The sequence below is a fragment of the Marmota flaviventris genome, chromosome X (genome assembly GCF_047511675.1).
Source record: "Marmota flaviventris isolate mMarFla1 chromosome X, mMarFla1.hap1, whole genome shotgun sequence".
Lineage (NCBI taxonomy): Eukaryota > Metazoa > Chordata > Mammalia > Rodentia > Sciuridae > Marmota > Marmota flaviventris.
The window spans coordinates 31446493-31734850 of record NC_092518.1 but is presented as its reverse complement, the minus strand read 5'-3'; the positions used below and the strand labels follow the sequence as shown (position 1 = coordinate 31734850).

General features: G+C 38.3%; 2 protein-coding genes across 3 annotated transcripts; both read right to left on the bottom strand.

Annotated features, from left to right (window-relative positions):
* Positions 1–31694: 31694 nt before the first annotated feature.
* On the bottom strand, positions 31695–36163 carry Mid1ip1 (MID1 interacting protein 1). Of its 2 annotated transcripts, none has more exons than XM_071606182.1 (2): positions 36120–36163; positions 31695–33445 (listed from the first exon to the last, which is right to left on the bottom strand). In XM_071606182.1, the coding sequence occupies exon 2, from the start codon at positions 33186–33188 to the stop codon at positions 32634–32636; it is 555 nt and encodes a 184-aa protein (XP_071462283.1). In that variant the 5' UTR covers positions 33189–33445; positions 36120–36163; the 3' UTR covers positions 31695–32633. The 2 variants fall into 2 exon arrangements, with proteins under 2 accessions (XP_071462283.1, XP_027783188.1); XM_027927387.2 differs by lacking the exon at positions 36120–36163 and adding an exon at positions 33721–33968.
* A 94616-nt stretch (positions 36164–130779) lies between these two features.
* On the bottom strand, positions 130780–254423 carry Tspan7 (tetraspanin 7). Its single transcript, XM_027927447.2, has 8 exons — positions 254309–254423; positions 152233–152421; positions 148745–148819; positions 146213–146308; positions 144218–144373; positions 137857–137940; positions 132078–132150; positions 130780–131806 (listed from the first exon to the last, which is right to left on the bottom strand). The coding sequence occupies exons 1-7, from the start codon at positions 254387–254389 to the stop codon at positions 132082–132084; spliced, it is 750 nt and encodes a 249-aa protein (XP_027783248.1). The 5' UTR covers positions 254390–254423; the 3' UTR covers positions 130780–131806; positions 132078–132081.
* Positions 254424–288358: the final 33935 nt, after the last annotated feature.

Below are 288358 nucleotides of genomic sequence, written 5' to 3'. Positions count from 1 at the left end.
CTTGGGACCAATTAAATCCCCCAGGTCATTTTCATAAGAATTTCTGAGATCTCCTCCATCTCATACTCATGTAATTAAATTATGAACCCTCAAGGAGAAATTTGCATTTACCTCTGTTAGTTTCAGTCTTGTGGCTTTTGTTTCCTAATTCCAACCTAGGACATTATCTTGGAATCTGCATTTTGTCATCTAACATATTACCCAACACTCCAGCTGAAACATCTCTCCCAGCTTTAGTTTGATTCATGTATCTTTGGGTTCTTCTTTCAAATAGCTGATAAAAGTGAAAAAAGGAGAAGATAAAGGTTCAAGGTCTTGAAACCACTACAAAACACTTCATTCTAAATTGACACAGATCTAATATATGCAGGTAGCCATGAAACTTCCCAACAGAATTATTTGTGGACTTTACTTTTCTATTTCCCACAAAGACATATTGACTACCAGTCTGTGGTTTAAATCATACTATTCCAGTGGTCATTCTGTTGTTCTGTCAATCTTGGGACTGTATTTTTAAAAAGAATATGAAAATAATTCATTTTTTAATTATATAAATACAATACAAGAGAGATAGGTAAATAAAAATACTCACAGCAGTTATTGTTTCCAAAAATCTACCTTTTCATGTGTCTATGTGGTTGATTATATTCCTAATCTGTTTGCATCAAGCCTGGAACAAAGAAATTTTATAACCGGTAGCAATATTTTCTCATATACACTTGCCACTCAGTAGTTTTTTTAAAAGGCAAAGCAATTAGCAATTTTATCATTTTGTTCATGTATTTGCATTTTGTATATATTTGCATTTCATATTTAATTTGGTGCCCCGTAACTGTTAAAATTAACTAGACTCAACAGATACTTTCACTTACTAACATTCTGAGTGATGTGCCCTTAAATTAATAATTAGATCTAGGATCTAATTATTGAACAGATAAATAAACAGAAGTACAATCAACTGGAAAATTGTTCTTCCATGCAGTCAACATGAAGTGCAATTGTTTTTAGCACAACATATTCATGGAGGTAAATGAAAGAGATATCTATATGTCAACATATATAATATCCTACTGTTAAAGATTTTCAATGCTTGTTAAATCACTTTAGAGGTTAATGACTTTTAATGAAATCTATGATATTTCTACACATACCTTTAGGCAAATTTTTAAAACAAGAAGTTTTGGCTACACTGTGTAGACAACTGAGCCCTGATGCCTGAGTCTCTGATTTGCGATTTCAGGGGTTAATTTTAAGTTATTTCATGAGAACAACATTAAAGTATATTTCATAGAAAAATTTAGAACTAGCTAACCTGTCAAGAATCCATGCAGTTTCCAAACATAATAGCTCTGCTGTTTTAATGTCACCCCCATCTCTTCATGCTTGTCCCTCTAGTCTCTGCTAAAGTATTTATTTTTGAGAAAATCTGGGCTTCATTTTTTCCCCACATTTTTTAATTTGGGCATTATAGTTGTGCATAATAATGGTATTTATTGTTACGTATTCACACAATACAACAACATAATTTGTCCTATATCACCCCCTAGCACTTCCCTCTTCCTTCCCACCACCCACCTCTTGGTCCTTTTCCTCTACTGAGCTTCCTTTGATTTGGGGGAAATCTATAGGGCTTCTTCTCCAAGTTTCTATTTCCCTTACTCAATGATAAAGCAACCCTTCCTCTGAACACCTGAGCTTACATTCTAGGTTTATAAAAATACATTCTGTGTCCCATTTAAGCCACTAAGACTTGAATTCCAACTAACAAAGAGTACCACGTTTCTCTTAATAGTCCCTTTGCCTTGGGGTTATTTTACCTTCATGGGATATACCCACTCACAGAAGCAGCATGTATGAGGTAGGGGTCAGATACAGGGTGTGGCTAGAGAAGATAGAGGAGCCCAGTAGGTGAAAGAGATCTAAAGACAGTGCAGATGTACAATGCAGAAATGAGAGGGAGAAAAAGACCCATCATTCTCTCAGATTTTTCCTGCTCTCTGTCCCTTCCTCCCTGTTTCTTTCTTTCTTTTCTTATTTACTTATTTGTGCATTTATTGATTTATGTTTTTTGGTAGCAGGGATTGGATCCAGGGGCCCTTACACTGAGCCACATCCTCAGCCCTTTTTAAATTTTTTTTATTTATATATAACAGCAGAATGTATTACAATTCTTACTACATATGTAGAGCACAATTTTTCATCTCTGGTTGTTTACATACTATATTCACATCAGTTGGTATACTGCTTGCTTCGCCCTAGGTTCATTCCCCAGCACCAAAAAAAAAAAAAAAATTTCTTGTAATAAGAGTCCCCAGCCCTTTTATGTTTTATGTTGAGACAGAGTCTTGCCAAATTGCTTAGGGTCTCGCTAAGTTGCTGAGGCTGGCCTCAAACTTGTGATGTGCCTGCCTCAGCCTCTAGAATCACTGGGATTACAGGTGTACCCCACCATGCCTGACATCCATGGCTCTTTCTTACTTCTATTTAAAGACACTCTTATGAAAAAACTTAGAGAAAAGTAGTGAGGGCTGGGGATATAGCTCACTTGGTAGAGTGCTTTCCTTGTGTGCACAAGGCCCTGGGTTCAATCCTCAGCATCACACACACACAAAAAAAAAAAAAAAAAAAAATGCAGTGAAATATTTCCATCAACTGCATATGATCAATACAGCAGCCAGGGCCATGTGAATGATTAGCTTTGTCACATCAAACTTGTAATACAGACACAAATCCCTTTTCTTCTCCACAAGTTATCTTTGAAACATAGAGGGGGCCCTTAGTCACATTCGAAAAACCCATTCTCAACAAAGCATTTTATCATGAGTCCAAGTAAGACTATGTGGCTTATACCTTAAAACCAATTGGAAACTTCCTCTTGTTCTAGCAACATATAAATGCCCAGAAGGACTTGAGACAAAGGGCAAGATGAACATAAAAGAAAAAGTCTTAGTGGACAAGACAGAAAACAGCTCAGGGCTAGTTCTCACTCCAAAACTAATTATATGTTCGACCTTGGAAAGCAACTTCATCTTCCTGAGCCTCAATTTCCTCACCTGTAAAATGAGAATATGACCATATCTCCTCTGTGAACCAAAACTGTCATCTACCTCAGGCTCAGCCTGGCCACTAAGAATTCAAACCACACCTTATCAGCTACACCAGCATGTCTTCACAATTCCACTGTCTTCATTTCTGTAACCTGATGTTTCTGGGCCTGTCACACCCAAGCTAATGGTTTGCTAGTTTATTTGAGGATTTTGCTGAAAGGCCTATCAACTCTTCAATGGAAAACATCAATAGATAGTTTGCACCCTAAAATTCCTCATCTAAAATCTTCTTGTGTTTTTTCCACCAGTCCTGGACGGTGGTATGGTGATTCTTACCCAATCCTAATCAAGTCTCCCTGCATCTCAAGACCCACCTTAATCTAAACTTTCAATTCTCAATAAATTGTTGACTTTCCCTTTCTGAGACACTGTCAAAGCAAGAAGCTTAGATTTTTCTCATCAAACCATTGTGTTGGTGTGTGTGGGGTGCCAGCTTTCAATACCCACCAGAATCACTGTGCTAATATGGATGAAAATCTGATGAATGCTGTGGATTTTAATAAAAGCATGAAATGATCATGAACTAGCCTCTCCTCTTCTCTGTGTGACATCTTTGAGGAGGGAAGTAAATCATAATCTGCTCAAGTAAGAAGAAACTGTATACCAGCCATTGGACTGTTCTAATTCACCTACACAAATGATATAGCTAGCACTGTGCAGTTGCCAAATTAAAGTTGACCTTTAAATCTGGAATGTAACTGGACAATGGGTATGCAGATGGGTGGGTGGCTACCACAAGTTGCCTACAATTAAGTAGCCGAATATAGGACAGGCTTTTCAATCAGAATTTTAAGAACACCACCTTAGTTTGGATGAAGCATACCAGTTTTATACATGTTAAAATTGTAGGGGCTGGGATTGTGGCTCAGCGGTAGAGCGATCATCTGGCATGTGTGAGGCCCTGGATTTGATCCTCAGCACCACATAAAAATAAATAAACAAAATAAAGGTATTGTGCCCAACTACTTCTAAAAAATAAATATTTTTTAAAATTGTATAGTATGGCTGTACATTCTTCAGCTATTTCTGGTTACTCAAATATTATTAATTTAGCACTATTTGTAGCCTTTGTTATTAATTTGTCACTTTATATCCTTTGTAGTAAGTCCATTCACCTACCTCAGTTTCATGCATATATATTAAATTTAAGTTCATTTTATAACAGTCTATTTATCCAGAATGTATAACATAGCATCCTTGACTCTGAAGAACGTTTGGCCAAATTGAGAAACAAGTTTTAGATTAGCCAAAGAAGACTTATTATTATCAGAAATCACCAAACATTTAACATTACCAACTTAATCATTTAGCTCAGTATTTTACATGAGAAGCACCCTGTAAAAATGGTGTGTTATCACATCTTAGGTCACTTCTACCTTGACCCAAATGTGTTCCTGTCATATATCTAGTAGAGTGGCACAAAAGTGGCACTGATGATATATATCGATTGGTAAGTAGTTAATTTCCAAAAGAAAGCAAATGTATGAAATAATACTTAATGTCAGTAGGAAAGCATCAAAATCGATATTTTAGTGAGATATCATTATTTGCTTAATACATTAACAAAGTTACCAAAGGTAAGACATATTGCTTTCAAGGGTGGAACCAGATGATTGCATTTATGCAACATTACTAGGAGAGTGACAAATATTAAAACCAATCTAAAGCTGGGCTGGTGGTACATGCCTGTAATCCCAGTGACTCAGGAGGCCGAGGCAGGAAGATTGCCAAGTTCAAAGCCAGCCTCAGCAACTTAGTGAAGCCCTAGCAACTCAGTGAGACCCTGTCTCTAAACAAAATATGAAAAAAGTGGGGCGTTGGGGATGTGGCCCAGTGGCTAAGTGCCCCTGGGTTCAATCCCCAGTACCAAAATAAATAAATAAATAAAACCAGTCTAGAAAGGCATTTCAATCAAGACTTAAAGATGTTTATGCCCTCTGTTCGACTGTTAAGAATCCCAAGGAAATAATTTGAAATCTAGGCAAACATGAAACATTATAAACAACAAAACTATTGAAAATAGACTCCATTTTGAACAATTGGGCAATGATTCAGTATTGGCTAACAAATACTTCACATGTATCATCTACAGGAACTACATAAGGGTTTTGCAGACGTTATCTGATTCAATCCCTACACAAACTTTATGAAGTAACTAATAGTATATCCATTTCATAGAAGATGAAACTGAGGTCATTGTCCATTCAAAGAACTGGAACCTTAAGGAATCAGGACCAGAACTGGGTTCTGATTGAATCCAAGGCACTAACTCACAATACACCTCTATATGATAGAATATTATGCATTAAAATTATCTTTCAATGACAATGTAAAAGTTTCCTGCTGAATGAAGACAGAATAGAAAATTGTACATATAATCTCAATTTTGTAATACACACAGACACACACTGGAAAAATGGGTTTTTCACAAAATGCACCAAATATTAGCAGTGGTTATTTCTAAGGGGTTATTCTCTGGGTAACTATTATTTTCTATTTTATAATTTAGGCATTTTCCTCACTTTTACTAAAGCTAACATACTGCTCTTATAAAGAGAAAACCAGAAATCTTGTTGAGTAAAAAGCAAAGTTTTGCAGTTAATATGACATAAATGAAAAAGAAAAAAGGACGAGTGACTATGACCTTTGAGAGCCATCTATGGCCCACAGAGATGAACATCAACTTACACAACAATAAAGATTCTTTGCTTGCCATGGAGTCTGGCCCTGAGAGCACCATCATGTTTACTTTTCTGGGTCCTAAAGAAATGTGTGTTTCTGTGTTTTCATTTCTCCATCTACATCTATGAGCACAGCAAGACTGGATGGATGAAGGTAGATTTTTTTGGTATGTGTAACCCTGCTTTTTTATTGCATGACTTGTAAGAAAAGAACAGATGCCTCCTCTTTGTTCTTTGTAACTAGCAGGTGTCACAAACCTTCTGGTGCTGATGAAGCTGCAACCTTCTGCAGTCATCACCTGTCAGAGATCCACAGGGTGACCTGAACAACAGGGCCAAATTAAGCAGATCATAATCCCTAGTCTGAATCACCACAGGCCTGTCACATGGAAGAGACCTGAAAATACAGGGAACTTTGACATCTGTATCCTGAATCCAGCCTGAGCTAAAGAAATATGGCCACATGATAAAGCCACGTCCATACAAATGCATACAGATCATTTTTATGATTGCTGTTTTCTTGGTTGCTTCAGAAACTTGACCTGAACATGCCAGCAAAGGATAATTGTTAGGTAGAGGTTTGTGGTCCTGTGGTTACCACATTGTTATAGAAGTTTCTCTACTTGAGTCATAAAGATAAGGCATTCATTAAGCCATGGCAGAGAAAACATTCTCAACTAGTTGGAGACTGAGCAACATAAACTCTGGGGATTAAATTGATTTTTTTTACCATCTCTTTTTCTGTGACTTGATCACACATGCTGAGCTCTGTGCTCAAACTACTCGTTCTTATTTACACATGGTTTCTATACAGATGGTAAAGCCATCAATTAAAGGTCTGTGACTGTGGCCTTATCAATTCACTACCTTTCCAGCTGCCAGTTGGCTATAAATTATCTCACTTCTCATCCTGTTCCTAGTCCATGAATTGGAGTTACTTTTAACCTCTATTACTGCTCCTGCTCAGCCTTATTGAATTATTTGATGCAAACATAGTTAACGACTATTTTTCTACATATTCATGAGATATTCAAATTGGGAACAGACCTGCTTTATAAAATTGCAGGAAGAGAAAGAATCTTACATTTCTATAATCACAGCCACACAAGACAACAAAAATAAAGACAGAAGCTATTAAAGCTCTTTGATTCTCATAAAAAAAAATGAGAAGCAATATGTCATATAGAAGAAGCAAACTTTTCATGGAATCTTAGAGGTAGACAAAATATTGTTGAAGTCTTATGATCTGATGTTGTGTCCTATTTATGGACAAGAAATGTAACCATTCAGGTGAGATCCTTGCAAATTTTCCTTTTAAATCTCTTTTGGAATGGGAACATACTTTTTTGTTCAGAAAACCATCCTTGGGTTCTCTGGCCCCATTGGACAAGCAGTCCAAATACTTTTTTTGTTTGATTTTTTTCCACAGTTTTTATTGGTACATTAGAGTTGTACATAATGGTGACATTTGTTGTTACATATTTGTAATGCACATAGTATAACAATACAATTTGCCAAATATCATTCCTCAGTATATCCCTTTTCTATCTCCTCTTTCCTCCTTCTGACCCCTTTCCTGTAGTCTACTGATCTCCCTTCGATTTCCATGAGATCCCCCACCTTTCTTTTTTTTTTTGTCTTTAGCTTCCACATATAAGAGAAAACATGACCCTTGACCTTCTGAGTTTGATTTATCTCACTTAACATAATGTTCTCCAGTTTCATCCATTTACCAGCAAATGACAAATTTCATTCTTCTTTGTGGATGAGTGTGTGTGTGTGTGTGTGTGTGTGTGTGTAGATGAATAGAGATATAAGTGTCACATATGTCACGTATCCTTTATACAATCATTTATGAATGGAAACCTAGGCTGGTTCCATACGTTGGTTATTGTAAATTGTGGTATTATAGACATTGAGGTGGCTGTATCACTATAGTATGTTTATTTTAATTCTTTGGGATATATATCAAGGAGTGGTATAGCTGGGGTCATATGGTAGTTCCATACCTAACTTTTTAAGGAGACTCTACACTGATTTCCATAGTAGTTGTACTAATTTACAATGCCACCAACAGTATAAACATGTTCCTTTTCCTCCACATACTCACTGGAATTTATTATTGTCTGTATTCTTGATTATGAATGGTCCTTATGCTTGATGAAACTATCCCCTGCCTCCACAAAGTCTGTTCCTTGTTGTCTCCCCATAATTATGGAGCAGAACCTTTTTAAGACTCCTGTCTACCACTTCTTGATCACTTTATGTATTACAAAACAGTGCACAGTTTTTCCTTTTTTATTTTAGAGATGCAGATTTATTTATGAAAGCAGATATACACATTCAAGGAAGAATGTGAGCTGTTTCAGGAAATAAACATTTTAGGGAAGTAAAATAAGAAATATACATTCAAGGGAGAATGCATGCCATCTCCAGAGAGAAAGTCTGCCCATGCTCAAATTTGGAAGCACAGCCAGATGGATAGATATAGTGAGGAAGTTCACATTAATGGGTAGACAACTGCTTCTGCTCTGGATAAATTCCAAACACTTGGAGAATCATTCATCTAGAAAAGTAACTTTTCCTAGGAAAGTTTAGGTGAGAAGTTTCAGATATTACTGCCAAAACTCTGGGAAGAAGGGAAAGATATCAAAACTCAAGTCACAATGTTAGGAGTTTCTACAGCTAGTCATTAAGGATGAGACTCTCATTTTCTCACTCCTCCATCATCCCTCTTCTTAATAGGTCTATATATACACATGCATGTCATATCCTGCACACATGACCTAGTTGGAACTCAGTATGGATTTCCCTATACAAAAAAAAAATGTTTTTGTTAATACACACACACACACACACAAAAACACATACAGCTGCTTACAGGTAAGATAGGAATATTAGCAATGTGTTTCAAATAACATGGATTCATTAGGCCAGTTTGGGCTGGCTTAAGAGTGTCACCACCTCTAAGAACTTGGCTTTCATAAGGCATATGGCAAGGTTGGGGGCTATCTACCCTTAAAGGAATTACAGAAGATCAATAAAGCAGAATCTAGTTTTCCAACATACCACAGAGGTAGAAAACAATTTTGTTATTAAAGCTCTGAGTTCCAAACATAGGCTATGTTCCCCAAGCAAATATAGCAACAAAATAGAAAATAAACAAAAACAAATACAGTGTGGATGGAGATTAAGGCAATTCTAGTTATGTATTGCTATATAACATATCACTCTAAAACTTTCAAACTTTAAAATTAATATTTATTGTCTTGTTCACTTTTTGTGGTTTATGAATCTGGAAGCACCTTGGCTGGGTACTTCTGGTTCATAGTTTCTACGAGAGTTTAATTGAGATGTCAAAAGCAAGGGCTTCATTCATCTGAAGACCTGATTAAGACTGCCAAAATGGTTCCCTCACATCACTGGCATGTCAGTGCTGGTTGTTGACAGGAAACCTTGTTCTTCACCACGTGGATGTCTCTAGAAGGCTGCTTGATTGTTTTCACAATATGGCAGTTCTCTTTCCCCAGAGCAAGTTGCTCTGCAATGGAAGCTATAAGCAAGATGGAAGCTACAATGACTTTTATGATTTAACTTCATAAATCACACTCCTCAGAAACCACACTATCCTATCAGATAACTAGATCTGCCATATTCATTTGGGAAAACCCTACACAAGGATATAAATACCAAAATGTGGAATTGTTGGGGTATCATGTGAAGTTGGCTGTCACAGGGAACTTTAAAGGTACCATCATAACATGATCATCTCAAAAGATGCAGAAAAAAATTTTTGACAAAATTCATCATCCCTTCATGATAAAAACCCTGGAGAAACTAAGGATAGAAGAAAGTTACATCCACAAAATAAAGGCTATATATGACAAACCCAAAGCCATCATATTGAATGGAAAAAACTAGAAGCATTTCCTCTACAATCACGAATAAGACAAAGATGCCCACTCTCATCACCCCTATTCAATATAGTACTTGAAACTCTAACCAAAGCAATTAGGCAAGATTTGGAAATAAAAGGGTACAAATAGGAAAGAAAGAAGTCAAATTATATCTCTTTGCAGACGAAATGATTCTACAATTAGAAGATCCAAAAAGCTCCACAAGAAGACTTATAGAGCTAATAAACAAATTCAGCAAAGAAGCAGAATACAAAATCAACATAGAAAAATCAAGTTTTCTATACATCAATAATTAATCCACTGGGGAAAAAATCAGGAGAACAATCATTAATAATAGCTTCACCATCACACACATACACAAAAAGATTGCTATGAATAAACCTAACAAAGGAGACCTCTACAATGAAAATTATAGAACACTGAAGAAAGAAACTGAAGAAGACACTAAAAGATGGAAAGATGTCTCATGTTTATGCATATGCAGAATTAATGTTGTTAAAATGGCCATATTGCCAAAAGCAATCTACAGATTCAATGCAATCCCCATCAGAATACCAATGCCTTTCTTCACAGAACTAGAAAAAAAAGCCTTCCTAAAATGCATTCAGAAGAGTAAAAGACTCAGAATAGTCAAAGCAATTTTAAGCCAAAAAGCAATAATAGAGGCATCACAATACTGACTTTAAATTATACCACAGAGCTATAGTAACCCAAACTGCATAGTACTGGCATAAAAACAGACACATAGACCAATATTAGAAAACAGAAGACACAGAGCCAAACCCACACAGCTACAGTCATCTGGTTGTGGACAAATGTGCCAAAAACATACATTGGAGAAAAGATAGCCTCTCTAACAAATGGTGCTGGGAAAACTTAATATTTACATGTAGAAAAATTGAACTAGATCCCCATCTCTCAACCTGCACCAAAGTCAATATAAAGTATAATATAGACTTTAGAATAAGATCAGAAATATTCCAACTGTTAGAAGAAAATATAGATGAAACACTTCAACATATAGGCAACAGCTTCCTGAGCATGATTACTACAGCTTAGAAAATAGTAGCAAGAATCAATAAATGGAATGGCATCAAATTAAAAAGCTTCCACACAGCAAAGAAAACAAGCATGAAGAGAGAGCCTGAAGAGTGGAAGAAAATCTTCTTCACCAACTACTCTTCTAACAGAGGATTAATATCCAGGGTATGTGAAGAACTCAAAAACCTCAACACCAATACAAAGAACCCCAAATAACCCAATTAATACATAGGCCAAAGAACTGAATGGACTCTTCTCAAAAGATGAAACACAAATGGCCAACAATAAGAAAAAAAATGTTCAACATCATTAGGCCATCAGGCAGGGAAATTCAGATTAAAACTACACTGAGATTCCATCTCATTCCAGTCAAAATTTCAACCATCAAAATACAAATAACAATAAATTCTGGTGAGGACACAGGGAAAAAAGGAACTCTTATACACTGTTTATGGGAATGTAAATTAGTATAGCCACTATGGAAATCAATATTGAAATTCCTTACAAAACTAAAAATAGAACTACCATATGACCCAATTCTATCAGTCCTTGGTGTATTCCCAAAAGAATTAATCAGCATACTTCAAAGATACATGCATACCCATGTTTATGGCAGCACAATTCACAATAGTTAAGTTATAAAATCAGTCTAGGTGTCTGCCAACAGATGAATGGATAAAGAAAATGTGGTATGTGTATATAGTGGACTTTTATTCAGCCGTAAAGAACAAAATTATGTAATATACAGGAAAATGGATGCAACTGGAAAGCATCATGTTAAGCAAAATAAGTCAAACCCCAAAAGATAAATCTTGCATGTTTTCTCTCTTACGTGGAAACTAGTGAGAAACAAAAAAATTTAAAGGATGTCATGAAAGTAGAAGAGAGAGACCACTGGTGTAGAGGAAGGGAACCAGGGAGAGGGATGAGGAGAAGGTGAGGGGGGTTATTGGGGAGTGGAATTGATCAAATAATGATATATGCACCTACCAATATATCACAATGAAATCCACCATTCCGTATAATTAATTAATAGGCACCAATTACAAAAGGGGAGAAATGATTCTTTACTACCTTAATCCAGGCTTGGGCCTTCTCTTGATAACAATCACTGCAATGGGTTTTATGAAAAGATGAAAGTGCTCTCCCATTATAAAAAATATATACCACCTTGATGCTTCTGTAATAAATAATTCTTCTGTTACACCAGATAGTGGCCTAGTGCAAGACTCTGACATCCTAGAAAACAGAGAACTCCATTTCATGTCCCTAACAAGTTCAGTGACTAACATACAGTAAATAATAAATTTTTATTGAATTGAATTAAATTCTATTATGGACGCTTTAAGAATTGACACTGTACTTATGTAGAATTCAGAAGTAAACAGATTTCTGTTGTCTGTTTTGTTGTTTTTCTTTGTTTTTAATACTGCTAACCACAAACATAACAAAGGCATTTATTAAAGAGGCATTTGTTATTGCTATCCCACCTCTAATATTTTGATAGGATAAATGACCTTAAAATCTGCTCTGAGTAAAATTTAATCCAATTCACTAAATAAAGAACAATTTTCGATTTACACCTAAATTGCAGCGATAGTACAGAGTGTTCCCAAATGTACTCCATGCAGCTTCTCCTATTATTAGCATCTTATGTTAGTGTGGTACATTTGTCACAACTTATGAACCAATATTGGTAACTCAAGTCCAGTCTTTATTCAGAATTTTTTTGTTTGTTTGTTTTTACCAAATGTTCTTTTTCTGCTCCAGGATCTCATCCAGGACACCTCATTACATTTAGTCATCAAGTCTCCTTAAGGCTCCACTTGGCTGTGACAGTTTCTCAAACTGCCCTTCTCTTTTATGACCTTGACAGTTTTGAAGAGTGCTAATCATACATCTTATAGAATTCCCCTCTATGGAATTTGTCTGTTTTTCTAATGATTAGACTAGGTCTATATGTTTTGGGGAGGAAGACCAAGAGGTGAAGTGTCATTCTCATTCGCATTACATCACAGGTACCTATGACTGACCATTGTTGATCTTGACCTTGACCATTGACTGAGGTAGAGGTAGTTTGTTGGATTTCTCCAGGGTAAATTTCCCCTTTTCTTTTTTACTGCAAAGTGTTGAGTTGTATTCCTTTAATTGAAATATAATTTACAAACAATAAAAAGAGTGTACCATCTTAAGTGTACACTTTGATAAAGATTGATGAAGCACATCCGTGGTTCTCAACTAGGAGTGATTTTACCACCCAGAGATTCAGCAATGTCTGGAGACATTTTTGCTTGTCATAACTGAGAGAAGGGAGATGGGTACTACTGGCATCTAGCAGGTAACCATCCTATAATATATAGGACAGCCCTCCACACAAAAGAATTATCCAGCCCAAAATGTCAGTAGTTCCATTGTTGAGAGATCCTGATGTGCTGATGTGCCCACTCCTCCCAATCAAGACATAGTAGCACCCCAAAAGTCTCTTGTGCTCCCCACTACCTGTCTCTGAAAACCACTATTCTTAAGTTTTTCTACCATAGGGTAGTTTTGGCTATTCTTGAACTTCATAAAATTAGAATAATATTTTATTCCTTCTTTTTCTTTTGAGTTCTTTTTCTCCACATAATGTTGAGATTCTTCAGTGTTGTTTTACATATCCATAGTTTGTTCCTTTCTTTATTGACTGTTATTCAATTGCATGCTATATTATACTTTATTATTCGACATTTGGGATGATTCCAGTTTGGGAATTTTAGGGGAAAAAATGAAAACTATGTAGAAAGACTTTATGTGGACATGTGTTTTTAATTTTCTTGGATGAATACCTAGAAATGGAATTGTGGGGTCATATGGTAAGTATACATTTAACTCAAAGGGTTTACATTTTTAAAGCAAGAAAGACAAAATAAATGGTGCTTTATCTGATTTTGGATTATATGGATTCTCTCACTACTTCTACTTTCTCAGCTGGGAAATAAGTTTCGAATTAAATAAGAAAGTGATGTCAGAGACATCTCTTCCATTCTTTCCATCCCCAGGCAGAACTCCTTGGAAGAGGTGATCAGACTTCATCAATTCCTCTCTCACTTGCACTTTGCCAAGCAAAAGTTGATGTCTCTTAAGATCAGAACCAGAAACAGCTGTGTCTCTGGTTCTTTGGGTAATGTGTGTTTGATTTTCTTTGAGAAGATGTTTATAGAAAATGGCCTGCGGTATTGGCAGTTGTGAGAACAGATCTAACTTCTGCTAGGAACTGCTATAAATTTTTAAAACAAACCAAACCCTAACATCACAATATGGCTATGTAAGGTACCTCCCAGCCAAATCCATTAGATTGGGAATGAAATATTTATTATGATCTGAATGAGACAACAACAAAGAAAGGATTCTAGATTTTCCTTAAAGTTGCACTATCAAAACTTTGAACGATTATGTTCCTACAAGGAATTTGGGAATTTAATCTTGGATTACCTAGGGGCTCAAAATGGCCATCAAGGAAGTAAAAGTTAACAAAACTCATAAAAGAAAAACAAAATCTTCTCAAGGTAAAAAGGAGAGACCTGTCCTGCTAGTAAGCATTTCTTTTTTTTTTCTTAAAATATTTTAAAGTTGTTGATGGACCTTTATTTTATTTATTTTTACATGGTGCTGAGAATCAAACCCAGTGCCTCACACATGCCAGGCAAGCGCTCTACCACTGAGCCACAACTCAGTCCCACCCCCCCACCCCCGCTAATAAGCATTTCTAACAGATGTTTGACATAGAGAAAAATATTTCTTAGCCTTAGAAATCATTTGTAATATATATGATGAAATGATCCTTTTTCATAGAAGTTAGTAAGTGATATCCCAAAAATTTTACAAATTCATCTCTAGGGATAAAATTATTTTTAAAAGCACTTGTAAAATTATTAATTTTCTGAGCAAATCAAACAATTTAAATAAGGCTAACAAAGAACTCGGTGCAATGAAAGGAATGAAGATCTAGAAGTTGAGAGACCTAAATTGTAGCCTTGCCTCTGTCGCAATTAGTTGATGGAACATATACTAGTTGATCCCTAAGGTTCATTTCCACTCTAAATTTTTATGAATTCCATTGTCTGGCTTTCAATATACACATAAATAATATACATACATTTATATATGCAACTTTTTCATCAGAGTTATTTTAACTCACTTCAAAGTGATCCTGGGGAGGGAGAACATTAAATTAGAAGCATTTGTTAAATTATTTTTATATAGAATTATTGCTCAACTTATTAGAATTATAATACTAAAATGTCTTCATCAGTATTTTAGTTACAGTCTGACAAAGATGTAGCATGACCTGTTACCTCTTTATTTTCAGGTAGATTTATGTCCCACTGTTGTAAGATTAAGCATTCATGTGACACTTTAATGTTTACTAAGTGGTTAAGTAGCATATGCAAGTTAATCCTCATAGGAGATTTTTTAAAGTCAGCCTGGATTATTTAAATGGGAAGATATTGCTTTGGGAAGGAAGTATATATGAACAGAGTTAACTGTGAAGGAAATATATGCCACTTTAATCTGAAATTATCATGAGAAGCTGAAAAGGGGTATAACTATTGTCAGAGCAAGCTTCTAACAGACCACATCGATTCTCATCCTAAAGGCTAAATAAGGTCACCTCTTGGGTCATTCCTTTTCATACAGTCAAGATTTATCGTTTTTTACCATTTCATGTATCACATTACTCCTTTTATATCTGGGTTTTCAATATTTGACACATCTCTTCCCTCACAATATCCCTCAGTGAGATACATCCCTTATTCAGGTGATCATTTTAAGGTCATAAACCCATCTGCTTTTCAACTGGAAGAAAAAAAAAAAAAACTATGGGAGGAAAATTTCTGATGTCAGTCAAATAGTATAAACCTCAGTAACTCTTTAGGTTTGAAGGTTTTAAAAAACCCTAATTCACCCTAGGAGCAGATATAAATAAACAATAAGGTCATGTGCAAATTATATTTGTCATGAAAATGGAACCTTGACTTCTTTGACTTAGGTGATTAAAATAACAGAGTCAAATAGCACAGTGGATTATTTTTCTGCATTTTTAACGTTCATGTTCAAAATCAGAAGACACTGTCCTTTTGAATTGAGCAAAATCTAAATAGAATAGCTGCAAACATGAATGAACCATATTTCAAAAAGCACGGTGTACAGAATGATTAGAGATAATTACGTTGTTAAAATGGACAAAATAAACAAATTGCCTCACCACAGACGTAAAAATTACATAATTACCTGAGTCAAGGAATAAAATCTAACCAAAGGGCTTCTTTCTTATATGACAATCATGCTCATGTTGCCATGACCTATGAAGACATGGTATCCACAAATACGCAGCATCATGGGCTCATCTTGAAAGGGAAATTTTTACTACAAATAAGAACTTACACTTTTAGATAAAATCATTTTCTCAATCGAAAGAAGAAATGTTTTCTTTGAATCAACAAGAGTAGACAGTTATTTTATCTTGGAATGATCATCAGATCTCTGTCTCAATAAGAAAAGAATTGTTGGTGAGAAATTGACCTTTATCAAGAAAAGGTTAGAATTCATACCAGGTGTTACATCATAGAATTAGGCTGTTCCTGCAGAATTACAAACACATCTTTGGGGAAAGATTTAGCTTGCTGAGATAGGAATGTGTTTGATCTTACCAAAAAAAAAAAAAAAAACACAGATATGAAGCTCTTTACTTCTTCCTTTGTGAAAGGCATCTTTCAGATTAATGCTGGTGACAGTGATTCGCTCCCCCCCTCCAGTCTCACAGACCTTGGTTCTCTAACTTTGTGTTGTGACTCTGCCCCTCTCCTCCTCAGCAGGATTGTCCTGCCTAGCTATCCTGGGATCTGAGCAGTCTCTTTACCATCATGAGTGTTGCTGTCTATGGGATCATGCTATCTCATCTTAGTCTCCATTTCTTCATGATTCAGTATCTGAAACCCCATCCTCTACCTTTCCCTTTTGCTAAATACTCAACATACATTTAAATGCTTTACCAAGGGCCCACATCATTGTTGGCTTAAACTTTTAGAACAATCTTCAATTCACTGTGTTTCACACCTAAAAGATCCCTATCCTTCCCCCAGTCTTCCTCAAAATAGGCATTTGCATGGTAAATCTCCATATGAGTTGGATGTGTTACAACAAATCATTTATATCGAGGCACAGTGGAGCATTCCTGTAATTCCAGAAACTCGGGAAACTAAGGTAAGAAGATTTCAAGTTCAAGGCCAAACTCAGCAACTTAGCAAGGCCCTGTCTCAAAATAAAAAGGGCTGGAGAGGTAGCTCAATGGTAAAGCACCCCTGGGTTCAATCCTCAGTACCAAAGAGAGAGAGAGAAGAAAAAGGAAGAAAGGAAGGAGAGAAGGAAGGAAGAAAGGAAGGAAAGAAAGAAAGACAGGCAAACAGAACAAGTCATTTGTGTTGGCTAGGATCTGATTATTGTGCCCTGTTTTCTTAACAAAGCAAACACAGGGGCCTCCTGCTTAGTCATCATCCCTACATCAGAATGGGAAATTATTCAAGCACACCACACCTCCTCCAAAGAACTTTGATTTGTGCCAAGTTAGAACAGAGTTTCTTGGTAACTCAGGAATTGGTGTAAGCAAATGTTCCCCCCCACCTCCAACACACATGCCACCACCACAGTGCCACAGGCTGTACCACTTGTGTCACACAAAAGCATTTACATGTCAGCAGCCTCCTCATTGAGCAATATTTGTCATCCCTTGGCTATATGACCTGCCTTGGATTTGAGGGCAGTGTTTCATGTTCATTTTTAAATGTACACAAAAACACAAACCAATCATTTAAAAAATAATAATAAAAATAAAACGTCTCCTGTTACTCAGGCACAGAGACCTGGTGATTGGAAAATATTAGATATCCCTAAAGATTTTTTTCCTAGGGAACATATTGTAATATGGACATTTTGCCTGCCTTGTTTGTTAAAAATATCTGTGAACATGTCAAATTCTAGGTTTAAATTTTTTAACTCCTGCAGCCCCTGAATTCTACTCGTTTATTAAAATAGATGATTTTGATGATTTTAATACACGTTCATGCCCCTAAGAAGTTAATACCTCAGAAAATATATTATTGCAATTTACTGTAATTGAAAGTTCTTTTTACCTCTTTGTAGCAAAGCCTAATTGACATTTGGGCTCCTTCCTACAAGTTGTACTTGCTTGGAAAGAAGGCATTACTAATTGTCCTGCCCTGCAATGAACATGAACAAAGAATGGAAATATGAGAAACTCAACAAGGTCACATTTCACACCCAGACTCAGTAGAACAACTAGGAATTGTCATGCCAGATCACACAGAGACCACCCTGAGTGTTTATGGTTACAAATGAAAGAGAACAAGGATAAACACCAGCAGGAAGACTCTGAGCTTCAGTTTACTTTTGGATTCACCAAGGACCAGAACCCAGATTCCTGCATATATTTCTCCTCCCCTTTCCTATGTCCAGGATTCCCACACTCTCTTTCCCAGCCTGTCGTTACTTTCTAGTGTCTCATCAGTGTGGCTCAAAACCTGGGCTCCCCACCACCCATCTCCCACATCTTGCTGTGTGGCACCAGGCACTGTGGTCATGCTGGCAGAGGATAAGGGGAACGGTGAGATCATTAACATCAGAAAGAAAAGGTCTGCGGCAAAGAGTGTTAGCTACTGACGCCAATAGCCATTCTATTCTCTCTTTTCTCCTTAGTAACAAAACTTTAATTTTTAGCTGGGCTTGTTGCCACCTGAAAGAAACAACTGCATTTTCCAGCCTTCTTAGCAACTAAATATAGTCTGCTAATGTAAAAGCCAAAGTGTTTCTGAAGCCTTCAAGTTGTAAGTTGTGAGTAAATTGCAACCAAAGATCTATACACAGAATTATATGTGGAAGGACTGGCGTTGTTGCTTATAATGGAAATGACTCAGTTGAAAGCAACCACTTAGTACTCCTCTGCTTCTTTCTGCCTGCCTTCCTGCTGCAAGCTGGAAACCAACAAGATATTCAATATTTGGAGCTCTGGCATCCACCTTGAATCATGAAGTATTCTTAAGGAGGGACAATCAGGCAATGGGGCAGAAACATCTGAGCCTTGTGCTTCATGGACACTGAAGGGACAGGACAGTATTTCTGGATGCCTTACCTTCATGTTTCCTTTTATGCAAGAGTGAGAAATGATTTTGTTTCATTTAAGTCTTTTTTGTTTCTGATTTTTCTGTTACATTGAGATATGGAGAAAGAATGTTCCAGAAGAGAGGGCAGCAAGAGAAAGAACCCCAGAGCTAAGGCATACCTGGAAAGTTTAAGGAGCATCAAAGTGACTGTTACAGAGCGACCAAGGAGAAGAATGCAAGATGAGATCAGAGAAGTACTGGAAGTCATTCTATGCAGGATCTTGAATGGCCTTCAGAAGACTTTTACACCAAGAAATAGGAGGAGTCATTTCAGGTTTAGATCAGATGAGTGACAGGTGACCTTCATTTTGGTGACACCCATCAGACCACTGGAGAGGGAAAGCATAGATGCAGCCACATTTGTTAGGAAGCTACTGCAGTAATCCAAAGGCAACATCATGGGGACCTGAACAAGCATGGATAAATGGGGGTGGAAAAGAGTGTCACATATTTGGTATTTTCTAAAGGCAGAGCCAATGAGATTTCCTGATATATGGATGGTAAGAAAAATAGAGGGATCAAGGGCATCTTCAAAATTTGGGGCCTGGACAACTTGGAAGGTTGCAGTTGTTATCAACTTACTAGCTGAAGCTAACTTGGAGGTATTGTGTAAAACCAAAATCATCTTTCTCTTTAAATTTAGCGTGTTCCTTTGCCTCTGGTGCTACTTCAGACCTAGATCTACTCAGACACACAAGGAAGACTACCAAGGGTCACCCTTCACTCCTTCACTCCTTCACTTTGTAATCTCTATAACATCTCATCAGGTCCTCTGATTCCTACTTTCTAAATATTTCATTTATCTATTCACTTCTCTCCTTCTCTACTGCCACCACTTTATTTAAGGCCACCATCATTTCTCATCTGCATTATTACAAGAGCCTCCAAATTGGCAATGAGTCCTCCCTGGATTGAACTATTCACTGCACCACCAAATGAGGGAGTTATTCAAATAACCACCAAATGGGGCAATTATTCAAATGCATAACAGCCTCTCACGGTCCACCATTGCCTATTGTTCTTAGATAAAGTCCAAAGTGCGCAGGGTGGTTTGTTAAAACTTATTGTTTTGAGCCAGGCACAGTGGCATACGCCTGTAACCCCAGTGAATTGAGAGGCTCAGCAGGAGGATTGCAAATTCAAGGCCAACCTCAGTAACCTAGTGAGACTCTCAGCAACTTAATGAAACTTTTTTGTTGTAAAATAATTTACAGTGGGCTGGGGATGTCGCTCAAGGTGGCGCACTCGCCTGGCATGCGTGTGGCCTGGGTTTGATTGTCAGCACCACATACAAACAAAGATCTTGTGTCCGCCGAAAACTAAAAAATAAATATTAAAAAATTCTCTCTCTCTCTCTCTCTCTCTCTCTCTCTCTCTCTCTCTCTCTCTCTCTCCCTCTCTCTTTAAAAAAAATAATAATAATTTACAGAGAAGTTTCAGGAACTATCAAAAAAAAATCTTTCTATATACTCCTTGCCTAGATACACCATTTTACTTCTCTCTTTCTGAATCACTTGAATATAAATTGCAAACACAATACCCTTTGCCCATAAGTACTTTAGGTTATATCTTCCCAGGAATAAGAATAATAACTTAGAATTATCATAATCATAAAATTAACATTGGTGCAATATAGTTATTTAATATATTGATTTTATTCAGATTTGTCCAATTAAGAAAATTGTGTCTTTTATGGCAAAAGACATACGTATACATATATATGTTAAATTTTCAGCTCCAGTATCACACACTGTATCCAGTATTACACTTGCAGTCTCTAAGTGTCTTTTATCCTAGAATAGTTTCCTCCATTGTTACCTTTCATAACCTGACACTTATTAAAAGGATAGGTCAGGAGGCTGGATTGCAGCTCAGTGGTAGAGTGCTTGCCTCTCATATGTGAGGCCTGGGTTCGATCCTCAGCACCACATTAAAAAAAATAAACAAATAAAAATAAAGATAAAAACAGTATAGGTCAGATATTTTGTAGAATGTCCTTCCATTTGGATCTGCCTGATGTTTCCTTATGATTAAATTTAGGTTGTGCATGTTTGACAGGAAGAACAGAGAAGTGGTGTATCATTCTCTCACTTCATATCAGAAGGCAGAGCCTTAGCATGTTTTTTAAAAAACTTTCTTCATGATGTTGTTTCTTGTTATTTCTCACTTTCTTCCCATGCAGATCCAAGGCTTTCAAATAGCCCCAGAGATCCATACCAGCCCTATCGCCACTTGGTTAATCTGTGGTGTTCTCTAAAATCTCATAAAGGTTATCTTGTCCACAAAATTTTTCCTTAATGCCCAGGCCTGATTTAAGGTCCTCCCTGTGAGCTAGCACAGCACCATGCACCCAGTTACCTAGCACTTCTTAAGCTATATTGTAATTGCCTTTTTAGTTGTTTTTAGCCTCGTATGGATAATAAGCATCAGAGGGCAGTGGCTATGTAATGTTCACTATTATCACCAGCGCATAGCCCAATGCCTGGTACACGGTAGGTACCCCAACATTTTCCTGAGTAAAGCATCACTTCCATGAATCCTCCTTCACTTCTGCAAGCTTTCTCCTGCGCCTTCACAGAGTTTCTTCAGAACTCCATTCTCTCTCATAGTTTTGCTAGATTGTCCACATTTGGTCTTTGTTAGGAGCCTGAAAAATCCTGGAACCACATGGAAGCTCTTTTGTTGATATCACAGCACCTTAACACAGACCTGGAAAGGAAAAAGAGAGGGAAGAGGGGAGGGAGAGGAGGAGTGGGCCTTTGTTTTAGAACTTCATTCCTTCTAAGTTTGTGTTAAGCAGGTGCAGACTGTTTTGGAATGTCTCTCCAGCCACTCCTCCCCCTCAAAGCCCACTTCCTGTTTATTCTGCCTCCCAATTTCACAGTGGGGAGGAGTGGGGGATGGGAACCAGTCTCTTCCTTTAGAGGCCTTTCCACTCCCTACAGGCCCAAATTCAGGAATGAATACTTTGAATTTGAACTTAAGCTCTTTACAAGTCTTTAAGAGAGTTATCAACAAGAATCTAAAACTTCTAGTGTGAATTCTCATTGGTAGATATATTAATAAGCAATGAAGTGAATGAAAGAAGAAAAAAGAGAAGAAAGAGGCCTGGGAAATGCGCAGATTGAATAATAAATCAGAATTTGGTTGCTGAGTTTTTATAAAGCTTGAAAGAATAAGTCAGGTGAAAGAAAAAAAAAAAGCTCTTTTCTCACAGAGTTCCTTTTTCTTCTTCCTTCCTTGGCCCTCATATTTAATTAACAACTAGCAGATACTTATTCTAAGATTTTGCAAGTTAGAATTTAATCTTCATAATGACAATTGGAAATCCAGTTCCTTCTCTTGTTTCTCTGCTATTCTCAACATATTGCTACATACATCTCATTGTCCAGTGGTTGCTGGAGCTCTAGCCATTCCAAGTCATTCCATCCAGTAAGAAAGGGAAAGGAGTAAAAGGGATTCTCTCACCCTTTAAAGATATCTAGAAGTCATAAGTCACACTTTTACCTGAGCTCTTTGATTAAAACCTTGTCACTGCGGGGCATGGTAATCCCAGCGGTTTGGGAGGCTGAGGCAGGATCATCATGAGTTCAAAGCCAGCTTCAGCTATTTATCAAGGCCCTAACCAACTCAGCAAGACCCTTAATATTAAAAAAAAAAAAAAAAAAGGCTGGGGGATGTGGCTCAGTGGTTAAGTGCCCCTGGGCTCAGTCCTTGGTACAAAAAAAAAAAAAAAAAATTGTCCCAAGCTTACTCCTAGCTGCAAGGAATGCTAAGAATTATCTGTTTATCTTGTGTGATCAAGATCAAGGTAAGAAAGACTTGGGGAAGGAAGGGAAGACTAGGTATTGGTAAACAACAATCTTTTTTCTTGTACCAGGGATTTAACCCGGGGCAATTTACCACTGAGCCACACCCCCAGCCCTTTTTATTTTTATTATTGTTTTTAATTTTGAGGCAGAGTCTTGATAAATTGGTCAGGGCCTTGCTAATTTGCCCCAGGCTGGCCTCAAACTCATGATCCTCCTGTCTCAGTCTCCCCAGTCTCTGGGATTACAGGTATGTGCCACTATCCCCAGCATAAACAAAAATCTTTGACATAATTTACTCATCTTTAAAATAAGGATATCAGTACACCGAGTCCTTTGGAGGAAAAAAAAATGAGATTTGCACCAGTCCTAGCAAGAAACCTATCAGGAAGGAAGTATACCCCATAAGTGCACATTAAGGGATAGTTTATTGCTATTTATATTAAATCTTTATGGTAGTATCTCCATTTTGCAAAAGAGAAAACTAAGGATCCAGGAAGCTAATTAACTCCCTGAGGAAACAGAACAAATTGACAGAACTGAGGCTAAAACCAGACTCTTTGATTCCAAGTCATGGTTTTTCTTCCACTACTGTGTGCCACCTTTCCCTCTACTTCACCTTGCCACAACCACCTGTCTTATTATGTATGACCTTTGTGTTCATGGAGTTGACATCTAATACACTTCTCTCCATTGCAAATCTTTTATGCTGCATTCTCACACTAAATCATCACCATTCAATGAGAGATAAGAGTGTTAGGTACCAATGGTGAGGACATTGTCAATCAAAAGGCCCTGGGACAACTGGATCTCTCCTACATTCGTTGGCAAGAGGGTAAATGTTGCAGTCAGTTTGGAAAACACTTCCAGTAGCTTCTGATAAAATTAAATATATACCTATCCTATGAACTAGCAATCTCATTCCTATGCATTTATTATTTATGTCTTTTAAGAGGATTGTACTAGAATGTTCTTTTATTCATAATAGCCAAAATAAATAAATAAAATGAAAACAACCTCAATGCCCATCAAAAAGGCAATGGATAGAAATGCATATAATAGGAATCATAGAAATGTATACAAACAAATACTGTTTAGTATTAATAAGGAATGACTACTCAATCAGGAAAATGGGTGAATCTCAGAAATACAATGTTGAGTGAAAGGAGCCAGACACAAAAGTGTACATACTATGTAATTCTCTTTCAACCAAGTTCGAAAACAGGCAAGTTTTCAACCAAGTTCAAAACAAATTACATGGGGGTAGAAATCAGAATAGTGTTTGCTTTGGAGTGGAGGGGTCAAAGAGGGTCATAGATTAGAAATGAAGATGCAATAACTTTCTAAGGTGATGGTTATGTTCTGCATCTTGATTGAGATGTTGATTATGGCTATATGCACTTGTCAAAATTTAATGAACTGTATACTTAATATCTGTGTATTTTAGTACATGTAATTATATGCAAATACAAAGCAAAAATAATAATGAAACAGGAAACACTACATTAAAAATGCAAAATACTTTGGAAGGGAAAGAAGTGATGATGAAGCAAAAAGGAGAGGAACGGTCAGGTGCATTACATGCCTGTAATCCCAGCTACTCAGAAGGCTGAGGCAGGAGGATCACACCTGGGCAATTTAGCGAGGAGCTTAAAATAAAGTACAAAGGGTCTGGGGATGTAGCCTAGTAGTAGAGTGTCCCTGGGTTCAATACTCAGTACTATCAAAAGAAAAGAAAAGAAAAAACGATGAATGTAAGAATTTAAGCACAAATACAATAACAAATGATGTCACTATATTTGAAGCAAGCTTATTTAATAATATAATAGCAGCTCCATAAATAGTGTCTTATTATGCAGGGCCACAGTCACCAATATTAAAGCCTAAAAGGGAAATCAACTTTCTTTCAAGAAAAAAGACAAAAAGAACCTTTTGATAGTATTTTCAGGTGGTGCTTAGAAATTCTATTTTAACCAGCCCAAAGGCAACAGATAGATCAGGTACCAAGAGTGTGTAACCTTTTCATTTCCTGGCTATACACTAGAAAGTATATATTTTAGTTTCTATTGCTTCTGTACAAAATTCCCACAAAGTCAGGGACTTAAAGCAGCATGGCATTATCACCTTTCAGTTCTGGAGGTCAGAGGTCCAAAATGGGTCTCCCTCGGCTAAAAAGGTGGTGCTGGTGGGCTGCATGCCTTCTGGAGGATTTGAAGAAGATTCTGTTTCCTGACCTTTTCCAGCTGCAAGAGGAGAAGCTGCCTACATTTCTTGGCTCCTGGCTCCTGTTCCCATCTTCATAGCCAACAATGACAAGTTGCTTTCCTCATGCTGCATCTCCAGGACTCTGACTCTCCTGCCTCTACTTCCATCTTTTAAAGAGTCTTGTGATTACATTGGGCCCATCCAGATAATTCAGAATGATTTGCCCCATCTGAAAGCCAGATGACTTTATTTCCATCTGCACCTTTAATTACCCCTTACCATGCAAATTAATATATTCAGAGGTTCCGGTGAGTTGGGCATGGGCATATTTGGGGGAACCATTTGTCTCCTTACTCTGATAAATTTTAACACAACTATTATATGTTATTTACAGCATCTCTTCAGCCATCTACTATTTCTAATCCTTTTGTACTCGGAATCAGTCATCAGATGAATATTTCCAAAGGCTCCATATTTATCATAAGTGACTATTCAGGTAAATGTGATAAAATAGACCCCCTCCTATAAATTCTGTTCTACTTTGAATTGTTTTCATTTAGTCAGACAATCCTCTGAAATTTGGAAAAAGGCCTCTGTTTCAGTTATCTATTACTGTGTAACAAACCACTTAGTGGTTTAAAAGAATGAAAATATTTTGTACACAAATCTGAAATCTGGGCAGGGCTCAACGGGGACAGCTTGTCTCTACTCCACTTGGCATCAGCTGGGGTGGCTCAAAGGCTGGGAGCTGGATTCATTTGATGGCACACTCACATGTTTGGGAGTTGATGGTGGCTGTTAGCTGGGACCTCAGTTGTGCTGTCAGCTGGAATACCTAGATGTAGTCTCTCCATGTAACTTGGGCTTCCTCCCAGTATGGCAACTGGGTTCCAAGGGCCAGCATCTCAAGAGATGGCTGTGTATTTCATATAAGAGGAAGATATATCTCCTTTCATGGCCTGGCCTTGAAAGTACCAGCCAAATTCATGCAGTCCAAGCAGTCACAGTCAAGATGACCCATCTAAATTCAAGGGGTGGGGGGAGATGCAGATTATACCTCTTGATAGAAATTGGCAAAGTTGTGAAAGAGCATGTAGGGCCAGAAATAAGGGCAGCCATGTTTGGAAAATATGATTTGCCACAGTTTCTCTGCCCTTGTTCCATTTTCTCTCTTCATTCTTGTCTCTTCCCATTTCTTCCACTCTATTTGTCTCCTTTATATAATTGTCCCCTCCCTTTGGTCTTTTTTTTTTTTTTTTGTCCCTTACCCTTTCTATCTCCAGATTAGGACAATCCTGAGTTGGTAATCATAAGGTGATGGAAGAGAACTATGGGACCTCCACAAGAGGGGCACCTAAATGCTGACATCAGGTATTATTTAACCACTTGGGACCTACAAAAATGGCAATTTCATATGCTTCAATTTAAAATTTTTGGCTGCCTTTCCACTCAGAGAAAAAGTTACCACAGCCTGATCCCAGGGAAAAATGATTTCTTACTTCCCTTACTCATACCAACCCAGAGATGGTAGGGTGACATGTGGTAAATTTGGAAAGCCTAAATTAGGTAGTCTTGGCTTGGCACCTCTGTTTTCCCACATGGGGCCAACATGGCTGTAGGAAGCAGACATTTTCTTTAGCTCCCAAACCCACTAGGTTTTGGAGATTCCTCCCAGACTTCAACATCAGGGTTCACCATCTATATTTCTGGCACTCTCCCTCCAAACACTTAAGCTATGAAGGAATTGTCAACAAGTACTTAGCACAACAGAAACAAATTATACTCCCAAAGCATCCATGAGTTACAAGCTGCAATGTCAATTAGATACCATAAAATACTATACCTTCTTTTGAATGAGTAATCTACACTAACTACACTCCTTGCATTCTGCACATACTTTGGCTACTCTGGAACGTATAAATGTTCTTTCACTATATATATATATTATTTTTTAAAAGCAGTGCTTAAAATTAATATTGCATGTGAACAACTGGAAAAAGTTGAAAACCTTGGTCAAAACCAACAATGCAGTACTTTCGTTTTTATCTTTCCTTGACTACCAAACAGGAAATTTCCTCAATTAGATGTCTGCCATGAAGAAAAAAAAGGCCATTATCCAAGGACACAGCAAGTTCTGTCAGGTATTTCAACATGGTGGAAGAGTAGTCAGGCTTTAATTGGCCCTATTGAGCTCACCCACAAGCTACAACATTCTTTACCTCAGCAGTATGGTATTCAAAAGGGGGAAAAAAACTACAAAGTTAGTTTCTACCTTTGAAAACATCAAATGAATCATGTCCAGTTTCATCCTGCAAACTGAACGCTGGTTGATAAAAGTGCACATATCAACACTAGTAAGATTGATATTGAAAAGTAAAATAGATTCCAGAAAATGCCCCACCCCCAACATTGTTTATTGTGCTAGTTAAAAATAAAGAACTAGGCTGTTTTGCTAGTTTTTTCTACTATTCTTATCTACTGTGTTAGAAACCACTTTCTCTAGACAATTCAAGATCAGAAACTTACCATCTATAACCCTGTTCATAACTAGCAATAAGGACATTGTACAATCCAAACCCTTACTAGCTTCAGTTGGGCACACTGGCAGATAATATTTTAAAAACTGCTAGGCAGAGGGTTCTGAAAGAATAGAAAGAGGTAGCAGAATATAAGAAAAAGCTTGGGAAGGTACAAAAACAAATGTTCCTCTTAAAAACAGAGAATGCCAAAACAGGAAGGACTGACGAGATGGTTGTGGTTTTACTCGGCCTCATTTAGACAGATGCACAACTATATGTTTTCTGTTTTAAATTGACTAAGAACGTTGACATTAAAAAAGAAAACAGCTAACTAAATTAAAACAGGATGGAGACATTTTTGGCAAGGTGAAATCTTCACTGCTTCGTGGAAGAAGTATCTGTTTGGATCTAGAGTAGCTGCCTTTGCTCTATTTGCCCCCATTGGAGTGCTAAATAATAAGCAGTGGGGAAAGTTCTGTGTACAGATGTGGTTTTCGTTTTCTTTACCGGACATTTCATTAATTAAATACAATGGGACTCCTACTGTCCATTCTGCCTCCTTACCTTCCTACTCCTAAGGCCTTGCCACTTTCCATGGAATAATGGGTCCTCAGAGCTGACAGCTTATGTCCCTACTTCTAGACCATACTCTGGGTATGTGAACTCCCAGAGTTCCCTGTCTAAATGGCCATTGGAAGAAACAAACCCAAGCCAGTCGCCAAGACCTTCATAGGTTTGTTTTTCCAATGGTTGATGAGCTAGTGGGGTGTGCATCCCTCTACCTGAAGCTTGGCTTAGATATGGACACCAGGCTTTCCATAAGTTTGCATGCAAAGGCCCTCTGCAGTGCAAAATGGAGTCTGAGTAGGAAGGACAGAGTGAGGGACTTCTACAGTGGGACCTGTAAGGCAAGAGCCACGGATGTTGAGTCAAAGGATGGTACTGGCTTCCAGATACAGAAACTATTATTGGTAGTAGACTACCACATCTATTGTACCTATCAGAAAGCTCTACACAGCTCTAAATGAACTAGAGGCCAAGTCAAGTGTTTTGAGTAACTAAAGAACAAACTTTAAATTCCCTTGAGTTATTTAAAAAGATGGACATCACCTTAAAAGAAAAAAAAATAATATTTTTCTGCTTAAATTATCTTGCTAATTAAAGCAATTTATCCTTGGTTAGAAGTTTTTTAAACTTTAAAAGGACTAGTATTTAATTTTAAAAGAACAATCCAATATCCAACATGTTTAAAGTCTCCAAAACTTTCCAAACAACCTTTTTTATTAGTTGGGGACAAAAAATAACCTCCAAAATTTTAAAGAAAGCACTCCTTCTGGCATTACTTTATCCAAAACTCTTTAAATAAATAACAAGAGAACAAAATGATTGGTAAAAATGTGCTAGATGCCCCATAAAAATGATAAATGCTTTGTTAGGGTTTTTTGTTGGTTTGGGAGGGATTGAATCCAGGGGTTCTATCACTGAACTACATCCTCAGCCCTTTATCTTTTTTGAGTCAGGGTCTCCCTAAATTGCCCAAGCTGGCCTGTAACTTGCGATCCTCCTGATTCAACCTCCTTATAGCTGGGATTACAGGTGTGTACAGGAATTTGCACCCAGCAAGTGCCTTGCTTTTTTTTTTTTAAGATATATGGTGTAAGGTTTGAACTCTAAGTCTACTGGAACTATGTCCAATGTGCAAACATCTGAGAACCACTGGTAATGTAAAACAAAGGAGAAACAGAGTAAAAAGGAAGAAAGAGAAGGACAGAGAGACAGAAAGAGACAATATTTCCCAAATGATTTTTTTTTCAGCAACTAAAAATAAGGGGAAAATACTGAGGAACACATAAATGACAGTATCATTCATTTTTTCTTTTTTTTAAAATCAGAAATAGTAAGTTAGTTTTCAGACTAGTCCAAAGAATAAGAATCCCATGCCATACTCTCCAACAAATTGGGTTCAGGTTCAGAGAAGCTAAGTTAGCCCAAACCACTAAGTAATGTTGTACTAGCATAAAAGGTGAAAATCCTGAAGCCAGCAAAGCAGAAAGCTGTTTTTCAGACACAAATCCAGGTTTTCTCAAAGGCTGCAGTGTTGAGGTTTTGATGTAGAAAATTCTTCTTAAATGTTAACAATGTTTGGAGGGTAATCAACTCCAATGTGAGCTGTCCCTTTCTGTCCAGTTCATCTATCCATGTCTTCCCTTCAGTCATAAATGCACATGGACAGGGGCACTGTGGGATAGCTTTTCTCTCCCAGGGCTCTATGAGGAGGGTGCTTCATAATGTAAGCAAATATTCAAAGACCTTCTGAAGAGATGAAAGTCACTTATGACTTTACCTCAGAAATTGAGCAAACTTGCAAATAGCTGGAGAAGTTTTACCAGGTGAGTCTTATTGAGGATGTGTCCTGTTTTTATTTCATAAACTGAGCTTCAATAAAATGCTCAGTGGAATAGTACTTAATGGGCCTGGGAAACCTTATTGGTTCATAAAAAATCCAATGCTATTTAGCAGTAAACATCATTAGTCCTCAGTCAGAATCACTATTTATGTATAAAAACACACTTACATGCAGCAGTGTTTTCAAAAATAAAGTTCATAATTGATACACCATTATTTAATTTTGCTAGCTATATCTACTTTTCTGTATTCTGTATACCATCAGAACTTTCTAAAAACAAATTGCTTCTAACAAATAGCACATAAAGTTCTTGCCTTCGCTGTGACTGTTCAGTTTTAATTGGGACTCCCTCTCATGTCTTGGAGAAAATAGTTTAATCATAGTTTCATGCATGTAATTGAAATTTTACTTTTTAAAATACACATCCTGTCCAAAACCTCGTATTTTCAGGGGAGGAAATGGACATATGAACCAATATATGAAGAAATAAACCTGTAAGGTATTTCAGCAATGCCTGAGGAAACTTAAGTATGAAACTATCTCTATACATATACCATTTCATTTAATTCTCACTGCAACTCCAAAAAGTAGGCATTTAAATTATTATGTCTGACTTCAAATGTAGCAACAGGTTATGAAAGTTGAATACACAAAACTAATAAGTAGTAACAGGAGGATTTATACACACAATTTTCTGGCTCCAAAGTCTTTGTTTCTTTCTACCATGTGGCCTTGTAGTTTCTTCTTTGAATTTTTTGCTTGTACTTTCAAGGGAACACAAGAGGCTATACACCTTACTTAGGGTGTTAACCCAGATTATCTTCATATATTAACCATTAACTTTCTCTGGCAACTGGCAGGCACCCCTGTCTTGAGACCTCCCCGTTTTTTTTTTTCACTGCTGCTAAAAGCTGATAATAGACTTGAGCTGTGCCTGCCTTCAATGCAAACAATATGCTTTTTCCTAAACTGTACAATTATATGCATTTTAAATTCAAGCCCTATTTGTTTCAAGAATGCCTCATGACTTCCAAGATTGAAAACTGAAGTTGACCTGACATTTATCCCCTCAACACAAATAATGAAATAAACAAAATGCAGAGTGCTGCTTCACCTGTCCCACCATTCCCATAGGGCATCTTAAAAATATTCCTAAGGGCCCTACAGCAGGCTTGAACAGATATGCTACCTTTGGTTGCAGACTTGGGGTCACTAAAAAACTAGAAGCAGAGCTAGGCACACTGATCAACAAAGCTTAGCACTGTTGGGAACTACTGAAAAGGGGCATTGCTTATGTTTTAATACACATAACTATCTCCTAAGGTCAACATAAAACACTTGTAAAATAAAAACCTGCTAGGGGTGCACACTAGGATCAGTTGGTGTTTCTTTGTAAATTTTCTTTTGTCCATAGTAAAATTTCAGACTTTAGAGTTAAGTTTTTAAACCACTCCAGCTGGTGCTGAGAATCTTAAAAATTCAAAATGGTGATTAAGCACTCCAATAAGCTGGCCAAGTTGGTTGAAAGATACATGTACCTTCCCAAACACTTTGAATATTTGACTTTTTGTTGAGATGTATGATCCTATTTGGGTACTGAATTGGTGATATAGCTTGGAAGTAAATCTTGTCAGTTGCTACTTTCCAAACAGAACTAAATACTTGCAGAGATGAGTATCCACCACTCTGAAATACCAGAGAAAATAAAATTTACTTTTTGCTATAAAAAATATTTTTATTTAACAACTAAGCCACTCACTGGTAGAAGAAAAATCAACACACACTCGTCCAGTTTAGTTAACACATTTGCTTTTTTTTTTTTATTTTTTAGAATATAGACTACATCTGGATTAAAAAAAAAGTTTTAAATAAACTTAAAACATATAACAACTATGGAACCCGTCATCATTCTATGTACAACACGGATAGAATGTCAGTTGGTTCCATTTTGGATACATCCACTTTCTCATGTTATTAATTTCACTGGCTGAGAGGCAAGCTTCATACAAGCTTGTGCACTGCCAGTTTACACACACTGGGGTGGGGGCGGGGTGTCGTGAAAGGGATGGGGTGGGGTGCCACAGGACTACTGTACAGTGTAACAGAAAATCATTAATAAAGTAGTACCGGTTACCAACAGTGCAGTTTGTGCGCTTATCACAATGGAATCGCTGAAGTTTCAGAGCAAGGAGGGGATTTGAAATACTTAAGACAGGGCCACTGTTACAAAAAGAAATAGTGCAAACAGGAAAACTGATGCAATCCTAGCAACGCCAGGGCCTCCACCGGCTCAACGGCAGGGCAGGAGGGAGTTTGCGCGCCCCGCCTTCCCCGGCACCCAGCTCCGGGTTGCATTCCCAAGTGTGGCAACCCAGCACCGCGCCCTGGCATGGCTCCTTCTCAGGCCCTTTTCCACCGGAAAGAACAGAAAAGAAACCCCAGGAAAGGCACAGGCTGAATGTGGGGCGTCAGCCCAGTCCCATTCCCACCAACGTAGAAGGCAGGCCCCCTCCTGGGGGGTCCTTGAGCCCCTCTCCAGCCACCAATTTCCTCTCTGCTCCCCAAGGGGGCCTTCACCTCACACAGCCCCACCAACCCCCTGCACATACACAGCCCAACTTTGCCGTCTGCCCTTCGTGCCCCACAACCAGGAAGAAAACAGCTTTTAAGGAAAGAGAGAGGGTGAGAGATGGGGACCGAGTAGGTGCTGGGCAGCTGCGGGCGCCCCGCCTCAGTGGCCCCAATTGCCGAAGCCGATCTCCTGCTTATATCTGTTGGTGAGGATGTTGGCTTTGCGGGTGAGTTTGGAAAGAACAGTGTGCAGACCGCGCAGGTGGTAGTGGAACTGCTGCTCCAGGTCTTCCTCACCGGCGTCCGCGCTCTCCAAGTGGCTCAGGTCCACCAGGATGTCCTTGGACTTCCAGGCGGTGCTCTCCTCGCTCCCTGACTGTGAGGGCGGCGGCTGGTGCAGGACTCCCCACTCGATGTCGTTGCGGATGGACTTGAGCAGCACATAGTGGCTGTACATGTCCCGGGAGGGCGCGAAAAAGCTGCCGTTGGCGCTGCCCGGGCTGGGGGTCGGGGTCGTGCGCTCCTCCAGGCAGCTGCCACTGCCGCCTACCTCCACGCCGACGTCGTTGTCTAGCCCGGACTCCGCCAGGGGCACGTCGCGCAGCAGGCTGGGCACCATCACCGTCTGGTCCATGTTGTTCACGGCACCGATGAAGCGGTTCATGGCGTTGAAGAGCGAGTGCTTCTGGTTATAGGTGTCGCAGATTTGCATCATGGTGGCCGCGCGGGAGTCGAAATGCAAGGGTACAGGGATGGCCGGCCCGGGCAAGGGGGGCGCCCGCCTTCAAGCACTCTCTGAGGCCCTCGCAGGGAGAACAGCTATAGCTAGCGAGGCGGGATTCCCACCTCCTCCTCCGCCCTCTCCAACTCTCGTCTTTCTCGCAGCCCGGCCCTGCTTGATGCGCGTTTTCTCCTAGCTTTGGCGTCCGGAAGCTCTCGATGGCGGTGGGTGGTCGATGGGTCGAGCCTTGCCTGATTGGGAGACAGGGACGAAAGAACAGGAAGATTATTCACCCTGTTAGCGCGCTCAGAGCCCCTGCCTGCGCGCTCCTCCCTCTCTGGCAACTGCTAGCCCGGGACGGCGCCAGGGTGGCTCCCTGCGACCAGATGGTCCCACCTCTTCACCTGCTAGTTGAGGGTCACGGAGAGAAAGGATCTACCCCTCTCCCCAGCTTCTCCCTCCGAAAAACCTGAGCTCAAGCATCCACGCCGGCCGGGGCAGCGATGGGGTGAGGGCACCCACCCACCTTCTCTTGTGCCTCGAGATCCCCCGCTCCTTAGCAGCTCAGTGTTTTTTCTGCGGGCAGCTGCTGGCCAAGGGCGCTGCTTCGGTCAGTGGCAGATGCGTCAGCCCCCTACCCATCCCAGGTGCCCAATTTATAGTCCAGGAAAGGTGTCGGCGTCGTCCTGTGCCACCCCCGGTGTCTCCTCCTCTTGCCTCCCCCAGCAGCGCCCAGATAAAAGGCCCCAGCCGGGATGACCGCGAGTAACACTCGCCCGGCCCTTTCTACAGTGGGGGCGGGGCGCGCCTGGCCAGCTCCGCCTCTCGCCTGATACCCCAGCTGAGGGAGGGCGCCCGGGCAGGGCAGGGCAAGGCAAGGCAGGGCCAAGGGGGATGGAGCAGCGGCGCCCCGCCAACACCAAGCCCAGGGCAAGCCGGCTGGGGGAGGGCCAGGCTCAGCACCGAAAGCGCCCGTGTCACGACCGTCGGGAGGCCGGGCTGGTGCGCTGGTGCTGGGCGGGCCTGGCGCGCGCTTGCCGGGTGGGATGACCGGAATGCACGTGTCCGGGTTGCAAAGTGAGCCCTCAACCCCAAATCTGGAGTGACGGCAGCCTGGAAACTGATGCCTCAGTTTATTATTAGCCACCGGGGAAGTGGGACCCGCAGCTGCCCCAACTACATCCTGGGACTCTTATGTAAGAAGGGTGGCTGGACATGCCGGGTGCACGTGGACGAGCAGTGCTCCCGCCATGGTCAGCTGCTGGGGGAGGGGAGGTCAGAGGCTTTTGCCTCTCCTGGCAGGATCTTTCCCAATCTTTCCTACAACAACTGCTGCCAGGAATGAAGAGCAGTCTACTTTTTTCGAGAGTAGAACATGGCAATGGAGAGAAATGATGTTGGAAAGACCATCGGGGCCCATGTAACCTTTTGGCTGCCCAAAGCTAGTTAGGCCTGGTGTTGGATGTCTCTGATTTAACCGAAAAGTGGAGATGTGACCAATAATTTTTTGAGAGCGTGTGTGTAACATAGGTCTTTCAAAAGATAGTTCTTAAGCACAGGGTCACTTTTAAGAGCCTTGCACCTTAAGTTTCACTTTGGGGACTTCCAAACCATAACCCATTTTTGTTTTCCCATCCTACACCCTTGCCAAGTCCCTCACCCACCAGTCTTTTACAGTCCTACAGATAATCATGACTGAAGCTTCTAATTTTAAATCCCTTGCCCCTAAAATCTTGGAGGGAGGGGTCCTTAGTACAGTATTTTCCAACAGGACCCAAAGTGTCAAAAACAAGTATGTAATAGAAGGATTTCTTTATCTTCCTCTTTCTTTCACTTTAAAGACCTATACTTAAATGACTTATACATAAGTATTTTCCATGACAAACCATTTTCCTAATTGTATTCTGAATAAAAGATGACTTGGTGCAAACAGAATGAAAGTCTGGAATCCAGTCTGGGAGACCAGCCCCTTCTCAACCTAGATCATTCTAATCTGTAAAACTGAGACGTTACTTGCTTGTCGACCTATTTTGAGATCGATGGAAAGAAGCGTTATATAAAATTTAAAAAATATTAAAATAATCTCACCCTTCCTTTTTGCATACATGGGGACTCAGAAACTTTTCAGCCCGTTTCCTTGTCAATAAAACTGGAGTTTCTCCCCGGACTGTACCAAGGATTTTGGTTAAGTAGAATGGATGTAAAAATCATTATGTAAATTGAAAAGTACTTTACAAAGATTAATTGTATTTAGTATAGGACCTCATAACATAACGCTGTTTATTCCTTACAAAATGTGGAAATGGGCCATGAAGAGCCACAGATCCTCTACCCCTCCCCCTCCCGCCCCCCAGTGCTTAGGCAGCACTAAAGTATAAAATAGCTCAGGATGGTTTTAAAACCTTATGCCCAGAGACAGAAAGATCATGCGTTATAAGAGGAAAACTTGAGAAAAACAAATATCCAATTTCAGTAGTTGATCTCATAAATTAAAACGTCTTTTATTCCTCATCCCAAACCCTCTTGATATTTTAAGTTAGGAATGCGTCCGCTTGAAAACTCAGCACTCAGATTTATTAAATGCTGTGATCCTGCCCTCGTTTTCTCTTCTACCCAGTTCCAATACAGTGTGATTAGTAACTGATGAAAACGGAAAACCAAGTGCTCTAGCAAAAGGATCCCATCCCGAGAAAAAAGTCCAGCTTGAGAGAAACCCCCTAACTCCTTCCTTTTGCCCTCCACCCTTTCCTTGATCCGCTTCCTTCCTTCTGTCTGATCTGGATCTCCCAGTTTCTTGACTCCCAGCCACTGTTCTTGCACATTTCTTAAACCCTATCAGAGAAAGATGGCTCATGCACCTGCCTGAAAAACTTCCCAAACCGGGCCACCCAGCTCCCTCGGGCCCACGCAACAACTCACACCCACCGGGGTAACTCCGGAACGAAAAGGTCCTTGGGCTAGAGCTCCCGGCCCTTGGAATCACCCCACCGCCACCCCTCTGGCTTTGGCCAATCAGAACACGTCAGAGAGTGTTATGCAAATGAACCTTTGCAACCCAGCCAGTCAGAAGCCACGGACCCCTCCCCCGCCAGCGTCCTCTTTCACCCCAGCCCCGCCGCGCGGGCGGCCGCGTCCCTGGTAACCGCCCGGCAGCCACCCACCCCCGCCCCGCCTGCGAGGCTGTAAAAAAATAAAAACGGTTCCCTGGGGTAACCTGGGAGCCGAACGGGATAGACCAGGCCCTTCAGAAAGCGGACATCCTCTCTGGTTGCTCCAGATACATTCCCTATTGCGATCTGGATGTACTGGAGGTGTTGAGCAATCTTCCCAGGACTCTTCTTGCCTCCAGAAAACAGGGGAAAGTCATCCTTTGAACAAATAACTTTTGTGTGCTTTTAGTAAGCCTCAAGGCAAAGGGCCTGGGTCCCTTACTTTTGTTCAAATCTCCACTAAAAGCCTGGTCTTAGAGCTGGGGGTGTAGCTCAGTGGTTGAATATTTGCCTAGCATGCATGAGGTTCTGGGCTCCATACCCAGCAGAAAAAATAAATACATAAACTTGATCTGAGGTTGTACACCAAGAACATTTCTTGGTGCATAGCTCCAATTCAGGACTTCTTAAAACCTGCTTCTTATTCCTACTCTACCTTCTTACTTCAGCAACCAAGAAATCATGTTTGACTGGCTTATCTACCAAAAAGCCCACAAATCAACCTTTCTGCTATGTCTTTTGGATAGTTTGAGAAAAGACGGCATTGCAGAGGTGACCAGAAATCCCTAATAATAATAATAATAATAATAATAATAATAATAAAAACAAGAACAAATTGGTGGGAGAAGGCAGAGTAAAAAAATCAGAGGTCTGGCTTAGAGCTGGAGAGAAGGTGGTATTTTAAGGCTAGAAATCAGCACAACCCAAGATACTGGAGACCTTGGATTACTCTGATACAGAAGGAACCACTTCATGAAAAGTGTCCTGGAAATATGACAATCAGACTATCCTGTTAAAGACCATAGAGTCCAACCATCCACTTGTCTTGAAATTGCTCACAACATCTCCACCAAGTGGCTGCCCTGACCCGCATTCTTTTGTTTTTCATCCTCCAATATTAGTTCTACTGCTTTGGAGTTTTTCAGAAAGCCATGAAGCATTCAATCAGATGTTTGAACGTAGGTATGGCCTTCCTTGAATTCACTATTCTTCAAGTCAGTTACCCTGGGTTCATGTAACAATTCTTCACATTCTCCTTGGAGATGTTCATCTGCCTCAGTGCCTGTCTTTGGAAGTAGCTCCACTTTGCTTGTGAATATAACATTTAGAACTCATTCCAAGTGCCAACTTTTCTGGGACAAAATGGAGTGGCCAAGCCATCTGTTTTATTAGTGAATGGTAACTTTTCTAGGTCGTGTTTATTGAGCACAAGTACTTAGACATGGTAAGTCATTTTAACTTCACAACAACCCTGAGAAGACAGTAAGGGTCAAAATGTTGAAGAATCAAAGAAGTAGAATTGGAGCTTGACCCAATTTTCTGATACCAGATCCAATGTTCTTTCCACTACCCAACAAATAACTATTTCTTACACTGCTGCCTAATATTTGACCAGTTTTAACAGGTACATCGTATGTTGTTATCCACATAGCAAAATTTTGTGCATCCTATTCTTCAGCAGTAGAAATCTTTTTGGACGAATATACAGAACTTTGTATTATCCATTTAAATTTGATCTCATTATATCTGGCCTATTACTGCAGCCTGTTTTCATATTTTGGGTTGTGATTCTGAGCTTTAAGACACTTAGATATTACCTATACATTTGATAAGTATTTTACATATTCATCCAGTTTTGATAATAGGTACCACCAGTGGGCAAAGGGCAAAAGCTGGAGATCAGAGAGTTCCTTCAGCCTGATATCAGTCCATTTATTAGCACCTTCTGGCATATATTGTTTCATCCAGCTAGGAATCATGATAATTGTACACTCATCCAGTCTGGATTTTTCTTCTTGAGCACAGAACATTATAAGCGACCTTACTAAAGTCCCAAGTTAATGGACAGTTTTCTTCTTAAGGAGTCAAGAAGGAGGATGTTTTTGTCATGTGTGAGAAATCATTGTCACATGATACCCCCAAAAAAGAAGAAATAGCAACACAATATTCTGTGTGTGTGTGTGGGGGGATGAAATTCATTGCTATTGTCCTTATAGTTGAGAGAAGATAAATAGGATGATGCTTAAACCCAGGAACATTCAGTAGTGAATCTACCAGCTTCAAAAACTTCCTACCTTCAGATACTGGAATGTCTGAATATGTTGGAGTTGGCATTTTGTCACAATTGTGTGTGTGTGTGTGTGTGTGTGTGTGTGTTTAACCTTCCTTAATGACACATTCAATTTGAGGATGGCAGATAGGAAAGGGCATGCCTCATTTCAGGCTTTCTTACCATCCAAGAACTTTTTAATTTGGTTGTTCCTGGATTTATTAGAATGCCAGGACCTTCTTGTATCATCACCTTCATAGGAATAATGAGAATGTTCCTCCTTTACTCTATCCTGTTTAAATGTGTCAATTTAGTTAGCTTAACTTGTGAAATTAAATTCAGCATTTATAAGATATAACAGAGTTAACATAAGGAGAAAAGATATAATTATTGATCCTTCATAAGTTCAAATCCTACCCTCCCACACATATATGCATTTTGGTGTGGCTTCAATGTCATAAATAAAATATTATCCAATGAACAGTTTCCATATCCAAGTCTTTTATAATTTATTCGTTTCACCCTAATAATAAAAGAAACAAGTCCCAGATACATTTGGAATCCATGAGAATTCACCTATATTATACAAGATTCTACAGAGCATGTAAGCTAATCTCATAATTATGAACAAGAACAGAATAGTATGGCCAACTAAAGCCAAAAAATGATAACACATGAAAGATACATTTGGAAACAAATACAACTCACAAGCCCTTGTAGATTTTGAAGACTGATAAGCAAAGATAATAAACCATTGGGAAGCTTTGAAAAGGGAAATTGCTGAGCAGAGGAAACAAATTTTTTGAACCAAAACATCATTAGAAAGCTGATAAATGAACTAGAAACACCAAGGAGCAAAACAGGCATGCCAGAATTAAATTAAGGCAGAGTGAAGGGTTCAGATTACACAAAGACACAAGAATTAAAGGAAATGTTGAATATAGAAGACAAAGACAATGCAATCTGAGTATAATCCATGTCACTAAAGAAGAGATTTTAACAAGTCAGTTAGAAATATTTAGATGTTATATGGAAAATTTCCCTTGACAAAATGTGTTTATCACTGGGCCCATTCACGCCCAGCTATAATCCAAGTGGCTCAGAAGGCTGAGAGAGGAGGTTTGTGAGTTCAAAGCCAGCCTCAGCAAAAGTCAGGTGCTAAGCAATTCAGTGAGACCCTGTATCTACATAAAATACAAAATGGGGATGTGGCTCAGTGGTCCAGTGCCCCTGAGTTCAATCCCCGGTACCCCCCCACCATACGCGCGCGCACACACACACACACACACAAAACACTGTGTTTATATGCAAGTGTAGTAAATGCACTTATAAGCAGGTAAAATTATTCAGAACAGTTGAAAACCCAGCTAGTTTTATTTTCAACTTTAAGAAAGAAGTCTTTACATACCAAGCAGGAAACAACTTCACCAAAAAGATGGTGCAGGGGAGGGGAGAATCAAGGCAGCTTTACAAGAACATTCCTTGATAGGAGACAGTGGAGCTGTAAGAAAGAATGTTATTCCAGAACATTCTAAAACATGAACTCAAAGCTTTTCTTGAAAAATTTATTCAGTGGTAAAAATCTTACCACAAAAAAAAATTTAAAAATGAGCCAAAAATTTTAAAAAGTGAGGAAAAAAGAAATTCTGATGAAGAGATTCATAGTGGGCTTGAATCCCTTTAAATAGAGAAATAAGATTAAATAGTGTGGATACTATGGTTGCAGATCAGAATGTAAATATTTAAAACCCCGACAATAAAAAATTAATGTAAGCAACAAAATTGGAAGATGGGGGAATAAATAGTGGCAGACCTAATCAGCTTTTATTACAGCAGATGAATCAATGATGTCTAAAACCAAATTATGCAATTTAAAAAATGAAGACACAACACCTTAATACTTTTCAAAATATTTTTTCTTGACTTAGACGGATCTTTGAAGAACTGATGTATTCTGTAGCAAAGAATTTCTTTTCTAAAGTTTTGTATTTCTTTCAGTACACTTCAGTTAATATGCAAAATTAGCCAGGTGTGGTGGCACATGCCTGTAATCCCAGCAGCTCAGGAGGCTGAGGCAGGAGGATTATCTGGTTTGGAATTAAATGGTCTTAGTATTCGGGGCAGATAAAAACATTTGTGAACTCAAGTAGTAGTAAAAAATCAGTAAGTCCTCTAAATTTTGGCTCCTTAGGGCAAAAGCCACGGTTCTTGCTCTCTGTCCCTGTCAAGTACAACTTAAGAAGGTCACTGTTAGAGATTTCCAAGCCTTGCTCATGGAGAGATGATATTCCTGGAGGTAATTCTATAAAAATGGTATTTTTCTATAGTCCCTGATTACTATTGTTTTTAAATGTTCACTGTGAAACAGATTCAAGTTTGGGCCCCTCTAAAATTGAGAACAACTTCCTCATGCTGACAGTAAAGGCTGAAGGGTTCTAACTCCACCCCCTCATGGGTACTAAGGAAACAGAGCAGGAGATCACCACGTGACCAGCCTGTCTAGTACAGGCTATCTAAATCGGCACATTCGTATTTCCTGTCTTTTGTCTCACTTTGCTGCCTCTTCTCTTTTTAAAAGCTTTGCTTGCCCTCAGAGATTCTGAAGATGACATTTTTGAAAAGATAACTTTCTTCTATCTTCTTTCAAAGCTGGCTTTGAATAAAACCTATTTTCATACCAATTTGACTCCCAATATTTCTGGAGCACCAAGTGATGTAGCCTAACTTCTTTCCCTGGACAGTATTAGGTCCCCTTTCCCTACTCCATAACAATTGTCCGGTACATTTATGTATGGATATTCGCCTCTGTTATGCTGATGTATTTTATTTTATTTATTTTGGTACTGGGGATTGAACCCACAGGGTCTTCACCACTGAGACACATCCTCAGCCCTTTTTATTTTTTGAGACAGAATCTAAGTTGCTTAGGGCTTCATTAAATTGCTGAGGCTGGCCTTAAACTTGGAATCCTCCTGCTTCAGCCTCCCAAGCCACTGGGATTACAAGTGTGTGCCACCCTGCCTGGCCTGATCTATTTGAAATATCTGGAAACCTGATGTCTACTACCATTTTTGTGAAATCTGTACTTCCAATCCTATAGATAGAACAGATCATATAAGAGGAGTTCTGAGTCTCTCTGTGCCCTGATCTACAAACTTAACCTGGCCAGGGACATATTATTTATGTATATATTCTTTTAACCAGGCTGCAGTGCAAAGATTACCAATTTGGATTGCAAATATTGACTTCAGATCAACATTAGTCCTGGGCAGACCAAAATCCAACTGGAGCACAAGAACAATTTCCTTGTTTCCTAAATGATATCACAATTAGTAAAAATTTGATAGTAAATTTATGGGTACACCTTTAATAGGCATCTTGATCTTTCATAAAATTACCATTTTGTTCCTGGAAAAGTATTTCCATCTTTAAGACACAGAGTGTCTTGTCTAATTTCATTTTGTGCAAAGTAGGTGATTACCTCGGCTGAAAGTATAAAGTGTTTGCATCATGGAGTTTGTTCAGTAATATTTGTTGTAAATATTTATTTGGAGCTGCATGGTATCCATAGAAATGACCCTTTGCTTTCTACTGGCCGGATTCAAATATCTTTCCAGTCCTGATTTAAAATATTAGCAAATGTAAATGGAAGTGGTGAGGCTATTCACACAGTAATTAGATCTTGGATTTTAGGAAAAAAAAAACTTGATTTACTTTATCAAAAAGTCTGTTAAGTAAAAGAAAAAAAAAGCAGCATAACCAGATATCAAAGCACATCTTTCTCATTTAGTCTCCTTGTCCACCAGAAAGAGTTATCTAAATCACTGGGTTTTGGATGTAGGATCCAGACTATTTCAAATGGAAGATTCTTGGGAGTCTATGAAATATTAAGAAATCTGGAGTACAGGCTTGGCGTTCATTCATTCCATTCTATCTCCTTCTGTTTCATCTAACATCTGACTTTGTTATATCCAAGATGAAGCAAGTTGGAAGCCATGAAATGGCCAGTTCATCTGCTTTCATAAATGTTGTTCTTGACCTCATGAAGGGACCAGGCCTTCCATAGGTTCAGTCAAGTACATCACATTTCTTCTTGCCATTTGGAGACTTATTCCATGGTGGGAAAATAGACTGCTTGTGTTGTTACTAGCTAATGTAATGTTTATTCATATTTTTATTTTTGTCTTTAGTTAACTCTAAGGCATTTACTCGTCTTTCTTCTCACACCCTGTTGTATCCTCCAGACAGAAACAATCTCTCTTTCCTATCTTCTCTTCTCCTCGCCTCTTCTCTCTTCTAGAGAGTCAGAAATTGAAATGGGAAAAATGCCTGGTGGGAATATAATCTATTCCCAAGGCCCCAGTGATTCTGGAGTGCTCTGTCATTTACTCAAAAAAGCAAGGTGTACTAGGAGGGCACATTTTACCTACAAGACACCACATAAGGTGATATAATAAATTAACAAAACAGAAGAAAACTTCACTACAAATTGTAAAGCCAAGGATCAATTCTACAATTATTACTACATTCTTTATAAAGGCCAGAGAAGCAGCTGAGTAAATTCGTTATAATATCAAAATTAGGGTGAAATCAATTTTCCCTAATGGGTATTCTATTTCCTTGAGAGAGTCAGGATGACAAACCACCTAGTGTAACAAAAAAGCAAAAAATCTGGAGTCAGAACTATCCTTGGTCACCCCACCTCCTATAAATATTGTCCCTGCCATTTTTAAGCTTTGTGATCTCAGAGGAACCACCTCTTCTCTGTAAATCTCAGTTTCCTCACCTTGCAGAATTTATGAAAGCATTAAAAATGAAGTGTACACCTTGGAGAATATCAGGCACATGATAGTAAATATGAATGTGTTGTGTGGCTTTTTCACTGTGTATTGTATTTGTATGTGCCTTATTGTGATTGAAAATAAATACTTTTTTGTAGTTCATCTGTATTTCCTAGTGTGAAACATTGCTTGGGATCTTAAACTTTATCCAACTTGAAAATTTTGGAGCTATGTCATATATTGTCATTCTTCTCTTCTTTCTTTTTTAAAATATTTTTAGTTGTAGATGGACACATACTTTTATTTATTTATTTTTATGTGGTGCTGAGGATCAAACCCAGTGCCTCACATGTGCTAGGCAAGCGCTTTGCCACTGAGCCCCAGCCCCAGCCCCTTTTCTTCTTTCTTGCCAAGTCTCTTGCTGTGCTTTTCATGTCAGCACATATTCATAAACAATCCACAAATTCCTAATTATGCATAAGGCAAATATTCGTACCAGTTATCATTTGAATCTATGAAACTATGTAGGCTGAAAAAAATGATATTTGAAGAACAAGTCATTTAGAAAGAACTCATAAATTGGAGAGGAAGTCAACATGAAGATATCTGAGGAAAGAGCAGGCCAAACAGAGAAAGTGGCCTGTGCAAAGGCCCTGAAGCACAAACATGATGAGATTGGGAAAGAGGTTTCATGTGTCTGGAGCAGAAAAAATGAAGAAGGGTGCTTAGGAGATGAGGTCATAGAAGCAATGAAGTCAGATCATGTAGAGACGTGTAAACTATTTTAAAGACAAATTTTACGGAGGAAAGAGATTTCATTGGAGTATTTTGAGCTAAGGCATAACATTTGATTTGCATTATAAAGAAGCCCTGTGTTGTTCTCTGGGCTGAGAACAGACTTTAGAAAAGTAAAGGTAGAAATTGGATGGGCAATAATTCATGAGAGAAGTGAAAGTGGTTTAGGCAAAAGTGGCAGCAGTGACAAGTGGTTGTTGTTGTGTATAGTTTGAAAGTTGAGCAAATCAAAGTTGCTGACATTTTATGTTGAGGTGAGAAAAGGAAGAGAATCAAGAAAGCCAAACAATTGAAAATGGAAAAGATAGGCAATCCTGAGATGCAAAGGACTGATAGCATATAGCATGTTTGAAAAGGATCAAGAATTCACTTTATATTTTTTTTCACATTTTTTTCTTGGTGCATTATATTTGTACATATTGATGGAATTAATGTTACATATTCGTATGTGCACATGATATAACAATATAATTTGACCAATATTACTCCCCAGCACTTCCCACCTCCCTGCTTCCACCTCTTGATCCCTTTCCTCTCCTGATCTCCCTTTTATTTTATTGTATTATTGTATTGTATTGTTTTGGAGTCCATTTTATATAATTATAAAGGCATGGAATAGAACTTATTCTAATTACAACCCCTCTTGTGGATGTACAGCCAACCCCCAAAATTCAATGGTCGAATGTTCTCTCTGATATGCAAATACTAACCCACAATAAGGTGGGGGTAGAGGAAGAATAGCAGTTCATTGCATTAGACAAAGGAGGATGAAGGGAAGGGAGGGAGGATAGCAATAGAAAAGAATGAATGAGACATAATAATTCATTTTTAACACGTTAATTTTGAGATATCTGTTAGACCTCAAGAAGGGATTTTTCAGGAGGCTGAAGCAGAAGAGTTCAAAGCCAGCCTCAGCAACTTAGCAAGGCTCTAAGCAACACAGTGAGACCCTGACTCTAAATAAAATATATAAAAAAAGGGCTGGGGATGGGGCTCAGTGGTTAAGAGCCCCTGGGTTCAATCTCCAACATCTCCCCCCAAAATAGTAAAAAGAAAATAGGTGAGGGTGAAATATTGGAGTCTGCATCAGAGTATTTCTCTTAAAGTGTTGCCCCAAATTTTAGTTCCCAAAAGAATGTAATGGACCTAAAAAGGATTTCAGTATAAAAATACACCAGCAACCAGGAACATGCCTGATCTCTTTACCAGCCCCTCCGTCTCTCTGGTATCAACCTCCCTGCACCCTCAGCACCTCCCATTTATTCCAGTGCCAGGGCTCCTCAGAAATTGCTCTTGCTGATGTTATTAATCACTGTTCCTGTTGCAAATCCACTCTTGAGTTCTCATAATGCTTGACACTTTCAGCATTTGACAAGGTTGATCACCTCTACATTGAAATGGGCTCTTTTCTTCACTTTATGTATCCCCACTCCCTTCCAGTTTTCCTCCTTTCTCCCCTTCAGTCTCCTTTGCTAGACCCTAAGGACTCTCTCTTGCACACTGTTCTCTTCTTACCTTTTACTTTTGCCTCGGGCAATCTCATCCACTGATGGTGTCAAATATTATCTATGTGTGGTTGACTCAAAAATATGTCAGTGACACAGCCACGTCAATATTTATAGCAGCTCAATTCACAATAGCTAAGCTATGGAACCAACGTAGGTGCCCTTCAACAGATGAATGGATAAAGAAAACGTGGTCTATATACACAATGGAATATTACTCAGTCATAAAGAAGAATGAAATGATGACATTTGCCCCATAAATGGATGCAGCCAGAGACAATCATTTTAAATGAAATAAGCCAATCTCTAAAAACCAAAGGCCAATGTTCTCTCTGATATGTAGATGCTGACTCACAATAGGTCGGGGGATGGGTCGAGAGACTAGAAGTTTATTGGATTGGGGGGGAGAGATGAAGCAAGGGAAGGGGGGATGGGAATAGGAAAGATAGTAGAACAAATAAGACATAACTTTCCTATATTTACATATGAATACATGCTAGGGTATCTCCACATCATGTTCAACCACAATAATGGGAAGTTATACTCCAAGTATGTGTAATATGTCAAAATACACTCTACTCTCACGTATATCTAACCAGAACAAATTTAAAAATTTGTGTCACTAGCCAAAACCCCTCACCTTCACCTTAGCCTCTGGTCTATGGATTCTGCTACTTGTCAACTTCTCCATATTGATGCTTCCCAGATAGCACACACTCAACACATCCCAAACTATACTTTCAAGAAACCTGCTCCCTTTCAATATCACTTTCTTGTGATACTTTCACCACCAAGCCCCAAATTTGGAAATCATCCTGGACACATCTCTCTCCTTCATTCTTCACATCTAATTAGTCATGAAGTCCTAAGCCAATTTGAAATTTGGCACCTTCGACTTATTTGCCTTAGCCTGGTGTCCTCTTCTTGTTTTCTGTATGGCTAGCTTGTTCTTGTGTCTAATCATTCTAAGATAAATCCCCATTAGTGTTACTGCAGATCCCATTATCCTGTTGATATCCCTCATAGTATTAATCACAGTCAGTAATTATCTTTATTAATTTGTGTATTTGCTTATTGGCTTTCCCCAAATAGAATATAAGAAGATAGGCTTCTTGTCTGTTTTGCTAATTGCTATATACCCAACACCTAGTGCAGGGTCTGATACATGAAGCCCTTCTTAAATATTGGCTAGATGAATGAGTTAAGTTTTTTCTCAGTTAAGTGTAATTTGATTCTGATAAGCACATATGTCCTATAATATACTGACAGGGTTTGGGTTCTTGTTTTTTTTGTTGTTGTTGTTGGTGGTGGTGGTGGTTTTTTTTTTTTTTTTTGTCTTATATTTTCTTTTTGTTTGTTTGTTTAATTTTTTTTTTCTTGTTTGCAGTACTGGGATTGAACCCAGCAGTGCTCTGCCACTGAGATACATTTTTATTTTTTCATTTTGAGACAGGGTCTCATTAAGTTGCTGAGGCTGGCTTCAAACTTGCAATCCTCCTGCCTCAGCCTCCAAAATTACTGGGATAGGTCACAGGTGTGTGCCATTGCACCCAATTACTAACAGGTTTTTAAATCAAGAATGATTTAGATCAAATGCCTTGATAGTAACTACTGAGGTGATTTCATGGGTTTTCTCCTTTTACCAGTAAGTATGGCAAATTTGATTAATAGACTCCCTAGTATTTGACCATTCTTATATTTCTACACAAAACATTATTCAGTTGTTGGGTTTCATTCTTTCAGTGTGTTGATGGATTCTATTTATAAAACCAATATGAGGGCTGGGGATGTGGCTCAAGCGGTAGCGCGCTCGCCTGGCATGCGTGCGGCCCGGGTTCGATCCTCAGCACCACATACAAACAAAGATGTTGTGTCCGCCAAATACTAAAAAATAAATATTAAAAAAGTTCTCTCTCTCTCTTTAAAAAAAAAAGATGATACAAAAAAGGGCTGGGGATGTGGCTCAGTAGTTAAGTGCCCCTAGGTTCAACCCCCAGTACCAAAAAAAGGAAAAAGTTGGGGCACTGGAAGTCTGCAAGCTCTATTTTCCGGACACCATTGCCAGCCAGCTACCTGTCAAGTCTGGTAATAGGAGGAACTAGAGGGAAATTAGAATGTAAGCTGAGGGAAGATGGACTTTCTTTGCATTTTCTGTTGTTGCTGTCGGATTGCCCTGGCAGCAATGGTTCACTCCAGAAGCAGAAGTGTTTCCAGCCTGCAGCTTCTTCTGGTCCCATCCTCATGCTGTCTTCTAACAGCAAGATGACAGCCTTCCTCAGAAGTCCTTATGCTCAGAGTACCAGCTCTGAGCATAAGGACCTAGCAGCAGGTAGGTAGGGAACCTCTTCAAAAGTCTGAGCATCAATTTCTCAAGGCCTCTCTTCTGAGATCTTAGACTTGAGTAATGCCAGCCTCTTCTTTCTTGTTCCTCCACCCTAAGGGTGGTAGCTTCTTATAGCTATTATGCTCACATGATCTCAATTCTCCCTTTTAGTTCTTTCATCCCTCCAGTGTCTGCATAATTATTTCACCATATTAAAATATCTCTATTACAAGACTGAAGTGGTTTCCATTTTCTTAGAAGGATACTTACTGACATCACCACCTTGGTTATTAGCACATTTGGGTTTCTATTTTATGGTACTGGGATTGAACTCAGGGACACTCGACCACTGAGCCACATCCCTAGCCCTATTTTGAATTTTATTTAGAGACAGGGTCTCACTGAGTTGCTTAGGGCCTCACTAAGTTGCTAAAGCTGGCTTTGAACTCGAAATCTGTTGAGAGCCACAGCCGAAGGGGCCCCAGCAAACTTCCAGCTGCCAGCAATCCAGCTGCCGGCTGATGATTGGCTCACAGCGGCCCCAGCAACATCTAGCTGATTGGCTCCTCGGCCCCAGCAACATCTAGCTGATTGGCTCCTCTGCGGTGATGCTCATTGGACTGTTTCCCTGCCCTTTCAGACCACGGAGCTGCTCATTGGGGGACTTTTTGGCTCTGCCCACGTGACCCAGCCAATCGGCCTCAAGAGCAGGAGGATTGTGGGAGGAGAAGAGAAGCTTGTGGGGGGAGAGACAGGCTTGTGGAAAGCCGGTGGTGGCAGTTGAGGCTCTGAGGGGTTTCTCCTGAGAGGCTGTTTGTTTGGCGTGTTTGGTTCTAAAAATAAAGTTAGTTTCTTTTGACAAGTGGCTCCTGATTGTGCCCAGCCAGACTGCGGCATTTGGTGGCTCGCACGGGGAGCGACTGAGGGTAAGTGAAACTGCTCGCCCCTGAGGGCAGGGCGAGAGGATGGGTAGCCATTTTAAGATTCTTCTTTTGTTATTTTGTTTCACTTTTGTTTTAAGTTGCCTGTCCCTGGAGATGAGTGAGACGGAAGAAAAACCGCTCATATCTGAGGAAAAACTATTTACGTCTGAGGAACAGATAGGGAGAAAGGACGGATGCACATGTCAGGAGGATAGAAAGGCTATAATGACTTTTTGTTGTTCCCTTTTTATTTCATTCTGTCTCGGTTTTGTTTGGTGTCATCTTGTTGGGTTGTATTATAGTAGAAATACGGGATCAGAAATTAGTAAAAAACAAACTGAAAGAGTGTTAAGTAAATTGTTAGAGGAAGGAGGCATCTCAGTAAAATCAAGAACAGTCAGGGCATACGTTGATACAATACAAAAATGTAGCCCATGGCTTTTTAAGGAGGAGTTGTTAAATATATCACAATGGAACCATCATGGTGAAGATTTAAAAAGAATAGAAAAGAAAAGCCCAGGGACTCTGCCAGTTGGCACATTGCCATTGTGGACGTTCGTATCTTGTTTGCTTAGTCCAAAGCCTTCAGTTCAGACAATGGTAGAGGAAGGAGAAGACATAATGATTCAAGTAAAAGAGAAGGTCTCTCAAGTTAGTCAGACAGAGGAAAAGATTCAAGTAAAAAAGAAGGTCTCTCAAGTTAGTCAGACAGAGGAAAAGATTCAAGTAAAAGAGAAGGCCTCTCAAGTTAGTCAGACAGAGAAAGAAAGTGTAAAACAGAAAAAGCCATCAGGGGGAAAGTTACAACAGGAGATTGCTACTAACACCTTTCTATCACCAGAGGGTGTAAGTGTCCAACCAACAGCACCACCTCTACAGGAGACTGCTACTAACACCTTTCTATCACCAGAGGACGTAAGTGTCCAACTAACAAGGCCACCTCCATATGCTGGGAGGTCCCCAACCCCCGCAGTTGATAGTTGGGATCCTGAGACAAGATCTCAAATATTAACATGCCCTGTATTTGAGGCAGGAGGGCAGCAATTTTACCAAGTTTTAAATTTCAAAACAGTGAAGCAGCTAAAAGAGGCTGTAACAACCTATGGTCCTCAAGCACCCTTCACTGTAAGCTTGGTCGAATCCATTAACAACTTGAACATGACGCCAGCAGATTGGGCTAATATGTGTAAAGCTGTGCTAAATGGAGGACAATACCTGTTATGGAAGGTTGCCAATGAGGAATTTTGCAAGGAGACGGCTAGGCGAAATGCAGCAGCTGGTTATCCTCAGAGAAATCTAGATATGTTGTTAGGAAAGGGACCTTATGAGGATCAGCAGCAACAAATTGCATATGATCCTGGCGTATACGCACAAATTGCTGCAGATGCAATTAAGGCATGGAAGACTTTACAAGGACATGGAGGTTTACAAGGTCAATTATCTAAGGTAATACAAGGAGCTAATGAACCTTATGCTGAATTTGTAGATAGGCTTATTCAAACAGCTACCAGAGTTTTTGGGAATACAGAACAAGCAATGCCATTACTAAAACACCTGGCTTATGAGCAAGCGAATCGTTGGTGCAGAGATATCATTAGACCATGGAAACATGAAGATTTAAACACATATATTAAATTATGTAGAGACATTAATGAACAAGAGCAAGTCGTGGCAGCTGCAGTAAAACAGGCTTTAGATGCCAGAGACATTAATGAACAAGGGCAAATTGTGGCAGCTGCAGTAAAACAGGCTTTAGATGCCAGGCCAAGAACATGCTACAATTGTGAACAAACAGGACATTTTAAAAGGAATTGCCCCATTGGAGGAGGGTTTAACAAAACTAGGTATCCAAGGAGTAGAATACCAGGTATTTGCCCACGATGCCGTAGAGGGAGACATTGGGCTAATGAATGCCGTTCTCAAACCACCATAGAGGGTACTCCATTATCAAAAAACGAACAAGGACCAGGTGTTTATCCACGATATCGTGGAGAAAGGCATCAGGCTCCATTGCCAAAAAATGGACAAGGGGGCCCAATGCTCCGGGGCCCAAAACCACAAATATACGGAGCACTGGAGGAACCCAGCAACCCCATCAGGGTAGTGCCCAGGACACATTGTCCATCAGATCCCTCATCAGACAAACCAGAGGGAGCGCAGGGTTGGACATCTGCGCCTCCGCCAGAGCAGTACTAACTCCAGAGATGGGAGTTCAAATCATTCCCACAGGGGTGAAAGGACCTCTTCCCAAAGGAACAGTAGGCTTATTATTGGGACGCAGCTCTTCTACTCTAAAAGGACTTATGATAAGTCCTGGGGTAATTGATCCCGATTATGAAGGTGAAATAAAAATTATAGCCAGTTCTCCAAAGGGTATATCAGTAATTTCACCAGGAGATAGAATAGCACAGTTACTAATAATACCCAGCCTACATGATAAATTTTCCAGTCGTACTGTAGAAAGAGGTTCCAAGGGATTAGGTTCCACAGGTGTAGATTGGGCTATGCTTTCTTTAAATTTAGATTCACGCCCCATGCTAAAACTAAATATTCAAGGACATGAATTTAATGGGCTACTGGATACAGGTGCAGACCTTAGCATCATCTCTCGTCAAGAATGGCCAAAACATTGGCCATTACAACAAGCCACTCAAACGCTTCGAGGCCTAGGAGTGGCGACTAATCCCCATAGAAGTGCAATGGTATTAGATTGGAAGGATCCTGAAGGATGTGAAGGAACTATACAGCCATATGTATTGGATCATCTTCCCGTAAATTTATGGGGACGAGATGTCCTAGATCAATTAGGTTTGACATTAACAAATAACATCAACCAAAATGCACCCACTATTATGACTAGACAAGGTTTTAGGAAAGGAAAAAGATTAGAAAAACAAGAACAAGGTATAGCAGCACCAATACAAATAGATCAAGGAACAGACAGACATGGGTTGGATTTTCAGAAAGGGCCACTGAGACAATAAAAATTACTTGGAAATCAGAAAGACCAGTATGGGTTCCTCAGTGGCCCCTGACTAAAGAAAAGATACAAGCAGCCCATGACCTGGTCAAACAACAATTAGCAGAAGGACATATACAACCTTCTGTATCTCCCCATAATACTCCCATTTTTGTCATCAAAAAGAAATCTGGTAAATGGAGATTATTGCAAGATTTAAGAGCCATTAATAATGAGATGGTTATTATGGGACCTGCTCAATCAGGGATTCCTCAGTTGTCTGCTTTGCCAAAAACCTGGTATGTTTTAGTTATAGATATTAAAGATTGTTTTTTTTCAATTCCAATTCATCCTGAGGATAGTCCACGTTTTGCATTTACTATCCCTGCACTGAATCATGAAGGTCCTGATCAGAGATATGAATGGAAAGTACTCCCTCAAGGGATGGCTAACAGCCCAACTATGTGTCAAATTTATGTTAACAAAGCAATCCAGCCACTTAGAAATCAAAATTCTGAACTACAAATATTTCACTATATGGATGATGTATTATTAGCACACAAAGATAAAAACACATTGCTAGAATGTTATGCCACACTTACAAACTTATTAAAAAATTATAATCTAGAGATAGCAATAGATAAAGTACAATTAAATTTTCCAATTAATTATTTAGGAGTTCTATTATCCTCAACCATGGTCCGTCCACCAAAAATTCAAATACGAGTAGATCAACTCAAATCACTTAATGACTTTCAAAAGTTATTAGGAGACATAAATTGGATAAGGCCTTATTTAGGTATACCAACAGGAGAGTTGGGACCTTTATTTGATATCCTAAAAGGTCCATCAGATCCAAATTCACCCCGAATGTTAACGCCTGAAGCAAGAAAGGCATTAAAAATTATTGAAACATATATGGAAAATATGCATTTGGATAGAATTGATATAAGTTTGCCTTTATTATTTATTGTGCTACCAACAAAAAATATTCCTACAGGAGTATTTTGGCAAGAAGGTCCATTATTATGGATACATTTATCTTATTCTCCTAACACTATTCTTACTAGGTATCCTGAGGCTGTAGGACAATTAATACTCAAAGGAATAAAAGCAGCAAAGGGAGTGTTTGGAATTTCTCCCAATAAAATTATTACTCCATATACTATGAATCAAATTGATGAGTTAGCTAATGAGTTAAATACTTGGGCAATAATCATGTGCAAATCTAATGTTTCATTTGATAACCACTTACCATCTAATCCTTTATTGTCTTTTTGGTCATTGCATCCTGTAATTTTTCCAAAAATGACAAGAAAAACACCTATCATGAATGCTCCAAATATATTCACTGATGGGTCAAATAATGGTACAGCAGCAGTAGTTACCCCTGATCAAACTTTTACATTTTTAGTACCCAAACAATCAGCTCAAAAGGTAGAGCTTAATGCAGTTTTACAAGCTTTTGTGATGTTTAAAGATTCTGTATTTAATTTATTTTCTGATAGTCAGTATGTAGTTAATGCTATAGTATCTCTTGAAGATGCTGGTAGGATTTCCCCTTCTTCTTCTGTTTTCTCTTTGCTTTCCACTATACAAAGTCTAATCTGGGACAGAAAAGATCCATTCTTTATAGGACATATCAGGGCACATACAGGATTGCCTGGAGCCCTTAGTTTGGGCAATGATTTAGCAGATAAAACTACACATGACATACATATTTTCTCTACACTAGAAGAAGCTATAAATTTTCATAAAAAGTTCCATGTCAATGCTAATACTTTACAAAAGCATTTTAAAATAACTAAGGAACAAGCTAGACAAATAATAAAACAATGTCAAAATTGTGTGACCTTTTTACCACAAGTTAATCTTGGAGTCAATCCTAGAGGATTGATACCTAACCATATTTGGCAGATGGACGTCACACACTTGCCAGAATTTGGAAAATTAAAATATTTGCATGTTACAGTTGATACTTCTTCTGGATTTTTGATGGGCTCCCTTCATGCCGGAGAAAAAACTAAAGATGTTATAGCTCATTGCTTACAAAATTTTGCCACTGTGGGTGTTCCAAAACAGTTAAAAACAGATAATGCCCCTGGTTATACTTCTACCTCTTTTAAACAATTTTGCTCAACATTTGGCATTACTCATATAACAGGAATCCCATACAATCCACAGGGACAAGGCATAGTTGAAAGAGCTCATCAAACTATTAAAATGTACTTATTAAAGCAAAAAGAAGGAATTGGGAAGGGGTATATATTCCCCAAAGATAAACTTAAAATAACCCTTTTTACTCTAAACTTTTTAAATTTGGATTCATCAGGACTTAGTGCTGCGGAAAGGCATATGTGTCCAAAAAATGTACATAAGCCCAAGGTACTTTGGAAGGATATTCTAACAGGACAATGGAAAGGTCCTGACCCAGTAATTGTCTGGAGTCGGGGGTCTGTTTGTGTGTTTCCACAGGGAGAACAGCAGCCGATTTGGATTCCAGAGAGATTAACCAAGGTCCTGACCCAGTGATTGTCTGGAGTCGGGGGTCTGTTTATGTGTTTCCACAGGGAGAACAGCAGCCGATTTGGATTCCAGAAAGATTAACTAAAGCGATTTCTACAGACCAAAAAGAAGATGATTTGGCTCAAATCCATAACAACTGATATCCAAAACTCCAGTTTGGCTATTCTTACATCTGCAACAGAACCAGGATGCTTTTTTCAATATCTATTTTATTATTGCCCTTTGCCATATCATGAAGTTCTATTTTGTTTTTTGAGCTCATACAGACCTAGGTTAATGTTTTGCTGATCAGTTCTATTTTTTGACTATAGAGTTTTTAAACATTGCAATGGAGATTTCACCTGTAAAAAGTTATAAGGCCTTTACTATAATGTTATGTGTTGTATGTATTATGTTATGTGTGCACACTTGTGTTTTGTGTTATATGTTTGAATGTACGTATGTCCATATATCATATATGATGAGCGCTCATGATAAAATGGATCCAAATAATTTTTTTTTTCACATGATTTATATGGTTTAATTTATATTGGGTAAACAACTGTTGAGGATTGTTTTAATATGTAAACAAAAAAGAAGGTTAACAGATCTGTTTGTTTACTTTCACCTTTCCTTTTCATTATATTTAATAATTCTCTTAAAGATAATGTAAATTGTTAAGAAAATTGTTTTCTTTTAGTGCCTTCTGTAATGTTACATAATTTTTTCTTTAGCCATTATTGCCAGAATTCCTATCTTCATCCCAGTGCCGGTGAAGACAATGTAAATTGTTAAGAAAATTGTTTTCTTTTAGTGCCTTCTGTAATGTTACATAATTTTTTCTTTAGCCATTATTGCCAGAATTCCTATCTTCATCCCAGTGCTGGTGAAGTCAAAGATAAAACCAATCTACACCTTCTACAATAGCCATCACTGAACTGCTTGCAGAACTTGCCTGGACACATTGTGAGCTCACCTGTATGCATTTTGAACTATCTGTTGGTGCAGCGACTTGTGGTAGTGTTGGGGTATTTTTGCTGATGATGTCACCGGTGGTACAATTTTTCAAAGGAGCCCTCAATTGGCTTAATGTCATGGCATTTTGCATCCTCCTCTACTAGTGATGGTCTAAAATTTGGGGGCCAACAGAGGTGAGGCAAAGAACCTCACCCCCCCACTGGTGCAAAGGCCTATCCACAAGTATAGCTGTATGCTGGACCGGTAGTCAGTGACGGGTATGATCCAATTGCAGTGGTACCAACCTAAGACAGGAGGCTGACGCCTAGAGGTCAGTTCATCCGATGACGGGTAAGGACCATATGTTGAATTGGACTGCCTAACAGGCACGGTCCCTAAGCCACATGCTTGTTGTTTAAACAGAGAGGGGGAGATGTTGAGAGCCACAGCCGAAGGGGCCCCAGCAAACTTCCAGCTGCCAGCAATCCAGCTGCCGGCTGATGATTGGCTCACAGCGGCCCCAGCAACATCTAGCTGATTGGCTCCTTGGCCCCAGCAACATCTAGCTGATTGGCTCCTCTGCGGTGATGCTCATTGGACTGTTTCCCTGCCCTTTCAGACCACGGAGCTGCTCATTGGGGGACTTTTTGGCTCTGCCCACGTGACCCAGCCAATCGGCCTCAAGAGCAGGAGGATTGTGGGAGGAGGAGAGAAGCTTGTGGGGGGAGAGACAGGCTTGTGGAAAGCCGGTGGTGGCAGTTGAGGCTCTGAGGGGTTTTTCCTGAGAGGCTGTTTGTTTGGCGTGTTTGGTTCTAAAAATAAAGTTAGTTTCTTTTGACAAGTGGCTCCTGATTGTGCCCAGCCAGACTGCGGCAGAAATCCTCCTGCTTCAGCCTACTGAGCTGCTGGGATTATGGGTGTGTGCCACAGCACACAGCTTGGGTTCTTAAAATATAAGTCAATTTTCATAGTTTTTATATTTTGGGGGAAATATCCATTTTGTCCAGAATTGTGCCAAATATTTTCTTCTTGTTCACTCAAGTTCATATTCCTGAGATGATAATCCTAATCTTATATGTAGATTCTTGCATTTGTTTTTATATCCTTCATATTTTTCTTGTTTAGGCTATCTTACTTTTTGACTGTTGTTTTTTTTTTTTTTCTGAAGAAACACTGCTCTTGAATTTATTTGTGATTTCTGCCATTTTTCTAACTTACTGTATTTTTATCTATTTTGTGAATTTATCCTCTGCTTTCTCTGCTGTTTTTGGTGTTCTTTTATTTTTTAAATATCTTAGGTTGGTTATTACTTCATTTGTTCTCATCTCTCCTACTTAGTCACAAAAGTGTTTAAGGATATGACCTTTCTTCCAATTACTGCTTTAGTTGTTTTTAATCATTCTTCACTAGATATTCTGTTTGTGGCTGTTGTATCTTCTTTGGCCAAAAGAGTTGTTCCAGAGTTTTAAAAGTTTTATAAATTAGTCCTCCCTTATCCCTGATGGAGTTTTCCAAATTTTCAGCTTACTGCCCTCAGTCAACGGTTATGCAAAAATATTAAATGGAAAATTCCAGAAATAAACAATTCACAAGCTTTAAATTGCAGGCTGGTTATGAGTAGCCTGATGAAATCTTGAACTATCCTGCTCCATCCTACCTAGGATGTGAATCATCCCTTTGTTCAATGTTTCCATATTATCATAACCCACATGTTGATCACTTAGTAGTCATCTTGATTATCAGGTCAGCTGTTGTAGTATTGCAGTGCTTGTATTCAAGTAAGGATTATTTTACTTAATAATGGCCCCAAAATTCAATAGTAACAATGTTGGCAATTTTATTATAATATATTCTTATAGTTTTCCATTTTTATTAGTTATTATTGTTATTTCTTATTGTGCCTAATTTATATATTAAACTTTATTATAGACATGTACATATAATAAAAACTTAGTGTATGTAGAGTTTCGTATTATCTGAGGTTTCAGGCATCCACTGGGGTCTTGGAACATATCCTGCATAGATATTAGGTGTTATTTTATTGTGTATCATAATCCTATTGGATTATTGTGTATTTTGTCGTGTTTTGAAATTAAAGACATAGTATTTTTATTATTTTATGAATACATAAAAACAAGATGTATTTCCTATTTTCAGAGTATAGATTTCTTAGTCAATTGAGGTTGCTATAACAAATTATCACCACCCGGATGACTTACACAACAAACTATTTCTCATGGTTCTGGAGGCTGGAAAGTCTAAGATCAAGATGCCAATACTATTGGGTTCTTTGTAGTTTGCAAATGGCTCTCTTGCTGCACCTCACATGTGCAGAGAGAGAAAGCTTTCTTGTGTATTCTTATAAGGGCACTAATCCCATCATGAGACCTATACATTCATGACTTAATTAAACTCAAGGCCCCATCTCCAAATACAATTACTTTAGAGATTAGAATTTTAACATATGAATTGGCGGAGACAAAGACTCAGTTCATAGCAATAGAGTTCAATATATGTCTATTCATTCAATTATCTTAATTATGTGATTCAAATCCTCTATAATATCCTTAGATTTCAATGATGGTGATAGGTAGGAAGTTGGTGGTATACTTGATCTGCCTTAGAGCAGACGGAACTGTTCATCATTTTGCAGCACCCTATCAATTTCTCACTGTAGCTGTTCATTTTTGGTTGTTAATTAATGTATTTTGATTATGTATTATTTGATGAATAAATGTTAGTTCTATATTTGAGTTGTACCTTTTATCATAAAAAATTCATTCTCTTCACCATTTTGATGTTTTTTTAACTCAACCTTAGCAGATATTTATTTTGATGATTTATTCTATCACTTTGGTTCAACTTGTCTTATATGTTTTTGACCATTTTTCTAATTTAAATCTCCGTATAGCAAATTGTTTTTGCTGTAATTGTATTTGGTCAGCTCCCATATTCCCTGGGTATTTGAATTCCTTTTTTTTGGTTGGCTTTTGTCATCAGGTGACTTTTTTCCCAAAAAGAACTTGTGGATACAATAGTCTCTGAGTTTTTCTGTATGTTTTAAAACATCTTTCTGGTTATAAAATATCTGGACAATAGCAAGACAGACTATAATATTATTAGGTCACTTTTTCCCCTCAGAGGTCTGGATACATTATAATTTTCCCAGTTGAATGATACTGTGGAGAAGCCTGAATTTCACCTGGTTTGTTCTAGCTTTGTTTTATGGATGCCCATAAGATTCAATGTACTCACAAAAGTCCAGGAACGTCAGCAGTATATGTGTATTTACCAGGGTAAATCAACTTTTCTCTGAATCCAATATGTTTTTTCAATCCATAGGTTTGTGTCTTACCTCCTTTCAATAAAGATTCCTTTAATTTTATCACTGAATAGTTTTTGTCCTTTAGATTTCTTTATTCTTTTATTTTGTCTCTCTTCCATAGCTGTCATTTTCCCCCATATACATTCACTTATTTTCCCTTTTTCAATTCATATTGTTAATTTTCAGGCCTGTTTATATATTATTTGTTTTTAATATCTATTGTATGATTTGCCTTTCAAATCTGCCACTTTTTTTAACATGAATTACTGTCTTTTTTTGTGGAGAATGTATAACATTTGATAAAATTATGTTGTAAGCACACAGATTGCCTTATTATTTTCTGTAGTTTTCTATAGACATTATTTTTTTCTTTAAAAATATCACAGACTTAAAATTTTATTAACATATTTTGTGTATATTATTTTTTAAATCTTTTTAATTCTAATTTGTTATATATGACAGCAGAATGCACTACAATTCATATTTCACATATAGAGCACAAATTTTCATATCTCTGGTTGTACACAAAGTAGAGTCACACCATTCATGTCTTCATACATGTACTTAGGGTAATGATGTCCATCTCATTCCACCATCTTTTCTACCCCCTTTCCCCCTCCCTTTCCCACCCACCCCTTTGCCCTATCTAGAGTTATTCTAATCCTCCCATACTCCCCCTCCCTACCCCACTATGAGTCAGCCTCCTTATAACAGAGAAAACATTCAGCATTTGTTTTTTTGGGATTGGCTAACGTCACTTAGCATTATATTCTCCAACTCCATCCATTTACCTGCAAATGCAATGTTTTACTCTCTTTTATTGCTGAGTAATATTTCATTGTGTATATATACCACATTTTCTTTATCCATTCATCTACGGAGGGGCATCTAGGTTGTTTCCACAGTTTAGCTATTGTGAATTGTGCTGCTATAAATATTGATGTGGCTGTGTCCCTGTAGTATGCTGTTTTTAAGTCCTTTGGGTATAGACCAAGGAGTGGGCTAACTGGGCCAAATGGTGGTTCCATTCCCAGTTTTCCAAGGAATCTCCATACTGCTTTCCATATTGGCTGCACCAATTTGCAGTCCCACCAGCAATGTATGAGTGTGCCTCTTTCCCCACATCCTCACCAACATCTTTTGTTTGTATTCTTAATAGCTGCCATTCTGACTGGAGTGAGATGAAATCTTAGAGTAGTTTTGATTTGCATTTCTCTAATTACTAGAGATGTGAATATTTTTTCATATATTTGTTGATTGATTGTATATCATCTTATGAAAGGTATCTGTTCACCTTTTATTGATTGGGTTATTTGGTTTTTTAGTGTTTAGCTTTTTGAGTTCTTTATATACCCTAGAGATTACTGCTCTATCTGATGTGTGAGTGGTAAAAATTTGCTCCCAAGATGTAGGCTTCTATTCACCTCACGGATTGTTTCTTTTGCTGAAAAGAAGTTTTTAGTTTTGAGTCCATCCAATTTATTGATTCTTGATTTTAATTCTTGTGCTATAGGAGTCTTCTTAAGGAAGTTGGGGCTTAATCTGACATGATGGAGACTGGGGCCTACTTTTTCTTCTAATAGGCACAATGTCTCTGGTTTAATTCCTAGGTCCTTGATCCACTTTGAGTTGAGTTTTGTGCATTGTGAGATGTAGGGATTTAATTTTATTTTGTTGCATAGGGATTTCCAGTTTCCCCAGCACCATTTGTTGAAGAGGCTATCTTTTCTCCAGTGCATGTTTTTGGCACCTTTGTCCCCATAAGATAACTGTAATTATGTGGGCTAGTCTCTGTATCCTCTATTCTGTACTATTGGTCTACCAGTATATTGTGGTGCCAATACCATGCTGATTTTGTTACTATTGCTGTATACTACAGTTTAAGATCTATTATAGTGATGCCACCTGCTTCACTCTTCTTGCTAAGGATTACTTTAGCTATTCTGGGTCTCTTATTTTTCCAGATGAATTTCTTGACTGCTTTTTTTATTTCTATGAGGAATGTCATTGGGATTTTGATTGGAATTGTATTGAACCTGTATAGTGCTTTTGGTAGTATGGTCATTTTGACCGTATTAATTCTGCCTATCCAAGAACAAGAGCGATCTTTCCATCTTCTAAGGTCTTCTTTAATTTCTTTCTTTAGCATTCTGTAGTTTTCATTGTAGAGTTCTTTCACCTCTTTAATTAGGTTAATTTCCAAGTATTTTTTTGAGGCTATTGTAAATGGGGTAGTTTTCCTCATTTCCCTTTCAGAGGATTTGTCACTGATATACAGAAATGCCTTTGATTTATGGGTGTTGACTTTGTATCCTGCTACTTTGCTGAACTCATTTACTAGTTCTAGAAGTTTTCTGGTGGAATTTTTTGGGTCTTCTAGGTATAGAATCATATCATCAGCAAATAGTGCTAATTTGAGTTCTTCTTTTCCTATCCATATCCTTTAATTTCTTTTGTCTGTCTAAATGCTCTGGCCAGTATTTCAAGATCTATGTTAAATAAAAGTGATGAAAGAGGGCATTCCTGTCTTGTTTCAGTTTTTAGAGGGAATCCTTTCGATTTTTCTCCATTTAGAATGATGTTGGCCTGGGGCTTACCATAGATAGCTTTTATGATGTTGATATATGTTCTTGTTATACCTAGCTTTTCTAATGTTTTGAACATGTATGGGTGCTGTATTTTGTCAAATGTTTTTTCTACACCCATTGAGATGATCATATGATTCTTATCTTTAAGTCTATTGATGTGATGAATTACATTTATTGATTTTCATATGTTGAACCAGCCTTGCATCCCTGGGATGAACCCCAGGGATCAGCAACCTTCCTCTCCAGGGGTCTTGTGTGTGCACTCTGGTGGCTGCACACCTGTCATGGAGGGCTGTTTTGTATTGGGCACTCTGCTGAGTTAGTGGCTGCTGGGGATTGGAGGGAATTAGAAAACTATGGGTACCTGGCTATCCAGTGTTCCAAACTGGTAGTTGCGCTAACTAAAGATGGTGATGGAGGTGACCCAACATGGAGGCTCCTGCTTTCAGTGATGGGGTGTTGGGTCGGGTGGGGGGAGCCAGATGATGGCATTGTGGGATGCATTCAGAGATGAGCTTTGAGGTGTTCAGTGTTGCAGATGTCAGCTTTATTCAGAGCCTGTGATGTCCCCAGGTGTAGGGAGGCTACTGTGAGTAGTGAACTATGGCAGTGGCAGTAGCTGCTGAGTCCCAAGATGGAGGTGACTGGGGAGCCCCATGTTGGTAGATGGGGGTCCACACAGGAGTGGCAGCCAGAGTTTCTGCACATGGGTAGCAGCTGAGTGTCCTTCTTGGAAGCAGCATCCGGGGATTCTGCACTGGTACTGATGCTGATGGTCCCTCTAAGTCACCTGGGAGACCTGTGTTGGAGAGGAGTCAGGATTCAGGAGTCCTGCTCTAAAGCTGAGGCCCGGGGCCCCACATGGCCTGTGAATCCTACCCAGGAGCAGCTGTGGAGGGGTCCTCTATCACTCTTAGCAAAGTAGCATTCCCACTAGTTGAGACCTGGGTCACAGAGCGACACAGAATGCTGCCTCCCTCTGGCCCACCATCATGGATTCCTAGAGTTTATTTTTTATGCTTGATTTTTTGTCTGTTGTTGTTATGGGGGATTAAACCGAGGGACATTCAACCACTGAGCCACATCCCCAGTCCTTTTATATATTTTATTTAGAGACAAGGTCTCACTAAGTTGGTTAAGGCCTCACTAAGTTGCTGAGGCTGGCTTTGAACTCATGATTCTCATGCCTCAGCCTCCTGAGACACTGGGATCACAGACATGAGCCACTGTGCACAGTTTTACACTTGATTTTTTTCCAAAAGGCCAAGAAGTGATTAGACTTTATATTTAGCATAGTCTTAGGCTCATAGCTCAATTGAATGGAAAGCACAGAGTTCCCATATATCCCTTCCCCCACACATGCACAGTATCACTCCACCAACATCCAGCACCAAAATGGTATATTTGTTAAAATTAATGAACCTACATTTACAATCATCACCCAAAAATCCATAGTTTATATTACAGATGTGCTTTTTATTTCTATAATTGTTTTGTTATTATCCATGTTTCCTGTTCTGCCAGCATAGTCTTACAGCTCTTTCTCAGCATCTTACCATCTCTTACTATCTCTTCCTTGAGCCCTTTTTCTGTTCCTCTTTACAATTTTTCTATGTAATTTATTTATAATTGCACATTTCTTCTTAATTGAGGGCAGCTGCATTTCCCCCTCGTGCATTTTTGGCTTCGCTCTGACTACCATAACTTCACGTCTCACTCATCAAGAAATCACACTGGCTCAAGTTTCAAACTATCTCTAGAATATGATCACATTTTATGTCTCCATGTGCCAAGGAGAGGTCAGGTGTGGCCAATGATATGAAAGAAAAAATTTTTCTTTAGCTCTCTAGAAAAACTTCATGAAATAGAACAGACAACATTGGAATGTGCCTTTTGCCTTTTTCTACTTGCTCTTCGTCTCTTCTTACTGTCAGAGAAGCAGCTGGGTACCTCAGGTGCAACATCCATTTATCATCACAAGGAAGGGTACCACATATACTGAGAATAAGGCATGAATCTATAAGAAAACAGAGTATAAATAATATCTATGAGCAGCCATACCAACTATGAACTGCCTATGTCCATACTTCTTGTTACATGGGAAAAATAAATCCTTATTTATTTAAGCTACTATAGTCAATTTTCTGATATCTACACCTGAAAACCATCTTGACTGATGAACACCGCCTATATAGTATGTATTCGTTCCCTAGGGGTGCTGTAGCAAAATATTGTAAACTCGGTGGTTTAAGGCAACAGAAATTTATTCTGTCAACATTCTTGAGGCCAAAGGTTCAAATCCAAAGTTTCATCAGTATTGGTATTTTCTAGAAACTCTGAGAATCTAGTCCACGTTTATCTCCTGGCTGCTGGCCATCTTCAATTTTCCTTGGCTTGTATATGCGTCACTATAATCTCTGCCTCTGTCTCATATGGCCTTTTCCTCTGTGCTGTGTCCTTTTCTGTTTCTTAAAGGACACTGGTTATTGGATTTAGGGTCCAACCTAATCTAGGAAAATCTCATCTCAAGATCCTAACTTTATTTACATCTTCAAAGATCTTCATTCCAAATGAGATCACATCCAGAGATTCTAGATAGATATCTTTTCAGAGCAGGGATGCTATTCAACACATTATACTATATGTAATTTTAAACATACATAAATGGAATTAGATGCATCATTTTTATTTTAGAGTAGTCTTATTATTTATATCTTTATTAATCTGTGTTTTACTTTTTGCCTGTCTCTTCTCTCTTCTTCTCTTCCCATGTACCCTTCTCTTATTCTCTTCCCATCATCATCCCCATAATCCAGGCTAACATATTATGTACCCTTTCATTTTTATCTGCAGACATCTAATCCGATAGAGACAAAATATACATACACACTTTGAACACACAAATAGAGTATTAGTTATTTTGCCTAATGAACTACCCTAAAACCATGTGACTTAATAGGGAACTTACTTATTATTATAGTTTATAAATCATAAGATTTGAATTGGTCCCTCTTGGCCTGGCTTGACCATGTTGCTCAGAGTTAGTTGGAGTCTCTGCTGTAGGTTGGGTCTGTCTGGGGCAACAGAGGCTCTGCTTCATATGTCTCTCATCCTCTTCCTGGGATCAGGGTGTAAGAATATCCTTTCAACGGAGATAGTGGAAGTGCAAGAAAGCAAGGTCAGCCACAAAAACACCTGTCTGCTTGTGTTACATTAACTCACATCCCACTGTCTAAATTTATAATCAATGGGTGGGGAAATATATTCCACCTTGTGAAGAAAGAAATTATGAAGTTATATTAAAAGGTCATAGATACAGAAAAACTTAGGCCCTTTTAATTAATACAGTCTATCACATAGAAAATAAAAACAAACACATATGACTTCATTTGAGCAAAGTTTGCTTTCCAAAAATACTATCCTAACTAGCTGAGCAGGAAGGTACATGCCTATAATCTCCATACCTCAGGAGGCTGAGACAGGAGAATCTCAAGTTCAAGGCCAGCCTCAGCAAATCAGTGAGGCCCTGACTCAAAATAAAAAGTACTGGGGTTGTGACTATATGGTTAAGGACCCCAGGTTCAATACCCAGTACTACAAAAAATGGTCTTATCATGTAATTTGTTTGAATCTCCCTTTTCTCAACAACACCTAGTAGAAATACCTCTAAGTCATCATATTTATCTCTTAATACAGTTTTTAAGTGGCTGTATGTTATTCCCTATTCTGAATTTAGTATAATTATTCAGTATCTTTCTCCCTTCTCAATGAGCATTTTATTTGTTTCTATTTTGAGCAGTAGAGAAAAAATCACCCTTGAATATACTTATATAAAAGAATTCTTATCTCTTTGAGGTAGATTTTCTGGAATAGATTTCCTGTGTCAAAAAATATGTCTATCATTAATTTTAACATAAATGACCAGGTTACTTTTCAAATAAAGCTGCAATGCTTCACTTATACCAGCAATTTATAATACTCTTTCCTACATTACTTTCAAGAGGCTGTAGCATCGTTCTTTGTTAATATTTGACACATTACTGTGCATAAAATCATAGTTCATTGCTTCTTCACTTTTCATTTCCCTAATTACTCATGAATCTGGGCATCTCCTTATATAATTTTCCACTTGAATGTTCACTTTCATTATTAGTTTGTTTATACCTCTCTCTGTTTTTCATTGAGTTGTTTTTAATTTTCTTGTCAATTTGTAAGAGCTCTTTGTATATGATAGATATTAAATCATTGTTAGTCTTCTGTGTTTCAATACTTTTCCAGATCTTTGTTTATGGTATTCTTTGTCATATAAAAATTTTGTTTGTGACTGTTTTTACTATTTAATATTTATTTAATTAAATGATTCCAGAAACATTGGTATGGAGGCTAAATTGATGTAATCATCAAGAGGTCAAGTGCAGGAAGAAAGGTCATCTCTTGACATTTGCCTGGAGCTTCCTCCAAATTCTTAGATCATGCAAATGAGAAATGAAGTAGAATATTTTAATTAAGCCTTAATAAAACTGAAAAAAGAGAAAGAGAACTGAGAAGTCACAGGTAAAGGACATGTGACTGAGGCCCAAACAATTCTAATCTAACAGAAGAAACCCCACTTGGGTTAACCAAGACTAAAGGAGGAGCTGAGCTACAGTAGTATATTACTTTCCTATGTGTCCCAATGTGACCTACTTATTGGGATGCCAGTCATTCAATTTAGGGCCCACTCTACACATGATCACTTTATCTTAACTACATTTTCAAAGACTCTATTTCCAGATAAGTTCACATCCTATGGTTTCACATGAACATGAAATTTTCAAGAACACTATTTAAGCATGTATAATCTGCCTTCTGCCTATTCCCCTCAAAAAAGTTATAGCCATTCTATATTCAAATTGTACTCCCCCAAATCTTGACCCATTCTAACATTAATCCTAAATCCAAAATATCATCACCTTAAAATTTAAAAATGTCAAAAAGTTTCAAATCTCAAGATCTAAATCAACTAAATGGGGTTTGGATGAGGCTTGATATGGCCCATTCTGGAGCAAAATCCCTCTCTATCTCTGAATCTATGAAACTAGAAAATAAGTCATCAGCTTCCAAAAATGCAATGGTGAGATGGGCATAGAATAGACATTCCCATTCCAAAAGGGAGAAAATGGTTATAAGACCTAGTAGCCCATCAATCCAAAGTCTCCTTCGGGGTCCTGTCCCAGACAGAGTGATGCAGTAAGCCTCTACCATCAACAGCTGTCCTTGACACTTACTTACATTTTTGAGTATTTACAGCCAAATATAGCTTTTGTTTTTATTTATTTTCTTTTCTTTAGTACTGGTGATTAAGCTCAGAGGCATTCTACCACTAAGCTATATTCCTAGTCCTTTTATATTTATTTATTTTAAAAATATTTTTATTTGTAGATGGACACAATACCTTTATTGTATTTATTTATTTTTATGTGATGCTGAGGATAGAATCCAGTGCCTCACATGTGTTAGGCAAGTGCTCTACCACTGAGCTACAACCCCAGCCCTTCCTTTTTTAATTTTGAGACATGGTCTAACTCAGTGGCTAAGCCTGGCCTCAAACTTTGAATTCTCCTGCTTCAGCTTCTGGAGTCCCTGGGATTACAGATGTTAGCCACCACAGCCAGCCATTTTTTTTTTTGTACATTCTGCTGTTAGTCTTGGTTCAAAGTGTTTCCTCTGACTCTATATTATACACATAGTCCCATAATTTCTTCTAAAGATTCTAGTTGCTTAATTTTACATTTGCATTGCTAAATCTTCTGAAATTAGTTTTCTTTTTCATGAAAGATGGAGTCTATTTTTATTTTTTTTCCAGAGGGATATGAAATTTTAATGTATCACTTATCTTAATGAATCCATACTTTTCCTAAAAAGTAGTTTGAACTATGTCTTTTGTAATTTATTAATTTCTCATATATGCTGTAGTATATATAGTTCTTGATCCTCTATTCATTTCCATTGATAATTTCATCTCTTCTTATGTCAATGTCATATCGATTTGATAAAAATAGCTTTTTGGTATTTTCTGATGTTTGCTAAAGCCAGTCTCCCTTCTCTGATTTGATTTTCTGAATTTCTATTTTTTTATCCCCCAGTGAGTCCGTGTATTATCCATTTGGTTACCACTAGCCTAAATTGGATTAATTAAAATTTAATACATTTAAATTAGTTAAAATTAAAATTAATCAAAATGGAATAAAATTAAAAATTTAGTTCCTTGGTTAGTCTACTCACATCTCAAGTGCTCAACAGTCACTTGTGGCTGGTGGTCACTATATTGAAGAGCATAGAGGTTGAATATTTCCACCATTGCCGAAAGTTCTATTGGATGGTACTGGTCTGGGTTATCTGACATTTTGTTGTTTCTAAGGATTATTTTTCTGATGTAAGTTCTTTCTTTAATTTGTGTTATATTTTTATTTTCTATTTTTTTCAGATTGGAGAGTGTTCATGTTGCTATTATCTACGTATAGACCATGCATGGCTCTTCCTTCATTTTGCTCATCTTTAAATGGTGGAAATCCTGGAAAGGGCCACATCTTAATACTATTGTAAGAAAAATTTCTGCTCCCAACCATGACAGAGTAACTGGAAACAGATTTATCTTTTCACCATAAATTGGACAAAATATGAGACAAGTGTTTTCAAGCATAAGGCAGTACAGAAGTGTGATCCTTGAGAGACAAGAGACTCACACAAGGTGAGCCTGGCATTCACATCACCTTTTTGCCTTAGGGTACTTTTTGGAGTATGGTGCAGAAGACAGAGACCAGAAAGAGTAAACCAGTCTCACTTAGTGGAAGAGCTCAAAGTTTGGGGCAGCTGAAACACTTGGAATTTTCTCACAGGGTAACTAGAGAGGAGGGAAGTAAGCAGAAAAAGACCTAGAATACCTAATCCAGTGTAAGATAAAAATAAGAACAGCAACAACAACAACAACAAATTACTCTCCAACTTCAAGGATTACTAGAAAGCTACCAAAACCAAAACAGAAATCAAGGCGTAGAGAAAGACAAGCAAGTTAAACCAACAAAATATAATGAACATAAATGCTAGATAGGTAGATAGATAGATGTGCACACAATAGATTTTTTTGGCAAAGAAGCCAAGACAATGCAATAGGAGAAAGGAAAGTCTTTTCAAAATGTTTTGCTAAAACAACTGGTCATTTATATGTTAAAAAACTTATCTCACAACATAAGTAAAAATTACTTCCAGATGAACCATAGATCTAAGAAACTAATCTTTATTGATTAAATATAAATTGGGCTTTATTAAAAGTAAAGACTGGGACTGGGGATGTGCCTCAGTGGTAAAATGCTTGCCTGGCCCTGGGTTCAAATCCCAAGCACCAAAAAAAAAAACAGTAAAGACCGGGCTGGAGTTGTAACTCAGTGATAGACCACTTGTCTGGGTTTGATCCTCAGCACCACATAAAAACAAATAAATAAAAATAAAGGTATTGTATTCATTTACATCTAATATATATATATATATATATATATATATATATATATATATATTTAAAAAAGAGTAAAGACTTTTTTGCCAATCCAAAGACAATTAAGACAATGAAAAGGCAAGCCAGCCTTGGGAGAAAATATTCACCACATACACTACAAGTCTCACAAGAGAATTCCATCTCGAATTTATAAAGAATGTTTTCAATAATAAAATGACAAACAGTTCAATTTAAAACTGCATAAAATATTGAACAAAAAGGGTGATTAGGACAGGCTAAGTGAATGGGAAGGGCTGGGGATATATTAGTCAAAGGTTGTAAAATTTTAGTTAGATGGAAGGAATAAGTTTAAGATATTTATTGTACAATATGGTGACTATAGTTAATAATATATTGTACTCTTGAAAAATGCTAAAAGAATGCATATAAATTGTTCTCACCACAAAAATGATACCTACTAAAGTTAATGTATGTGGTACTTAGCTAGATTTAGTCATTTACAATATATCTGTATTTTAAAACAATTTTGTTGTATGCAGTGAATGCATACAATTTTATCTGTCAATTCAAAAGAAGCAAAATGAATCAGTAAATGAATAAGAGACTTGAAAAAGACAATAGACAAAGGCCAATAAGTACATGAGAAAATGTTCAACATTACAATTATCAGAGAAACACAAATTAAAACTATAATGTTGTACTACTTCATACCCACTAAAATAGCTTATACATGAAAGTCTGGTTGTGCTATATTATACACATAGTCCCATAATTTCTTCTAAAGATTCTAGTTGCTTAATTTTACATTTGCATTGGTGAGGATGTGGATTAACTGAAACTCAACATGAACGTGGGAGTGTGGAATGGTATGACTACTTTGGAAAACTGTCGGTTTCTCATGAAGCAAAACATCTGTACTAGCCTATTAGTTGCACTCCAATTTTCTCAAGACATATGAAAACTTGTGCCTACAGAAAGGTTTGTACAAGGATGTATAGCACCTTTATTCGTAATAATCCAAAAGTGGAAATCGACTAATGTAGTACACTCATACAAAGGAACACCAGTCAGCAATAGAAAAGAACAACAGGGAAATCTCCTAAAGACATAATGAGCAAAAGAAGCCAAACACAAAGGAGTATATACTCTTATATTACATTGATATCAAGTTCAAAGAGAGGCAAAACAAATTGATGGTGGGGCTGGAGCTAGCGCAGTACTACAGACTTGCTTAGCATGTGTGACACATTGGGTTCAATCCCCAGCACCACATATAAATAAATAAATAAAATAAAGGTGTAAAAAGTACATTAACATTATTTAAAAAACTAATTGTTGGTGATGGAAATCAGAATGATGATTACTTATGGTGGGGAAAGAAGCAGGGTGAGTTAGGGATTGACTACAAGGAGGTTCACATGGACTCTCTTGAGTAATAGAAATGTTGTATTTTGGTTTTGATCAAGATGGTGATCACAGAGATGTATATACTTGCCAGAACTCATTGAATTGTACAATATAGATTTGTGCCATTTATTGTAGGTAAAATTTTGCTTTTAAATAAAAAAGAAACTGTGAGGAAAATAATTGGGAGATGCTGTGGTTAACTTTTGCCTTTAAATCAGGTATGCTGGTTTTGGAAACTGTGGCCAAATGTAGATCTCTTTCCAGGAGGCAACCCCTCTGTTTGAGTTCTTGACACATCCTTAAGGGGAGACTAGCACTCACATGGGAGATCTCCTAGTCCAACTTGTCAGTTTTCTGAGCTTTTTCTTTCACAGACTTAACTAGTTTTTGTCTTTTTTTTTTTTCTTTGCTTTCCAATCTTGCCACCAGCCACTTCCTGGTAAGCTGGTGTCACCCCTGATTCATCTAGAGGAAGTTTATCTGAGCTGAGGAAAGCAAAAATGACATACCCATATTGGCATTTCTTTAGCCTCACTGCTTCTCTTATAGTTTTTTAGTGTGAAAAAAGTCTACACAGTGATAATCCCTCTTCCCCCATGGCTCACTCATTCCATAGTCTCAACTCTCAACATTACATCTAAACACTTACCTATGGACACTTCAAATGCCTCTCATTCATGTGCCTAGATATTTACATCCTTCTTGAGATCTGGAAAGTTATTTGTTAAGTCCCAGCATTGTTCCATAATTCTGTCCAAGTTTCACTGTATTTGGCAACAAATATTCATCATTATTTGGCTTATAGTAGCCATTTCTTAATTTCATTGTGGATGGATTTTTCTTTTCTTTCCCTCACTCAAACCTGTAGGTTTGGAGCAAAAGAGTGCATTTAAATAATATTGAGTCTTCCAATCCATGAACATGAACTGTTTATTTGTATCTGTAACTTAACTGAATTTCTTTATGAGTTGCAATCAGTTTTTTTTTTTGTGGAGTCTTTAAGGTTCTCTCTCTATAACATCATGACACCTGCAAATGTAAAATTATACTTCTTCCTTTCCAGTTTGAATGTTTTTTTCTTGCCTAATTGCGTCAGCTAGGACTTTCATTACTATTTTGAATAAAAGTAGTGACAGTAGGAATCCTTTTCTTGTTCTTGATCTTAGAGGAAAGACTTTCAACTTTTCACCATTGAGTATGATATTAGCTATGACATTGTGATATGTGGCCTTTATCCTGAAAGGATAACTCGATAACAAAAAGGTAATCAACTTGATTAAAAAAATAGACAAAGGATCTGAATAGTTCTTTTTCCAAAGAAGGCATGAAAATGACCAACAAGTATATGAAAAAGTGCTTAACATCACTAGTCATCAAGAAAATGCACATCTAAACCACACTGAGATATCATTCCACACTTGTTAGGATGCCTATTACTGAAAGAGAGAGAGAGAGAGAGAGAGAGAGAGAGAGAGAGAGAGAGAGAGAGAGAGAGAGAAACAGTTTTTTGTAAGAGGTGGAGAAAAGGGATCCCTTACACACTGTTGATGGGAATATAAATAGGTATAGCCATTACAGAACACAGTATAGGTATTACTCAAAAGATGAAAAATAGAAATACCATACAATTCAACAATTTCACTTCTGGTAATATATCCAAAGGAAATAGAATCAGTATCTCAAAGAGATATCTGCATTCTCATGCTTGTTGCATCATTATTTACAACAGCCAGGAAAGGGAAATAACCTAAGTGTTCATCAATAGATAAAAGGATATAGAAAATATGACATATGCAATTGAAGATTATTCAGTCATTAAAAAAGGAAATCTGTTATTGGCAAAATAGATGAACCTGGAGGATATTACGCTAAGTGGAATAAGATAGATATAAAAAGGCAAATACTGTATGATCTTACTTACCTATGGAATCTAAAAGGTCCAAATTTCAGAAGCAAAGACTAGAATGATGGTTACCAGGGGCAAGACAGGGATTGGGGAAAATGGGGAGATGTTGGTCAAGGAGTACAATCTTTAAGTTATAATATGAACAAATTCAGAGGATGTAATTTGCACTATGGATGTTGAAGGATGTGTTAATTTGGTTCTTGTAAACACAACACAATGTATGTTTATCAAATCATGAGTTTTTTCTCATCTTATCATTTCCCCTCAGCATTGTATTTTAAATTATAGTAAACATTAATAAACACTGTGTGCCCAGTAATAGTGGGCTGGGAATTTTGTGTGAATTTTCTCATTTAATCCTCACAACCACCTATGAGGTAAATATTATGATATTCCCATTTCATAGATGAGGAAATTAAGGCACAGATTGATTAAATAATTTACCCAAAGTAACTCAGATGGAGTGTGCTGGAGCTGGGACCCAAACCCAGGTAAAGAAAGCAACAAAACCATCCTGAAATAATAAAACATTGTATGACATTGATAAACTATTCAATTGATACAAAAGAAGACTTATAATCTGTCTGTGAGGTATAAGAAGTCATGATACAATGAAAGAGAAATTATCCCTTGTCCAGTTTAAGTCACAAACACTTGCTTATGACAGATCTGCAAAATGGCCTTCATAGAAGTTGTGACAATTGGAACTAAATAGCATCTGGGCCTTAAGGTTAAAATTACCCAATGGAAAGAAGAAAAAGACTTTCTTACCCCTTAGTGTATGGTAGGTAGGCCCTTTGCCTCTGTAGGAAGTCTAAATCAGTTGGGTGCTGAGAGTACAGTGCTAGTGGATGCTTCTCAGGTTGGCCCTCCCCCAGCCTCAGGAAACTTCTGCACTGAGAGAGACTGGGGAAATCAGAGCAACGTTACCTCATGGAGTGGTCCAAGCTTGCTTAGGGAGGTGACTTAAACAGCCTTGAGAGTAGTGACATCAAAGTGGTCAGTGATTGAGGGCCCAATAGGTATCTGTGCCTGTGGTGAGAACAGCTCATGCTGAGCTCTCTGGGTGGACAAACCAGGGATCATGATGCATTCAGAGACAGCACTGTGGTGGCAGCAGGAGAACTTGTTATCTCACTGAGGATGCTATGCTAAATACACTGCTTAATGACATATCCCAGAGATGCATTTATGTGTAGAAATCATTCTCAACCTTTTTGTGTTGGCTTAATATTCCACTATGGGGATATTTTATTGTTCTGAACAGTTTTTCTGTATTGAATTCATGGTGTTTTCGTCAGCTTTTTCATCGCTGTGACCATAAGACCTGACAAGAACAATTTTAAGGAGTAAAAGTTTATTTGGGGCTCACAGTTTCAGAGATCTTGGTCCATAGATAGCTGACACCATTCCTCAGGGCCTGAGGTAAGGCATAACATGATGGTGGAAGAGTGTGACAGAGAAAAGTTCTCAGGACATCACAAGTTCTCCTGCTGCCACCACAGTGCTGTCTCTGAATGCATCACATCAGGAAGCAGAGAGAGAGCTCTACTAAACAAGGACAAAATTATATATCCCAAAGCATACCCACAGGGACCCACCTCCTCCAGTCACAGTTACCACCCAGTTAATCTCTATTAGGGATTTAATGCACTGATTAAGTTAAGGCTTTCATAACCCAATCATTTCACCTCTAAACTTTCTAGCATTGTCTCACATATGAGCTTTTGGGAGACACCTAATATCTCAACCATAAGACATGTTTTTTTTTAAAAAAAAATCCTTCCATTGATTCCTAATTTAATGAAAAAAAAATGTATTTGATAACAATGTCACTCCCCTGCTCACAAATATTTATGGCTTTTCATTGTTTGCAAAATCCAATTGCCTTAGGAGGGTTTTAAAAGCCCCTCAAAGTCTACCTTTCTGCACTTCCCACCCATCCCCATCCACCTTGTACCCAGTGTGGCATCCACAGGGGATCTCATCTTCTCCCTATCCCAAATCTCCTCTGTAGGTTGCTCACACAGTTCTTGCAACAAGAGTCCTCTCTTCCGTTCCCCACTTCTAACTCTGCCCTCTACATTGGCTGAAATTATTTGTCATTTCCTAGGAAAAAAGCAATCTCCTCCAGGACTCTTTTGCTGATTATTGTCCCCATCCACACTTTCCTCTAATTCAAATTAATTATTTCCATTCTGGTATTCCTAAAGCATTGTAGTAGTATTTTTAGAATTTATTTTTGCAACTTATATCATGAAATAATTTTCTGGTTATTTGTGTGCATTTCTCACCCACCCCCACCCCTGTAGCTCTTGGAGAAACAATTCCTGTACTGGGCTGTTACATGGTTAAGTGATCAATAAATATATTCCTTCTATTGTTTGTTTTTATTAAATGTCTGTAAAACTAAAGCACACATAATAACTAAGGCCAACAGTGCTTATGGTTTTAAAAAAGCAAATTCACGCCACTCATCATTTTACTTGCTTTGTTTTATGCTATTTGGTGTTGGGGTGAAGATCCAAAGCAATTCCTGGAGAAATAGAATTCTCTGAACAATTGAAGGTTGTTATTTTGTTTTTCCAGCATATTTATGTAGTTTTAAAATTTCCATGCTTTGACATATCAACCTTCCTCTCAATAGCTTTTTGCCATCTACACTGAGTTTCAAATTAAGTTATTTAGGTTCTGTCCAAAATGACTGCCAAGCATTGGAAAGTCTGGATGTTTTACTGATAAGTTAAAATCAACATTTAAACATGTTTAGCCATGGGGCTGGAGTTGTGGCTCAGTGGTAAAGTGCTTGCCTCACACCTGTGAGGCCCTGGGTTAGATCCTCAGCACCACATAAAAATAAATAAATGAAATAAAGGTATTGTGTCCAACTACAACTAAAAAATAAATATGAAAAACCATGTTTAGCCATGACCAAACCCATCAAGACACACATATTCAAATGTGTGCATGTTTTTGGATAGCAAATATACTTTGATAAAGCTAAAAAAAATCCCAGGACATTAATTATTACTGCCCAATGAAAGTAACCTGACAGATTGAAACTATTTATGGAGTCTCTTTAACGGATAATGATCTGTGGGAATCTACTAGACAATCCTTGGCCATTCTTATTTCTTCCTGTGATAAGAAAAAAAAAAGTTTTGTGATCATTATAAGAAAGAGTTGTAATGAACTCTTTCAAGTAAATTTTGTCATAATTTAGAGAATCAATACAAAGTTTCTGGTTCTAGAGATAAAAGTCTTTCTGGACTTTTTTGGACCATCCCCAGAAGTCACTTCAATACCAATGGGATTCTGTCAAATTCTAATGGAAAAAAAATATGGGCTAGCAAATGTTAATTGTGATGAGTCATGTATTTGGTTTATGTATAGAACATAAAGTCTATACGTTAAAAGGCTTATAATCTCATTAAATACATCAAACTTCCCAATGGAATAACTGCCAAAGAATCTGTGGTCACCTTTAGTTCACCACAGTATTGGTCCAGGATGGTGATTCCAAAAATAGCAGCTAGAGCCCAGGCCTATCCTTTGGTAAATATTTATTGGATTAACAAATAGACCTTAGAGATATCATGGAAGGAAAAAAATGAACAGCTGGGTTTTGTGGTAAATTGTTTGCAGGAGTCAAAGGTGAAGAGAGAAAACAAAGTGATCATGGTGTATCTGGGAAGTTGATGGGCCCTTTGATATTCATATTGACAGCAGTTTTAAGGAATCAATATTATCTCTTCTTTTACAAATTAACCTTCAAAAACCACTGAGGCTGCCCCTAGAAATTGTCAATTAAAGGTAAGGGACATAGGTAAAGATTTGGAAATCAGAATTCCCAGCAATGGTTAAAAATGAAGGAAATGAATTCATCCATTGGAGAGACTGTGGCAGGAATAATTTTAAATAGTCCCCAAGTAGTTTTGTTAATGAACATTAACAAGAATATTTTTGTTGATGTTATAAGGGCTGTTCTCCTATGAATAGTAGGTGCTCCAGAGAGATCAGTAGTAAAGACACCTGAATCCTGAAAAAGAATTGTTTTAGTGCTAGAATATCAGCAGCTTCCCAAGTTGTTAAATTTGTGAAGATGAAATATGGTCAAAGCATAGAGCATCCCTGTTTAAAGTTTACATTAAAAAAAAATAGTGGTCTGGCTGTCTCTAATTCAGCTGAAACAGAAACTTCTTGGATAAAGCTTAAGGGGGGTCTCTTCCAGTTTCTCATTTAAATCCCTCCCTGCTTTCCTGTAGCACGAGTTGTAAAGTGCTCCATAACCCCGTGACCAGGAGAAATGAGAGGCTCTGCTGAGACTGTAATCTTCCTTTAAACAGGTCTCCAGTGAGGGCTGGTGAGTGGTGATATATCACGCAGCTCTCTCCTCTAAGGTGCCCAGTGTCACCTCCACAGCGCTCTCTGCTCCAGCTGCAAGATAGGAGAGCTTCCAGCCAGCCTTAGCTGAGCTCCAGGTCTCCCATGTAGTAGCACCACACAGTGTATTAGCTGCTGAGCAATAGGTCTGGCCCACAGCCTAATTATTAACATTTGAAAGTCGGCTGCTGGGCAACTGCAGGAATAGCTTCTATGACATTTAAAAATATGGATTTTTCTCCTCCTACTTACTGGACAGGCCTATTGCATATTCGTTTGTGGATATACTGTCAGTGTGATTGGAGAAGCTTCACTGTGACTACTGTGACTATTGATTACAGCAAGGACGAGGCAGATTCTTCCAGGGACAATACACTAAATACATATTGGAAAATAAATAAAAGAGATATTTATATTACTATTATTATTTAGTACTAATATTAATTGTATTTACTTAAGCATTTAGGTGCTGGGTTGTATAAAAAGCAAAGCACCACTAAAATGTCATCATTATGGATAGTAGCTCCGTCAATGGGACATTTGACATTCTGTTTAGATAAGGGAGACAGACGCATTAGAACTACATCTCACAACTCAGTCAATAGCCATAATGATTCATAAATATAGAGAGTTCACTTAAAGTCTGACCTTCCAGCCTCTGAAAAAAGCTTTTGGAGTTCCAAGGATTTGCTAATATGCATTTAAGATGGTATTTTAGGCTGGACAGATCATGGAATGCTGAGGGATGTGGGTTGCCTTTCAGAAAAAAAGAATTTCCTCCATGCCCTGTCCAACATATGAACCTAAATTGAACATGGCTCTGGGGAGGTAGTGCGGGTGACCTAACACTGGATCCAAAATTTTCCTGCAGTTGCTGACAGATTCCAAGATAAGTCACATCCTGAATGTGGTTAACGCTGTCATGTGGCTCCTTTCTCAAGGGAAGCCAAGGACCAAGGTATCCACTGAGCGCTCAGCAGATGATGGGAGGGAAGCATCTGTTCCGGAGATGAGATGTGCCAGGGAAATGGTTGGGAGTCTCTCTTCTTAAGCCTAGATAGCCCTGACATCAAGGACAGGAGCTTGCTTAATCTCTGGCTTGTTGATTTGGGATAGTCAACTGCCATTTTGTATTGTGGCTTCAAGGGGGAAGCATACATGTTCAAGATCATTGACTTTTTATCGTATGTCTCAGTCATTTTACATAAAAAAAAACTGAAAGAAGAAGAAGAAGAAGAAGAATGCCTAAAGAAAAGTGGCCATAAAAAAATAATGAACACAAATATTTTAAAAGCCTTTTTTGGTAATAGTTAAGAAAAATAGTAATACTTTACATGTGTAGACTACTTTATTGTAGATAGTGCTTTGTAAATCACTTTACATACATTATATAGGACATTTAAATCTCAAAGCCAACCTACAAAGTGTACAAACATTTTATAAATGATAAATAACTAATACTGAAAGGCAATTAGTTTAAAAATTAACTTACAGATGACATTATTTTAAATGAATGGGAAATCATTCTTTTAGTAATTTAACATTGGCACCATACGCCAGAAAGATAGACGATTTGACCTCGGCTTTAAAGTTGTCTTCATTGTTAATTTCCATAAAAACCTCAACATTGTCTAATTATAGGGTTCTGCATTCATTGATCTCACTAATTCAACTGTTTTATCTGAGGGCCTCTCCTGAATTGATAAATCTAAATTGCACATTTTCTAAACTGCTAAGCTCATGAGAAATCTTGAAGGTGGCCCAGATGGCAGTTGGATCTTTTGTACCCATCTAGCACCATCTACTGTAACTTTGCAATACTGGATTTATCCTCCTTTTCTCAAGTCCGCGATGTTCAGATTCCTTTACATTGTGTCCTGGCAGTATTCAGGACTAAAGGTGTTATGGTTAAATGGCAAATCAAGCAATTTGGGTGGCAAAACGGGGGTGGGCGTGGAGTTGAAACTTCATGATATTGTTCAATATTGTGATCAAGGAATAAGTTTCTCAAATCACCTGTCTCATCTTGAAGTCTGTTATTGCACAAGTTATGTTTTTACTGGAAACCTTTCTAAAGGGAATGAGTAGTCACATACAAAAAACAAAACAAAAAAAACTGCAAAACCTTTGCAGTTGCTTTGTCCCAGAAGAATGTGTGTTCACATGATTCACACAACTTATCGTTTTATCATTTATCTGCCTCCCTGGAAGTAATAGGACATAAAGAGAATGAAATCAATATTCTTTTCTACTTGCCTAGCACAAATGGATACTTACTTGGGGTCAATAGTCCTTTTTGAGGGTTTTTACGTAATGTACAAAAATACCTTTACTGTAGGTAGGAAGAAGCCAGAAGATGGAATGATGGGAGAAACATATGGTTAGCTGTAATTATTAGCATGTTCCTGGCTTTTGTTTGGGGCTGCAGCTTTGCAGATGCTTCTTGTATCATTCCAACTGATCAAATAAACAATGAAAAATTGACTAAAGTAGGCCATGAGTGGACTAGGGATAGAGTCCATCCTGGGCCGGTTCCTTGCTCCTCCAGGCAAATGCTAAAAAACAAAAAGAAAATTAAAAGACGGATGCAAAAATGTGCAGTGCTGTTCATGATAGTCCCTAACTAGAAACCGTTCAAATATTCATCCACGAAAGAATGGATCAATATTGAATACTCACACAAAGCAAAACTCCACCACAATGAAAATGAATGAACCACAGCTTCCACAACAATACGGATGGCACTCACAAAAACAACACAATGTGAGAATCTATATGCAAAATATTTTTTTTGAGAGAGAGAGAGAGAATTTTTTAATATATATATATATTTTTAGTTTTCGGCAGACACAACATCTTTGTTTGTATGTGGTGCTGAGGATCGAACCCCGGGCCGCACTCATGCCAGGCGAGCGCGCTACCGCTTGAGCCACATCCCCAGCCCCAAAATATTTTATACTACATAATTTCACTTATATAAAGTTCAAAAAGCAGCAGACTTAAACTATTTAAGGAAGTCATGCTTAGGTGGTAAAACTATAGAGAAAAGTGAAGTAGTCACTATCATCAAGGTCAGATTAGTGGTTACCATTGAGGGCCTGATATAGTGACTAGGAGGACATGTGAGCTGGGGGTCTGTCATGGGTTGGAAATGCTCTATTTCTTTTTTTTTATTTTTTAGTTTGATGGACCTTTATTTTATTCATTTATTTATATGTGGTGCTGAGAATTGAACCCAGTGCCTCACACATGTGAGGCAAGCACTCTACCACTGAGCCACAACCCCAGCCCAATGCTCTATTTCTTGACCTTGGTGTTTACTTTATGGCAATACCCTTAGCTGAACACTTATGATTTATTCACTTCCCTGATATTTAAAAGTTACAGGAAAATCATTTAAAAACAAATAATGAAAGCCATATGTGTCTCCATTGCCCACCCTCATTCCCTCCTCTATTAATTTGAGTTTTCTATATCTGCTCCCAGCTACTGATTTTGTCTGGCTTCATCTTCTCTCCACCGTGTACACTATGCTCTGATCATATTTTATTCTTCAGTGACTTTGCTCTTTTCCAATTTCCATGTCCAAATGACCATCCCTATTCCCAAGCCATCTCCACCCATTGAATGCACATCCATTTATTTAAGGCATAGCCAGAGAATTCCTCCATGAAGTCATCTTTGAACACCTTGGTCCAGGGTAGTGTTTCCTGACTCTAGATTCTCACCCTCCTTCTTGTTGTAGTTGTTGTGCTGTGTCCTTTTTGTCCATAAGCAACACAACTTTGAGCCCAGTAAATATGGAATAAATTCTTTCTTTAATGGAGGAATGTGAATTATCTATTCAGCTATTTGGGACCTAAATTACTTTTGCAGAAGCTTGCCCACAGAAATGGGGTCACTGTTTGTTATGGGGACACTGACAAATAACTAAACTTACTAAGTAGAGTTTACTGACTGTAAAGACTCTTAAGGCATTCACTGGCATTAGATGGTGGCATCGGTTAGTTATTTGTATGCATAAAGATGTTCGTAAGTGGTTCATTCCTGAGTCAAGACATACCTATGTTGTGAGAGTATGGATATGTTTGTGTGTACAAGTTATGGCCTATATTGGGGAACCTTTTCTTTAACAAATGAGCATCTATATTTTGATTGACTTTATAGAATTATTCAAAAATAACTGGTCACCATATTTTGAAGGAGGACTTATAGCAAATGTTGACTTAGGTAGGACTTAAAGCTAATTAGGAAAAAAAGAGCTCTTTAGAGAAGATTCTTGAGAACTGTGCTTGGTTGATTTTGAAAGACACAGAAAGAATCTTCAGATGAAAAGTTCTTTTAATCTGTTAAACTGAGACTGGAACTAATTGTTCCACCATAGGGGTGTTGATAAAAGTGGTTATTGTGCAGGAAAATTAGTGTAGTTAAAGGATCGCAAATAAGTTAGTTTTATATGTGGGCCCTAAATGCATTATACAATATTAGATGCAAAGTGCAGTTAATGGCTAACAAATGTTTGAAATTCAAAGCAATTCCAGGAAAAGAAGAATGAAACAAGTCCATGTTATATTCATTAAGCAAATGGCCTCAAACATTTGAGATGTTTCCCAAACACTCTGTGAATTACTGGCTTTAACGTGTTGCAATTTTGTTGCTCAAAGAATTATTGAGAAAATTCCATTGAAGTCCTCAGAACAAAGTGGCATAGAATGGCATGGGAAGAATACTATTGTAATATATACTTAGAAAGAGGACAATGCTCCCTGTGCTTTTTCTCAGGACCTAGATGAAGTATAATTCAGGAAATGAAGTCATGTGATTAGAAAATATCATTAACATTCTTCAATATGATGTCATGAATATCCTTTATGGTTTAGATAGTTTCTTTATAAGTCCCTTATGGTTATCTCTGTTTTGGAAAACTTTGGAACTGTCTGTGAAGTTTCTGTAGTCTTCATAAGGAAATGCAGCAAAAGATAGGCTTCTGTTTGTGTTTCCCTTGAGTTTGCTAGTTTCAAAGCATTGTTACTGTGTTTTCATTGGGGTTCTCTGAAGAAATGGGAAGTTTTGATTTTGAATTTCAAGGTTGTTCTTTTTTTTTCACCACTGTCATTGTGTCTTTGGCAGTTTACAGGTACTTTTCGGTTGTGGATGTTGGAGAAAATGAAATCAACCATAATAAAAATAATTTTGTCCAGGTGGAACATAAATCAGCTGAGGAAATACAGTTCTTTGTGGCAAATAAAAAACATATGTATTACCTAGTGCACTGAAATGTTATTATTCATCAAATGAATGTTATAGATGTGTCAGGATTTAGATACATGAGGAAGAAGAATATGAGGGTAGAACATTGCAATATTACGTATTTTTGCCTAATGTGGAATAATTGGAAACAAATATGTGAGGAATTATATACGGACTAGAACTAAAGTTCACTTCAGGGGTATATGCGGATTTCTCCATTAAGAAGATTTTTTGCTATTTCCTCATAATTTACAGTTTGTTGAATGTTACTGAATTTCACTACCAAACTCCAACTAGAGAACTGAAAAATAAATATTATGGTGGATACAGCGTTAACCACAAAAATACATGATTACCTGGAAGCAACAGGAGTGTCTAATTATATGTATGTCTGCATATTTGTTTGTATGTAGTGTATATGTTTGTGCAATATATATTTTTATTTGATAAATTGTTATGGTATGTGAATTATTTTTCTTACCTGAAATAGACATTTCCATCAATGTCCTTTCTGCATTTATGTGTATAGTTTGTGCTATTTTAGTTTCTTATTAAGTGCGCTATTTTGTAAATATATGTTTTGCTTCCCAATTTAATTACAACTTTAACTGTTTTGTAACTCCTTTGTAACCTTCCTTCAACTATTCCCATAAAGTACTTAATACATAAGACATTTAGGTACTTTAAAGTCCTTTTAAACAAACAAATGAATGTATTTCTTTGCTATTATTTACCCTTGTCTTATTTTAGTAGATTAGACAGAGAGTTTAAGGAACTAATGCAGGAATATAAAAAACTTTAGAATGCTATAGTTTTCTGGACTCAGTTATAGTAATCATTTTTATTTTTCATATTTTCTTCAATTCTTTGTTCTATTTTTTTATGCCAACTTTACATCAAAGCTAGGTGTTCCAGGCTTTACTGAAAGTAAGTGAAAATACAAATTTTCTCCTTTTCTATGACCTTTACTAAGCAGAAAGAGTAATTTCAATTTAAAAAAAATATTTTTAGTTGTATATGGACACAACACCTTCACTTTATTTATTTAATTTTATGTGGTGCTGAGGATCAAATTCAGTACCTTCCATGTGCCAGGCAAGTGCTCTACCACTGACCTACAGTCCCAGCCTTCAATTTTAATTTCTAAGATATTTCTCATGCATTTTTTTGTCCTCAAAATCTTTCTTTTTTCTTTTTTTTTTAAAGAGAGAGTGAGAGACAGAGAGAGAGAGAGAGAGAGAATATTTAATATTTTTTTTTTAGCTCTCGGCGGACACAACATCTTTGTTTGTATGTGGTGCTGAGGATCGAACCTGGGCCGCACGCATGCCAGGGGAGCGCACTACCGCTTGAGCCACATCCCCAGTCCCAAAATATTTCTTAATTGGACCAGAATCCTTATCTTGTATCCCAAAATCTATCATCTTATAGCAACTTTTTAATAGTTATTTTTCTCTTAAAGCAAAAAAATCTATAAATTATTTGTGATGAATTTAATATAAAATTAATACTATTGTCATTTACTTTTTAAATGAGCTTAATGTTTTTATCACTGAAAACTAAGGTTTGTTTGACTTGTTGTGTACATTTGTTGACCTGTTATGCACAAATCAATTCTTCTTTGATAATAAATTAATTCTCTTTCAGTTTCTATTGACCTTCCCTCTCTCCTTCCTTTTCCTTAGTGGTTTTCCTCTTCCTCCTTCTCTTCCTGCTTCTCCTCCTCCTTCTTCTCCTCATTCTCTTCTTCTTCTGCTCCTCTTTTTCTTTCTCTTCTTTCTCTTCTCCCACAAATGAAAAGGGGGAGGGCAGAGGTAACAGAAATACATTCTCAGGAGCTTATGAACATTTTGAAAAATAACATGAGTTAGAAAAGATCTGTGTGAATGAAGACCTGAAACAAACAGAATGTTCTTCCTCATATAAGAGTGAGAACACATTAATACAGGGGCTTATCCATTTCAACACCGGTCAGACTATGGTTTTTAAAAAGTCTACAAATAACGAAATCAATTAGTAGAGATTACAATTATTGCATGCAAAAAGTCATGTTTTATAGCATCAAAACTCTTGATACAAACATGTCATAATGTGAAGGTTCCCATAAGGGAATATGTGTAGCCCCTGTGGTTGTTCTTATGTGCAAATATCACAAGGGTTCAAATAGCAAATGGAGGAGAGGATTCGATTGAAATACTCTCACTTGACTTGTCACTTAGTTAAAATTCACTTAATGCTAGGTTTTTAAAGTGAAACCAACTGGTGATTAGGATATATCAAAGGGAGTACTGATCCTATAAAAAATGCTGAATGAATGAATTAATAGGTGAATTGAATGAAGCATATATCATTTTATTACAAAATTCAGATTTGTCTATTGCCCTACAATTCTGGGTCCTAATTTCCAAATAGGAGATAATATTTGTTTTTTGAAGATACTTTAGGAAATCGTAGTTTATAATTGGTGTGTAATTGGTGGAGTGAATATGGAGGGTAATAATGATGATGAACCTTCTCCGCCCCGCTCACTTTTGGGACCGGAAAAGGATTGATAAGTGCTTCAAGGAAGTTGGAAGATGGAAGAGCTGATAGCTTCTTGGTGGTTCAGAGCACTCAAATTATCTGACATTTTCAATATCCTTTATTTAATATAAGAAATGTCATACTGTGTCATATCAGTGGTCCACCCATCTTGTGCTGTCTCCAAAGGTGATACCAATGTTTTATAAGAATGTTGCAATTTGCATGCACGAAATCCTCAGAGGTTAGGGATGTAACTTGAACCTGCCTAATTTCCCCTTAGTGAACTGTTATGATTCTGTTATCCATGAATTGATCCAAATTCACCTTGACCATATTCGCCTTCTCATTCTGCCCAGCTACGTGGGTAAAATGAGTTCCATGTGTCTTCTAGTCACTGTATAAACAACTTCTTCATGTTTGTTTTAAACCATTCCCCATAAGTTTTAGGGTATAATACATTCTACGTTTTCCTCAGTAAGCTCATATACACCCTGGTCATACCTTCTGGGTGCCTTAGGTAGGGGTGGAACAAAACCCCTCCATTTTAGAGGAGAACTGTTGTCCAAAGAAATTAAGGTTTCTAATATAACCCTTCACATTTATGCCCAAATAAAATACACCCATATTTTTAAAGTTCTGAAAAATTCTCCCAGAACAAAAGAAGATTTTTGGTGATAGATTTTGGAAACTTCCACCTCCCTCACTACAGACTGGTTTTCTAACAAAGGCAAAGATTTGGTATGCAAACACTCCTCACCAGAGTACATGCAGACTTTCATAATTCACTCAGATATACCAGTCTAACCCTCAATATGTGATAAAAATTGATTATCCATTTAAAGTTGTTTCATGGTCCATGCATGTGTTTCCACTGGTGTTTTAAGTGGCTTTACACAGAGTGAAATAGCATTACTTAAACAGTAAAGTATAAACATAATATGGCTCGTTTATTAAGGTCCCAATGCTGCAGCTGGAAGGCATTCCAAGCAGTCTGGACGCACAGAAAATGTCAATGTCCTTGACTTCATAGAAGCTGAGATAATTAAGACAACTCGATGTAGACTATGACACTTCCCTCCTTCCTCTTTCACAATAGAGGAGTCCCTGTGTTTTATTTTCCTTCTAGTCCTATTTCTTTTTAGTCAGTTATGCACTGTTCACTGTTTGTTAATAAATGCTGTAGCTAAAGTTGCAGATTGGACTTAAGTCTATTCCAATGTAAAAACCTGCGTCTTTGGTAATGATTGCTACCAAGACAGGGAGTATAAGGTCGAAAAATGGCAAATTTTTCAAACTATTGGGATTTTGCATAAAATCCTGGTGAGATTACCCAAATCTAGTCTACTCTGAGCCTTGGCTCTACCTCAAACAGCAGACATGTGTGTGTCCCAGCCACAGTCCCTAGATAATCAGCATCACTATGCAAGCCAATCAGAGAGACTTCAACTGAACACATCCATCTGGTTGCCACAACCCCCTTGGGTCACTTAGATATCCAGTTGGCACTGCCAAGAAGTCAATGATAAAAGTTGACACCTCAGTATATTTGCAACTAGGATGAAGTATTTCAAAGACGTGCTCCTTACCAACCCCCACAGTTCCCATTGCGATTGCGCTCTGGTTTCCCACAGCATTAACTTGCTCCATAACACATGCCTTTTTGGCTTTCTCCTTTTCCTCCCACCCCCATCAGTGTGATTCTTAGCATTCACCTCCCAAATGAACTCATTGCTTTTGCATTCTTATCTCAGAGTCTGCTTCTGAAAGAATTCAACCTTACATATTTTAAAAAAGATATTCTCTGGCCCAACCTCAGGTCAACCCCATCAGTATCTCAAGGGAGTGAAACCCAAGAAATTTATACCTTTAATACATATGGTTATCTTCAGACTTCCAGAACATGGTGGCCATCAGTGAAGATGGAGTGTTAGAACATGGTTTCCACCACATTCTTCTTGCTGAGGATCCCACAAACTCTGGGAAATTGTGGGTGAAGTTTGGATTCAGACAACTTTCCCTTATATCTGTAGACTTCAGGAGCTCATTTTATTTCCCACATTGGTGCTATGGGTTAAATGAAGGATTCTGAGTTGGCTGCAGATCCCAGTAAATTATTACTGGGATATACTTTAAAACTAAACTGCATATTTAGAATTGACTCTGGTTGATTCCAAGAAAAAAAAAAGCAATCTTCTACTATGCCTTTCAAAAGAGAAGCCATCACAGTTTAACAAGGAAGCATAATGTGAATTGAATTTAGGGGCAAGAACTTCATTGTGCCTATTCACATTTTTTTTAGTAATGGGAAGAAAAACAGGCAAAACCAGCTTCAAATCTGTGCCAAACCAGGAATAATGAAGCACTGAGGGTTCAGAATTCACTGGGGCCAGTTCTGAAGGCATAACTTTAACAGTATAATTTTGAGCAGTGTGAATAAAATCACTTTTAAGGCTAAACAATGAATATACATTTTTCTGGAAAAAATATATGGAACTATGTTTATTTAATCTGCAGAAAAGACTACTAACAGGGACAAGAACAAATTGTCATACAACCATATCTTGAAGAACTGGGCTTATTGTAAGCATATGTTTTAAGTAGAGATTCATTCATTTAATCCAACTCATGCCTTTGAGTTTCCAATATGGACTAAGTGCTGTGTTAGGCATGGGCATTACAAAGGCAAGTTGGATATGACTCTGGTTTTTAATAAACTCACTGCCTGAAGTATCACATGTTTTCCCACGTGTATGGGATCTCAGGGGAAAAAATAAGCCATGAGAGTAGCACAGAAGCTATTAAAGAGGTGGGGGAGGGGAGAGGAGAAATGATCAAAGTGTATTATTTATATATATGAATATGCCACAATAAGACCCATTTTCTGTAAACTAAATTTTAACTAATTAAAAAAACTAAATATAGTATAGTAATAAGTTTAAGAAAACATATAAGGTAGACTGCATGTAATATAAAAATATATGTGTATCATACATATAATAAATTTTTCTAGTATTTAAAAATAAAAAAAATAAACCCAGTGGTAGACAAAATGAAATCTAGTGTTTTTGGAACAAGAACATTAAATTCCTGTAATGAGCAGAATGCTGTGTAGTTACAAAAGAGAGAGTGGCTGGTTAACATAATATAGAGAGGAAAAGATACATCCAATTTCTTTTAAGCTATAAAGTAGTATGTAAATGTGATTTTTAAAGAACATCTTGCCTTGGGGTGGGAGAGGTGAGGAACCTGGTCAAAGAAGATTTCAGGGAGAAAGTAGCTTTCGACCAGGAGATGGAACACAGTACAGGCAGCAGGCCCAGTATAGACGAAGTTGGGGAGCTTGTATGGGGGCATCTTGCTAACTGTCTATGCAATCATATATGTTTGTTCTAAACATTTTCTGCTCTCCTCAAGGCCTCCAAACCCTTCCTGCCTCTGTTTACCTTTCTTCAATATCACAGATACCCATGTGAACTTACTAATCTTTCTTCCTCACAGCCTGTATCTGTATCCACCTTTCCCCTACCTGACCTCAGAGATGACATGCTCAGAAACTACAAATATAGCATCACTGCTGACCCCTTTCAGCCAGATCCTCTGCTCCTAGACCAGCCCTTTCTTCTATGATCTCAACTACCTCTCCTCTTTTGGGGGGGCAGGAGGGTACCGGAGATTGAACTCAGGGGCACTCGACTACTGAGCCACATCTCCAGCCCTATTTTATATTTTATTTAGAGACACGGTCTCACTGAGTTGCTTCATGCCTTGCCATTGCTGAGACTGGCTTTGAACTCGCAATCCTCCTGCCTCAGCCTCCAAAGCTGCTGGGATATAAAAAAGTGTATGCCACTGCACCCCCCCTGCCTCTCCCTTTTTGAGATTCTTTTTTAAAAATATTGTCTTAGTTCTCAATGGACTTTATTTATATGTGGTGTTGAGAATTGAACCCAGTGTTTCACACATGCTAGGCAAGTGCTGTACCACTGAGCCATAGCCCCAGCCCCCTTTTTGAGATTCTTGAGCATGATCTGCACCACTCATCCTAAGTATTCCTACACTACTGCTGTTTGTTTGTTTGATTGTTTGCCTTTTCTGAAATTGCATATTTACATTTCCCTTACCTTTAAAAACAGATAATGTCCTTCTTTTTTCCCTTCTTTCTATGTACTGCTAGTTCACATCTCTCTTTCCATCTTCCTCAGGCTTCCAGAAAGCTTCATCTATCCCTGCCCCACCCCCCACTTTAATTCTTATTCCCTCTGCTAATTTCTTGTAATCTAATTCTATTTCCTGATAATAAATCTTTCCCTCATAGCACCTGAAAGCAAATGCTTCAAGGGTTTATCCAGGGCCATCTATGGGGTTTGCAGCCTCTGTAGCAATTGGCTCTGCAGGCATCTCTGTACTCCTCCCTGATCTGTTTTTCTCTCTCTTCTCAACTTAAAGGGGCAGAATTTACTCCCTCATTCACTAAATATCCATTGTCTGCCCCATTTCTGCTGGGTATCAGTACAGCACAAACACAAATGAAATCCAGTTTTCCCATAAGGCATTCACCCTTGGGCACCAATGCACCTGTCAATGTGTTGGAATGAAATCATGTGCCAAGGACTCCTGGAAAGATAAATAGGAAGTGCTTACTTGAGTCTGAGGTTGATGAAGCTTTTGGGATGACCTCTAATGCGTTCAAGCCCAAATAGCAATGTAGCTGGTTATAGCAATAAGTCAAGAAGCTAGAAGAGGAAACTGGTTTGTGGATGATGAGTTCAGTTTGGGCTGTGCTTTGTGTGAAGTTGACATCTGGGAAATCGAGCCAGCCTTCCTGGTAAAGAGAGGTAGGTTGTGGTAGTCACCTGCCAGGGGTGGGTGGCTGACACCAGAAGAGTGGGTGAGATCACTAGGAGACAAAGCTATAGAAAAGGAAGTCTAGAGCCAGATGCAGTGGCGCTTGCCTGTAATCCCAGCAGCTCAGGAGGCTGAGACAGGAGAATCAGGCGTTCAAAATCAGCCTCAGCAAAGGCGAGGTTCTAAGCAACTCAGTGAGACCCTGTCTCTATATAAAATACAAAATAGGGCTGGGAATGTGGCTCAGTGGTTGAGTGCGCCTGAGTTTAACCCCTGGTAACTCCCTGCCCCCCAAAAAAGAAGATTAGAGAAGTAGGGATAGTGCTGTATAGTGAAGACAGAAGGGAAACCAGCCCTGAAGGAGGGCATCTCTTTCTACATCCTGCTCCACACCATTGCAAAGGTGATAGATTTGAATCAAAGATCTGTTCTGGTCACTTTGCTGCTTAGAAACCAATCCTCAGTGGCTCTCATATTGTCTGCAAGATAAAACTGAAAAAACAATCTCCTTAGCACCAGGCACTTCAAGACCTAACCCCTGTACCTCGCCTTGTTTATCAACCCTCTCTGGCAGGAGCCATACTCTAACTCACTGATTCTTGACCTTGAGCTTGAGAAACACACGGACAGCTTGTTAACACACAGATGGCTGGGCCCCACCCCCAAGTTTCTCATTCCCTAGGTCTGAGGTGGAACCTGAAATTTTCCTTTCTAACAAATTTTCAGAGATGCTGATGCTTCCGGGCCAACCATAATTTAAGAACCACTATTCTAACCACAGCAGGCTGCCCTGGCCAAGAGAGTTCTCTGCCCCCGTGTCTTGTTGGTGATACTGCATGCCTGTAATTCCACCCCTGTCATCATTGTCTGTGGCAAAGTTCTAAAACACTTCCTAGACTGATTCTCCTCAATGGCCTTACATCCTGATTCCTGTCTTCTTCCTGCTACCAGTTATGGGGCCCCTCTAATAAGATAGGCACTAGGCTTACATCTGATATGCCAAGGCAACTAGCCCTGAGCCTCTGCTTCCTGGGCCTCAGTCTTAATATGTTGATGTGCTGTCTGCCCCAGCCAGGACCCTGGGTGGTCTTGAGGCTTGCAGTGAAGGGGAATGGAGGGGGGTTAGCAGCTCTGCCCATGAGTCTCTGGAAGAAGAATGATTCAGGGGCTGACTGTTGACAGTATTGGTACATTTGTCTTTTGTCCTCTTTTAGAACACAGATTGCTTAAATGCCAAAGCAGAACTCTTTTCACATACTGTGCCGCCTATAACTGTCTTGTACATAAGAGGTGCTTATTTCTGAATGAACAAAATGAGGAGCAGCAGTGTGTCCAATTTGTTATTTGCTCCTAAGTTTATTTAAACAGAAGAGGCCATGACAGATGACATCTGTGCCGTACACATTTGTCACATTTATGTTAACATGCAGCTTTTGAAAGTGCATTTCATACTATCTCCATTATCTTCTGTTATCCTCCCATTTTTATCTGATCAATTAGGAGGTAGCTTTTGACCAGCTGGCCATTAGGCAGCGAGACATGTATTTACCTAATTGATAGAGCTGGAAAAACTGGGACAATTCCAAATAGGGCATTTCTAAACAATTATTTTTAAAAGTAAGATATTTACTTCACATAGAACTTTGTTTTCCTAAAATACATTTAAAAATTAAAAAGAAAAAAAAAGTGGATTCAATTTTTTTTTTTTTTTTTTTAAGGTTTAACTAGGCTTTTTCAGGTCACAACAAAGTACCATAGCACCATTTTGCCATCTAGCGTTGCAGGTCAGTATTGCGACCAGACTTTTATTAAAGCTTGCGAAGACATGTATGGGAGTTCACTGTATCTTAGAAAACCACACAAGAGATCCAATTTCCAAAAAGTCAGACTTCTTTCCCATTCCTTTCAAAGTCTGCAGTAAACAGCCAAGCTGAGCTGAATTCAGAACATGTTGTAATTTGTGCCCCTTAGAAATTCCTCACATGCATCTGCTGGGAGATTTCCCCCAAGATGGGGGAGGATGGCAGCTGACAGCAGGAATGGAAGAGCATCTAAGTTGCTAGACTGCAGCTGACATGAGACTGAGTCTGGCTTTAGTAGTAGACCTGGGTTGATGAGAACACCCAGTGTGTGGGTTACATGAGCAGTGACTAGAGCAGTTAGCCTTCAAATCCTTATTCGGCCATTTACTAACTGCAAGTCCTCAGCAAGTCATTTAATCTCTCTGCATGTCAATTCCTTCACCTGTAAAATAGGGGTAATAATACTATCCTGTTACCCTCAAACTCCTGGGCTCAAGCACTCCTTCCATCTCAGCCCTCCTCCCAGTAGCTGGGACTACAGGCCTGAACCACCATGCCTGGCTATACAATCCTAATTTGAGCCCTTGTTCTATGACATATTATTTGTTTGTCTTTAAGCAAATTTCTTAACCTCTTTGAGTTTCAGCTCTCTTATTTCTGGGGATACTTCAAAGCACTGCGTTGACACCCAAAGCAGATTGTTTTGAACACTTCCTCTCTTTATATGACAAAATCTTTTCAGTAGTAATCATGAAATGAAACCTACCATTATAATGGTCCCCAAGAAACACCAAGAGCGAACATTTTTTCTTTTGTTGAACTTTCACACCAGTAGAAGAGTATAGGAAACAAATTTTTAAATATTGTAGAACAAAAAGGAAAAATGTTGAGATTAACATTTTTATTTATATTAATCATTTTAAGAAAGGAGGACCTGCATGAGGAAACATTGTCCAAGTGAGTGAACATCACAAGGTTCCAAGGCTGATTTGCATATTCAATGACAAGTCTCTTGTGTTTTCAAATCTACCGTATAAATGCAGGGATGTGTAGTACTGCAGGGACTGGAGATGCAAACTGCATCTGAAGTGAGCTCAAATGATTCTGAACCAACTCGAACCTACTCTAGGATCGAATATGCGTGGCTAAGGATGTGTGTCAGCGAACTCACTGAGGCTAATGGAGAGGAGACTCTTTGCATTATCTTCCATGCAGAAAACACTGGTTATTAAAGGGAAGTGATGAAGATGTGCCAATTTGAAGCTTACAAATGTGTTAAGACTCAACAGTAACTTCTGGAATTGTAGAACTTAATCCAAAAAGATATTTAGGGGACAATGAGAATAGCATTTTATCACTGACATGGTTTCAATAAGCTTGTACATGCTGTTAAGTAAAGAGACCAACTTAGGGTTCATTTTATTATTGTTTTTTCAAATATTTTTTTAGTTGTCAGTGGACCTTTATTTTATTTATATGCCATGTGGAGGATTGAACCCAGGGCCTCATGCATGCTAGGCAAGTGCTCTACCACTGAGCCACAACCCCAGCCCTCATTATTGTTTTTTAATTTGTCTCCAAACAATGCATCCTCTTCTTCCTTGCACCGAGGACAGAAAGACTGCTCCCACTGCCCTGCCATTAGTACCCATTGCTTCCAAGAGTTCAATGAGATGCTGGGCACAGTGGTGCATGCCTATAACACCATCAGCTCTGGAGGCTGAGGCAGGAGGATGGCAAGTTCAAAGTCAGCCTCAGAAACTTAGTGCAGCACTAAGCAACTCAGTGAGCTCCTATCTCTAAATAATAATAATAATAATAATAATTAATAATAATGGACTGGGGATGTGGCTCAGTGGTTAAGCACTTCTGGGTTGAATCCTTCAGTCTCCTAGTACCAAAAAAAGAAGGAATTAAATGAGAAAATTTGCCAGGGCAATATATTCTATAGTAAATCTTTAACACACTTCATCTTCTTTCATGAGTTATCTCCTAATTTCTCTCTTAGCCACCCAAAGCCTACTCTCCATCCCCTCATGCATACAAGCACACAGGTAGATGGTTTTCAGTCTTCAGGTGATCAATGAATGACAAACTAACTGACAAATCTGGCATCTTATACTGTTTGAAGACAAATAATCAGCACCTTATGGCTTCATTTGGAAACATGGGCCTTCTCTGGAGTTCCTCTCAAGACATCTTTCAATACTGAAAGAAAGATAGACATTCTGAGTGACATTGGTCCTTGAGTGTGGTGGTGCCAGAGTAGGGGTTGGCCTATGAGCCTGTCATTTGTTCCCAGCCCTTCTTCTCCTCCATTCTGTATCACAAAACACTCCATTTGTCTGGATTCTGGGAAGGTTAGGCCAACAGAAGACTGGAGGGGGAAAGAAAGAGGGCTACCTATTTTTCAGCCCTGTGACTCCCTCAGGCAGTGTCTCCGTAATACCTGTGTCTCATCCACAGACAAGTTTCAAGAAAAATTAATGAAGCTGAAGCACTAAGGCCTCTCACTTTTGCACAGGCCTCTTCCAATGGCCTGCATGTATAATTTTGAACAGATTTATTGAAATGTAATTTATACCCAAGCACAGTGGTGCATGCCTGTAATCTTGGGACAGGAGGATCACAAGTTCAAAGCCAGCCTCAGCAACTTAGTGGGGCCTAAGCAACTCAGTGAGACTCTGTCTCTAAATAAAATACAAAATAGGGCTGGGGATGTGGCTCAGTGTCTGAGTGTCCCTGAGTTGAATCCGTGGTACCCCCAAAATACATATACATGTAATTTACATACTATAAAATTCACCCATTGTAAGTATACGGTTCAATGGTTTTTAGTAAATTTATTGAGTTGGGCAACCATCACAATAATCCAGTTTTAGAAAATTTACATCACCACTCCCCCTTAAATTCCCTTGTGTCTGTTTTCAGTCAGTCTAGGCTCCCAACCCCAGGCCATGGTAACCACTAATCTACTTTCTGTCTGTATGGATTCCCCTATTCTGGACATTTCATATAAATGGAATCCTAGTATGTGGTCTTTTGTGACTGGTTTCCTTCACTGAGCAGAATATTTTGAGATTCATCCATGTTGGAGCACATATAAATACTCCATTCCTTTTTATTATCAAATAGTGTTTCATTGACTGGGTCTTCCCTATTTTGTTTACACATTTGGCAGTCAACATGCCTATGTCAGATTTTGCATTTGTAATGTCGATGTACATGTCTATGTAATTTTTCTTTCTTTTTCCTAAAAAAACATTCTCCAGATAGTGTAAGCTTCAGGCCCTCTCAGACCTAGAGCTGACTCTGCCTCTGTCTTCAGCCCTGTGGCAAATAGTCTCTAAGAGTCTCCCTGTCCCTGATCCCTGTTTCCTGGTATCTGGCCCCTCTCCTTGAGTATGGACTGGACTTAGTGGCTTCCTTCTAACAAAAAGTATGTGGATAAAGTGTTGTGATATCATTTCCAAGACTTCTTTATAAAAAGACTGTGCCTTCCATCATCCTCCCCCTTTCTTGCATGCTGTGCCTCTCAGAGTCCTTGCTCTAGAGGAAGAAAGTTGCCATATTGTGAGTAGCCCTATGGAGACTTCCACTTGGCACAAAACTGGTCTGTTCAACTAACAGCCAGCAAAGTGAGGCTTGCTGGTCTCCAAGCAAGTGAGCCTGGAAGGATATCCTCCCCTATTTGAATCTTAACATAACTTCAGACTCAGCTGAAACCTTCATGAGAGTCCCTGAGCCAAACCCACTAGCTAAACTACCCCCATATTATTGACCTACAAAAACTGTAAGATAATAAGTATGGTGTTTCCAGCTAAGGTTCGGAATTTTTTTTTTTTTTTACACAGCAATAGTCAAACACAGTCCCCACATAGGAACCCCTCTTTCTATGGTCTCAGCACCCATCTTGTAGCCATGTCTCTATCTCCTGTCATATGGTCCTGCTTCTGGCGTCAGGTAACACCCTCTCTTCCCATGTCTCTCCATCCTAAGGATGGTAGCAACAGCCTCCTGTGCCTAATCTTTGTGTTGCCTTACTGGCTCCTCTTTAACTTCTCATTCTTCTCTGACTCATGTAACCAACTTCTGGTATTAAACCCCCTCTGTTTGAAATACCTAATGTGGTTTCTGTGTCTAACATTGCAGGGGAAAACATTTTATCTTCTATGACATGTAGCCTCACTTGAGCCTTCACAAGTCTGTTTAGAGAAAGAAAAAAATTAGTGTGGGACCAAGAGTCCTGTAGGTCCTAAAATCAGTCTTCACAAATAAAATAGGCTAAGACAGAAAGCCACCCGCTGAGCTTGCAGATAGCGCAGCAACAGTTCTGAAAGGTGATGACAGAGTGACTGAGCAGCTCTTCTCACCATCCCTCTCTGCAGAGAGCATTCTGGAGCAGGGAGAGGTGTGTGAGCAAGTTTGTATTCTCAAATGGAAGCAGCCATCTTTGGGATTCCCTTTACAGAGTCTCAGAGGCTATAACAGAAGGAGGGAGGCCAAAGGACTGCAAAAGGGAGGACATGATTAGGATCATAGGGGGCCAAGCCCAACTCCTCTGGGGTTTGGGTGGCTTCATTATACTCTAGTGGAGCAGGAAAAGCAATACATTCTTGTCTCCCTCGGGGACAAAGAGGCTGTGCTTCCCTAGACCAAGAAAATAGAAAATAAGCTTTGGTGTTTGATTCCTGTCTTCCCATCACTATCTTAGTTGGGAGAAGAGGCTGTTGGCTGGGATAATTGTTTTCCAAGGAAACTCTATTTTTGGTTCTTGTCTTCAACATTGTTGGGTGGAGGCCCAAGAGTAAACCTACCAATGGAGATTGCCCCTGGCAGCTTGGGCTCCCTAAGGAGCTGAGTGTCCTGCACAAGCAGTGATCATTCTTCACTTACACCTTGTTGCTCACAGTTCTTTCTCCAGTGCTTCTGGCAGCTTCTCCCTTTCCCCAGTGTTATTTCATGGACCAGCACCTTCAGACCCACTCCCAACCTCTGACTGAGGAATTGGCAGCTTCTTCTGACACAAGTGGGCTCCGTAGCTCTCTCTGAGTCGCAGAGGTGATGAATTGCCTTGGAGCCATCGTGCCTCTCTCATCAGTGCAGACATTCAGCTGACAGAGGGACAGACAGAATGTTGGCAATAGGCAAGTCTGATGTCAGAAACCCTATGTGGAGTTTGTTACCGAGTGCACAGTCGGAACAGAGAGAAAGGGCATACAAAGAGGGAAATTTGGAATAAAATGGCTAGGAGGATTATAAGATTGATTTCACTCTTGCTGAAACTGTCAGCTGTTTGGGGAATCTGGGCCCAGGCCTCAGCTAGAGCTGGGGAGAAGTTAAAGAACAATGGCTAATAAGAAAGGCAGTTCCCCCTCCTTCTACGGACTACTGCTGCTTTCTCTTGCTGGAATAGATTTCACCACGCTATTCAGTATTGACTCTCATCATTTACATCTTCATTAAATATTAATCAGATATCTTGTAATTGTTCATTGCTTTTTAAATCTGGGCTGGCTTCTGGAAGGCAGTGGACTGATTTGTTCTCAGGTTTGGGTCCCCCAATCTCTTTGGGGTGTCTTCATCACAAACAGTTGGGCTCAGAGCTCTGGTCTGAGCAGGGGACCAGCTCAGAAGCAAGGGAGTCACTCATTGCCCACCAGTGTGTTTGATGGTTATTACAGGTGTGATAATGGGAAGTAATGTACATTACGCAGCCTCTCAGGGCTCTTCTGGTGAATTACACATCACTTTGTCCTTTAGTCTGTTAGCACTTCCATAAATTACTGCACAGCCTGGGCAGAACTCACATGGAAAACCACCCATAAAAAATGTTTTCTAGTGTCTTTAATTTGGGGACCACAAATCAATTAGGTTAGCAGTCATCATAAACACTTAACGAATTGAAAAACAGGAACCATCTCCATTTTGTGGATATGGAAGAAAATTTGAGGACAAGCAGTAATGGATGTGAAGATTTGGTTTGGTGAGGACCTGTTTCTCCCAGTGGCAAAATATTGTCACATATTTTGTGGGGATCATTAAGGGAAAACTGGGTTTGGGTTCTACTGAAATACTTGAAAATGAGAGTGCTCTTTTGATGTATAAGTTTTAATGCTTTTGGATGCATGTAACTAAACATGCAACTAGAATAGCCATAACACTAAGGCTACTTCTCATTTAATATACTCAGAAATCCAGAGGCTGGTGGTTTCAGGGTTGGATCATAGGTTCCACACTAGCACCAACCACACAAGCTCCCTCCATCTTCTTGCTCTGCCCTCCTCAGGGCATTTGCTAGGTACCTAGATCCTCCCCCATATTGCTGCAAAACGGCTAACATGGTTCCAGACATTGAATATAAACATAACAATGTCTATTTTAGGAAAGAAACTTTCCCAGGAGCCTCCCCTCTTAATTTCTCACTGACCAGATTGGGTCATAGCCTTACCTATCTGCAAGGGAGCTGGAAAATGAGAAGCTGGTATTCTCAGTGTCTGGGGTAGTTCTCTGCTATCAAGAATGGAGGAAATAATTTGTGTCCTTATAACCAACAGTGTCTGCTACTTAGCACGTGTCTAGCACTCTCTTAGGCACCATCACATGCATTGTAACACTTACCTAAATAATCTATAATGAAACCAGAATGATCATTAAATTATCTTTAGGGGTTTTAGAAGCCACTTGTTTATCTATTTATCTTTGTAGCCCTAGAGCTATTCATTTTCACAAATAATACTATCCAATAACAATTTCTTCCCTTATCCATGAGTAATATGTTCCAAGATCCGCCCCCCCCATGGATGCTGGAAACTGCAGAAACTACCAAACTCTATGTATATTATGTTTTCTCCTCTATACACGTACCTATGACAAAGTTTAACTTATAAATTGGCACAGTGAGAGATTAACAACAGTAATTAGTGATAAAACAGGATAATGATAACAATATACTGAAATAAAAGTTCCGTGACTGTACACTCTCTCTCTCTCTCTCTCTCTCTCTCTCTCTCTCTCTCTCTCTCTCTTAATATGGAATTTTCCATTTACTCTTTTGGATCATGGTGACTGAATCCTTGAAAATAAAAATTGTGGATAAGGGGAAAGTACTATAACTCTAATAATCAAATAAGCTGAAACTTATTATTAAAAGGAAAGACTGACAAATGTTCTCAACATAGAATCAAACAATCTGGTTATTGAACTTTCATTTTATTTGTTTCTGCAGACAGTTAACCCAAGAAAAAGACCAAATGGGGTATAGTTAGTATTCAGAGTAAAAACCATAAACTAAAAGGTCTTAATTTTTGTTCTTTTAAGTTGGGTAAGAACCAAAATTGGCCACAGATATAGACTCACCACAAGGAATGTCTCAGAAAACAGAACTTCAATACTGCGGTACGCCAGCATATTAGCTTAAGTTGACCCTATTGGCTGGGCTGATTTCATTCGAGCCCAGTGAGAATACATTATCATTCACCTATGTTTTGCATTGGAGTTTCTGTCAACAAGTAATCAAGTCTCTCCAGATGTTTCATTTGCTATGACAAAGCCACTGTCATGAACAATAATGCACAGATGTTCCCTTTGAAAAGCAGATTAAAAATGTTTCTGTTAATGCATTCAAATTATCAAATGAATTGGGAAGAATATGGATGTGAAATTGGTTTCAGGACCATCTATTTGAAACTGGATTTTTAAAAAATTAATTAACTATAACCTCTTTGAGTAAGATTAATCAAACTTCAACAAATAATGTAGAAAAATAAACGTTGCAGGTTTTGTTGTCAAGTAAGATTCAAGTGACTAGAGATTATGAAATTTGACTTTTCACAGAAGGATTTTATTTCTGCATGTTTCGTTTCTTTTCCTCTCCTTTATTTCCCTTACTGTACTTTGACATGGATTCTCTTTGCACTTGTGTTACTTTAAATCTTTGTTTCTGAAATGATTTTTCTTTATTTCCTAATTTTCTCCAAAGACCTGAAAGCTGTGTTCACATTCTCCCTTTGGTTAGCCTTAGCATTTCAGAACTTTGCCCTTTTCAATTTATGCTCCTGTTTTCATAGCTTTCTTATATCTCTTTTAATTTCATTTCTATAGTTATATAATTGGCTTCATCTGGGTTTTTATCATATTTTTCTGCTGTTCCTTTGTTATCTGTGGATGTGTTATTTTATTCCTTCCTTCTTTTTATTGATAATATCTTTTGTAAGGGGTTTGAGCATAACCTTTTTCTGTTGTTTATCTTTAAATGAGGTGTGTTTTCCTATATTTTTAGGATAAGGATCTTGAATAGTGAGTGAGTAAAGTAGAGCTGTTGTTGTGGACAGATGTTAATGCTCCTCCAAATTAATAAATTGAAATCGTAACCCCAGTGTGATGGTATTAGAAGGTGGGGTCTTTGACAGGTGATTAGATCATGAGGGTGGGACACTCATGAATGGGGTTAGTGTCCCTAGAAAATAAGCCCCAAAGAGCCTCTCATCCTATTTCTACCATGTAAAGATAGGATAAAAGGAGTCAGTAGTGTGCAACCCAAAAGGGATGTTCCCCAGAACCCAGCCACACTGGTACCCCGATCTCAGACTCCCAGCCTCTGAAACTGTGAAAAATAAATTTCTGTGATTTATAGGCCACCAGGACATGTTATATCAGCCCAAATGGACTAAGACAGCTCCTTTCCTAGCTCCCCTGCTTGAGGGCTCCCTCTCTGCTTTGACGGAGAAGTGGGGCTGGCCTCATGGGCATATGGCTTGTGCAGTCACACTGGGTCCTTCCTGCTCTGGGTTTCATGCTCTGCTATTGCGGTCATGAAATTTTTAATAGATTTTTGAACAAGGGGCTCTGGGTTTTTATTTTGCACTGTGCTCTGTAAATTATGTAACTGGTCCCACTGAGGAGTATTAAAAACACTGGCTTTTCCATGTAACTGCCTGCATAAGCCCTGAAGTTGGCCTCCTTTGGATCCCTCCCAGCCAGTATCAATCAGTCAGTATGTGAATATGTTTCCCTCCCCGCTCCCTCCCCCCTCCCCTCCCCCTCCCTCCCCCCTCCTCCCTCCCCCCTCCTCCCTCCCCCCTCCCTCCCCCCTCCCCCTCCCTCCCTCCCCCCTGTCTCCCTCCCTCCCTCCCCCCTCTCTCCCCCACCCCCACCCCCTTCTTTTGGCTTGTTCAATTTGGATTCCATTCCCAACACGATTCTTGCCTTCACAGGGTAGGTTTCAGTTATTCTGCATGGGTGTATTATTGGGTATTTTTGTGGTTCCTGTAGGCTTAATTCATCTTAGTGCCCTGTGACCTTCTTGCAGCCTCTTCGTGGCTCCTCGGAGTCCTATCTAGATTCACCTGCAAATGGAAATTCTGAAGATGTCTCGCAGGTCAGCTCACTGAGCATCCCACTCAAAGCAAAATACTCTTCTTTCAGTAATCAGTGTTCATTGGCAATTTCTGTGCCCTAGGTCTTTCAAGATAATCATAATATCCCTTTACTTTCCCTTCACTAACCTCACACAGCTATTAAATTCAAAAGGATCCTAATGCAGTTGAAATATTCTGGGGTTCATGGACATACTTGTCAATTAGGTTTGTTGAACATGGTTCTTTTACTATCCTGGTTGGTAGGGGAGGACTTGGAGATCTTAAAAATCTTGTTCCGAGGTACATAAGAATTTTTGGATTTGATGCATTGATTATAGAATCATTAAGCATTATTTACATACAACACTAAATTTTTGCTTTTTAATATTATTTTTAATTGACCAATCATAATTGTATATACTTATGGTGTACAATGTGATGTTTTGAAACATGTAAATAACGCGGAATGATGCACCAGATTTTCAGACTGCTTTCTACAAATATACTCAGACACATATCATCCAAAAGACTGAAACATGAAGTAGGAGGAGATGCAGTGTAATTCTGATTGGCAAGCCACATGTGGTCTCATTTATGCCCTCAATAGTAAAATAATTTTTTAATTTGGAACAATTAAAGCAAACGAGAGTTGACCAATCAATCAACAATTAGCAAAAGACACACCATTTTGGAAAAAAAGAAATCATATTTACTGTAAATAAAATGAGGCAATAACATGAAATTTTCCCTCAGTATATGCAGCATTATTTATTTTGGCAAAATAGGACTGTTTAAGTAGGGCAGATATCAAGGATATTTAGAATCATAGTCCATGATGTTCCAGCAAAGTCCCTTTTCCACCAAAGGCCACGTGTCATTCATTCATCCATTCCCCAGATACACGGGAAATCTCTTATTTGCCACAGATGTTTAAATGAAGTGACAGAGGCCCTGCTGACTGAGAACTAGGTAGGCAGCCTCATAAGTTGGCTGCTCAAATAGGGACCAGAAGAGGGAAGCCTGAATCAGTTTAAGAAGTCAGAAAGGATACAGTACTGTATTCCAGTTCATTTCTACTATTTTTTTTTTTTTTTGGTGGTATTAGGAATTGAACCCAGGACCTCATGCATGCCTATTTTTTTTTTTTTGGTGGTATTAGGAATTGAACCCAGGACCTCATGCATGCCAGGCAAGCACTCTACCACTGAACTACATCCATACCCCTATTGTTTCTCTTTTCTAAAGCCAATTTGCCATCCTAGCTGAAGTAAATCACATTCTTTCTGAAGTCTTCACGACTCTTCAGTTACAACTTTCCTCATTGATGCCACTTTATACTGACATTTACCTTTCTTTGAGTTCCAAAGTTCATAACACACTTTCATATTTGTCTGCATATTATTTTAGAATTTTTCTACAATTGTTTTTGTTTTCATTGTGTATTTGTATGTGATTTTCTGTATCTGGATTCTAAGCTCTTCCATGATAGATGTCATATCCTCTGTTGCTTTCTATCTTCTCTGAAATCCATTATGATACTGGGTGCATAATAGACACTATATTTAATAAATGCCTATTAGAGAGGAGAACAAGTCAGGAGGATCACAAGTTCATGGCCAGCCTCCACAACTTAGCAAGACCCTATGTCAAAATAAAAATAATAAAAAGGGCTGGGGATGTAGCTCAGTGGTAGAGTGTTCCTGGGTTCAACCCCGAGAGAGAGAGAGAGAGAGAGAGAGAGAGAGAGAGAGAGAGAGAGAGAGAGAAAACAAATGAGTGAGTAAATGAGTTGTAGAATTCAATTGCTGCAAACTACATCATGAGATTTGTTTTTCTATGATGGTTTGTTACATGAAATGTGATAGGACTGATTACACATCAAAATATGGGAGAAGGGAGCTGCTTCTGGGATTCAAATTATGCAACTATTTTGGCTTTCTTTTGCAAGGTGCTGATTTTAAAATGTGCCTTCATGTGAATTGAACAATTATTTCAAAATATACAGCTTGTAGCACATAGAGTGACATAATGTGGTGGGGAGAACATAAGGAGCACCTAGCCTCAAATGATAAAATGTCACATTGACCCTGGCAATGAGTGAAGGTTGCCAAATCTGTCTCAACATCTGGCAAATGGGGACAACTGCACCTACTCAGTACACTAGACTATCCTCAGGATTCAATAATGTCTGCAAAGGGATTAACTCAGAGGCAGCATATAGTAGGCAACCACTAAACATTATCCTTTTTTTTTCAGCTCCTTTCATACCATGAAAGAATCAGCAATTTTTCTAAGACTGAGAATGAAATAAAAATATTCCATGTTGAAGGACACTGAACACATGCTTTTTGATGATTCAGAGACTACTTTGAGATTTTGAAATTCCTCAGCATTACATTAATTAAAACATTTCACTCACTATATCTTACAATCACTATTATAACTAATCATGATTAATTTTCTACTTCTATTTGCCTAACTATCTGCCTGCCTGCCTACCTACTGATCTGTTTACCTATCAAAATAAATGGATTAGTAGGTATTTCCAGAATAAAAAAAAATACCAGAATGGCTAACTTTTCTATATGTGTATTTTATGTACAATTATAGGCCTTCATTCTTTATAATAGTCTCTCAAATCAGCCCAATATAATAGGTTTACAAATCTCAACAACTGGGAGTCAATTGATACTATAAGCTCTGCATTGATGTTCTAAAATTGGGTCCATGCCATCAAAGTTTCTGAAGTTATGAGACAGATTTGGAGAATAAATCTTTAGCTTTCTGTAATATAGACAAGATCTTTCATCCAAGTCCCCAGTGATCTACAGTTAGAATACTGTTTGGAAAATGTAACAGCTGCAACTTTTCAAAAACACAAGCCTAATTCTTAAACTCGTCATATATGCAAGGCAGTAATCACAGGGCTGAAAACCATAGAATTTTGTACTGAGCTTGATGTAAAAAGGAACAAAAACAAAAACATCTTTCAACCAAATCAGTGGGACACCTCAGCCTGTGATAGAGAAAGAGGTCAGATTCAATTTATTATTTGTTTGTCATCATTCAGCAATATAGTTTCTCTTATGTTGTCAAGTTCACAGGAATAAGATCACAGGAATGTTTAATAAAGCAATGAGTGTCTCTCTGTTTCAATTATTTTCTTGTAAGACTATGAAGCTAATAAGAATGAATAACTATGTTGACAAGAAAGAATAAAAAGATATTTTTAAAAACTACTACCCTACGTTTCATCCTCACCACCAAAGCCTCACCTAGATGTCAAACTGAGACATATCATTCATAGATGTAAGAAAAAATACTGTTCTCAATTAACCACCCTTCAGATTGACAGCTCAATGACATGATGAAAATAGCAGCATACAACATATATGATGAAATCGTAGGTGGCAGTATCTCCAATGATTAGGTAAAATATACTTTATTACATTAAATGTACTTTAAGAAAGCTCTCACTCATCATCTGTCCCCCAGATATGTGCATGTGGTATGAGCACACTGTACACATGAACAAACACTGAGTAAGTCCAATGATAAGTTATTTAAGGAAGCACAATTATTTCTATATAGTAATTTTGCTTATTAGTGAGAGACTATTTGAAATTTTGGAGACATCTTTATAATTAAGTATACAGTCAACTGTTTGTATTCTTAGATGTTCTTGAGAAAAATATCTATTCACAAGTTGTCAGACTCAATTACATTCATGTGTTGCTTAACAATGAGGGCACATGCAGAGAAATATTGTGTTATCTTAAAATTTTAAGAAAACTTTTAATTTGTTCATTTTACATATACATGACAGTAGAGTGTATTTTGACATATCATACATAAGTGGAGTATAACTTCCCATTCTTATGGTTGAACATGATGTGGAGTTTCACTGATCACATATTCATATATGAACATAGGAAAGTTCTGTCCAGTTCATTCTACTGTCTTTCCTATTCTTATCCCCCACTCCCTTCCCTTCATTCCTCTTGTGTAATCCAGTGAACTTCTATTCTCCCCTATCTCCCCCACACACCCACTTATTGTGAGTTAGCATCCACATATCAGAGAGAACATTCAGCCTTTGGATTTTTGGAACTGGTTTATTTTACTTAGCATGATATCCTCCAGTTCCATCCATTTACCAGCAAATGCTATAATTTTACTCTTCTTTATGGCTGAGTAATATTCCATTGTGTATATATGCCACATTTTCTTTATCCACTCATCTTCTGAAGGGCACATAGGCTGGTTCCATAGTTTAGCTATTGTGAATTGAGCTGCTATAGACGTTGATGTGGTTGCATCAATGTAGTATGCCGATTTTAAGTCCTTGGGGTATAAACCGAGATGTGGGATAACTGGGTCAAATGGTGGTTCCAATCCAAGTTTTCTTAGGAATGTGTATGCTGCTTTCCAGAGTGATTGCATTGATTTGCAGTCCTACTAGCATTATATGAGTGAACCTTTTCCCCCACATCCTCGTTACTTATATTTATTTATTACTTATATTCTTGATAATTGCCATTGTGACTAGAGTGAGATAGAATCTCACTGTGGAATTTGCATTTCTCTAATTGCTAGAGATGTTGAATATTTTGTTAGCCAAATTCATTATTGTGTGAACATGAGAGAGTATACTTATTCAAACTGAGATGACTATGATGTCACTAAGTGATTTACTCTTATGAGACCACTATCACACATGCAGACATTGCTGACCAAAATGTAACGTGGCATAAGACTGTATATGCATGCCCTTTAGATAAACCTTATGAATTATGTTGTTTGAATCATCTATATCTTATTAAAGTTCCCCTTCTTGATTAATGTATTTATTAAAGAGGTGTGTTAAATTTTTCTACAAACTGTGAAGTTGTTAGTTTTTGTAAGCAATGCTGTTTTTCACTTTATATATATTGAAGATCTATTGTTAGATGCATACCAGTTTGGAATATATATATATATATATATATATATATATATATATATATACACACACACACATATGTACACATATATTCACATATATACATATAAATAATATTTTTCTTTTTATTACTATATAATTAACTATTTCATCTCAAATAATACTTTCTTGCCTTGAAACATATTTCATTTAACATAAATACTGTTTTATCTGATCTCTTTGTGCTATTCTTTACTTGATATATCATTCTTCTTCATCTCTTTAATTTTAACACTTTGGTGTCACTATGTTTTAAAAACTTTTATGAATTACCTAAATAATTTTTGGGATTAATTCATATATATTATTGTGGCTATTGATTTTTCTTTATTTCTAACATCTAATTTGCCTTGTCTTTGTATCATGCTGTTTCTTGGTTTCTTTCTTTTTTTTCCTCTTTAGTTGGTCTTACTTTTAATGGCTTCCTTTCCTTTTTTTTTTTTTTTTTTTGGTACTGGGGATCAAGCCCAGGGGTGCTTAACCACTGAACAACATCACTAGCCCCTTTTTAATATTTTATTTAGAGACAGGGTCTCACTGAGTTGGTTAGGGTTTCACTAAATTGCTGAGCTGGCTTTGAACTCACAATCCTCCTGTCTCAGCCTCCAGAGCCGCTGGGATTATAGGTGTGTGCTACTGCATCCAGCTAATTGCTTCTTCTTTATTCATCTCTGGTGTCGAAGTTTTCATTGAATTTCAATTTCTATTCCTTCGTGGTCCATTCTTAAATGCTTAACATGTGTACTTAACATGAAAAGTCCCTATCTTTGCCCTTCTCTTGAAGAAGATAAGACCTTAAAACACAAACTTGAAACACAATCTTCCCATCTCCCATGTTTTTGTTGTCTAGTATTTAGTTGCCCCTTATTTTCAACCTCTTGTTATTCACCACATTTATTATTGTTTATAGTGAATGTTTATTTAGATTTTATCTCTATTTTGAGCAAAGACCTAGCTCATTAGTTCTTGCATTCCACTTCTTCCTTCTAAAATTTAGTTTTCTCCTTATTGATGCACATCCTTGGGGTTTTTGTTTGTTTGGCTTTGTTTTTGTTTTTAGCAAAGATCTATGAGTGGTCAATGCTTGTCATTCTTTGTTTTTCTAAAAAAGTCTTTGTTTTGGTTCAATTTTGAACAAGAATTTACCATAGAATAGAATTAAAATTGACAGCTAAAAATACTCAACTGTCTTCTGGTATTGTTGTTGTTGCTGCTGCTAAAAATCTCTTCTCAGTTTAATTTTTGTTCTTTGATGTCTTTTCTCTGGTCACTTTACAGTTTTTTTTTTTTTTTTTGTAGTTTCACTCTGTTGTTTCTATGTTAGGATTTATTCTTATTTACCATTTTTGGAACTGATGATTAATGAATGTCTCTCTTCAATTATTGAAAGATTTCCTTAATTATTTTCTTCAAGAATTCTATTTATTTATTATTTTTTATTTTGATATCAGGAATTGAACCCAGGGGCACTTAACCACAGCCACATCCCCAGACCTTTTTATTTATTTATTTTTAAATTTTGAGACAGGGACTTGCTGAGTTGCTTAGGGCCTCACTAAGTTACTGAGTCTGGTTTTGAACTTGTGATCCTCCTGCCTCAGTCTCTGGAGCCCCTGGGATTCTTCTGGAATTCTTATTAGATGTCTGTTGGACCTGCTCATTTTCATGTCCATGTCTCTTAATCTTTTTGCCATTTTTTTCTTAATTGATCTTTGCTGAATTATGAGCAATTTCCTCAAGTTTATTGTCAGCTGTGTCTAACCTAGCTATTGAGGTTTTATTCTAATGACTATTTTTTGGTTTCTTTTTAAAGTTCTCTTCTTTCATAATTTATTTTCCTTTTGTTACAGTTTGATTCATTTTTTAGCATTTTTAAATGTCTCATTTTCAACTCTTACACTTATATAACTTAAAAATCTATGATATATCAAAGTGCATAAATGCATTCTACTCCCATGTGTAACTAATTAAAACAAATAAAAAATTTTTAAAAATCAAAACAACATATTCCTACCACCCCAAAATAGTTAAATTCATATGTTAGTTTCCAATGTACTTTTCCAGTATTTCTTAATGCAAACATAAGGATTTTTTTTACTGTATATTCTGATTTTCTCCCTTTATCACCTTAAGATAGAATCATAGATTATATAAATGGAATTATGTCTTACATTTTCACAATAAGATCATGATTTCATAGTATTGCATTGTATGGATACACCACAGTAAGTCAACCAATACCCAACTGGTAGATTTGGGTTGTTTCCAGTCTTTTACAGATAATACTGCAGCAAATAACCAATACATGTGTCATTTTATGTGTGCTCAGGTGTGTCTGTAGGACAGTCATCAAGTGGGATTTCTGGGTCAAGGCATATGTGCATTTGTAATTTTGAGTGATATAACCCAATAGCTCTCCATAGGGGTTGGCACATTTTGTATTCCCACCAATAGTGCACAAAAGTGCTTCTGATTCTCCAAAGTCTCACTAATAGAATATGCTGTCAAACTTCTTTAATCATTTTTAACATATCTCCTAATAATCTCTTTCAGATTGTTGCATTGTCTTTAATTCTCAGCATCTTCCTACATATCGTCTGTGGACTTCTCCTTCATGGAAGATCATTTCTTCCCATGTTTGTGATTCATGTTAGTGAGCCCTACTAGCAGAGTTTTCTTTTTCTTCCTCCTTCTTCTGATTACCTATTGTTATAAATGAATTCTCCTAAAATGTAGTGGCTTAGAGTGACTATTTTATATTGCTTACAATTTTGTGGGTCAGAAATTCGGGAAGGATTTGGCTAGGCAGTTCTTGATTGGATTCTTTCATGCTCTTGCAATCAGATGCTGGTTGAGCCTGTGGTCATTTGATATTTGCCAGGTGAGATGTTCATGGTGGCTCACTCACAGGGCTGAGATGACACTCAGCTGACACTGTAGGTGGGAGCATCTACATATCAACTGTCCAATGTGGCCTCTCAGAGTGGTGATACCTCTTTACATGATGTTTAGGGCTCTAGCCTAATACTTCAGTAAACAAGGGGGTAGGTTCAAGATTTTTTAAAGCCTTAGCCTCAGAAATCATGCAGCATCATTTTTGCTATATTCTGTTGATCAAAACTGTCAAAACATGCTTGGATTTAAGTTGAGGGACACAGACCCATCTTTGAGAGGAATATTGGTAATTTTGACTAATGCCTTCTAGACCACCACATTTCTGACATTCCATGTATCCTGGATTGTAGAAGGATCCCTACAGGTGTTTTTCCATTTGCCCAGTTAGCTTAGAGGTTTTTCTGGTCTGAAATCACTTTTTATATGTGGGTAAAGAAAATTCACCCTTTATACCCACTTGTAGGACAAACATGGGAACTTTGTTTTCTTACAGGAACTTTGTTTTCTTTAATTATGGGCAAAGAAAGCTTCCTTTGCTAAATCCTGAACCAATCAATAGAATTTTTCTAGTTTACTTTCACTAAGGGGACAGCACTTCAAGAATCCTGGCTTTATAAAGTGAAATACATTCAAACACATTGTCTTTCATAAACACAAGGCCATGTCTTCTGCCCCTATATGGGCATTAAATTGCAACACCTGGCCATGAAAATGTACATCCAAGTCTGATCCTGTACCCTATGACTAGGATGCCCATGAGGACTTGTTTTTGTTGTTGGTGGGGGTGTTGATACCAGGGATTGAACCCAGGGGCCCTTAATCCCTGAGCCACATCCCCAGTCCTTTTAATTTTTTATTTAGAGACAGGGTCTGACTGAGTTTCCGAGGGCCTCAATAAGTTGCTGAGGCTGGCTTTGAACTTGTGATCCTCCTGCCTCAACCTCCAAAGCCACTGGGATTACAGGCGTGCACCACTTCACCCAACTGAGGACTTGGTTTTGATTCCTTTTTAGTTTTGTATTTGTATGGATTTAATAAATTTATATATTTAAATTTATTCACTAAGGGTTGGAAATATCTCAGTGATGGAGTGTTTGCCTAGCATACCCTAGCCCTGGGTTCAGTTCCCAGAACCACACAAAAAAAGTTCTTGTTGATGTATTTCATCCACTATCCCATGCATTTGTAGTGAGAAGATCATCTATAGTAATCCAGTCCACTATAATCCCAGAGCTCCTTATTTCTCAAACATTTTTTTTAGGTTAAAGAAAAGAGAGAATTAGTGAATATCTGAACTGAAACTAAGTTTATGAGGTCATCATCAGTGGGCAAGAATGAGTGGTTTCCCTTCACTAACCTACTTTTCTGTAAGGGAATCTGCTTCATATTTTCTGATCTAGATCAATGGGCAGATGCCACTTCAGCCAATCCTAAATGGCGACTGACGCATGTGAAGTCACTGCCTTTTTGCCATCCAGAATAACTATTTTTCTTGTCATAGATTTGGCAGCATAATCAATAGGACCCAAATGGCAATCAATTTCATGTGATTGCACTTGGTTTCCCATTGATTTCAATGCTGACTCTGTGGCAGAATAATGAAGAAAATCTGATGCCAATCATTGCTTGTGAATGCCACTGCACATCTTGCTAGGTGACTGAACAGCATCAGAAAGGGAGAGAGAGAGAGAGAGAGAGAGAGAGAGAGAGAGAGAGAGAGAGATGCTGGCAAAAAGAGGACAGGGCAAGGCCCAATGATGGAGATGAAGAAAAACATGTTAATAGAGTTGCAAAGAGGAAAGCTTGAATTATAACCCTCCTGTGAGCCAGAACACCACAGAAAAACCTTCTTGGGTTTGTATGGTGGAGGATGAAATCAGCCTCAGGCCCACATAACTGAACAAGAATCCGGTGTATGTTTCCCTTGCAATCATGGTGTTTAATGGCTTAATCTTAGTGAGGAAATCTTGGCTGTGAGTCCCCAGTTGGAGCTGATATGTCTAATCATGTCATTTTCTTGAAGCCAAGGATCACATTTTTATTTTCTCATCAAGTATCCAAACATCCTCCACCATATGGACATTCAATGAATAATTTAATTAATGGAAATATATGTTGTGCCTATGATCTATGCTTTTTTTTTTGAATCTATGGATCTAAGAAGGTATAATTAGTATTCTCAGAATTTTTCTGTTGACAGTGACTTTCTTGTTTGACATGTGATACAATCATCATGCCAAATGAAGGATCATGGTAGATCCTAATAAGGAGACATTGTTAACAATACAATGAAACACACTCAACTTAGAGTTCTTCTAAAGTGTAAACTTTCCTTCACCTCTGTGCTATTTATCTTTGACGAAAGTTTTCAATAGCATATATTTTTATTTTTTATTTACACTCTTTTGGAAAAGGAATGTATTTCCAACAGTTAAAGGTACATGTATCACTGCACATATTGTGTGACTCTACATCATATACAACCAGAGAAATGAAAAGTTGTACTCCATTTGTGTACAATGAGTCAAAATTCATTCTGCTGTCATAAATACCAAGTTAGAATAAATAAATAGAGAAAAACAAAAAATAAAACAAGATATATTCTATGCTTTAAAAAAAAAACAGTGAAAGTGAGCTGGACGCAATGGTGCCCATCTATAATCCCAGAGGCTAGAGAGGCTGAGGCAGGAGGATCACAAGTTCAAAGTCAGCCTCAGCAACTTAGTGAGGCCCTCAGCAACTCTGTGAGACACTGTCTCTAAATAAAATACAAAAAAGAGTTGGGGATGTGGCTCCGTGGTTGAGTACCCAGTGAATCCCTGGTACCAAAAAAAAAAAAAAATACTAAAGTGATAGGGAAAGACATATATGAAAACATGTCCATCCTACCACTTCCTCCATCCACCTCTTTTACTCCTGCCCCCATTAAGTAAAAACCATACAGTTTATTATATTCCAGCGTTTCCTTAAGCACATACAATTAATTACTTTTAAGTTTCCTACACAAAGGAATCATATTATATTTGGTGATCCACCCCTTTTTTTCATTTAATAGACCCTACATTTTGTTTTTCCATATCAGTACTTAGAGAAGAGTATTTTCATTCTATTTTAGCAGCTGCATAACACTCCATTATGTGGATATGGCAAAGTTTATGTAATCAGTCCCCTATTAGTGGACAATCAGGTTGTGTCTTGTCTTTTGACATTACAAACAGTGCCACAGTGAATAATCATGAACATGGATCATTTCTCACATTTGCAAATGCATCTGTAGGATAGATTCAAAAGGTAAACACATTTTTAATTCTGATAGTGTCAATTTGGCGTCAATATCCATAACATTTGCATTTCCACCTGTAATGTATAAGAATACCTGCTGTCCATAACCTCACAATAGAAAGTGTTATGCATTTAGATTTTTGTCAATCTGAGAGGTGAGAAATTGTATCTTATCATAATTTTCATTTGCATGTCTATAATTTTGAGATTGGTATATTTTTATAATGCTTAGAGATGTTTATGTTCCTTTTTTCTGTGAATCATTTATGTAGGTTCTTTATATTAATCTGTTTTCTATTATATTAATCTATTATTTCCTATTATATTAATCTGTTTTCATTTGCTAATAACAATATCATAGACTGGTGACAAAGAAAAGACATTTATTTTGGCTTATAGTTGTGGTCTAAGGGTGAGGGGCTGCATCTAGTGATGGCCTTCTTTTTTATTGATTTTTTAAAATAAATAACAGTGGAATGTATTACAATTCTTATTACACATACACAGCACAGTTTTTCATATCTCTGGTTGTATATAAAGTATGTTGACACCAATTCGTGTCTTCATACATGTACTTTCAATAATGATGTCTATCATATTCCACTATCCTTGATAATCCCCTGCCCCCTTCCTTTCCCTCCCACCCCCTCTGCCCTATCTAGAATTCATAGTGATGGCCTTCTTGATGGCAGAGTCCCAAGGCAGAACACAGTGTATCACACAGTAAAAGACAAGAAGCACGTATACATGCATGCACCTCTTCTAGTCTCTCTCTTATAAAGCCACCAGGACTCAGTCATGAGACTTCACCCTAATGACCATGTCTAACCATAATCACATTCCAAAGGTCCCACCCCTCACCGCCATAGTCAGTATAAGTTTCCTCTCTTAATACCTCACAATGAGAATTGAAGTTCAACACAAGGGGACTTGTGGGACACTCAAACCGTATTCAAACAATAACACCCATGTTTTTTGAAGAAAAGCTTTTATGGTTTCTTCTTTTTTTCCTGTTTACATTTAAACCTCCAGTTGATTTAGAGTTTATTCTAGTGTACAGCTTTACAGTTTGAGGTATGGCTGTAACTCAGATCACTACCTAGTGGTCTAAAAGTCCTCTTGAACATTCTGATTAGAAACGCCATTTCATCATGTAGCTACCATTTGTATCATGAAGTAACAGCATGTATGTGGTTCAATTTCTGGAGTTTCTGTTCTCTTCCCTTGGTCCGTCTTTATTCAAGCTCTTTTCCAATCTCTAAAATGTCATTGTATGTTTTAATTCTGGTAGAGTTAGTGTCCTTATATTGTTTTTTCCTTTCAGAATGTCACTGGCTACTCTTGCTTGTTTTTGTAATGAATATTTCTTTTTCTTTCTTTTCTTTTTTCATACTGGATAGAACCTTGAGGCTCTTTACCACTGAGTCATATTTTTTTAAATAGATCTTATTAATTTCTTAGGGCCTCACTAAGTTGCTGAGGCCGGCTTTGAACTTGAATCCTCTTGCCTCAGCCTGCAATAGGCATGTGCTACCATGCCTGGCTGGATGAATGCTTTTTTTTTTAATAGTATAGTGAATTTTTTTTCACAAAGCACACTACATAAATATATTATCATAATGAGAATTTTGACTTTGTGGTTTCGGTCAAAGATGCATTTGCCAATTTATTCAAATAACAGTTTATACTTAGATATTATGATACAGAACTAATTTGAACTGGGCGCCATGTTTGGATGAACCCAAAAAGCTATGCAGACCAAACAGAAGCAACGAACTGTTATCATCTTCCACCTGTCTTCAGTCTGTATAGTGTTGTTACTGCCACATGATCAAAGAACTCCATCTTTAGCCTTTGCTTTGTCCCCCAAATGTTTTTTTATGTTGTACATTTATTTTTAAGAATAGTTTCAAGGCAAGATAACCACGAACCCACATAAAGGGTAAGAAAATGCTCAGAAAGCAGAATGCACGGTGGAATAACTCCCTGGTACCCCACTGCACCACCGACTAGCCACTATCAAGTATCTGCTCCTTTGGACCAAAACAATGGACCCCATTTATGCACACATTTGCAAATTGGTATTTATTATTCACACAAATTTGCTTTTATAGTTCAAATGATTTATTTTGATCTTTGCAAAACATTTTGTGGGTATTTGAGGTTGGGTTAGAGCACAACCCAATCTTCCCCAGTAAGATTAATGTGTGCAGTTTTTCATGAAACAGCTTTTCACATAGTGGCAAGGGTTTCAGAAATATATCAGCGTCCTTGAGCTGGGGATGTGGCTCAAGCGGTAGCGCGCTCACCTGGCATGCGTGCAGCCCGTGTTCCATCCTCAGCACCACATACAAACAAAGATGTTGTGTCCGCCGAAAACTCAAAAAATAAATATTAAAAAATTTTTTCTCTCTCTTTCTCTCTCTTTAAAAAAAAAGAAATATATTAGCCTCCTTAAGGGAGGGGTGTAGAGAATCACGGAAGGCCACCTACATCTACACCACACTCCTCCAAACTGTTCATGACTTTCCAGCATCCCAATGTATACAGCAACCCCAGTGGCTCTTAAGAGCCCCCTCCTTACTGGATGAGATAGATTTTGCTTATTATAAAAGGAAAAGTGGGGATTGAGGTTGTGGTTCAGTGGTAAAGCACCTGCCTAGCACATATGAGGCACTGGGTTTGATTCCCAGCATCACATAAAAATAAATAAATAAAACAAATGTTAAAAAGGCTGAATGTTTTCTCTGACATATGGATGCTAACTCACAATAAGCAGAGGGGGGACTAGGGAAGAATAGAGGTACTTTGTATTAGACAGAGGGGAGTGAAGGGAGTAGGAAAGATAGTAGAATGAATTGGACATTATCCCATGTACATATATGATTACATGACTGGTGTGATTATACATCATGTACAACCAGAAGGATGAGAAGTTATACCCCGTCTATGTATAATGTATCAAAGTGCATTCTACTGTCATTTAGAACAAATAAAAAAACAAAGGTTAAAAAAAGGAAAAGAGAAAGTCTACAATAAAAATACAGCAACAGATATCCTTTTACATCCATAATGAAGTGTTTGTAGAAGAATATCTGCAGGAGAAATTGGTAGGGGTCAAGGAATGTGTGTGTTTACAATATGAAAGTGAGTGGTGAATTGTTCTTCCCAGAAGATGCACCAATTTACACTCCCATTAACATTAGACAAGAGTTCCTACACCTTCACGAACAGAGGAGGAAAGCAAACATTTTCATATGTAAAAAGCAGTGATTCATCTGTTTTCTATGCATTTCTTTGAACGTGAGTGAGGGATAAGTATGAACAGCAGCATTTATCATGTCCTTATAGCCACATGCTATTCTTATTCTCTGAAATACCTCTTCATGCCCTTTGTCCATTTTTCCATTAACTTGCTAGCCCATCTTTTATTGAATTGGAAGACTTAAGGATTTTAAATAGGGTTGGAAGACAATTGCATTTTAGAAAGTTCTTTTGCTTTATAGCATCATATTGATATTACAGTTTATCATTCACTCGGCTAATGTGCTCATATTTTAGAGATTTCTGGAGAATCCGGGTACTGGTTTCTCAGAGGCTCTGTGAAGGAGAAAAGCTCCTATAAAAATATAAACTTTATAGGTTCTCATAGGCTAGGTCTCACTGAGGAAGCATTTTATTCTTCTTCTTCTTCTTCTTTTTTTTTTTTTTTTTGAAGTTTGAGGGATAGGCAGAAAATAACAGTAACCAGGAAACGTGACAACAAAAAGATCAGAGAAATTGTACCTTCTGAAAATGAAATAAAAATTTAATATGTCAGGCGATTTCAAAAGTAGAAAATAAAAGGTATACCACCATTGTATTAATTTCTCTGAAATAGTGCTTTGATTTCTCTCTGAAGGTCAGGAGCATTTCTTCTTACCCCTCTTTGAAGAATACACACTTGGTCACTGTTTGTTGATGAGGATGATCCTTTTTCTGCACTGAACTTTCTATTTCCCCTTATATAAGATCTGAAGTCTCCAGGTGGGTATCCATGCCCTTAAGACCTGGCTTTGAGCTACCTTTTTAGTAGAATCTGTCTGTATTCTCTAATGTGAAATGGCTGCTCCATCCACAGTACATGCTAAATCCTCCTCCTCTTGGCCTTTGTGTCATGTTCCCCTTTGCTGGTGAATCCTTCACCCATCACCCATTTGGCCCTCAAGGTCAGCCAGCTCCTGCTTCTCTTTGAAATCTTCTTGGCCTCCTTGTTCCCAGAGTCCTCTAGACCTCCCCTCCCCCACCATTTGGCTTTTCCTTAGGTTTTCCTTTCATCTCACACCTCCCATCTATCCCTTCAATGTTGGGAGGCAGCGTCTGAGGATTCAGTCCTTGCCCTTTTGCTCTATCCATCTTCTGGAAAAATCTCATCTACCTCATATTTCCTGTCACCAGGGACCTAAGTGTACAGCCTAGACATCTCTGGAGTCATCCTTAGGTTTATCTGGCTGATAGGAACATGCCTGCCAGACATCTATAGCTAGACATCTCTGAGACATCTCAGATTCTCAACCTATCTAGAACTGGACTCATTGCTGCCCTCAACCCTGTTCCTGTCCCTGCATTTCCCATCTCCACTGAGGCCCCAACACCCTCCCAGCCATCCAAACTAAAAATCCAAGTGTCATTCTTGATTTGTCCACCATGCTCAGCCCATCTTCATATGCAGTCAATTACCAAATCCACCAATCTGAACCCCTAAATATCACCCCTTTTCACCCCAACTCTCAGTGCCTTAGGATAAAGGCATCATCATAGGATAATTATAACCCACTTTCTTTCTCTTCTTCTTTTTTTTTTTTTTTGGTACCAGGGATTGAACCCAGGGGCACTTAACCACTGAGCCACATCCCCAAGTCCTTTTTATATTTTATTTTGAGATAGGCCCTTGCTGAGTTGCTTAGGGTCTTGCTAAGTTGCTGAGGTTGGCTTTGAACTTGCGATCCTCCTGTCCCAGCCTCCCAAGCCACTGGGATTACAAGTGTGCACCACCACACCCAGTTGTAGCCATTTATGCCCCTCAAAACCTTTCAGAATGGCCAATTTCCCCCACTAGAAACAGTTCTCCAGCTCTGTTGCCTGAGGGACGAAGTCTCAAATCCTCAGCCCGGCATATAAAACCTGCAGAGTTCTGCCCATGCCTTCTCCTGCTTTGTTTCTCACAACCTCCACTGAACACAATCCTGTCTTACCCCACTGCCACCACCCATAACTGTCCTACACTTGATTTGCCTCCTGTTCCAAATGTCTGTCCTTTGCTCTAATGGTCTTACACCTTCTCTTCACCTGGCCACCTCTATTCATCCTTTAGCACTGAATTCGAGGTCCTCTTCTCTAAGAAACAAAGCATTTTTCTGATACCTTATTCCCTCCTATTTCCTTCCCCTGCTCTGACACACATTAAATGCTTAGTTTGCTGAATGAAAATTCATCAATTTTTTGTTCCTGAGCACATAGACAATTGTGTTGATATAGATAAGATTGCTAGGGGGTATTTCATAATACAGCTTTGTTTTTGTGTATTTATGTGGGACAAAGTTTTCAGAAATTGGCACGAACCCCATGACTGATTATATACATCTGACACTTAGTTCAATCATTTGTAACTTTTCCTGACTAAACTTCCAACAGTGTTTCCAAGTGGGAGAAGTGAACCTGTTATGAAATGGGCATGGTACAGGGTAAATGTGTATGGCAATGGGATGCCCTATAAAGTCAGATGGGTGTGGATATTCCTTCTGGAATCAGAGCACAAGTTGCCCAGTGGTGAGGTGAACACAAGGGTAAGCCAGAAGCAACCAAGTGACCCTCAGGATGAAGAGGGAGGTAAAACAGGAATTAGAGAGGAAAGGAAGATAAAACAACATTGTCAGGCATGCTTTTGTGTGGTTGTTACCTTAGCTCCTGGGCTGGTATTTTTTACAAATGGTTACTTAGGCATAACAGAGACAAGAGAGAAAATTGGGCAATTTTATCTTGGTTCCTGGTTTATAATAAGGAAATAAGATAAATTCAAGTTCAACCTGGCAGCAATTATCAGCAGTCTCTCTCAACTCACTGAGTATGAATGGGTTCTCCAGGTATCCTATTAGTCCACTTCTGTCCGCTTCTGCCCCCTAGTGGTTCATTTGGAGTTGCTAACACTTTCAACCTGTGCTTTTCTGAACCACTTTTTTTTTTTTTTTTCTTTTGTTCAGGAAAGGGAAGTCGATTTTCCCTGGAAATGGAGAAAAGAGTATCTTTGTGTATAGACCCTTGCATTTTAAAATTGGAATTTATGGAGCATATTTAATTTATTTTGTAACTACCTGCTCCTGAAAGCCTAGCATAACCTATAAAGAACTATTTCAGCTCTTAACTTTATACAAGCTTGGCCATGCTTTCCAAAAATATTGTGGCTTCTTGATTCTAGTAGAATGATTGACACATTGATTTTATTACCTTCATCCTGTCTAGAATTATTAATAGTTCGTTGTTCCGCTTGATCTTCCTTCTCTGTTAATCTTTGTGAGACTTGTGGTTTGTAATCGTTATGTAGCCAGCATTCTCAAATAATGTAGTTTTCATTTTACATTAATCTGAAATGGAATGTTATTGGGTAAAATACCCCTTAGGGGTATAATGAAAAGGACCAATTAATTTTCAGGGCAAGAGGGCTAATTACTCCCCTCCCCCCTAAGTCTATACTAATTGCTAATAACTTTTTATAGAATTGAGTACATGAAGCTAATTTTGATTTCTTCTTTCCAACATATAGCATATCTGAAAAGCTTGTCTAGAAAAAGAAAAGGAGCTTTGGAAGGTCGGGTGCTTGATAAATATGCTTTATGATATTGCAGTTTGTAAATGAGTCAAAATTGATAGAAATTTGGGACTCCAAGAGGTAATCTTCATATTTTTAATTAAAGTAAAGTGTAATTGGGTGACCTGAACATTTTATGAGTGCACACATAAGCAATGCTTCATAGGAAACATAGGGGTATTTCATAATACAGCTTTGAAAAAGCATCATTCTAGAAAATAAAGATGAGGTGCTATAGCATATTGGTTAAGAGCACACTGTTCTTGCTACTAATTCCATGATAATCCCAGCTCCACTGGTGTGTCCTCCTGGAAAATTGCTCAACCTCCCTGTTCGTTGGTTTCCAAATCTACAAAATGGGAATAATGAATGCACTCCCTAGTTTGTACCCTTCTTGTGAAGATTAAATGAGATAATATAAACCCATCAGAACACTCCCAGTCATTAAAGCCAACAATGCTAGATATTGCCTCTACTTGGGGAGGTCTCAGTTGGTCCTCATTTGTCTTGAGTCCAAAGAATTCTCAAAGAACTTTGGTGGTCATTGACCAATCATTGAGCCATATCAAAGTGGTTTGGGGGAGTCTTTAGAAACATTCAGTTCCACCCTTGTCATTTTTGCTGGTGAGGAAATGAAGTTACAGCTTTTAAGAGATTACACATGAGTCCTGGAACATTCTGAAGCCTAAACTGAGACTTAGGTCCCTCTGGATTCCCATCCTGACATGCTTCAGCTAATGGTACCACATTTCTGTTCACCAGATATGGCCATGTTAGTGTACCAGTAACATTAGACTCTCAGGGCATTGCTGAGACACCATTATTGCTGATTTACATTTACTTCACTCTCACTTTTTTTTTTTTGGGGGGGGAGGTGGTACTGGGGATTGAACTCAGGGGCACTTGACCACTGAGCCACACCCTCAGCCCTATTTTGTATTTAGAGACAGGGTCTCACTGGGTTGTTTAGGGCTTCACTGTTACTGAGGCTGGCTTTGAACTCATGATCCTCCTGTCTCAGCCTCCTGAGCTGCTGAGATTACAGGTATGAGCCACCACACCTGGCCACTCACACTCTTAATATTACCTCACTTCTAGCTTGTGAGCAATTTAAACGTTGAGGACTGTGATGGGAGTGTCCTTTCCTGAGAGTGGAAGAATGAAAGACTTCCTGATACTGCTGCAGAGTGGTCTAGAAAACTAAGCATTAGTGGAAAATGAGTTTGGAACATTCCAGGGGTATTTAATTTGGGAACTAGAGGTTCTCAAGAAAGATTGTCTTGCCAGGCACGGTCGTGCATGCCTGTAATCCCAGCTGCTCCAGCAGCTGAGACAGAAGGATGGCAATTTCAAAGCCAACCTCAGCAACTTAGTGAGGCCCTAAGCAACTCAGTGAGACCCTGTCTCTAAATAAAATATAAAAAGGGCTGGGGATGGGGCTCAGTGGTTAAACACCCTGAGTTCAATCCCTGGTACCAAAAATAAAAAGAAAAAAGAAAGACTATCTTTTCATACTTCCTCCCCCTCCCCAGTTTAAGGCGGTATAATGGACCAATAAAAGTTGTATACATTTAAAGTGTTCAATGTGCTGTTTTGATATATGCAAACACTGTGAAATGATTACCACAATCAAGATAATTACCATATTCATAATCTCAAATAGTTACTTGTGTGTGTATGTGTGTGTGTGTGTGTGTGTGTATGTGTGTGTGTATGTGTGGTGAGATTTACTCTCAACCAAAATCAAGTATACATTATTAACAATAATCACCATCTTATTCAAAACTGAAAGTTAGTACCCTTTTACTGAAATTCCCAGTCTCTGGCCACTACCACTCCACTCTTGTTTCCATGAGTTTGCCTTCTTTAGATTCTACATATAAAGTGAGATCATGTAATCCAAAGGTGTCTTTTGGTGCCTGGCATAATGTTCTCTGGGTTTATGTGCATTATCACAAATGTCAGGATTTCCTTTTATTAAGGCCAAACAATGTTCCATTATATGCACACACCACGTTCTCTTTATCCATTCATCTCTTGATGGACACTTAGGTTGTTTCCATAGCTTGGCTATTAGGAATAATTCTGCAATGAACATGAAAGTGTAGATATCTGTCTGAGATACAGATTTCATTTCCTCTGAATATATACCCAGAAGTTGGGTTGCTGGGTTATGTTGTAGTTCTATTTTTAATTTGTCAAGGAACCTCCATACAGTTCTCCATAATAGCTATACTCATTTACATTCCCACCAACAGTGTATAAGGGTACCTTTTCCCACACCCTTGACAACTATTATCATGTGAAATTTTTATAAAGTAACCTCACACCCACATTTTGAGTTTTAAAAAACATACAGTAAAACACATAGATCTTAATTTTCATGAATTTATATTCTTTAATACCCATGTAACTATCACTCAGATCAAAATTAAGAAGATTCCAGAAATCATTCTATAAAGTCTCCTCATGTTCCTTTCCAGTCAATACAGTAACCACTACCATAACTTCTGACTATTGATTAGTTTTATCTGCTATTGAATTTCATAATATACTATCTTGTATACTCTTTCAGTCAACATTTTGCCTAAGAGATTCATCCATGTTATTGTGCAAAATATTAGTTTGTTTTCTATTATTGCTGCATAGTGTTTTGTTCTATGACTATACCACTGTTTATTTATCCATGGCCCTGATGGATTCTCAGGTTGACTCTGATGTGGAGCTGCTGTGATTAAAGCTGCTATTGACATTCTTGTCTTTTGGTGAACATACACTTTCAGTGTTTTGAAGTATACACTTAGAATAACCATATTATGAAGCATATCAGCATGCTTTTAATATCTATATTTTAACATTGCTGATAATTACTTTTATATACACAATTGTCCCTCTAATTACCGTGGTATGACCCTAGCTACCACCTAGCAGAAGATATCATTCCTGGTTACCTTTTCTTCTCCAACATGAGTCATTTGTCCTGCTAGGCCATTAGGAATTAGGATAGTTGGCAGCAGGAAGGCCTAGCACAGGTCCCCAAGATTCTTTGGAGGGTTTTGAATGGAACCCTTGTTATCTTTATGTTGACAGGGGATCTTCAGAATATGCCAGGGGACAAAGCATATTTGTTTTCCTCAGGGGAAAAAAATGAAAATGGGAATACTTGTTTGTCTTCAGCTGAACCAATTATAAAGCAACAGAAACTTGGGCAAAACGCAAGAGGCTGTCAAGGCAATTGCATTCTCTACCTAGAACACCTTGCCCCTTGATGAGGTAGGTAGCAGGTCCTGAGAACCTTTGGCCTCCTGGTTTTGATTGCTTCCTGTTTCAAGATATGCAAGAGCCATGGCTGGTTTTACAACTGGGGTCCACTTCTCTGTGTGTCCCACCTTCATGCATCAAGTACAAGGCAGAAAACCAACTGAGTTAGAGTATTGCCCTTGCTGTAGCCCATAATTCTTATAATAATTTTCACCATTTTATGAAAAAGACACAAGTTGTTTACCCAAAGGGTAACAGATGCAACTGATTGACTGAGTCACTTTCTTCCTGTCTAGATTGATTTTTATAGTTTTTTTAAGTGTGTGTGTGTGTGTGCGCGCGCGCGTGTGCGCGCGCGCCTTGCTGGGAACGGAACCCAGGGCCTCATACATGCTAGGCAAGTGCTCTACCACTGGGCTATATCTACAGCCCTTTATTTGAACTTTAAATACTATCTCCCCACAATCTCATGGGACTTTTTGTGAAAGGGCACATTTATCCTCTTTACCTGGGAAGTTATTAGTGATCCTTTCTCTTTTGCCCCTGATACTCTTTGGGGGTTACTCTCTGCTGTGCTGCTGGCTTGCAGGTAGGGGGTAGTCTGTGAATGGGTTTGGAGGAAACCTGGGCCACCTTGGGACTTTCCTGGTAGAAGCATACTTATCTTTAGAACCTCAGTTTTAGGAGACTACAAAGATCAGTATGATAAGGTAGTGCTGATGTTGGAGTGGAAATAACTTACTACCAGCTTTTGGGAGGAAAGCTCATACTTTATCGTTGTGTTTCATTGTGGTCTAGAAACCAGGTTATGGCTGATTATCAGTTCAGAGAAACACACTGGCCTCTGGAATATTTCTCAAAACATGGCCCAAGTGCACAACTATATTCTTAAAGCTGCTAGTAGGACTTTTACTTATCTAAGGCTCATGAGAAAAAAATCTATTGGAGGCTGGAACACGGGATCTGAGAAGACACCATGTACAGGGAATTCTTTAAAATTCTATTTTCTCATTAACCTATGATTTCAGACATCATGACTTCAATATGGGTAGATTTTCCATTGGTAACGTTACCTAATACTTTGGCTTTCTATTTCCTTCTACCCTTATTACCACAACCCATTTCAGGAAAATTATTACATTAAAAAACCTCTGTTCAAGCCAGTTGCGGTGGCGCATGCCTAAAATCCCAGTGGCTCGTGAGGCTGAGGCAAGAGGATCTTGAGTTCAAAGCCAGCCTTAGCAACAGTGAGGCCCTAAGCAAATAGGGCTGGAAATGTGGCTCAGTGGCCGAGTGTCCCTGAGTTCAATCCCTGGTACCCACTCCCCCGCAAAATCTGTTCCAAAATTTCCTGAAATTTATTCTTAAACTTAAAATGTGAACAAGGATACAGCCAACATAGCCTTGTACCTATCTCCAAAGCATCTCTCCTCTCACCCTGTCTTCTGCCAAAGTCTTCCCAATTCTTGCATTCAGACAAGAAGCAAATATTTGGAAGATACATACTTAACATTTACTCCCAAGGAACTTTATAATTAAAAATTATTCAGGGATGGTATTGTGATAAAGCCTATTGATCATTTGAAACTTTGTTTTCATTGATACAAAAGCAATAGTGTTACCGTCTCCCTGCTCCACCGCCACCATTTTCATTCATAGTGATCCTAGAATCGAGTATAAAGACCCTAGAATCAGCAAGACAAAAAATTGGAAAATCTTCAAACTAGTCCACCATTCCCTATCTAATAAGGATCTAATGGTGTCCAAACATGCTCAGATTATATATGCTCCAAATATGCTCAGATTAATTCCTAATTAAATAAGAATAAAAGTTGCTGGGGAAATTAAAATTCTTAGTTCAAAACATTTTCATGGAGTAAGGGTTACTCTGGGGCATACAGCTAGGTTTTAGACTTCCTATCTCGTTATAAGACCCAAAACTTCCACAGAGAAGGACCAGAATCTCTGGGAATGAAATGATGTGATTTCAAAGGGAGCTAGTTGACATAGAATCACTTATTTTCAAGTGGACCAGTCACTCTGCATTTACCCAATGACCACATGTGCCCCTGGTAGACAAGCAGTGAGTATTTCCATGGTTAACTTATATGAAATGGGACTCATATATGGAATAGGAAATCCAGTTCTGCCATGTAAGCATACTCTGGAATTATTAGCTGCCCTGAACACTAGGTTTGGAAGATCAAGACTCCTGGAAGCATCAGTACAATTGTCCATGAAATTAACAAACAAACAAACAAACAAACAAACAAAAAAACCTACCTTCTCAGGGTACCAGCTTTGACTTCCAGCATGTTACTATAATTATGCACACATGAACCCATAACTAAAAGCTCAATGCAGCCTGCTTTTTGAACAAGCAGATAGAACTTCACACATACCTCCCCTTAACTATATCTTAGTTAAAGTGGCTTTGGGACCATGGAGAATTGAATAGAGTGGAATTTTTAAAGTGTCTATGTTCTCCCATCCCATGATTTAGTTTTGATTTTTAAAAAATTGAAAATGCCTACTGCAGATTTAATTTTTCGAACCATGTTTCCAGGAGACAGAGAGGGAGAGAAGGAGGGGTGTGCACCCCCAAAGGCAACCTCTTCTGAAAAAGGCATCCACCTTCTCCCCTTTTCCAGCAATCCTCTGCTGTTTGCTTTATGACTTAATGCATAAGGCCATTCTATTTACTATCTTTAGTGGCTTGAGCTATCCATGTGGCTGCTTTCCCTGGAGGAATTTCACAGATAAATTATTGCATACAATTACATAAAATAAATTCAAACTGAATAGGTGAGTAGCAGGCAGGCTAGTCGGAGTGTTTCTACTGAGTTAATCCCTGGTGAAGAGGGAAAATTGCTGCATATAAATGAGATCTCACTGCTGTCTAAACCAGCTGATAAATGATACCATCTGCTGGCAAGGAATTCTCAATGCCCTTGACATTTGTCCCACCCACTTACCAGAATAGCCATTCTCCATTATGTTCTAGCTTTCACATGGAAGGAGGAGGTTGGGCAAGGGGCTATCACCTTTCCTCAGAGGTAGAGGGCTTTAGCTGATGGACTAACACTATAAACTTGGTTCTCTGGGTGACCAAAGAGTCCATATTTTGGGGACATCAATCATATCAGAACTCAGTCTGTGGCCTAAATCAGCATTCTTAAACTTGGTCGCACATCAGAATCCTTTGGGGAGCTTTTAAAAATCCTAAAGCATAGTCTATCCCACAACTCTCAGGGCATTGAAAAGTACAGCTAAGTTTGGAAACCAGTGGCCTAAATCCTAAATCAGTACTTCTTAAAAAATTTTTTTTTGTGAATATGAAGCCTCTAAGGTCTTGTAAAAATGCAGACTCTAATTCAGATTCTGGGTGGGGCCTGAGATTCTGCAGTTTGAATAAGTTCCCAGGTGGAGCCCACACTGAGGAGAACAGATATTTTATTCAGCTCTGAATTCCTCATTAGCATAATCAAACTCAGTGATTTTTCAAACATTTTTTCTTAAAGCTATGAATTCAGTTCTTTAAATCCAATCTTACAGCAAAACCCCATATATACAACAGGTAACACTGGGGTGGTTCCAAAGGTGAAGGGCCAGTTAGTCCACAATGCTATTCAATCATAATTACAGCATGTACATTCCTTGCTAATGTACATACCATAAACACTGTTAGGCTCGTCTGTCTGAAGTCAATTCTTCTTTGTGAGGTGGGATCTATAATTAGCAAATAATTGAATTTCTGAAAGTTTCTTCAGGATCCTGATTTGGAAAAGTTGGCAGCCTTATTTATATATCCATAAGCGGCTGGTTTCTATATATACAAACGCCACCTGTGATCACATTGCCCGGCCCAAAGCATTTGGCTTACACAAATCTGACTTCAGTCCACCTTTAAGTGAACAGATGAGATCATGTTAGAACTTGATGGCCCATGTTCATGAACTAATTCAAACACACTATCAAAGTTCAACTATTAAAGCAGAATTGCCAACATCACTCATTTTCATTTTTGAAAGCCTATCAGTGATCTTATATATTCAGACATTTACCTTCTCTGCCAACTTCTGTGGAAACATAAGTCCCATAAAGGTAAACCCTGCTCTGTGTTGACCACCATAGCACCACACTTGAGAACAGTGCTTGGCTCACAGTAAGCGTTTAATAAGTTACAGAATAATTGCATACAGAAAATACACCAAAAATTCCTGTTTTTTCTTTGTGTTAGTTTTGTTTTTGTTTGTGGTGTTGGGAATCAAACCCAGGGCCTTGCATATGCTAGACAAGTACTCCCCCACTGAGATATATCCCCAGTCCCCAAATTCCCATTCTTTTCAATACAAACCACACTGATAGGAATCTTTCCTAGATGTGAGTCCCAGTTAATCTCACCATTACCACCACTCTGGGTTTTCAGTCTTCTTTTAGCCTTGTAGTTGTTGGCAGATGAATTGTACATATCTATTACTCCAAAGAAAAGTGTAATCTGAGTATTTGAAGATGGAAGTCACTGCCACATATATGCAATTGAAGCAGCAGAGATGAATAAAATTGCCCAGGAGGAGAGCATAGAGAAGATGACCAAGGTTTGAGCTCTTATGAACTCAGTGTTTAAACAAGAAAATGATTTCCTGCTTTGCCCAATTTCCCCAGCATATCTCATGCCATATGCACCAACTATTAGAAATTCCTCCAACTGTAACATGATTTCTAGACCCTTACTATTTGGGAGAGTACTTCGCAAATATTCATTTATCAGTTTATTAATTAATATCCTCTTAAAAATATAATCTTTTTGCTTCTGAAGAAATCACAAATAAAATAATCCCATCATTAACTTTACTGTATCAACCATCACTTAAACACATCAATCCTAATGAAGTTAAAGTAATGGAAGAATAAAATCAATACCAATGTATCTATGCTTCTATGTATCTATCTATATATCTATTTTTTATCTATTTATTTATTTTATGATACTAGGGATTGAACCCAGGGATGGTTTACCACTGAGCTACATCCCCAGGTCTCTTTATTTTAACATGGGATCTTGCTAAGTTGCCCAGGCTGGCCTCAAACTTGTGATTCTGTTGCTGGAATACAGGAGTGGACCACCATGTACACCTCCCCATATTTTTAATGATATTTTTTCAGGGCTCCTTTACCATGAGATATATGGTAATACAGAATTGAGATAATTACTAGATTTTTAAAGGAGAAAGTAGATATCCAGAAACTAGGAAATCTTCCAAGAAAATGAAAAATATTTTTGATATTTATGAAAACTTGCAGCATTTGATTTTGCTATCACGACTTCTAATTCTTAAACAGATTTGAGGTGATGCCAAAAAAGCCTTGGCTAGCCATAAAAGAAATGGAAAACACCAAGATCAATGAGAGTGGAGTGTCAACTTATTTGTAAAACGGCCCTCTCTCTTAGTTGCTTGCCATTCTCTAGTGAGTTAAATATGTGAGACTTTGAATAAGTTCCAAAGGAAAGCAAATCAAATATAGTTGTGGTACGCTGCCTCCTAGGAGATGCCCAATAATAACAGCCTCCTGATAGTCAGAGCCTTGTATAATCCTTCCCCCCTATTCGTGGGCTGCTTCTTCCCTGATTTCCAATATATACAATACTAAGAAACTGATAGCCTGTCACTTTACAGTTTAGGTTATAAAACAGTGGCTTCTGTCTTGAACACTCTCTCTTTGATTGCTCATCCTGGGGTGAATCAGTGTTAAGCCTTGGGGTAGCCCTGTGGAAAGGCCCACATGGCAAGGAACCAAGGGCTGTCCCCAACCAAGTGGATGAGCCCAGGAACTCATTCCTCTAACCCCAGTTGAGTCTTCACAGGAGATTATGGTCCTAAACAATGGCTTGACTCATGAAAGAACTTGAGAGCCAGAGGCATCCAGCTAAACCATACCTTGATTCCTGATCTACAAAAATTGTGATAATAAATGTTTGTTATTTTAAACTGCTAAGTGATGGAGTACCTTGTTATAAAGCAATAAATAACTAACTAATGCAGTTGCATTTATAGAAGATATTATATTAGCCTTTTCACCATCAACTGTACAAACCTGAATTATTCTGGTAGAAAGATAATTAGCTTCCACAATTTGCTAAGTATATGGAAATTAATCAACATTGTTTGAAAGTGAATATTTTACTCTTCTTCACATGTCCCATGGTCTAAATCCAGTAAGTCTTCAAATAATCAGTTTTGAGTTCAATGATGACTCCCTGGAAACATCATAAAATAGGTCAAAACTCCTTTTTTCAATATTTTTTTAGTTGTTGATGGACCTTATTTATTTATTTTTATGTGGTGCTGAGAATTGATCCCAGTGCCTCACATGCTAGTAAGCGCTCTACCACTGAGCCACAACTCCAGCCCTAGGTCAAAATTTCTATGCATACATACTGAATACTATTTGTTGCAGAGAGCTACTACAGCTAGTTCATTTATCTGTTCTTGGATCATTTTTGTGTTAATCAGCTTATTTTTACACATTTAGGTTATATTAAGAAACAAAGGCCACCTCTTTGCCTCCTCCAAGAAATAAAAATCCGGGGATTCTAAATCTAGAAGAAAATCCAGATTAGACGATAGTAGTATTACTCAAGAACTGACTGTACTCGGAAAGATAAGTCAGAGGTGGGGAGGAAGGAGCTACAATCCACACATGCAAGAAAGAACTTTTATCCAGAATATATAAAGAGTTTCTACAGGGGCTGGGGTTGTGGCTCAGTGGTAGAGTGCTAGCCTAGCAAACGTGAGGCACTGGGTTCGATCCTCAGCACCACATAAAAATGAAATAAAGATATCGTGTCCACCTACAACTAAAAAATAATAAAAAAGAACAAGTTTCCACAAATCATTGAAGATGGGTGAATTTTAGAAAACACACGAGACTTGAACATCTTACAAAAGGATATCAAAATAGACAATAAAAATTGAAAATGTTCAATATCATTAGTCATAAGAAGAGGGCAAATTAAAAAAAAAAACATACCACTATCCACCCACTAAATGGCTTAAATAAAACAGAACAGCAAGTGTTGACGAGAATGTAAAATGACCAGATTTTTTTATAACCTTGCTGGTGGGAGTATAAATAAGTGCAATCATTTGGGAAAAAATGTTAAACATAAAGCTAAACATAGTGTATTTCTGAGTAATTCAGTGTGTGTGTGTGTTTAAGTGCATCAGAAAGCATATCCCATAATGCCTGCTGCAGCTCTGTCCATAGTAATCCAAATCTGAAAACAATGTAAATGTCTAGCAGTAGTATAATAGGTGCATAATGCTATATTCAGAGCAGAATCCCACATGGCAATGAAAATAAGACCTTGTTTATGTTCACCATGTCACTCTTTCAGACAGAAGATGACAAAAGAACCAGTCCGTACCTATGATTCTATTTATATGAAGTCTGAGAACAGATAAAATAAATCTATGGTAATACAATGCACAGAAACAGCTGCTACTGGATGGAGGCAGGTGTCTAGGGGTTGCTGACTAAAAGGGGCACAAGGGAAACTTCAGAAGTGCTAAAAATATTCTGTATCTTGTCTGGTTATACTGGTTTCTATATATGTAAAACTCCAAGCTATATATTTAATATTTTGTGCACTTTACCATATGCAATATTGTACTTCAAAAAGAGGAAAAGATGCTAGGTGCAGTGGTGCATGTCTATAATCCCAGCAGCTCAGGAGGCTGAGGCAGGAGGATCATGAGTTCAAAGCCAGCCTCAGCAACTTAGCGAGGCCCTAAGCAACTCAGCGAGACCCTGTCTCTAAATAAAATATAAAAAAGAGGTGGGGATGTGGCTCAGTGGTTAAGTGCCCCTGAGTTCAATCCCTGGTACAAAAAAAAGGAGGAAAAGGTATTTCAGTATTCCAATTTACATTTTTAAAATTTCATTGAAGGAGGGATATACATTACACACAAGACACTCAGAGTTGAAACATGATTACTACAGTTTTGAAGTAAATTTAACAATGTAAAAGTATGTAATATAGAGATCTGAATTTAATTTAGAAAATATATAGCTGTCTTACCCAAGTTTACCAATAAATGCATGGTTTGCAAAAAGATTAGCCATAGGTTGGGCTCTATTTAGGATTTTACAAAAAAAGCCGTATTTCAATATAGAATGGAAATTTTTAAATGAAACTGAAACATTCTGAGCTATGTAAGTTTGCACACAATAGCTCTCCTTGATTCTCCAAAAATGCTGGGCTATTGAAGAAGAAACTTCTGAAGGTTCGGGCAGTGCTCTCTATAAGCCTTGTAGGGTTTAGCACAGAGTTCAGGTGAATAAATGCATAAAGTTAGAAAACCATCTCCACCTTAAATAAAGCTCATTCTACAGAGAAGAGAGAGGCTTTCCCCCAACTATTTATTTTTAATTAGTGCTTTATCGATGTACATAAAGGTGGAACTCACTGTGGCATATTTATATGTGCACATAGCATCATTTTGTCAAATTCATTCTGCATTTCCTTCCCTTTCCTGTCCCTCCTCAAGAGGGAGCTTTTTAGATCTATTCATTTGGGAACAGATCACTTTATGCTTTTACTGGGTTTTTTTTTTTTTTTTTTTCATGAATCATCAAGAAGAAAAAAAAATGATTGCAGATAACATATTATACTGCACCTATTGTTAAAATGCTCTTTAAATCAAGTGTAAGCATTTTATACTTGAGTATAAATTAGGGCATTGGGACAACTGAATTGTTGTTCAGATTGCATTTATTCAATCCAACCCAGAGAAGGAAGAAGGAAGGGAAGAATATATGCTCATTAGAAATGATGAAAGAAAGAATAGATGCTTATTGGCTTTTTAAATAAAATTCAGACTTTAAAGAACCCTGCTAAAATCTTATTTATTTCGTGGATTGTAGAGGCCTGAAAAAATACAAAAGCTCTATTTTTGCAGCCAACAATCTATCCCATCCGTGATGAATGATTCAAGTTTCTGAAATGTCCATAATAATAAGAATAATAATAAAAACTAACCCATCAGTTTTTTGGCTGCTCCATGCTATTTTGGTGGGGTTGGGTCTGCATGTAAGGTGGGCCACCTCTAATACCCAGAGAAACAGGATGGAATGGAAATATGTGTTCAAAAACTGTTATAACAGCCAGGCATGGTGGTGCACATCTGTAATCCTAGTGGCTCAAGAGGCTGAGGAAGGAGGATGGAGAGTTCAAAGCCAGCCTCAGCAACTTAGTAAGGCTCAAGCAACTCACTGAGACTTTGTCCCAGCCATTTATTTTTATTTTATGCATAAATAAAATATAAAAAAGGGCTGGGGATGTGTCTCATTGGTTAAGCACCCCTGGGTTCAGTCCCTAGTACCAAAAAAAAAAAATCATAACAACTAAAGAACAGAATCACAACACAACCATTTGTAATTGCTCTATTTATTAATACATATATCACAAATGTTCACAATATCAATGCATTCGTGTTGGCATGCTAGACAGAGGCATTATTTTTAAAGATCTTTTAAAAATATTTTGACTTTTGTTCCCCCTTCACACTCATTTTTCAATTGATCTGATGAGGTCCTCAAAGTCTGTAATGTCAATGCAAGAAAAAAAATACAGGAAAAATACAGGAAGAAGTAGTAAAATAACACAACAGCAATTCATTGGGGAAAAACAAAAGTAATATCATTGCCTTCACAGGAAGCAACAACAGCATTGTAACAGGATTATACAGGTTTCAACTGAGAGGCATAGGCACACTAAACTGTCTCTTCATACCCAGGTATGGAACAATAACGAGCAAGGAGGCTACCTAACGCTCCAAGACCATTTCCTCATGCGTGACACATGCTTTCTTCTCTGTAGGAACAATTACTAGTGGGTCTCTTTACCTGTCCTAGGCAGCTTAAAGAAGGTAGGAAAGCATTTTAGTAAAGGGAAAACCAAACCAAATGAGATTAAGTCAAAAGAACAGATAACTAGCATCTGCTTATCTACGTAAAGGTATGTGGCATTTATCCACCACGGTCAGGGGCTAACAGGAGTTTCCCATAATACATGCAGGACTCCAAGGGGCCAGTGATGGTGTGATAACCAGTGACCTACGATGAGCTGCAGGTGGACCAAGTACACGTGAAGGAGCTGGCACGCACGGGGCCTCAGGGCAGGGATCACTAGGACTAGCCGCAGGGGGCCTGGCTATACTCTGTGGCACAACAGGGCTTCACAAGATGGACACTACACATGATGCCGGTGGAAAGATGAGAGAGACTGGGTAGGAGTGTCAGTTGCACGCAGGGGGTGGGTGGGTAGGGTTTGGGGAAGGGGGTAGCAGGAGCAGGGCAGGTGTATTATGTACTGTGCTCTAATATTCTTTGGAAGTCTTTCAGAGATTGCTGCAGTTCCTTTTTAAAACAGGTCTCTTATTCCATCGCTCTTGAAAGACTGAGAGGGAAATTAAAACACAAGTGATTCACCATTAATAAGGACTTGAACAAAAAGGTAACATGCTGAAAAGAGCATTTCCATATTTTATGCAATAGCACCCAGCGCGCCTCCTCCCAGCACCTGGGAAATGAGATTTCTGCCTATGGACAAGTGCCACCCAGAACAGGTATTTAAGTGGCCAGACAGTCCTCTTGCAGAGTTGGCTGAAGGGTATATGGCAGTAGTCCAGGGACACCCACCAAGTCCAGCACTCCCCATTGCCACTCACCTTCTTACACCATCTCATACTGATTGGCCGTGATGAACCGGGACAGACAGCAGGCCAGCAACATGCCAATCAACTGTTGCCAGGGAGACAAACAAAAAGGAGACATTCAAGTCACATCAGATGTAATTTTTAATTAAACATTTTAAGTTGATACATAATGATTAAATATATTTATGGGATGTGATATATTTTGATATATGGATATATCTAGATGTAATTTTTAGCAATGGAGGGACTGAAGGTTTCCATTATGTGACCAGGGAAAGGATGCTAAAGAAGAAACCAAATTTCAATTGTGGGAACTAAGCTGGAGGAAGGCTACACAGTCAACTGAAGTTCTGGAACTGGCCACAGGGTTCCAGAAGAAGCTTGCTCTGGTCAGTTAAGAACAACTTTTGATACTAAGTAGTATTAAAATCTGTTCATGTTATGAGAATAATGAAAAAAAATCAAGCAATATTGAATTAGTAAGATATTAACTAAAAGGCCAAAATTTAATTCAAAGCCATAGCACATGCATTTGGAAAATTTTTCAATATAATATGATACTCTAGTCAAACTTAGCTGACAGAATAATAGTTCTTTCCTTGTGACAGCAACAGAGACACTATTCTTGACTAGGTTCATTTGCTTGTGAGATAAGAAAAAGTCATGGTTTGTAAGAAGTAGAAGGGGAAAGAGGACAGTGGGGCTTTACATTCTCTTTGTCTCTCGACCATATAGCTATCTTAGGCCTAAATGGAACCATCTACACACAGGGTACGCCTCCTAGTCTTTCTGGGTCCCCAAAACAACCAGTCACAGAGTACTTCCACCTTCTCAGAAGGCCCCAGTATTCCACCTGTCTTTGGCCTTGGCCTAACCTGTGGCACAGGTGCATGTGATAAAAAATGGCTGTGATACTGCCAAGGCACCCTTAAGCACATCTTGCTCTCCGCTCATTAGAAACAAAATTCTCATTCATGAATCTGGAGGATCAGCATTCTTTGGATGGGAGCCCAATAGTACACTTGAACACAGAGGCAGCTTTGGCTGGGCCAATATAGTCCCTTCTATTTAAGCAACTGGGCACATTTTATTAGATCAGAGGTGGGGAATGACCTTTAGACATAATCTGTTACAGTGTCATTCCACATGTGGTCCCAGAATCAACAGCATGGATCTTGTTAGAAATAACAACCAACAATAAAAAATTAAAAAAAAAAAGAAATACACATTCTCAGACATGTTGAATTGGAAATTTGGGGGTGAGGCCCTGAAACTGGTGCTTTAGTAAGCCCTCCAGAGGAAGGAACCACTCATCCATTCTACCTAGTTACCCTCATCTTATAGACAAAATTCCTGTGGCCATACTAGTCTGTAGGTCACCATGACCCTTGAACTCTATTTTCCTGGCTTTTAGCTTAACAGTGCAGGTTCTAGTCTCCAATAATTACCTTACCTCTAAAAATGATAATTGTGTTATAAAATATGCAACCTATAATTTCTACCAGGTAAGGAAAACTCATCAAGTTACTGGATCCACACAATCTCCTGCCAAGGCTCTCTGGCTAAGAACATTCCATGGCACAATATATATATATATATATATATATATATATATATATATATATATACACACACACACATACACATCATGTACTGCCAATGTACTGCCAAGTGGCCAAAGATATCATGGCTGAATCCTTCAGAATATTTTGTCAAATGAGAAACTAAAATTCCCCCATAAGTGTAAGGACTTTGAACTTTAAAACTTGTCACTTTTTATCAGAACTGCCATTTTCCAGGACCATCATACCCAGAAAATTAATTGATAGTGTCAAAAAATTAGATTCCAGCTAAAAACTAAGTAAGTATTGGGGGCACATCACATGTGTTCAGGCATATCTGGAAAGTTGGGATTATAATATTGCACAGGGTTGTAATAAAGAGTCTATTGAAAACAGATTTAGGGGAGCTTGAGGAATCTTCCCCCAAACTACAGAGGTAGTCCACATATAATGTTATAAAATGAATAATACCAGTGTTCAGGTTCAGTACCCCCTGACTTCTAGACTATGTAAGGTACTGGGAGAAAGGTGTGAACATGCATGATCTCTCCTGCCTCAAGTCCTCTTGAAAGAGTAGCTGCCAAAGACATAGGGAAGAAGTATCATATTCAAAGATGTGCAACCTCCTGCTATAATTTATAGAGCAATAGGACCTGTCCATCAAATCCTGACAGATGGGCTTTTCCTTGATAGGTCAAAGGCCATGGGAGCTTGGGGAGAGAAGCATTAAATGACCAAACCACACTGTCCTAACAAGAGTTTTAAGTTGGCCAAAATAGCTAACAGGGGGAAAAAGTTCTTGCAGTCTATTGAAAGACTAGACTTGGCCTAGTTTCCCTTGTATTTGATACCATCTTTAATCTCTGAGACAACAGATATGCGAGGCTAGTTTCTTCCAACAGGTGACAGCACTCGGGTCCCAAGAGAGGGCCAGGAGAAGGAGACAGTGAAGTGGGGGTGAGGGAAAAAGAAAGGGAGAGCTCTGTTATTTCCTACCCACTTGGGCCTTTACATAGTAGATCTTCCTTTATTACAGGAAGGCCAAGGCACAATAGTTTCATCAACATCAGTCAACATTTGTGAGATTTACTATAACTCTGGCTGTAAAATTTATGAACAAATGTAGCTAAAGCTTTGCTTCTAGGTCACAGATCAATAGGGCTGGATCTTCCTAAACAAGCACATGGTAAGTGGCTACTACCATCATCTCAGGGGATCTGAAAACCAACTTTGGCTTCTAGGAACCCCGAATCTGCTCGTACCATAAACAGCTACAGTTGGTAGTGCATCTGGCTGGAGAAAGTCCTAAGTTGAGCACGGTAGATCTCAAAGTCTCTGTTCTGCTGGACAAGCCTCACCTTGTGGGGAAGTGGTACTGGCTGAGTGATATCATCACTGGGCTTTGTATTTTCTTTTCTCATCCCAACAACTATGTGGTACCTTGATGACACCTAAGCTTGTTGCACAGTGTTTCTGTTTGGGGTTTCTTAGGTCCAAAGCTCTTCTCCTCCCAGCGTGCCACAATTATATTCAACCTTGTCAAGGATTTCTTGAAGGCAGCAGAGATTAATGTGCAACAGGCCAGCTAATCATTTCTCTATGCATTAAATTCCTTCTTAGGGATGTGTGAAAGAAGAGTGGAGAATAGCTTTTCATCAGATTCTTCATGCCTTAGAGAAGGACCTATATGACTTGATTTCATCTCTAATGAAAACTGGATCCTGCTCTCCACCATGTATACACTCAAGGAAGGCCACATGTGTGGAGATATCCTTGCATAATAAGATGCTTTATCCATGAGATTCCAGATTCACTGAGGTGTTTGTCTCCTCAGTGAATCTGGAATCTCATAACTGCATCATGTTCCTTTATTTTTCTAGGGAAGCCACAAGAGGAGACTTTAGTGATATTTTTTTTTTCCCTCCAAGGGGACAGTCCTCTTCCAAAACAAAACAGAAGTCTGTCTTCCTGGTGTTAACCTGATGCTACATATAATGTGTTAAGGAAACTGTATGTTCAAGACTTTCAAATGTATCCTGCACATTTGAATCAGTCACAAGGTTTTGAATACACTAAAATGTCCCCTGCAGTCATTGAAACATTATAGCAAACTAGAGGAAACTTCAGGGCAGTCATCCCTTTGAAATGTCTTTGGAGGCTGTGTACATTGTGGTGTTTGTGACCCACTCTGGTTTGTCTGTGTGTTGGCATGTTGAGGGTTTAATTCACTTCATGAGCTACAAGAACAATGAAGTGTGCTAAAAGAGAATTTTGAAACTGCAGCAAGAAATGTACTTATATTGACTAAGTCTGCATGCTCTTGTGAGATGAAATGTCACACAGGTTTTTAATAACTGCTTAGGAAGAAACACATTTCTACTTCTCTGCAGCTAAGCTCTCTAACTCACAAGAACAAACCACCATGCTATGGTTCTTTTCCTTGATCTATGCAAGGGCTACACAGGTCTATTCATTTTGTGATCATTTATTAAGCTGTAAACTTACAATTCACGCATGTTTCTGTACATTCAATATTTCAACAATCATTTTAGGAGTGAGATGAAATCTCAATGTAGTGTTTTTGCATGTTTGTTTGATTTTTGGTACCAGGGATTGAACCCAGAGGTACTTAACCACTGAGCCACATCCCCAGCCCCCTTCTTAAATATTTTATTTAGAGATAGGGTCTTGCTAAATTGCTTAGGGCCTTGCTAAATTGCTGAGGCTGGCTTTGAACTTGCAATCCACCTGCCCCAGCCTCTGAGTTGCTGGGATTACAGGTGTGTACCACTGGCCTCAATGTAGTTTTGATGTGTATTTCCCTGATTGCTAGGAATGTTGAACATTTTTTTTCATATATTTCTTAGCCATTTCTATTTCTTCTTTTCAGAAATGTCTCTTCAGTTCTTCTGAAGAACCCATTTATTGATTGGTTTCTTTGGATTTTGATGTTGTGAGTTTTTTTTAAAGTTCTTTCTATATTCTAGATATTAATCCCCTGGTGGAGAAGTAACAGGCAAGAATTTTCTCCATATGCAGTAAACCACACTGAATTCCACCTGCATGTATTCCTATAAAACACCAAAAAATAAGTATGTAGAAGAAAGACAAGTACAGAAGAAGAAGGGAACAGAGTGAGGGAGGAGGAGACAGACAGGGGAAGAACTAGGTACTGCTTATATGATTACGTCAAAATCAACTCTATTGTGTATAGCTATAATACACTAATAAAAATATTTAAAAATACAATCCAGGGAAGACAATTTTAGAAGCAAACTTGAATAAATTTAAAGTGCTTCTGCATTGCTAAGCAGGAGGGACAGGGGTACAGATGGGCAGATGACCTCTATAGTAAGTAGAACACTGGAAAAATTATTGAGACAATATTAAATGAGCTTTGCTTGGAAAATAATCTGTTGATCTGAAAAAGGCCTCAGTTAAACAAAGTTGTTATTTGGTTGCTAGGTATACATGCTGATCCTTCTGCCCATCACAATATTATAGCTAGAATGTAACATTTTGCTGGGAGATCAGAAGCATGTGGAGCAATACCCTGCCTGGTGGCAGTAGACTACATTTCAGATCTAGTATAATCTTGTTCCATTCTTTAATATGTGTGGCTCACTTAATCTGCATAATTATTCTCCCATTGTTTTTTTAGAGGGTGGATAGAAATGAGGGGATATAAAACTGAATACCCAAAAGGTGGATTTTCTTTGAAGAAACAGAATAGTCAAAGCTAGAGATTAAAATAATGATCACAAGATGAAGTTTGATAAATGTGAGCTTTCTTTAAAAGGAAAAATGCCATGCATAATCCACAGGAACTAAGAAAGAACAAAAAAGGACAGGTCAGCCAGCAAAAAACCTCCCCCCAATCCGGATCAGCCATTTGATGTTTTGAGTTGTTTATGCTCCAATTAAGCCAGCACCTTGTTCAGTTAACCTCCATTTGACCTACAGAAGAAGCAAGTTGTTTATCTGGAGCTAGTCATTAGTTGAACTGTAACCGATATTCCCTTGATGGCAAAACTTCATTTAAATTGAAAAAGGAAAATCAATAAACAGATGACCTGAAGACTAACGAGCAAGGAGCTCTGACCCCATCTATCAGCCTTTCCCTAGGCACAGGATGGCAGGCTGAAAATGTGGAGGCCAGGGAGGGAAACCAGAGCTGGAGGCAGGGGAGAACCTAGATCGAGCCCCACACGATGATGTAGGTAAGCTACCTGGGAGAATGCAATTCCAAACGCAACTCCAGCGATGATCCCCATGTTTGTCTCCATGAAACTGGTCACCAGATCATAACAACCCTGGAAATAGAGAGAAGGGGTCTCAGGGATGTGTATTGGCCAGTCTAGGCTGGGTTATACACACTTACAACATTCTCTCATATACTTTGACTTGAATTTGGAAAACACAATTGCAACTCACCCTAGGAAGTACTGGAATTCCATTCAAACAAACAAATTCAAATGTACAAAAAGTACAGAGAGTAGTACAATGAACCCACACCCCACACTTCCCCTAACATCACAATTAATATATAGTCAATCCTATTTCATTTAAACATCCCTGACTTCCATTCCCTGGCTGAGTTACTTTCAAACAAATCCCAGACATAATTTCATCTACAAATGTCTCAGTAGGATTAAATTTAGCATGAAATCTGTAAGCTCTATGAAGCAAACACTGTACAGGCAGAGAAGTAAATGGAAACAGATAAAAAGGCATTCTATATCCTTGAACAGAAAACCCAAGTATCATAAACATAGGCACAAGCATTTTGACAATGAATGAGAAAATCTTGGATAAACAAAGACAAATCATCTGGTTAGAGGGAGGTGTTTGAATATCTGCCAACTCTCTGGAGTTTTATGGTTCTTCCTAAGGGAACTGCTAAGATTTTGTTTTTTGTAGAGAAAAATCTATGTTCTAGAGTAATATTTTCCAAAATTTAGTATATAACCTTGAACAAGTCACTTCCCCTTTCTGAATGTCAATAACTTTATCCTTAGAACTAAGTAAATTTCCCTTTAACACATTATAATATCTTTATATGGCATGCTTAAAGTCAACAATTTTCACAAATTCTAATGTAATTTTAATGCTAAGAAAGTGAATTACCTTTATTTAAGATCTGGTTGGAGTTCAATCACAGTGCTAAACAAGTTTGTTGTTGTTGTTATTCCAGATTACATTTTACCAACCTAATCCAGGCAGGAAACACCGAATTTAAAGTCAACTGGCAGTAATAGGAGTGTATGAATGTGAATATGAGTGTGGGGAGATATATATATATATATATATATATATATATATATATATATATATACACATACATATATTTAATTGAAACCAACCAAATCAACCTAGAGCCTCTGAATTGATTTATTCAGCTAGGAAGACATGGTCTTTTTCTAGTTTTCTGATAAATGGCTTCAACTTGAATGTATCAGTGTGTGAAAAATGAAGACATAAATTCAATAAATCGGATAAAGGTGGTTCTTGTTCATAGAGAAAGGCATAGTAAGTTGTAGCCAACATCTGAAGAACAACAAACACCCCACTGTATCTCCTATTTTAAAATTCAAATCTTAATTTAACATTTGTCATAGCTTGTGAAAATTCTGCCAACGCCCTATCTTTGAAATGATGTTTTATATTCATAGTCCGTTTGCAGACAAAAAGTGCATTAACTTAGCAGTGGTTGTAGACACGTGGCTTCCATGCGAGTCACAATCTGTATTCATTGGTTATCTGATACAAATATGAAGGGTAGCACATTATTGTTTCTGGGGACTTGTGGAACTTGCCTCTCTCTAGCAAAAGCTTGCTGCTTTTACTTTTAATAGTGAAATGATGTACTACTTTTTAAAAGGTAGTGGAAGGGAGAGGAGTTTGGGTTAGGAAAGAATCAAAGCAGGAAAAGAAGTGGATATTCTAATAATGTCCTAAATGGTATAGCAGCTAAAATAGCATTTTGTTGAGCTGGCCATCATTTCCATATCTTCTCCCCACAGTGATGGTCAGGTGAAGGAATGAACTCCAGACCAGCACCAGTGTTAGGTCAGTTCAAAATATGGAAACACAAGGGGGTAATACCATTGAGAGAGAAGTAATGTGGGTTGTTTTCTTCCTCTGCAAAATGGGTTAGCACAGATTCCACCCTCTATCACTGGTCTCAATTCTACACTTAAGCTGAATATGTTATTTTAAAATTTCAATTTCTTCAGGATGCAGTGGTGTGTGCCTGTAATCGCAGCGGCTCAGGAGGCTGAGGCAGGAGGATCATGAGTTCAAAGGTTAGGGTTAGGAAGAGGTGCTTAACCCTCAGCAATTTGGCAATGTGCTGAGCAACTCAGTGAGGCCCTGTCTCTAAATAAAATACAAACTAGGGCTGGGGATGTGGCTCAGTGGTTGAGTGCCCCTGAATTCAATCCTCAGTACCCCACAAAATTATGATTTTTTACTCCATTCCTCTTTTTTAATAAGGTCACTCTAACCAGTGAAAAGAATCAGAAAAATGAAATAACTACCTGGTATTGGTACAGTGGTGGCAAAATAGTTTTCTGTAAACCCTGCTCCTCAAATATGTGGTTCTTAAATGAGTAGTATCACATCACCTGGGAGCTTTAAGAACTGCCCGATTGGAGGCCCTACCCCCAGACCTGCTGAACCAGCACTGGCCACATCCCAGGTTATTTAGAATTAATTTAATGACTTTTAACTAGATTTCCAGGTGATTCACATACATACCCACTGAAGTTTGAGAAGCACTCCACTGTAAGGAAAGTTTCCTATTTTGTATTCCAAATAAGAAAGCAAATTAATGCATCATATCAGTAATAGGATTAATCAAGATGAGAAGATGAAAGTGATGTCAAAATAAATGTTTTCCATCTCTGGGTTTTTTTTTTCTGTTATTCACCACATGGACCCAGGGCCCATTTTGCAAATCTCACTATACCTCTGCAGACTGTGAGAACTGCTTTGATATTACAACCACAGGCCATGTTTGCATTCAACCTTAAGTTCTGCACTAAAGTGTGATTTTATCTACCCACAATAATCTCTCTCAATTTCCTAATATGAAAGCCTGGTTTTCAGGCATGAGATAAATCTACTGAGAGTTGCTAAGTCTCCTAGGAAACACCCAGAAACAGAATAGTTAATTTGCTTACCCTCTCAGCATGTCTAAATCAACACAGTCACCAATGGAAAACATCTGCAAGTGGCAGACTTGAACTAAGGAAGAGAAGGCTAGTTCCAGACAGGTTTTGGGAAAAGGTATCTTTGTAGCTGTCAAGCAGAACTCTTTCTTCTTCTTGCTCTTACAAACTGGCAAGGCACTCTTATGGAGTAGGGTTCAGCCAATGCTAATAGCCAACCAAATCTGGTAGCAAAACCAAAAAAAACAAAAAATCTGCCCCCCAAAATAAACGATAAATATCCTGTGTTAACTGTTCACATCTCCTCCCTCCTGCTCTAAGTAATCTGGATAGCATAGGTTTCCTTGGGCTGCCAGGAAAAAGCCAAGAATCATCTTTCTGTGCTATCAGAGTATAGGGTTCAAAACACTCAAAGATCTATATCGATGACCCATCTATCTACACCACAGGAGTCCATACAGCTAGAATGTGGCAGTAGTTAAGTTCTTAAGGGAAAATAAGTCAATGAAGGGGGGCTGGCATATATGAGCACCTACTGTTACTTTCTCTACTCCATAACCAATTCCCTTTTGGAGAGGTCTATAAAAACTAGACAGGAGAAGTAATTTGTCTCAGAGATTTGTGTGGGCATTAAATGAGAATGTCTAATGAAACTCAAAAGACAAATTTTAGTGTCCATCCACTTTTTGTTCTCTGGAGGAACCAGGCTAGAGAATACAAGGGCAGTGAGAAAAAAGTTAAGCACCTCTTCCAAGTACTTAAGGTGCCCAGAGAAATACAAAATAGGCCTGCAATGGAAAGATGGGGAATAAGTTCCATATGTAGGTTGTCAATTAAATTTCTTTCTAGAAATTACTGTAAATATTATAGATGCACTATAGGATATGCTCCCAAATTTTCTTTTAGATATTAACAATAGATCCACCCTATAAGGACCTGATGTACCATTTCTAACAAAAGATGGTATAATAGAGAGGAAGACAAACTTCATCATCGTCATCATCAGGATCACATTTATATCACAGTTGACATTTTTCATCACAGTTAACAATTACAGTACCCTTTGTCTGTACCAGGCACTATGCTTTAGATACTTTATCTCCTCCATTTTTAATGAATTTAAACCAAATCTCCAGATACTTTCCAATAACTCTAGGGGACAGGAACTATTATGATCCCCACTTTACAGATGGGAAAAAGAAAGATCGAGAAAGGTCAAGTAACTTGATCAAGATCACATAACCTACAAGTGGCTGAAGCAGAATTTAAACTAGGTCTGACTCCAGACCCTGTGCTCATGATTTCTGGATCCTTTACTTTGAAAAAAGAAGAGCAAGTTTGGGTGAAAAAAATTTTTTTTTACCTAACGTTGGTAAGTTCTGCTTTTATAAACCAGCCTCATGAGCCAAATATCTCATTGCCATATATCACTCTTGCTTTCCATAAATTGGAGTGTCCACCATGTGCCAGGTCTGCTTGGCACACCATATAATGACACCCTAGTGACACATATGGGTGTTCAGTGAGGATACTCATGAAAAAAGCCAAAAGTAGTCTTATTAACTAATGAGAGGTGAAGGAAGCCTCAAAAGTTTGAGAACAGATGTTCTCTTAGCCAAGACAGGTAGCTTTTAGTATTGCATCTTACTGAATCATGCCAATAGCAAAGTAATAAGCCCAGAATGACAAAAAAGCTTCCAGGATGGCAAAGATGCATTGCAGTGTCCATGTTACAAATACCAACATGAAATGGGTGAAATATAGTAACCACCTCTTTTTAAACTTGTTCATAGACCTTTATTTATTTATTTCTATGTGGTGCTGAGAATCAAACCCAGTGCCTCACACATGCCAGGCAAGCGTTCTACCACTGAGCCCCAGCCCCAGCCCTGTAACCACTCTTAACATTCTAATGTTGAGAGAAGGGCTGTAATCTCAGTAGTTGGCCCAGACCATACAGAATTTTGAAGACATCAGAAGAATAGCCTATCATCCCAGCCAATCAGGAGGTTGAAGAAGGAGGACAATAAGTTTGAGGACACCCTCAGTAAATTAGCAAGACCATCTTGAAATAAAAACTGAAAAAGTCTGGGATAGTTTTCTTAATTTCTTTTTCAGCTGAATTGCTGTTGTGGTATTTAACAAAATCATGTTATATGCATACATAAATGTACCAGAGGGAATTTCACCTTTATGTATATGTATCAAGTACCAATCAAAAATAAATAAATAAATGTGTGACAGGAAGATCAGTAGAGGAAAAAGATGGGGAGGGAGAAGGATAGGAAGAAAGAGCAGGGATGAGGACTGAAATAAAATTCCTTATATGTATAATTTTGTCAAAATGAACCCATACTATGTATAATTATAATGCTCAAATAAAAAAAGGACCAGGGATGTAGTTCAATGTTAAAACACTCCTGGGTTCAATCCCCAGTACCCCCCACTAAAAAAAAAATTTGGAATTTTATCTTAGTAGAAAAATATGCCCCATGGCTGAATAACCACAGGTAAACTCAATAGTAGGCTTATTTTCTCCCCTTTGGTTCATTAAATCACATTTGGCATATGACATTTCTCAAAATCTTTGAGAATATAGACAGCTTTCACATATAGTTGTCATGTCTTCATCATATTCTCTGCAAAGCAGAATACAGAATTGATTTCCCTTTTCCCTAACTACAGAAACTTCATTTCCGTCATTTGCACTATGTACTGACTTTCAAATTGCTTTTAGCCATCTTTTTTTCGCTCTGATTTAATTGAGACTCAGGATGTTGACAGTGAGTTGAATTGGAGTTGCTGATTTCTTTTCCTATAATGGCAAACTCCCTAAAATAAGGGCCACCCTCCTAGCAGAAGCAGATGCTGTCTGTCAACTCCACTCCCATCTTCCTGCCAAAGACTGGCACCCAGCTGCAAATAATTTCATGTTTAGATGGTATATTAGCAGAAGAAAGATACCCAGAAAGAAGAAAGTCAACATTCTCTGTCTGACACAAGCATCAGGGTTAACAGGAACCACTTGCTGAACCTTCATAACTGTGCATGGTAGAAGCTGTCTGTGGAGAGCAGTGGAAAGCTGATCTGAGCCACAGTTTTTTCTCTTTTAGAAGGGAGCAGCCTCAAGTGCTTTTCCCAGGCAATCAAGGACCACAAAGGAAGACACCTGACAGCCTCCTGGACTATCTTTTGTAAACTAGGTTGTCAGAATTTCACAAAAACAACAAAGCCCTCCCAAACATTCACAACTGCCAGGCATGGTGGTGCATGCCTATGATTCTAGCTACTCAGGAGGCTGAGGCAGAAGGATCACAGGTTTGAGGGTAGCTTTAGCAACTTAGTGAGCCTCCACCTGAAAAGTGAAAAATTAAAACATTCATAACCAGTCCTGCCAGGGTTGGGAGGAAGCAGGTACCTTCTGGTTAACTTTGGTGGCGGCCACAGTCAGATTGTGGAGATCCTGGGGGTTACAGTCGGTTTCGTTCATGCAGCAACTTGGGGGGATGCCATGCTCCAGGAAGTAGGGGCTGGTGCTCCAGTTGGTGTAGTTCTGCACACCACAGCAGCTCAGCTATTAACAGAGAAAGGAAAAGAATCAAAGAGTGGTAGATCAAAAACACTGTGGTCTCCTCACTCACTGGCCTGCATCTTGTCAGAGAAATATGGGCCAAGTTCCTAAAACAACGTGCACAGCTTTGGTGAGAAAAAATGAACTAAAGTTCCACTAACAATCATCCTCACTTTGGTGCCCATTTGAACTCAGGCAGGGAGTAAGTCTAGATTATATGTCCACTGGCTTTCTTACCAACTCCGCAAAGCAAAGCTGTGCTTCTCTGCCCTGGCGAAGTATCACAATCACTTGTGAGAGTAGTGTGTCATTAAAGACAGAGACATACACACCAGCTACAGCAGAATTATTCATGGGGAAGCTGGGGCAAATAATGGTTTTTCAGAGCACTTCATTAGATCTATACCAAGAAATAAATAAATGGTTTGTGGGGGGGGGGGGCGGGTAGCACGCACATAAAGAAAGAGAGAGAGAGCTGGCTTTGGCAATCCACAGCCCATCAGCTGCCTGTTTTGTGAATAAAGTTTTATTGAAACACAACCACACCTATTTGTTAGCTATTTCTGTGATTGCTTTTGTGCTACAGCAGCAGAGTAGTTGTGACAGAGTATAAGGCCCTCATAGCCTAAAATAAACCTTCACAGAAAAGGTCTTCCAATCCCTCATGTAGAAAATATTAAAATAAATAGGACAGAAATATATCTAGTTGTTGAGTTTGGGCAAAGGGTATACAGTTTATTGTAATATTCTTTCAATTTTTCTTGAAATTTTACTTGAAGTTTGAAATTCTGATAAATGGATGGAACTGGAATACATCATACTAAGTGAAATAAGCCAGATTCAGAAAGTCAGGGGTTGAATGTTTTCTCTCATATGTGGAAGTTGAGAAAGAAAATGAATTGTAAAAAAAGGAGATCTCACAAAATTAAAAGAAAAGTAGAGTATAGGAAGGGAATCAAGAGGGAGGGAAGAAGGGAAGAAAAGGAGAGGTACTAGGGAACGAAATTGACCAAAATATGCTATGTGTGTGTACGGACATAGCATAATGAATCATTTTATGTATAATTATAGTGCATCAATTAAAAATGAATCAATAGAAAGGAGACAAGTAGAGTAGATGAAGGGGGTCAGAGGGAGGAAGAAGGGAAGTACTGGAAAATCTAATGCATAAAATTATGTTGTGTGCATGTACGAATATGTCACAATGAGCCCTAACATTCTGTATAATTTTAAATGCACCAATAAAATATCAAAATAATTTTAAATACTGTTTCTGTAATATTAAAAAAAAAACTAGAACAAGAAAACTCAAAGCCAAAAACCTTCCTAGGTAATCCTGATGGGCAATCAGGCTTGTACTCTAGCACCTGTCACCCTGAAAGCCTCCCGGCAGCCCAGGCCATTCCCACACCTGCCAGATTCCTCTGTTTCTCCATACACTGCCCTAGATGGTGGATGCAGCTCATCCAAGCTCTCTATCTTAAAGACGCTGATTCCAGAGAGCCAGCCTTTGGAAACCAACTCAAAGCTAGGCTGTCGTCTACTCTGCCTAAATCCTTTCCCAGGATTCAGATTGTAAGGGCAAATAAGCTGTCATCAGAATGCTCACAATCCTTACTGATACACAGCTTACTCAAGGGAGTGGCCCTCTTTGACATTAATTACCTGGAGAAATGGAGCCTAGACAAATACCAGTGTCAACTCTTGAAAATGGAACTTGACCAAGAGCTAAAGAATGGAAATTCACAGCAAATGCTGCTAGCCCAACCTACTGGCTGCCTACAAGACTCAGCCCAGACCCTGCAGGCAGATCCCATGCCAGTCTCCTTCCCTGGAACTTACACTGCGCTGCACGTGGTCCACGGCCCGGCTCCTCTCATCATTGCCATTGTAGTTCTGCATAGCATCCGTGTAAGTCCTCAAAAAGGTGTCCTTGATCTGTGGAAGACAAGGAGCAATATGGTTCTAGGCCACTGCAACCCAAATTGACTCAGATTCATACCAACTTCAACCCCATGGTAGCCTCTTCTGAGTGTCTGCATACATGGTGATCAGAGAGGGAATGCCCTGTTTTCTGAGACAAAAGCACTCAGAAAGTTCACCAAGGGATTTATTAGCTCAGGATTTTTTTTCTAATAAAAAGTGTTGCCCTCACCCCTAAACCAGAGGAAGCCTGGCTGATTCAATGACCCAGTGAAGTGGCTAGTCAGTTTCTGAAAGGGTTGGGATTGTGAGCTGCCAAAATGTTAGGCATGAGTTTTCTAGTTATTTTCTTTGCATTGATTAATGCCCATCTTTCTGTAACTTTCTCTGACCTTGTGCAAAAACAAGGATAAAGGACAGGCCATTGGAGTGATAGGAATACTGATGTTTCATCCAAAAACAGATCCTATCTTACCATACAGGAGAGGGGAAAAATCAACTTTTACCTGTCTTTACTGAGGCCAAAGTAAAATAAGCTAAAGGACAAGAACTTTTTCTGTTAATAAGGAGTTAACAAAACATGAATGAATACATTTGTAGGGAAATTTTCAAGTTCTGTCTTCCTGGTAATTTGATGAAGGTAGGGTGTTAGGTATGTTACCAGGTAACCTGGCTTAAGTAAAACTGACCCCTGATTAGTGAAATGCCTCTGGACAGCAAATGGCCATATTATTATTACCTGGTGGGAAGCTTAAGCTAAGTATGTTGACTTTCCTAACTTGGTATATTCCTTGATGAAATACTGGAAGCTATGTCCAATGGACAGTTAAAGAAGGGAAAGAATGGTTAGTTACATGAAGCATCTAAGCCAAGGTGGTGACCATACCCAATTGTGTTATCTCATTTTACTGTACCTGAATTGTCTCGTGGACAAGTGAGCTGCACAGAATAGACCCTGCACCATACTGAGGACTCATGCTGATGGAACAGGCCTGCTGTTGCCCTATAGGATAGTTGGGCATCCTTCTGAATAAATGGCATTAAGTGTGGCCTATTTTCACCATGTGAGTTTAACGCCAGACTCAAGACCAGAACTGGTGGCACTGCAACCCTCCCTACTACACCCCAGAGTGTTCCAAATGAAAAGAGGTGAGGGAGATAAGGATCTCCAGATCTTAGGGAATGAAACCCATTAAGAGAAAACCCCTATGTGGAACACAGTCATGGCAGTATCCCAGAGGAAGTGGGCAAGGGCTCAGGGAGGAGTGAGTCAGGCTGCTCCTGAGATTCACACATGTACTTGGGGCATCTATGAGGGGTATTGAGGCCATGATGTCATCAATTTTCGTCAATTGATAATAAGAATGAGGATTGCTATAGTTTGGGTCTTCAATGTTCCCTAATGGTCCATGTATTAAAGGCTTGGTTTCAGCTCATGGAGATATTGGGAGGTTGTGGGACTTTTAAGAGTTGGGGATTATTTATATGAAGTCTCAGGTCATTGGGGGTGTGCCCTTGAAGGGGATATTGGGACCCTGGCTCCTTGCTCTGTTTTTTGCTTCCTGGGCACCATGAGGTGACAGCCTTTTCTGCCAGACACTCCCACTCACCACGATATACTGTGCTACCACAAAGCAATAGCACCCAGTGACCACTGACTGAAACCATAAGCCAAAATAAACCTTTCTACTTTAAGCTGTTTATCTTGGGTATTTTGTCATAGTGACAGTGAGCTGACTAACACAGCGGGTCTAATTCTGGATGCAGCACTGTGTGCAATCCCATGTGAATGCTTTGGCATCTGGGATACTGCCTCCAATAAAGAAAAAAAAAAAAAATAAGGTAACAGGGAAAGGAAGAGAAAGCACCTAAGGCAGACTCCCATGGAATTTATCTTGACCAAGCCCAAAAGCGGGACCTGGGACTAGATGATATCAGACTCAAGGGTCATGGCAACACTCTACCTTGGTAGGATTTCAACCTATACCATGTTATATTTTCCATTTTCTAGTACATGCCTATGTCCTTCTGCCTTTATAGGGTACAATCATGGATTTCCAAGCAGCAGGACAAGTACTTTGACTTCCCTTTATAGTCTCAGGAATCTTGTTACATAGATACACATGTGTGTCCTATAAAGCATCTATTTTTAAAGGAGTAATTTTATTTTAATCTGCACTGAAGGTCACTACTTTAAAACAGAGTGGAAAATCATATTGTGTAATAGCTACATAGTGAAATAGGATCAACAATGAGGGTTTTGAATCTGTTAAAGTACCTGCACTTAGAACGTCACTAGAATTTTAAGCCATATTACATGACATTTGGAAAATAGCAGTATCACTAGAGAAACCAGGTAGCCTATATGCACCCTTTACACATTTTAAGCCGTCTCAAAAATCCCCCTTCCAAATGCCCCTTAACTGAGTTCTCTACCTTATGTGAACTCACCTCATGACGAAACACAAATCCTGAAATGCCAGCAACGAGCTCAGCTAGGAACACCAGGGACAGGAACATGGCATACTGAAAATCAAGTGGACAAAGACAAAGTCAGACCTCAGGAGTGAGAAGAGGACTTTCTCAGGGTAGGTTACTTCCTGCCAGTGGGAAGTAGACAAGTCCTCATTCTCCCTAGTCAAAATTTAGAAGACATGTGAAACTCTCCAGCTTGTAACAGTAGCACACATCTGTAATCCCAGTGACTTAGGAGGCTGAGGCAGGAGGATCACAAGTTCAAAGTCAGCCTGGGCAACTTAGAAATCCAGTCTCAGAATAAAACATATAATGGCTGTGGATTGGGCCAGGGATGTAGCTTAGTAAACCCCTGTGTTCAATCCCTAGTACCCCCCCCAAAAAAAAACAACTCTTCTCCAGATTTACCCACATGAGCCTCAACATAAGAATGTGTCCAATTTAGGGTGCCTAGGATGAGTAGAATTCATCAGTGACTAACATGCCTGTTAGTTCAGTTCAACTAGGAGAAATTCAGAAGGACCAATTAAAACTAAGGTATCCACGATTTTTAACACTGAAATCTTTGAACTAGAAAAAAAAATCTGCTCTGGGGGTCACAAACAGTTCTTCCCTGCCTGTGAGTCTTTCTTAGCACCTTCCTCATGATGATGATCCAGCACCTGTGAGCCCACCCTCTGCAGCCTGTTCTGTTTTGAATCTGTTCCAACTGTTGGAAAGACTTCCTTTCCCCTGGCTGCAAATCTCCCTCCTTCAAACTTCCACTTGCTGGTGTTGATTCTGCTTTTAGAAGATACAGGAACCAACCTCTCTGACTTCCATTAGCCCTTCATATGTGTGAGCACAGCCAGGACATAAACCTGCTGCTTCTCTTCATTTGGGCAAACTCCTTCACTTTCCTTGGCCACATCTCAAAACCATTTCATTTGGAACTACACCCCTCCCATCTGGGCCTACAGACCAGAATGTGCACAGGAGGATACACCTCTTCAGTATGCTGGACACCCTGCGCACAGTACTCTCAGCACCTTTCTATGGGGCTGCTCACTTCTCTGCTCAGAACACTGCATAGCCTTTTAAAAAGCAAATATGTTGCCCTACTAACCATGTTGCAGGCATTTAAAACACTTAGTGATTTTCATCTCGTGCTGCCTGCACTTCTTGAGGTGTGCCTGTGTGTGTGTTTGCAAGTATGGGTACCTGAGTTCAGAGATATTAAGGGTTTCTATCTTTTGACTTTGAAAAGCAGATAAAAGGAAGAAAAACGGACTTCTTACCAACAAGGCATATGTCTTACAATCTGCTTCTTCTCATCTCAAAATAAAATACAACAGTTCTGAATGTTTGCAATAGCCTGAAATGATGCCATGAAATTTGGATGGACTTCACGTGGCCATATTACTTATCTGTAAAGTGTACATGTCGTGTAAAAAATAAATATGCACAGAATCATTAGTTATTTTTCTCAGCTACTGACACATATAGCAAAAAAGGAAATACTGGCTTAAAATGCCAATTTCTTTCTAAATATCAACAAAATCCTCTGTAAACATGGCAAGTCACTAAAATATCAAACATGTACTTATGATGCCCCATATACACAACTTCTCTCTCTCAACTTCATACAAAACGCAATTAGAAGCACTGCATTGCTTCTAATTGGGGAGAATCTCTCAGCAGACCTAGAATCCACCAGAAAGTAGTATGGAGCAGTAGTTCACAAGGAGGCAACTGGGAGAAAGTACATTTGTCTCTTTGATCAGAAGCCCTCCTAGGAGTAAATCTTAAGTCATAATATTTGGGCTGGAAGAAACCTTGATGATTTACTTCAATAATGTTCTTTCATAATTGGGGACAATGGCCTAGAAAGGTTATATTCACCAGATCTCCTCTCTTCTTGTTTGTGAAGACAGTTTTCTAGTATCTTTTTTTTTCTATGCCTCTAAATTTTCCCTTTGCTATTCATCACCAAGGTTCTTAACATTGACTCTAGAGTAGAATCACTGGGGGAGCTTTATAGAAAATGTGATGCTATAGCCTCACCACCAGAGGTCCTAGTTTAACTGGCTAGAGAGGGAACCCTGGCAAAGGTGTTTTCAAAAGGCTGCCCAGGTGATTTAATCATGCACCCAGAGTTGAGGGCCATGGCACTAGACCACAAGAAACTAATGCTTATGAGAAGTTCTAGAAGGTAGACCAGGGGAGCAAGGATAGAGTGTCAGGTGACAGCTACATGTGTCCCCATATGGCTTCCTTATGGCTTTTCCACTAAGGAAGTGGTAGCTGAGGTATGTAGGACTGACCATGATCAAGTCATGTACTACTTCCATGAGTTTGCCAACAAAATGACTAATTCTTTGTTGCCAGTTGGGAAGGTGATTCCTTTGAAGTGAACCACCCTCATGCCCACAAATGTCACTAGGTAGAATTAAATATATTGTCATAACCTTAAAGATAAACAAGGATAGGCAACATGACCCTAGTGGAACCTCTGCTTCCCCACTTTTATAACATGAAATTAGTGGGGATTGAACCCAGGGGCACTTTACCACTAAGTTGTATCCCCAGTCCTTTTTATTTTGAAACAGGATCTTGCTAAGTTGCTGAGAGCCTTGTTAAGTTGCCTAGGCTGGCCTCAAACTGGCTATCCTCCTGCCTCAGCCTCCTGAGTTGCTGGGATTACAGGGGTGTGACACTGCATCTGGATTGAAATAGCTCATTTTAAACAAAATTTTCTTCTGAGAAGAGGTCCTTGCTAACTTTTATTTATAAAATTCTTCAACACTAGTCTACATCAATGAAACACATAGTGAATAGGAAATTAGACAATTGGTCTACCAGAAAGTTAAAAATCACCTTTCAATAGTCTTCCTTTACCCTCTGGGATACACCACTGCTTCATCTATCCCATTAGAGTGTAGGAAGCCAAGTATGGGTCCTGGTAGACCACATTTGCCATTGCATCAGCCCTCTGGCTTAGCTTCAACAGCACTGAGCCAGGGAGTGCATGATAAAAGAAGAGGATACACCCACATCCATGCATGGCCAGAGTCAAGGAGTCAGGAAGTATTTTTCTAATGGGAACTTGGACTTGACAGTCAGCTTATGTCTGGATGATGCATTGCCCACTAAAGCTGCACATCATATGCTTGAGGAGATTTCTGAGAGAGTTCAAAACTGGAACTGGACATCTTGCCAGAAGGGCATCAATAGCCTATTGGAATCACAGGCCTCTGCTTTCTCATCATCTACCTCAAGAGACTGAGTTTACTGTGCCAGGTTATGTTTGCAGTTGTTTTTCCTACTGGGGGATTAAAGGGTGGATTAAGTAAGAGTTTTGATTAAAATAAGAATCAAAAAATATTAAAGTCTTTTCTGTGGCCTCACAAGGGGACACATCATGTGATTTATATTTTTACAAAAAATACAATTGAGAAGGCAGTATTTTACTGCAACATACTCACCAGCTTCAGCATCCATGGGCTACCACGGCATGTAGCAAAGCATCCAAACAGGCCAAAGACGACAATAGTGGTGCCAGTTCCGATGAGCACATAGGGAGCATTTGTGGAGTTCTCGGCAATAAGGGAGATATAGGTGCCCAGAGTAAGTTTTCCCCAGACTCCAACAGCCAACAGGATCACCCCAGTGATCTAAAAGGGGGAAAGAAGAGTAAGAAATCATTACCCATAGAGTTAAGAATCAGCACAGAATAAGGTGGCTAAGTTTGAAGACTCAAGTTTCCATGAGCAAGATGGTACATGCTCTAGGATTCCGTAAGCTGCAGAAAGTGTCAGAGATGATTAAGTAAAACCATCACAGGGTAAAGACACTTTGATTTTGTACAATTAGATCTGCCCCTCACACAGCCTCATATGCACTTATTGTGCTAATTGGAATTCAAGCCAATGATAAAGAACTTTTATTTAACAGTTATTTAAAAAGTATATCATAAGATCTAAGAGCTTTCCCCCAGCTGCTGCCTGACTCTGAGCTAGGTACAACTCTAGGAAGAATGTCAGCTGCCCTCTTCAATGCATGTGTATATATCGTATGGTTTTTTTTGGGGGGGCGGTTATTGAAGTGAAGTGTATATTGTATGTTTTAAGGACATCCTACATGATGTTTTAGGAACAAGGAGATTCTCTTTGACCAGTATCACAAAGAGCTCTATAAAAATAAAATTTTTCAAATATTTTTTAATCCTCATTGATGTACTGCCTTATTTACAATACTGCATTCAACATAAAACAACAGAAGAATCTGAATAATTTCTGGAATTAGCTGTAAAGCGATTTTTCTAATCTCACTGATCAGTCCAAAGGAAATCCCTGCAGCTGTCTAAACTCTAGAAACTTGCATCTATTAGGCCCTTACTATAGAATATACACTCAGGGCTTCAAACTCTGCTTAAGTCTCCATTCCCTGCAGGCCATAGGCCCCACCAACTGGGCTAATAAAGCCATGGGTTGCTCTGTGCCTCTACCCATCTCCCTTTTCAATTTACCAATATTTTGGCAACACATTCAAATGGATGGTCTTTTAATTACTACCCCTTCTGACACCATGTGAGGCCTGAAAGAAACTCAAGTGTCCAAGGGAGCCCTTCCTCAGCTTTGCCCCACCCTACAGTCCAATGTCTCCTATCAAATGCCTCAGATACTTGCCTAGCCCACTAAAGCAAAGAGGCAAGATGAGAAAACCCACATGAAACAAATCTACACCTTGCCAAGTTTTCCTTTATCACTCAATATGCTCTTCTGTATCTGTAAATAAATATCTGTAAATATCTGTAAATGAATGCACCAAATATATTCTATACTATGTGCCAAATGACCAGGCTAGTGAAGGTGCCTCTCCCCTTTACACTCTGAAAACACGATCTATAGTTTGGAATTATCAATCTCTAATATCAACTTGATTCTATGAAAAAAAAAAAAAAAGAATGTACTGAGTACCTTTCCCCACTTCGGATAAGGGTGAGCTCTATCTATTTGGGGTGAAAGGTCAGCAAAACAACAAAAGCTTGATGATAGTCCCTGATCCCCCCCACACCCCAATAGTCTCTCTACTTTGTAGAACCACCACTGTGAAAGCTAGCATTAAAAGTTTCAAATCAGAGAAAAGAGATTGAAGAGTGAGTACTAGTTTTATTAGGAAAAGATGAACAATTGTAATGTGGTATTGAGGAGTAACTGACACTAATACTTGGGAGATGGTAGCCCAGTGGGGGTTGACTGCCAATGGGGTGGCGTTGGTGAGTTAAGAAAACCAAGATCACTTTGCCAAGAATTCCAAATCCTCTGCTGACACCTGGTGGTTGCTAAAAAATAAGTACTTTTCTTGAACAGCCTTTTGTGCCATACTCCTCCAGATGGAAATAAATTGGGAATTGAAATTGATTAGATTATGTTACATGCATGCATAAATATGCCACAATGAAACCCACTAATCTGCATAATTAATATGCACTAATAAAATGATAAGTAAATATGCTTTTTACCAACTGGAATCAAAATTTAAGAATCAACTCAAGTCATTAGGGGTAAAAATACAATGATGCCTATGTATAAAAGGTCAGTTATTTCTTATTAGTCAATACCTAGCACCGTCCAGGAACATGGTTTATTATTCATGAATGGAAATACATTTTCTATCTTTGAGTCTTAGAACCTATATTGCATAAAACAGAAATTTATTAAATTCTAAATACTTAAAAAATTTCTACATTAGGTAATTACTGTTAGGGAATTTACGGTGGAACCAAAGAGAAACTTCCCCCATACTTTCCACTTTAGCCTTATCTGCCTAAACCTGTAAATATCACAATGTATATGCATTGAAAAACTTCAGTTAAGCTAGTCACTGTTTAGGATGAATATAAGTCTCATATGGAGACTTTTGACTCCCAAAGATTTAATAACACTTCAGATATATACAGGGTATATTATTTACAACTGCTACAGGTTATTAGGATAGGATTGCTTCAATAAAAATGCATTATCTGATATTATCTTACATTTCTTTAACCAGCGATTTCACAAAGCTCAGTTACTACCATAACAAATTTTATATGCAGTATGTTAAAGTTAATACAAATCCTGATTTTAAGGCAAATGGTTACATAAGACCATTTTATGCCTTTCTTTCAAATATAATTTACCCTGATGCAATCATTGTTCTGTTTATGAAGAGTATATGAAGCTAGTCTTCACTTAAAGTATAAACCCAAAATACCAATTTTTTAAAATGTACCTACACCATAAATTATACAAATATTCCATTTTTAGAAAAAGTCTCCTTTTGTGGACTACAGTGTGCCTCTTAATTTTCGCCAGTGGGTGCAAAGAAACACAACATGGAGGGCACCATATTGTCAGGGAGAAAAACAATTCAACATTCTAATCTTGCACAGGTCAACCACTTTCAAAGGAACTCATTCTCCTCTGAATAATATGGGGACTAAGTTAGATATACCCCTTCCAGCACCTGTGTGCTAGAAATCTAAGAATAACCCTCAGAGGAAAGGCCTTCTCCAATGTTGCTGTTATCATACCCAAACACCCCTGATGGAGAAGGTGTATTTGGAAGCCCAAATTCCACAAAAATAAGGCTTTCTGCACATACTACAGCCCACCTTTTCATCCTTATCCCCCTTACTGCCCTATAAGCACCAAGCAGGCTAGTAATCTGGAGAAATAATAATGCTAAAGACAAAGAAGAAAAGACTCAATATACAAAGGAGAAAATGGATGGGCTATAGTATGCCCTTAGACAGATTAAGACATATTTGGCAGTGGTAGTGGTGGTGGATTTGGGGTGGGTGTTAGAAGAAATTGTTGGGAGGTCGAAGGAAAAAAAAACACAAGCAAAGGCTAATGAGCCATGAAACAAAATAAATTAGCACATGCTCAAAATTTTCCTACTAGAAAATACTTCTTACCGAAGATGGAACATATATAAAGACAAGTCAAAGACAAAGTTGTCATCATTTCTATGTTTTTCCTGGTTCCTTTCAACACACATTCACCCATACACACACCTTTGCAAGTACCCACAGAGGAACCACTTCTCAAAATCTGGAAAGTCAAAATGAAAAGCAAGGGAAAGAGTCTTTTGATCTCTCTCTTTCAAAACAAGTTTGTATCTGAGCTCCTCAGAGCCCTTAAATTTCTAAATTAATCATCAGCCCATGTTAATCTTTCTCAGGACAGTTTTGTCTTTTATAAGCAATTAGGAAGCAGCCAATGCTGTGGTCTGAGGAGGAGTCAGATAATAGATCAGAGATCTCATCACTACTTCACATGCTCCCAAATCAACACCAAGCCAGGAGGGCAGGCCCAATGCTCCATCAGCAGTCACCAGGATGAGGGTCTCCATTGCTTGCTTACTCTCAGCATTTCATTTCCTGTGTGCTTACACCCCAGCTCAAAATTTATGGGTAACAGTGTACCACTAGCTACATATGATAACATACATATGGGTATGATAATAGCAACATTGGAGAAGGCCTTTCCTCTGCGGGTTATTCTTAGATTTCTAGCACACAGGTGCTGGAAGGGGTATATCTAACTTAGTCCCCATATTATTCAGAGGAGAATGAGTTCCTTTGAAAGTGGTTGACCTGTGCAAGATTAGAATGTTGAATTGTTTTTTTTTTCCCTGACAATATGGTGCCCTCCATTTCTTCTCTCTAAATCCATACCTGGTTTGTGAATCTCACCTTCTAAATGAACATGCATGTCATTCTAATGATGCCATGTGTTCATATTTAGCATATCATACAATTAAAGAAAAATTTAAATAGAAGTTGAAAATTAAATCATAGAGGTATAATAAGATACCTAGAAGAAACCCCTTCCTAAGAAGTCATATGGGATATAAAGCATGATATCTAAAATCTGACCAGAAGAAATATATAGGAGAGGCAGTAAGGTGAAAAATTTCAGCTAGCTTGCATTCTGGGTAAAAGTCACAATTCAATCATTCCATAGGTTTATATGTTAATTCATTCCTGGTATTGTCAAATATCCTTCCCTCATACCAGATAATTATATAACTCAGAAAAAATGCACAACATAAAAATTCCATAAATATCATCAATAGTTAAAATATAGATACCTTAGATATTAGGATTATTTTTTGGTACTGGAGATTAAATTCATGGGCCCTATACCACTGAACTACATCCCCAGCCCTCTTTATGTTTTTCTTTTTGAGACAAGGCCTTTCTAAGTTGCTGAGGCTGGTCTCAAACTTATGATCCTCCTGACTCAACCTCCTAAATCGGGGGGATTACAGGCATGTGCCAAGGCACCCAGCTCAGATATTAGATTAAGAAGAAAAGTAACCAGCAAACTATTCTTACAGCTAATTCTTATGTGAGTGTGTGTGCTGAGGGGACAGTGGACAGTGGAGGGGAGTGAGTCTTCACAGTATTGGGAACCAAATTTTGTGGAGATGCAAAAAGAAACCAGAAAGGTAAAGAAACCAGCAGCTTCCATAATCTCAGGATACTCTCTTTAAACTTCAAGAAGTTTAACAAGTTACAACTTTTTATTGTGAATTCTTTTTGTATATACTTAGTGCTTTACAATTGGACTAAGAATCAGAGTTTACTGGGATTCTTCACTGGGCTTGAGAAAGCACTCACTCCAGGTGGGCAGCAGAAAGTCACTCAGTAAATTTCAAAGGTAGGTGAATATTAGATCTCTGGGCTAGGGGTTAGGAGACCAGGATTTACAGTTCTGTCACTAGCCATGTGACATTGGACAGATCACCTAACTTTCTGTGCCTCATTTTCCTCTTCAGTAAGATCAAGAGGTGGAAAAATCTAATTTCTAGTACCTCCTCCCAGCTCTAACATTCTGATAAGTGACATGCTTATTCACTCTGCAATAAATTTGCAGATGTGAAAAATAAAACAAACAAACAAATAAATAAATTTGTGAGTGTGCCTTTGGGAAAATAAATAAAAGTAAGTTTATAAGGTTGTCCTTGTGACCACCAAACCACCAGGAGTGGGAATAGGAGAGTTCAGCTCATTTCAAGACTGGAAACTCACTATTCTGCCAGGTTTCTAAGGTAAAAGTGGAAAAGAAGAATGCCCAGGGGTTCAAGAAATTTTACATAGACATCTAAAAATTCATAAGCTCACTGTCCTAACCAAAGTGTCTCTTTTTATATGAAGATGACTGTCATCTTAATAGAAATAAGACATGTGCTTTGAGCTGTTTCTTTGGAGGCAAGTATTTTTGACACTTAAACCTTTTTGTTCCATCACAGTCATGTGTGTGTGTGTGTGTGTGTCTGCATATTTGCTCGTATGTGTGTGGAAGAGAATGAATGTGGCATGGCTGAGAGATGAGTGGTATCTTTACAAAGGGATAGATGCCGGAAAGAGAGAGGAGTGACATCATCCTAAATGCTGATTTATTTAAACTGAATTTAAGAACCCACAGGAAATCCAGAGAGCATGTGGTCTAGGCCCTTGTTTTCTATGTGGCTTGAGGTGACCAAAAGCCACACAGATATCATGTTCAAAAGGCAGTTGTAGGTATGGGGATGGAGTTCAGGAAAGTGTCAGAATGGCAAGTGAGAGGTTAGGGCAGAAATGACGGCTGAGGGAACAATGTATCTCAGGAAACAGAAGCAGAAGATAGTGAGAAGGTCAAGGGCTAAGGCCTACTTATCACTAGAACATGGAGGAAAATGCTAGAAGATGAAAACAGTGGAGACACTGAATAGAGTAGGTAAATCTTATCAATGGAAGAAGACATGGAAGAAAAGGACTTTCTTCTTTCTTTTGCTCCATTAAAGACCGATGGGAAACCAAATACCAGCATAGTTTATTGACCATGGAGAGAAGGGTGTTCGTGAGCAGACGTGGTACTTACTCTTTATTTACATCAAGGAAGACCCACTAAGATTATATTCTGTATTTAAATATACTACATCCTATAGTCAATTCATAGACTTCAAATTTCAGGAGCTAGGTCATAAGCCTAAAGCAATTGATTAAAAATTCTAGCTTCCATTTGGATTTTATCAGTGGCCATATAACCAGGGTTAAACATGCAGATTGCCTAACAGATCACAGATGCTTTTGAAGATAAAGGGCTTTGATGGACACTATGAAAAGTCAGACATTCTAGCTCTAACTGTGCATCCCTCATAGGTTCTTCATGTAGGTAGTGAAGAAACTGATCATTTCATGGGAAATGGACCCAGGCATGCTCTAAGTCCAGCAGACAATGTTTCCTTCTTCCAATTATCTCTGAAGTTGTAACCACCACTTTGCACCAGCCATGTTGCATATCTGTGCTTTAATTTGTCATCTATACTCACAGATCAGGCCCCAGTGACATCTACAAGGGCCCTTCTATTGCTAGAGTTCTTTATGTTTCTTCGAAATGCCCAAAGGTCCTCAGAGGGGCTGAGATCAAGCCAACTGTTAACTACGATGCCAAACATATTTGTCAAGGGCCTGCACAGACTGGGATCTGTACTTAGCCTGGGGGAGTGTAGTTGGAAGCATCAGGGAGGAATGGTAAGGGCAGGTTATTCTGAGCCCCTTGGTATTATTTTTATTTTTAAGCACTGATGAGTTCTCCTTGAAAATGTTTAAGACAGGACTTAGATTTCAGATCTGCAGCGATAGGGAGTATCCTCCCCCAACTTCAGATGTTCAAGAGCACATCAAAGGAAGAAAGAATGAGCAAACCAGAGCTTAATTTTTCTAGATGTAGCTCACATCTCTACTTTCAAAATGACCCAGATATATAAATAGACATCACAGAGGTGAATGCCTATTAGGAATTGGGGCCGGCAAAGCCACTTACCAGGAGATTTTATGTACTTAGAAATCAGGACCAGCTGTAGTGGCTGAAGTGACAGAAGCTTAATGTTTGGGGGAATTCCCTCTTTACCACACCTCCTTCATGAAACCCCCAAGCTGATCTCACTTGTATTAAAAATCTGTTGGTGTACTTTAACACACACAGAGGCCACATGAGTGCCAGGAGTACTAACAGTGTTAGTGCCACTGGCAGATGGCCAACCACCACTGAAGGAAGAGCTGAGGAGAAAACTGCTTCCCTTGCTTCCTTTCTCAGGTGACCAGAACTATAAAAATATGGGATAAATCCCACTTTAAGAACAGATACTCTGGGCTGGGTTTGTGGCTTGCCAGTAGAATGCTTGCCTAGCATGTGCAAGGCACTGGGTTCAATCCTCAGCACCACATAAAAATAAATAAATAAAATAAAGGTATTGTTTTAAAAAAAAGAACAGATACTCTCACAAAGATCATGTCAGAATAAGTTTATAAATAAGAACTAAAACTACATGAAAACTGAAGGTTTCTGCTGACCATATGTTTATCCTGTCCTGTACTGTGAATTGTGTACACATCAAGATCTTGAGAGTCCTGTGGAACAGAATACAGTTCTTTACCTCCTTTGTACCCACCAAAGCCTCAGCCAAATCCTCTGCGTGATTTTCCAAAACATTTCATTCAAATATTCTGTCATAATATCCATGTAAGCAGAATCACTGCTTGTCTGATTATGAGTCCCAGTTTTTAATTTGAAAACCAATCACTCTGCCTATAGTACATGTCCCTCTGGAGCACATAGTGGGAGCTTGATGAATACAGAATGAATCTTAGTGATGAGCTCTTCTTCAGACCCAGCTCCCTTACAGTGGCTGGTCCTCAGGAGTTACTGGATGGGAATGAGTCTGGATAAACTAATCCTAATGATTATACCGTAAATGTGAAATTAAATGCTAACCCTGACAGAGCAGCACGTGTGTCTCTCATAAACGTGTTGTTGAACAGATTTGGCTCTCCAGGAGTCCCATTATTTTCAAAAGGGAGAATTTTCTTTCCACAGTTTCTCTATAGGATTATCATCTTTCAAATGCCAAAAACAAAACCAGTCCATATACATATATATACCTATATGTGTGTATATATACATATATACACATGTGTGTATATGTATATATACATATATGTGTGTGTATGTGTGTGTGTGTATTATATGTATATATGTAAAGTAAATAGGCCAAGTGTGGTGATGCACACTTGTAATCCCAGCAGCTTGGGAGGCTGAGGCAGGAGATCGCGAGTTCAAAGCCAGCCTCAGCAACTTAGAGAGGCCTTAAGCAAATTAGCAAGACCCTGTCCCAGAATTAAAAATAAAAAGAACTGGGGATGTGGTTCAGTGGAAAAGAGAACCTCTGGGTTCGACCCTAGTACCAATTAAATAAATAAAGTAAACAAGAAGCTGCTAGAACTCAGATAATGAGGAAGTCACTGAATTTCCATGTTGTCTATGCTATGTGTGGTGGGGTGGTTTGGCAAATTCATGCCTTCTTTCTTGTGAAATCCAAGCTGATGAGACATAATTTCAGATAAATTAAATGAGGGAAAACAAGGTGCAGAAAACATGTAAGCAGTATTCCAGAACAAGATATTGACAGTGATCTGAGGCTCTCCATTTTGGTGGTCCTAATTTCATCTTGAAGAGATTTAAGGAAAAGCAGTAGAATGCTTCTATTACTGATTTATTTCCTCTCAACACTCACATATCCACACTGTACATACATGTGATACTGCCACCAAGTCAGATATAAAGTCATGCACTATACAATTTTCTGACAACAGTGCCACATATATGACAGTGGTCTCATAAGATTATGTCACCTAGTGACATTGTAGCCTTCTTAGTTTGTGTAAGTACACTCTATGACATTCACACAATGATAAAATTGCCTAACAATGCATTTATCAGGACATATCCTTGATATGTTGCCCAGTGACATGTAATTATACAGAGAAAATTTACATATCTAATATTGACAGGGTGTTATGAAAAAATAACTTTAAGGTAATCTGTTCTTTGCAAAAATTCAGAAAAGCATCAAGGACATCAACCACTACCATTAAGCATCTCTGGGATTACAAGTGTGCATCACCACACTTGGCCTATTTACTTAACCATTCAGCATCTCTACCACTACCACCCTGTGCCAAGCCTCCATCTGTCCCATCTTTCTGTGCCTGAACCTTGCACCCATGCCCTATTCACAACACAGCAAAGAGAGTGATCCTGTTGAAGCTTAAGCCCAATAATATCATCTCTTTGCTTAAAACCCTTCCACAATGTTCCATCCCCTGGAGAAAGTTCCAATGTTCCTACTCTGAGCTGCAAGGCCCAACCTGCTGGGCAGCCTGGGCTGGTTCCTTTGATGTGACCTCCAGTGGCTCTCCCCTTGCTTTCTTGCTCCAGCGTCACAAGCCGCTTAGCTGACCCTCAAACATTCCTGGCCTTCTGCATTTGTTCTTCCCTCTGCTGGATTTCCAAAATCTCTCATTTCTCCAAGTTTCTACTCTTCAAAGAGCCCTTCCCTGATGACCCTATTTAAAAAACTAGAGGCTCCTGCTTTATTTTTCTCTACTGCCCTTTCTGCCTTTGAACCATTGATTTACTAGCATAGTCTGTGTCCCAAAAGGCATGCAAGCTCTGTGAGGGCAGGATATTGCCTCATTTATTGGTAGATCCCTAGGCACAAGGCAATGCCTGTTCATAGTAGGTACTTAGTATATATTTATTAAATGATTGAATATAAGAGGTGGGTGAGCAAGTATAAGCTTCAGAGGCCATAAACTCTATCTTCACTAGCACTGCACTGAGTGAGGAGTCCAAATAGTGGACATGATTCCCAGAAGACCCATGCAGTTGCACTCACATAAAAACCTGTTCCTTGGCCAACTCACTTTCTAATCCAGCACACTGCTTCATAAGTGTCTGTTTTTGGCCACAAGGGGGACTAAATGAGAAAGCATGGGAATGCTTCCTTCTAATCCATCACCACTAATGGAAAAGTAATTTGAAGTTCTAACATCCTAAAACTCCAAGGGGTCTGTAATTGATGGTTAGGAGTCTAAAGAATGAATAGTGCTTATGCCAGAAAGATTTCTCTCCCTTTTAAAAAAATGTACAACCAGGGAGCTTACTCTGTGCTGGGTCCTACACTAAGTGCTTGAATGCTTTATCTGCTACAATCCTCCCAGTAATTCTATGAAACTTGCCTTAGGCCATTACCACTAAGTGGAAAAACAGGTACTCAAAGCCCTGGCTTTCAACTACTGCCTTTCCTTAATGTCCTCTTCAACATGTCTGCAACCTGTCCTTCTCCCAACCCTCTATGCCAAACTTCCATAAGAGCTCAGAAACCAATGTCATCTATCCTGGCACTGATTTGTCTCTGATAAATCAAGGACAGTGTTCCAATCAGTGTCTGAGAATTTGATTGCCACCATCAAAAAAATAAAAGTTACAGTCATTAATTCATCTCTTTGAAAATGCTATCCGTTATTTTCTCCCTTGCAAGCATGTAAATCTATCGAAATGAAGACATGTTCTACCCCAAACCATATTAATACTTTAAAAGCCAGAATGGGGAATAAATATCTTCATGTATATATTGGGATGAGCCAGGAATGTTAAGTAGGAGAAGCACCAAGCATAAAATTATGGAAGGACCAATCTTAAGAATTGGTAGAGCTTGACATACAAACCAAAGCTATAGTGTCTTGAGTACTGTTTTCCTACCAAGACCTCTGGCAAAAAAGTTTAAGGAACTAAAGTATTCTAGTTTGGACCCTGAGAAGAAAAACAAGAGGTCACAGTTTAAATATGTTTGATGAGACCCCTCTTTGAAGCTGTGGAATCATTTGTCTTTCAAAGTAGCCCCAAAGCAATGGGCCAAGTCATCAGCTAAGGCAATGGCAATCAAATCTGCTCACCCTACAACCTGGGCAGAAGATGATTGGCTGTTCACTAACAAAGGGCAAAAAAGTTTGTAAACAATTAACTCTGTATTTGTGTGCACGTGTGTGTGAGATTGTGTGTGTGTGTGTGTGTGTGTGTGTGTGAGAGAGAGAGAGAGAGAGAGAGAGAGAGAGAGAGAGATATCTGGCAGAGAGAGAGAGAGAGAGAGAGAGATCTGACAGAGAGAGAGAGATCTGACAGAGATATGACATTTATCGAGCAGTACTAGGCTCCTTATATGTCACATTTGTGACACAACACATTTGTTCTTGATCTGTTTTACAGATGCAAACCCGAGGCTTTGAAAGATTCAACAACTTGGTCAAAGTCACAGAACTAATAAGTGGTACAGCCCAGAGTAAAATCCATTTCTGTTCAACTTGAAGGCAATTTTTCTGATCATTATGATACAGTACCTCCTGCAGCACTATATGCCAATGTGGGAAGGACCTAGGGCTGAGTTCCTCCTTATCCAATATTACCCAGTCACCCACTCTCTCCTCTAGATAGGTAAGTGTCATAAAGAAAGGCTCAACTTTACAATGCCTAAGGGTTTACTGAGAGTAAGTAATGAGGAAGCCAACATTCTGAACCAATATCCACAGTGAGTTTTCTAGGCAGTTATTTGTTGTTGTTGCTGTTCTGGGAATTGAACCCAGGGGCGCTTAACCACTGAGCAACATCCCCAGCCCCTTTTTGTATTTTATTTAGAGGCAGGATCTAAGTTACTTAGGGCCTCCCTAAGCTAAGGCTGGCTTTGAACTCGAGATCCTCCTGTCTCAGTCTCTGGAGCCACTGGAATTACAGGTGTGCACCACCACACCCAGCTCTTAGGCAATTTTAAATTGTCAACACCCAGAAAAGATGAAAAAAGGCAGGGTGGCCAGACAGACTCTATACATATACACTGATCCTGTGGGTGCTGGCCTCATCCCTTCTCCTTTCCTGGGGCATGCTTCCTGCGTCCCCCACTGGGCATGTTCCAACTGATAAACTAGGCTGTGTTCCAGAATATTATTTATACATTACTTGTTTGGAACTAAAATTGCATTTTCGTTGGGAAATAGTGTTATACATGGTAGCTGTGTTTCTAGGCCAGTCCTCAAAAGTCTATATTTAAGCCACTATTAGGGAAAGTTATAGGGAAACAGATTTTTGGCTCAATATGAGGAAGAACTTGCTAATAATAGGCATTGCCCAAAATGGAGTGAGTTGCCTTGGGAGGTGTTACAACAGAAGGTAAATAGCTTTCTGAGTATCCTATCCCCACAGAGGCTCCAGAGGCAGGACACAAGGACAGAAGTCCTATAGAGAGAAAGTCAGCAGGAAAGACTGAATTGCACCAATTCTCAAAAGCTGTTCTCATCCTAACTATTGTCTGGGAAGCCTTGTGATTTTCCTAGCCAATTATCTCCCTGGATTTTCATACATGAATGAATAGGAGCTTTAGCAACACAGGAAGCAGGGAAACCATTTTCCCAGACCCTGAGTTTCATTTCCTTTGATCTCCAAAAGGAAATGATAGGGCACATAATTTTGTCACATGAAGAGCAATAGAAATATCTGCGCAGTGTAATGAGGTTGCAACTGAAATGAGCTGTATTCTACACTTGAAGGAGCATTTGCCCTGTTATTTTAATACCTCTATTTTCCCTAGGCAAATATACTTTCTCTCCTTTCTCAGCTAGAGTCAGAAATCCTGCTTGACTTTTTGAGACTCAGTGAAGCTGAAGCTGGTTAAATTTAAATGTATAGAAACTACAGAAGTGACTTTCATACTTTTCACATAAGACAAGGATTCTGTCAAAACCCTGACATACAGATTGGATCTAAATAGAGAAAGTGTCTATTAGTAATGGTCTACTGCACCCTGTTAGCTGAAACTGATTGGCCCACTGACCAGAGATCTCTTTCTATAAAACCATGACATAGCTCCTTAGATTGTCATGGGGCAAATCCAACTCCAGTTTTTACCCCTACCTAATACTGCTGCTGAGCTTGATCTTACAAGGTGTGTGCTGGTTCTCCTTGCTTGGCCCTATCATTGCCTGGCCAGGTCCTACTTGCACTTCGAAGCACAATTCAAATCTCCTGTCTACCAAGAGGTCTTTTCTGATGCTCAGAGATAACAATCATGTTCCTCCTCTGAATGTGCTTAGGATTTTCCATATCTTTTGTGTGTGTGTGCGTGTGTGTGTGTGTGTGTGTGTGTGTGTGTGTTTTACCATCCCAGCCCTTTATTGTATTTTATTTAGATACAGAACATGGCTGGGTTGCTTAGGGCCTTGCTAAGTTGCTTTGAACTCCTGATCCTCCTGCCTCAGCCTCCCAAGTAGTTGGGATTAACAGGCATGTGCCACTGTGCCTGGCCCTAATATCTATTGAGTGACAATTCACCCTGCATTCTGAGACTTTGACCATCTTGCCTGCATTTCCAGTCACCTGCTCCTCAAAGACAGACTAGTCCCTATGTTATTATGTGTCACACAAACACACACACACACACACACACACACACACACACATCAATCCTGTGGCATTTAGTGCTTGTTTTTGATAATGAAACATAGTCAGAAAGAGTGCTTTTGATCATAGGTAGCTATCATTTAGGACACATCCATTTCCACATTAGTCTGAGATTTTCAAAGACCATGGGATGGGAGAGGAAGGTCATAGAGCCCGAGAAATAAAAAGGCTAGAGACACATGACAGTCATGTATGGCGCCAGTATTAAAAGCTGTTGCATGACTTAAATGTTGTGTTTAGGGGGAAGAAATAATTACTGTGGTCTTAGGCAAATTAGTAGTTTAGAAAAGTACAACTTGGGAATCAGGCCCCCAACTCAGAGGCCATTGATAAAAAGCCTCCTTCCTTCTCCCAAGTCACCACTGGTAATTTACTTTAGAGTGCTAGTCTGTTCAGGATAAAGCAGAAGTCCTTCCCTTCTGGTAGTATTAGCTGAAAGTGACTGGCCCATTGGCCATTCCCTAAAAAAGCATGTAATGGGCCAAGTCCTACTGTACTCTGCATAAGTTAATAACCAAGGATGTGTTTTCCTGGGTACAGGGAAGTCCCTGGATCTTACTGAATGCTTGGACATGAAGTCAAGTATCCTATGAAGCAGTAGCACACACTGTGAGTGACTGTGACTGGCTGCAATGGCTTACTGGCAGGGTGAACTAGCAGGTCCAACAGATATATTCTGACAAATATATATTCTGATGCTGAGCTTAATGTGTGATAGCATTTGCTAAACCATTCTCCCAGCTCATTTTGCTTTGTATTGTTAAATCAGAAAGCATCTTTTTTATTAAATATTTATTTTTTAGTTGTAGTTGTCCACAATATCACTTAGTTATTTTTACGTGGTGCTCAGGATAAGGTGCTTTACAATATAAAAAGTATTTTAATTCATCAAATTCCAGGGTCCCACATGTGTGAGGCGAACACTACACCGCTGAGCCACAACTCCAGCCCCTCAATCAGAAAGCATCTTAACCACAGATCATGAAGCTACAGGAAAGAGAAGTCAGATAAATTACCTTGAGCCTAGGGATAGTTTCCTGACGGCCACAGGCATCTTATAAGGAACCAAAAGCAACTGGCTACTCCAGGAACAGAAGCCAGGGGAGCTACTCTTTCCCTCCCCCACAGAAAAGGCTCTGGGATTCACCAATCTTGCACATCTGCCATATTCTCTATCCATGCAGACTGGCTTTCTCTGTACAATGGCAAAAGTCTGACATTAAAGTACCTCCCAATTCAAATATCCAACAGAGACTGATGAGCAGCCTTGGGCAGTAATTTCAACTTCATGGAAGAGAGAATCCAAGGGACAGTCTCAGGTCAGGTGACCTCTCTGATGCATTAGCTGTGATGGGGGCAGGGTCATGTCTCAATGCCTCATCTTATCAGCAAGTGGTAGAACAGATGCTCAGAATGAGCTGTCAGCAAAGCAACCCACTAATTAACATGCCTGTCACCATAACACTTAGCTATCCCTTTTCTCCTGTAATATAGGACAGGGACTGTGAAGCAGTATAGGTGTTCAGCTGGACTTGAAACACTCTGCAGTCTCTATGGTCCCAGAGAATGCTGGTGGCAGACCCATTACCAGTGCAATCCTCTGGCTCAGGTCCTTGACCACACTTGACATTCCATGCCAAGCGACCTCAAGCAAATGAAGACATTATACTCAAGTAATGGCTTGCTGCCCAACTCACTATATACTCTATGGACCATTTAAAGAAGGCCTATCTTAAATGATCCAATGGCATTGGTGGGATTCTTTGGATATCCTCTGACCTGCATTGGAGCTTCCACTACATCTGGATAATTATTGCCCCCTTCTGACTTGTGAGCTCGGCTTCCACTACAGGAGCAGAGATTTCTCCCAATAAGAATGAGGGCTGGGCTGGGGTTGTGGCTCAGTGGTAGAGTACTTGTCTAGCATGTGTGGGGAACTGGGTTCAATTCTCAGCATCACATTATAAATAAAATAAAGGTCGATCGACAACTAAAAATATTTTTAAAAAAATTATTAAAAAAAGAATGAAGGCTTGGTTGTCAGGAGAGATGTGAACAATGTAGTGTCTCACTGCCATGATACATTAACATATTCATTGAAGAAGTAGAAAGAGCCTAAGAACCAAGGATACATAGCCATCCCTCAGTATCCATGGGAGATTGGTTCCAAGATCCCCAGTGGATGCCAAAATCCACAGATGTTCAAGTCCTTTATATTAAAAGGAACAGTATTTGCATATAACCCACACACATTCTCCTGTATACTTTAAATCACTAGATGACTCAGAATACCTAATACAATGTAAATGTTATGTAAATAGTTGTCACACTGTATTGTTTAGGGAATAATGACAAGGGAAAAAATCTGTATACGTTCAGAACGTATGCAATTCTTTTTAAGAAATATCCTCAATCCATAGTTGGTTGAATCCATGGATGCAGCAGGGTTGTCCCTTCCCTAACAGGAATAACACAATTGTCCTCTGTTAATTATTCAGTTATGCTAAAATGCAAATGCCTAAACTAACCTATGGTGATAGAAGTCCTAAGAGTGACTATCCATGGAGATGTGGAGTGATGGGAGGGGCAGGAAGGGTGAAGAAAATGTTCTTTATCTCAATTGGGGTGTGTTGTGAGGGAGAACTTCAAGATACTAGTAGAAAAAAGTGAAGAAATGTTAATATACAATCATTAGAAACAGCAGAAGGCAAAAATGGCTCTTGGATTTTATGCAAAAAATCCAATTAAAATATCCTCTTACAATCTGTAAGGTGCTTTACAATATAAAAAGTATTTTCATTCATCAAATTCCAGGAGCACCAGTATGGTGTCCTACACATAGGACACACTCAATACACTGCTTTTTTCAAAATATTTGGTACCTTCTAGAAAGTAGTAGTATTAAGAATAAATTTCTATATGCAAAAATCTGTATGATAGACTAAAACGTATCTCAGTAAAACTCAGGACAAAATTACCATGATGGTTTACGTATTAAGTGCACATGCTCTCTCACTTTAATCCAAATGGGAGAATAATTTACAGAGCTTAATTAAAGAGTTCAAGCAAGCAAAATCAACCTGTAGAAACTTCTGTTAGAATAGTGAGCCTAATTTTTTAAATGTTTTTTATTAGTGCACTATTATTATGCATAATATTGGGGTTCATTTTGACATAATCATACATGCATGGAATATAATTTGCTCCAGTTCAGTCCTCAGTACTTCCCCTTTTCCCTTCCCTCCTCCCTCCCCCGTTCCTTCTACTCTACTGGTCTTTCATCTATTTATTTACAGTTTCTTAAATTGGTGCCTTATAGATATACATGAAGATAAACTCACCGTGGTATATTAATATATGCATATAGCATGATTTGGTCATTATGAGCATAATTTTTAAATGTATATATTTCCTGCTAAGTGTAATCAGAAGAAAGTCTATAGGCAGAACTGTACTTTCCAAAGTGTGAAGCCTATTTTTCCCCCAGTGCACCCCTAATTCTTACCACAGGTCACATGGTTTTCAGGTTGCATTACCTTACAGATACAGATCAGCACTGTTCTAAGTGGACCACTAGGGAATTTAAGCACTGACCTCAGTGAGGGACCAGGAACTGAGAAAAACTGCTCTCCTGTGGCCACCAATCTCTGGCAATGTGAAGACACAAATATCCCAGAAGTAAAGATAAAAGCAATGAAGTTGCTTGATTGCACCTGTACTTTCTGTCTTAAAGGCAGAATTTTAAAAAATTAAATGACATCCCCAAATCCCATCACCTTCAAGCAATTTTTGAAATTTATAATCATTCCACTCCACATGAATGCATATAATTACAGTATATAAATAACACATCATTATACACTTGAACTGGGAAGTAATTAGAGCTTAACTTTTAAAGTGATATTCCTTTTGGTAAGCATATTACAGCTCATGTCCTCCTTTAAAATTATCTGGAAGTTCAAAACCTCTTCCAAGCAATAGGATTGTGAACACATTTTCTCCAACTATATCCACTTCCTTCCTTTGGTTTCTGACATCTCCTATGAAGAACCAGTTTTGTGTGTATCCATCACCACAAGTTTTTCTGTGCGATTCCACTGCCATCTCAGGAAGAGAGGAAAAACAAACACTACTTTTACAAAATCCCAAAGCTACAAACATTAAGATTTATATAAGCCAAACTTCCAAACAAAATTTACTAATTGAAAACATAGCCATATCCTCTCTGTCGCAAAATCCTGCAACCTTTTCTCTAATGAACATGAAATATTATAGCAAAAGTTCTGTTATTACATCTACACTTTGTAGACAACTTTCTCCAATAACATCTTTAGAGATTTCATTAGAAAGCACACCAACTATTACTTGCTAAAACCAGAGTTTTAAATCTGCTCGACCAACAAAAGTCAAGAATTTGCCAGATCAACCACTCATTGCCATAGAAATGACAAGTTCACGAACTCAAACATAAATCAGGCAGTCACCAAAAACAAACAAAAAACCCCCACCCTAATCTTTCAGATTTCTCATGTGTAAACTAGTTTAACTTTATTATTTCATAGGGTAGATGAGTGGTTTACATAGATATTATGACTAATGGACTTGGCAGGCACTCAGGCCTGGTAGTCAGGAAATACTAAATGCTGTGGTTTTCCCACTGTTATTTTATTATTATTAATATTGTTATTATTTAGTATTTCCAAATATTTCACAGCAATATATACTACCAAAAATGTATACTGCCTAGAATCCTTTCATGTTTTGAATTGCCTCTTAGCAAAGTCTTTATTCTATTAAGTATCTAGACTTATGAATCCAGAGATCTGCTCTGGCTTTTAGGGAAAATAACCATGATATTTTGCAACTAGAGAATACTGACCTCCTTATTTTATGCACAGCCATTTCTAGCTCACTTCTCAAGAGAAAGCTTGCAGTTATTAATTTGCAACCAGTGATGGTAGTGGCTTTAAATTGAGCTCTTGGAAAAGGCACAAAGCTTATCAGCTCCTTCATCCACAGGTTGGCTGTAGGATGGATGTCAGATCTCTGGTCAAGAGGGACAGACCAAGCCAGGCAGTAAGAGGTTTGCAGGGCAGAACTAAACACACCCGGAAACCATCAAGGGTCTCCAGGCTGCCCCTCTCCACTATCATCAGGGTGAGAGGCAGGAGGCTAACAGCCCAAGAAAACAGACTCAGGAGTCAACCTCTTGGGTCAGAATAACCCTGTCTACACCCTTACCAGCTAGGAGACTTTTGGCAATGACCTCTGTGTGCATTACTTCATCTGCATCTTGGGGACAGTGATGATCAAGTACTTACTTCACAGGGTCAATAGGAGAATTAAATTAATGCATTTAAATGAGTTAAAACTCTTAGAATAATACCTGGTGCATCAGAAGCATTCAATCAATGTCAGCTACTGTTTTAATCAACATCATCACCTGAATCAACTTTCACAGTTTCACAAATGAGAACACTGAGGTCCAGAGAAGCCAAACATTTACCCAAGATTACACAGTGGCTTAGAGACAGAGCTAGAAGGAGAATCCAAGCCCTTTATTTATCCATACAGAGTCCTTCAGAATGCTGCCTTTGTGGGCCTCTAAATAACTCTATCACAGAGAGTTTCTGGGGATCATGGGTAGATTTATCACAACTGTTTATAATGACAAAATTTAACTTATTCTGAAATTCAAAATTCATTAAGGAAATGCAAAAGATATAAATCAAAAGGGACACATTAAATAACTAAAGAACCTGACAAGGGTATACTGAATGCAGATTTATTTTCACAATGGTGTACTTCTCCCCATTTCTAATCACCATCTGGTCGATCACACAAGGTTGAGATAAAGATTTAATATCACAGAACACCACCAGAACAACTATGCTACTATTTCTTAAATTCAAGGTCAGAAGCATCAGCACTTCTCAGCAAAATGTTCCCCCAAACAGGCAGTGCAGAATGATTTTAGCTTATGCATCACCCTACTGAATCAAAACCTTTCTCCTGTGCATAGTTTACTGAGGTCAGCGGAGTCTAAGAAGGTGGCAAGTTGGGGCTCTGCTAATTTTATCACACCCACAGGAGCCATATGTCCTATACCAAGAGCAACATTCATACTGTCAGAGTGAGATACCATCCTTCCTGCCTTTCCTTCCCATCATCTGTCATTCATTGCCATCAAAGTAAAATAGGTATAAATTCTAATTTTGCAATAAATTCCTTAACCTAGACTTAGTCTCCTTGTGGCTGGTGTATTTCCTCCCATGTCCAGCTTCCATCTCAATAATTTTGCTTTCCTTAGTAAAACAGGGAAAATTTTATTTTATTATAAGCTAAAACTTCATTCCTTGTTGAAGGACTTTCTGAGGAATCTCAGCAACCAACCACTTTGTAGAAACACATTCCCCTCATGACCTTTTTTTGCTCTATTGATGTATGCTTTTTTTTAACTGAACAAATAGCCTTGTCTCTATACCTTTGCTCATAATTCTCCCCAACCAGAAACAATCAATATTCTACCCATCCTTTGAAGCCCAACTTGGGTCATATTTCCCCCCAGGATTTAGATCCACTGTACTTAAATTTGATGTTTAGCCAGCTGAAGCATCCTCTCCAGCCCATCATGCCATTTGGTGCCTCTTCTAGTTTTCTGCCTGCACACTTTAAAATCCCTTCTAAGGACCACTGTGTACCATTCCCTGTCTCCTCCCTATTCTTTTCCAGCAGATATCCTCTCCCCTTTTTGGACTGTTCTTCAACATCACCATTGCCACAAGGTGTGTGTGTGTGTGTGTGTGTGTGTGTGTGTGTGAACATATTCGATCTTTAAAACAATCCTACCTCCCATGTCGTAGGCACTATTATTATTCCCCATTTTACAGATGAAAAAATAGAGGTATAATGCAGTTAAAGAAGTTGCCCAAGTACCATGTGATCAGTAAATGCCAGAGCCAGGATTTGAGCTAAAGCAGCATGGCTCCAATTTGTCTTTTAACCACTGCCCTCCCACTGCCTACTGTTGTACCTGTTTCTACCACAGAATTCACCATTTCCATATGTACTTTAGCAGGGAGGGAGGCTTTTGTAGGACAGAGGATGGATTTTGTGGAATATTTTATCCTCTCGATGTTTGTTGCTTTTTAGTCAATGTCTCTGAGCACCCTAGACTCCAAACCCATTGTTTACACTCATAGTCATGTATTCTTTCCTTGTTTATTCATGTTTTCAGCTCTGAGTTCTCCAAATAGATTTTAAACTCCTGGAAGGTATAGAAAACCTCCCACCCTTTTCTAGGTCTACCACAGTACTCAGTACGGTGACAAGCAAAGCATAACTGTCCTATGGATCCCCCCTGGGAGACTGGGTGACTTTATTATTCCTATGATGTTAGTGTCCACTTGCCCTCATTAAGTATTATTTTGCTGACTTTTCCAATTAGTCATGGTCTCCCTGAATCCTAAGTCCAGTCTTAAGATGTCCTAGCCATATCTGCCCAATGTACCTAGAAGCTGCTTTAGCCCAGGGAATCACTGCAGACAGGGTTGCAGAGAAGCTGTGGATCTGCTATTGCAACATAAATACACACCCCAGAGCATGCCAGAAACAGAACAAAAGAAACTGCTAATGGCTTCCAGGAGAACGTGACAAATACCTGCTGTAAAAGGAGGAGGACTCTTTGTACCTAACAGAAATCACTATTTCACACTTTGTAATGAAAATCAAGGAGCCAGCAGCAGCATGAGGCAGCAGCTAGTGGAGACACACTTTACAAATCCCAAGAGAAAATAAGAGAGCTTTCCAGAAGACTAGAAGGAGGAGACCCAGAAAAAAAAGCATTTCTTCCTTTTTTTTTGTTGTTTTTTGTTTCTGGTCCCTCTTTACCCTCTCCCTCTCCTTTTTCATCCTAGCTAGGCCACTTATTTGCTACATCTTGGCTAAGATCTCTGAGTCTCAACCTACCACTGGTAAAATGAAGTGATATCTGCTCTGTGGGGACAAAATGCAAAAGCACCCTGAACCTTAACCCCCCCAGACAAAATTCAGATCTTATTGTTTATAGGAGCTTGAAGGAACACGGGAGAGAAATTTAAAGAAAGGATCACAAGGTTTTGCTAGGAGCACTCTCCAAACAGACAAGACAGAACAGCCAGGCCAGTGTCGGTGAGTGCATGCGCAACTCGGTCAAACAACATGATGTGGGCAGTATCTGTGTGTGCATGACTCTCTGGAAAACATGGTGCCTTCACTAACCATGTACATATGCATTTCCCAGACAAAAGAAAGGAGACATGACACACTCAGGGAGTATGCACAACCCTGCCAACCACCCCCATTGGTGCACCTGAGCAGGTCTGTAACTTCTTTATGATTTTATAGCATACAATACCCACACGAAATGTATTTTTTCATATAGGGGAGACAAAGGGAATAATATGTCATGGGTGGCCAGGGGAGAGGGGGACTAGTAGGGGCTATATATGGTAAAGCATCTCTGCATTCAGGTGTCAGCCTTCGGATGACAGTCCGCCAAGTCTATGCGAGCACAAAATAAATACTGCTTTCAGTTGAATGTTCTAGTGCTCCATCTCTCTGTGTGCCAATCCCACAACAAGGACAGAAAGAGAGGAAAGCAAAAGGAAGATGGAGAGAAGGAACAGTTATGGCTCCCTTCCTAAACACTTCAGTTTTAGGGTATACAAGGCAAGGGTATCACAGAGAGAGCCCTGCCATCTGGCAGAGCTGGTCAGCAGATAGCTGCTTCCTTCAGGGTTTCTAACACCTTTCCTCATAGTTAACTCTATCAACATTACCCTGAAGGTAAAGATAAGCAGGAATTGGGGTTCAGCAAATTAAGAATGAAATATATATCTTCACAAGGGAACCCGCATTAAAAGCATTCTACAATTTTCTTATTTCTCAAATATGAACAAATACCGCACAGGAAAAATCTTCACTTGAGAAAATTCAAAGGCTCTCTTCAGAATTGCAGGCTAAAGAAATTCTTGGAGAAGGGGCTGCATCCTGAGTATCAATCATGCTGCAAACAAACTTGAGACCTCCCACTGGGAGGTTGTGCCCCAGTCTCCAAGGCCAAGAATTGACACACAAATCCTCTAGCAGAAAGACTGAGCATTGGCTTTAGTTTTTCATCAGACAGACATAAAACCCAGCTCCCACAAATCCCTAGCATGTGACCTTGGGCAAAGCCTCCCTTACCTCATGTGTCAAATCCAATAACCCATCTCATGGAAGTATAGCAAGTAGTAAATGAAAAATAGCTAAACTGCTTAGTACTTGGACTCAAACAAACAAGTACTCAGTAGATATATTGCCAACCACTTTTATTTTACCTCCAAAGCAGAATCAGCCTTTACTTATAGGCAGATGGCTCCTACTTAATGTGATTTTAAAACCATGAAGTAGGGTCTTGCTCTGATCTCTCCTTTCCAGATAGATGCCAGAGTCCCTGAAATTTTACTTTTAAAGGCATGTTTTTTTGTAGCCAAATATCAGCATTTGGGGAGAGAAAAACACTCTTAAGAGGCAGTAAAATAGCACTCCATCCCAAAGTACACATGATTAAATTCAGCCTTGGCAAAAGGGGCAAAGGGCTTATTTGGGAGGCACCCATTGAGAAGATTCCCTCTTATCACACATAGAAAATTCCTGGGATTCTCTTTGAGCAGCAATGCTATAAACAAAGAGCTTTGGGATAAGATGGCCCTGGACTCCAACTGGGGTTTTATCAGATGAGTACTGTGTAACTGAGCAAAACCTCACTGAGTTGGTTTCCATGTCCATTATAACAGTGGTAAGACCCAATCTTAGTAATTGCCCATTTGTTTGTTCCCATATTTTGCTGTAATGCTATTTATGTATTTTGAAAGGAGGTAGGGAAGAAGCCAGGAGGAGCTGAAACAGGTCTCATATAGAGCCCAGAACAGAGCAGGGGCTCAAGAAATGTCCCTAACATTCCTGGTAAAAATTTTTTGAGTACATTCAGGCTTTTAAAATGCAAGGAAAACTCAAGCTTGATACCAAAGTATTTTAAACTTACTTTTTCTGCTCTTCTTGGCTTCCTCCCTACCCCCTTTCAGAACCCATGAAGGTAGCAAAATACAGAACCAATCCATGGTAGAACAAAGCTGTCAATTTTTGCTTGTGCATATATTCTCAAAAGGCCTGTCCCATCCATGAAGGAGGATTCTGAAAGAAACACTCCAGCAAATAGAATCACAATCAGAAAATAAACAATCCTCATATAAAATGTGGTGATCACTATGAATATGAAGGAAAATGTTCTCATTGCTCAAGGTCAAGAACCACTGCTCAGTGATGAGGGAAAGACTGGATGTAAACTTTTCAAAGCAGATCCCACTGCTAAAGACTCTCGCACCAAAAAAAAAAAAAAAAAAAAAAAAACATAGAAATCATCCAATGAGATCTGCAACCCCCAACAGGTTAATATTTAAATTCAGCAATAACTTAATATGTGGCAGAACACGACATGCCACAAGAGTAAAAGAATAGGAAATCACTTCTCATCAGAGGGTTTCATGAAAGTTAGTATTGAGACTAGGCCATGCTAGATAAAATGGATTCTGTTGGCTCAGGATAGATAAGAGAGAACATTCTAGGCAGAAGGAAAAACAAAACAATATCCAAATCAGACAACATCAAGGGGATACCCAACATGGCATGCAATTGCTAGGCCCATGTGCTAGACTCAGCAGAATCTCTTCTCCACCATTCAAGTAATGCAATCTTGGATAAGTTACTTAATTTCCATAAGACACCAAGGCCTTTCCCCAGCAAGATCCCTGATTGCTGTCTTGCATTCTAGAGAAAAGCTGTAAATGACCAAAATGTTTACAGTGAGTCATGCTGGGGGTCATTTAGTTTTCTTATTAACCAAGAATTAATAGAAAACCAATTTGTCTCAACTCACAAAAAGTCTTAAATCCATGAGTATATCCCTTGCCTTAGAACATTCAGTGTGGCCATAATTTAATCTGTCTTTGATGACTTAAGACCTAGCCATGCCCTCAACCATATAATTAAGGAAGGTTCCACATAGTTGAGGCTTTGCAGAGCAGGATCTGGGCCAACTGCAAAAGCAAGCTGATGGGAGAGGGAAGCAGTTTGAAACTAAGATAGAAGATAGGGCCTTCCAAGTCAGGACTTTCAGACCTGACCATCCGCATAAGAAAAAAACATTTAGACTGAAACCCATATGTACACACATATGCAAATTAAACAATGGTTTCTCTCAAGTCCATACTTCCCCTCACTATGAACATATATCCTGATATTTTCTGTTGTATTATATTTAACTTTTTAAAATGTTGGTCATGATCCACTAAATTGATCTTAGTAACCCATGGTATAAAAACCCTTCTTATAGGTAGCACTCTGTTTGTACCATAGGGGACCTACCCTGTGTTTTCAGGAAAAGTCACATAGCATGAAAGAGATAAAAAAATAGTTTCCCAGGTATACATGCCATGCCCTATATAGTAGGAGTGCATGCTGGGGAATACTTAACACTTCCAACAGGGTAGTCATGAATGGCAGGCGACAGGGGGCTCTCTGGTGGTTCCAGTCCTGATTTAACAGCTAACCCACCCTCCTGGGTCTGGGGCAATCTGTTACGTCTTGAGGAGCCTACAGCATACCCTAATATTGACACATCCTTCTGCTACAGAATAGGCAGAAAATTGCTGCAATGGGAAAACTTTTTTTTTTCATAATTCAACTGTCACAAATGTCATGGGAACCCCAAGTCAACTGGAGGCAATTCTCACAAAGAAGCTTCTATCAATGGGGAGCCAACTGTGTCGCAGGCCACCTGTGTGGTATAGCACTGCTGTCCAGGGAAAATAAACTCCTTGCAACTAGGAGAAAACTGTTGGCAGCCACCCATGCTGGCAAATTGTTGTGTTCATGTGCACATGGAAAGATTTCCTATCAGCAGGGGCTTGCTCTCCTGTGAGGAAAGATGGCTATGTTTCAAGAGGCACCAGGAAGGAAAAACTGACTTCAGCAAAGCAGCACATGAAGGAAAACAAGCCCTTCTGAGCTGGGCCACTCGTAGGATTCAGCACTGAACCAAATGACTGTCAGGACATTTCAAAGTCTAAGACTGAAGACACAAGATTATGTGCCTCTTAGAGTAGACCAGTCTTGAGCATTTAAAACAGAAATGAACCAAGGAAGGACTCTTAGAGGAAGCAAATATTTGCCAGGGTGCACAAGGTTAAAGCAACATCAGAATAACTGTGTTCATAAAAACATACAGGTCACATGAATTTTAAGCAACATTTTTGGAATTTTACAGGAAGGAAATCTACCCATTAGAATATCCAAAGGCCAATGTACAAGATAAAAAAAAAAAAAAACAAAAAACCCAGCAGTCAGCTGAAATTCTACCAGGACACAGGAACTTCCAGTGTGGCCAGCTAAGGAAACACATCCCAGAATGTCAGAATGCCAGAATGAGCCTGGATGACAAAGGGGTCATTTCTTAAAGCCTCATGCTTTGTAACAACTTGGCTATATTCCCTGTGATGTTTCTTCAATAGGTCTACCGTTTAATTAGAAAAGTTACAGGAGGGAAAAATCCCTGCTCACCCATCCCACTTACTCTGCTAGTGACAAGGAGCATATGGCCCTGGGGTTCTACTCATCCCACCAAGTGCCATAGCAGTGTCCTTCACTGTTGGTGTCATCATTCAGTTGGGTCCACATGATGGCTTTGGATCTAAAGTTGCAACATTTTCCATGATGCTGTACTTACTCTGAGCTAATTCTCATCCAACACTTGGCTCACGTATTTGCTTAGAAACCTCATTGATTCTAAGTACAAGAAATTTGTGAATAGGGACAACTGTTAGGAACAGAGAGCAATTTGCAATTTTAAACATTGCTCTACAAGGAGACAAAGAATAACACTTCTTCACCCAAAGTCAGCTAAATGGTTATGATACAGTTTATATGAGCAAAGAGAAAGAAAACAACAAAAGAAATGGTTTCTGTCTTTATTGGCAAGCAAGGACAATGACAAGTGGGGAGTGCAGGCACATTTAGCTGTTCTGATCATCAATAGCAAGAGGGTTTTGCACTATTTGGCCTAAATGTGGACCTGCCTGATGCAGGGGTATGATCCATTTAAGATTTTTTTAAATCCCTAATTAGCAAGCACATGCAAATTTAGTGAGGCTGTCACTAAACATTTCAAACATTTTGTCTGAAAAACTGAATAAATTTGCCAAAAATTGAAAGCCTGACATAAATTTCAAGGAGTGCTATTCATAAAATGAGGCCTGCATAGCGCCCCCTGGAGTTCAAAATGCAGTGCCATGCAGACCACGGCATTATTACTTTAGAAAATCAAAGTGTGAAATATGATATATCAAGAACTATGTAATGTTTTGAACAACCAACAATAAAAATTAAAAAAAAATGAAAATCGTAGTTGGACACAATAAAAAAAAAGAAAAAAAGAAAATGGGCTTTGGGATCAGACAGAGCTGTAGTAGAGTCCCACTCTGCAATTCACTGTTGTAGGACGTAGGGCAAGTGACTCATTCTCTGCCTCAATTTACTCATCTGTTAAATGAAGATAATATTACTTCCTTTCTTGGCAAAGTAATACTAAGAACTACATGAGATTCTGACTCCATGGTGAATTTCCTGGCAGTATGAGGCATATGGTAAGTGTTCAAAAGACATTAAGTATTAACATCATTATTTTAGATTACCCCAGAGTTTGCTTTATTTTTCCTCTTTCTGGCAAGGATGTTTCTGAAAACAAAATATCATTAATCCTTATCAACACAGATGGGAAATGGTGTCTATTTCTTTAGAAATGTAACCAGAGACCTACATCATCTTCCTCAGGAAATGGAAATAATACAGAAGGAAGACCCCTTGGTGACACCACCTCTGCCCCCAAAAAAGTCTTGCTGAGACTTAATATGAGAAACACTTCATAGCATTTTTCTTCCTTTAAAGGCATCTACCCTCTTCTAGAAAACCCCTGATCCTTGCTTTTATTGACTGGACTAATTAGCTCTTTTCTCTTTTAACCTTCATACATCCTGGTAAAGGTGTAATTTACTCTTGTGGAAGAAAGTTCTAAGTCACAGAAATGCCCCTAACTACACAAGGAGTGGAGGGACAATTTGAAGTAGTGGAGTATGCAGAATTCGGACAGCACATACCCAAGTTCACTGCCTGGAAGTTCACCACAAAGTCAGAATCAGGCCAATGGCCACCCTCTGAGGGGTTACATCCTGCCTTCCCTGTGTCCTCTGTCCTACATAAATGTCCTCGCATTGTGCTTGGGGAAGGGCTCACTTCCCAGATTCCTCTTGACCATGGTTTCTTATCAGCAGCAGTTTAGAAATATCAGTTGGTTGAAGTTCCAAGTGCTAGTTTTTTGCACCTCTGAGTTTCAACTTTCTCATGTTCTCTGGGGGCTAGAAAGAAGTTTTATGAGGACCCTCTGGATGGTGCAGAGAACTATGTCAATAAATGTGAGGTCCCTTATGAAGAAAAACAAGATCTGGAGGCTGAGAATTAGGTTCCTAAGTAGACAAAGGAATTGATAAGGTTGCTACTATGGCGGCTCTCTCCTGCTTACTTCTAAAACACCCTGTCTCGAGAAGTGATGGAATAGAGCCAGGGACCAACCAAAATAATTGGATGGAGGTCTGCCTAGTGAAACAATAACCAGGGAAATTACAACCTTAACAGCGGAACAAGGAAAGAGTCAAATCCCAGAAACCAGGAACACCAGTTCTGTTTTAAATCAGCTACATGACAAATCTCTAAGATGATATAAACAAACCTTTTGCAAAATTTTGCAATTATGTACTACACACATGAACTGTAGAATAATAGAGGAGTGCTCAACAGTGTTTATTTTCTAAAGCATTACACAGTTCTGTGAGAGCTTTTAGATTCCCAGGGTGTGTGTCAAATTTGCCTTTACCTCTCCCCCAAATTTTCAGATACCCCAGTAGCCTTTTCTGCCAGGTCCCCAACTTCAAATACCTTTCTGTCAGGTACTTCTTTGCATTAAGAACATCATATGTATATTTGCATACATATTTAACAGGTGAACCAATTTGAATTAAGAGTAAGAATGATTGATTCTAAAAATTTGATTTATATACTTTCAAGTACCAACCACCATAACTTAGAATAGTATTATCTTACATCAATCTTTTACTGATATGAATGAACTAGTTCTGACATAGGCATGTAGCAATAATCTCAAATATATTAAAATTTGAAATTAGTTAACAAGTTAGCAAACTTATGGATATCATGTAAGAACACAGAACAAAAGGTCATTAAAATAAGTAGCTTAAAAAAAAGAACAATATAATTTACAGCTATTAAAATAGGATTCCTTCTATATTCTACTTTATTCAAATTGAAAAGACACTTGGAAACATGAAAATAAAATTTAAGAAACAAAATGATAGTAATCACAAGATAAGAAATGTCCAATTAATTATGTCACCCAATAATAAATTTAGGTTGACATGAACACATATCAAAATATAATCGCTTTATGAATGTATATGTTAAAGAAAATGCTTATGATTAAGTTAACCAGTTAGATTTACTTGGAAAAGTAGCTATATCAATGCCTCAGTCAGCACTATAAACATATACTAATTAGTTATCACAAAGCTTTAACATAATTATTTAGCATAATTAACATAATGCTAAAAAGATTAGAGGTGTCCTTAAAAATTAAATTTAATGCCATATATATAAAAATAGTAGTTTGTGGTCCACTTGTAACCATCATTTTTGTTTGTTTGTTTGTTTTTTTAAAGAGAGAGTGGAGAGAGAGAGAGAGAGAGAGAGAGAGAGAGAGAGAGAGAGAGAGAATTTTTTTAATATTTATTTTTTAGCTTTTTTCGGCAGACACAACATCTTTGTTTGTATGTGGTGCTGAGGATCGAACCCGGGCCGCACGCATGCCAGACGAGCGCGCTACCGCTTGAGCAACATCCTCAGGCCCCATTTTTGTATATAAATTCTATTATTGGAAAGTTCCAATGAGGCCAAATTCAGGCATTAATTAACTATTAATACTTCATCAAAGTATTAATAACTACCTATGGTTGAACCAATTAGGAGGATTAGTTCCTTATCAGATAAAACTAAAATAAATCTTCCCCCTAACAAATAGTATAATGTGAATGGTCTTTAGAATCAGCAAAGTATATCTTTAAATATCCTCAAGGATATCTTCCTCAAAGCAGAACCAAGACCAAAAGAACATCCTAAAAAAATTCCTAGTACTTTATTAAATCACAGTGCCTCAGAATACTTGATAGAGTGGTAACCACTCTGGAAGATAAATGCTAAGAAATGGCAGAAGAGACTTCTGCAGTTAACAATCTGGACCAGATGACCTCAGGCCTTCTATCAATTTATGACCACACATGCTCCTTAAGTTTACCCCCCTACAGATTGTCTTTCTTCCTGGTTGTCATTTAATGGTGTGGTTTGTATTCTTGAGCACTGGAACAAAAAAAATTTCATTAATAATGATGACAGTGTTGAATATTCAAGTTTTACAGTATAACCTCCCTGATAACAGAAATTTGGTAGATAGTGCCTCATGTAACACTTGGTAAAGATGCATTCCCAGTGGCAATTGATAGTCAATGAACATTAAGGCAAAAGTCTTGAAATTGAACTGGACTTCAACTTTTCCAAGATTAATTAAATGTCACAAGGCCAATCATTTTAAAAATTCCTTTTTGGCTGCCAGCAGACAAATGCAAGTGAACTCCTGAAGGTAGAGTGTCTCAAGAGAATTAGTAGTTGAAATTAACTCTGGTTCTTCTTGTTAGTCCAATTATCTTTGCCCCCAGTCTAAACTTTTATTGATGCTCTTTTTAAGAATACCTTATAATAGGGTTGGTTGGAAATAAAATATTCTAAAAAGGGTTTAAAAGGCATTGATTTTGGAGCAGTTAGGTATAGAAGTTTTTTTTAAATATTTATTTTTAGATGTAGTTGGACACAATACCTTTATTTTATTTTTATGTGGTGCTGAGGATGAAACCCAGGGCCTTGCGTGTGCTAGGTGAGTGCTCTACTGCTGAGCCAAAACTCTAGCTCCTATAGAAGAGTTTTATGCAAACTGAACAAATAATATGCTAGCTTGGAATCCTACAACCCTGTCTGGGGGCATGTTACCAATTAGCAGCATCATTGGTCCAGTTACAAAATGCAAATCCACTGTCTCAGGCAACTTCAGAATGCAGTGCTGTTGAAACCTTAATGGCATTAGTACAATTAGAAGATGAGCAGTTTATACCAATTAAGGCAATTCTAATTTTAGATCCAATCCACAGGAGAATGTCCTCTAAGTGATGCATCTTCTCCATAGTTTAAGACAGTCCTTAGACCTACAAAGACAGTTGCAAAGGATCTATCAAAGATGTACCAAAGGAGCTGAGGCTGTAGCTCAGTGGCAGAGCACTTGTCTAGCACATATGAGGCACTGGGTTCAATCCGTAGCACCACATAAAAATAAACAAACAAAGGCATTCTGTCCACCTACAATTACAAAATTAAAAAAAAAAAAAAGGTATACCAAAGCTGGAAAAAAAATCTTTGGAAGTTTCACACTGTTGGAGGGGTACTGTCACAACAAGAAAGCTAAGAGGTTAGATAAGTACATTCAACTTTACAGTAAAGATAACAGATCATACAGTCAAGAAGCAACTTCTATTTCTCCAATTCAAATTAAGGGAGCAATAGATGAAATGTCTTGAAACTGTAGCAATTACTCTTTTAAACATGGAATTCTGGAAAGTCATAAAAATGAAGATTGAGGCAATGCTTATTCAAATGGTCTCTATGCAAACAGGGGTTCAACTGAAATTCCAAAAAGGGACTGTGGCATTCAAAAACACACCCACACTAATGCTTCCTGTTCTTTAATTTTTTCTCCAAACTTCCTGCCATAAAATGGAGAGACCACCACTATCAGGATATCAGAATTAAAAGATTCATAACCAATTGATTTAAGGATTCAGATAGAAAATATTTAATTTAATGCTTGTCAGATAAGAAAATAAAAGCAGTGAATATTTCTAAAAATATATTCTACCTGTGGATAATGAAGAATTCTAACTAACTGACCATCTGTTATCAATTTAAAGGGAATAATATCCACCACCACCCCCTTGCCCTAAAGAAATGTAAAGCATAAGTGAAAGGTTTAGTGTTCAAGATTGATCTAGTTCTTGGTGCTTTATTTCTGCTCTCACACTATAAAGAGGTGAACACAAGCTATGTTCATTGCAGATGGGCATCTCTGCACCATTATAGTGCTACATTGCAGGGGTCTTCTCAAGGGGACTCGGAAATAAAAAGAAATAATCTGATTTATCCTGGACCACATTAAAAGAAAACTCTAAAGAATGGAGATAAAAAAATAAGAGGGGGTGCTGGGGTTGTAGCTTAGTGGTAGAATGCTTGTCTAGCAAGTGTGAGGCCCTGGGTTTGATCCCCAGCACCATATAAAACTAAATAAACAAAAAAAGGTAGTGTGTCCATCTAGAACTAAACATACATATATATATATATATATATATATATATATATATATATATATATATATATATATATATATGGGATTAAAAAGAACATTCTGGTTCCCCAAATGGCCTAAAGGTATACAGTAAATAAAGGTATACAGAATCATTACATCAGAATAGTAGATGTACTCAAACACTGCCACACTACATATATTTGGTCCTCATTTGTATGTTGGGATTTAAAGTCACATTTATCCATAAACAGTCTTTACCTGGACATGCCAATGTGACATAACCCTCACCGTCAGTGCCAAAAGGCCCAATTTTTGAGTCTGGATAGAGACCATTTCAACCCTACTAAGGGAAATAGAAACATGAACTAAAAAATGAAACCTTCAGATTAAAATTTGTTAGGAGTGGCTTGTGTATTTCCTATGCTTTAAACCTATGACTTGTTGACTTCCAAAAACATTAATATGAAGATGGCTACAGAACAGAGAGGTATCCATTTCATATTTTCTTCTTATAACAATTTGGCAGTAAGTCCAAACCATAAATAAGAATAAAGTTCCATCAACGACTTACAAAAAAAGTCCAAACCATGATGGCAACACTTTTTGTATTACATGAAGGACACGAGCATTTCCTATCCAAATCAGATAATTTGGATTGTAATTGGTCACAAAAATAGTTAAATTAAAATGGCGAGATTAAAGTCATCATTCTTTATTCTTTCCCCCCAAGGAACATTCTAAATATTGAAAACATTTCATTCTTTTCAAGAATGATCACAAGAATCCTGAACATTCCATAGTAAAAATTGTAAACTGGAAGCCAAATTCATTCTGACTGTAAATATACAATTGCCAATTCCAGATCCCAAAGAAAAAAAAGTCAATGGCATTTAGATAAGAAGGAACTGGTTTCCAGAGTTTATAGACAAGACTCTAAAGACACTTTATCATTAGAGATCAGTGAATACAAGCAGAGACCTAATACAAAAATAAGTCTGGCTGGAGGAGCCCATGAAAAAGGCGAAATTCCTGAAAGTCTTATATATACATGCAAAGCTAGCCATCTTTCAGGGCATTGGAGGCTCTCAGGTCAGAGGAACATTAAGCTGGAATGAGCTCTAATGCTCTTAGATATTTTGGCCCTGAGTATCACACCTCCTGTCTTTTTTCATAAGAGAAGCGACTGACATGGTAAGTCATTAAGTGTATTAAGAATTGTAATGGTAAGTGTATTAAGAATTATAATGCAAAAAACGTACACCTATAATGACATAAATTGACGTGAACATACTTTATACAGAGATACGAAAAAATGTGCTCTATGTGTGTAATAAGGATTGTAATGCATTCCACTGTTGTCGTGTATTTAAAAAAAATACTAAAATCAATTAAAAAATAAACCAAAAAAAAAAAAAGAAAAGAAAAAATGGAGTATTTTGCTTATTAAAAAAAACACAAAAAATAAAGAAAGAACGAACTATGGTAGAATATCCTCCATACTGTATCACATATACTTTCTCAATACTACATATCTGTGCTATCTACTATAATAACCATTAGCCACAGTAGTCACTGACCACTTGAAATGTGGCTAGAGCAAACTGAGACATACAAGCCAGATTCCAAAGAATACAAAAAACAGAGAATACAAAATATCTCAGCATCTGACCTGTTTCTTTTTACTTTTTAAGTGGGTACTAGAAAAATGTAACATATGAGTTTTATAACAGAATTTCTGTTGATTTTCTGAATCTGACATGATTTTCCTATATACATAAATGAATACACCATAGTGAATCTCACCATCATGTATATCCACAAGAAATTAACTTAAAAAAAAAAAACTATAGGTAAATGACAGAAAGACCAATAGATGGAAGGGAGCAGAGGGAGTAGAAAGGGAAGGAGAAGAAGGAGAGGTACTGGGGTCCTAATAAAATAAGATTCTGTGCTTGTATAATTATGTCAAAATGGACTCTACTGTCATGTATAACTAAAAAAACCCAATAAAATAAAAGGTAATAATAAAAAGAGGAAACAGAACAACAAAGGGGAAAACACTGGAAATACCTGGCATATGTAGGCTACTTAGCACAAACCCAAAGACTACCTAAGGCCTAAAACTTACTGGCCACTGAAAAACAGCTATAAAAATGCAAAGCCACCTGCATTGCACTATACTCCCAAGGTCAGAGGTTCTATACTCCCAAGGTCAGAGGTTCTCATTTTTACTTGAAAAGTAAAGGAGGTACTTTTGATATCTCTCACAATATAACTCCTCTCTCCTTTCTGCTAGTCCCACTTCCATGAAAATCCCTAAGCCTGTGGTCTAGAAAAACAGGATGGGCAGCAGCAAAGGGGTACAAAATTGATGAAGAAGAAACCCGGAGCCCAAGTCAAACTACATCAGAGACATCCATCTCAGCTGAGAATAGTGGCTGAGGGACAGAGAAGCTGAGGACTGACTGTCCCACGAGTTATAAAAACCCCAACCAGAAGAGCCATGGACTGATCCCTTGGGATGCTGAAGTGACACTGCCACCCTAATTCTGATAAATGCTGCTACAGGATCCAACGCTCAATGGCAGATGCATTTCCTTAACCACGAAAGCAGAGAATAGGCTAGTTATTTTGAAGTTTCTGAAATTGTTTGCCAAGTTTCTGTAATATATTTGTGCTTAAGTATATTTGTAACTGAGTTGGCCACTGGTCAAAATTTAAAATCTCACAGTAGGAATCCACATTATCAACTCTGGGCCAATACTAAATTGCATGACTGATTTCTAAAATAAATGGGCAGCAATTTCTCATTATGATCTCAGTGTTTAGATCTACCCCATATGTCAGTTTTACAAAACAAACCTAAATACACCCTAGTGAATGCAGTTCCTTTTAATGATGATGCCATCAAATCCCTCCCCAAATTCTCAGTAAATAAGAGAAAGATCCAAGTCAGTAAATTGATAAATATAAATGCTTAAAATAACTCAGCTTCCCCAATTCACCAATGAATGGTCAAGAGGGCAGAAGTATTAAAAAACATGAGAACAGTTAGTTGACAGCTGAATATAAAATAAGAAGCTTTGACGTTCAGCTCCAATACTGACCTGAGGTGAAACAGTAGAATTAGGCAGATAGTACAAGCTTGCATGCAGAGATTTTTATTGTACTAATTAAGTCAAATGCATCGCATTCATCTGCAAGCTTCTACAAATGGGTACTATAACCCATCCATACCAAAGACTTTCCCTATTCAGGAAAAGAAGACTGGAATTGTTGTTGTTGTTGATTATTTTGGGTTTTTTTTTTTGTTTGTTTGTTTTGATTTGGTTTTGTTTTGGGTTTTTTTGTTTTGTTTTCATTTTTGTATAAAGTTGACACCACAAGTGATCCCAAGATGAAAAGCTTATGTTTGGTACAATTCCTCTGAAGCTGTGTTCATGGTCACAAGTGGATCCTTACTTATAGATGTAATCAGAATCATTCCAAGAGTCATCCATACACCTAGCTTGAGACCTGGAGGACACTTCTGGGTGTCCATTTGCCAACCCAGCCCCCATGTATGGGGGAGGCATGGGAAGGGTACTTGGTATTAATGCCAGTGGACCCATTTCAGGACATCATCTAGGAAGAGGTGATAGGATCAAGATCTCTGCATCTGGAAAGCCTGTGCTAGACAGCAGGGAAGTTTGTCTGCATCCATGGGAAGTCAAAGAGCCAGCCCAGTGCAAGCCACTCTTTGAGTTAGGCAGGATTTTTTCCCATATTAAAATCCAGAAGAAGACTCTGAGCAGGTTCTCTGAAAGAAAGAGTTATAGAATTCTGTGGCCAATAGAGGATTCAGTAGAGGCTAGGTAGAGAGTACTACCCTCTAAAGAGAGTATACATCTTGACTGGTTTAGGATCTATGGTCTTCTGTGGCACTTTATGTTAGTCTGGATGTGATTTGAGTATGTCCCCCAAAGGTTCATTTGTGCTAGAAGCTTGGCTCCAGTGTAATGGTTTTGAAACATGGTAGAGTGGTAAGAAGTAGAACCTGGTAGGAGGTGATTGGGTCATAGGACCACCACCCTTCGAATGGATAATGTAGTTCTTACAGGACCAATTTAGTTCCTGTGAGAATGGGTTGTGATGAAAGAGTGAGCCTGGTGCCTTCTTGACCTCTTGCTTCTTCTCTCATTATGTGAACACTTCCCCATATGCCACTAGTTTCTCCTACGTGCACTCCCACTGTGCTGCCATCAACCATGTTGTAACATTGCCGTAAAGCCCTCACCAGAGGCCAAACAGATGGGGCCCCCTGATCTTGGACTTTTAGCCTTCAAACCTGTGAACTAAATAAACCTCTTTCCTTTATAAAGTACTAAGTCTCAGGTATTTTATTTTTAAATACCTGAGACTTAGTACTTTATAAAGGTCTAAGAGAGTCATCCATGCCATCTACTGCAAGGGCAAAATCCACTCAATTGATAGTCTTCTAAAAATAGAGAATAAGTTTTTTCAAGAGACCTATGGTTGGCATCACTGTAACATTAGTAGGGGTTTAAGACAACTCTAGAGATTTTACACGGTAATACAGATTTTACATAGCTGCAATATTTCTCAAGATGGCTCTGGTGATATGGGCTAGGCTTACTCACATGCCTGGGAGTTGCTAGCTATCGTTTGATCTGTGCTGGAAAGCAGGGATGACATATTCATGAATGCACACTTACCCCAGATCTTAAATTCACCATTTACAAAACACTTTCAAAAGCATTGCATCACTATACTCTAACAACCTAAAAAGTGTCAATATCTCCATTTACATATGGGTAAATTGAGGCCAAGATGGTTAGTGGATCATACTTTCTTCTGAGAGGGCTCAGAGTGCCTACCCACAATCCAGCCCATGCTTATAGAAACTGATGCTTTTGCTGGTCAAATATCACACCTGTTTTTTGCTCATCCCTAGATGTAAATCTTTCTAGTCACGGTCTTCAGTTTCTTTCCATGTCTTTCTCAACATGTAGTGCCTTGCAAAATGACCCCAGTTCTCCACCCACTATATCCATATTCTTTGTCATATCACTTTGGGATTTACCCTGAGCTTAGCTATGTGACTTAGTCAGATCAACAGGAATGTTAGCAAACATGAAACAAACAAAGGCTTAAAAAGCAATTGAGCAACTGTACTTGCTCTCAACCTTGCCCCTGCCTTCACTTTGATAAGACCATGCCCAGGCTTGTCCATAGGTCCCAGGAGGTGAATGAGGTACACACATAGCAGAGGCAAGGTATCCAAGCCCAGGCCAGCATAGATTGACTGACAGCTAACCACCAGACATGTAAGTAAACCCAACCAAGCTCATCAGAGCCACCTAAGGGGACTCCCATCTAACTCCAGAAATACATACAATAAATACTTACTGTTATATACTCCCATGTTCTTATGGTTGATTGCTATAGAGTATTAATGTGGTCAAGGATAACTGGAACACTCTGTAAACCCCTTCCAAAGTCTTCCTACTGTAACTTAGTACCTTTGTTGAGGAATAATTCCTCTCCTCTGAATGTACCTTTCACCTCCTAGCCCTCTCTATTATGCAACTCTTATCTGAGAATACCATCTTCTGTGGCCCCTTTTTCCTACACCCAAGACACTCATTGCCATGAGAACAATCAGCATCTCTCTCATGCCCCAGTGCAACTTCCAGACCACTGCACTTCCATTCTTGAATAGCTATCCTGCTCCCTAATGCTCCTACCATCTGCCTATACCAGATATCACAGTCTATTTTTTCCTATTAACATCAAGTACCAATCCCTTTATATTTTTAAAAGACTGACAGATGGTTGATTGCTGTAGTTTCTATCCCATGCCCTATCACCCAGGGTGACCTCTTGCCTTTAGGATCTCAGTCCCAAAGTACCTCTAATGGTAATGATCTTCCTCTCTATCCCATGGCTGTCACCTGTCACCTACTTCCATGGACACAACATAAAATTTGTCAATACCTGGAAACACTCTACCTCTAGAATGTTCTATTTGAAATCCCATTTTCTGACCATATCACCATTTTTCCAGCTCTTGCCTCTTTAGTGCCTCTACATTTATTCTTTAATCATAAAATCATTCATTCAAAATCTGCCTTGTCTCAGGTCCCATGCTGAGCACCAAAGAAGTGAATGAGAAACACAGTCTTTAATGGGACAAACTCAGGTGATTTCCATCCTCAGTAGATTTTTTAAAAAATATTTTTTAGTTGTTGATGGACCTTTATCTTATTTATTTATATGTGGTGCTGAGAATTGAACCCAGTGACTCACACATGCTAGGCAAGCACCCTACCACTGAGCCACAACCCCAGCCCCTTCAGTAGATTCTTGACACTGACCACTACTGTCTCCTTTGTATTTCTTTTTCGATCTCTATAAGGGCTCTTTTCAAAACAATATCTCCTCAATCTACTTATCCTACCCCATGAAATGACCATAGATGACTTCTGTCTTAGAATTCACAAAGAAAATTGAAGCTATCAGGAAAAAAATGGCCTCAACTTCTTGACATACATCAAATTTGTGTGCTTCCACACCAACTTCTTCCTTACTTTCCAATTGTCAAAATCAAAGACGTGTCCTTTTACCTGGTCAAGACTAAGGTTTCCACTTGTGTTCTGGATCCCCATCTCCCAGGTTGTCTATTTTATTATTTCCCCTTTCCACTGGGTCACAGTAGTTATCTTCAGGTAGGACTAGCTGTTCTAACACACAAACCTCCAAATCTCTCTCTGAATATATTTTCCCTGTTCACACAGAATCACACTGTGGGTATTTGGCAGGCAGCCATCCAAAGGTATCTTTGCTTGTAACCAATAGATGGGGAAATGGTGATCACATGCAGAGGCCAGGTCTGGAAGTGGCATACAATACTTCCAATTTTGTTATATCAATTAGAGCCCAGTTACATTAGCTAATATGGAGGCAGGCTGGGGAAGGCTATCTGTATACCTTTGTGCCAAATAAGAGAAAATAGGTTTTGGTGAATCCTACTAGACTCTACAAAGGAGTTTTGGAATAAGAAAAGCCAGGGTTCAAATCTCAGGCCTGCAATTACTGACTGAGTGATGGTGAGCTGGTCTCAGGGTTTAGACAGATTAAAGGAAACACTAATATAAATCTCCTAAGCCCTACAGGGTTGGAAATGCATCTGCCCCATGCCCTGGTAACTGGCTACGTACACATAGCTAGTGCTCAAGAGTCTGGGAAAATATAATGCTTAAAAGTGAGGGGAACTGTTTGTCATTTTTCTATCTTCCAAAAATAAAAGATTTTTTTAAATCCCAAGGAGGTTCTAGTCTCTTCCAGAAAGCAAAAATTAAAACATAGCTCTGCAAAGTATTTTCAAGGCCCTTCTGTAGGAATTCTCAAACCTTGGTTGTGCATTAGAATCACCTGAGGAGCTTTTAAAATTAGCACTGCCTGTGATTCAGAGAGACAGCCAAGACTGAGAACCACCATCTTAGAGGAATGGACATTCAATATCATATTTTTACCTTTTAATTCAAGTGGGCAAGGTACAGAAAAAAATAATTATAATACATATAGCCAGGCAAGATAATTCTGTGTCAATTATTTGTTTTTTCCTAATCCTTTAGGCTCTAGGAACTCTTTCTAGGCAATGTTTATTGGTTTAGAGAACATTAATAACTGAAATCTATTTCTAAACAATCTGTGAGATTACTGGGCATGAATAATAACCTACTAAAGAAGTCAGTATTTACTGGTAAAAAAGCAGAGAAGCCTTTCCACTGTTAACATAATTTAATAATCTGAAAATAAATATAATAATATGCCCTTCCATAGCACCTTTCCCCATGAATCTGGTTTTAAGGGTCTCAAGAGATGTGCATGGCCAGAATCAATCTGGTAGCAACATATCCTCCTGCTAGTAGGCTTGATATAACTTCATGATTCAAAGTTTTAAACAACAGAACTTTGAGAGGGCAGAGTGATAGCTTACTAGTTAAGAAACAGAAACACTGAGCAGAAATGTATGGCTAATACAATATTTGGATGCATCTGCTGCCTGGAATCAGTCTGGGCTATCCTGTCTTTATAAGTAACTATACTAGGTAGCTCTGAAAACAAAAACAAAACCCCCCAAAAGATCACAGAGCTATTTGCCAAAAGAACAAGAATCCATGAAACCTGGCCACATGACCTTGGGTCTGTTTTCTCATCCTTAAAATAAGCCCAGTGGACGACGTTGGGTTGCATTTCATTTCTAATACTAAGATACTTATTTCTCTTCTTTGTGACTCTTATCAGATGGACTGGGGAACAGGGAGAAGTATTTAAAATATAATTTGAGAGATAAAGAAAAGGGTATGGAAGAGTACAGTTTTGGTAGAACAGGTTTTTGTTTTGTTCTGTTTTGTTTCCAGGCCAGATCAATTCAGTTTGGGGCTGTATTGAGTTTGAAATGTGAAAGTAGAAAAAGCTGTAGGTGGTGAGCCTGGACTTCAGGAAAAAGTTGGGAAGTTTTCTAGATTGAGGTGATATTTTAAGTCATGAGATGGGATGAGGTCATCAAAGGCCTGAGACCTGGGACCCACCCCATATTCAGAGACTGGGGGAAAGCGGAAGGACTAGTAAAGAAAGCTGAGAAAGGGCTGGGGTTGTAGCTCAGTGGCAGAGCACTTGCCTAGCATGTGTGAGGCACTGGGTTCAATTCTCAGCATTACATAAAAATAAATAAATAAAATAAAAAGTCCATTAGCAACTAAAAATATTTTTAAAAAAAGAAAAGAAAGAAAGTTGAGAAAGAACAATCAGTGATAGAAGAAGAAACCCAAGAGAATGGGGTCTTTGGAAGCCATTGAGAGAAACTTCCAGAATGTATGGTGACCTTTAAAATGTTCAGGGATTGAGGTTTCATTTCAATCCTTGGGCTAAAGGAAGGCTTTTGACCTTACTACATGGCAGCATTAGCTTCAGTAGCTTGTTTCATGGTTCCAATGAAAGCAGCCAAGTGTCGGAAACCAAAGGGCCTACTAATAACACTTAAGAATGGGAGCAAAGAAAACTGACAATTATCACACTTCATTGTGTACTAAGTATTGCCTCACAGGTCCCTCCTTAAATCTCTACAATTTCCCTGTGTAATGAGAAGGATTCGTTTCACCTGTGAAGACAAATATAAACAACCTTAAAACTCTACAACTCAGGATTTAAGGCCAGCCACCTATATTATAAAAAAGCCAGACTAGAACTTGGATCTTTCGTCTTCAAATCTTTGGTTCTGTGTCTCATACCATATGAACTGTGTAAAGGAGGAGAATATCAGCTTCTCATGCTCAGTAGGCAGGGTGATCACAAACGGAGAAATTTTTAAAAATAATATTTTCATGCCAATTTGCAGATCATATAACAGAATGAGTGGAAAAGAACTAAGTCTGAACTGAACAATTTAGGAAAATGGAAATTAAACATAGGCATGAGAGTTAGGACTGTTTTTCTTTGCCTCACCATGGCTCTACTTTACACTCTGCTGAAGGAGAGTTCCCAACATGGTAACTCCTTCCACTTTTCCAAGTAGCACCCAATCCTAACCAAGAAATTATGTATCAGTCATAATCAAATTCATTAGCTTATTTAGGCTCATGAAATTCGGTTAATTTGAGCCTTTCAGACCCAGACAAATGAAAGAATTCTATATTTCAGAACTCACTGAACAATTTCAAGTTCTCATAAAGAATTAATTTCAAGGCCAATAATCAATATATAGTAGCATAGCCAAAGTTTGGAAACCTGAAAATTATTTTCTGGCTCACTTCAGGGTTCCAGAGACAGTGTACTACACTAAACCAGTTCTTTTTGGCTTTATAAATTCATTGAGATGTTTGTGAACCATTAGCTATAAAAAGCCAAATGGAAGATCATAAATGCAGAAGTTCCTTATTGAAACAGCATACCCTGGATTAAAATTCTGCATCTGCATCTGTTTCTAAAATCAGCCTCACTAGAGAAAGTAATTATATCAGCAAAACCAAGTGGGATGGGTCACCACAAACACCATCAGAGTCTGGCTGCTGTTTTCTGAAAGGCAAGTGACAAAGCAATTATTCCCTCTTTCTGATGAGGAAGCTACAGTTTTTTGTTTTTAATTAATTTAATTCTGGAAGATCAGAAATGAATGTAATACAAAATTTGGAAGATACAAAGGGATATATTAAAAGAATCTCTCTTTTACCCAGAGCCCCTAACCTCTCTATTCTCCTCCCTTAAGTCAACCACCATTATAGTTTGTGTAAAGGGGGCCTGTCTGAAATATTTTGATGACAATTTCTCTGACCTTCCACTCTTTTCCTTGTATCCTCAGATCTTATCACTGTACTTTGTCCTTTCCCTAGCAGAGTTTTTGTTGTGCTGTTGGCTTAAGATAGAGCATTCAAAAAACCCATGAAAAGCCATGGTTTACCACTCTTCTCATATAGCTACAAGGGCAGACAATATCTTATTCACTGGCCCAGCTATGGTTTCCTAGGATAAATCTCCTGAAAGTTAAAAACACTACATGACAAAATAATCCAGGAAGCCCACCCTGGACTTCTTACATCACTGTGTCAAATGAAGGTTGAAAAACAAAACAGGATTGTCCTTAAAAGTAAAAAATAAAATTCTATATGATAGGTGAATCTTGCTTTTAAAAAAATCAGTACAATAGATATTTATTTGCTTATATCTTGTCTTTCAGGCCCCATAGGTCCTATTCAGAAGAGAAAGCATCCCTAATTCTGGCAGACTCTAAGTACTTATTTACTGGGCTTCTGCAAGTGCCAAGCATCCTGCTAAATGTTGGGAACAAAGCAAGAAAAACCACATGCCCTCCCTTCATGAGTCAGCAATTTCAGGAAACCAATGGGCAGAGACCAGTCACAAGTTTTCCCACACTGTTTGTTCCTTACAATGTAGTGCCAAGACATTTTCAACCCCAGCTACCCTTTGTATAGCCATTGCCTGATGGTGGGTTTCTTCACTGCCCCAAGAGGTATGGGTTCCAGAGCTGTGGTTGCTCCCTTGAAAACTGAGAGTGGACAACAGAGGATTGCTCACACCTTACGGCCAAGTCACTAGAGGTCAGATCAGGCCACTACTAGAGCTGGGGAGGGGGGATTCTGACCCCTTTCATTACTTTTCTGTAGACAGAAATTGTAGGTTCATGATGACACACCTGTGCTTCATTAAGAAGATGGGCTGTGGCTGGGGCTCAGTGGTGGAACACTTGCCTAGCATGTGTGAGGCCCTGGGTTTGATCCTCAGCACCACATAAAATATATAAATAAACAAAATAAAAGGTCCATTGACAAAAATATTTTTAAGAAAATGAAGAACCTAGGTCTCTATCTCAAATGGAAGTGGCAAAAAATCTCTAAACCAAAGACTAAGAAAAAGATTTTCAAATGCCACATGTTTAGGGCCTATCTTCCAGGAAAGCACTCAAAGACCAAGGCAGGGCTTTACTTGACAACAAGAGACAAGAACTAGGTGGGGGCATGCCATCTGCTTCCATGAGGGAAAGAATTCATTACTTGGTTTGGTCAGGGTACATGAGACCAACAAAGAGGATTTTCCTGATGATCTGTCATCATCCCTGGGCTAGAGCTATAACTGCAAAGCAGAGAGAAGATCAAGACTGTTCTTGCAGAAGTCTTCTCCTCATGTCCCATTATTTCTCTCTTAAAAGGCTGTCTCCCCGCCCCCCCCCCATACATGTCCTGTCATGTCCCTCAGAAACTTCCAACAGTCCTGCACAATAATAAAGCTATCAAATACATTTCTCTACTGCAGAGGATACAAGTATCTTGGAGAAATGAATGAAACAATGTATTATCCTTAAATTAGGAAAATCTGAGTAGCTTCATTTTTGGTTTGGATAGCTTACTACTTTAGTGATTTTTGAAACAAAAAAATCATCTCCCAATGTGAGCTTTTCAAAATCCTGTATTTATTGTTATCTCTAATCCCCCCAATAAAAGATGGTTTGTACAATGCAGGAAAGCCCCCACCAATGCTAAAAATCTATTTGCAAATTGTATGAAATTTTGCATTTAACTCTCATGTTAATGGTAGCATTATTCACAGTAGTCAAGATATGGAAACAAGCTAAGTGTCCATCAATGGATGAGTAGATTTAAAAACTGTTATGTACCCACAATGGAATATGATTCTGCATTTAAAAAAACCAGAAAATTCCATCATCTGTAACAACACAGATAAATCTAGATGACATTGTTAAGTGAAATAAGCCAGGCATGGAGAGACAGATAGTTCATAATCACACTTACATGCTAAATGTAAAAAAGTCAGGCTCATTTAAGTAGGGGAATAGAATGGTGTTTAACCAAGGCTCAGTGTGGACAGGAAAAGGAGAGGTGTTGGTCAACATGTACAGAGTTGCTGTTAGATAAGAGGAATAAGTTCTGATGTTCTATTGCACAGTCCAGTGTCTACAGTTAATGATAACACATCGTATACTTCAAAATAGCTGAAAGAGAAGATTTTAAAATGTTCTCACCACAAAGAAATAATAAATGGTTTGGTAATGAATATTCTAACTGTCCTGATTTGATCATTGCACAGTATCTACATGCAGTGAGGATCACATTGCACCCTATAAATACAATTATTACTTGCCAATTAAAAATAAAACTTACAAAAATAAAAAGGAAAGAAATATTTTTCAGTTTTGTCTCAGTATGCACAGAGTTGGCAACTATGAACACAAAATCAAGAATGTCCATACATTCTGGAAGTCACAAAGTTGCTCTGATTTGCAGTCCTAATTAGGAAAACAAGGGTTATGAATATAAAAAATGACAATGTGTCCTGCCTGAAAACAGGCTTCTGCCGGGTAGGTGGTGCACACCTATAATCCCAGCAGCTTAGAAGGCTGAGGCAGGAGGATCACAAGTTCAGAGCCACCCTCAGCACGACCCTGTCTCTAAATAAAATAAATGTGGCTCAGGGGTTAAGGACCCCTAGGTTCAATTCTTGATATCAAAAAAAAAAAAAGTTCCTGCCTTTCATATAAGCTATCAGTCTCCTTAAGATTTCTGTGGCCAACACTGAAAATAAGCAGCAAAGGATCATTTCAGAGACAATGTGAAGGCCTTTCCTACAGTACTCAGGGAAAGACTTGACCTTGAGACCATGCCTTAGCTAATTACTGATAACCCACCCCATCTCGGGTGCCCTTTGGAGTCTAAACAAGGTGAGAGCATGAAGAATATCATTGGGGGGCAGGAATGTAGCACCCTTGCTCTCCTCTTTCTGGAAGCACCAGATACTCAAGGTAGACTTAGCACAGCAGGGAGTGGTATCCCAAATGCCAGCGGGGCAGATTCCAATGCTACATTCCTGAGGCCAGTAAGGGGGCCAAACTGATAAGGCTCCTCTGCCTCTTAGTCAAGCAGGAGGCCCAAGATGTCCCAGTGTCCAACAAATGGCCACCACCTGGATATTTAGGCTCTGGAACTAGCAGAAAACTGCATTTCTGAGCTATCTGAGATTTCAGAACAAGTGGGGACTTGACATTCCCAGATAAATTGGCAAGTTCTGAGATTATATCTCAGGGCAAAGACGAGAGGAGAATAGAGTCTGTTGCAGACAGAGGGACCAAAGGAGCACAATGTACTCAAAGCCACACTTTCATTGCCAGGAAGAAAAGCCATCCAGCTTTCAATAGAATGCAGCTACTTTGTCCCAGTCTTTGCCCCTAGCATGCCTCCCCACCTGTCACTTTCCACAAAGACTTCTGACCACAGACTCCAATCCCAAATGGCCAGAATCTGTGCCTATTTTTTGGCTGATGCTCCTGAACCTAGCACTTCATCATTAAGAACTGTCTGCCCTATAAACTGTTGAACTCACTAAGCAAAGGACTTAACATAAAGATTCTCCAGCTAGTGTGTGAAGTGGTACTATTCTCAAGGCAATTCTGTGATTGAGAGAATAATTGGAGAAAAGACTGTTTTAGTGAAAGATTGGTGAAAAACTGAACTCTCACTACTCTTTTTTGTTTTGTTTTTTGTTTTTGGTACTGGGGATTGAACCCAGGGGAACTTAACCACTGAGCCTCATCCCCAACCCCTTTTTATTTTTTATTTAGAGACAGTGTCTCACTAAGTTGCTTAGGGCCTTGTTAAGTTGCTGAGGCTGGCCTCCAACTCACAATCCTCCTGCCTCTGCCTCCCAACCATTGGGATTATAGGCATGCACCACTATACCTGACTTGAACCCTCATTACTCCCTCACAGCCGCAAATGGCTGCTCCCATTGGAAAGAAAATCAGAGGGGGAAATTCTGCCTCTAACACCCTGACATGACTGCAAATTCCAAATACCCTTATCAGGGAATGCCATCCAACTGTCCATCAGCCCCTTTGCATTTCCACTCAGAGAAAAAAATGCACCAAGAAGGAAGTCAGCCTGCTGACTGTCTGGGGGTTTTCTGAACTTTCCCATCTTCCGGAAATACACAAACCAGGTTTGCTATTTTTTCCAGGGAGGAAAACAGATGATGGAGCAGAACAGCTACTGGCAGCTAAATATTTACAAGACAGTAAATGTATAATGGATTGTCAACTTAATGAGTTCTGACTTCCCTAACATGCTTATTAAGGTCTCTGTCCTCCTGATGTTTTACAATACACATTTCCTGCTCTCCCAATCTGTGCCACCCAACAGTCTTTCCCATTGATGGCCTGATTCTCCCATTCTACCTATTTCTACCTTCCTACAACTGCACCAAGAGCTTCCAAAGTTCACTCTTCCTCCATTGCAAACACCCTTTCCTTACTGCATCTCAAATATCTTTATGGCCAGGAGTGGTGGTGCATGCCTTTAATCCCAGTGATTTGGGAGGCTGAGGCAGGAGGATCACAAGTTCAAAGCCAGCCTCTTTTACAAAATAAAAAGGACTGGGGATGAAGCTCAGTGGTAGAGCACCCCTGGGTTTAACCCTCAGTACCAATATATCCATATATATCTCTATATAGAGATATATAGAGATATCTATATCTATTTAGATAGATATCTACCTGTAGATATCTATCTATATTTATAAATAGATATAGATAGATAAATAGACCTATACAGATAAGTATATAGAGATAGGTATATATCTTTATGACAATACAGATTGTTTCCCTTTGGCCCTTCTCTTTGACATGAATAAGCAAATATTAAAAATACAATATGAAAATGAGTTTTTCCCAATATCTATTGTCCCCCTGTCTCCACACTGACGAAAATTATTTGTCACCTATTTTGTCAAATGAAAGGGTGGATCTCATAAGCTGAGAGCTGGTTTCCCTAAATCAGAGGAGAGACTTGCAAAGCAGAAATGAACAAGAAGAACATACAATGAACTTTGCACAGTGTTTCTCAAAGTGTGGTATGAAGCCTTCCTGCATGACCAAAGCTTTAGCAATCTGTTCCATTCAAAACACAGATTTCTGAGACTTGCATGAGCCCTACAGAAGCAGTCTCTCTGGAGTATCTAGAGCTCATACTCCCAAGGAAAACTGCATTGTCAACAAAGAGCACATCCTTCCAGGTTATCAAGTTCCAAAGCACTCTTTATCTTTGAGCTCTCTTGTAAAAGCTATAGGTGACTGATAGGCATAAAAACTGTCATTGTCCCATTGTGCTTGACTTCCTTGTCCCCTACATGGGGGGGGATCAGTTTTGACTCCTTTTGCAATTTACTTCCTTTGCTCAACATAAATCATTGCCTTTTGACTTGTTCCCTTTGAACTGCTTATAACATCCGCCAGGTCTCATATACAAGTAAAATAAAATCTTCAACATGTGTTCATTTTTATCTACATGAAAGTAATGATTTTGTCTTTTTTTCTGAATATTATCTTTTAATAGGGGCAGGACCAGGCATCTCTATGTTAAAAAAGTGATTCTTCAACAGTTCAAAGTGGGAAAACCAGCACTGTAAATCAAGATTAGCAAAGGACAGCTCTCACGCTACATGCAACCAGACAGGCTCTTTGTAAATAAAGTTTTCTTGGAACCTAGACACAGACACTGTGAATAGTGACAGAAAGCCTATGTCTTGCAAAGCCTAAAATATTACTATCTGGTCTTTTATGAAATAATTGTGCTGAACTCTGGTTCTGGAGGAATAGCTTTCAAAGCTCTTTATTTATCAAGCATATCTTTCAGAGTCACTGCAAGGCAACTGTGGCCAGGTTGGCCATGGGGTCAGCCACACTATGGAAAGCTCAGTAGAAATACTGACACAGGGTCTGGCACCAGCACTCAGAGATGAGAGGTTTATAGGGGCCCAGGGAAATTGAATGGAGAAGCTCTAAGGAAAACACATTTGAAGAAGCATGTGGCTTCTTAAAATAAATTACGGAAATTTCTTCACATATTTATTCAGTATACACCTGTCACCACCTACAGTAGGCGATATGTATCCCACAGATGAATGGGACAGGAACTCTGCTCTACAGAAGGCCAGAATCCACCACATCATTTTCAGCCACCCCTAAGTAGTGGTAAAAACACAACAGTTAAGACATAGGGTCTAGAGTCAAACTGTCTGCATTAAAAGCTCAGCTCCAACACTTACTGGCAGTATAACCCTGAGCACACTAAACTCTCTGTGACTCAGTTTCCTCATCTGTAAAGGGAGGATATTGATATAGTACCTATATCTACCACAGAGATTTATGAAGCTTCAATACGTTAACACACATAAAATCCATAGAACAGCTAAGCTTTGTGCCACATCCCAATAGTCCCAGTTACTCAGGAAGCTGAGGCAGGAGGATAGCAAGTTAGAGGCCAGCCTTGGCAACTTAATGAGACCCTGTTTTAAAATTTTTAAAAATAAAAAAGGTACCAGAGATGTAGCTCAGTGGTAGAGTGCCCCTGAGTTCAATTCCCAGTACCACCAAAAATGAAAGTGAGTTTAAAAAAAAAAAAACCACTTGGAACAGAATAACAGGGGCTTTAGGGCTCTTAGTGCTATGATAATGATTACAGCCTCCAGTTACACACCAGCTACTCTATCAAGCCCACTGCACATTCTCTCTAAACCTTACAATAACCATGTAAACTGAATGATCCTCATTTGTTGCTAGAGAAACAGGCCCAGAGAAGTCAACCATTTTTATCTTAAGAATACAAGATGGAAGCAGAATTAAAACCTGGACCTAACTCCAAATTCCAGTAGACACACCCTTACACAAGTTCTGAAGTAATGGTGACCTCAACATTATAGGTCTGCATTCACAAGGTCCTCTGAATTTCTCTGATATTCAAAATTAGATTTTTCTGATATGAGAAACCTCAATTTATTTTCTTTGGTAAGAATGGAAGAGAGGATATCCCCACGACGAAGAGATGTTAAAAACAAATTAAAATACAAGGTCAAGTGTTTGATTTCTCTCAAATAAAATACTCAAGGCATATGTTCTCCATCTTTTTCTCCCCTAGGTAAAAAGTCTAGTTAAATTTGAAAGTCAATACAGTAAAGCAGTCTACCAAGTGTCCTTATAGTGCTCTTTTCTTTAGAACTTGAGGGAATATAAAAAGGCCCCAAATGTGCATTTTAAAGTGGTTGAAATTGGTCCAGTGCTCTTAATCCCTTTAAATGAAAAGGCTTCTCTCTATAGAGACTAAAAATAATTTGGCTCAAAACATTATATTAAAATGGAACCCAAGCTCAATTCAAGGATTCATAAGCAGAGGCAGGTTGATAATACTTTGCATAAAAACTTATTTCCAGCTATTTGTTAGTGTTTTATTTTATATTCTTCTAGGCAAATGCTAGCTAGAGTTATAAGAAGGATTAAAAACAGAATCTTATTCTTAACAACTAAGCAGCCATGCATAGAAAGCTCACTGAAGCTGAAACCTGTCTAAGAATAACACTCTCAGTACTCAGGGGGAAAATGCATTGTTTATCAATATTTCTAATACTCTAATACTCAAATCTATCCAGCCCATATTCAAACCTATAGGCAGCTCTTTAGCGCTGAAATATTTTGATGAAATGAAACAAAACATTTTTTGATACCTAATTGGGTCTGAAAAAATGGTTTGACAAAGATTTACAAAAAATAATAACAAATAATTAAATCTATAAAGCCTATGAAGCTCCCATTTATGATCATATTCATTTTGCAGATCAATGGCTTCATACCGTTGTAGAAAAAAAAACAAAAGTCTCAATAGGGAATTAAGATGCTGATGCTCGTGACATTGAATATGTAATGAGTTACCTAGCCTCATAGCCACACAGAGAATCAGCCCTTCATCATAGCATGGTTTCACTCATAGGACACACATTCTACTATGTGGGCCAGAAAACCATGCATTCTTTGTTCTCTAGACAGACGGCACAACAGTGACCATGAATGACCTTCAGACGCAGACTAGCAGGGAGGAGACAGTCTGAGCATTTGGGGAAAACAGGTGCTTCTTATGCTTTGCAGGTGCCCCATTTGCTCTTTAAAAGCCCAAGCAAGGTTGTTCAGCTCAATACTTGTCAGGATAGTTTTCTCCTTCAGAGTCCAATTAACTCTTAGAGATCCTGATAGGATTCACTGGCATTATTTCAAATCAGCACCTGGTACAAGGAAAGCTAGACTTGTTAAAAAAAAAAAAAACTTTCATAGGTTTCCAAACCCAGATCTTGGACTGCATTCAGATTCCAGCATTGCCACTTTCTGGCAGTGACCTTGGGGACACAGCTTAATCTGAGTTTCCATTTTGTCTTTTGTAAACTAAGAATAACACCTATTCCTACTGGCATCTCTACCCACGCATAGGTCTGAACAGTACCTGGCACAAAGGTGTTATATGAATGCTCAGAAGCCTTGAACTTTGAATACTTAAAAAGGTACTGAAATTCAGTCATGTAAAAAAGAAAAAGAAAAAAAATCCAGCTTCCAGGATGGATAAAACACAGGTATCCAACTTTGCTCTCTTGAAACTCCACTAAGACCATATAGAGGAATTGTTTCTTAAAAGACAAGCCTAAGAGAACAGGAGGGGGCAACACATTTCAGTTTGAGAAACTGTAAAGCAGACAGGTTAGTGGCAGCCAACTTAACAGTAAAGGAGGAAAATGACCACAAATGAGCAGGGAGGACAGCTGACAGTGAGCCCCAGGCTCCTCGGGAACTGGGCTAAAGGGGAAGATGAAAGTGGAAAAGGAAGCTGTTTGAGAAGCTGGTTACGTCCAGATCCCCATTCCATTCCACTGAGGGGCTGCCCCTTCCCCACTCAGGAAAAACATCTTGCCCTTGAGTACTCTACTGAAGACAGGAACATTAAGTAACCAGATGCATGCCAAACCCTGAATGCAGAGATACCTCGCCAGTCCTCTTCCCCCAGACTAGACACCAAACCTCCCCTTCCCAATAGGAAAGTAGAAATCTTCTCTAGAGGACCTAAGGCACCAAGGGTGAAAGATCTAAAGCAACTAATGTTGAAGTTTTCCAACAAATGCCCAACCCAGATCACCTTGTAGTGAGCAAATTATAAGTTCCACCCACCTGCTTACTGCTTCATAGCAGCTTTCTAGTTCCCAAGCAACCAAGGATTACCAGACATCTGAGAAAAGCCTCTGCCAAGGAAGACAGATCAAAACAAGCAAACAAAAGAGCAACTTGGAACAGAGACTCCACAGCTAGGAGAAAAAAAATAAGCAAATATTATATCAATGATATTCTTAGAGACATCAGATGCTACATCCATGAAATAAGAAAAATGATCTTTAAAAAGAAACAGAAAATTAAAAAGTCAAAACAAACTTTGGGGAATTGAAAAATATTGAGAAATCAAAAGCAGTAGAAGTGTTAAAAGATATCACCCCAAATGAGAGTAAACACAAACAGATTTAAAATAGGAAAAAAAATAGGAAACCATACAACTGCTGCAAAGATTCCAGTTCCTGGATGTTTGTTGTAGGATCAAAAGAGAAAAATGGAGATAAAAAGAAAAAATTCAAGAAAATTAAGATGTCAGAATGAAATGCTGTATAGTATATCAGAGAACATCTAGCACAGTAGATGAAAACAAACCCATGCCATGGCCCATTAGTGTGACATTTCAGATCCTTGGGGACAAAAAGACTTTATATGCCTGTAGAGAGAAAAATGAAATCAGGTCATAAATAGCCTATCCAGAATCAGAATGGCTTTACCCTTCTCTACAGCATTAGTAGAAAGAGAAGACAGCAAAGCACTGCATTAATTTTCCTTTAGAACTTTGATTTCGACTTTATTTATTTATACTTGGTGCTAGAGATTGAATCCAGAGCCTTGTACATGCTAAGTGCATGCTCTATCACTGAGTTATATAACCTGGCCCCAGATTTCTGCTTTAGAACTTGGAATTCAACTCCCAAACTCTCATCAAGTAATGATAGCATAGACATTTTCAGGTACAGAAGCTTCAAAAAATGTACTTCATGTGTCCCTCTTCACAAAGTTCCTGGGGGATAAGCTCCAGCAAAATAAGCAAATGAAGAAGAAAACGTAACACAGAAGGAAAAGAAGCTCTAACAGAGGCAGGAGGCCGGGAGAAGCTCTGGATGAGAGTGAAGGATGGTCTCGGAATGGTCACCATGCACCAAGAGTAGGGCAAGCAGTCAAGACTGGAGCAAGGAGAATCAAGAGAGGGACATGTAGATGACAGTCACTGCACAGCTGCTACTAAATCTGAGCAGGTGAACTGGTCTAGATTCTTCTGTTCTGCCTTTTCTGGCCATAGACTGATGAGGTTTCTGCTCTTCTCTGCTGTCTGGACCACCAGAGGACTCTTATGTATTTCACTCCACTGCTGTGTTATTTGACCTACTCTGAAGAGCTGGAGGAAGGTTTCAATGAGCTGAGGAGCAGCAAATTCAGAGCAGACTGTGACCCTGACTGCATTCCTGCTGGACACCCAGTACCTGGCCCACTCTATACATGTCAGATGTTCTGACTGAGGGGAACCCCATTTTCTCCTTGTTTCATTCATGGTATTGACCACCAATTTCACCACAATAAGCTCAAGGAAGCTGAAGTCACACTTCTCCACCAGAGACCTGACTGAGTTTACCTTTTCTTGGGACCTTCACCCAACAGAAGTAAGCCCTTGCTTTCCGTACAAGCTATATTTGTACTAGCTTCTCTTGTTTTCAAAACCAGATAATATTGTTCGGGGGTATGCTTAAATAAAACCAAGAAATCGTGGAACATAAGTCAGCGTACTGGTTACCTGTGGAAACAGGGAATCTTAATGCAAATGCACAATCAAACAGGGGAGGATCTTTAAGGAATTGCAGTCACCCCATTTCTTAAAACTTGGGGGTGGGCTCGTGGGTATGTGTTTTATTATTCTTTTTTTATTTACTTTTTAGTTATAGGTGGACACATATCTTTATTTTATTTTTATGTGGTGCTGAGGATCGAACCAGTGCCTCACACATGGTAGGCGAGTGCTCTACCTCTGAGCCACGACCCCAGCCCATGTTTTATTATTCTTTATGCAATGCCTATATCTACTAAATATTCTTTTGTGTTTAGAATACATTTTGCGATTTTAAAAATAATTTGGAATGTAGATGATATTACACATGATACAGCAATTTGTACCATTTGTCTCTGTTGTCCCCCAAAACAGCAGTAGACAAAGTCTGTTCCCATCATCACAATCTTTTTATGTGCCCCAAGATAGCAGTGACAGAAATGCAGTTCTAGGAGACACTTTATGGCAGGAACAAACAGAAACAGGCCCCTCTGTAATTAGCTTTCATGTACGGCCATAATGAGAAATGCCCTCATGCCCCTCAACCAGTGGGATTCCTGCAAGCTGACAGGCTTCAGAGAGAAACCAGTTTCTAGTCAGAAAACATTGCTCTTGCCATTTCCCCAACAGGATTTAGTCTTGTTTGAACAAACTGGCAATTCCAAAATAAATTCCCCAAACAACAGATTCACTTTCTCAGCATGATTCAGATGAAGCAATGAAAATGTTTACCATTAACTACTGATCCATGTTTGGTCCATTTCCTTAAAAGCTACAAATGCTATGCTCATACTGTCACATTTAAGTGTCACTTTGTTTTTAAATATGTATTTTTTTAGTTGTAGGTGGAAACAATACCCTTATTTTTTTATGTGGTGCTGAGGATTAAACCCAGTGCCTCACGTGTGCCAGGCAAGTGCTCTACCACTAAGCCCCAGCCCCAGCCCAAGAGTCACTTTTTTTGAAAGGCACTTTGCTATTCCATTTCACTAACTTGCTCCAACAGAAAAAAAAAATCTTTCCAAATTCTTATGTGTTGAATGCTTCCTTTTTGTGGCCAAAGGAAAAGGAATGAACAATCCACAGAGGACTGAAGATACTGCAGCCCAAGCCTCAAGCTGTTCGGCCATCTGGCTGAGACGTGGCCTGCCTGCCCCACCACCAACGATGTTCTCTTACTTCTTTTCAGATTCATCTCCAAGTTCGGTTGCAAAGAATCAAAACTAACTAGGCACTGATTTAAGTATGAGCATCAGATTTCACTCACCCAAGTAATAAAGTGAAACAGCTTGCTAATATATTTTAATATGAATGGATTCACATCCTGACTTTTCTAAAATATCATCACAACCAGAATCTTTGAGAAGGAATAATTTTTGCCAAACCTAAACTGCCTCTACTTGAAGACTGTTCTTTTGTGAAAAGGTTCCCAAATCAAGAGCTTCTCAACCTTGGCTGTCACTGGAATCGCCTGGGGAACTTTAGGGACTACTGGGGCTTGGATCCCACCTCCCCAGAATGATTTATCAGGTTGGAGTACAGCCTAGGTTGAGTTTTTAAAAGCTTCTCAGATGATTCTCATGTGCAGCCAAGCATGAGACCTATGGTTTATTGGGGAATGATAATGGTAAGCAGTTTCCTCTTGTCAAAAATATAAACTAACATTTCCTAAAAAACACCATGTGTGTATGCCACACAGCACAGCAAAGTGATTAAGGGCACTGAATCTTCTCCAGTCAGAATGCCTTAGCTTGACTACCAGCTTCGTCACTCACTGGCTGAGTGATCTCAGGCAATTTCTACAGCTGCCCTATGCTTCTGCTTCCTCATCTGTGAAGCTTCTGTGAAGATACCTCACAGAATGGTGGGTATTCTGAAATTTATAGAATGCCTGTAAGCACTCTTGTAAGATGCTTTACAAATGTTTACTAAATAGCTGGGAGAGGTAGTGCATGCCTATAATCTCAGCATCTTGGGAGGCCGAGGCAGGAAGATCACCAAGTTCAAAGACAGCCTCAGCAACTTAGCAAGGCCCTAAGCAACTTAGTGAGACCCTGTCTCAAAATAAAATATAAAAAGGGTTGGGGATGTGGCTCAGTGCCCCTGGGTTCAATCCCCCAGACCAAAAAAAGAAAAAAAGAAATGTTTACTAAATGATCAGCTATCAGTTTCTGTCAAGACCTAAAGAGAAACTACAAAAAACACACTGGCACTGAATGAACTAAAGAATAAACAAGAATCAGACAAAACTTTGGGATGCCAAAAGCACATTTTGGGGATAAGAATCCCTAAAACATTTTATACTACTTCTTATTTTTACAGTGGAACTTTAGCTTTAGCAAAAAGCACATTTTTTGAGATCCAACAGGGAAATTTAACATAACATAGCAACATTCTTTTTTGCTGTGTCCACCCTTTTCTTCATCATTTTAGACTTCCATGTCTCCATTAATAACTTGGTGTGAAATATGAGCACTGTATTTACAGGAATTGTCAAGAACAGCTTTAGAATTCTAAGATTTTATTTTCAAAGGTATATATCAATGCCTCACTGAGAAGATAAAGGCATTTTCCCCCAAAGGGTTCTCTGCACCCTTGTAGGAAACAGAGGTCCCTGAATTTTATTTTTACTTTAATTTTTCCTAAAGAGATACTGCATGCCAAGAACCATGCACAGAAATCCATTAATTCTAAATGGTATCAAAGTTGGAGATCAAAACTGAATGCAGTCTTGAAATGGATGTGTGAACAGATATTTGGCTGCATATGCTTTTCAACTACACAGATAAATATAAAATAGTATTTGAGGAAAAATATTTTTATACATGTAGTTCTAAACACAGAAGAAACCCGATGATAAACATTCCGTAGTCTCTCCCACTATCTTCCACTAATAATAGAACTGGTTCATTATCTAGGCAGTGCAAAAATGTTGCAGGAGGGTTGTGTGAAGACAGACAGCTCCAAACAATATTCACCAGCAACACTTCAAGCACATTCAGCTTGCTAATGCTTTCATTCAAAAAATAACACTTAAATTTTCTAACATCATGAAGTTGCTTTTTAAAAAATATTTTTGGTTGTAGATGGACACAATACCTTTATTTGTCTTCATGCAGTGCTGAGGATCAAACCCAGTGCCTCACACATGCTAGGCAAGTGCTCTACCACTGAGCCATAACCCCAGCCCATGCAGTTGCTTTTGCTTTTTAAAAGTAATAGCAACTTGTTTTCAAACATACAGATTGCTAACCAGACATTGGTGAGACAGTAAGTGAACAGGCCCACATTTCTCCAGGGCAATGTGGCACTGGGCGTTAAAAGCATTTACAGTGTATCTATCCTTGAGCCCAGGATTCAGCATCTAAGGAATTCTCCTTGAGAAGTGACTAGAAACTCCTGTAAAAATGCACAGGCAGGATAGGTCATCACAACAGGGCTTAATGGCAAAACAAAGAACAGGAATATCATGCAGGGGTATTCATGCAATGTAGTCTTGAAGCATAGCAATGTACTGAGGGAAATGGAATGTGACTGCGATATTATTATCAGGAAAAGGTGGTTAAGCTGTTCAGATAGCAGGAGTCCAATTCTGTAGAAAATAAGCCAGCTTCTTGGGAGGCTTGGGTTCAAAGTTAGTCTCAGCAACTTAGCAAGAACCTAAGCAGCTCAGCAAGACCCTGTCTCTAAATTATATATATATATATATATATATATATATATATATATATATATATAGAGAGAGAGAGAGAGAGAGAGAGAGAGAGAGAGAGAGAGAGAGATATAGATATATAGATATATACTGGGATGTGGCTTAGTGGTTAAGTGCCCCTAGGTTCAATCCCCAGAGAAAGAGAGAAAGAAAGAAAGAAAATTCAAAACATGTTAAAGAAAGTTATCTCTGATAAATGGGATTGGAAGAATCTTTCTTTTGGCCAGGAATTTCTAATTATTCAATTATGTATGGATGTCATAATAAAAGGGAATGAAGAGAATATGAAGTAAAAAATTAAATGTAATGAAGACATATCAAATATACAATAAAGAAAAGGGGCTGGGGATGTGGCTCAAGCGGTAACGCGCTTGCCTGGCATGCGCGGGGCACTGGGTTGGATCCTCAGCACCACATAAAAATAAAATAAAGATGTTGTGTACATCGAAAACTGAAATAAATAAATAAATAAATATTTAAAAATTCTCTCTCTCTCTTAAAAAAAAAAGAAGAGGAGCAGACTTTAACATTTCCCACATTTCTCAAGAATCATCTCCAACAAGCTTCAGAAATGGCACCTGAGAAAGTGCCCACATAGCTCTTATCCACTAAGAAATGGCCAGAAAACAAAAGCAATGGCACTGAGCATTTTAAAACCATATGCCATCCTCTTAAGTGAGGGATGCCTATCCTGGATTCTGCCATAAGGGTGGTCAGCAGTCAAGTTATTTGGAACATTAGGTTGTCAGGACCCTTGGTAAAATTGACAGTTCAGTCACTTCACTTTGTTCCCTTTAAGTGGCATCTTAAGAACTCAACAGGAAGTGCAAACTGCCTAAAGGAAACAAATGTTTAAAGGAACTAACAGCTCAGTGGCCCTTTTTACTCAACGGCAACTCTCAGCACTCCTCATCTCCTTCCTCTTTGCTTTATTTATCCAATTCTCCCATATTTCTGAAAGACTTGAATTTTTCCCCATGAGAGACCAAGCTAAGTCAGGAAAGATTTGGGGGATTCCAGAGTTGGGTGATGCCCAGAAAGCAAAAACATACAGCTTTGAAGCTACTCAAAATTCACTTGGTGCCAGGCACAGTGATGCACACCTGTAATCCCAGTAACTCCGAGCCTGAGGCAGGAGGAACACGAGTTCAAAGCCAGCCTCAGATACTTAGTGAGGCCCTAAGCAACTCAGCAAGACTCTGTCTCTAAATAAAAAGGGATGGGGATGTGGCTCAGTGATAAATTCAATCTCCCAGTATCAAAAAAAAAATTCACTTGGCTATCTTAATCCCAATTCAGATTGGCTTCTCCTCTTTCCCACCTTGTTATGGTTGTTTCTCAAGCCTAAAATTAGACCAGAGACCAGATTCTGCACATAATAAGTATGGCCATGTTTTGCTTTCTGCAGGGTCAGAAAGAAAATGTGTCCTAAAGATGGCTAAGCAAGTTCAATGATCAGTGCTCACCTTTGGTCCCCATGCATATCGGATATCCAAACATGAAATCACAGAATTAAGGAACATTAAAGTTGAAAGTGGCTTTCCTAATGCTCTAGATGAATGCTACTAAAAGTAGGGGAGCTAGTCTAGCAATAGCAGCATTGATTGCTTGGGTGTTTGTTGAAAATGCAAATTCTCTGTCCCCACTATGGGCCTACTGAATCTGAAACTCTGAGTGCAGGGTCTAGGTCTCTGCATGTTTACTCAATTTCCAGGTGCCTGAAGCTCACCTAAGTAAGAACTACTATTACAGAGAAAGAAACTGAGGGTATGATTGTCTTATTGAAGGAAGAGAGAGAGAAAAAAAAGAACTATACTAAGTGAGACATCTAAATAAAGCCACATTATTTTTCCCTGTTTCAAGATCTGCAATGTTATACCCACAGGCCTCTGGATTATCTTGCATTCCTAGCTCTCTTTTCGTTTTTACATCACTACACTTGGAGAAACTCTGGAAACCAATACAGAGCAGCCCAATGCAGTCTCTGGAGCATGAAGAAGCGTTTAATTCAAGCTCTTTTTACAAGTCACTAGATTAATGAAATTCATCATACAAGGGAGTTCTGGTATGTCAACTGCATGCAAATCATATCTAACAAGCTAAAGTGCAGACTTCTACATTAGCTCCCAGAAAATTGGAGCTGCATATGCTAGGATTTGACGATGTATTAATCTAAAAAAAGAACTGGAGCCCCTTATCTTATTTTCTCAGGCTGTCCTCGTCTACGTGCAAACCAAAATTCAGAGAGGCGCTCTGATTTGTAGGCAGTTCTGTCTCATAAAAAAAATGCTGGGTTTCTAAAAGATCACTTCTAAATCACTTGTTTAAAACCAGGACACATTTCCTCATACAAACCATGTTATTAATTATCATAAATGTCTAATCATAATAGATTTGCAATAAAACTGACATCATAAATATATATAATCATTTAAAAATGCTGCCACTAGGGGAAAAGCTTCCAAGCTCCAATTTAGGTGTACCTTCACAAATGGGGCACTGCTGGGTATGGTCATGGAGGTGCAAGAGAGTCACAGCAATAGCTTCCGGTGAGGCAGCAATATGGGGACAGATGTCTTTGGTTGCATTAATCATGTGCAGGTATTATAGACTTACAATTCAGGATTCCAGGAGCAAGAGATTACTCTTAACCACATCAGCTACTATTCTAGAAAATATGACCTAATCCACTGGAAAAGGTTGCAACTCTGGCTCTTCTAGGTCCAAGGATCAAAGTCAATGAACACCTTGTCTTAGACATTTTTTAACTTCCTCCCTCTGGCACTTCCAGTTGGGCTAGGTCCTGATGCATTTTAATTTTAGTCTCCATTTATCACTGAATTTCCTGAAACCATCCTATTTTGAATTTCTTTTAAAATATTAGTTATGCATAAAAGTGATATACTTTTACATTATATCAAACTCCCACTCCTTATTTATTGCTCCCAAATTCCTCCACATTATCCAGTCCTAGGCAAATGCTAATCTACTTTCTGGCTCTATAGAGTCACCTATTCAAGAATTTTATATAAATGGAATCATACAATATGGAGTCTTACGTGACCGGCCTTTTCACTCAGAATATTTTTCCAGAGTCATCCATGATATAGCCTGAGCCAGTGTTCCAGTCATTTTAATTGCCAAGTAATATTCCATTGTTTGGACACACACATATTTTATTGATCCAGTCATCAATTGATGAACATTTGGGTTGTTTCGAGCTATTATAAATAATGCTGTTGTGAACATTTACATACAAGTTTATATTTGAATTATGTTCTCAGTTCTCTTGGGTATACACCTAGGAATGGAATTGCTGGATCACATGGTAACTGGATGTTTACCATTTAAGAAAATGCCAGTTTGGTTTATATTTCCACCAGCAATGTATGAGGGTTGTAACTTTGCCACATGCTTCACAACATTCCTGTCTTTTTTATTATAGACATTCTAGTGAACATTGAGTAGTATCTTATTGCATTTTCATTTCCGTCTTGTTAAGGGTTAATATTAAATATTTTTCATGTGCTTATTGGCCTTTTGCATATCTGCTTTAGAGAAACATCTATTCAGATCCTTTACCATTCTACTGGCATATTTGTCTTTATTGTTAATTTTTAGGGCTATTATCCATTTGTCTGTTTTCAATAACCTTCCCATTTTGTGTTTTCCTTTTTTATTCATGGTGTCTGACATAAAGGTTTCTCATTTCTATGTAAACTAATCTATTAATTTTTACATTTATTCACTACCTTTGGTGCTTTCTCTTCCCAAGAATACACAAAAGTGATTAGGTTTTATACTTGAAGACACTTTTTGTAAAAATTCCTTTCCCAGACTGTCCTATGATTTCTTATTCAGAGCACATTCATCACATCAATGCAGAAGTGGTTTTCCTCTGTCCTTAGCTCTCATACCTCATCCCAGCAACTAGAGTGGTGTTTCCATTTTAACGAAAGGTTCAGCAACTTAATGTTCCACTGTGGGAGATAATCACATCCTCAGTAAGTAAGATAAGATAAGATAATAAGTAAGATAATCAGCATCCTTCAGTAAGTCACACCTCCCCATACCCAAGGCCTTGTGTAGTCTCCCTGCACAGTGACACTGGAATTGGTGATATGGCTTGCAGTTGGCCAGAGGAACACTGGCAAATGTTATGTAAACAGAGACATTTAGAATGCCTGTGCATTACTTCTGGAAACTCTTCTGCTATGTTGTGATGAAGCTTAAGCTGGCCTCCTGGAGGCCACTTAAGGAGGCCTTCTAGAGGCCCACTCACAAGATTTATCCCAATCTAGCATGAAGGGAGATTCAAATAGTTCAATCTAATGCTTGTATGCAGCTGGCTGACTCCTTCAATGATGGTATTAAGGAGGTCAAAGTTTGGTTCCAAATGGACAAATTAATCTATACCAGGAAGATGACACAAAGAAAAACGTCACTACCACCATCTCAAAAAAAAAAAAAAAGAAAAAACAAAAAACAACAACTTTGTCCTAAAGTCACAGTCCATTCTAAGCCCTGGGTGTGTGATCCAGAAAGAGAAGTGCTGGCATAATGCCCATTGCAAAACAACATTCCTGCTACTTAGAAGAAAAGATCACCTTTAGTTCAAAACTACTATACGTCTAGGACACTTGCAAGCTAACTAGGCAAGAGAAAAGGGGCCTGGGAAACATCAAAACAAAGTTAAATTCTACTTTTTGGGTTCTCCTATTTATAGGTCATCAAATTGTAAGATCTCACTGTTGGCTGTACAGACGTGACCAAAACAGCATAATGTCTCTGGAAGTGACAAACAGCTGGCAGAGCTTATGTACTTCTTGCTGATAGAAGAAACAGAACAAAGAGCCAAAGTACAGAACGGCAGCCAGTAAGGCCTAAGTGAAATGCTTTACACAAGTGGGCCTTCCATTTCTGTGCTTTACAAAAAAAAAAAAAAAAAGAAAAGAAAAGAAAAGAAAGTAGGGGGTGGGGGAAAAACAAGATCAAGGGAAACTTAAGACCCTTTGTATGCTTAGGCCTTCCAGCTGGGTACACAGCTCACCCAAATATCCATCCTCTCCTGCTGTTACTAAAAATACATGGAATAGCTCTTCCAGAAGAAAATGACCACATATCACCAAGGAGACAGGAAGACACTCATGATATAGTTTTTTTAAATGACTTGGGAAACCAAACAATGCTCAATTCCTCTCTCTGGATTTTCTTCCCAGAGAGAATTGTATCTGTTCACATCTGATACTGGGAATCAGCTGAAATCTAAAGTGCCTTAAAACTAGCTCATTGTGAAGGCAGACATTCTGGCATGGACCCTAGAAAAGACTGCCGCCAAAATAAATGCACATTGTCTTGCACCAACTGCTACTAGAAAGAGATTTCAAGGATTCTAGCAGAAAAGAGAATGGAGAATTGACAAGAAGTTGAGCAGAAGAAGAGTGATGCTGGGAGAAATGTGAAGATCATTTTCAGATGGAAGGGTATTTCTCATAAAATTGGAAAGCAAGGTTTTCTTTCTGTGCCATGCAACATAGAAAAAATAGGATGCATATTTTTCTCCCAAGCCTTGCACAGTTGCCTTTCTTTGAATAGCACCCTTTGCTTCCTTCCTGCTGCCAAGAAAATGTAGGACAAGCTCATACAAGCACCACAAAATGGGACTCCATTAAAGCTGATTGCAATTCATCTCCACATCCCCAGTCCTTGATTGACTCAAAAGACTGGCTATCTGCGCAGTGTTCCCATTACTTTCTCGTTTTCATAATGCCTACTGTCCTTGAATTCACTATTAATATTACATTTTATGTTTGGTCATTTTGCTGCCCGTTTTACCTTATAAAAATATAAAGTTTTTACATATGTGCTTAATTAATCTTCAAAAGAAGGTGAAAGGATGGGAGCTGTCCTAACACCTCTAAATAGGGATTTTTAAAGTGTAGAGCTCAGAGAATTGGATAAATTGTATTAATTAAAATCCTTGATTCATCATGGACTCATCATGTTCTTATTTATTTGTGTTTATTTTATTCATACACACATGAACCCATTATCTTACATGTAGACCAGAACATGAACAATAACTTACATCTCCCTCTGTAGTAGTCCCCATTCCCTCCCCCACCTCTCTCATACCAAGATAACCACTATCAGGAATCATGTGCCCATCTTTGAAATAACCCTGTCATGCAATCCTGAGGGACCTTCTTTAACTTATTATATTAATACAATGCATCCTTAGTGTTGTATACTGAATGGTTCATTCATTTCTACTGCTGTATATTACTCACCATATGAATCAGTGAAACCAGGAATTAAAAATCTAGATTAATACTTTGTTGCATTAAGTCATTCCACATTCTTTGCTTCTCAAAAAAACAATGCTAACTAAGCATTATTTGTTTGAAAACGACCAGACATGAAACAGATTTGCTACTGTTTCAATTGTACTTCCTAAGCAATTTCTTCACCCTCAATTTTTTTGTATTTTCCAGGATTATATACTTTAAACTGACTTTCCTTATAGATTAGTGATAGCACAACTGGTGCAGATCCAGGCTGCTGGTACAAAGTATTCCATTAAAACACTAGTCAAATTAGACTCACCCCTACCTTGTCATTTACTCATCATTTCCAGTGACCTCATGGCCAGATACATACTCCTATATAAAATACATGGCACTCATGATACCAGGATGAACAAAACCGTTCCTTTCCCTCAAAGCTGTCACTGCCTAATGGAAAGTGGTTGTTAATAATAATAATAATAATAATAATAATACATTTCCAGCATTACAAGAGATAATTTACAGAGTCTTAGCTCAGGAGGATACTTCCTGGTAGATGAAGAAAAAAGGGCATATCAGGCGAGAAAAGATCATACACAGGTACAGATGTGGAAGAGATTATCAAGCAGTCAGAGGTCTCCAAGCACTGTAGCTAGGTAGTTTCAGGTCAAATTTCAGGATGTCCTGAACTTTATCCCAAAGCAACTTTATCTGAGTCACTTATATTGCACATGGATGAGGGATAGGATGAGATGTTCTATGCTAGAAAATGGAGGACACTGGAGGGTGGAGTGTGGGAAAGAGCAGTTGGAACACTAATCTAGGGCCCAGGCAATACATGATGTGAACCTGGACTGAAGCACCACATGAATCACAAGACATTCATGTGGCAAAAAGAACACACAGACCCAACCAAACAAAAATGAGCTTAGCATACAAACCAGGGGTCAAAAAGCAACTGCAGGGGTTGGGGCTGAGGCTCAGTGGTGGAGAACTTGCCTAGCACATGTGAGGCCCTGGGTTCAATCCTCAGCACCACATAAAAGTAAGTAAATAGAATAAAGGTATTGTGAAAAAAAAATTTAAAAAAGCAACTGCAGTACATTTGTCTCAAGTGCCTACAAAATACTATCTTACAGGAGGAAAAAAGGCTATCTGAAATATTGCTTCAATTCCCAGAAAGCCTCCAAATATCAAAGCATGTTTTTGTAAACTTTACAAGATATCTTTATTTGAAATCATGCTCACAGAGTGTAACTAGACTTTCAGTCCAACAAGTTAATCTATCATCTGCAAAAGACAAAATGATGTTCAGTTGGAATGCTAGTCCTCTCATTTTTTAAACATGCACATCTTTCTCATTATTTCCAACACTTGGTTCTTTAAAGTCACCACAAACACTGAATTAACAAATACTGGACCTCTGTTCCTAGGGAAAATTGGGATTAGGATTCTATGAGCTTCTGATCACCACATTTTTGTTAAATGATCAATACATGACTTTGTTGTATGTTTTTGTTTATACACACAATTGTCAATTCCTTAACATTAACTCATGGCCAACTTCACTATTACTTATGTAAGAAGGAAACTCATCTAACAAATGTATTTTCCCTTCAAGGCACATCATGGCTTTCTGCTTAGGAACATCAGACAGCAATTCAGCACTGTGCTTGCAGGCCACTTTAAACAGCAAAATCCCCAACAAAAAGAACAAAAATAATGTAAGACATGGCACTAAAGAGACTGTGAAAGGATACTTGTTATGACTGCTGAAACAGAAATGTGTTGTCATGTTCAACTTTAGTGTGGAATATGCACATCAGGTGATTCAAATTGTTTCGCCTATTTGCAAGTATTGATTTGGGGGTTACAAATACACTCTAGCAAGTAGGCAAGTTCTCAAATATATAATCCATGAATAATGAAGATAAACTGTATTTCCAAGAGATCATACTCAGCCTTTCAAAAGGGAAAATTAGAGGCAGGCATGGTGGCATGGACCTGTAATCCCAGCAGCTTGGGAGGCTGAGGCATGAGGATAGCAAGTTCAAAGCCAGCCTCAGCAACAGTGAGGCACTAAGCAACTCAGTAAGACCCAATCTCTAACTACAAAATAGGGCTGGGGATGTGGCTCAGTGGTCGAGTGCCCCTGAGTTCAATCCCTGGTATTCCCCCCACACACACAAAAAAGGAGAGATTAGTTATTTTTCAAATAGAGCAAAGGTTTCAAAAGGACAGAACAAGTCAGCAACAATATCAAATCTTTAGTTATCTCTTCTCCTTGAATGAGCTCAAAAGTGTCTCTTTAGACCTTGTATCAAAATGACCCTTTTGCTCATATCACATGAACCAGGAAAGACTCAGTTTGAAATAAGTTTTTAAATATGAGAAAAATCAAAGCTTTTGAAAAGTGAGAAGCATACTTTTATTTCAAAAGAAAGAAAGAGAAGAATCAGAAATAAATTCTAGACTCCCTGATTCCAAACAAATTTTCCATCTTCTATGGTAGTATTTCTAAAACTTTGCTATGCTTATGAATCCCCTTGGATATAGTGAACGGTACAACTTCTGACTCAGGATGTCTGAGGTGAAACCTGAGGATCCTGTCTTTCTACCCACCTCCTAAATAATGCTGATCTTTGCACATGCTTTGAGTAGCCATGGTATACATCACAAGTTCCCTCAAGAAATTCATCAGCCCCAACACAGACCTATGTCCAATAGATGACAATTACTTAAATTAAAAAAGTAAAAAGCACTTAAATTTAGGTTTGCACATCAAATAGTTAAAAATATTTAATCTTCCAGAATAGCAACAGATACTCATGTGAAATAATTTTGAACAGATGATGATATTCATATGCCTGCCTAAATCTATCAGTCTCATAAGGAAAATAAAACAAAGCACATTAGGAAATCATTATTGCTTTTCAAATAGAACCTCAGATCTGGAAGGGCTTTTCCTCCTTTCCTAATAGACTGTTAACTACATTAAGGAAGTAAAGGAACAGCCAGGTGAAAGGTACAAAAAGCTTCATTTTCAAGCAACTGACACAAGCCAGCAAAGCACCACTTGTTCATTTTAACATGCAGATAAGGGCTGGGGTTATTAGGAAGCTGTTAACGGCAGATAAAGGTATTTGCTTCTCACATCTCTGCACTCTTACTCCCAGATACACACAATAAATCAAAGACGACTCTGAAATAAATGGCAGAAGAAGTGCAGATCAGGCAACCTGTCATTTTGGATGGAAATCTGGCACCTAAGAGCCTGTGAGAAGGTCACTTGGATGCAAACACCCCAGTGGAAATTTGATTTCTAAGGTATAATTCAGAAGAGCATTATTCCCCCACAAATATTTGCAGATCTACAAAAATAAAAATTTTAAATTTTATTTTTTTAAAAACCACAAAGCAGAAGAAAAAAAGAGTGTGTTCGTGAGGACTTCAGGGAAGTAGACATTCAAAGAAGACAAAGGGGAAGAAAGGTCTTTGGGACACTCAACACCCATCCTTTCACACCAATGGTTCCAATTTGATAGTTTATGTTTAATAATTAAAAAATTCAAAGTTCCATTTGAAACTGAGCATGGGCTTCTCCACCACTTAAGCCAGTCTGATTTTCCATGCTACTTGAGAACTCTCCACAGCTGTCTTTTTTTCCTTACACTAAGTTTCTTCCAGCACACATGGTACCAGTTGTACTTAAGAAGAAAAAAATAACTGTGTGCATTTGACTAAGTCTCACTAATGGAACACTGGATTCGTCATATTTTTTAATCAACAAGATAAAAACAAAATGTAGATTAATTTGATGGGCAAACTTCAACTCAGAATTGAGAACACTTTATTTTTTTTTTTTTTTACTTTTTTTTTTAATTTTTTATTGTTGGCTGTTCAAAACATTACATAGTTCTTGATATATCATATTTCACAATTTGATTCAAGTGGGTTATGAGCTCCCATTTTTACCCCATATACAGATTGCAGAATCACATCAGTTACACATCCATTGATTTACATATTGCCATACTAGTGTCTGTTGTATTCTGCTGTCTTTCCTATCCTCTACTATCCCCCCTCCCCTCCCCTCCCCTCCCCTCTTCTCTCTCTGCCCCCTCTACTGACATTCGTTTGTCCCCCTTGTATTATTTTTCCCCTTCCCCTCACTTCCTCTTGTATGTACTTTTGTATAACTCTGAGGGTCTCCTTCCATTTCCATGCATTTTCCCTTCTCTCTCCCTTTCCCTCCCACCTCTCATCCCTGTTTAATGTTAATCTTCTTCTCATGCTCTTCGACCCTACTCTGTTCTTAGTTACTCTCCTTATATCAAAGAAGACATTTGGCATTTGTTTTTTAGGGATTGGCTAGCTTCACTTAGCATAATCTGCTCTAATGCCATCCATTTCCCTGTAAATTCTATGATTTTGTCATTTTTTAATGCAGAGTAATACTCCATTGTGTATAAATGCCACATTTTTTTTATCCAGAGAACACTTTAGAATGTAAATGCTATGGTTTGGATGTGTCCCTCAAAAGCTCACATGTGGGATGATGCAAGAATGTTTGGAGGTGAAATTACTCCATTATGACAGTTGTAACCTAATCAGCAGATTAATCCATTTGATGGGTTAATAATTTGAATGGACTACTAGGTGGTAACTATATGCAGTAGGATGTGGCTGGAGGAAGTAGGTCACTGGAGGCATGCCCTTGGGGATTATATTATCTCTGGCTCCTTGCACTCAAATTCTCTCTGCTTTCTGGCTACCATGAACTGCACTTTCCTCCACCATGACCTTCCACCATGATGTTCTGCCTCATCTCATTCCCGAGCTACGGAGTCAGCTAACCATGGACTGAATCTCTGAACATTAGCCCAAACAAATCGTTCCTCTTCTAACTTGTTCTTGTCAGGTTTTTTGATCACAATGATGAAAAGCTGATAACACAGTAAGAGAGTTTTATGAAGAAATATTAAAGAAAGAGGAGGGGGGCCAGGGTTGTGACTCAGTGGCAGAGCACTTGCTTAGCATGCGTGAGGCACTGGGTTCAATCCTCAGCACCACATAAAAATAAACAAATAAAATAAAGGTATTGTATCCATCTACAACTGAAAATATATTTAAAAGAAAAGAAAGAGGAAGGATGATTATAGAAATAGAGTATTCAAAGAATAAAACTTAAGATACTGGGCTGGGATTATGGCTCAATGGTAGAGCACTCACCTAGCATGCGTGAGGCATGGGGTTTGATCCTTAGCACCACATAAAAAATAAAATAAAGGTATTGTGTCTATCTACTACATATATATATATATATATATATATATATATATATATATATATGAATTAGATATTATGAGGACTGACCTTGATATATCAGAAAAAAAGTCCTCATTTATACATTTGTACAAATTTGTTTGCTTTGCTTAAAATCATGGGAAGAAGGAAATGCAAAGAAAGACTGCTATTTTGCAATACAAATCAGAAATTCTTCAAGGAAACAGAGGGATGAAAATGGCTCTTTGTCCCAGGAATCCTACCATTAGGAATCTGCAGTAAGGAAATACCTTATAAATGGAAAAGATTTTTCATTGAATAATTGTTTGCAATTACAAAATACTAGAAATAACTTAAATGCCCATACAAATGACAATGACTTCTATGGTACAACCACAATAATAAAGTGTTGTGTTGTTATAAAAAATAATAAAGACAATACCTATGAATTATGTAAAATGATTTATAAGACAAACTAAATGAAAAAAGCAAAGTGAAGATTTTAAGTGTTTTTGTTTGACACACAATAAAAATGGTGACTGTGTACTGATGAATGAGTTAATTAAATTTATTGTGGTCTTCATTACACAATGTACATATATATCAAGTCATCACATTGTATGCTTTAAATATATATATATATATATATATATATATATGCAATATATATGATATATATTATACACACAATTTTTATTTTTCAATAAAACATTTTTTAAAAGTAGAGTGTAAAAAATATCCAAAGTATGCTTTATAGGGTAAAGAAAGAAGGGGACATAAGAAAGTGTTCATGTATCTTCACATTGTGCAAAAGAAATATAGTAAGAATAAACCAGAAACTAAAGCATTTAGATTTCTAAGATAGTAGATAGGAAGGGAGAGAAAAAGTTGAAATGGTAAGGGATACTAGGGATGAGGGAATGACACTTGTGAGTATAGCTTTCGATTTAGCCCTGATTCAGAGAAGCATAGTAATGTTTAACATACTAAAAATATAAGTAAGTAATAAAGTCAATCATTATATATTTGTTTGGGGGAAGGAGGCCAAATAGAATATACACACTAAGAAAATAACCTACTTATAGCAGAAGTGAATAACATAACCACACTGAAAATTATGAGGAAAAAAAAGAAGTAACTTTATTAACTATGTAAAACAGTATCTTCACTGGCTGCTATAAGATTAAATAAACTATTTGCAGAACTATACTTAAATTATCAAATGCATTTCTCATAAGAGAATGGGGTAGCAGTTCTTTTTTTTGTGGTGCTGGGGATTGAAGGGTTAGCAGTTCTTAAATTAGTTTGTGTATACTATGATTTTAAAAGTTAACATATTTAGAAATATATTTACATATTATACATATTGAGAGTTAGGGTTCGTGGTATCAGAGAAAGAAGGCTAGAATGCACAATGTGGTTTAGATTAGAATGAAAGGTATTGGCAGAAACTCATGGTTTTTATAGATGGATGAATGGGTGGGAATTGGATGAATGGATTAACAGATGGAAAGATGGATGGATTAGAAGGAAAAAAAGCAAGAGAGGAAGGAAGGAAGGGGACTCAATCTGTTTTGTGCTGCTATAACAGAATACACAAAGCTGGGAAAGTTATAAAGAATAGAAATGTATTTCTCACAGTTCTGGAGGCTGAGAAGTCCAAGATCAATGTGCCAGCAACTGACGAAGATCTTCTTCCTGTGCTATTTATTCCAAGGTAGAAGGGCAAAGAGAAGGTGAGAGACAGAAAGAGAGACCAAAAGGGGAACAAACTCATCCTTTTAAAAGAAATCTACTCCTGCAATAACAATCATACTCCCACAATAAAGACATCAATCAATTTATGAGGGCTAATTACCGCATGGACTAATCACCTCTTAAAAGTTCCCACCTCTTAATACTGTTACAAGGACAAATTTCATCATGAGTTTGAGCAGGAACAAACATATAAACCATAGTCAGATAGACACAGACATGTGTTTGCATGGTTATTATATTTACATACTTTTCCTAACTGCTGGTAGGGCCAAGAAGCAATGACATTCCAGTACCAATGAATACATCTAATACCCAGGACCTAGTTTCCAAATACCACTTTGCCATAAAAGCCAAGAAATTTTGGGAACAGAAAAAGGAATTTACAGAAATAATGTCCAGAATTTTCCAAATTTTGTGCCAACAATAAGCCCACATACTCAAGAAGCTCAACAAATCACAAGCAAAACATGAAAAGTATACAAAGTTATAATAAAATTGTTCAAAATAATTGGTAAAGAAAAAAAAAGAAAAATCAGCAATACCAAAACTTGCTTTTAAAAAGGTCAATGAAATTGGGCTGGGTTTGTGGCTCAGTGGTAGAGCACTTGTCTAGCATGTGCAAGGCACTGGGTTCAATTCTCAGCACCACATATAAATAAGTAAATAAAATAAAGGTCCATGAATAACAAATAAAAATATTTTTTTTAAAAAAAAGATCAATGAAATTGGTAAATCTCTAACTCGCTGATCTAGAAAAAATAGAAGCCACAGATTACCAATATGAGTTTGAGAAAGGCAACATCACTATAGATTCTACAGATATGACAAGTATAATCACAGAATGTTATTCAAAAACTTATGTCAATAAATTTAATAATCAAGACAAAATGAACTAATTCCCTGAAAAACACAAATTACCGCAACTAATATAAGAATGAAAGTGACCTAATTATGCTATGTACATGTACTATAGTGAATTTTACCTTTATGTATATTTATAAAGCACTAATTTTTTTAAAAAAGATCTATAAATAGAAGGAAGACCAGTAGAATAGAGTAAGGGGCACAGGAGTGGGGTGAGGGTAAGGAAAGAGAAAGTACTAGGGGCTGAAGTGAGATATTATATTCAATTCATATATGATTATATCAAAATAAACCACTTTATTATGTATAACCATAAAGCACTAATAAAATCATTACAAAGTACATAATCTTAAGTGATAAATATCTATCAAATAAGTTGAATTTATAGTTTAAAACACTTCCACAAAGAAAACTTCAGGCTAAGACAGCTACATTGTTGAAATCTACCAAACATTGAAGGAAAAATTAAGTATCAATTCTGTACAATCACTTCCAGAAAACAGAATCTAAAGGAATGCTCACCAACTCAGTTTTTTATTAAATTATTTATTTATTCTAATTTGTTATACATGATAGCAGAATGCAATTCATTTCATATTACACATATAGAGCACAAGTTTTCAAGCCACTGATTGTACACAAAGTATTTTCACAACATTTGTGTCTTCATTCATGTACTTAGGGTAGTGATATCTAACTCATTCCTGCCCCCTTGCCCCCTCCCTTCCCCTCCTTCCCCTTTGCCCTATTTAAAGTTCCTCCATTCCTTTCATGAACCCCCCCCCATCTTGGCCATTATGAGTCAGCATCCTCATATCAAAGAAAACATTCAGCCTTTGGTTTTGGGGGATTAGCTTGCATCACTTAGCATTATATTCTCCAGCTCCATCCATTTACCTGCAAATGCCATGATTTTATTCTCTTTTAATGCTGAGTAATGTTCCATTGTGTATATATGCCAAAGTTTCCCTATCCATCCATCTACTGTAGGGCATCTAGGTTGGTTCCATAATTTAGCTATTGTGAATTATGCTGCTATAAATATTGATGTGGCTGTGTCTCTGTAGTAGGCTGTTTTTAAGTCCTTTGGGTATAGACCCAGGAGTGGGATAGCTGGGTCAAAAGGTGGTTCCATTCCCAGTTTTCCACAGAATCTCTATATTGCTTTCTATATTGGCTGCAACAATTTGCAGTCTCGCCAGCAGAGTATGGGTGTGCCTTTTCCCTCACATCCTCGCCAACACTTATTGTTGTTTGTCTTCATAATAGCTGCCATTCTGACTGGAGTGAGATGAAATCTTAAGAGTAGTTTTGATTTGTATTTCTCTAATTGCTAGAGATGTTGAACATTTTTTCATATATTTGTTGATTGGTTGTATATCATCTTATGAGAAGTCTGGTTAGGTCTTTAATGGACATTAAGGGCAACCTACTGTATAGCCTTAGAGCTGTACATGAATTTATACCTTGTTTTATCAAATTCATGATTTACATAACTCCTATGCCATAAATTAAAAGAGGAATGACAAATTTAGTTATCTGCAACAAAATCTGGTAGTTTTAATTTATAAACATTCTAAAAAAATTAAATATTACTGACAGAAAAATAAACAGAGTACAAGTACAAACAATTCATAAAATATAAATAGATGTTTATGTTTTACCTTATAATCAAGAAAGGATATATGTGTACATCATAATTAATTTATAAAAAAAATCTTTATCAATGCCAAGAGTGTGCTATGACTGAAATTTTCTTATACCATTAACAGGGAAATAGTTATAAACATTCTTTTAAAAAGCTCTTCTAGCTAAAGTTTTCAATATTTCAAAGCATACTTAATTCAACTTTGAAGAACTTAGCTTGAGCAAAAAATGGAAATGTGAAGGCACAAATTTAAGAGCTACTAATCACAGTCTTATATTAGTGGAAAACTAGAAAAAAGCCTACATATGCAAGAAGAGGGAAATTGCTAAGTACATGAATCGATGGATGGAAAAATACATGGCCATTTAATATTTTTAAAAGAATCATTAAAGACATGGGAAAATTCTGATTGAATGAAAAATGTCAGGACACAGCATGATTCCAAATCTGTCTTACTCCCTCAGATTTTGAAAGGTCTGTACTGCTCTTTGAGCACAAATTGTAACCTCTTAGTGGCTTATTGCCAATCAAGTGACTAACCAACTAAATGAAGGCTTGAGCACTACAAAATAGAAATTCTGAACTCAATCAATTCATCCTTCTAATGCTAACCTAGCCTCAGCATGGGGGTACCACAGTCACGAATCCATTAGCAAAACAGCCTCCACATCAGGAGAGACACTAAAAGTAGGTGGTAGAAAAGAATAGGTAGTTAATGAAGAAAAGCAGGGAGAAATGAGGAACTTAAACACCTGATTTTTTTTGTCCATGATCTAGTGCATTATTAATGATAAACTGGGACAATTCTATTAGTGCTTTCTTTCAAAAAATAAAAGACATAAGGCCACTTCAAAAGATCACTTCTTCCAGACAAGACATTCACTCATGGAACTTAATTGCCAGTATATGAAAATGGCACCTTGGGCTAAGATGAGGAGGAAAAAAGTACTGAGAACAAACATTCCCCCCTCCCCAAATAGTGTCTTCTTGGCATTTGAAATGTTGTTCCAAAAGAACCCTGATTTTCTCAACTTGGAGATTATATTCCTCATGAATGTTCTGAAATACTAAGGTTACCAAGTGGGGTGACACAAATAATCCCAAGATTACATAGTGGATTTGGCAGGATTATTCCAACAGGATTTCTTTCTCCAGCAATTCTTGATTGGTGGATAAGACCAAGAAGAAAAATCAGCAAATGCAGCATTTTAAACTTGGGAGTATGTTGTTTTTATTTTTCCTTTTCCCAGAGTATAATTTCAGTACTATTGACAGTTTGCCTAAAATAAACCCACAAATAAAACCAGTAAGATTCCTATGGTTATTCTGAGCCATAGCCTATAGTATCTAGATATAGATGAATACCTCTAATGTTTGAATGCTCTAGCCTGTACCTCATTTTCTGCCATTACACAAGAATTAGAATATTCTCATTATAACACAATGATAGGAACATAAGTCAAGTATAACTGCTGACTGCCATTCCATGTAACTTTTCTTGTTTATTCTGGAGACATGTTAGCAAACTCCCTATGAAACCCTGAATATTCCACCTTGACTGGAAAGGAAAGAGAGAAAACACCTGCCAAGCAGTCAGACTCACTTATCATTTCAAGACTCATCTCAAACCATCTCCCAAGCTCCAATTACAGCAATTAGTGGTCAAGGCAAACCTCTCATTCTAAGAAGGTGGTTCAGCAATGGAAATATGGGTTTCCATCCACTTTACCACAGACAACTGCTACTACTTACCGAGGTTAAATTCAACCACCAAAACAGCCAATGTTCTGGAAATTATCCTTTAGGAGGGAAGTATATATTGTGTTTTTGCTCTATACCTACAAGATCAAAAAATGCACTAAAAATGTCATGCGAACCCAGAAATTTGTGGACATAAAACTTGGAACTTTACGATAGAGGCTAATATGGATTTTCTCCTTTACAATGTGGAAATTATCCTCTTGGCTAATCGTTGAGAGGTATAAATGTGTCCTTCCACATAAAAAAAGCATCAGATTAATATTAAAACAGTAAAATTCAGAACTTAGCTCCAGGGTGCTATCCTTCATTAATCATTGCATATATTCTATCTATTAGTCCCAAGTTACCTAGCAGTATCTAAATTACTTTAAGTCTCTTTCTATCCTGGAATGTCATTTAATAAATGAGCATCTGAAACTATAGAATTAAAATATAAACAGATTAAAAGTATTTATGATAGTGATCCCGCAACTGTATACATTTATCAAAATTCATTATTGCATAGGTGAGCATGTGTATGTGTAAAAATCCTGTGTGTGTGTGTATAAAAATCCTACTGGGTAGAGTAGCGCATGCCTGTAATCCCAGTGGCTCAGGAGGCTGAGGCAGGAGGATTATAAGTTCAAAGCCATACTCCACAACTTAGCAAGGCCCTGTCTCAAACTAAAAAGGGATGGGAATGTGGCTCAATAGTTGAATGTCCCTGGGTTCAATCCCCAGTACCAAAAATAAACAACAACAACAAAAAAACACTCCATAATAGCACTGATTAAACAATTAATTAAATTGTTAATTAATTAGTAGGCAGCAATCATATAGATTTTTCTTTTAATTCAGGTAAATGCTGAATTGAGGGACTTGAATTTATAAAGTCAGTTTCTTGAAAAACCATTTATTAAAAATCTAATGCATATTAATCAAATTAGAGACCCCTAGAACATGAATATGAACTGATAATTAACTCATAAAACATGCAAGTAACAGTGAATGGGAAGCAAATAAAAAGAAGGGGAAAACTTTTTTACACTAGAGTGGGCTTTCTCAATCTCAGCACTACTGACATTTTGGGCCAGATATGCTTTGTTGTGGGGGCCATCCGGGTCTTTGGAGGATGGTTAACAGCATTCCTGGTCTCTACCAATTAGATGCCAGTCACACCTTTCCCCTTCAGTTGTGACAACGAAGTCTTTCCAGATATTGTCAAATGTCCTCTGGGATGGAGTAGGGGACAAAACATCCCCAGTTAAGAATCTCTGCATAGATACCTAGAACAAGATATATTATATAAATTGAGCTAAGGATTATGGTGAAAGTTAACAATACCAATGAAAAGGACATAAATGAAGAATGTTAGTGGCTTATAGGTCATTTGGGGCACCTTTGAATATAGGAAATCAATATAGTCAATACCTTTCTCCCCAGCTAATGAGCATGTGCAAATGCATCTCAAGTACACTTTTCCAAGCGTCATCATTAAATTCACATACTAAGTTTCATAGCCATAAATCATTGCCATTGACCAATCCTCTCAATAACTTCATAAACTGCTCATTTGTTCCAGTAGAACATGGAGTAATTAAAGAATTGATCATATACTCTGAGGATGGAATGAAAATATGCATTAGACTTTTAATAAATGGTTTTTCAAGAAACTGACTTTATAAATTCAAGTCCCTCAATTCAACATTTAGCTGAATTAAAAGAAAAATCTATATGATTGCTGCCTACTAATTAAATAACAAAAATGCATATTAAATAAGGCCTTATGTGGGACATACTAAGTAAATAGCTAATTTGATCTTTTCGTCATCTAACTTATAATATAAAAGGTTAAAAGAAATAAACTGTTTAATAATTTCACATTTGGAAATATATTCAAGGATATAACCCGCAAAAGAAATTAGATCCAAACCACTCAAAACATCCCTGCTACAAATATTTCACTATTCTCAATTCTGCAAAGTGGGGCAAAGCAACAAATACATCATGTTTTACCAGATACAGATGAAGACTGAAAGAAACCTGAGCAATCCATCTCATGCCATAACAGGTCTCGCAACCAGTGAAGGGACTTGAATGTAGTTGAGAAGGACCACTGGATATTTTCAGGAATTAAAAAGAAAAACTTAGGCCAAAGCTTTAGGTAGTGGTGCTAAGTTACAAGGTTCAGAGAAACAAAGAAATAAGCACCTTCAGATGGAGGAAGGACCCGATAAAGGGTTACATATTTTTGTCTTATAGTAAAATTATTTGTGCAAGTACTGTCTATAAACATATTGTATATAAATATAAACAATTTTATTCATAAAAAACACTGTTTCTTAAAAGTACAACTTATGAGACTGGGGCTGTGGCTCAGTCGTAGAGCATTTGCCTAGCACGCACCAGGCACTGGGTTCAATCCTCAGCACCACATAAAATAAATAAATAAAATAAACATTAAAAAAAACTTATGAGTCAAAAAAGAAACCATAATAAAAATTTAAGTATTTTTGTAATTTTTTATTTTTTAAATACATGACAGCAGTGGAAAGCATTACAATTCTTATTATACATACAGGGCTCATTTTTTCATATCTCTGTATAAAGTATGTTCATGCCAATTTATGCCTTTATACATGTACTTTGTTGTTTTTTTAAAAAGTACAACTTATTAATCAAAAAACTTTTAAATTATAGCAGCCAAAAAAATAAGTTGCCTCTTACAGGAAAATGAAATATGTATAACAAATAAATGAAAATATACACTTTCTCATTATTAACCAGGAGATTGCAAATTGAAAGCAAGCACCATGATGCTATACACATCCACATGACTAGAAAAATACTGAGTACTTTAACTAGAGAAAATGGTTAAGATATGGGGCAACTAGAATTTCCACCAATATACAACCACTTTCAAAACCAGTTTAGCAAGATCTGTAAAGATGTACCTATATATTCATACACGTTCTATAGGAAATAAAAGAATGTTCATAGCAGCAGTATTCCTAAAAGCAAACTAAGGTTGACCCAAATGTCCAATACAGAATGGAGAACCCATGATATGATCATACAATTAAATGATATATGGCAATGAAGAAGAATGAATATAGCCCCAAGCAGCTATAAAAATGGATGTCAAATAACATTAACTAAAAGGATAAAAAACACTTAAGTGAAAGAAGCCACAAAACACACAAGAGTGTTATTAAATTTACATAACATTAAAAATAAACCACAAAAAAGATGACAGGAACTAGTCCATTTCAAGAGTTCATTCATAGGAGGTACAGGTGTAAAGAAAATCAAGGGGGAGGAATAAGTCTGTATAAAGTTTCCTGGGATATGAGACAACAGAAAGAGGAGGACATCACACAGCAGGAAACTTATGCAGCTTCAGGGGGGACTGACCATTTTCTATTTCTTAACCTTGGAAGTTAATTACATTAGTATTTGATTTTTAATTATTTTAAGCTATATTTTCACAGTTCTTTATGTTTCTCCCACAACATAAAGACTTCATAGATAGGAAAGTACGATGAAAAAGACCACAGGTTAATTGGAAGTGATGTGACAAAGTCATGTTCATCAGATGCTGTTCCTGTAGAGGTGTTTAGATTCATAATTTCAAAACGACTTGATTGATGTCACATAGCAGATTAAATGTAGAGTTCGTGGTGTCAAAAAAATCAATATACAAAAAGAAGTCCAACTGACAATGGGTTTAGATTAATCACAAGTTGCTGATTGATGTTTAATAGATATTTTCAGAAAGCAAACACACAGGGTGGATTTGAGAGACTTAAGATTGTGTACACAGGCTAAATGTGGGCTGAATCTACAACTGAAATTTATTAGCCACAGAAAATTTCTGACTGACAATTATATTTCAGAAAAATGCTTTATCATTACAAAGCAGGGTACTGTGGGGTCTTAATTAGTGGCAAATGTCATAAAATTGAAGATAATGATTCTATGTGTGAATAGGCCATGAAGACAGATCAACATGGATGAAAAAAAAGGAGAAATTTCCAAGATTAGATGTAAAGGAGATGAGAAAGAAGGAAGAATCAGGATAAGTTTCAGGAAATGGCAGGATGGCCTGCTCTAATTTCATCTTGTTCATCCTAATTACAATTAATGTTTACCAACAAAGTGATGGCCAAGCGTGGTGCTGCACACCTGCTCGGGAGGCTGAGGCAGAAGGATCACAAGTTCAAAGCCAGCCTCAGCAAAAGCAAGGCCCTGAACCACTCAGTGAGAGACACTGTCTCTAAATAAAATACAAAATAGGGCTGGGGATGTGGTTCAGTGGTTGAAGTGCTCATGAGTCCAATCCCCTATACCAAAAAAAAAAAAAAAAAAAAAAGAAGAAGAAGAACAGAAAAAACTAAGTGCTTTAATTCATAATCATTTCTTTATTGCCCATTATCCAAGACAATCTTTTTCCATTTCTACTCCACTGTTTATATACTTCCCCCCAAAAAAACCCCCAAAATTAGATCCATATTTTTATGCTAAAACAATTAATAAGTAGGAGGACAAATCTATTGCTGCTGTCAACGGGAGAAGGGATAGCAGTGCAAATCATTAATAGATTTCTAAATCACCTGCTTCACCACAGATATGGAATAATCAGATTTAAAATGGCCAGTAAACAGGAAAAAAAAGCTCACTGAATTATCAATCACCTAGATTCTAGACTATGAACCTTCTCATCCTTTAGGTCTCAGCTCAAATGTCACCTGCTCAGAGAGGTCTTATGTGATGTCCCTATCAAGTAGGCCTCTATGCCAATGACTCATGAACTCTTACCCTGAAGCACTCACCACTGTTTGAAATCATCCTATTTATTTTCTTCTTTGTTGTCTGTTTTCCTCCTAATAAATCATCTTGTTCATTCTGTTCACAGTTAAATCCCAGCACTTGGCATTTAATAGGCACTCAATATTCCTAGAATATTCCGTGAATAAATGTAATGAATATATGGGAAAGGCTGCCAGCAAGACAAATCAAATGATTCCTATGCAACACAAGTACTATAATAGATGGGCAAAGTTCAAAGAAGCCATAAAGAAAGAGACTGACTGTAAAGTGGCAGGGAGAGGTTGTCACGAAAGACAAAGCTTCCCAGAGAATGTGCCAGTTGAAGGAAATCTCTAAGACAAGTGAGATTCACTAATCAGAGAAACTGAAGCCAGTGACCAGGATGGAAGTGAAACACAGGGGAGGGAAGGTACCATGAGGATCATAAAGAATCTTTTATCAGCACACACAAAAAATATTTAAATGTAGTCTTGTAAGTAACATAAAACAACTACTGTTTTTTAATCAGTTTAGAATAACTACTTCAACAGAATAGGTGGGGCGAAATGAGGGAGCTAGAGGTAGGGGAAACAGGAAATAGCTGTAATGGCGTGAGAGAGAAAGGACATTGGCACTGGTGTGATCATTATTCATCATATACATGTATCGTGTACTACCCCATAAATTTGCACAATTAAAGTAATAATAAAAGAACAATATACGAAGGATGGTGGCAGTGAGATGAAAAGAAGAGACAGGGTGCAAGAGCTACTGAAGAACTAAAGACCATCATGTTAAATGAAATAAGTCAAACTCAGAAGGTCAAGGGTCATATGTTTTTTCTCATATGCAGAAGTTAGAGAGGAAAAAGGAAAACAAAGAGGGGGGGTGGATCTCCTAAAAATCAAATGGAGATCAGTGGAGAAAAGAGACCAAGGGGTGGGAGAAGGGAATCGGGGGGAAGTGCTAGGGAGTGATATTGGCCAAATTATACTTTTATATTGTGTGCATGTACAAATATGTAACAATATATCGCATCAGTATGTACAACTATAATGTACCAATGAAAATGTGGGGAGAAAAAACAATTATATTCAACAAGGGTTGCTGATTCATACTACATAAAAGAGGGTGAAGTCAAATCAAAAGCTAGGGTTTAGATTGTAGGCAAGTGGATACAACAGATGTGAGGATGATTTGGGGGAGCTAGGAGTGAGGGAAAAAAGACAAACTCCAATTCTTTAATTGCTGGATGGCATTGGGAGCTACTTTATGTACAAAAGACAAGATGATAACTTTGCATTCGCTGTCCAATTGAGACTTAACCTGAATGCAGCTTTCTCTGTCTCTGGCCAATGCTCCCAGTTTAAAAAAAAATGTGTGTGTGTGTCTATATGTGTATGTGTGGGGGACTGACTGAAACCAGGGTTGCTTATCCACTGAACCACATCCCCAGCCCTATTTTGTATTTTGTTTAGCGACAGGGTCTCACCAAGCTGCTTAGCACCTCGCTAAGTTGCTGAGGCTGGCTTTGAACTCATGATCCTCCTGCCTCAGCTTCCTGAACTGCTGGGATTACAGGCGTTGACAACCGTGCCTGGCTACAAATAGATTTTTTTAAAACATAAATCTTCCAAAATCCACATTAGTCACACCTTTATATTTATAGGGACCTAATGCAGAGGGAAATCAGAGGTCCCCAAAAAAAGAAGGCTAGAATACTGCCATGATTACACAGGAATGCTTGATTTGAGCCAGGCCTCAATTTGAGAGGCCCAAGGGTCCAAAACACTCCCTATTGTCACCTGAGAAAGATCTGGGGCAGGAGAGTAGGCACAGTTTTTTATGATAATACAAGTAGAACACATATTCATTAAATAATATACTTTATGGAATAATTCATATTAGTGAGCTTTGTATTTGTAATGCATGATGAATTATTATCACTGCTGTTGTTCTATATAGTTCATCTTACAAGTGGGAAAAGGGGTCCATGTACAGACCTTCCTTTTTTTTTTTTTTTGGCTAAAATATGATCTTAGCAGCCTGGGACACTTCTCCTTTTTAGAACTAGACTTTCTCCAGTGTTCTCTAATGCCTTAAATTCTTCTCATCAGAGATAATATAGCTAATTACATAGATATATGTAAGAATTCTTCTTGCCATTCATAGGGGATATAAACGACTAGTCAGATTTGTTCCCTAAGAGCAAGTTCAGGGAGAGGAAACAAGATCACCCCAACTGACAAACCCTTACTTAGCAACTGTGCCAATGAGCCTTATCTGTGTCCATGTGTGGATTAGACAGCTGTTTAGCTAGTGTCAGCTCCATAGGAAAATGCCTGATAATTCCCACTGCTTTCAGCTTTGTTTCTTTAGAGCAAATAAAGAGGGGGGAAAACTGCATCTCCAGCAGCTTTTAATGCCTTGATTTCTAGATTGTTCAAAGTGGCCAAGTGCTTATTCTCATAGGAGTCAAGTTCACAACCTTACTGTATTTCACAACAGCAGGATAAATAATATTCATGTACTTTGGGCTGCAATTTTGGAGTCTTTTAGACACAAAATAATTTTGTTTTAAATGAGAGAGTGGAAATACTATCCCCATGAAAGTTTTCAGGATTTCTTATTGTCTTTCCACACACCAGCCATAAACTGAAAAGGAAAAAAAGATATTTTATAGATCTGAACCATCAAAATGAATGAGCAGTTGCCCAGTTGTTCACAAGAGGGACATTATAGTCCCTTGGACCATCTTCAGCATCCACTATCCATAAAGCATTATAATCCTCATCTGGGAAACCTAATTTATGAGCTAGGAGGCCAGAAAAGGGTAAGACAAGATGGCCCTGGCCTCAGATTTCTGCAAAGGAAGCATGTGGGATAATTATTCCCATTACAGTTGTAAATTTTGACAGTTTACAGAAACTGAGGCTTCTCCCTTGTGCATGAAGCTTTGGTCAGCTTATAGAAGCCACTTCAAGAGCCAATGAGGATTTGTGCCTCACAGCAGCAAGGATTCTCAACGTATCCTGTAACCCATCTGCAAAGTTTTCCATAGAGAAATGTGCTCCTTGACCTAGAACACTGGGCCCAGTAGGGGTGAAGAGGTCCAAACTAAAACCTCAGTTTGGACATGACCTTGGGTCACACTTTGGACCTCAGCTGCCTCCTCTCAAACAAAGGAGCTGTAATTACTACCTCAACAGGTTGTTTTGAAGATTAATCGAGATAGTGTACATGAAGTGCTTAACACTATCTTTGACCTTTATTGAAGGTTCAATAATCATACTGTAGTAGTAGTTACTAATAGTAATAGCATCACTTTAACCTAATTCAGTTAACTGCAAACAGTGGGTAGTCCTTTGTTGCTGATACCATTATTCATAACTCTCTTTGTTGATGTGTCTTTCTTTTCATTTCTTTTTTTTTTTTTCTTTTTCTTTCTTTCTTTTTAGTGCTGGGGATAGAACCCAGGGCCTCAAACATACTAAGCAAGTGCTCTATCACTGAGCTACACCCGCAGTTCACTTTGCTCCAGATGGACAACATAATCCTTTTCTCTCTTTGTGCAATAATAATCTGCTTTGAGGGGAAAAAAAAAAAACAACTAAATCAAGAATAAGAATATGCTCTTCAACCAAACCTACCAAAGAAAATATCTAGCAGCTAACAGGGTCCATGTCTACCTTGGGTTTTTCATTTTTGCTAAATATGAAAAAAAATAGAAGTTGAATTGTTTTATGTTCAATTACGCTATATTGGAAACTCTATAACTCACACACTGAGGAGATATACAACAGTATATATACATACTGATGCTCACCAATGTATCACTTATAAATAAACAAGTATCTATGGACCGAAAATAGATAAATAATAGTATAACCACACAAGGAACGAACTAGGATTTCGAAAACTTCCATAAAGGGCCAGACAGTAAATATTTCAGGCTTTCCAGGACATACCATAAAGGAGTTGGGGACATGTCATCCAAAATTTGACTTTCATATTGATTATTTCAAGCTGAAAACTTAAGGTTGCAGAAAGGGCTATCTGACCTGCCCTTTCCTACACAGATCAAACCATAAAGACTCCTTTGGGAGGGGTGCCTTCCCCATATCAGGATGAGAAATAATCCTTAATCATCAGAGACTGGGAACTGTTGCTGCCATGAGCAGTACAAATAAACTTACTGAAACAACCTTTACCTTCTACCAGCTTTATACCCCCATAAATCTCCTAATGACATCCCTAGAATTTACTGCCCCTAGTCCAGATCCCTTTGTCCTGTCATTTATTTACACATTTTATAATTCTTTGTCTAAAAAACATAAAAGTTTTCTGCTTTGGCCAGTTCTACGGACCTGCATTCTCTTTTGAAGGTCCCTATGTGCATGTAAAATAAATAAAAACTTGTATATATTTTCTGCTGTTAATTTGTCTTGTGTCAATTTAATTCCTAGACCCAGCTGCAGACCTAGGACAGAATGGATAGAGGTGTTCTTTAGCCTCTCCTACAATGGTATTTGTTGCACCTGGGGTTTTGTTGTAAAAGCAGCCATAGATAACATATAAAGTTTATTTACAAAAAAGAAATGGCTGGCTAGATTCAGCCCACTGGCCATAATTTGCCAACCCCTAAACCCCACGTCTCTCCATATGGAAACACAGAAAAATTCTAAGCAAAACTACAAGCTTCAAAATGATATGTATAGCATGGCCTTTCATTTAGAGTTTAAAACTATGAAAGTAATATTTTATAGTAACTCTGGATGTGTAAATATGAGTAAATGTATGAAAACAGACCTAACACAGATAACTTCTGAATTTATGACAGAAGGAAATTTTGGGCCATCAACTGCAATTTATTTCATATTTGTTTAAAAACTAATTACTTGAGGCATAAAAGGTATAATGCTAAGATCTGATAAAGCTTGCCAATAGATACACAGGTAATTATCATATTATTCTCTTAGTATCACATTTAAAATACATCACAAAAATGTTTAATACCCAATAGGAATAGGTATTTTCCTTTATTTTGAAGGACAAGAATTAAAAATCATGTAAAGGTAGTTTTGCTCTACATTAATTTAATCCAATCACTAAAATGGACTGAGTCAATGAAGTGCTGCATTATAAATGAGATAACATGGTTAAAAAAAGATAGTCCATCTCTGAGAAATAATAGAAAACTATATACTACAAAGTATATAGAAGTAATTCATTGCTAGCCAGGCATAGTGGCACACACCTGTAATCCCAGCAGCTCGGGAGGCTGAGGCAGGAGAATCACGACTTCAAAGCCAGTCTCAGCAACTTAGCAAGGCCCTATGCAACTCAATGAGACTCTGGCTATAAATAAAATGTAAAAATGTGCTGGAGATGTGGCTCATGGTTAAACACCCCTGGGTTCAATCCCTGGTACCATTTTTTTTTTTAAAGTAAGCCATTCTATGGGCTGGGGTTGTGGCTCAGTGGTAGAGCGCTTGCCTAGCATGTATGAGGCACTGGGTTCAATTCTCAGCAACACATATAAATAAATAAATAAAATAAAGGTCCATCAACATATAAAATAATTTTTAAGCATTTATTTTTTAGGTGTAGATGGACACGACACAATACCTTTATTTTTATGTGGTGCTTGAGGATCAAACCAGGGTCCTGCCTGTGCTAGGCGAGCACTCTACCACTGAGCCACAATCCCAGCCCTAAAATAATTTTTTAAAAAGTAATTCATTATATATGTAAAGGGAGGGATAACCCTTGGAAAATAAAGCAAAGCACATGGAAAAGAGTAAACCATAAATTATTTTACCACCCAAACATAATTGTCAACATTTTTACATGGGTATCTCTATTTGTTACATGTATTTTATCTTTCTCAAACTAGAAAACTATATATACATATTGATTTGTAGACATCTTATTTGAACAGTATTTTTTTAGTAAAACATTCCTTTATGCCCATCTCTTTTCCTGTATTTTTTATCTCAAAATAATTGGTATACTATCTACCCAGAGTTCACTTCCAACATGTTAGTTTCAAAGACTTTGATCTGAGTCCCAAACAATATGGAAAAGAGCATTTCCCCTTCGTTTGTCTTCTAGACTGTTATGAAAGGCTCCCAAAGCACTCATTGAGGTACCAGAATGCTGCCTGTTCTAAGTCATTTATAAAACTGTCAGGTTCACTATTGCCTCTGTATACCAGGACTTTATCTTTTGAAAAATACAGCATACAAAGCAGGTATTTGTTTGTCCTCAAAACATATCTGAAGAATATAAACTAAAACAACTGCCAGCCTCAATTCCCAAATAGAGCAGCTGCTGTTAAGGAGATTAATAAGTAACCCACTCAAATCATTTGCTCCTACCTTGTAGGAGAACCTTTATCCCTTAGACAAGACTTACTGGAAACACAGGCTTCCATTAGCACTGCTGACCAAATGCTTTGCTACACCCTATAACACCTATTATCAGCTAGCAACTTAGTGTTAAATGCATTTAGAACTCTGGGCATATTATGTGGTTGTAAAGGATCACATACTGGCTTTTCACAACTTGGCCTCCTCTAATTCTGCCTTGCTTAGCACCTCAAATATCTCTTGGTTCAGCAAGGAGTTTAAAAGAGGAGAAAATAAGGAGGTGAGGAATCACACCCACTTGACCAGGCCTCCCTAAAATCATGAAAAGGCCACTCTTTCAGGTCAGAAAGGAAAAGGTCAGAAAGTAACCTACACAGGTTACTGACCAGTTCATTGGTTCCTGCCAGTTCACCAATTCTGCACTCACTGTGTCTGCTACTTCCCCCTGGTTCTCATTCTGAACCTACACCAACCAGGTTTTGTTTCTAGTTTGGGTTTTTTGTTTTTTTTTTTTTTTAATTTTGTTTTGTTTTGGTTTGGTTTTCTTGGTACTAGGGATTGAACCCAGGGACACTTATCCACTGAGCCATATCCCCAGCCCTTTTTGTTTTTCTATTTTGACACAGGGTCTCACTCAGGCTGGCTTCAAACTTGTAATCTCCCTGTCTCAGGCTTCCGTGTTACTGGGATTATAGGCATGTCCCAGTGTACCTGCCTCTCTTCTATTCCAAGTTAGAAAGGCTAAAAAATAACTGCTCAGGCTGAGGATCTAGCTCAGTTGATAGATGTCTGCCTAGCATGCACAAAGCCCTGGGTTCAATCCCCAGCACCACAAAAAAAAAAAAAAAAAAAGAACTGCTCCATTCAGATCGCACAACACTGATCATCTCAAGCTCCACTGGATCAGCCAACAGGCAAATATCCAAAAGTCAGATCTCTCCCAAGTCAAACAACTGTTACGCTGTTTTCACACTAAAATAGCAGAGTTGAGCAGCTGCAGCAGAGATGAATGGCCCACAAAATATGAAATATTTACTGCCTGGCTCTTAATAGAAAAAGTTAGCCAAGCAGGAGGCAGTGGTGCACGCCTGTAATCCAAGTGGCTCAGGAGGCTGAGGCAGGAGGATCGTGAGTTCAAAGCCTGCCTCAGCAACAGCGAGGTGCTAAGCAACTCAGTGAGACCCTGTCTCTAAATAAAATACAAAATAGGGCTGGGGTTGTGGCTCAGAGGCTGAATGTCCCTAAATTCATTCCCCAGTACAAAAAAAAAAATAAGAAAAGGTTAGCCAATAACTTCCCTATAGCAGTAATTTCCCAAGTGTGGTTAGCAAACCAGTGCTGATCAGCAAACTTATCAGTCTGTATTGATGAGCTTGCATCAGAAGTAGATATTGTATGAATGTCTAAATGAAGGAGGCAGTATATGAATTAATAGTCTGGCACAAGCTCCTTGTCCCCCCACAATGTTTAATTGACCTTATTATACCATTTGCATTTTAATTTTTAAAAATTATATAATCATAATTATAATTTTATAATACTTTGATATTGTATTTATTTGCTTCTGAGTCTCCAGTTTAGTAGGCTTTCTAATTCCTTATTGTACAGTCTCTATATTTTCCAGCATGACTTTGCTTTATTTTATATTTGAACATTGAAATTACTAGAAGTTTTCATAAAATTTAAGTAAAGGCTCCAATTTTACTTTCTCCAATATGGAGATCTGGTAGTACCAGATTTTAAACGTAGTTTCCTCTCACTGAAAGTAATACAGCTTTTCATTTATTAAGTAATATACACTAGAACTTATTATTTCTGCACTCCTTAGTGTTTCATTGGTCTATTTGTCTATTTCTTTTCTTCTTCTTTCTTTTTTTTTGGTAGCAGGAAATGAACCCAGGGGTGCTTTACTACTAAGCCACATCCCAGCCCTTTTGGATTTTGAGGCAGGGTCTCATTAAGTTTCTTGGGGCCTCACTAAGTTGCTGATGCTGGCTATCAACTCTCAAGCTTCCTGCCTCAGCCTCCTGAGATGCAAAGATTACAGATGTATGCCATCACACTCAGCCTATTGGTCTATTTCTAAGCCAACGTCATATTGAATTAATTCATAACTTTATAATTATGTTAATTATTTATTACTGCATAACAATAGTACCACAAATGTAGAGACTAAAAACAAGAACATTTATTATCCCAGTTTTTATGAAGTCAGGCACAGCTTAGCAGGTCTTCCATTTCAGGGTCTTGCAAAGCTTCAATCAAGTGTCAGGTAGGGCTGTGTTCTCACTGGATGCCCAAATGAAGAAGAGTCTGATTCTGAGATCACTTCATTGTTGGCAGCATTCAGTTGTTTGCAGATTATCAAATTGTGGGCCTCAGTTTCTTGCTCACTGTCAAGCCAGCGAATGCCCTTAGTTCTTTGCCATATGGCCCTCTCCATAAGGCCGTTCTCACAACCTGGTGGCTTGACTCTTCAAAGCCAGTAAGAGAGACAGAGTATCTCAGGAAGACAGACTTTACAATCTTATGTAATACAATCTTGCACATATATTCACATACATTTGATAACCTTTGTTGTATTCTATTAATTAGAAGCAAGTTATAGGTCCCACACTCACCTAAATAAAGGGGGTACACAAAGGCATAAATACCAGTTCATGGAGCTCATAGAGGCCAACTTATTTACTGTCTGCCACAATAGTATATTCTAATAATAAGTAAGGCATATACTTCCTTTTCTCCCCAAATTTCTCTTAATTTCTCATATATTTATTTATTTATCTTCTATAAAATAATACAATTTTATTAAGTGCCCATCCCCCCAAAAAAATTCTGTTGCCAAGCTGGGCACAGTGGCACACACCTGTAATCTCACCAGCTTAGGAGGCTGAGGCACAAATATCATGAGTTCAAAGCCAGCCCCAGCAACTTAGCAAGGCCCTCAGCAACTTAGTGAGACCCTGTCTCAAAATAAAATACAAAAAGGGGCTAGAAATGTGGCTCAATGGTTAAGTGCCCCTCTGCACCTCTGCATTCAATCCTTGGTACCAAAAAGAGTCCTGTTGAGATTCTATGTGGAAATGTATTAAACATACTTTAGAAAACTGATATCTTTATGATATTAAATCTCCCAACTCGAAACTACTTAGGCATCCTTTAATCTCTTCAGGTCTTATTTTGTAATGCTCAATAAGATTTTATGACCTTATTTTATGACCTTCAATAAGATTTTAGTTTTCTTCTTATAAGAGCCTTCTTATTAAGAGCATTTCATACTAAATTTATTGTGAAGTAGTTTTAACTTCTGTTGCTGCTATGAATGAAATGCTTTCCTCCTTTCCTTTTCTTTTAATATTTTTAGCTGTGGGTGGACACAATACCTTTATTTTATTTACTTATATGTGGTGCTGAGAATGGAATCCAGTGCCTCACATGGGCTAGGCAAGCACTCTACCACTGAGCCAAAATTCCAGTCCCTTCCTTTCCTTTTCTAAGGCTTATATACTGAAATAATAAAAAGCAATTAAAATTTGTACATATACCTTGTATCTAGTCACCATATCAAATTTTCTTAGTAGTTTTTTTTACTAGAATCTTTGGGGGGATTAGTATACAACTGCATATATAAAGAGATATCTCTTCCTTCATTGTTATTTTTTTGTCTTATTGCATTTGCTAAACAAATTAAATAATAAATAGTAATACTAAACAAGAATCCCTATCTAGTTCCTGATTGACTCAAATGATTTTAGTGTTTAACTATTTATTTGAATGAATACTTATTGTTCTAATATTTGTTGAATGGAAATCATCTCTATTAAAATTAATGCTGAATACTCCACTCTTAAGGAAATAAAGCATAATACCACTCCTTCAATAAGGGCTGTACATAGTGACTTTCTTTGAAAGGTTACAGTATGGAAAGGGGGAATAAAAATAATGTTGGGGTTGTGGTTCAGCGGTAGTGCACTTGCCTGGCATGTGTGAGGCACTGGGTTTGATTCTCAGCACCACATAGAAACAAAAAAAATAAATAAAGGTCCATCAAAAACTAATAAAAATTTTAAAAAGAATAATGTTATAGTGGAGAAACCTGACAGATGATCTCAGCCAGGCTATCAAGATCAATCTCAACAATAAGTCATGTTGATAGTATGTACACTTGATATTATGAAATGGAAATAGCATTTTACCTCTGTAGGGTTTTCCTCCCAAAGGCACACAAGCCCTATCTAATCACAGGGGAAACATCAGAAAAATCTAAATGAAAAGGCATTCCACAAAATACATGACCAGTACTATTCAAAATGTTAAGGTCACTAAAAATGAGGGAAATCTGAAAAACTATTACAGCCAAGAGGAGCTTAAGGAGACATGACTATGAGATATAATGTGGTAGCCTGATTGGGATCCTGGGACAGAAAAAGGATATTATAAAACCCAATAATTGAATCATCCTTAATTTCTTGAAATTTATTAATTTAACACATATTGATATAGGACTTCCCATATGCAAGAAACTAGGAGAAAAGCAATACTCTACATTCAAAGAAATAATTTTACCAAAACATAGATGTATCACACATTAGTTTATAAAGTACTTCAATGTCATTTGACTACCAACACTTGATTGAGATTGGTAAACACAGATATCCAAATTCTGAAGAGGAAATACGCTCACAGAAATTATGTGACTTGCCTAAGATTATACAGCAAATATCTGAGCAAAATTTCACATAGGTCGAACTTTGAATTCCCTGCAATAGAAGGCAACAGTCAAAAGAATACCATGGAGTGACACAGTTTAGAATATGAAACAAATCTTAGGAACAGTGAGAAGTTCTTAAAAGCTTCATTAGACAAAAAACATGAACCCAAGTAGAGATGTGAATGCAGAAGGGATGTTTAGGAACATTTCCCACCCAGCCTCATTTTATGAAGCTTTAGATTCCTTTTCAACCCAAAGGGGTCTACCTTTGGGAAGTCCTAATCCAATCCCTGGAAATCAATAAAATCAATACCTGTTTGAGAAATGTTTACAACAATGAATTGACCCAGGAGCTCTACACATTATCATTATATATGTTTAGTTTAGAAAATGGGAATAGAAGTACAGAAACAACCTCATTTCACCAAGAAGTAAGAACTGGTAACTTGAGACAAGAATAAAAGCTTTTACTTCTAGAAGTAGGAGGAAAGATTGATTAGTCAGTAGCCACAGTAAGCGGTAACCACCAGGACCTACTTCTAAACCTATTTGATCAACGGCTATTCACCTCATTCCAATCAATGACAACTTAACTTGCTTCAGAGAACACACTTCTGGAAAGCAATCACAAGGACAGCCTCACACAATTCAAGGTCAACCAATCAACCATAGACACATTACACTGAACATGCTTCATAGCGTCAACAATCATTTCACCCAAATAGTCATATTTCTTGTCAAGGTCAACCACTAAAGTCTCTGCAATGAAAAAACCTCCAAATACCACCATGATACAAAAAAATATCAGCAATATGCTTTACTTCTAAACTCTGCATGACTAATACAGCTCTCTCATACTTTGATAAGTAATAAATTCAGCTTTTTGTTTACATACTAGATAATGCCCTCATCTTTTGACAGAAGGTAAGCCAAGACTCTTCCTAATTTCTCAGAGCAACTCTGAACAAAAATATATTGTCTATAAGGGATGAAAACTACTCCAACTGCAAAAATTCACTTGAAGATCCTTGCCAGAGCCGAGTTTAGTGGGTACAAAAAAATACATTGGCTACCTCATACTTGGTGGAATACTCACCTCAAACCAATTCTACAGTACCAGAGATCACACTAGAGGAAAGCATTCATTAAGCAAGTAGTCATTTATAATGAACTGCATCACAGACCATAGAGCCACATCCCAGAAATCAGAAACATCTTGCTGATCCTTTTTTTAAAAAAATGCACACACCCAGGACCCTAGCCATATTAATTAAAATTGAAATTCCATAAGATAGGACTGAGCAGTTATGTTTTTAAAAGACCCTTAGCAATCCTGATAAATAATTTTTTTTCAGTCAGAAATAACTAGTACAATCTCTTAAGAGGGACAAGACCTGGACCCAGACTCTTAGGCAAAGACAACTAAATCAACAGAAAAATACTAGATACTCCCGAGCTACATCCAGATCCAGGAGACTCAAGATGAACCAACCCTGCTATTATCTACCGAATTTCTCTAGATCAATGGTTTGCAATCTTAATTGCACAGCTGAATCACCTGGGAGCTTATTTTAAAAATATCAGTGCTGGCACCCCACCCAGAACAAGTGAATCAGAATGCCTTAGGATGGAGTCTAAGTATCTTTTTTAGGGAACTTAGACAATTGAGATGGACAAGCAGGATTGAGAATCACTGACCTAGATTGCTCAACTACCACCTGTGCTTAATCCACACCCCTTCATTTTTCCTAAAAAAACACGTGATTATGGCAAAAGTCCACCATATTTTGCACCAAGGACTAAAGAAAATATTTCACTACAGAATTGTGATCCTTAATTCCATCACCAAACTGTTCAAAATGCTTACTTGTTCAACTGACCAAAAAACAAAAGGAAAAATGAAAGAAAGAAAAACCCTTTCCTATCCCCTCCCCTCCCCGCTGCTGCTGCTGCCACATTCTTTTCTTGATGAATGTTTGGGTGCTATAACAAAAGAGGACAAAAATGCTCAGCCAAGAATGAAAAGCATGCTGTCACAGCAAGAGGGATAACAACCAAAGGAGGAAATTTAAGAGCAGTGACCCAATGATCTGCTTATCTCCATGAAGAGATAACTCAAATCAGAAGCTGCTGTAATGGGACTGAAGGAGGAAAAATCATAATATATTTTTAAAGCATGTTTCAAATTGTGCATTAGTCATCCATGTCAAGGGTTTAGCATGCTTAAACAAAGAAACACAGTCACAGATGACTTCCAATTGTTGGCATCTTCTAAAGTACTTACTTAAAACAGTATATAATTCTGAACAGTCAATGAATCATCATAATGTAGCTCATGGTAAGATCAAATCAAGAATTCTAGCTGTGATTAAAATGGAGAAAAGCATTTCTTTCTTTTTTTCTTTTTTGGAAAAAAATCAGCTAGCTTCTAAGCATTAAGCAGAAAAGGCTTAATGTCCCCCAAATGCTATAAAAGGTAAAACAGACAACCTAACTACATATTGCATATGGAAGGTAAAGTTAATTAAATAAGAAGACTTTGGGTTATAATATGCAAGTTCCATAACAAACAGCAAGATTAACACTATAGGAGCAGAAAAACAGCAAAGCAGTGATCAGTTTAACATAATCCTCCCATACACACACAAACACCATACCATAAACTGCTGCTTCCATACTAAATTAATACAGCAAGGACTGAATTAGGTCAGAAGACACACTGGGCATTCACCTGGTGGGAAGAAATGAAAAGGGCAGAAAATGTATTGGCAACCTTCAGAGTTACATTCCCATTTGTCTAGTCGCTGATGACTACACGACCTTATTTGCCTTAATAAAGCTGTTCCAACCTAGAACACTTCCCTTGACATTCAAAAGCTCTTTAAAGGTTTTTTTTTAAAATGATACCAATACTTATTAAAGTACCCCAACCATTGCTGTTTTAGATGCTATGTTCAATCACTCACAATCAACTGTTTATTTAATTAGTATTATATAATGTAGAGATGTAGATATAAAGGACTTCCAGTTAAACATGATGGATAGGACACATCCATTTACCTGGCTAGCTCCCAAAACTCCAATGAAATGACACTAAGAGGAAATTTTAAACCCAGAATAACAAAGAGAAGGAATGAAAGAAAAGTCAACCACAATGTTATCTTGGAAACTAAGAAAAAGCCAAATCTTATTTGCACCCAAACACCTGTGAAAGACAGGAGATAGCAGCTTCATGCACATCTGGAACTAGGGATGAAAGGGGGCTAAAATAAGAAGGATCCAGCAAACAGTTTTTTTGAAGAGCAGTTAGGTCCACTCCAACTTCCTATCTCTGCCTTTTTTCTCATTCTATTATAGGTTCAGATTTTTTTTCTTTAGAGGGTGAAACAAAGGGTCTCTGAACTGGGAACACAAGCACAGTGGACATGGATTCAACACTGAATATAGGAGCTTAATAAAGGTTTATATAGTCTATGGAGACTCCCACATCCCTACCTTCTTTATTCAGGAATTAAAATATTCTTCTATAGGAAATCTGATCAGACAAGAGAAAAATTCTAAAGATATTGATCTTGATCTTGGTTCCAAAACTCAATGCCTCAAATTACCCAAATTAAAATCAGTAAACATGGGAATAAGTTTATGCATAGCTTCCAATCAGCCTTTTAGTAACCCCTCTTAAACATGTACAAAAATGAGCAAAACATAACCAGAAATTTGAGATAAAACTATAATATGCCATAAAACTTGACCAGTTTGGAAGAAACTATACAGGAAGAAGCAAATATTTTTCCCAAAATATCCTAAACTGTCAGAGGGATTTTAAAAACATATTATATTCATGAAACATGAGCAAGATGATAAAATATAACATTCAGACCTCAAAAAGGAGCTCCTGGAAATTAACATATGAAACTGAAAAGATACAAGAGCAATAAGATACAGTAGGAGAGTTGCCAAGAAAGTGGAGCAAAAAACAAAGAGGCAGGGGTTGGGGTTGTGGCTCAGTGTTAGAGCACTTGCCTAGCATGTGTGAGGCATTGGGTTCCATCCTCAGCACCACGTAAACAAATTAAATAAACAAAATTTAAAAAAAAAAAACAAAGAGGTAGAAAAATGAAGGGAAAAAACTTAGAGGATCAGTCTGGAAGGTCCAATTTCTAAGCAGAACAAAGAAAAGAAATCAAATACTTCAAGAAAATTTCTCCAAACTTAAGGACTTGAGTTTCTAGACTGAAAGGGTACACAGGAAAGAAATGAAAATACACATACATCAGGGCATAGGTGGGAAAATTTCAGAGCACTGAAAAAAAAGCAATCAGAAGAGAAAAGCAGGATTTAAGAAGAATCCGAATAACAACTGATTTCTGAATACTAATAACAAGAACAAGATTTCATGGAGGAAGGTGGACAGCAAAATTTTGATGGTAAATGACATCCAAACTGCAATCCTATATTCAGCCAAACTATCAAATTAAATGTATAAGAGTAAAGCTGAGCATGCTGGAACATGCCTGTAGTCCCAGCAGCTTGGGAGGCTGAGGCAGAAGGAATGCGAACTCAAAGCCAGCCTCAACAATTTAGCAATGCCCTAAGCAACTCAGTGAGACCCGTCTTTAAATAAAATATACAAAGGGCTGGGGTTGCGGCTCAGTAGTTAAGCGCCCCTGGGTTCAATACCTGGTACCAAAAAAATATGTGTGTGTGTGTGTGTGTGTATGCGTGCGCGTGTGAGAGAGTGTGTAAATGTATATATGTAAATATATGTAAAATAAAAGTAAATATGTTTTATATATATAGTAGTAGTCAATAAAATTTCATTATTCAAATATATATATATATATATATATATATATATATATATATATATATATATATATATATATAGTTTTCACCCCTGTAAAGGCCTCAAAATCCATGCATCCTTTTCCAGAAAGTTCATAGAAAATTTGTTCCATCAAAATGAAGGAACAAATCAAGAAAGTGAAAGAATATTTAGGATAATGATGCCCACTGTTTTAAAGGCCCATAGAACACTGGTGCAGGTTGAAGGTCAGATTGCAAAAATGCAGATAAAATTCCAACAGCAACAGCTAGTAAACTGATAAACATGTTATTGAGTACTCAATATTTGGCACATAATAGACATTCAAAGAATGATGAATTGCACTGACATGCAAAAGAATAACTATAAGCTACAGAACATGCCCAAATTCAAACATTGTGCAAAATTTTATTTTCCATTCTATATAACCCAAGTACCTAAAATTTCTGGATAACAAAAAAAAAAAAAAACATTTTGACTACTTTTTAAGATGTTTTCCCCAAAAAAGATTAGTGATGCTTCCCAAATGAAAAAAAAAAACTGATATTTCACCATAAGAGAATTTAATTGCACAACTGATAAGCTAATTAGCTCCTTACATAGTCAAAAAGAAATCAAATCCAATAAACAGAGAAATGAAACAAAGGATATTTCTGTTCACAAATTATTCAGTAGATTTAGATGTGATGGACTTAAATCTTAGCTTAGAACTCAGATGAGCATTTAAAAATCAAAACAGTTTATCTGGTAAAAGTAACATATTTATAAAGTTTTCTTGCTTGCTTTCAAATTATATTCATCATAAAGATGGGATGATTTGTTTTACATAAGGCAAGATAGATATCCTTTTTGTTCAAGCTTAACAAATTAAATTACAGTAAAAAATTTAGATAACTAAAATGTCTGGCAAACTAGATCACAAAAATATGACTGAAATATCATTAGGATAAGCAAGTCCCTGTAAAGTCCTCTATTCCATTTTTCTATGTTATTGGCAAAAGCACATTTAAATTGCCACCCGTAGACTTAAAAAAAAAAAAAAAAACTGTTTCAAAAAGCCTCCTCCTATTGAGATGAGCTAAAATAAATAACTAAGCCCAAGAGTAGTCAATAAAATTTCATTATTCAATTATTCCTTAAGTAAGCAAATATCTCCTGAGTAAATCTACTAAGTGCCAGGTGCTGTTTGCCAATATTTAAAGCACAATGACTTACTCTTAGGTGGTATTTGTCCCACCTTTCCTTTAAACCTGAAAATGAAGCATACAAATCAAGGAAAATAAAGGATCTGTTCACTTAGCATACAGGTGATGTTATTTAACTAGAAAACAAACCATCCTATCCATTAGAACACAATTACATAAAGAGTCACCTACCTTTTGTCTTCAAATAAAGAATTATGATACACCATAGAGAATGTCTTTCTACCATTTCTTAAAACATGTAATTGTTTTAAGCATGAACTGGTTCTAAATACCAATAAATATCATAATCTTTGCATGAGGCTCCATATGTCTTCTTAGGATATACTTCTATGTAAGCCCAATACAGCAGAAGTTGCTGGCACTATTGACATTTTGAGCCATATAATTCTTTGTTGCATATTAGAATATTAGAATGGTGAGCAGCATCTGTGGCCTCTACCCACTAGATGCAATAGTGCCCCAAAAATGTGTTCAGACATTGCCAAATTTTGGGGGAACTGTCTCCCACTGAAACTTATCACTTTAGAAAAAACACCTCAGAAAGGGAGAGTGATTATGGACAGAAGAGGTGTTCAGGTAAGACAATGATCTCTCATTCATAATTGTAGACTTCTGGTTTCGTATATATGCTCAAGTACATCAACGTTCCCCATACTACTGGCCATTTGACTGTTTTAAGGTCCAATGTCTTCTAGTCCTAAATCTTAATTGAGGTAAGGGAAGAAAATAAGTCCAATTAAAACAACTCACAGTGGTAGAGCACTCGCTTAGCACGTGCAGGGTCCTGGATTCGAGCCTCAGCACCACATTAAAAATAAATAAATAAATAAAATAAAGGTATAGAAAAACCTCACAAATAACACAAAGGAAATATTTCAGCCTAATCTTTCCTCCATCTTCCACTTAAAAGAATATCTCGGTCATCATTTGCTAATTAGTTAGCATAATTCCAGAAGCTCTGACAAATATTTGAGTACTTACCATATGCCACAGACAGTTCTAGGAGCTGTAGAAAAGATTAATGCAGGGGGCTGGGGCTGGGGCTGGGGCTCAGTGGTAGAGCGCTTGCCTGGCAAATGTGAGGCTCTGAGTTTGATTCTCAGCACTGCATATTAATAAATTAATTAATTAATTGAAGGTATTGTTTCCCTGTACAACTAACAAAAAATATTTTTTAGGGGCTGGAGTTGTGGCTCAGAGGTAAGAGCGCTTGCCTAGCATGTGTGAGGCACTGGGTTCGATCCACAGCACCACATAAAAATAAAATTAAAAAATTGTGTCCACCTATAACTAAAAAATAAACATTTTAAAATATTTTTTTAAAAAAAGACTAATGTATCAATTCCATTTACTGAATTGAGAAATCACTCTAACAAACAACTTTTAACAGGTAAATCTTTGTGACATTGGATTTGGCAAAGGATTCTTTTTATGACACCAAAAGCATGAGCAAAGAAGGAAAAAATAGGTTAACTGGACTTTATTAAAATATTTTTTTAAACTTTTATACTTCATGTACACCAAAGAGAAAGTGAAAAGATAGCCCACAGAATAAGAGAAAATACTTGCAAATCATACATCTGATAAGGGTCTTGTACCCAGTATACATAAAGGACTCTTACAGTTTCACAATAAAAAAGACAAATAATCTAAATAAAAATTTTAAAATGACAAAAGATATAAATAGACATTTCTTCAAGAAAATATACCAATAATCAATAATCATGTAAAAAGATGCTCAACATCAATATTCATCAGGGAAATTCAAATCAGAACAATGAGATATTACTTCATACCTACTAGGATGTCTACAATTAAAAAGCCAGAAAATAACAAAGAATTGACAAGAATGTGGAGAAACTGGAACCCTCACTGTTGTTGGGAATGTGAAATGGTACAGCTGTTTTGGAAGACAGTCTGGCTATTCTTCAAACAATTAAACATAGAGTTACTATGTGACCTAGCAATTCCACTCCCAGGTATATACCCAAGAGAATGTAAACATGTTCACACACCAAAAAAAAAAAAAAAACCTGGTACATGAAAGTTTATAACACAATTATTCTAGTAACCAAAAGGCCCAATCAACCCAATGGTCTACCAATGAGCAAAAGGATAAATAAAATGTATTATATTCATACAATGGAATATTATTCAGCCATAAAAAGGAATGAAGTAGTGATACATGCTACAATGTGGATGAACCTTAAAAACACTATACTAAGTGATAGAAGCCAATCACAAAAAGGCAAATATTCTTGACTCCATTTATAGGAAATGTCCAGGATAGGAAAATCTACAGAGATGGAGAGTAGATTAATAGTTGCACAGGGCAAGTGGGAGGGATTTGGAAGGGGTTAGGAGAGAATGTAATGACAGCTGAAGAGACAGGAAAGGGTTTCTTTTTGAGATGATGAAATGTTCTAAAATTGTATTAATGTAATGGTGTGAATATACTAAAATATATACTATTTATATATTGTTTTTATTTTCATATATTATTATACTTTAAATAGGTGACTTTCATGATATGAATTATGTCTCAATAATGCTGCTTTCAAAAAACAGCATTCAAAATCCACTAGAAAACATGGCATTTGCACCATGGCTTATCAACAAAAATGTCTTTTTAGGAGGGGGGATAGTAGAGGATAGGAAAGGTAACAGAATACAACAGACACTAGTATGGAAATACGTAAATCAATGGATGTGTAACTGATGTTGATTCTGCAATCTGTATACGGGGTAAAAATGGGAGTTCATAACCCACTTGAATCAAAGTGTGAAATATGATATATCAAGAACTATGTAATGTTTTGAGCAACCAACAATAAAAAATTTTAAAAAATGGCTTTTTAAAAATACCCTCACACCTAGAGAGATCTCATTCTTCTGATTGTCAGGTAGGAAGTGATCACTGAATGCTATTTAAACTATTGAAAACATCCAGGTAAATATTTTATTTGTGAGTACAAAAATCTTGAAAGTTAAAAAAAAAAAAATGCTAGCATCAAGGAACTTGCCCAGGACATAAAGTACACGGATTATAGGTGCATTAGGGGGCTTTAAGTAATCAGATTCATGGTGTAGGGGGAGAGGTGGAAGCACAGAGAGTTAATGAGCTCATATGATAAGCCTAAACCTGGAAGACCCCCTTCTTTACCAGATTGCAGAGATGCGAAGAGAACAAACTTCCTTCCTGAGCATTATAAACCTTAGGAGGCTAAAAATAATCTCCCATATGATTTACTCCAGTAACAAATAGGAAGTCAACTAAATAATAAAGGGACAAACAAAAACAGATTTGAGGAAATACATAAAAAACCAAACCAATTCCCAAGAATGACTACTGGGAAGTTTCAGCAATCAGCATGTTTATTGCTTTTCCAGGCAAACATCTGATGATAGGATCTGTACGTGCACAGCACACAATTCCACTACTGAGATGTTTCAACCAGTCCAAATAAAGTCCATTTCTATGTTTGCCTAATGCAATCTACTCTATCCTATCCCACTGCAGAGCTCCTGGAAAGCCAGTCGAGTCCATAGCTTTCCAAACCTGAAGAATCACCAATGTCAGTGACAAGGAAATGTCCGGGGACATTCGAGATTTTTTTTTCTTTTAACCCTTAATAAATCTCAGTTTCTGCCCTGGCTACTGAAAACAGTCCAGTTCACCATCAGGCCGACTGTGGGTACCTCAGACAGCACTGTGCTCCAGTTTCAAAGCAAAATTAGGGCTAATCTGGAAGGGGGTGCGCAAGGAGAAAAACAACCAGGGGCGGGACTGGTTTTTCCTACAGTGCCTCAGGTTTCAAAATGACTGCCTTGGAAGCTGAAATGACCCAGATTATTGGGGAGCGGGGGGCGCAGATCTTCATTCCCCTGCGGAGTAGCTGTGGCTTGGTATGCAAATGGAGACCTGGGGGAGGGGGCATATCTACAGAGAAAGAGAAAGAACAGGCAATGGTCTTTAGGTACCACCCACCTCTCCAAGTGAATCACTGCAGTGTCAGCCCCGCACTGATTCCACTTGCCAAACAGGATGAGGTAAGGCACAAGCCTGGAGCCCCCTCTTCCTCCCCCTCCTTCTCCTCCTCTTCCCCCTCCTCCTCTAGCTCCCGCTCCTCCTCCCGCGCGCAGAAGGGCGCATCGCTCAGCGAGGTGCACCATGCAGCCCCCAGCGGCCCTGGCTGAGGGGGCTGACGTCACCCTTCTGCATTGAGCTTCAAGGACTGGTAGCAACACCAGTTAGATGGGGAATAGAGTTGGAGCGCTATAGCTATCACCAAGTCGCAGGGGTCCTCCCCCAGGACACTGTGAATTGGGTTCATGCAGTGAACAGAAGGACAGGATGAGGAGTAATGGACGAGAATGAAAAGGGGTCGTAAGATCTATCTTCTGGGTCTCCGAGAAACCTCAAAGATGCCCCCGGCTTATATAAGACCCTCTCCTCTCTGCGCGCCTCCACGCGGTGGCTGCGCCCGCCACCCTTTAGTGCGCTTCGGGGACTCGATCGCCCTTGCTTAAGCAGGCAGAGGGCTTTGGGCGCCTCTCTCCTGCAGCCCAGCAGGGTCGCGGATAATTGGGAATCTGGGATCAAACCTCGCGCTCCCTCGCAGGTTACTAGCCCGCCACAGGTTAGCTCCAAGAGGCGCCAAGAACCGGTTGGTAAGGTAGGGTAGGAAGGGGAGACCAGAAACGAAAACGGACAAATAAACCCGCAACTTTCCCTAGGGGCTGACCCTATCCCTCGAGCTTAAAAAAATAAATCAATACATTAAAAAATAATTTTTATAAGGTCGACAACCTGCAGGCACCCCCACCACGCAGCCAACTGCAGCCTGCGAGTCCAGGGTCCGAGCAGCCCGGACCTGTGCCCTGTGATCCCGCAGCCCCGACCCAACACCTCGCGCCGGTCTCCCTAAAAAAGGGGCCAAAATTTGGTTTGGGGATTGGGTTTCCCCCCACTTTCCTATCTAAAAGAAGAATATCATCACCCAGACTGATGGACGGATGCCCGGCCCCCGGCCAGGTGTGGGCACTCACCCAGAAGACGAAGGAGTAGATGATGAGGAGGGTTTTGAGACAGGTTATCACAGGTTTGGTCTCCATTCTCCTCGATGCCATACTACAGAGCTCCGGCGGCGGCGGTGGCGGCAGGCGGAGGGCGGGCGCGCGGGAGGGGGGAGGAGGCGGGGCGGGGCGGGGCGGGGGTGCGTGCTGCCAGAGGCCCCGTGCGCGCGCAAGCGAAGCCTTGCGCGTGCGGGAGCGCGCACCCTGCGGGAGCTCCCGACGAAGGAGCAGGCTGGGCAGCCACTGCGCATGCTGGGAAGGTTGCCTGGCCCTGCAATCCCGCGCAAGCTCAGACCCCCAACCGATGTGAGGGTGGGGCTGGGGAAGGGAAAGCAAGAAGTCTTGAGACACTTGAGAGGTCAGGGGAACCTCTCCCAGACCTCCAGTGTATTTAGGTTTCTGCTTTCTACAGTGTAGGGTCTTGTATTTGCAAGATGTCTGCACCTGGCTTCATGAAGTTTATGGGCCCCAGTGATCAGTCACGTTTCTACATTTGGACGCCCAGCTGGTCTCAGATGAAGAGGCCCAGTAGTCATGTCCTTGGCAACAAGAAGGCCTTGTCTGTGTCAGAAACAAACTGTGACAGGTGGACAGAGATACAACTGGATGAGTGGTCAGGAACCTAGGAACTCAGACAGAGACACAAATCCTCACCACCTCATGAATCTACAGCCTCCCCAGGAGCTCCATTTTTTAGATTTCCTCACACTTGGAATTTTCAAAGCCAAATATCAAGAGAATTCTGTATGAAACATCATTCTCACATATAAAATGTTTAACAGATAACAATTTGATGGGCTTGAGAATCATTTGCCCCACCATAAAGAAAACTACATCAATGAGGTCAAAACAATGTTCAAAAACAACTTGAAAATTCCTCCAAATATTAAATATAGAGTTTCCATAAGAATTTCATTCTTAGGTATCCAACACAAGAGAAATGAAAACATGCCCATGCATGTACACAATTGTACATGAATGTTTACATGACCATTATTCATAATAGCCAAAAAGTAGAAAGAACTCAGATGTCGATCAAATGATAGATTGTGTATTTGTAAAATGGGAAATTATTCACAAGAAGGAATGAAATACTACTGATACATGCTATAATACAGATGAGCCTTGAAAATATACTTAGTGAAAGAAGTCAGACATAACCATATATTGAATGATCCACTTGTAAGAAACATCCAGAATAGACAGATCCATAGAGACAAAATAGATGAGTGGTTGAGGAAGACAGGAAAGGAGTGACTATTGATGGGTAGGGGCTTGCTTTTTGGAGTGATGAGAATGTTCTGGAATTAGATAATGGCAACGGTTGCACAACTTCGTGAATATACTAAAAACTACTGAATTGCATGACTTTTATTGCATGTTATTATATCACTATAAAAAAAGTACACTCCACCCAAATTTCTCACAGCTGGTCTGTAAAGGAACACAGTACACATCCTGTAGGAGATTTAGCTTGATTCCTAAGAGAATGTGTGGTCACAACAACACTGCTATCACAAGCTAACTCAATTCTGGGTTAAGGATACCTTTTTGTGAAAGAGTGAAAACCAGAGTCAATAAAGCTTGGCAAAAACCTTTCAGAGTCAGTTGTTGTAGGAGTAATTATTACCTTCAATGAGTTACACATGGTCCCAGGTCAGTGAGGTCATTACATCAAATGGACACAAATGTGATGAAGAGGAAAATCTGGTTAAGGAAACGATCAATCCTAGAAAAAAGAGTAGTGGAGAGGAATATGGCTGCAGATGGAAGAAGGTTAGGGATAGAGTAAGCAAGGTGTATCTCTTAAAAGGGGAGCCTGCATGTTAATTGTCTCTGCTGCTTGCTCATTTTCATCATCTGGAGAGTGTTTTTTTTTTAAAAAAAAAAAAAAAAAACTATGAATGCCTGTGTCCAATCCCAGCTATTCTGAGTCATTTAGTATGAGGTAAAGGCTCTGCATTTTTAAAAGCTCCTCAGGAGATTCTAATATGAAGCAAAAGTTGAAGGCCACTGCTCCCACTGAGCTAAATTTAAAGCTAAGATCAGAAAGGAATCTTCTTCACTTTTACAGTCCCCAGGCTGATTTCCTTCTATTACTGAAGCAAGGAAAGGATTCTGAAGGGTTCAAACCCAGTTAGTACCCTCAGCCTCAGGACGTCTTGGCCATGTATAACTACTTTATAAAGGGATCAGAAATCCCATTGTCCAGCCCAACAGAAAGTCTAAGTGTCATAAATAATTTAATGAGTTGATATATGATATTCACAGGTGACATCCATCAGCCTAAACTAACTCCTGATTTCACAGTTCATCTGGAACTTTTTTAGAGTATGTAATTGGGTGTTGATTCTTGAAAACCTGGAGTGCCCTAATAAAAATAAACTGTTTAAATATAAATAGTAACATAATTCATAGGTAAATTAAAATACCCCCTAACTAGATCCTGGCTCCTCAGATTGTGGTTTGTGATAGAGGATGACAAACCATTCCAGTTTGCCAAAAACTGATGTATTTCCTTGCATCCACGACTTTCATTGATAAAACTGGAAGTCTTGGACAAATCAGAATAAGTTGGTCATCCTATCCCCAAATTAGCAGTACTGAAATCCACCAGAAGAGCCTGTTGAAAAGATAAAACCTCAAGTCCTATGCCAAGTCAATGTTAACATGATCCCCAGCCGTTCAGATGCACAGTAATTCATTTGTCAGGCAGTCACTGATTGAATAGTGTCCCCCAAAAGATATATTGAAGTCCTAACCCTAGTACCTCAGAATGTGATCTAATGTAGATGTAACATCATTGTAGATATAATAGTTTAAGATGGGGTCATATTGGAGTAATGTGGACCCTTGATCAAATATGACTGGTGTACTTTAAAAGAGAAAACGGGGAGAAAGCCGTGTGGCAATAGAAGAGACTGAAGTGATGCACCTGCAAGCCAAGGAATGCCAAGAATTGATGGTCACCTCAAGAAACTAAAAGAAGCAAGAAAGAATTCAACCTAGAGTCTTAGAAAAAGCATATATGTGAGTTGGCTCCAGCTTTCTCTGCCACTACTCCCCCTTTGGCCCTCCCCATCAGCTGCCTTGGTGTGAACAAGTGGGCTTCATTCCTTCTGAGGACTTTTCATACTGGCCAGGCCTGTTTTTTTCATGCTTGGCCCCCTAAATTTTCTGAATGGTTCATCCTTTTCTTGCTGTTACTCAAATCTCAGTATAGACATCACCTCCTCAGGCCATTTCAGCCAAAAATAGCTACCCAGTTCTAATTCTCTGCATAGCGCTTCTCTAATATTTTCATGTTTATGTTATTGGTTTTTGTATTATTTTCCCATGTCCCTCACTTAAATGTAAACTAACAGGGAAAGGCATTTTTGTCTTGTTGACTATTGTATATTCTCAGAACCTAGATGCGGTAGGAATTGAAAGAAAATTACTGAACAGATTATTGGTGCATAGTAGTGAGTGACTAAATGGATAACTGTTGACTGGTGGAATAAGGGTGTCATAATTGAAATGGGCCTTGAAGTATGAATAGGATAATGGTGGTCTTTGAGGTCTGGTTAGAAGTTCATCACAGGCAAGAAATAGCTCTAACAAAGTCAGCTTGAACTAAAACAGAAAGCTTACTCAGAAAAATGGGAAGGCACACTATAGGACCTAGAGGAGGAAATGAGGCAGAAATGTTGGCTGGGCTATGGTAAATGTAGGCCTCATTCAGACTAAGGCCAAGTTAGATTCTCTAACATAAATGGCAAGAGCAGTGAAGGGTCTCAAGGTAGTAGAATGCTTATACAAAATTTGAGCATACGTTCATTCATATATAGTTCTATTTTTATTGATATATCTGGGTTGTTTCCAGAATTCCTAACTGATAACCCCAAATCATTTTTATCCCAGGAATCAGAAATGTCTGCAGAACTGAGTTTGGATCTTCAAGGGTATGTTTTTTAAAAAGTACTCAGGAAAAGACTCAACCAAAAGGGGAAGGGATCTGAGCTTGGCAAACTTGGTTCAAGGGGACCTGGTAAGCATCTGATGGTTGCTTAGGTTGACAGCTTGATATAAACATGGAATGAGTGAGAGATGCAGGCCCTCACCTTTCCTCCTTAGATTGCCCCTGAGCCTTGGGAGTTAAGGAGATACATTTTTAAAGGCTAGACTAGGGTGGGAAAAGTCATAAAGAGATTGGGAGCACACAAGGTTTCATAGCCAATATAGCCTGCTGAACAAAAAATAGCAGGGACAAAAAGTACTGTTCTCATTTTAACAGAATGACAGTTGAATGGCTCAGAACATGGGGTGGGAACATAAGACACTCAATTTCCTTTAAAACAGAACAAGTTAAAAAGAAGGAAAAGGTCAGTGTCACTTAGTAACAGGACTGTATTAGTAAGACGGATAGTGGGAGCACTCACTGATGGCGAGGAATACTGGGTCGTAAATACATGTGTTGCTGGCAACTTCCTGAACATATTGGAAGAGATTTGAAAGGAGTTGTAGTTCCCTAATTCTTTTTTTTATACCAACAATGCCTCATCTATAAATTCTCCTTACAAAAAAAATACATGTACAAAATATATCTGTAAGAATACTGGTTTACATAAGCCATTACCAAAATGGTGAAATTAGAAACAATGTAAGTATTCATCAATAGTGATTACCGTCTGGAGTCGTGGCACACGCCTGTAATCCCAGCGACTCAGGAGGCTGAGGCAGGAGGACTGTGAGTTCAAAGCCAGCTTCAACAACTGCGAGGCACTAAGCAACTCAGTGAAACCCTGTCTCTAAATAAAATATAAAATAGGGATGTGGCTGAGTGGTTGAGTACCCATGAGTTCAATCCCCAGTACCAAAAAAAAAAAAAAAATAGTGATTCACCATTGAAAGAAAAGTGACCACAACACTCGGGGCAACCAAAAGATCTTTATTGCAGCAGTGCAACAAAGAGAAAAGAAAGAAGGAAAGGAGGAGAGAGGGAGAGAGGGAGGGAGAGAGAGAGAGAGAGAGAGAGAGAGAGAGAGAAAAAAGAGAAGAGGAGAGATGAAGAGGGAGAGAGCATGAGCAAGAGAGAGAGAGCGCACTCAAGAAAGACAAAGAGAGCAAGAGGGGGGGGGCTGGCAGGAGGGAGTTTTTATAGCCCAAATCTAATGGGGCCTCTGGGTCTGCAAGCTGCCTTGTTGGCCCAAGGGGGGGTTAAGTGTTCAGCCTTGAGCGGGGTTGAATGTTCAGACTTGACGCAAACAGGTGATAAAGGACCAGATAGAGGGGGGTTTGAGTGTGTGGGCTATCTTGCAGCCAACATCTGTTCAGCCTGCCCTGCAGACAACACAGTTCAGCCTGCTCTGCACCCAACAACCATATATTCATTCTAAAAAATTATAGGGTTACCTACTCTTTGCAGATACTTTTTAAGCACTGCAAGTACAGCTGTGAACAACAACAACAAAAGATCCCTGTCCTCAGGGAGCTTGTACTGTATTGGTGAAGATAAACAATGAAATAAATTTTAGCATATGCATACTATAGAAGCCTATGATATGATGTTTAAGTATTAGATACATTTACCTGTATTAAAGCAAAAGGTCCATCAAGATAAAATATATTATATATAACTTTTGACATATAAGTTACAGAAGAGAATCATAATATCCTGCTTCTGTGATTATAATCATATAATTTATTAGAGTGTTCATAGGAAAAAATGGATAAACTTCCATGGTGTTAGGGAGAAATTTCACCTCTGAAAATGTTAATTTGACTTTCTACAAGCAACACTAAATTTATAATGAAAATATTTTCTAATGCTATATACAAAAAATACTACAAATACTTCCTGAAAAATCATTATTGAGACTTTGTATTTACTATGACTGTTGGAACATAAGGAATATGAGTGAAACTTTTTCTATTTAGGGACACAAAAAATATAATTATGACTTTAAAATAATCCTGGTAGATCTCAACCAAATGGGATACAATGTGAAGACATTAATGTTTTTTTGTTTGTTTGTTTGTTTGGTACTACGGATTGAACCCAGGGGCACTTACCACTGAACCACATCCCCAGACCTTTTAATATTTTATTTTGAGATGGGGTCTCACTAAGTTGCTTAGGACCTTGCTAAGTTTCTGAGGCTGGCCTTGAACTTGCGATTCTCCTTCCTGAGTCTCCTGAGTTGCTGGGATTACAGGTGTGTACCACTGCACCCAGAAAGACCAGTTTTTGAAGTAAACTGTATGATTATAGATCACATAGATAGAACTCCAGTGCTATTCGCTTCATGATGAACACAAATCTGCTCATGGAGGGATAAAGCAAAGCTATTTAGACCTGCTCTAGTTCATATACTGTTTCTTGTTGAGCTCCAAGGGCACATGTCCATAGAAAGTAAATATCCATATTTATTGGGTTTGGAAACAATCCCACTGATAGTTTTGTTTTTCACATTTATGTTGTGTCTCAAAAGAAATAATCTAAATATCCAGCAATAGGGGATTAGGTTTAAAATGATGCTATTTTGCAGTAATTTTTCAGTTAGCTCTCAGCTACAAATTACAGATTCCTTTTCCAACTGGCTTCCTGTTAGGTTCATCAATGGGAAGCCCTGGTGGTGGGATTACATTGGAAAGAAAAGAGCTTTTTTTTCCTGTCTTTGGGGAACCCTCCAGATCAGGAGCAACAACAACAGTATTATAGGCAACTATTTGTCCTCAACATGTGTGACAGGATTTGTTGTTGTTGTCATTGTTGTTGGTACCAGGGATTGATCCCAGGGGGGGTTAACCACTGAACCACATACCCAGCCCTCCCCCTTTTTTGGAGAGAGGAACAGGGGATTGAACTCAGGGGCACTCAACTACTGAGCCCCATCCCCAGCCCTATTTTGTGTTTCATTTACAGACAAGGTCTCACTGAGTTGCTTAGCGCCTCGCTGTTGCTGAGGCTGGCTTTGAACTTGTGATCTTCCTGCCTCAGGCTCCAGAGCCGCTGGGATTACAGGCATGTGCCACCACTCCTGGCTGTGTGGCAGTTTTAACATTAGTAAGGCTATGGGCTCCTGGATTCCTACTCAGTGGTAGCAGTACTTCTAAAAGGGGTAGTGATGGCAACGCTTGTAGATCTATATCAAGTTCAGGCCTGTGGGCTTAGCTTAGGAGTAGTAGAGCTCTCTGGTCTGTAGGGAATACTCACTGTTGTCAGTTGTTTGTAAAACTAGCCAGAATTCTTTCTCTCCCTTTCCATGCTATTTTTCATTGCAAGGTTACAGTTCTTCCCAGAAAACGAAGAATCTGTTTCCTCTCTCCTTGAATCTTGGCTGGCCTTGTTTGTTACATTAGATAATAGAATGCAATGAAAATGACATTGCAATAATGCCAAACGGAGGCCTCATGAGAATTCATGGGCTTCTGCTCACTGTCTTGGAACCCTGAGACTACTATGGGAATAAGCCCAGACTAGCTTGCAAAAGAATGAAAAACTATGTGCCTGCGAGTCAAGCTAGGCTTCTTATCCCAGTTGATTTCTCAAATATGTAACGGAGCCTAGCCAAAATCAGAAATGGCAACCTATAACCAACCACAAATGTGAGGGAGCTCAGCTGAGGCCAGAGAACTATCCACATGAACTTAGCCTAAATTGCCCATCACAGAATTGTTTCTTAAATAAACGTTCTGATTTTAAGTTTTTTACACATCTGTAAGTTCACAGTGACTTGTTATGGAGCAATAACTGATATGTACTCTTTTTCTTTGTTTTTTTCAGCACTTTTTATACCTTTGTGGCAAATTATTAACATTAAGTCCTTTTCTGCATTAAATATAGAGAATGGTTTCTGTTTACCTGACTGGACACTATCAAATACTATGTCTATAGAATGCAATTCTATACAGCTATCAAGTTAATGTTTAAGTGGACCATTTTGACATGATGATTTCCTCACATTATGATTATAAGTGAAATTGCAAAAAGTATACACATACACAAAATTTTGGAAATGTGTGTATACACATAAATACCAATAATTATTACATCATGATTCAATATCTGGTTAAGATTTTTCTTTTATTCTCTACATTTTTTTGCATTTACTAGATGTTCTTTAAAAGCATGTGTTTCTTTTATAATTACAAAACTTTTTATTTTGAATTGTCAATTTTTTCAGGACATCTGGATTAATATTTGGTTTCGGGGAATTATGGTACCTCTACAACCCCCTTTTTAGCTACATATTCAAAATGACATTTTTTTTTTCAAAAAATAGATGACATGAAAAGACTGTCTTCTCTCTGCTAAAAGTATTCTAAGCTAGGTTGTGGCCACTGTCATTGCCCAATGTGTTAGTCAGTTTTCCATTTCTGTGACAAAACACCTGAGAGGAAGCAACTTAAAAGAGGAAAGGTTTATTTTGACTCAAATTTCAGACATTTCAGTCCATGGTCATTTGGCTCCCTTGTTCCTAGGCCTGTTGTTAGGCAGAACATCATGGTGGGGATTGGGAGTGCATGCAGGCAAAACACACACTTGCACAAAGAGGAATGGGCCAGGGACAAAATATACCCTTCAATGGCACTTCCTCCACCTGTTATCTAGTACACTATCTATGCAGCCTGCGTTGCCTACCCTGCTTTACTTACCATGACCTAACTGTGCTTATTTTTAGCAGGATGCTCAAATGTTCTTCATGGTAATAAGCTAAAACCAGCTGGGTCCAAGATGGCTGCTCAAATGACTTCTAGTAGACCTCAAACTTAATCATCATCTAATTTTCATGCTAAATGACACACCCACTAGTGCCATGATAGTTTATAATCAACATGGTTGCAATCAGGAAAGACCATATAAGGAAAGAAATTAGCCAGTTCCTGGATTCCTAGGAAACTTCCCCTTCCCCCAAACCTAATGAATATTCCCCCCTATATTTCTGTTGCCCTATATCTGTGACTGCTCAACACTCAGTGAGTTGAGGAGGAGATTTGTGAGCTAGGCTCCCATTTCTCTGTTCTTTTCCCATTGATTATCTATGCTGTTGATACTCCACTTTAGTTTTGTTATTGGCTTCATGAACCTGAACAGGGAAAGGACCTTAATGTTGAGGTTCTCTTTCTTACAAGAGAGGCCAGCATTTCATTGGTGAGACTACTAGCCCCACTTCTCAAAGTACCATTACCTCCCAATAGTTATTAATCCATTATTGGATTAATCTATTGATGAGGTTAGAGTCCTAATAATCCAATTACCTGCCCCCCCCCAACATTGCTGCTGTAGGGACCAAGCCTTAAACACATGAGGCTATGGGGGTAATTTCAGATTCAAAGCATAACACACCCTGTAGTACATAATAATGCAATACCATCTAAAGTAGGAATTAAGTCTTTTTTTTTCTGCCTCTTTCTAGACTCTATGTCACCTGCCACACAGCAGGTGCTAAAACATCCTCCTGATGTGTTTCCCCTGTATGTATCCAGCTCTAGATAATTTACTCTGAAGTTGTATGAACCTCTGATTACTGGGAATCTTTTATTAAGAAGATGTGATGCTTTTACAGACTCCAATATCTGTGACAAACACCACATTCCTATGACATGAAAGATATAATTAATGGAGACTTGGCTCATTAGAATTCAGCAAAAAAGTGATAGACCCAGATACCCAGCTCCTGCACACACAGATTTTAACATTTTTTGGTCACTTACGTCATGTTTATTGACCTTATTTTTTTAAATCCAAGTAATGCTCTCTACATGATGCTGACATCTATTTTAGTTAGGTTTATTTGTTAGAGAATTATCTTTGCATTATAACTAATAAAACAATAGATAAAAAGGAATATATTTTTTAAAATCCTTCTACCCAGTTACAGTGAAATGTACTTTAAACATTAAAACATATAGATGTTAGATGACATAGACCAGAGTCTTGTCTTATTGGAATGCTTGAGTGATTACCTTTAAGACTGAAGATTAGGCCAGTAGATTGTGGGTACAGACTGCCTGCATTTCCTCCTGACCTCTGGCACCAGTTTTCACATCTGTAAAATGGGGATATTAATAGAAACTATCTTATTGTCTTCAGTTGAGACAGAATATGCAATGTGTTTCGAACAATTCTGGCCTAGTAGATGCTCAGTAATGTTAGTTATCATAACAACACTGCACCACCTCCTAATTCCTGAAGTTTGCACCTAAAATAGACCTCAAATATGACTGAGTTCAATGTTTTCAACTGTGGTAACAATTTGTTAGTGGATTGTGAGATCAATTCAAAGACTGTCTTTCAGCATTTATTAAAACAAATAGGTATAAAATAGAATAGAAGATATCAGAATGCAATGCATGTGGTAAGAATATAGTTGTTTATGAAATTAATTTTAGGGGAACAGAGGATACAATTGACACTCTGCATGTATCATCTCAAGTCTCTTCTGCTGGTTCTATCCTCCCCCAGTGTCTTTGTGCTTATCTCCTAAAGAATCTTCTTTCCAGTTCTTTAGACAACTAAACTTCAGCTACTTGTGACACATTAGCCTAATGTACTATATTGTTTATCTGGGCTGATGTATAACAAATTTCTCAAACACCTAGTCACTTAGAGCAACAAGCACTTATTATCTCACCTGTTTTCTGAGGGTCAGGAATTCAGGAGCAACTTAGCTGGGTAGTTCTGGCTCAAGTCTCAGAGTTTAGTCAAGCTATCATCTGGAGCTGCATTCATTTCAAAGCCTGACTAGGGCTGGAGGATCAGCTTTCAAATACACATAGTGGTTGGCAGGCCTCAGTTCCTGTCACAAGAGTCCATGTCATGGACATCATCATAGGATTGCTCATAAAATGGGGCTTTGCATGTGTGTACTGAATCACTGTGAAACATTTCTTACTGTAAGTCTTGAAAAAAAAGTTGAATAAAAAAAAACTCTGATCTTTATCAGTCCTTTTATTTTACAAATGAATAAATGAGGGACCAGACAAGTGCAGTGATTAGCCCCAAATTACCCAGTCCTCAGTGTTTAGATGCAACTCCTGGTTTTACTTTGACATCTTATGCATAAGCCTCTGGTTGTGAAAATCATTTCCATTATATTAACTCCAACTGTGCCTTTTGATAGTTGTGTGGCTTATGTCAATTTAGTCCCTCTGGGCCTTAATTGTCTGTAACATGGGGATAATAACTACTTAAGAGAAAGCAAAGGTTAGACAGGAAGAAAATCAAAATCTAGCTCCACTAGTCACTGCCTTTTCCCCCTACTCCCAACAATTTTTATGGTGGTAAAATGTACATAACATAAAATGTATGAACTTAAGCATTTTTAAGTGTGCAGTTCAGTGGCATTACATAAATCCATTTATATTGCTGTTTAGCTATCAATATCATCTATTTCTAGAACTCTTTTCATCTTCCCAAATTGAAACTCCATACCCGTTAAACAATAATGTTCCATTTCCCCCTCCTGGCAGCCCCTGGCAACCATCATTCTACTTTCTTTATAATTTACCATTGGCTGGCTTTTTATAATAATGCATTTTCTTTGCCCCCATTGTAAGCAAAAGATGTATTTTCATTGTCCCCATCTTGAGTAAAAAGAAACTAATATTTTCTAGTATGTAGTTTATCAAAGTACCTGGTATATGCAACCAATGGGAATTGGAATTATCATGTACATAAAGGAGCTTTGTAAAGTATAAAGCACCATACAAATGGGAGTTATGGTGGTTATTGTTATAATACTACACCTAAAGAGGACCCCAAATTCTGCTTATTTATACGAGTTTATATATCAAAACATTATAAATTATTGATCAACATCATATCATTATTTAACATTAAGATATGTTAATCAGGCTAGGCTTGGTGGCCTATGCCTATAATCCCAGCAATTTGGGAGGCTGAGGTGGGAGGATCACAAATTCAATTTCAGCCTCAGCAACTAAGCACTAAACAAGGCAATGAGACCTGTCACAAAATTAAAAATTAAAACAAGGGCTGGGGATGTGGCTCACTGGTTAAGTGCCCCTGGGTTCAATCCCCAGTACCAAAACAAAAAATATGTTAATCATATCACCAAGTTCATTTTCTCTGAAAAAGCAAATGAATTTTTCTTTATGGAAAAATTATCTGAAGACAATATTTTTCAACATGAGTGGTTTTATATTTTAAGAAGATTTTACTTATGTGATAAAGCATAAAAGGATCAATTATAAATGTGTGAGATTTTTAGGTTTTTGTATCTCACAAACTGGTACTATGTTTGACCATAAGTCAAATCTAATAATGTTTAGCCTCAAAGGACTTTCATTTATTTATTTATTTATTTATTTATTTATTTACAGTAATAAGGATTGAACCCAGGGGTGCTCTACCTCTGAGCTTCATCCCCAGCCCTTTTTATTTTTTTTTTTTTTTATTTTGAAACATGGTCTTACAGTTTCCCAGGCTAGTCTTGAACTTGTCTTTCTCCTGGCCCACCTCCTGAGTAACTGGGATTGGGTGTGCATCCCTATGTCTGGAAAGACACTTATTGAGTGAAGAAGGGGAATGATTTATACTATGTATTAATATAAGTCTATCTGTCCTTGTGGACTTAACCACCATTCCATCTTGATGGACCTAATAGTTCAAATTTTTAAAAAGTAATAATTAAAAGGAATGACATATGAACAGAAACTAAGAGAAACCTGAAGATGTTCCAAGATGGAATAATTTAAGGCCTATGTTTAAAAAAAAAAAAACAACTATTCACACATGGTTTAGCTTATCTGCAAATTAGAAGAATGCACTTGCCTAGACAGGGAGAAAAAAAAAGATTGATTCTGGGTGAGAGACTAAAAACTAGAGGGTTTTTGATTGGTTGGTTGGTTGGTGCTTAATTTTGTTTTTAGTTTAAAAAATAAAAAGTCTGAGCACATGGAAAATCATGGCTCTTTCTGTAAACAAACAAGCTTCTGTATACATTTCCGGTAGAAAATTGTATATTTTTATGTTAGAAATACTGCAAGAAATCAAACACGTGCTCCAAAGTGGGTGGGCAAGGCAAACTTTACTTTTGGCAGAAGGGCACGCTACTGGAACCTGGCTAGCAACTGCGCTTTAACTGATGGTGCTAATTATGCCCAATTTAATCACGTGCACAAACTTTTTGAGATTTACCTTCCATAAACTTTCCGCAGCTTAAGACATTCTACACTTCATTGACATCCTTAGCTTTCGGTCTCTATTTCTTGGACTTAAGCACAAGAATATTGTTAATTGTCAGGCACTCAGGGTAATGGGCCCCAATTAAGGCTTTTTTTTCCAAATGTAAAGGCAACCCACTGAGGACAAACATTCCAGTCTACTCTTTTTGTCTTGTAGTGGTGGTAAAATGAAGGTGGGGGCAAACCCAAATGATTATACAACCTTTAGACACAACATTTTAAAAAAATATCCATTGAGGGCTGGGGATATAGCTCAGTCGGTAGAGTGCTTTTCTCCCATGCACAAGGCCCTGGGGTCTAATTCCCAGTACTACAAAAAACAAACAAACAAACAAACAAAAACCTGTTTATCACGGACTCTGATTGATTCTTTTATCCAGAAGCCATAAAACCTCTGTTAGGTTCCCACTTCCATGACTGGAGTTACATCTTCTTTCATTTAAACAAAAACTTACTCCTTTTTAATAAAATAAAATACTTTAATCTTTACAGTACTTAAATCAAAACACAGCTGAAACTTTTTGTATGAATATAGAATTACACCTGTTAGAATGTTAACTCTTAGTAACCTTGCTTTTAGGTTAAGACCCAGAAACTAGCAATCTTAAACTCTTTTTTTTTTGAGAGAGAGAGAGAATTTTTTAAATATTTATTTTTTAGTTTTCGGCAGACACAACATCTTTGTATTTGGTGCTGAGGCTTGAACCTGGGCCGCACGCGTGCCAGGCAAGCGCGCTACCGCTTGAGCCACATCCCCAGCCCTTAACTCTTTTTAAAAAAATTACCAATTTATAAAAACACATTTAATATACCCAAATATATGTTACCTTTTGGAATTCAAGAAGCCAATAACTTAGTTTATGTTTTAGTATCTTAACTTTGCAAATTCATGAGATGTCTTCTCTAACATACACATTTAGGAAGATTAATTCCATTTATGTTAAAACTAACTTACCCATTTCTAACTTAGGTTACCCATGAAAGCCAAGATATCAAACAAGTCTAATTTACACTTTATGTAAGTTATTCCTGCCAAAGAAAAGCCTTAGAAGCAATGGATGTTGCACTTTAAACATTTTATAGAGACCAACACTCTGATTGTCTGACTTTAACAGTGGTCCACCTCATACTTTGAATACAGCCTTTGCTACTCTGCTACTGAGGTTATATTTTGTATAATTTTTTATTTGTTCTTTTAACATATACATGACAGTAGAATGTATTTTGACATATTATACACACATGGAGTATAACTCCCCATTCTTGTGGTTGTACGTGATGTGGAGTTAGTTATACAGGTCATGTATTCACATATGAACATAGGAGAATTATGTCTGATTCATTCCACTGTGTTTCCTATTCCCATCCCCCCCTCCCTTCTCTTCATTCCCCTTTGTCTAATCCAATGAATTTCTATTCTTCCCTTGCTTTCCCCCTGGCCCCACCCACCACTTATTGTATGTTACAATCCACCTATCAGAGAAAACATTCAGCTCGTGGTTTGGGGGGATTGGCTTATTTCACTTAGTATGATAGTCTCCAGTTCCATCCATTTACCCACAAATGCCATAATTTCATTCTTCTTTATGGCTGAATAATATTCCATTGTGTATATGTAGCACATTTTCTTTATCCGTTCATCTGTTAAAGGGTACCTAGGTTGGTTTCATAGCTTAGCTATTGTGAATTGAGCTGCTATAAATGTTGATGTGGCTGCCTCACTATAGTATGCTGATTTTAAGTCCTTTGGGCATATACTGAGAAGTGGATTTAAAAAGTAGGACCAATTCACCATCATATTGGTTTAGGAAATGAATACCTCAACAAGATTTCTAAAGTGCAAGAATTAAAATCAAGAAACAATATATGGGGGGCTCGGGATGTGGCTCAAGTGGTAGCATGCTGGCCTGGCATGCGTGAGGCACTGAGTTTGATCCTCAGCACCACATAAAAATAAAATAAAGATATTGTGTCCACCTAAAACTAAAAAATAAATATTTTTAAAGAAGAAACAATACACAGGATGATAACAAACTAAAAAGCTTCTTCCAGCAAAGGAAACAATCAAGAACATAAATGGAGAGCCTAAAAAATTGGAGAAAATCTTTGCCATCTGCACCTCAGAGCATTAATCTCCAGGATATATAAAGAACTCAAAAGAACTTAACACCAAAAAACGCCAATAACACAATCAATACATGGGCAAAGAAACTGAACAGGCACTTTTCAGAAGAAGATATATTATCAGTCAACATATATATGAAAAAAAAATGTTCAACATCTCTAGCAATTAGAGAAATGTAAATTAAAACTACACTGAGATTTCATCTTACCCTAGTGAGAATTGCAATTACCAAGAATACAAGTAACAATAAATGCTGGCAAGGATGTGGGAGGGGGAAGGCACACTCATACATTGTTGGTGGGACTGCAAATTGGTGCAACCACTCTGGAAAGCAGTATGGAGATTCCTCAGAAAACTTGGAATGAAATCATCATTTGACCCAGTAAAAATAACTCAGGTTATTTTTAAATGGGTATGTTTCTGTTTTCTTCTTCTCCCTTTCCTCCTTCTTAACCTGGGGTTAGGGAACAGGATCACCATTTCCCCCATCTTAGACTCAGTTATCTGTCTTTGAGCACAACCCCCCACCATAAGAGCCAAGAAATTCAGACTTCAGGGATGGCTATCTCCCAAATTAATAAGTGAACCACAATCCCCCTACAGAGAACACCTGGAATGGAGCCTTTGAATAGCTTCTTGAAAAACTCTTTGTTCTCCTTGATGGACAGAATCACAGCCTCTGGGACAGGACCACCCCACTACATTTCTCCCTACTAGCAAAGCAATAAACCTTCCTTTTCTTTTTTCTCAAAACTGTGTCTTCATTATTGAATTGGCATTGGAGACAAGGACTGAGCTTTTGGTAACATGGCCACCTAGAAAACTTGTGGGTAAATACTTTCAAAGTCACCTTTACTCTTATCAATTTAGATTGACCCTTTTTGTCAAAGTTTTATTTAAGTCACATGAACTGAAAGGTATTCGGGTCCATTTATTAAATTTATGAGTACTTTTTTTTATCTATAAGCCAATTTTGGTACTATGTACATGATATAGACACAAACACATATATAGACACACACACATACAATGCACAGATTAAAATAGAGCTGTCACAGATTTTTGCACTATGACCCAAACTTGAAAAGGGCTCAAAGGAAAAAAAAATGTACATACGAGCTCTTTCCATTGTTCTTCCTTGTCCCTAGGCCTAGAATTTTTATTCCCCATTTTTTTCTTGTAGGTTCCTATAATTAATTTTCTCTTATGTACTCAACACCACTTTATTGGAGGTTTCTTATATACCCTGAGGGCCCTGTATCCTCAATCCTAATTACTAGAGATTTATTCCATAACTCCCATTCTTTTTTCCTAGATGTGGCCTTGTGTTTCTGAATAGAGTTTAACCTCTACCCTTTTGTGGGCTTTCTTGCATTCGTGTGTCACACAACCTCTGGGATGTCTCAACTACCAAGGAAGTACTTCTCTCTAAAGCTCCAGAACAGATTTTCCTACTTTAGTCCATGTACCTGATCACTTGAGCCCTTTATCTTTATTGCCAATCCACTTCAGATTTTGGGTCCTTTGTCAGCCTCATGGATCACAGTTTCCTTCCCCACATGGAGGCAACGATAGTAAGGCAGCAGGACGCATGTCCTCTAAGGGGAGGGAGGTCCCCACACTACCTAGGTGATGTGTGGATCCCCATACTGGGTGCCAAAATTGTTAGACTATACCAAGGTGTCCCAAGAAATCAAACGTGTTAGAACGTGGGTGGGCAAGGCAAACTTCTGCTAGGAGGGCATGCCCCTGGAACCAGGCTAGCAAGCACACCTGGGTGGGCAGTCTGCCTGCTTTTATCCTTAATGCAGCATTGCCCTTCACCCTGATTGGTGGAGCTTGGGGTTACAATATATTAGATTGGCTAAATTTAAAATTGGGGCAAAGGGAAGCGCTATAATTAAAATACCTACAATTGGATCCAATTAAGGCTGAATACTATATTCTGAAAATGGACCACTAGACTTTCCATTTCTCACATATGAGAGGCAATAGCTATCAAAATTATACATGTAATTTGGACCCAGGAATCGGGCAGTTACATGTGTGCACATGCACATACACATGCACACACATGTGCACACACATACGTGAGAATATGTATATGCAGGTTTGGTTATTGAAGCTTTTTTTGGTAATAGTAAAAGTTTGGAAGACACTCAGTGTCTATCAACTGAGGATTGACTTAAAAAATGATGATACATCCACACAATACAAAGCTATGCAACTATGAAAAGGCTGAGAATGTTTTATATGTTCTAAAATATGTCAAGTAAAATATGTCAAGATGCCATACAGTGCATATGCTAACTTTTGTATAAAAAAGGAGAAAATATGAATATTTATTTTCAAATTCTGGCAAGATAAACAAACACACACAAAAAAATTCTCACCCTCTCAAAACTGGGGATAAAATAATAAAATTTTCATGGTCAATCCTCCTCCTTGTAAATGGCAATGTACTAGTAATTGAAAAAATGTTTTCCAAAGCCTGTTATTGGGTTCTCTTATCCATCAAGGTTAAAACTAGATGTCATGAAAGTCAGCAGGCAAATGTAAGCAATAGACATCTTCTATATTTGCAGTGTCAAATTTGAATCATCAAGCCCAGAACAGTGGCACATGCCTGTAATCCCAGATACTGGGGAGGCTGAGGCAGGAGGATCATAATTCCAAAGTCAGCCTCAGCAACTTAACAACACCTTGTTTCAAAATAAAAAATAAAGAAATAAAAAGAGCCGGGGATGTGGCTCAATGGTAAAGTGCCCCCAGGTTGACTCCTTGATACCAAAAAAATGTTTGTTTTTGAATCGTCATGCAATTCCTTTTTCAGGATATAATAAATTTACTTGGTCATGATGTCATAAGAAATTCAAGTTCTTGAACCAAGCTATGTCAACGATAAAGTGAAAGGCACTAAATAAGAATTGCTAAATGAAGAGATACTGACAATGGAGTGCAGGCATACAGAGCTCTAGTAGAACTCATTCAAATAGACAAAGGTTCATTAATTGTGAATGCTGAAAAGCAGATAAATGTTCATTTTGCTACCTGTAAAAGGATTCCATGTCTCCCTCACTGCTTCAAGATACTGCATTACCTATACCATTTATTTAGCTATGAGAGAATTACTTGCTAGAATAAGCCATCTGTCTTTATGAATTTCTACACACTCACATGCTCTACTCATGTTGACCACACCCAATTGTTTTTTTTTTTTTTCAGTGCTGAGAATCAAACCAAAGAACTTGTGCATGCTAGGCAAGCAGTCTGCCACTAAGCTACTCAGCCAGTCCCTCTTTGTGAATTTCTAGACATTGTAAATGCCAAGAGAAATACATAGAAGGCATATCCATCAGATTGAATAAGCCTTAATTCTATTATCAGGGATAGTCCAGGTAAAGAATGGAAATAATTACTGATGTTTGGAACACATCCTGCTCTAATTATGAACCTCCTCATTTGTGGATTATTTTTCCTGACATCCCTACCAACTGCAAAAGAGACTAACACAGTTGTGGACCATTAGGCCCCAGAGTACTGGAAAAAAGTGTCCAACTATGGCCCACATGAAGGGGAAAATTTGAAAGAATGGCAGGCCCTTTGCTCATCCTCTGGAGAGAAGTGTGGAAAGGCTGAAGAACAAAAGAGCAGAACAGGATTGGATCTTTGTGGGCAGAGTTCCAACTTCACCCTTCCATTGGCCCATGGGGAAACCCAAGCACTCTTGCCCCACTGTCCCTTGTGGAGGAAAGGGCATCTCACTTCTGATGCAGTCTCTTCTCACTTTGCTGCCAGGAAGTAAATGGCAATGTACTAGTAATTGAAAAAATGTTTTCCAAAGCCTGTTACTGGGTTCTCTTATCCATCATAGTATGGTATGCTTCCTGCCGCAGCCCGGCTGGCTGGGCAAAATAACCGGCGGGGTGACAAACAACTTGTGTATGTTGATACAGCAGGAGTAGGAGCCGTTTATTGCAGGACAGGAGCAGTATTTATAAATTCCACACAGCTTATCTAATTAGCATAAACTAGATACAGCTGTCAACCAATCAGGAATCTCCACACTTAATGGCTCGCTTTTGTTACTTCTCAAACCACTCCCTCTGGCATTTTGCCAGGCACCATCCAGACTTATTTACGAACTCTAACATTCCCCTGGCAAAATGCCAGGTGTTATTTTGACTTGTTTACAGACTCTAACATTTCCCCCTTTTGTTTAATTTAAATAACGACCATAGTGGTTTTTACAGAAACACCATAAATAACCTGCTACAAACAGAAGGGGAGGATACAAAATCCACAATACCAAGCCAATTGATGGCTCCATGCAAGAAGCCCTTGGAAAAATTATACCAGCAATGACACCATTAGCAAAGATACCGAGTTACAATTTGTTGTAGATTACAGTTTGTTGTCTCAGTCCAGGTAAAGCAATGTCTCAATAGATTAACTCACAGTCCAGGTCACAGTCCAGGTAAGTTCTGCAGGCAGCTAGCCTAAGCTGTAGCAGCAGAAACAGCAACAGCTCCGAAGTTTCGTCCATTTCTCAGCCGAAGTTTCGTCCGGTTTTCAGCAACACTGGAAATTCTTCCACCCTCGTTTTCACAGGCACTGGGATGAAGGCGGAACTCCGGATGGCTAAAGAAAATCCTGTAATATTCCAGCAGGCACTAAGAAAACACCTTCTGAACAATTTACTACATTATCTCAAGGTTTTTTACATTTGAAATAAGCCTTAATATAGTGCTCATTACTCATTAGCTTCCAGGTGTGGGAGAACCATTGTAGTTACTGGCCTTGGAAATGATCAAACTTCAGGGATGCCATATGTGTCCTCTCCCAGCTGCAGCGTCCCAGGCAGCCCCAGATGGCCCTGGGGAGTGTCCCCGACTCAAACTGCTACTGGGCACAGGGAGCAAGAGCCTGCGAGACTGTGCCTCCAGGTCAGGTCTAGATTTGGGCTCCCGGCAGTGGAAGAGCCAGCTCCCCGGCCAGGAGACGGGGAAGGGCCAGTTGCCGCCACCTCTTGGAAAATCCTTGCTGCGCTGTGACCGGCTTGCACATTCGGCAGCCGCCTCTCCGCTTCACGCACCCTCCGGTAACGAAAAGTATTTAGTAATAGCCTTTTGCTGCAACTTTTTTCCTGATAATCCTTCTTCTTCTGAACTTTCTTTTTCTTTCTGACTAGAGTTCCTGGGCTCTTATCAACACATGCCCTAACTATTCTTGGTTCCACTGGGGTGCCTTCTTCCCTTAGTAATTTATTTCTCACCCCTTCCATATTTTCATCACAAAGACAATACAATACACTGAGACAAAACAAGACACAAACATACTGTATCAATCTTCTCCATTTTCTCGAAATGGTCATTTTTCCTCTCGCCCTATCTGCCTAGGGACTAGCAGATTTGCTCCCGTCCTATCTATGGACAGGCAGCTTTTTTTCGTCACTTACCCCCGAGTGTCCAGGGGCTCCCCGTACGGGCCACCATCTGCCACAGTCCAGCTGCAGCAAAATAATCAGGGGGGGTGACGAACAACTTGTGTAGATTGATACAGCAGGAGTAGGAGCCGTTTATTGCAGGACAGGAGCAGTATTTATACATTCCACACAGCTTATCTAATTAGCATAAACTAGATACATCAGTCAACCAATAAGTTCGCTTTTGTTACTTCTCAAACCACTCCCTCTGGCATTTTGCCAGGCACCATCCAGACTTGTTTACGAACTCTAACATTCCCCTGGCAAAATGCCAGGTGTTATTTTGACTTGTTTACAGACTCTAACACTTCCCTTCCCTTTCTCTCCCAAAATGTCAGACATCAGTCTCCCAGAACCCAGAAGTATATGTGAAGCTGAGTGGCCTCACTGATACCTACTGGACATGGAACCTGGAAGAACTTTAGCACAGCGCTACATTCTCAGCCATTTTTATTATTTATTCTTTTTGGTTTTACATGACAGTAGAGATGTATACATATGTATACACACATGGAGTACATATTGTTCTAATTAGGATCTCAGTCTTGTGACTATACACAATGTTGAGATTCACCATGGTGTATTCTTATATGATATATACATAGGAAAGTTAAGTCATTTCACTGTCTTTCCTATTTCTCCCTCCTTCCGTTCCCTTCATTTCTCTTTGTCTCAGTCCTTTTTTATTTTTTACTTCAAGACAAGATCTCTCTAAGTTGCTGAGGTTGCCTCAAACTTGCAATCCTCCTGCCTTGGCCTCCCAAATAGCCGGGATTGTGCCACATCTGTCTGTTTAAACTAATTTAAACATTATACACTGTATACATGCATCAAAACATCACATGACACTTCATAAATGTGTAATTTTCATGTTTTATGTATCAGTTAAAATTAATTTAAATTTTAAAAAGACATACAAATGACTAATAAATATACAACAAGATTCTTGACATTGTTGATCATTAGGGAAATGCAAATAAGAAATACAAATAAGTGTGTGTTCACAATACAACAATGGCTACACTAAAAAGATAGATATTAACAAGTGTTAGTGAGGATTTGGGGGGGAAATACCCCAATAAATTTGTGGTGAGCCAGGAGCAATGGTGTGCATCTCTAATACCAGCAATGTGGGAGGCTGCAAGTGTGAGGGCAACCTCAGCAATTCAGTGAGACCTTGTCTCAAAATAAAAAAAAAAAAAAATAGAAGAAAAAGAGCTGTGAGGGCTGGGGTTGTATCTCAGTGGTAAAGCACTTGCCTAGCATGTTTGAGGCACTAGGTTCGATCCTCAGCACCACATAAAAATAAACAATAAAGGTATTGTGTCCATCTACAACTAAAAAAATAAATTAAAAAAAGAAAAAGAGCTGTGGATATAGCTCAGTGTTAAAGTGCCCCAGGATTCAATTCCCAGCACCAAAAATAGATAGTAGATAGATAGATAAAATAACTTGTAGTGGGCATGTAAAATGGCACAGCAACTTTTGAGAAAGTTTGGCAGTATCTTAAAAAAGTAAACATAAATTTACCATACAACTCAAAATTCTACTCCTGTGTGTCTATAAAAACAATGTTCACACAAGGACTTGTATACAAATTTGCATAGCCTTATTATTTCTAATAGTCAAAACTCAGAAACAGTTAACATGCCCAACAACTAGAGAATGAAGAAACAAATTATGATATATCCATACAATAGAATTTTATTCAGCAAGTAAAACAAATAGAGTATTGATGTCATAACATTAATGAACCCCAAAAGCATTTTGCTAAGACACCTGATACAGAACACTACATACTATCTGATTGCATCTATATGAAATATCCACCATAGGCAAATTTACAGACATAAATTAAGCAGTAGTTCCCTGGAATGGGTACAAGAATTAAAATTGATGAAAATGGACAATAGGAGTCTTTTTTATTGGTGCATTAATATTATACAGAATAGTGGAATTCATTGCTACCTATTTGTACATGGGTATAAGGAACATTATAGGGTGATGGAGATGTCCTAAACGTGGACATTGGCAATTGTTGCAAACTATAAATTGACTTAGAAAGCATTGAATTGTACACAAAAAATGAATGAACTTGATGCTATATAAATTAGATCTCAATAACAAAGTTAAATGTTTGTATTAGTAAGGGTTTTCTAGAGGAACAGAATCAACAGGAGGTATGATTATAATACATTGGTTTACACAACCAGAATCTGGACAGTCCACATGGCCATCTGCAGGCTGGAGAGCTGGAGGAACCAGTAGCTGTTCAATCCAAGATGCTGAAACCTCAGAACTAGAGGGATCAATGATGCTACCCCAGTCTAAGACTGAAGCCTTCTGGAGACTCCCTGGGGAATCACTGGCAGAGTCCATTTTGGAAGAATAAAGGCGTAAGGGGCAATCACAGCAGCAATCAAGAACCAGTTCAAGAAGAATCCAGCTTGCATCTGCTGCTGCTTCCTTGTTCTTCCAACTTTTATTCTACCCAAGCCTTAGGGAGGGTCTCCACTTCAGTTTGCTATCCCACATGCCAATCATTTCTAGATACACCCTCACTGACACACCCAGAAGCCTCCTAATTTTCAGCATCTCTTAATCCAATCAAATTGACAATTCAAATTAACCATTATGATGTTTTTGAACATTTAGGTTATAGGTGTTCTTTTCGACCTTTTATACCGAAATGTTTTCTTACTGGGTTATCAAACTTAAAATGAAGATATGGGCTGGGCTCAGTGGCACACTTGTAATCTTGGCAGCTCCAGAGGCTGAGGCATAAGGATTGTGAGTTCAAAGCTAGCCTCAGCAAAAGCGAGACACTAAGCAACTCAGTGAGACCTTGTCTCTAAGTAAAATACAAAACAGGTGTGGGGATGTGGCTCAATGGCTGGGTGCCCCTGAGTTGAATCTCCAGTACCTCTCCCCCAAATTAAAGATATGTATATCTTTTTAATCAACTAAGGAATATGTGTTAATTAAAGAAAATCTATACAAGCAAAACCCTTCCACAATTGTACTTCCTAAGCTAAACACTATCAATATTTTGGTATCATAGTCTTCACATTCATGGCTGCACATTAACTTTGCATAGTCTTTCTTCAGTTGGAGAATGTGATGATTTAAAAACCTGCATGATAATTCTTGATTCCTCCTATCAAAAGGTGGAGCCTAACCCTTTTATTGAAACTAGATGAGCATTTGCAGTGACCTCAATGATTCCAATGTTACAGAAACGATGCTGTGTAATTTCTGACCAGAGGTTAGGAAAAAACTGCATTACAACTACACAGCTCTCTCTTTGGAGATGCTCAGCTTTGAAACCTAGTCACCATGTGGAACTAAAGCAAAGAATACATGGTACCCAAGGTTGGATACCCAGAAATACCCAGAAAAACACTCTGAAATGATTAAGCTATGTACATTGCTTAAAGAAATACCTCACAGAGTCAAAGAGAGTATCAGAGGGGGAAGACAATATTTAATACTGTTGAGAGTTGAGTGGTTTACAGTGGTCTTTCAACATAGAGGATTGATTAGGTCAGGATAAAGATCTAAGGTTTGGTAGACATTTCAAGGAGAACATTTTTGAGGCTAGAGGCTGAAAGATTCTTAGGATGTTAATTTCTCTATTGAAGAGTGATGGGGCTTTCAGAGAGTTCCTGTAAAAATACAATAATTTTGCTTTGCAACTTTAATTTTCCAGTGAACAGTCTATTGTAATATTAAAATCACGTGAACAAACCAATACAATAGGAAAGTCAGGTTAATACAGAAAACAAGTTGTGTAGAGATAAACAGTTTGGTTTTTAATGGAGAGATGACATGTATATGTCTGGCAATGGCTTCAGTTCAGGTCTCATTGGGAAAGCCACCATTAGCCACCAGGCATAAAAGTGACTAGGATTTCAGATGATTCTAGACCCCAGCTTACCCTGAATGAAACACAGATTAACTCTCCCCTCCGAATCTTGCCCAAATTTTAGATTTATAAGCAAAATAAACGCTGTTATTTTAGCTTCTGACTTGTAGGATGGTGTGTCCAACACCAGTACAAAACTAGAACAAGAAAAACCCCATATATGAGTCCAGCTTCCCAAAATAGGGATTAAAAACTCAAGTTCACAGCACTATTTGTAGCTACTGAGCAGAGATGTGTCCTAGACCCTGTCAATGAGATGCACCCATGTGAGACTCTTCTTTAGAAGTGAACAATCTGCTATAGTGCTTCCATTTCTTCTGAAGATGTGTCTAGCACCAAGTTATAACAATGAAAGTAGTTTCCCAGTGGTTGAAAAGTTGAGTTCCTGCCACAGATCTGATACCAGGGTAGTGACAACGTGGGCTTTCTCCAGGGATCAGTGGCAATAATTCATCAAGTGTGTTTTGATATATGGTTTCAGGGTTTGTTCCTGGAAGTTTAGCTTCAAGTCCAATTCTCCAGCCCTCTAAGCAATAATAAGAACTATTTATGAATGCCTTTTCACCTTAATAACCAATGTAATCAAGAAATTGGTGCCGGGAGTAATTGCAAGAAACAGATCCTCAGGAAGATAGTGTGTGTGTTGGGGGGAGAATCTTGGATTTATTATATCTAATTGTTGATGATTCTAAAAACTTGACTGATGCCAAGGCAGTCCAAGACATGCATCCATTAAAACAACAACTAATTAAATTATTATCTGTACTCCTTAGAAATAATAGCTTGTTTTGGACAAGGCTCTAAGGGATCTAGAGACAGTGGTCATAGAGTAATATGAAAGGCTTAAAGAATTGCAAATTTGCAGTATATGCTAGTTGCTTCTAGCTGAACGAGGCAGCTTGAAGAAAAGAGAGAGGCATCCTCAACATCCTAATGTCTTGTATCAAGATAAAAACAAGGCTAGGGTTGTGTGGCTCAATGGTAGAGCACTTGCCTAGCACACGTGAGGCACTGGGTTTGATCCTCAACACCACATAAAAATAAATAAATAAAATAAAGGTATTGTGTCCATATGTAAATAGAAATTTAACAAAAAGAGATAAAAACAAAATTTGTGAAATTTCTATGACTTTATTCAAAGAGTCTCATTACTCATAAATAGTGAAATTTTGATTTTTTAGGCTGCTGCAAAATTCATTGAGCTAACAGATTATATACATAAAAGTTATCTTTGGATTAAGAAAGAGTGGGATCCCAAGAATTGGAATGGAGACATTGTAGGACTCAGATAACTCAGTACCTCAAACCCCATAGAATTTCTTCTTCTCCTGGTTGATGAAGTTGTTCCTTTATTTCTTGAAGATCCTATAGCAACCTTGCTGAGAGCATTACCTTGAAAAAAGGATAAAATTCTCCTCAACTCTTAGCCCACTACTTTTGATTACTGCCACACCTAAACTAGAATCAGATCTTAGGCAGGTTCCAGTTGGAAAATTGCAAATTTACTAATGTATATTGGCCAGAATCAGAATAGGTTGAGTAGAAACTATACCAAGGAAAGCAGATCAAAATGCTAGATGTTTAGAAACCACTTACTAGGAGATTCTGATTTTATTATGCTACCTTAAGATTCTGGGACTGGCTCCAAATGTTTGTTCAGTTGGACTTAATAAAGGGTCCAGAATAAAGGAGATTGAGATGCTAAAGATTTCTTGGTGTGATATAATAAGGAATCTAAACACTTAGAAATATGGAAAATCTGTATTGGATTTATTATGCATTACTTATTTGCCCAGTTAACTCATGGTTTGGTGAACCTCCACTTTCTACATAAGGCTTCTGTATTAAGCTCCTGAAGTAATGCGTAAGATACATAGGTAGTGGACCAAGCTCTCACTTAACACATAGTTAAATCTAAAAAATAATTAGAAATATAATCCATTACTTGTTTCCCGACCCTTTCTAGACATAAAGCAACTGGCACACTCTTTCCAAGGACAGAATGCAGGGTACTAGATGATTTGATGATGTGTGTTTCATCAATGACTAGAGATAGCTAATGCCCACTGGTCTCAGAATCTGATGGGAGAAATATTTCACACTGCTGTCCATTTGTTGTACCAACCAGTTGTGCTGTATATTAAGCTACAGCCTCAAGTTGTATGGAATTGCTATGTTCCAATATATGGGATCAATGGTGAATTATAAGCTATGTGAGTGAGTTTCATTTGAAGGTAATTTTGCCCACCAGCAGATATTTAGCAATGACTATAGATATTTTTGGTCATTTCAAGTGAGAGGGTGAAACTGGCATCTGGTGAGGAGAAATCACAGATGCTGCTAAGCATCCCACAATGCACAGGATAGTTCTCACTATAACAAAGAATTATCCAGCTCAAAATAGCGATAACACTGAGGTAGTGAAATCCTGGGTTAGGTGTGTATAAAATATGTACTGAAAATAGAGCGTGACTAGCCTGGCTATGTTGCAAAAAGAGTAGGGGTAAGCAAACATTTTACAGTGCCAGATAGCAAATATTTTAGGTCATATGACGTCTGTTGTAACCATAGACAATTCTGACATATGAAAGACAGTGTTTATGTTCTAATAAAACTTTATGCACAAAAATGGGCGTATGCTTGATTTAGCCTGCTGGCAGTCATTTGCCAACCCTCCCTATGGAGATTATCTTGAATGTTCTTGCTATTGTGATTTTGTCATTTATTGTATGACAATTTTATTCATTGATAATGCTTTTGTTTTGCAATAGACACTTTTAGTTACCATGAGCTAATAAATGAAGTACATGATTATTAATGACAAATCACTGACTTCATTATTTCTCAAGAAAGTTGATTATGGACAGGTAATTTGCACAACACTTTTGGAGACATTTGCTATTTACCTTGGAAGCCAAAAAAAAATACCATTGACTGACCATATAAAATCCAAGCAGATCATCTGTGAAAGACACATGACCATCTATTTTGAAACTTAGTAGTTAATTTAAGAAGGCTAGGCCTAAAGACAACAGTTGAACATATACATCTTCAGAAGGGATATATATATATATATATATATATATATATATATATAGAGAGAGAGAGAGAGAGAGAGAGAGAGAGTATATATATATATATATATATATATATATATATATATATATATCAGTAGAACAAGACTCATTTAATTTTGGAAAATCACCATTTTCTAAAATTAATATAATTCATTTTATTCCAAGTTTTGATTTGTACATAGTCAAGTGACCTGATACGTGTTATTGTATTTGATCCATTAGCAGAAGAACTTCACAAAGAAACAAGATCAATTTTATATCAGTATATGGAATGCTTCAAATTTTAAAAAATCTGTTAATTCTAATGTTGGCTCAATTTTATTTTTATCCAATTCATGAAAGCAACGTAAAATTTTTAGAAGGTCATTCTGTCAAAGGGAAAATATGACATTATTACTAAACCTATTTAAAATTGTATTTAAAAATTCAATATCGAGGATATAGTTGTTTGTTTTGTAAAATAATATGAAAATAATTTTCTGTGAAATACAGTGTCATGGCAAAAACAAGGGGTTTTGTTTCATTTTTTACTAAATGAAGATGTCTATGGAGCAGAATTGTACTCAGAATTGGTTGACATGCACATGTAATTCAAAACTGATTTCCAAAATCCTATGATGTTACATGGATCAAAATAGAAAAGGTAGTTGTCAAAATTCACAAAATCTTTTATATACAAACACAGTTTAAGGGAAGTTAAAAACCCTTATGGTAAAGTTTATATTTAATACAAAAATATTTTAGCATGGAAATATATGCTCTCTCTCTCTCTCTCTCTCTCTCTCTCTCTATTAGGATAGAACTCAGGGGCACTCAGCCACTGAGCCACATCCCCAGCCCTATTTTTTTTTTTTTTTGGTATTTTATTTAGAGACAGGGTCTCACTGAGTTGCTTAGCACCTTGCTTTTGCTGAGGCTGGCTTTGAACATGCAATCCTCCTGCCTCAGCCTCAGGAAACTCTGGGATTACAGGTGTGCACCACCATACCTGGCTATGTGGTTTCTCTTAAGCTGAAGAAAATGCATATAGGAAAGACTGGGACTTTTTTTTTGCCAGGGGGTACCAGGGATTGAACTCAGGAGTGCACAAGCCCAGAGCCACATCCCCAGCCCTATTTTTTCCTACTTTATTTAGAGATAGGGTCTCACTTAGTTGCTTAGTGCCTTGTTATTGCTGAGGCTGGCTTATGAACTTGCAATTCTCCTGCCTCAGCCTTCCAAGCTGCTGAGATTATAGGCATGCACCACCATGCCTGGCTTGGGACACTTTTTTTAAAAAAAATATACACTTCAGGCACGTTGTAATTTTCAAATTTGTAATTTGGTTTCCTTCTTCCCTAGAAGTCTTTAGTGAGCAGTGCTAAGGTAATATTTCTATGGAAGTGAAATATTTATTCTGGCAACATTTAAATGAACTAAAATTTAAATTTCTCTGTATTTCAGTATTCTGATGACTGCTGTGTATACCTTGCTAGTATAGTTGATTTTATGGTTTCTTTAAAGAATTCATCCCAATGTTTTATGTATGAAAAAATGTACCACTAAATGATGCTCTTAAATATTTGCACTACTTGCTGACCTCCACAGAAAGCACTTGAACTATTAAGAAATACAATGAGAGACATAACATCACTAATGAGGAAATAAATTGATAGCCCCTCTCTGCTGCTCATAGATGTTGTTGAGATGAATTTAATAATGGGATCACCAAAAAGGTCATTGAGCTTTAAATGTACCTAAGAACCTGCTAAGGAGAAAAGGGCATTTTATGGCCCTCTACTACTCTGTCCTAAATTCTCTCTGGTAGATATTTGTTGTTTTTCAGCTGCTCAGTATCTACTGCCATTTCCCAAGAGTATTCCAATTTTCTTTTAGGGAATATCAATCCTTCATCAGGATGGACTTGGTGGAAGGCAATGCCAGGTTTCTGCTTCACTCTTTGGAAGCCAAAGGTGTTCAGTCCTTCCCTACCTTGTCCAGTTTGAGAGCCAGGATGGAAAAGTTGACCTGAGCTTGACTAATCTGATACTTTCTCCTAACACTTTTAATCTTGAGCAATTGATGCAAAGAAACAATTGAGGACAGGCACTAAGTAGCTACTTCCTCCTTTAAGGGTGACTATAGATTCTGTGGACTAGGCCTATAGAGTGACCCTTAAGCCTGATTTTCCAATCTTCTGCTGTCAGCAAAGCAGAGATTTGTTTTAGTTACTTGCAAACAGCAAACACTCTCCTTTCACTTTGTTTTCCCCTACATCTGTCCCAAATAAATTACCCTATAACTGGCCCATCTTGCTTGTCTCTGAGAAAGTCACTTTTTGCTAAAAATTAATTTGCACTAAGGTGTTAAGGACTCAGTATGTTACTCCTTCCAAGAGTCTTAGAAGGTGGTAGACAAGCTGTGAAGGGTAGATGTTTAGATATTTGGTCCCTATATGACTATAGCATGAAATGCCACCATTTGTGGAATACTTTGTTTTACTGTGCTAGGTGAGTACTTTATATACAATTCCCATGACAACATTTTGAAGAAAGCATTATTAAACCCATTCAAATATTTTTTTTCTCCTACCACACTCCCCACCCCCAACCCTGTCCACCAATTTCAGGCCTTGTCTAGAGGACTCATATATCCAGTTTACAGATGGGCAGTAGGAGGCTTAGAACAATAAAAAAAAATCTTGCTCAAAGTCATCCAGCTAATATTTGACAGAGCCACTTTAATCTGTTATTTGAGTCAAGTCATTCTGTTAACCATTAACATGTACTGCTTCTCTGTATGGTGGGAATCTTTTGGGGGGAAAAAGGATTTTTCTCTCTCAGGTGCATTATGTACATAATTTGCCATTTTTCTGTGAAATTGGCCTAGCACATGTACCCATGTCCAACATGGCAACATGGAGGCTGACGTTTCTTCTCTGTTTGAAGATGATTGATTAACTGTTGGGTAAGGCCAGCAGTACCCTTGTCCAGTTGTTGCCTGCTAAGACTTAACTATCATTTTAGTATATTGCTGAGATAAAATTTACATACAGCAAAATTCATAGATCTTATGTGTACAGGTTGGGGAATTTTAACAAAAACCTAAATAAGATTGGTGGATTTCATTGATGTCAGTCTCCAGGTTATGATACTATTAAGACAGATGTCAAGCAAAGCTGTTACTATTGATTGTTACTAGGTATAGAGTATATGGGATCTCTCTGTATTACTGGGGTTTAAAAATTTTTTTTATTTGTTTTAATTAGTTATACATGACAGTAGAATGCATTTATGCACTTTGATATATCATTACTTTTTAAAAAAATTAGTTGTAGATTGATACAATATCTTTATTTTGTTTATTTATTTATATGTGGTGCTGAGGATCTAACTCAGTGCTTCACACATGCTAGGAAAGTGCTCTACAACTGAGCCACAACCTCAGCCCTCTGTATTACTTTTTATAATTGCATACAAATCTACAATTATGTTAAAAATAAAGATTTAACAAAATACCATTATTTGTACAAAAGTATTAATTAAAAATTTAAGTTCAAGCTAATGGCCCCAATATTAAAGTAAAAGAATTCAGGTACTATGGATGACTCAATAAAATTATATATATCAGTCATTATATTTCTTACTGGTCTAGCAAAGTGGCTTGTTCAGTTACTATGGCTATGTAACAAATTACACTCAAAACTTGGTGACTTGAAATAATGACAGCATAAATTTTGCTCGCACATTTGTAATTTGGGCAAGACTCAGAGGGAAAGTTAATTTCTCTGCCTCATTTGGCATCATTGTAGGGTGGGCAATAATTGAAGACTAGGGCCAGGAAATCATCTGAAAACTCACTCACATGTTTAGTAATTGATGCTGATTACTTGATACCAAGATCTTAGCTAGAGATGTCAACTAGAACATCTACACATGACCTCTTCCTGTAGGTTGGGCTACTTCATAACATGGGGACAAAGTCAATGATGAAAGTCTCCAGAAAAATAAGAGAGCCCAGTGGAAATTAATAATCTTTATGACCTGGCCTCAAAAGTCACGCAGTGTCACTACTACCATGGTCACAGTCTTGGATCAGATTAGAGAGTGAACATTAGTTACATCACTTGATATAGGAATGTCAGTATCACATTATAAGATGAACATAGTGGAAGGGATATATTTGAGGCAATCTTCAGAATACAATTTAGTACAGGGCATGGCACAGAGTAAACGCTCAATGTACATTTTTTTAATGAGTGAAAGAAAAGGAAGCAACCAACCAACTCTATGCCTTCTTACTTCTCCTTGTAGCACCCTTCCCCTCTTCTATGTCCTACTGAGAAAGGACCTTCAGTCCCACTTTCTGAGGGCTTGATGTGTTGATGTTTCTCTCCATCTCCCAGAATAAAATGACTACTGTGGCAGTTTTGTAATTGTATCAACTTGGCAAAACTGGATTACATTTTTCAGATGTCTTTTTTATGTTTCTGATTTCAGTGAGCCACAAGAGAGATTCTTAGGCGAGATTTAGAGAATAGAAGAGAACAACAGCCATTTTGTAGTTCACCCATATTGTCACTGACCTGCTAACTCACCTAGTTGGAGTGAGATAACAATTGGGCTTTAATTGCTCTACTTTCCCCTGGATCCTCTTTCAGCTGTTCTCCTCCTTGGTTAGATGTATGGGTTTAGCTCTGTAGTAAAGGTTCCCCAGCTTCTTTTTTTTTCTTTTATGTTCTAGGGATTAAACTCAGGAGCTCTTAACCACTGAGCCACATCCCCAGTCCTTTTTGTTTTTTATTCTGAGACAGAGTCTCACCAGATTGCTTACAACCTCGCTAAATTGCTGAGGCTGGTCTTGAACTCTTGATCATCCTGCCTCAGCCTCTGGAGCTGCTGGGCTCAGAAGAGTATGTGCCACCATATCACACTTTTCCTAGCTTCCATAGGACAACTGTGCTACCAAGGTCAGGAGAAGCAACAACTCATGAATTTCAGCCCATACTTGATTTCAGTTCCTGTTTATGGACTCATTTATTCTTGTTTTCCCTCATTTCATAACCATCTTTCCTACCACCAACACCTGTCCTGAGGTCTTTAATCTCCAGCACCACAAGCAAAGAGAGTGACCTTACACTTTATTATAGCTTCCACAACTGTGTAAGGTCAAGTCCTTTTGTGCATGTGTACGTGTGTATGTGTGTCTGTGTGTGTGTGTGTGTGTGCATATGCAGTGGTTTGGCTTCTCTGATTGAGCCCTATATGATACAAAATTTAGCATCAGAAGTCTCTAGTTTCTTTTTTATTTTTATTTTTTTGGGGGGAGGGGGGCGGTACTGATGGTTGAACTCAGCAGCACTCAACCCTGAGCCACATCCCCAGCCCTATTTTGTATCTTATTTAGAGACAGGGTCTCACTGGGTTACTTAGCACCTCATTTTTGCTGAGGCTGCCTTTGAACTTGTGATCAGGGTCCCGAGCTGCTGGGATTACAGGTGTGCACCACCACGCCCAGCCAGAAGTCTCCAGTTTCTATATATTAATTTTAAAATAGCTTTATTGAGATTAAACTGACATATCTAATGCTTAATATTATCATTTATCCAACATTCAACAAATATTTTATGAAGTCTATTCTATACCTTTAGTCTTTATTTTTAATAAAGATATTTTCTTTAAAAGTGGGACTGAGTGTGGGCTTTTTATTCTTTTTAAAAGACCTGTTAAATAAATAGATGAGAAAATACATTTTTGTGATAATCTAAACCCTGTTTTCCCATGGGAGAAGAAGGAGGCTTTGCTGGAATAATTTTGCTTTATCTGGGGACTCTTAAAGGCAGGATGAAATGTTGGGATTTCAAGCTGTGGGAGAGATGTTTTGGTTTTAGGCAGGGGAGGGGGAGGAATATTTCTGTACATCCTATTGTTTAGCTTTCACGCATGCTGTGTCTCATGTAGTACCTCCTGAGGAGCTAGAGAGAGGAAAACAGGGTGAAAGAACAAAGAACCTCTTTACACACACACACACACACACACACACACACACACACACTCCTGCAATTGGCTATTTCCCACTCTTCTGCTGGAAGGAAGGAGGAATTGTGTTGATTAGGTAATTTGTCCAAAATGGTCTTCATCAAATCATCTTGTGATAGTCTTACTGACAAGGGCTACTTAGCTGCCTTTAAACTGCATAAATCACAATTTAAAAATCTGTTGCATAAAGAGAAACATTA

Bases quoted from the DNA above. Each gene is read 5' to 3' on its own strand.
- Mid1ip1 (XM_071606182.1), bottom strand. From the start codon at position 33,188: ATGATGCAAATCTGCGACACCTATAACCAGAAGCACTCGCTCTTCAAC.
- Tspan7 (XM_027927447.2), bottom strand. From the start codon at position 254,389: ATGGCATCGAGGAGAATGGAGACCAAACCTGTGATAACCTGTCTCAAA. The intron at 152,422-254,308 runs GTGAGTGCCCAC...TCCCCCTTTTAG, and splicing joins TCTACTCCTTCGTCTTCTGG to ATCACTGGGGTGATCCTGTT. The intron at 148,820-152,232 runs GTGAGTATGTTG...CTTGATTTTCAG, and splicing joins GCCCATGGATGCTGAAGCTG to TATGCCATGTTCCTGTCCCT.